The following is a 287,584-nucleotide window of genomic DNA, read 5'->3' as shown; positions in this document are numbered from 1 at the left end:
AAAAATGAATCATAAGCCAAATATAAAAGGTATCAAGTTCCATTTTTTGAAGGAACAAAACACTTGGACAGAGACTTCATTTGCCAACAAGCACATGAAAAGGAGCTGAACACTGCTTGTTGTCAAGGAAATGCAAATGACAGAGATTCGCTGTTTGTCTATTTGCTTGTTTTTAATTCTGGGCTATAAAAGACATACCAAAAACAAAAAGACCCCCTCAAAGAGGTGGGAGGTAAAAGGAACAGAAAACAAGCACTCTCGTTCATCATTGTTAAAAACATAAATTGGCACAGATTTTTTTTTTAATTTGGAGAGCAATTAGAATTTAGTGCCATTTTACATGCAATAACATTTGATGCTGAGATATCGATGTTAGGAGAAAATAAAGAAAAACTCACTGGTATGCACAAAGATGTATACACAAAAGTGTTCACTCAAATTTAGAAAAGCAAAAATTTGGAAACTCTCTACAACACCCACTAATATGGGGAGGAATTAAATAAATTATGATACATCCATTATTCAGATAGCAAATGGAATTGTTAAAAGGAGAAGCTATGCTTGTTATTTACTGACATGCAGAGATCTCCAAGATATGTAGACCTATTAGGAGGTAAAAAGAAAGAACGCACTACAGAATGCAAACGATCTTATTTAAATTATTAAAGATTTAAGTGAATCTTTACACTTACGTAAATAAAGGTGAGGAAAATTTCCGGAATGATTCACATGCATCTCTTTCATACTATTTTTTTTCCTCTATTTCTATATTATTTGAATTGTTGATCATTAGGATGAGTTTACTTGCCGCCTACATAATTCAAAGAAAATAAAACTACTTTTACAAGGTCACATCACATACCCTGTGCTGAAAGCTTTTTGTTCATTATTTCATTAAATTCCATGAGATGGGCACAGATACTCATTACATGGAAAGCTGAAGCTTAGAAAATTTAAGTTAGTGGGGTCTCAATGGCATGCTAAAATAATTTAGGGAGATTTAAAAAAAAAAAAAAAAGTCTAATGTGTGGCCCTCATCTCAAATCTACACAATCACAATCTCTGTGTTTTCCAGGAATACGTATTTTGTAAAAAGCTCCCAATGGTGTTTTTAATGTATAGCCAGGGCTGCAAATGAAGGGTTCACATGGGTTTTCCTTGCTAGGTCACATTGATAGCCCATGGTAGAGCAGGCTCTGGAATTCAGGGCCATAGTGCCACTTTATACACAGAAGATGATACCGATATATGTCTCAGTCCATAGTCTGTAGCTATAACAAAATACCTGAGATTGAGTAATTTATAAAGAATAGAGGTTTATTCCGCTCATTGGTCTGGAGACTTGGAAACCCAAGGGCATGGTGCTGACATCTGCTTGACATCTGCTCAGAGCCTTCTTGCTGCATTATAACATAGTAAAGGGTATCGTGTGGTGAGACAGAGCAAGTGTTCTAGCTTGGGTCTCTCTATTCTTATAGAACCACCCTCATGACCTCATCTAATTTCAATAACTCCAAAGGCCCCTCCTCCAAATATCATTAGCATGTGAATTGGGGGATTAAGTTTCCAACAGATAAACACTTGGGAGATACATATAAACCATAGCAATATAGAGATAAATATAAATATGAATGATACAACTACATCTTCTATATATTGATTTGGTGGGGGGGGTACTGGGGATTGAACTCAGGGGCACTCCACCACTGAGCCCCATCCCCAGCCCTATTTTGTATTTTATTTAGAGACAGGGTCTCACTGAGTTGCTTAGCGCCTCACTTTTGCTGAGGCTGGCTTTGAACTCATGATCCTCCTGCCTCAGCCTCCCAAGCCACTGGAATGACAGGCACGTGCCACCATGCCCAGCCCCCTTTTTTAATTGTTAATGAAGAAGCCTCAAGTATAAAGTGACCAATACACTGTTTCTTCCTGCTCCTTCCAGAATGCCCACCCTCATTTTCCAGCTTTCCACAATGGGTCCCTGAAACTCCTGAGGGTCAACGTCCCAAACGTTTAACAATCAGCACAAGCACTAGGCAATCAGAATGGACACTGGGCTGAGCACTAGAGCAGGACTGAGATTTTAACATTTGGACCACTGGACCCTGAAGATCTCAAAGATTTCAAGAGAAGGTGGCCGTGGAGCATCATTCAGAGGACTCAAGATGGCAGCTGTTTATGAACTACTATGGAAACAATTTGATATTTAAACAACCAGTATGATCTCATCAGTGTTGCCTGTGTCTGGACTGAGATCTGAGTTTTTCTTTTTTGTTGTTTTTGGTTTTGTTGGGGTGGAGGGTGTGAGGCAGTTATCCAGGATTGAACCCAGGGGCCCTTAACCACAGAGCCATGTCCCCAGCCCTTTTATATATTTTTTAAGAAGCATCTTGCTAAGTTGCTTAGGGCCTCAATAAGTTGCTGAGGCTGGCCTTGAACTTGTGATCCTCCTGCCTCAGTACCCCCCCCAGGTCGCTGGGATTATAGGTATATACCACCATGCCCAGTGAGATCTGAGTATTTTTTTTAAAAAAAAAGGTTGTTCTAAAATAGTCTGTCAGACAACCATTTCACATCTCTACCCAAAGACTGCCTCTGGAGTACTGTTAGAGGCTGGAAAGTCATCTGTATCCACACCAAGCAGCCTCCACCAGCTGCTGTGTGCCCGGCAGCCCCCACTCATTCCCAGCTCCATGGGGTTTGTCATTTTGCTGTTTCTTGCCATATTTCCACCCTGAAGTGGCAGCTCCAGTTGCGTTTCCCAGATAATTCCCAAGGAGCTAATTGCCACCTGCCGATTTCCTGCAAACACTCTACTTCACACATGTGATTAATCAGAGAGCTCTGGACTGTTCCGAGGAGGCGAGTGCGTGTGTGTGTGTGTGTGTGTGTGTGTGTGTGTGTGTGTTTCATTAGTGTGGTGGATGGAAATCACAGGCAATGTTTGCTCACAGAGCTCCATTAGCAAAATGGCAGAGAAAACAAAATCACAAAACACCATCAACTGCAAGTTCTCAGATGGTATACAAACGACAAGGGAAGTCAGCCGACGATTCACTGACTGCATTCTGCAACCGAGAAGCAGAGAGATGGCTGTTTGGTGTTTGTGTTTCTTGGAGAAACCAAACTTCAAAACAGTTTTGTGAGTTTTTGGTAAAGTATCTTCTTCTTTGGACTCAGGAAGAACCTTGTGCCCCGTGCTAGCTCTCTCATGGATTCCCTGGGAGCTCTCTGCAAACGACTCAAGCCTCTGGTTTGCTTGGCTGTAAAATTCGAGGTGATAATTTCTAAGTCACCAGAGATAATATGCTCATTTAATATCTTAGAATCACCTGGGTTGCAAGGGCTAGAAATTCGGCTCATGGTGACTTAAGCAAAACAATTTAATGACTCAAAAAAAGGACCAGGTTTTCTGGCTCCAGGTGCAGGTGGATCTAGGGGCTCCAATGACTTCAGAACTCTATGGAACCCTCTCCATTTTTTGGCCCTGCTCTCCTCTGTGTGGACCTCATTCTCAGGCAGACTCTTGGCAAACTGAGAGTCAAGTCAGCAGCTCCAGGAGTAAGTTCATCTGCTGAGCCGCCACAGAGGACAGGTGTGGATCTCACCTCCCTCGAGAGATGACCGCTGCCAATTCTGAGACCACCGAGCTTGGGCAGGGTTACCTGCCTGCTCACTGAGACCCAAACTCCAGAGATCAGCACACAATCAGTCACACATGTGAAGACACAGCTGGACCCCAGACACCCCAACCAAGCAAGAGAGTATTAAGGGCAACCTGGCCCTACCCGACAGTGTTCATAAGTGGGAAAACTGGAGTTCTAACACCAGGATTTGAATTCCAACACGGATATTCAACCTCCCTGATATGCTGAGCGACAAGAGAAAGAGCAGTTTGCCCCCAGAAGGGGCTGATTAGCCCTTCCTAACACGTTCCTTTCAGTCCTCCATCAACAGTGAAAAGCAGGTGGTTCACAGATTCAAACCCAGGCACCTCTGGCCAAGGTGATCACTTGCCATTTTCTGTTTCCAAGAATCTCTGAAAGCTTGTGGGATTTCCTACAGGACAGTCTCATACTACCCCAGACTCAGATTCTGATCTCAGAGGCATGGAACCTTAATTGGCATTTTGCTCCTTAATCAGACAGCCCCCTTACCCCATCCCAGCTGAGGAAGGTCTTGTTCTGTCTCTTCCATTTTCTCTCCTGCTCAACTTCTCTAGGGATGTGAAGAGCGCCTTTTAGTGTGACACTGTAACAGGGTTATCCTGTGACAGCTGATCTATATTAGCCACAGAGATTGGAGGGTCTTTAAGTGACTTCCTCTTAAAAAAAAAAAGTAAATCCAGAGCAAATGGGTCTTATCAGGACAGATAAAAGGAACAGGTACAGAAGGCTGGAGCCCTTTTTAGAAAATGATGAAAGGGGTTCCCTTGAACAGATGAATGGATAAAGAAAATGCAGTACATATATACAAGGAATATTACTCAGCTTTAAAGAAGAATGAGATGATGGCATTTCCTGGTAAACAGTTGGAACTGGAGACCATCATGCTAAGTGAAATAAGCCAATCCCCAAAAAACCAAAGGCCAAATGTTCTCTCTGATATGCAGATGCTGACTCACAATAGCTGGGGGGAGGGAGGAGTGGAGGTTCACCAGATTGGACAGAGGGGAGTGAGGGGAACAGAGGGGGGATGGGAATGGGAAAGACAGTAGAATGAATGGGACATCACTTTCCTATGTTCATATATGAACACACAACCAGCTTTAACACCACATCATGTACAACCACAAGAATGGGAAGTTATCCTCCATGTATGTATAATATGTCAAAATATGTCCTACTGTCATGTATAACTAAAAAGAATAAATGAAAAATAAAAATGAAATGATGCAGGGATAGAGGTCCAGATAGAGGAGACTGACTTCCTGGGTGTTATGAAAGGCAACTTCAGCCTAACTGAAAAAATAATGCACATAAAAACAGAAAATGAAGGTGAGCAGCAGCTTCTGGATCAAATCTGTTCCCGCCTAGCTCTGAGGAGCATTAAATCCTTTCGGATAACGAACGGAGCCTGTTCACCTCAGCAGTCACTGTAGCTGAAAGAATAGGGTTAGATGCAGCACAAACTCTAGCGTCCAAGCACCTGGCTTTGATTCCAAGACCCTTGACTCGGTAGGCTAAAACACTCTGAGCATGGTACTTCTCTTTGCTCCCATTTCCTTGTGGGTAGAGGGGGACAATCACAGCCTCTACACCCTCCCCCCGCCGAGTGATGGCAGAAAAGGAAATTAGTTAATACACATGAGATAGTTAAAACCGAGCCTGGCTCATAATAAGCACTTGACACACGTTAATGCAAGCATCAACCTGGACCCCCTTCCCAGGAAGCCCTGGGCTGCATGTATGTGTCTGATTGGGTGAGTGCCCCGGAGGAGCATGGGGGACACAATCCAACCCACAGCCTTTTCCCTTCTCTTCCGTCTGATCAATGATGTGGTGCTCTAGGGTGTGGGCCTGCCTCCTCCTCCTTCTTCCCACTTTCTCCCTTTTTTCATCAAGTCTGGTGGCCTTACGTAGATGCCAATGGCCTCCAGACCTGTATCTGCATTCCTGACCTCTCCATTGCGGTCGACCCAACTGTCAGCTTGACACTTATATATCTAATAGGGACCCCGAAACTATTGTGCCTAAAACAAGATTAGTGATTTTCCCCTGCGCCTCTCCACCCCAAACCCACATTACTCTCATTAGAAGCCAAAATTTCCTCTAACCTATGTGCACAATGTCATCTTCTATCACTTCACTCGCCAATGCTAAGCCCCTACCATCTCTCCCCCATCAACACACTGTAGTAACGTCAACCCAGTTGTTCAAATCGAAACACCAGGAGCCAATTCTCGATTCCTCCCTTTCTCTTAATGCTTCATCGCCAAACCTTTACAAACCTGACAGTTCCGCATCCAAAATATGTGGAACACATCCACCTTGCTCCCACTCTACATCCAAGCCATCATCATGTTTTGCCAGAACTAAATTCATAGGCCTAGGTCAACTCGCCTTCCCTTAACTTGTCCCCCTCCAACCCAATCTCAACATCATCGCTGTGGCTCTACCACATCAAAAAAAAGCCAATCATTCCACTCCTAGCTGAAAACCTTTATGTGCCCATTTTTTGGAATCAATTCCAAACCTTTCCACATGGACTGCAAGGCTCCTTCTACGTGGTTTGGCCCCTGCCCGGCCTTGTAATTGACCCTGGCCTCATGTCTCACAGCTGCTCATGATGCCCCAGCCATGGTGGACTCCTTCCAGTTGATAGAACAGCTCACAGTTTCCCTCCCTGAGATCTCTGTGTACATTTAACACTCTCCCTTCCCGGGATGCTTTTCCATAAACTCTGCATTCATATGGCTCCTTATCACCCTTCAGAGCTCAGCCCAAATATCAAACCACAAAAAAGGCCTTTTTTCTTGATCAAGTTTTCTAAAGTAACTCCTGCCCCATTACTCTGTGTCCATCATCCTTTTTTCCTCTTGGCATTTACTACAGCTGGAAATTCTCCTGCTTCTGAGCGTGTCTGCTTGGCACACTGTCGGCCGCCTCCTCCCATCTCCACTAGAGTGGAGTCTCCTGAAGGGCAGGAATCAGGTCTGTCTCACCACTGTTCAGTACTCAGTACTTGGCCTGAAAATAACTAGCTTCTAAATATGGGTGGGATGCATAGGTGAATAAAGAAATTAATAGACCCTAGGAGTCATTTTATTCGAATATACCCATATTTGAATAAATATACCCATAACTGAATATTTGAATAAAATATGCATATATAATATCTATTCATACATACGCACATGCACACACATATCAGCATACTATTTCCATAGCAGCTCTACCCCAAGAGTATACACTAAGAATATACCCCAAGAGTATCCCAGAGCAGATGTGGCCCTGTCTTCCCATAGCAATGAACATACTTTCCATTGCTCTCATTAGAAGCCAAAATTTCCTCTAACCTGTGTGCACAATGTCACCTTCTATCACTTCACTTGCCAATGCTAGGCTCGGTACACTCAACTACATACCATCACCTGAAATGCCACTGAGGTCATGATGTTCTCTCTGGAACACCTTTCTCTTTCCCCCTCCTGCTTAGCATCCTTTGAGACTCCAAGAGCCTGTTGGTAGCTTGAGGGGCTGTGACTCTGCGCTACCTGGAAGTAGGCTTTCATAGATACCTCTACCACATTCACTCTAATGAATGACAGTTCTAACTGTCTCCATTTTACTGTTAATACTTTGAGGAAAGGGGTTTTGCCTTATGTTATCTATCTCCCTAGTGCCTAGCATACTGCCTTATAAAGAAGTATACAGCCAAGAAAAGTTGTTGGGTACCATATATGCATATCAAGAAATAGTTGAGGGGGCTGGGGATGTGGCTCAAGCGGTAGCGCGCTCGCCCAGCATGCGTGCGGCCCGGGTTCGATCCTCAGCCCCACATACCAACAAAGATGTTGTGTCCGCCTAGAATTGAAAAATAAATATTAAAAAAAAAATTCTCTCTCTCTCTCTTTAAAAAAAAAAAAAAGAAAAGAAATAGTTGAGGCTGGGGGTGGAGCTCAGTGGTAGAGTCTTGCCTAGCGTGCACGAGGTCTTACATTCAGTCCCTATACACACACTCATTTGAGTATACTTCATTATTGTGTTCCTTGATTGAGTCAAAAGAACCGGAATATTTTAATATTTATTCTGACAGTTCTCTGGCCAGTGGGAAAGGAAATTTTTAATTTTTGAAATGAAAAACTATGTCAATTACACCTTGGTTAACTTGAAAATATTAATACTATGTCTGAAATAGACACTTCAATACATACCTATCTAACCTTTTCACTCTGGGAAAACTTTTCAATTTTTAAAGAAATGGATTGGATTTTCAGAGCATGAAAGAAATGAGAAGTAACTAGTTATTACTAGAAATTTTTCCAAGCTCGGAGTCTGGGGTCCTTTTTAAATTTACCTTAACAAGGTATAGATAGCACTTCTTCAAACTAGTGCACATTTAATGTCCAACTTTATGGTAACCCTACATTAAATTCCACTGGTTAAAAACAATTTCTTTGGGTTTATGGCCAAAGTGCTGGCGGATCAGCACCATGGACAGAGCAATGCCGCCTGCACAGTCCCTCTTAAGCTGTTTGTGAAATGACAGCTGTGGTAACAGATGTTTTACCCAGGAAACACTGATGTGAGTGCTCTTCTTGGGATCACAGGAAGACAGTGCCTCTGGGTTCGAATAAACATAGAGGATACAGGTCTTGAGAATACAACCACTCCTCCAAGAGGTCTCTGAGTACAGTGTACCCTGCTTCACTTATTGACCTATATTGATTCACTACTTTCAACAATCTGCTTTTCTGTTCCCAAGGCACAAACTTTCATGCTGAACCAAATGTAAATACGTAATTAGCACATGTGGAGGGCTCCTGTTCTTTTTAACCTGCACAGTGTCAATGATTCTTTTTTTCTTTTGCAAACCATTCTTCAAACAAATAGGCTGGTGTTTTATTTTGAATGGCATAAAGGGATTATTGACACAATTAGGGAAGATTTGTGGCATCAAAGTTCCATGTTTCAAAACAGAGTTCCTATCTTTCAGCAATAGATTCTGATAGTTACAAGGAAGATATTGTTTCAGAATTTGTTTTAAAATAATCTGGGTTCAGGGGAGTGGGTAGAGGTATAGGGAAGACAAGATTGCCCATGAGTTGATATTTGTTAAAGTTGGAGGACAAAAACAAGAGTTAATGTTATTTTTTTTTGGGGGGGGGTGGTAACCAAGGATTGAATTTAGGGGCACTGACAGCTGAGCCACACCCCCAGCCCTATTTTGTACTTTATTTAGAGACAGGGTCTCACTGAGTTGCTTAGCAAGCCACACTGTTGCTCGAGCTGACTTTGAACTTGCAATCCTCCTGCCTCTGCCTCCTGAATCGCTTTATTTTATGTTTGAAATTTCCCATTAAAAATATACATAGGCATGGGTATGTGCTGAGAGGCCATCAAAACATAACAGTAATTCCCAAGGATCCAGTGATCCAGCCCCTAAGAGATAATGAGGCAGAGATTTTTGTCTTGCTAAAGTCCATGAGATAGAGCAGGAAGTTTGATGCTCAGGGATCTTCACTTTCCTCTGGAGCAAGATGTCTCAGGAAAGCAATTCCATGACAGAAATAAAAACTTCTTATGCACCTCCTTGACAAAATGCAGCAGGGAGCAGCCTGAAGTTGCAGGGACTGGGGCTCAGCGTAAGGTTGGGATGCCTGGTCGTGGTGAGGGGTCCGAGGCCAATGCACTGAAGATTTAGGTCAGAATCCAAACAACAAAATAAAACAACAGTAAAAACTGACAACGTGAATATAATACAGCAGGAAGACACATCCAAAAACTTCCTGCGGGGAATCTCCTGTGGGCTTTTCATGCAGCAGCCATATCCAAAGCAAGTAAGTAAAGAGATTAGTGGCAAAATGAGTGTAAAAGTGCTTTAAAAAAACATGAAACCATGCAGGCCTGGGAAACACTGCTCACACCCCATGGACAGAGGAGGAGGTTGGCTGAGTGCCTCTAGAAGTGAAACACTGTTTGAAACTCCTGGCACAAAGTAGTTCTAAAAAATAACAGCAGAGCCAGGTACGGTGGTGCCCACCTGTAATCCCAGCAGGGAGGCTGAGGGAGGAGTTCAAAGCCAGCCTCAGCAACCTAGTGAAGCCCTAAGCAACTTACTGAGACCCTATCTCAAAAAATAAAAGGGGCTGGGGATGTGGCTCAGTGGTTAAGCGCGCAGAGTTCAGTCACCGGTACCAAAAAAAGAAAAATAAAAATACAATCTAGTGAGGAAGACAGGTATTTTTTCCAGTTTTTTAAAGTTGTGAGGATTTCATTTAAAAGGACTGTTTGCCAACTTTTTTAACTATCGGGACATGTGACAAGGCTTCAGTCTATACCCCTGCATGGCAACAAGAGGTTAAAATTAATGGCTGCTTCCTTTAGCAAGACTGGTGGCCTCTGATTTACTACAGTCTGCATCATTCCTTAACGTCACAGGTTGTCTTTTTCACTGTCATCTACCTGAGTCTTGCAGACTTTTGAGTTAGTGACTCCTGTTCCTAAGCTGCCAGGATACTTGCCTCTCCTAAAACTACCAAATGCCCCAAGGAGCATTTAAAAAAGACCCTATTCTTATCTGAACCTGAATTCTGGGTTACCGCTTCACCTGAAGTAACCTTGGGAAATCACATCACCTTGCTGAGGTCTTCATACCCTCTAAAATGGAGGTGATCGTGTCTGCTTTATAGGATTTTTGTGGGGACCGAGCTTTGCCTAATTGGCTCTTAAACCCTTACCTTTGCAATTCTTCTTACCTTACCTAGCAATGCTTCTTCAAAGAAATCTTCCCAGACCTCCTGAGTAGCTCAAATCCTTCTCGGTTTCTCTTCTTGGTAGCACCCACCACAGTTACAACTATGCATTAGCTTAAGGTTCATTTGGCTAATGCCTCTGTGTCCCATCAGACTGAAAACAATGACCGAGTTTTGCTTACCACCTATTAACACACTAGGCACAAAAAAAAGGTGCTCAATAAATATAATTTTTAATAAAGTCACATAAAAGTTTAATGTATTATCCTACAAAGAAAAAAAAATAACCAGAAGGAAAGCTGTGTCATGACTGATACAACCCCTGGGACATACTAGATAGATTCCCTCTAACACCCGTTATCTACATGGTACTCTGAGCCTTTAGACTGAGAGAATTTGCACCTCAAATTCTAACTATAGCTGTGAGGCACGAAGGTCACTAAGGTATATTTTCCAAGGAGCTACCTACTCCTACAACAAGGATTTCTGTTTTGTCCCCCGATGCATGCCAAATGCCTAAAACACTGCCTGGCGTGAGTAGATGCTCAGTTAATACATAAGGATGAAAGAATATGCACGGTTCCGGGAAAGCCAGCTACTGGTCTTAGAGCACCTCCCGACGGCACTGGTAAAGTGAAGCTGGAGCCCGTACCGACTTTGTCCCAGAAGTCCCCTCCTCTGATCACACTTAGCCACGCCGACTTCCCCAGACCCCAGGGCAGTAAGAATCACCAAACCGGAGGGCGACACCTCCAGCGACCCCCGGGGTGGTGAAGACGGCGCAATCCTCCCGCAGGGGACGCTGTTCCCCACAGCGGGCGCCCCACGCTCCAGCCGTCCATCCGAGGTTCCCTCCACCGGACTCGCAGCCACACGGGCCACGATCCCTCCGCCACGAGACCGGTGACCCTCACCGGACAAAGGAGTCCCCGCTCCACGGGGCCTCCTTGCGCGGCAGCGCCCCTTCCCCAGTGGTGCCGCTCCCGCTGCCTAGAGGGAAGACTCTGGCTCCCCATCCCTGTTCTGTTTCGCCGTCTCTATCCCACTGACAGCTCAAGCCCTGCTGTGTCCCTCCGCGGCAGCCCGCGCATCCCTCCTCTCTTCTAAGTCCCTCGGCCGCCAGACACCGCGCTGCGCGCTCTCGCGAGAGTACACCACGCAGCCCCTTCCCCCAGCCCCTCGCCGCGAGGAAGCCCCTGCGGCGCGCGGTCGCGGGCGGCGCATGCGCGGCGACGGCTCCCAGCGCCCCCCGCGCTCTCCGCGGGCCGAGCGGACGAAGCCGAGCGCCGGGAGCCGGCAGCCGTCCCCCGCGAGGCCCAACTTGGACCCGCGACTTTTTATTCCTTCGGGGCGGAACCGCGTTGCGGCCTTTTCTCGACGTGCCGATTTTTCCCGAGGACGGCCGGGGCTGCCGCGGGCCCTGAAGAGCCCGGCGCTGGTCTCCGACACCGCTGCTCCCCGCGGGCCACCTGCGGCCTGGGCGCGCCGCCGGACCCGAGGCCGGCCGGAACCTGGGGCCGGGCGGGGCCCGCACATCCGGCCCCACCCACGCGGGCCTCGCCTCCCAGAGCTGGACCCCGGGGCGGCTGACACACCCCCTCCAGGCCGGCCGCCTCCGCCCATCCTTTCCTCAGTCGGTTTGATTTCCTCCCAGTCCTTGAGCCTCGCTCCCTGTCCCCGACATTGCACTGAAAGGAATGCACCCTGGAAACCACATTGCGGGCGGGGTCATTTCTTGTTTGCTGAAGGGGCCGAGTTTGGGGACTTTTCAAGGGCCTAGGACTGCCCTGTTCTGCTGACACTGCCAGGGGGGTTGGTTTGGTTTGGTTTTTTAACCTGCCTCCCATCCCACACTTTAGAACATTAGGCAGGGAGCTCAGGGAGGCTTCTTGGGGCCCCCTCTTGGAGCTAGACTTGACATTGACACCACCCCGCCCCCCCCCCCGTTGGAGCATGGCTACGGCCCTGGATTCGGAGATTAACGTGCCCCTGGAGGTTGAGGGGTGCCTCATCATGAAGGTTGAAAAGGACCCCGAGTGGGCGTCGGAACCCATTCTGGGAGGATCAGAGAGCATTGAGTGTGAGACCTTCCGCAAATGCTTCAGGCAGTTCTCATATGAGGATGTGACTGGGCCCCATGAAGCTTTCAGTAAACTCTGGGAACTTTGCTGCCGGTGGTTGAAGCCAGAAATACGTTCCAAAGAGCAGATCCTAGAGCTGTTGGTGATCGAGCAGTTTCTCACTATTTTGCCGGAGAAGATTCAGGTCTGGGCACAGAAGCAATACCCGGAAAGTGGAGAAGAGGCCGTGGCCCTGGTCGTCCATCTGGAAAAAGAGACTGGGAGACTGAGACAGCAGGTGAGCAAGGATTTTGCAAATGTTTGCGTTTTCGAAAGAAAGGGGGTGAGAAAGACAGGATTGCATTGCAAGAAGTACTTATTATGGAAAGTTCAGTGCTACTAATAAGAGACCCTTAAAGTGAATATGCTTAAAAGAAGATTAGAATTTCATATTAAATAGAAAGAGGAAAAGTTTTGAACAAAAAATATTATCTTCCAAATGAAACTAAGCATTGCATCTAAATATGTTTTAATCCTTGGCATAATGTTTCCAGCAAAAGTATGAGAGAACACTACAGTTATGCTTCATAGGGTTTGACTTTTGCAGTTTGATCCTAAACAATGCTATTTTTGCACCCCTCCCAAAAAAGAGAAAAAACAGTTATCCCAGAATATTTTCTAATCCTTTAATATGCCAGCTAGTGTCTTCTGAAGCACTGAACGCTCTCAGTACCATGATCCCATCACTCATCTCCAATCTTACTCCTAGATCTTCATTTCTTGTGGCTCTGCATGCTCTTCTGGTTGTTTTTCAACAATCTCTCATTGACCTCATGAAATCCTGCATCATTTGCCAGGTTTGCAGTTTCACCTTGCACAGGATTTCCGTTGTGTAAAGATCTGAGTATCAGCAGGTTGCTGTGTTGACCTGGAATAGACAAATTGATGTGGGTAATGCAAAAGATTTCTGCTCACTAGTGAATACGTTTATGTTCTGAACCTAATAGACATGAGGGAGTTCAAATAATGTTTATTCTAGAAACTAAGTTGCTCTGTATTTTATTCCTGACAGATTTTCCCCCTCTTTGTAGCAATAAGGAGTACACTCCTGTTCCTTCTGCCCAAACTCCTGTACAGTGTGGTGAGACCAACACTCTCCGAGACTCCACCGGGAAAAGAATGAAATTTTCAGTGTTTCTCATGTCTTCTATCCCTTATTTAAAATATATATACATATGTATCTATCTGTGTGTGTGTGAGAAATGGGCCCCGATTTGGACCTCTTTCCCTTCCCTTTTCCATTATGGTATTGACTTTATTTCTTAGATCAGCAGTCCTGTCCACTCTGAGAAGCAAGCCCCACTTGGAACAGTGTGGGAGGTAGCCGACTTTCAGCCAGCGCAGGTGGAGACCCAATCCAGGGCAGTGTCTCGGGAGGCAGCTGGAAGCCTCCACTCAGGACACCAGGAACAGCTGAATCAAAAGAGAGCACATCGGCCCTTACCCAAGAATGGTAAGAAGGAAAACAAAAACAAAAAAAGAAGAAGAATAGTAAGAAGGACTCAGAGCATGCCTAAAGCAAATATATATGTACTGCATCCCTGACACTGTAACTTGCACAGAGTCATATTTGACTTGCTCAATACATGATTTCAGAGTGAATTGAATATTTGGGAAGAAAGATTTCATTAGCTTCAAGAGTTGGGCACTTAGACAACCTCATTAAAGAGAGATCTTAAAGGTGAAACCTGGGGAACCTTAGCATTGCCCAGCCAGCCTTGAGTCTTGTGAAATCTCCATTCTACAGTCAGCTTGTGTTTTCAATCCTCCCGTGTGTGTATTTGCTCTTGGCTGACCATAAACAACTTGAAAAACTCTGTGGAAAGGGAAACAAGTCCAGTGTTTCAAAACTGACTTGCATAATGGCAATGAGAAGGATAACAGTAGTATGTCACAAAGAAGGGACACTGGTGTTCATAGCCACCCTAGACATGAATGAATCAAGTCAGATACAAGGAGGTGTACCACCCTGGCCTTCCCAGTTCTCTTCACGTCTCCTGAAGTATGGCTTCATATCAAGCTAAAAAAAAGAAAAAAAAATGGAAAGGTCACTGGACTTACAATCAAAAGTCTTCTGTTTTTATCTTGACTCTGCCCCCCTTTTTGTGTGAGATCTTGAGCAAGTGATATGAAAAGGAGCATTAATACTAAGAGGATAAGACCTGGGACTTGAGAGACAGACCTGAATCCCATTTTTTATCTGTGTGGCCTTGGTCAGGTCACTTCTCAAACTTTCCTTTCTCTCCTATGTAAAAGGGAAATAACAAGGGTGTTAGCACAGATTTAATGGGGCAGTGTAAAATGGCTAGTGCATAATAAAGCCTGATACACATTAGCTTCCTTTCTCATAATGGCAAAATTTTTCTTAAACTTTAACTCTATTGGACTTACACAACCTTTCATCAAGAGGTTAGATTCACTACTACCATACCTGGGGTAGTACCACTCTCCAAGTTCTTTGCATTGCAAAGATTGGATGTTCTGAATTATCCAGAGTGTTCATTAGCATCAAAGATTTCATGGTCACATGGATTAGATGGGACTTTATCTAATTAGTTATTCAAATAAATACCTATTTATGGTATTTCTGGATTTTACCATCCCAAGGTGATGAGGAATTTCTGAAGGCAATTAGCTTGTTCTTTTGAAGTACTAACTCTGGGATATAGGAGGACAGAAGTCTTGAGAGATGGGGCTGGGGTTGTGGCTCAGCGACAGAGTGCTCGTCTAGTATGTGCGAGGCCCTGGGTTCGATCCTCAGCACCACTTAAAAATAAATAAAGGTATTGTGTCCAAGTATACCTAAAAAATAAATATTAAAAAAAAGGAAATCTTGAGGGATGGATATCTCAGAAAGGTTAATTCATTCTAAAGGAAGATCTATGATTTCAGCCATGTGGATTTCAGGGAATAGGATGTTTTCAATGAAATTATTTAATTTGCTTCTGTAGAAAGAAGTGGAGCAAGCTTTTGAGTTCTTATGACAATATTAATACTTTGAGGAAAATATGACAATATTAATTCTTAGGTGCTTAAATTATGCTAATGGTCACAAATTAGTAACTTGCCCACCAAGTCAGACTTGTTTTGTTTCGCCTACAAAGAGTTTTTGTTTGGGGATTTTGTTGTTTGCTTTAAGGTTTAAGGTTTGAGATTTCATGAAAGTACAGATTTCCAGCTTCTCAAAAAATTAGAGGTTCTGGCTCTACTAGAGTCATGGTCTCCTTGCAGCAGCAGCTGGTACTGGGCAATGACTATGCCCTTTCAGCAGGGCGCGTGCTCTCCAGTTCCACATGCATGGCCCCAACCTGGCCCCTTTCCTGTGTACTTTACCTGCTTACTCCTTGAAAGCACTTGAGTTTGAGAGCCCAGCTTTAGGATAATATAGTTTCAGGCATCGCTCTGAACCCATTGAAAAAATTACCGATTTGTATCTTGTTGGTTTTAATACATTCTCATTTCTTGAAAGGAGAAGCATCAAGAATTAAATGGCCAGAGCCCAGAATACTAATTGTTCCTTTTAATTTTTATAGCTCGGTCTTCTCCCTGGATTCCTACCCCTGCTGATGAATGGAATACCGTAGATCAGGAGGTTACAGCTACACATCTATCTGCTGGGTCCCAGGTAAATTGTAATTGTCCTCTTTGGCCTTTCTCCTTCCTAGGGTGTTTAGTCACAATGATTTCCTGTGCTTCAGTATCCTCAGATTCTTATACTCTCTCCAAGAGACTTCTTTTCCAGAAAATATTGGACTCAGCCTTCTGAGTAATGGGACTCCTTGCTGGATCATCTCTCTTACCTTCTTTCATTTTCTGATTCTTTGTGTAGCTTTCGTAGTTATGCTTCTTTGGACACACAGTACACACTTGGCTCCTTAATTCTAGTTCTTCTTTAGGGCCCTTCTCTGCTTCATCCATGATCATTTCATCCTTTGAAGACCCGTGCAATTATCTTGGTAGTCACTGGTATTAGTGTTGTTTCAGGAACCAGTGAAAGATGTCCAGATGACAAGAGGCTTTTCCTATAAAAAGAGTGTTCATCAGATTCCTGCTCACAGACATCTCTACAGGGATATCAGGAAGGAGAGTGTTGGAACCATGGTCTCCCTAGGTAAGTATTTTTTCCTTTCATAGATTTAAAAAAAAAAAAAAAAAAATCCTTGGGGATTGATTTCTTATATATTCATTCCAACTGGTGATAAAATGGTTAGATGTATTAATCCTTAAAGACTCTCCATGGGTTCTCTGGTGTAATCACTTTGCTGTGTTCTCTTATCTCACCCTTTTCTTCCTACCAATAGTAGTAATAATAATATAACTTAGTAATTAAAATATAGGAGAAGAATTGTATATTACTGTCACATTCAGAGTATAGAAAATGTAAACTTGCATCCACTAGACTAAAAGATTGATGAAGTCACAAAGACTCTTTTGCTCTTCTGTTAATTTATGTTTGATTGATTTTTTGTTATCCTATTCCTCTCTTCCCCCTTTTCTTTATTTTACTCTAGCTTCCTGCATATTAGAGAAAACTTTCGACCTTTTGAGTTTCTGAGTTTGGCTAATTTCACTTAGCATAATATTCTTCATTTCCATTCATTTACCAGCAAATGCCATAATTTCATTATTTTTTATAACTGAGTAGAACTCCATTTTGTGTGTGTGTGTATGTGTGTGTATAGACATCACAATTTCTTAATCCATTCATCTGTTCATGGGCATCTGGGTTGATTCTGTAATTTAGCTATTGTGAATTGCCATACCGTGTTTTCATTTAAAATTAGTTTATAAAAATGGTTGTCCAGTGCGTCTTGGAAACTCAAACATCAGACTTCACAGGCCCTCTTTCCTGCACAGCAACAATTGGCCAAATCTGAGGAAAGGGCTCCTACTCACCTGCCACAGTTCCCATTCCAGCCTCGAAGTCATTGCCTAATCAAATGCTGATGTTGTCCCATACCTACTTCTCTAGTGTAAAAAATAAAGAGCAGATCTCCATCTGCAGGGTTCCTTCAGAAGGGCTTGATGTGATGTTGCATCTGTAGGAGAATTCCAGCTGGGCATGGTGGTGCATGCCTATAATCCCAGTGAATCAGGAAGCTGAGGCAGGAGGATCTCAAGTTAGAGGCCAACTTCAGAAATTTAGCAAGACTATCTCAAAAGAAAAAAAAAAGTGAGGGATTGGGGTTCAGTGGTAAAGCACCCCTAATTTCAATCCCCAGTACCAAAATCTCTAGAAATATTCTATAATGCTTCTATGCAGGTTGTATGGAAAATAACTAAATTTTACATACCTATTGGGGGCGTTAGATACTTTACAGGTGATTATTAATTTAATCTTCCTAGCACCTCTTTAAATAGGAAACTGAGGCTTAGAGGATTAAAAATAACCCCTGATAAAAAGTAAGTAAGCACTGTGACTAGGATTCAAATTTAAGACATGTTGATCTCTTCAATATTATAGGGCAGTAAACTCAATTTGCTTCCTACTCTTCCTAGTCTTTCCTATTAGCCCTACCAAAGTGTCTCCAAAAGTAATAAAATATTTTGTTTTCAGTAAATATTGGTGAAAAATATACTTTTACCAATAATTTTAAAATGTGAAGTAATAGAAAGTAGATTTTGGTCTCTTTTGAAGAAACATGTATGTACTTTGATGTATCTCAGACCATGAAGCTTAGTTACAAGATCTTACTAGAACAAGATCTCTAGAACTTACTCATGTTACAACTGAAGTTAGTACCTTTTGACCAACATCTCATTTCCCCCACCCCAAATCCCCTGTCAACTATCATTTTATTCTGAGTCCAAAGTTTTTAGATGCCCATATGAGATCATATGATGTTTGTCTTTGGCTTATTTCTTTTATTATAATGCCCTACAGGTCCATCCAACGTATCACAGATGACAGGATTTCTTTCTTTTTGTGACTAAATAACACTATATTTGACTGATTGATTGATAGATTGATTGATCTTTTTCCCTTTATTCTCACATTTTCTTCATCCATCGACAGACATTAGGTTGCCTCTGTGTCTTGACTGTGGTGAATAATGCTACAGTGAACATGAGAGTACAAATACCTCAAGATATGAATTTTATTTCCATCAGATACATACCTAGAATTAGGATTGTTGACTCACTTGATAATTCAGTTTTTAATTTTTTGAGGAATCTCGGTACTGTTTCCTGTGACAGTGATACCAGTTCACATTCCCACCAATAGTGCATGGAGTTCCATTCTCTCCACATCCTGTCCAGCACTTATTATCTTTTCTTTTTATGCTTTATTTTTTGTTGGTACATAATAATTATGCAGAATGCTGGGTTTCTTTATGGGATATTTGTAAATACATAAAAACATAATTTGATCAGTTTCACTCCCAATATCTCTCCCATCCCCCCAACTCCAACCTAATGGTGGTCTCTCTTCTACATTCATGACATCCTTTTTCTTTTTTTCCCTGTTTTTTTTTTTTTCCCCTCTAGCTTCCACATACGAGAGAAAACACACAAGACTTTCTTTACTCTGAGTCTGATTTATTTTGCTCAAAATTATGTCCTCTGGTTCTATTCCTTTTCCTGCAAATGGTGTAATTTCATACTATATGGCTGGATAAAACCACATTCTGTATATATACCACATTTTCTTTGTCCTTCTGTCTGTTGATAGACACAAGTCTGATTCCATAACTTGGCTGTTATAAATTGTGCTGCAGTTAATATAGGTATGCATATATCTCTTATGTATGCTAACTTTCAGTTCTTTTGAGTAAATACCAAAGAGTGGTAAGAGCTAGATCATACAGTAGTTCTATTGTTACACTTTTTTTGTGGAGCTGGGGGAAGTTCCAGGGATTGAACCCACAGCCTTGCATGCACTAGGCAAACATTTTACCACTGAGCTACATCCCCAGCCCTATTTTTAGCTTTTTTAGGAACCTTCATACTGATTTCCATAGTGGCGGTACCAGTTTTCATTCCTACCAACAGTGTAAAGAGTTCCTTTTCCCTGCATCCTCAGCAGCGTTTATTGTTATTGTGTTATTGATGATTGTCACTCTAACTGGAGTGAAACAAAAATCTCAGTATACTTTTGATTTGCATTTCCCTGATAGCTAAAGATATTGAACATTTTTTTCATATGATTGTTGGCCATTTGGTTTGATGTTAGCCATTCTAACAGGTATGAGATGATATCTCATTGCCTTTTTTTAAATTGTCTTATCAGATAGATGGTTTGCTTGTAGTTTCTTATCTCTTCACTTTGTCGACTGTTTCCTCTTGCTGTACAAAAGCTTTTTAGTTTAACATCTGGCTTATTTTTGCTTTTGTTGTCTGTTCTTTCAGTGTCATATCCAAAAGTCATTGCCAAGACCAGTGTCGAATTGCTTTTTCCCTATGCTTGCTTTGAGGAGTTTTATGGTTTCAGGTCTCACATTCAAGTTTTTAATACATTTTGAGTTAATTATTGTGAGTAGTGTAAAATAGGTGTACAATTTCAGTCTTTGGCAATTGGATATTCAGTTTTTTCAACACCATTTATTGAACAGATTATCCTTTCCCAGTGGTGGGTTCTTGACACCCTTGTCAAAGGTTAGAAGACCATGCATGAATGAATTTATTGTTGGGCTCTATTCTATTGCACTCTCTGTTTTTGTCAGTATCATACTATCAGTAAGTAGCTTTTTAATGTAGTTTGACAAAACATCTTTACTTCAAATCTCTCATAGCTATTTGTTGAGGTGACCAGGGAGGCAGTGTAGGGTGCAGATGCTAGCACAGTTGATTTGTGAGTAACAAATACCTATTAGGAGCTTACTCTGAACCTTAAACAATGCTATCTACTGAGGGAATCAAAGGTAGTAAAATATGTTTCTTAACCTTAAATGTATTCCTACAAGAACTAGATAGGAGAAGTGGTACATATGGAAGAAGTAAAATGAGATGACTAGGAGATGATTATGCCAGAGAAGTCTTATAAGAATAACCACAGCATGCATTGGCCCCATTGAGCAAGGCTTTGGCCTAAGCACATGGTCCAGGAGGGCATGTCATAGCAGAAGATTGAGGCATGCAGTAACGACATCTGTGCCTACCATGAAATGTGTTTTCTTACCACAGGAAGTACAGTGTCTACATCTAACAAGATAAGCCGGTTGGAACAAAGAAAGGAGCCATGGACCATAGGTCTCCATTCCTCTAATAAAAGGAATATACTACGAAGCAACTGCATCAAGGAAAAGTCAGTTCATGCTATTCAGATTCCTGCCAGGAATGCAGGGAAAACATGGAGAGAGCAGCAACAGTGGGGTTTAGAAGATGAAAAGATAGCAGGTGTGCACTGGAGCTATGAGGAAACTAAGACTTTCCTTGCAATTCTCAAGGAGTCTCGCTTTTATGAAACACTTCAGGCTTGTCCCCGAAATAGCCAGGTATATGGTGCTGTGGCTGAATGGCTGCGAGAATGTGGCTTCCTCCGAACACCAGAACAGTGCCGGACCAAGTTTAAAAGTCTTCAGAAAAGCTATCGAAAAGTGAGAAATGGCCACCTTCTAGAACCATGTGCCTTCTTTGAGGACATGGATGCTTTATTGAACCCTGCTGCCCATGCTTCATCCACCGATAAGCCAAAGGAGGTGATACCTCTCCCAAGGCTAAAGAGAATTGGTATCACTGCTAGAGAACAGATTAGTCTGGTAGAGGAGGAGGAAGCTGCAGAAGAATCTGACGGTGATGAAATAGGCATTGAATTTATCCGAAAGTCTGAGATTCGGGGTGCTCCTGTCTTGTTTCAAAACCTGAGTGGTAAGAATTGTATTTTGTTTCCCTGTTATGAAAACAGAAGTGTGGTCTGTAGAAAAGGGGATAGATGTGAAGCCACTAAACCTGGAGAGTGCTATCACACATCCTGCTGCTTTCACTGTGATGTGAATCCCATGAAAATACCTCAATGTCTATTGCTGCCCCCAGTGCAGCTTAGTGACAGCACTGAGCAGCCCTGGGGTTTAAAGCATAGCATGAATGCTGAGTGTCTGAGGCCTTGTGGAAGGAAGACAGATGAAGTTAAAGGGGTCCAAGGATCTAGTATTATCCAAGAATTGGATTCTACTAAGTCAAGAATACATTATTATATCACCTAGGATGACCAGTAAAATAATATGTAACAAGAGTGAAAAAACATGAATTTTTTTGCTTAATGTAAAAGAAGACAAGAAAGATAAAAAGAATACAAAATAGATAAGTCAAACAAAAAATGATATATATATATATATATAAATTCAAATGTATCATTAATTACAAACTTACAGTACTAAGATTATCACACATTAAAAAAACAGCTTATATGTTGCTTACAAGAGATGCTTCTTAAATATAAGAACTCAGAGATATTAAAAATTGAAAAAATAAAGAGGCACCATGCAAAAGAAAGCTAGTGTTGACTATTTGGGGACAGAGACATACATAATTAAGCTGTCAGTTAATAGCTGTTTGATGGTAGATGAATCATGTAACCATACTGGGCTTCATTTGCCTCATCTATACTATATGAGTCAAGACTACCTCACAGCATTATTATTAGGGTTCTATGGAATATAGAGAGGAAGGCATTCTGAAAATGCTAAAATACAGTGTAACTGATAACCACTGTTACTGGTACTATCTTCTCTACCCCACTAATCAGGGAAGTTCCCGTTGAGTGTTTCTGTCCCCTGTTCTTAATCACATGGGAAAGATACTTCCAGACAGCTAAATTCTTGAGTCTCCAGAGCAGTGGCAGATTTGGGACACTATACCTTTATTCTTCCAAATAAACTTTAAGATCAGTTTATCAATTTCATTGAAAAAAACTCTGTTGGAATTTTTACTTCATAGATTCATTTAAGACCTGATATCTATATAACTTGAGTCCACTTGTTCAGAAACATTCTCTTATTTTTTTTTCTGGTTCTTTCACGTCTTTCAATAAAATATTATACATTTTTTATATAGACATCCTTATTTCTTGCAAAGTATATTCCTCTGTGTATCACATTTCCTGTTGCTACTACAAATAGCATTTCTTTTATAACCCTTAAATTTTGTAATGTATATAAAATAGCCTCCAGACTCCTTATCTCTGAACTTTATCTTGAATGATAGGTGTGCATTGGGGCTACGAAGAAACCAAGACTTTTCTTGATATTCTTCGTGAGACTCGGTTTTATGAAGCACTTCAAGCCTGTCATCGGAAGAGCAAGTTGTATGGGGCTGTGGCTGAACAACTGCGAGAGTGTGGCTTCCTGCGGACACCAGAACAGTGTCGAACCAAATTCAAAAGCCTGCAGAAGAGTTACCGCAAAGTGAAGAATGGCCACATGCTGGAGTCCTGTGCGTTCTACAAGGAGATGGATGCCCTCATTAATTCTCGAGCATCTGCGCCTTCCACAAACCCCCCAGAAGAAGTCCCATCACCCTCAAGGCAACAAAGAGGGCATGTTGAAATGGAACCCCAAGGACCTATAGACTGGGAACCTGAAGACACCTCACAGGAGGCAGTAATAGAAGATTCTGGCAGTGAGAGGATGAGTGAGGAAGAAATTATACCAGAGCCAGAATTCCAGAGACCTCCAGGTCTACTGCAAAGCCCAAATGGTAAGGATCTCCTAAGGTTCTAGTCTAAAAGAGGAGAAGGTGCAACTTACTGAAAAATCAGATCTGGCACAGACTCATGCACACTTATTCATTCAACATATATTTGAGTGCCATGTGCTGTTTCAGGAAATAGCAAGGAATGAAACAGGTCCTGTATTCATGGTGCTTCCATTCAAAGGAGGTACTCACCTACTCAGTCTAGTCACTCATTCTAGTGACTCAGCCTTTAGGATCTCTGGTTTGGTTTTGTCTGTATGGGTCAGATGGTGTTTTATAATTCCTGGAAATGCTGTGGGGAAGAACTTGGAATTATGCATGAGAGAAAATGGGTGAAGGAGGTGTATCAGTAAGTTTAAATCAGAAACATCTCAGTCATGTGTGGTGTACATGAGAAAAAAGAGGCAGAAACAAAATGAGAGAGAAATAAATCATTTTAGTCCTGAACTCCACCACTGTATTTCTTGCTGACTGCTAAATTTTAGTCAAAGTAAAATCACCATCTTCCTTCCCACACCAATGCAGATGAGGTAAGAAGTAAGAGATTCATGGGAGTTCACTATACATACTGTTCTTTATTTTTCTGTATTTTCTGTTCAAATTTATCAAAATAAGAAATTAATTAAAAAAATCACATGACCAAGAAGGAATCAGAACCAGAGTTATATGATTCTAAAGCTTGTGTCACTTCACCATGTTGTACACTCTGTCCAGAAAACATCATAGAAAAGCTGGATCCAAGGTATGCCTTGTACTAAAGTAGGATGTAAATGAAAAAGTAAGGAGAAAATAATTCCAACTTTATAAACGAGAATTAAGGTTTGGTTAGTGTGGTCAGTGGGATAGACAGAAAAACAAAATTACAAGGCCATCTAAGAAAAAAGAATACTCTTGAGTGGGATGTGATTAGCTGATGTTGAATTCAGAACTCCCTTGAAGAACTTGGACTTGGTCACTAGAATCTACTAAAGACTGGTTAATGTAGAATACTTTAGTATTGATTTGAAATAATGAAAACAGGTGAATCAGAACAGAACTTCAGGGAGATAAGCCAAGTTGCTTCCATGTTAATCAGAACATGCATGGGGAATAATGGTTTGGATTATAATTCAATTGAATTATATTCAATTCAGAAAACATTTCTGAAGACCTACTCTGTACCAGATGTTTGTTTCTGGCCTGTTTATGGAACTGAAGGAGAATCCAGGATAAGGAAATCCGGGAAGAGTCCCAGGATCTGAGACCCACAAAATGTACAGGAATCATAAACACCAAACCTTGCAAGCCAGGTTGTTTTTGTTAACATAGGATTTGTGTGAAATTTATATTGTCTTTTTTTCAGATTTTGAAATTGGAAATAGTATCAAGGAGGACCTAACACAGGTAATCTATAAGGACACAGAACCTCACAGAGCATTAATAGAAAAGTCTAAAAGAGTCATTTCCCAGAACATTGATTCCAGTAAGTATCGTAAAAGGGAGTGCATCTCAGGAAGACAATGGGAAAGCCTTCAAGGAATTAGACAGGGAAAGCTGATGCCTCAGCCTAGAGATCTAGGGAAAGCTGTGGTGCATCAGAGGCCTTTCATGGGGAGGAGACCTTACAGACTGCTCAAGTATGGAGAAAGCTTTGGCAGGAGTGCTCGTCTTATGTGCCGGATGCCCCACCAGAAGGAGAATCCATACAAGTGTAGTGTCTGTGGCAAGTGCTTTGGTAGAAGCAGAAGCCTCATCCGACATCAAAGAATCCACACAGGAGAAAAACCTTTTAAGTGTCTTGACTGTGGCAAAAGCTTTAATGACTCCTCAAATTTTGGAGCCCACCAGAGAATCCACACAGGGGAGAAGCCGTACAGATGCACAGAGTGTGGGAAGTGCTTCAGTCAGAGCTCTAGCCTTATCATCCATCAGCGGACCCACACCGGTGAGAAGCCCTATCAGTGTGGAGAGTGTGGGAAAAGCTTCACCAACAGTTCCCACTTCAGTGCCCACCGCAGGGTACACACTGGGGAGAATCCCTACAAGTGTGTAGACTGCGAGAAAAGCTTCAATAACTGCACAAGATTTCGAGAACACCGGAGAATACACACTGGAGAGAAGCCCTACGGATGTGCCCAGTGTGGCAAACGTTTCAGTAAGAGTTCTGTTCTCACCAAACACCGGGAAGTTCACATGAGAGAAAAGCTTCTGCCACACCCGACCTCTGTGTATTTGCCGGAAAACCCCCTGAAGGGGAAGGCCGAGGAGCTCAGGAGGACTCTTTGATGAGGAGCTCCTCTCTCCTGCCACACCCCTTTAGCCAGCTCACCCTGATCTCACTCTTGAAGCAATCTTTTCTTAGCTCTAAAGTGTAATTCCCAAGATAAACTTGAGAGTATAAATAAATTAGACTTCCATCTTGTTCTCACCTCTGCCTCTAACTCGATTAGTCTGTCCCTTTCCTGTGTATCTCCACTTCACCTTTAATAAAGTGGAGAAGATTTATTGTCTGAGTTTAAAATGAAATTCTCTTCAGTGTTGAGGCCACTGCTCTTGGATTGCTAAATTCAGCAACATTCAAGATCCTTCCATGTGGGTGAGAGTGGTTTTCAAGGGGATAACTGCTGAAAGGTTTTTGTTGTTGTTGTCTACTACACAAGATCCTGGATGCAGCTTGATAACCGATTTTCACACACGGGTAGAGCTCTCAGGAGTCTGATCAGAACTCTATCAGATCCATCTCTGTGTGAAGATATTTACAAAAGGAGAGTGAACATTTTATAGCTTCCTTCAGAAGCCTATTATGGTGTACCTTTTTTGTGTCAAGAAGTTGATCCAGGTAGCTAGGGGAGACTCCCTGTGTTGTCACTGAGATAGTTTTACTAATGCCTTGCCCTCCATCAAGAGGAGAGCAGTTGATCCCCATCATCTGTTTCTGTACCTGAAGACTTAAATCCCTGTGGTTGCTGCTCTTGCAGGCTGCAAGTAACCCCAGTTCCTTTTGCTGTTTCTCCTGAGTCTTACACTTACCTCTTAATTGTTCTGGGTGCTCTCTTCTGACTCTTCTGGACTACCATGCCTTCTGAAGATTGAAAGGATGCATGCTTATGATGTGTCTCATCAAATTAGGGTTTCAGGCACATTCTAATTTTACCTGATAACTCCTCTTGCTCTTACCTAAAATGTGACTGGTGATATGTTGGCCTGTCTTATACCTCCCACCCCCACATGTCAGTGTAATATTAGACATTTAGTGTTTCTAAAATTCTAAGGGAATAGGGAAGAAGTGAGAGAGACCTGAAACATTTAATATTTCTAGGACCATTGGACCCCTTAGGGCTGCTTTGGATCAGAGAGCCACCCCCATCCAGACCAGCACTTCCAGGCTGGCTGTTAGACATGCCAAGTCTCTGCTCTGAGGCTTCTAGTCCCTGTTCATAGGGTCATGAACCTAACTGTAGAGCCCTGAATAAATATGCAGCTCTACAGCTCACTGAGCAAAAGTGGAAATATTTATAGAAACTTCCAATCCAGAACACCATGTGTGGTTTTTTTTCATTTATCTGATTTGTCAAAAAAATATCTGATAATCTACCCCCCCATACACACACACACACACACACACACACACACCACTATCCCAGTAAATACTGGCAGAAAGGTTACATGGAGGATAGGGAATTCATATGTGGAATTACAGAAGAAATCCAGGAATTTGATCTTCCAAAACCAGTTGCTCCAGGACAAGGCCCATGGCATTTATACCTTTAGTACATAGGTAACCCATGGTGGCTTTGCTTGGGGGAGCAAGACGTCACAAATTTAGTGGAAAGATAACCAGATTCAGGGCTGTGTGTAGATCATTAGTTTGCTTTAATTTTCCTCTGTTAAATGCTCTCTTATTTAAAGATATCTAGAAGTAATACTTTTTCCTTTGAGTACGTTTGAATCTTTTGAAACCTGTTCAGCAAAGTACCAAGGAAGGTAGACCGTAGAAAGAAATTCAGTGTATGGTGCCAGAGTAGGGTATGGCCTGTTGGAAGACAGGTGACTCAGGTAAACATGGGTAAACGTTTCTGATGTACATTGGTTGGAAGTGTTATGGCTGTTCACCTCTCAGTAGTGGATCCCCCATGGTGTCTGGATTCTATAGACTTCTAAGAGTGTGTGTGGTTCCATGTTGGTATTGTGCCTGGCACAGTGAGAAGCGTGTGGTGCCAGTGGGTTTGTGCTTCTGTTGTAGTGTAGACGTCCTGGAATTCAACTCTAGAAAATGCACATTAATATAAATCATCACTTAGTAATACATACACAGGAATGATGATTATAGGGAAGCATGATTCAGGAAAGTAGTGACTTACTCATAAGTATTTACTAAGCACTGTTATGTATAAGACTGTATTCTAGATGCAGCAAGGGGTACAAAATGAAAAAGGGAGAGTGGTGCCTGTCTTCAAGGAGATTAGGATAGAGACAGTATCACAGCAGAGGCATTGCCAGCTCCCCCGTGCTGATTACAAAAGGTCAGTAACATGGGAGGAAGTCACCGTTGCTTACTGAGGAGTTTCTCTAAATTGCAAATCTAAGATCTAAAATTTGGTACCTCTGTCTCTCACACCTCCCCAGGGCAGAAAGGGTCAAGGCCTATTCCATCTGCAGTGGAGAAATGGCTGGCCTCAAGCTGAGGTGGAATTGGTTCCCTGCCTATGTTCCTAGTTGTAAATGGGCTATTTGGCATGTGGTATCTTGTCGACCTTCTCCATTCTAAAGAAATAGAAGACCTCTCCCACTTTGTAGGTCAGTGCACCTTGTTTCCCTGCGTTTTATCTTTTTTTCATGCTAAGGCATGAAATTTAAAATAGATGATCATGTTTTGAGTAATATGTTTTTCTGTATCACATCACATTGCCTTTCTAGAGATCCATAGGAAAAGGGTTTTTTAGGTCATAGTACCAAGAAATGCTCTGATCCTAAGCAAGAACAAAACAGGCTTTATCTTACGAACACTGTGATTTTATAACTTATTACCTTTCCGCTCTTTGTCCTGGGTGCTAGAAAGCTCAACAAAACTGTCCACTGAGCCAACTGCCTAAACCTGTATTTATTTAATTCTGTCCTGTTTCTTTGGAAATGGTCTCAATCCTATTTTTGGAAAGTGGTATAAACAAATAGAGATTTTATTCTCTGATATCTTATCTGAGATATTTAGAACCTGCGCTCGTAATTCCTACCTGGACTTGCATTGACTTCCACAAATACCTCTAATTCTTACTGTTGATTTCGTTACACTTTTGACCTAATTTGTTTATCTGGAGAGAAATACTAGTTTTTTGAAGAGGAAAACATCATACACACATATATAACAGCTCAGGGCAGCCTATCATTATGGAATGAGCTTTAGACCAGAAACCAAAAGAGACAGGTTTGGTCTTGTCATTGTCATTACTGAGTGATGTTTGACAAATCACAGCCTCTCTCTGCTCGAGAAGCTTAACTCAGTTGCCAAGACTGCTCAGGCCCTTGTGTTGGTGAGGCTGTGTGGCGTGTGGTAGAGATGAGGAAGAGGGCATCAGGCCAGGCCCCCCGCCTGGCTCCCCACTGCAGGGAGCCTCCAGGCCATGCTGAGTCTACTTCCTCTTCAGGGAAGGGGTGTTGTGACAGCAAAAGAGCTTGCTAGATAAGAAGGAAGGACACATCACTCAGGTCCAATGGCAGGCAGCCCCCAGGCACCCTGATAGCCACCGGCAGGTAGCTCAGGTGAAGAAAGTCAGTTTTGTGAGGTCTGGTGCCCAGGGACAGACGAAACCAATGATGAGGGCCTGGGGAAGCCCCAAGTGAAAGGAGTGTCTGGGTCACTTGTGTAACTGTAAGCCTCGCCTCTGCCTGAATGCGTTCCAAGACCAAGTATAAATGTATGTCTGTCTGTTGTTTTGTATTAATGTTCACTTAGATGTCTTGAAAACTTATATGTGAAATAAATGCTACAATAAATGGCTCCCTTCGATTCCTGCCATAATTTGAAGGATCTTTTTCTATTTGGGAAAAGAAAATACAGGAAGTTATAAACTCATTTTATAGATAATAAAAAGGGGGGGTATTTCAGTTTTATTCCTGTTCATGTCTGTCCCCCATGACTAACAGGAAGGGATCTTTTGTGAGTCCACAGCTATTCCCACACAGCAGTCCTCTGGTAACTGTCACTGCCATTGTCCCAAATAGTGTTTGGCTCTAACACTAGGGTGGAGTTGGCACTGGCTGGGCATACTGCATGTATTTCTGAGGCGGCACACATCCCCAGCCCAGTGTGGAAGAAATCGTGACAGTTTCCCTCAAGATACAGTCATAGGGGAGGCAAACTTTATGTCTGTACTCCTGTTCTCTGGCTGGACCGAGGATGAAATTAACATAAACCAAACTAATGGCAGAAAAGCCCACAGATGTGTCTATGTGTCTGGGAGTCTCCACGAGAAACGGAGACCTGGGAAGTAGCACAACACAAGCCATTCTGTACCAGATTGAGCAGAAAGGCAGTGGGGGAGGAGCTAGAATACATGGGGAGCCCAGAGGACAAAAAGAGTTATTTTAGGGCTGGGATTGTGGCTCAGTGACAGAGTGCTTGCCTTGCATGTACAAGGCACTGGGTTCGATCCTCAGCACCACATAAAAAAATAATTAATTGTATCCATTTACAACTAAAAGAAAAAAATTTTTTAAAGTTATTTTAACAAGATCTGTACAGAATTCTCTTGGCTCAACTCTCCATCTCTGGTGATAAGAATGTTTCCTCCTGGAGGGGAGAGGACATCTTTCACTTGGAGGCTGTATCTCCTGCTTTCAGAAAGAGGAGGAGTCAGGGCGTCCCTCTTCCGCCTGCTGTTTTTCAAGTGCTTTGAGCTGAAAATATCCTTATGCCAAAAGGGGAACTATTTTGGTGCAGTATGCTCACCACGGTGTTCCTTTTGTCACTGTTTTGGCATAAAAGGAAGAGTTCCAGTGGCTTTCACTCAGCCCTTACCATAATGGTCCCAACCCCAAGGACCATGGAGTCTCTGAAGAGATTTCTCCATTTGCTAAGGGTGTGCCTCCAGCTCAGCTAGGGAAGAAAACTGGAGAGGACCACAGGGTGGGCTCGGAGAGCCAGTTCACCTGAACATGAGGTAAATTCCAGACAAGGTGTCTCTATCTCATAGACTGGTCGCCTCTGTGCAGCTCACTGCAATAGAACCCAAAGACCTCAAGGATCATGCCTGCTCGGGGTCACAGTCTGCAGACTGGAGAGCTAGGCGAGTCCTGGGGTCTTTACTTTCCTTGAGGAAATGGCCACAGACCCTTTTGGATAAAGCCAAGATAAAGCTGGGAGTATTCATTTGCAGTGCCATGTCAGCACTCTTCCCAAGCCACCTGTCCTCACAGAACGTGAAGGCTGTGACCCAAGTCAGATCTGGCAATTAGATGAGACTATAAACCTCTGAGGGGGGAAATCTCTAAGGGTTACAAATGTTCAAGTTCTGTAAATGAGTTGAGGCAACAAGACTTTAAGGAAAGAGAATGAATACTTCACGTTTTAAGCATGAGAAGGAACATAGCCAATCAGAAGACCCTCAACTCCAGGATGGGTCCAGGACACTGGCTTTGGGTTCCAAGACAGGTTCCAAGACAGGCAAATTTCCTAACCCCACCCTGAGACACTGGGACTCGAGGGGAAAGAGGAATATGAGGCTGAGGGACAGCAGATAAGGCCTAAAAGACCTTAAGGGTTGCTTGGGTACCTGAGCAGAAGCTCATGGAGCATGTGGGTGGGCTAGTGTGAGTGTCATGGAAATATGGCTAAAGGAGCCTGCTTCCAAGAAATCTCTGTGTCCTGGACACATGGGTCTCAGCTGGAGCACAGACGACCTCTGAATGGCACATCTGCAGACCCAAGGTTTACACGTTTCTTTATAGCTGGAGTAGATTACCACACTTCCCTCTCAGATTGCCCAAACCCCCAGAGTTCCTGGAGAGCGTGATGAGGGAGAGATGCAGGGCTGTAACAACAAGGGCGGTGGAGATTTAGGACAATTCTGGCAAAAGGAAATGAATCAGTACTTGTACCCAAGGGTCTGGAGCAGAAAGTACATTTCTGTTGCAGTAGAAGAAACCCTAGATTGTGTGTCCAAAACCCTCAATTCTAACTGAATAATAGTCAAATTACTTAGCTTCTCTGGGTTTGGGGATTGGTCAGGATGAATGGTTCCCAACCTTTAGAGTCCTAAAGATCCTTCCTGAAAATAACTGAAAAAACACATGATGTGCCAAGTGCATTTAGAAACTTCTTTACCATGATTCTGATACTTGGAAATTGTAAAGTCTTTAGTTAGATGATAACAATGATACTGCTATCACACTGTGCATTTACTGCATACTAAGCATTGTGCCAAAGCTTTATAAACATGGGGTTAATTCCTACAAGCATTCTGAGACAGTATTTTCATTTTAGAAGTGAAAAGCTGAGGCTGAGAGAAGTAAGTTCTTCAAGCACATGCAGCAAAAAAAAAAAAAAAAAAGTGATAATTCTGAGATTAAATTTAGACCTTGATCAGGATTCAAACATCATAGCCACCGTATTCGTTACTATAATGTATTTCTAGTTCTAACATCCTAAAATTCTGTGACTTCCTTATTGTTGAGAAAAGGGGAAATGAGGTGGAAGTGAACTTAGGTGATATGGATCAATTTGGGGTTCTACTCTGTGGAGTGAGTGAATTTAGGAGTCACTGGATATTTTAGTCACTTTGCATCCCTGTGATGGAAGACCTGACAAGAGCAATGGAGAGGAAGACACGGGGGTTTTTGGCTCCTGATTTCAGAGATTCAGCCCATGAGTGGCCAGTTCGATAGCTCTGGGCTTGAAGTGAGGCAGAGCATGATGGCAGAAGGGCATGGCAAACAGGAAGCAAAGAGAGAGAGAGAGCTGTGCTCGCCAGGGACAAAAAAATAAACCCCAAAGACCACCCCCCCACACTTAATTTATGAAGCCATACCCTACCTGACAACAGTTACCAAATACAAATACAAAAAAAAAAAAGAGTACTTTTTTTTGTATTCATTTCCTGTGGTTGCTGTAACAAATTGCCACAAACTTGATGGCTTAAAAGGACAGAAATATATTCTCTCATAGTTCTGGAGACACAGCAGTTGGAAATTGAGGTGTCAGCAGGGACATGCTCCCTCCAAAGGCTCAAGAGAAAAAGTCTTCCTTGCTTCTTACAGCTCCTAGTGACTTCCTGATGAGGTCTCCTGACGGTATCACACCATCTCTGCCTCCACTTTCATGTGGACTTCACTGTACACAGTGTCTGTGGGTGTCATTTTCTGTGTCTCATAAGGACACTATTGTTGGACTTAGGCCATCCTAATCTAGTAGGATTGCATCTTGATGTTTACCTTAGTTTTATCTACAAAGACCCCATTACCAGGTGAGGTCACAGTCTGAGGTTAGCATGGACATGAATTGCAAGGACACCATTCAGTCCTCTACACTGCCTCATAGGACTGTGGCAGGGAGTGAAGGACACTATGCATGTCAAGCACTCGGTGCAGGCCCTGATACACAGCAAATGCTCAGAGAGTCCTGGAGAGGAGCATCGTGTGTGTGGGTGCCTGCGTGTACATATCACTGACTTATTATTTACTACATTAGTCAAAGGTTTCTTTCATTGTTTAGGTGAATGAAATAGTGACATTTCTTACTAAGTCTTCTAAATTTGCTTATTTCTAACTTTCTCATATTATTTACTGCCTTTCTCTATCTTTTATGGTTGTTATTCTTCTGGTTTGTGTTTTTTTCCTCTCAGAATTTTTGCATATTAAGACATATGTATATAGGATGTATATACATAGAGAGAGGGAGGGGGAGGTACATAGATCATATAACATCCGTGTGTGTGATGTCTCTGCACATTCTAATCGCTGTCTGTTATAGGACACAGGGGCACCGGCAACTCTACCAGCTCTGCTTCGCAGTCCCTTGTAGGATTAGGCAGGTTTTCCCAGTGACCAGTTCTTCATTTCTACTCCAGTGAGTATGTTGCTCATCTTGTAGAATTGGGTGAATGTTTTATTGTTGATGATTTTTCCCTGGCTCTTCTTTATGGTGTCATAATGATTAACTTTCATAAATGACTCATTTCTTTTTATTGATGCGTTACAATTACGTAATAGTGGGATTGAGTGTGACTTACCACACAAGCACATGATTTGGTCAATTTCATTCCCCTGCACCTCCCCTTTCCTCTCCTCCTTTCTCCCTGATATCCCCTCTCTCTACTCTGCTGGCCTCCCTTCTATTTTCATAACATGCCTTTCCTCCTTTTGACATATAGATTCTTTTATTTTTTTTATTTTGTTGTTGTTGTTGTTGATGGACCTTTATTTTATTTTATTTATATGCAGTGCTGAGAATTGAACCCAGTGCCTCACACATGCTAGGCAAGTGCTCTACCCTTGAGCCCCAGCCCGACCCATGGGTTCTTAAGAGAAGATACACCCTGCACTTGAAAGGCATGAAGCTCAGGTTGTCTTTCTCTCCCTTCTTATGCTTTCTACTCATGTCTCCCACTCAAATACCCCATCTCTCCAGGCCTGTGCTCAGGATTCTGCTTCCCCAGGAAACTCTTGCATCTCTGCCCCACCCCATCGCCCCCCCCCCAACCCAGCTGGCATGCAGTGACAGGATTGATCTGTGTCCCCGCAGCACTGGGCCTTCAACCAAGTCTTGGACTCTGCATTGGTCTTCCAGCAGGGTCCTGAGGAGCTGCTTTGGAATTGAGTCTGATTAGGGTCCAGGTGGGCTCTGAGCACCCAGATGGGTCTGGCTAAGTGAGGCAGGCATTCCCAAGTACCTGCACTGGCACTGGAAGCTGGGCTCTGCTGGACTTAGCCAGACTGGACAGTCAGCACCCCACTTTGAAAGTTTACTTTGTCCCCAGCAGTGCCCACTTCTCCAATGAAAGGCAAGCCAATAGACACAGGGAAGAAAAGACTAGACTCTTTATTGCAAAGTTAGATTAGCAGCTTGGGAAGCAAGGAAGTGGTCAGGCTCCAGAAGGCCCTTGTAACAGAGGAATCAAGGGACAATCCAGGAAAGAGAAAGGGGGTGTGAAGGGCTGAGAGTGTGGCCTGGAGCACTTGCCTAGCATGTGAGAGACCCTGGATTCTATCCTAACACTGAAAAACTAACAAAAATAATGTGAAGGAAGGAAGGAGAGATGGAGGAAGGCAGACAGGAAGGAAAAGGCGGGGAAATGAGCTGATGTACATAAACGGCCACTTAACTGCTCTCCTGCTCCTGGGACTTGCCCTCTCAAGAAAAACACTGTGCTCTTTTCATCTCTTTGGGAAGTGCTGGCAACGCCTTTCCTAGGCTGAGGCCTCAGATGGCCACAGAGCAATTCCAAAACATAGAGCATCCTTGGGCCTTTGTGGTAGTTTGTCTGTCTGTCTGAGAAGCCAGGCCCAAGTCATTAGCAGCAGGTCATTTGCTCTGGAAGGAAGCACAGAAACTGTCTTGTCCTTAGCCCAGAATGGGGCAGCTGAAGGCATAGGGGCAGCAGTTGTGCTTCATCGTCCCTTTAGGATTAGGCGGGTCTTCCCATCTCCAATGAGGAGCCTACAGAGAGAAAGATGGTACCGTGAGCTCTCTGAGCCCTTGGAGGAAAGACCTCTCACCATGTCTCCAGCCCAGAATCGCAGGATCTCTTCCTGAGCCTCTCCAGCCTTAGCAGTAACCCCTTGGGGACAGGGACACACTGGAGGTGCTCACTGCCGCCATTCTGAAAGCATCAGAAGAGAAGGGCAAATGATGCTTTTCACTTGAGCCACAGGAGGGTCTTGAGGTCTCTGGGCTGCCGAAGGCAATGGTGTGAGCATCAGCCCAGCCCATGCCTGTGCCCTCCCAGACAGTGCCATCCAGAGCAGAAGGAACAGGATGTAAGAAGAGAGCCGAAGGCTGGGGCTGGGGCTCAATGGTAGTACACTTGCCTGGCATGTGTGAGGCACTGGGTTTGATTCTCAGCACCCCATATAAATAAATAAAATAAAGGTCTATCAGCAACTATATCTATAATATATAATATATATACAGAGAGAAGGAGAGATCAAGCAAGATGGAAGGGGACTCTAGCTCTTTCTGCCTGGAGTCCACTTATCCTTCTGACAATATCAACTTTATTAACCATTGCACAATTCCAGGGAGCACTGCCCACACTGTATTTTATGTGAATGGCATCTCCTGGCATGATGCCCTTGGGGACACCATTTACATGGAGGGGCCCTCTGAGGTTGTACAACAGCCCCATGGGGAACTGCTGCTCCCCTACTCTCGGCCCTACCAGCAGGTGGTCAGGTAATCAGGCTCTGCCCCACTCCAGGGCACACCCGGCTCAGCCTGCAGACACAATCACCAAGAGTTGCAATCCTCTTGGCTGCAGTGATTGATTAAGGGGTGGACACCATGCTGGAAAGACCACACCAGTGACCATCAGACACAGGGTTTTAGCTAGAGCTGTCCTCCTCCTCTGGAGTGGTCAAGCTGCTAGAACATAAAGGCCGAGTGGTCTGTGGGCAGCTGTGCCTCCATTGGAGAGCCTGTCTCAGCAAAGCCACACAGAGCAAAGTGGAGCCCATGAGAAAGCCCAGATCCTAAGGACTCTATCTGAGCACCACTGAAGCCAGCTCCAGCTGTGACTTCTCAATCATGACAACCAATGGATCCTCTCCTAGGGAATGGATTTCTGTGACTTGCAGCTAAAGGTCCTGGGTGAAAAGGTCTCTGAAGAAGGTTCCATCTTTCCTTCTCCAAGCCCTTGTGAGAGAGTCCAGCCCTCTAGCCTTGCGTTCTCTGGGAACTGTCCCCAGGGGGCCCATTAGACAGGCCCTGGCCCTGGGCCACACTCCTACCTGATGAGCAGTCCCACGAGCAGGCCAGCCAGGAGTGGGCCCAGCCAGTAGATCCAGTGGAAGCTCCAGTGGTTGGCCATCACAGCAGGTCCAAAGGCACGAGCTGGGTTCATGCAGGCTCCAGAGATAGCACCCCTACAAACATAGCCACACGTCACCAGAGCCCCAGCCAGGCCCACTCTCCTCAGATCCCCAGATAGGCCCAAACAACAGCCCACCCAGAAATCTTTCTAACTTCCCATATCAGGAGCTCCCAGGCAGATCCCAGGGAAAGCAGAGGACTGTTCACTCTAAGAAACCCAAGACGTGGCTTCTCCCTGGACATACAGCCTGCCACTCCCCACTCACTCTTCTAGAAGAGTGACGGGCAAAGAATTCCTACTGCAGGAAATAAAAACAGATCAAGTTTCTCTCTAAGTCCGTAAAGCAAAGCCAGTCTGTTGTCAACCTATTTGGAGTCACGCTGCCCTGGACCTGCTAGGTCTAGCTGTGACCTCGGTTTAACCTCTCTGTGCTCCCAGCCCAGCTGGATGGAGAACTCTCTGTGTCTCCAGTGAAGTGGAAGGACCCTCCAAAGGTGGTCTGCAGGAGTAAGTAAGGAAATGCCCACAGAGCCCATGCCTCAGCAGCCTTGTGCCAGTGGGAGCTGTAATCCAGCTGGCCGAGCTGAGGCCCTTTGCATCCACACCTGGGGCCCAGAAACCTGGGGGACCACTCCCCAGGAGCATCTCTCTAGCTCTGCTGTCTGCAGCTTTACCCTAGGCACTCAGGCTGGGATTCTGAAGCCCTCATCCCTCCCGTGCCCAGTAGCCAAGGTCAAGATCCAATAAGCTTGCAAGTGAAGTGAGTGCCACAAGGGGGCAGCAAAGTACCGCCACCGCTCGATACACACCATCCCAGTTAGCCCTAGACCACCCCTCCTGACCTGGAGAAAGGCTAGAGTTGGTTCTGTGTCCAAAAGAAAGGAAGAAGTTGGAGGTTAGGAAGGAACCTAACCCCTCAGCAGATGTGGGCTCTTGTTCTCAATCTGTCACTTGACTTGCCATTGCCCAGTGACATTAAATAAGTCACTTCTGTCCTCACTGAACCTCAGTTGGCCTCATCTTTAAAATGGGAGTAATCTCTGGCCCAGCTTTGTCTCTCAATGCCTTCCCACGATTTCCAAAAGGCCCAAAATAGAGACGTGGGTGTGGACACTCCTTATGTGCCTGAGACTGCAGCCTGCGGGGATGTTATTCACCATACAAAACATTAGAGAACTTTCTTCTGACTTTCCTTGAATGCAACTGGAAGGGTCACCCCAGATCACCTTGTCCCAGAGCCTCCTAGTTACCACAGTCCCCACCACTCCCTATTACTGCCCAAAGCCAACCCGTTGTCCCCATCTGCAGCACCTTCCTAGTAGTCCCTACTGGCAATTAATGAGTGACCCTCAGGCCTGATCCCCTGAGGCACGACCCAGATCTGGGCATGGTGGTGTCTGTGCTGAGGGACACCCACCCTGCCAGGATATCCACGGTGACCGAGAAGCCAATGCAGAACGGGGCCAGAGAGCCGCGCGTCTTCTCATTGATGGCGCCCATGCACACGGCCAGTACCAGCAGTGCTGTCAGGATGATCTCCGCCCCCAGCGCCGCCCCCACCTGCCTCTGCTCCTGGACTGTCACAAAGGCGGCCCCAGAGGCATTCCAGAACCTCTCCTCAGGACTCACCACCTGCAGAGAGAAGCCACTCAGTCTCACAGGGGGTCGAAGAGAAGCTGGGAGCCAAGCAGAGGGGGCCCATGATCCAGGCCTGCCCACCCTGGGAGCAGGGAGGCCCAGAATGCCCTCTCCAGACAGGGAAATGGCCGCCGCCTCCTGTGGAGGCAGGCAGAGGCCAGGGCAGGGGAAGACAGCAAAACTCGGAACTCGAACCCAAAGTCTGGACTGGGCTACGCTAAAAGGTCTCCCATCCTCCCCAGCACACCCACACACACACACCACACAAGTCCACACCTTTAAGACCTCTGGCTGAACAGACTCATGGGCAAAAGAAGGGAGAGGAGAGGAGCCCACCCCTGGAGCTCTATGTAGAGCTGTACAAGTCCTGGGGTTCAGGCTATGGGGTGGCTCATTGGTAGCACACTTGCATGTCATGCCCGAGTCCCCGAACTCCATCCCCAGCATGAAAGAAAAGAGAAGAGAAAAGAAAGAAAAAGAAGAGCTAGATTGATTGAATGGGAGGATTTATTATTATTATTATTTTTTTTTTTTTTTTGGTACCAGGAATTAAACCTACGGTCACTTATCAGAGAGCCCCATCCTCAGCCCTTTTTATTTTCTTATTTTGAGACAGGTTCTCACTTAGTTGCATAGAGCCTCACTAAGTTGTTAAGGCTAACCTCAAACTTGGGATCTTCCTGCCTCAGCCTCTCCAGTTGCTGGGATTTCAGGCAGGCACTACCACACCCAGCCAAATGGGAGAGTTTTAAACAAAAATTGAGTATCGATTCCTGAAGAACACAGAGGCATTCACTCAGGAATTTTTCCAGGAGGATAACCATATTTACCCTGTGTCCTCATCCAGAGCTTTGTGAGAAATGTATAGAATTAAGAAGTGAATGAGTTTAAAAACCACTAGAACCATCCAAATCCATTCCAAAGCCAGAAATAGGCTCAGAAAGAGAAATGTTAAGCCATGAATTTGCTTCCTGATCTGTCCAGGGAAGAGCTGTGTCTACATATGAATGGAAAAAGGTAGGTTTAGAGGGAGCCAAAGGTCCATGGAGTGTCCCCTGCTCCAGAAGAAAAGGGCCACCCAATTCCACTGACAGACATAAACAGAGAATTGGACATTTCCCAACTCCCCCACCCCTGCACCCCTCCAGCAGCCCCACAGGAATCATCCCAGCCAGCCCAGCCCCCTTGGGCATCACCCACCTTGGCCAAGGCGGCCCCAATCAGCCCCCCACACAGCTGAGATAGCCAGTAGGGAAGAAGCATGATCACGTTGAGGCCTCCAATCAGCATGGCCGCCAGCGACACCGCAGGGTTGAAGTGTCCACCACTGTACACCACAAAAGCAGAAGAAATCATGAGGCCCAGGTCCAGAGCTGACCACAGGCTGCCCCGAGAGAGATGTCCCAGCCAGTCCCTCAGGCTGGCTTCCCAGGGCCAGAGTCAGTCCAGGCCCTGACCCAAAGACAAGTACCCCAAATCTCTCCCCTTTCCCTGAGGTGCCAGATGCTAGGGCGAGGGGTCGGGGGAGGTGGGAAGGGAGGAGCTGCCCCTCAGCCCGCCCCAGGAGGGCCCAGAGGAAGAACATGTAGGGATTCCTAGACTCCATCAGGGCCATTGCCAGGGCCTGAACAAGAGCACATGGTTGACCTGTTCAGCCAAGATCAACCTTATGTTTGGTCTGCAAGTGTAATGAGTATAAAATCAAGATTAGTTCAGGCTGGAGATGGCACTGAGTATTGGGGAGGGGTTAGAGGTTTAGATCAGGTTAGGAACTGGGAGTTTGGGATGTGAGTGAGAGATGGACAAGTCAGGGTTAAAGGGCAAGTCTGGTTGACTGCCCACTCTAAGAAGGAACTATTCCCAGAGCTTGACCCATTAAATCCCTCAGGTCCCCAGGAATGGAACCTCCCCTAAGAGGGAAAGTGGCCCCAAGACCCCACCCATGTCACACAAGAGTCAAAGTGCCCCTCAAATATTAAGAGCCACCAGCAGGCCTGCCTCCTCCCCAGTGGACCCAGGACATGGAGCTGAGGCTAGACAAGGATGTTGGCTCTGCACAAAAGGACTCTGTCCAGCACCCTGGTACCTCAACACCAGCTGCCCCCAACGTGTCTGGCCCAGCCTGACCCCCAGGCCCCCAGGAGCTTCCAATGCAGAAGCACCAGCAGATGCTCAGATGTGAGTTGGGAAGAGGGGCCCCCCCTGGCCCACTTGGCTTGAGACAGATGGGGGTGAAAGAGTCAGACCCCTCCCAGGCCATCAGCTCCCCTTCTGTCTTGGCACCTGGTCCAAATGGCCAGGAGAAAAGCTGTCACTGAGAGCAAGGCTCCATCGGGACAGGCCTGGGCACCTGAGGGCCACACGTGCTCCCTGGACCAAGTTTATACTCCTTGACTGTAAACTAAGCAAGACACTTTCTTAGTTCTTTCAGTCATTGCTCACTTGGCAAATATTTATTGAACATTCACTACATGCCAAGTACCGTGCTGGGTGCTTTACACACCTTATCTTGGCTCCAGTCAACAACCTCAAAGTCCATACCTGGTCCACAGGAACGGCTGAATAAATATTCTTTGAAAAACACCAGTGATTGAATAAAAGGTCAGTACTACAAATATGATCTGCTGCAGGGCCTGAGAGATGTTCCCAGCTGGCCTGGCCTGGGTTCACTCCCTAGCTCTGCTGAAGAGCTGTGTGGCCTTGAGCAAGTTACATAACCTCTCAGTGCCTCAATAATCTCTCCCTGATACGGCTGTTGCAAAGACGTAATGAATTCACATGTGTCTAGCACCCTGCACTGTCTATGGAGTTGGTGCTCAATGAACATCAGCTGTAATGATTTTCCACACGTACAGCGCTGCACACAGAGAAGTTAGTGGCTGGCCCTGGTCACCCAGCTAAGAAGTGACAGAAGTTCTATTCAACCCCAGGTGTACCTACTGAGAGATCAGGTGCTCTTCCACCCTCAGCTTCCCACGGACATTTACAAAGGTATTAAATTTCTCTTTCCATTCTGGTTTCCCCAGAAACTATATTTCAATTTCCTCACTCAGATCTATTTCTTGAGTGAAAGTAAATACAGACCAACCAGTCCCAAATCACCCTGCCAGGTGTCCTTTGCAAGACAGCTATCACTACAGATGACTCCCCCGGGAACACCCCACCCTCAGCCCTCCCCAGGGAGCGCCCATCCAGATGAGAACTAGGACACGGGCCACCTCCCTGCTCCCTGCCCTCCCCCAGGACCCCCGCAGGCACCTGTGTACCCCAGTACTAGCCCACCTCCTAATAGTAACAGTGACACAGCAATCAGGGTTGACACAGCCTCAGGTGTGACAAGCGCCTCATGTTCCCCTTAGGAGGCCTGTGGGTTTGGGCGCTGGAGCTGGACAGCTTAGCCTCGACTCCTGCTCCACCGCTTTCCAGCCCTGCAGCCTTGGGCAGGTTACGTGGCCTTTCTCTTGCCCAGATGTAAAATAGGGGACCTGCCCCACAAGGTCACCATGAGGATTAAATGATCAGTATCTGCAAAGTGCTTAGGATAGTGCCAGTACATGGTTAGCCATATATAATGTTGGCTTGAAAAATCATTTGAAAAGTATATTATTCCCATTTGATAGGTGGCGAACTTTGGTTTCAGAGACTGGCCTGAAGCCACGGGGTTTGTGGTCTGCACAGCCAAGATGGGCCAGGCGGTCTGACCTCCGGCCTACACGTTCTGCAGCACCCTGAGCGTGTGCCACACGCCCAAGGGTCCCTGCCAAGAGCTTTGCTCCCCACCTGACCCCCAGCTCCCCAAGTCAGCCCCAGGCTGAAGGCTCAGCCTTGGTCTCACCTGATGTTCCCCAGTATAGCGATGATGAGCCCCAAGGCCAGCCCGTGGGCCAGGGCCGGCTGCAGCCGCCCAGTGTCTGGCCCATTCTCGATGACTGACAGGCACCCGATGAAGATGAAGAGGGCAGAGCCCAGCAGCTCCACCAGGCAGGGCTGCACAAACCGCTCGAACCAGGACGTGCGACACCTGACGCTCATGCTCAGCTCCTTCACCTTGCCACCACCAAGCTCAGTGTCACACATAGGTGCCTGCCGTAGGGGAGAGGGGAGAGGAGGTACGGGTGGGAAGGCAGCCAGACAGAGGCCTCTGCCCCCAACCTGGAATGCCCTCTCTCAGCCACCCCTCACCCGCCGGGCTGGGGCAGAAGATGTGGCCTGCGCTCACCTCTCCAGACATCAGGGAGAAACAGCCCAGGGCCTGGGCCCTGCCAGAGCTGCTGCCAAGCCGCACCTGCTGTCCCGCGCGCGCTTAGCTTGGGGACCAGGTCCTCTGATCCGCTACAGGCTCTGCCTCTTTTAAAGGGTGACAGAAGCTCACTGAAGGTGTCAAGAGAGCAATAAAGCCTGCGTGGGAGGTGGCCCTGAGGCCCAGAAAGGAAACTTTATTTATCTCCCCAGGACTGGGTGGGGAGGGGGTCAAGGATTGCTGGGCTCCCTGCCAAGCAGGGCAAAGGTGCTGAGTGCCGGGTGCTGGCCTGCTTGCATCATCGGAGGCTCTGGCTCCAGGCCCTGCTCTGTAGGAGATGGAGGGGCCCAGCACCCAGTCCCCCCCCCAAAGGCGACAAGCTTATGTAAATAGCGCGAAGAGGCCCCACAGATCGGGAGCCGCACTTGCTAAGTGACAGACTCCCCTTCAATCATTTGTCCATCTTCTACCTGAGGCCCGGACCCCTGCGCTCCCTTCACAGGTTGATCCCACACGGAGAGTGTAAACAAGGCAGTGGAGACAGGTGGCACTGTAGCGTAGTGGTAAAACCCGTGGACTTTCTGGACCTTTCTGCTGTGTTCTGTTTCCCCCTTTGGTCCTGGGGTTGAACCCAAGGCCTCGTGCCCATGGGCACACACTCCACTGAGCCCCAGCCCAGCCCACACGGCCTGGATTTAAATCCCAGCTCTGCAGAGACCTCGCCTGTAACCTTGAGCAGGTTGCTTAACCTCTCTATACCTTCATTTTTAAATCTCTGGATAATAGAGAGATAACCAATATTGTAGAATCCTTATGAGGTTCAAACAAGTTAGTGTCTGATAACTGCTCAGGACAGTGCCAGACCCATGATAAGCACAATACCCCTATTCATTCATCCATTGAGAATATACTAATAAAAATGATATCAAAATACCAGTATCCATTAATTTAAAATCCGTAGTTAGATGTCATTACTATTTATGGAGTACTTTCTATATGCTAAATGCTGGGTTAAGGACCTGAAGGCATGACCTCATTTTAACCTCACAACAACTCTATAAGGTAGGGGTAAAATGAATTTCTCATTTTACAATCTTTTATGATTGTTAACTCATGGGCCGTCATAAAAGGACATTGTGATTCAACTTTTATAAGGCACCCAGAATAGTCACTTTATAGGTACAAAGAGTGGAATGATGGTTCCCAGGTCCTGGAGGGGAGAGAGTCTGGGGTGTTCATGTCTAACGGGTACTGAGTTTCTGTCTGGGAAGATAAAAGTATTTTGGAGTTGGATGATGGAGATGGCTGCAAAGCTCTGTGAATGAACTTAATGTCTCTAAACTGTACACTTGGAAATGGTTATGAAGGTAAATTTTATGCTGTGCATAGTTTGCCACTATTGGAAAGAAAAACTACTTTGTAGGCTAAGCCACTAGATTCCATTACCTTGAATGGATGGATGGATGGATGGATGGATGGATGATAGATGGATGAATGATGGATGATGGATGGGGAGAGGGAGAGAGAAAACAACGTGATATGTGTTTCCTTACCCATTTATCCAATAAATACCTAAATTGTCACTGGGAGTCTGTCACTCTTCCAAGTTGGCTGGAAATGAAGCCATAAACAAGAAAGGCAAAGATTTCACTTTGTGTTCATAGCTATTGTCTGAGTGTGCGTATGAGAGATAGTTGGAGAAATGAGGTTAGTGTAAGGGAATTTTATGATAATTGTTTCCATCCTGGATGGCTCACTACGCAGCATGCTAAGCCAGCTGCCTCCATTCACCACAGCCTAGGAGATATGCCCGTTACTCATTATCCCCATCTTCAGATGATAAAAATGCAACACAAAGAAGCTAAAGAATTTGTCCATGGTTGTGTAGATTCAAAGTATCTGCTTCGGGACAGAAGTGGACAAGGGTTTGACAGTCTGTTGGCTGCCTGGTCAGCCAGGAACCCCAGGACTCCAGGCCTCCCTTGAACATCTGTGCATCCTACAAGTTTCAGGACCTGCTGTCTTACAGATATCTTGAGTCTGTCCTCTCCCTCCGCACAGCCCACAGACACTGTACGAAAGGTTCTCAAGCTTCCTTCCACACCCCCGTCTCCTGCATCCTTTGCCCAGGCCCTTCCACTGGGGCTTCCAGTACAATCCTCTCCTGTTTTCACCCAGGCCTTTGTCACTTCTTGCTCGGAAAAACCAAATTAACATTCATCACACGCCTGCACTGGACTCCTCAGTTCATCCTGCTGGCTTCCTCATCTCACAGCTAGGAGCTCCCTGCTAGCATCGTTATAACTCCTAAGCTGGTCTCCGTCTCACCCAATTTTCATTTATCTGTTTCATACTGGAAGCCAGCAGGGTACAACTTAACAGTCCAGACTGGGGGGATCAGAATGCTCTGCCCTTCACTTGCTATCTGCTCTGTCAGTCTCAGTTTCCTCTTCTCTAAAGGTGGACTAACAATGCAGAGGTCTGTTTGTGGCTGAAATGAGAAAATGCATTTAGTACAGACCCCAACAAATTCAGAACAAGAACCCAATGAACAGTAGCCATTGTTATGGTTTGTATTAGGCTAAACTAACTGCTACAACAAATATCCCCATCAACATTAATGCCTTAACATAATAAAAAGTGATTCCATTGTTCACACAACGATCCATAGCAGGACGTCCACCAAGCGGTGACTCAGGGAGTCGGGCTACTTCCATCCTGGAGATCCACTACTGGGATCTTTGGATCTTTGCTAAGCCATAGGGAAAGAGAATATTGCTATGGGCAAGGCCTAGAAAGAGCAAATACCCTTTCCAGCCATTCTTGATGGGCTAGAACTTGGTCACGTGGTTTCATCTGTCTGTAAAAGAAGCTGAGAAATGCAGTCCAGCTGTGTGCACAGGAGGAAGAAGAAAGGCGTGGTAGGAATACCAGGAAATTTCTGCCTCATGATAGTGGCAGTTCCCCAGACTGTTGATCTAACTGAGTTACAACATTTCAGTGTCTCGATAGTTTCAGGGGAAAACCAAACTCCCTTGGCTCGTCACAGACCCCAGTCCTAGCCCCTGATCCACTTTTTGTCTCATGAACCTTATGCAGTTTACCAGATTAGTCAGATACCCTGGGCCCTCCTGGCCATGCCCCTCTCTCTCTTTGAAGTCCTCTCTTGCCCTCTTGGCCAACTTCTCATTCAAATCTCAGATCACGTATCACGTCCTCCCTGGCACCTGGGTCAACTAGATGATAATCCTCCAACCATGTTCCTCCCTCATCCAGAGCCAAAATGGACTCCACCGCTCCCAGCACAGTGAATCTCCAGAGGACATCTGAATGTCACTCAGGTACATGAGAATTTTTCCATGGCCTGATGTCCTCATACACAATGTACTGGCCATCCCAAGTCACTGAAACACCTAATACCTAGAGAGACAGTGTTTTCCTAAGGAATTCTTTGGTTGCAAACCTTCCAGTCTCCTAATCTCTGGTCGGCATGACCAAGGCCTCTAATTTTAATCCCTGTTCAGGTGGTAATCATTCAAGATGTCTCCACAGTCTACCACCAAGTCCAGACGGAGTCTAAAAGATGGTCCCATTTTATCCTGCCATATTACCCTTCCCCCATTTCTTTCATTCACAGCTTCTTGCAAGTGCAAGAATGTGGTGCTGGTGCTCTGGCAGCCATCTTGAGACTATGAGGTGCAACTTACCATTGGGTAAATCCTTGACAACGACATCACCAAGCCACCAGACCAACACCCAGACCAGACCACCTACTCCAGACTTGTTAAATTAGTCTGCAGGAATTTTTCAAGATGGCAGATGAGAGGATATCGCTTTCCTGGCTGTTCTGTAGAGTGAAACCAAGAAAACAGGCAGTTTCTCAGAAAGGTGAGTAACCAAAAGGGGTAGGCGGGTGGACTTTACTGGAACTTAAAACTGTGCATTCAAAACAGATCAGGGACTCAGGAGGCTGGGTATAATAAAATAAGGAAGAAATCCCCAGCAACACAACCACTGTCATGGTTGGTCCAAAAGCACCAACCAAAGTGGTCCTTCAAGAGCAAAGTGAAGGATAAGGGAATTAAAAGAACCCCCATTTTTAGGAGACTTGAGGCATATTGGGTACAGAACATTTAGAGATCAAGGACACTGAGTGATTAAACTGCACAATATCTTTGTGAGGGAAAGACGCCACCATCTCTCCAGGTAGTGTGTGGAGGACGAGAGATGGAACTGTTTTGCAGTCATGGCTTGGGGGTCGGCACCTGAGGGAGACAATTCCTGGAAAACCTGAGTTTGGCCCAAAATATAGGCTCAGTAAATACACACTGCACCCCATAAAGTGTGCTTAAGTGACCAGGAGAAAATCGAACATGGAGAGAGGTCTACAGAGGGGACAACTGGTTGTGGGAACCCACTACCCCTACCCCTCCCACTCAGCTATCTGCAGGACTGGCTAGGAGAGATGCATCTGGCCAAGAACTTGGAATGGTGGAGATGGGAGAAATTGTTTGGAGACTGAACCCAAGATCAGGAAACGTGGGGTCTGCAGGTGATGTGGAACCCAGGGGAGATCCCTGGGGCACAGTCTTCCGGCGTGGATCAGCAATTACTGGGTGCTGGGGGTGCACTGATTTAAAATCTCCAGACCAATTGGCATTCAGCAAAGAGCCTGGAGCCCACCTAAGCCTAAAACTGCTTCCAGGAATTCCTCCTACAGGATTGCCTCTCTCACTCCAGCAATCCAGAGGGAGGAGCATCACACTCCACCGGCCTCATCTAAACTGCTGAGAAGAGACGCTGAGAATATTTTGAACTCCAACTAAAAGAATTCTTTAACTTTTCATTGAGATTTTTTTCTCCTTTCTTTTTTTCTTTTTTCTTCTTTCTTTTTGTGTTTAATTGTGACCTTAACAGTACATGGACATTTATACATACTCATACTTGTTTTTTTTTTCTCATGTCTAGCTATTATAAAGCCAGTTATTTTTCATGGATCAGTTTTTTGAGGATTTGGATGTTTGACTAGTACATTGTAGTTTTCTTTTGTATTACTTTATTTTTATTCTTTTTTAAATTTTTACTTCTATATATTTTTCTCTTACCTGTTTCCCTTCATTCTCTTTCTCTCTTTTCTTTCTCTCTCTTTCACCCTTCCTTTAATTTCTTACTTCTATCTTCTCTCCTCCTCCCTCATAATTATCACATCCTGTGTCATTTCTGTTCCCTCCCTGTCCACCATTTGAAATGGTAAACCGTTTTGCAAACTTGCTGTTTTTAGTGTAGGAAATAACTAATCATATCGTTTCTGTTTATTGTGATAATTAACATTGAAGACATCATAGTCAGAACTATCTGGTTTATTGTTATATATTGTTTGCATTAGCTGTTACTATTTGTCTCCCCCTAAATTGTGAGGTACTGGAAACCTTCAGGGACACTGTGAGTCCACAGAGTAGAAACTCTGCTACGTCAAATTCATACTGATAGATGGGTAAACAAACAAATAACATGAAAAACCAAGGGAACAAATCACCCCAACAAACCAAAATACTCCAATCAAGGATCTAATGACACCACAGTGGAAGAGAAGGAATTTAGAATGTACATGGTCAAACTGATCTGCAAAGTAAAGGATGATGTAAGGAGTCAAATCAGAAAGAAAATACAGGAAGTGAAAGATCACTTCAATAAAGAGATAGAGATTCTGAAAAAAGTCAAGCAGAAATCCTCAAAATGAAGGAATCAATAAACCAAATTATGAATTTAATGGAAAGCATCACCAGCAGATTAGATCACTTGGAAAACAGAGTTTCAGGCAATGAAGACAAAATATGTAATCCTGAAAACAAATTTGACTGTGGAGAAAAGATGTTAAGAGACCATGAACAGAACTTCAGAAATATAGGACAACCTGAAAAGACCAAGTTTAAGATTTATGGAGATAGATGAAGGCTCAGAGATACAAACCAAAGGAATTCATAATCTTTCCAATGAAATAATATCCGAAAATGTCCAAAACCTTAAGAATGAAATGAAACATCAAATACAGGAGGCTTACAAGATCCCAAATATGCAAAATTACAACAGACCCACATCAAGGCACATTATTTTGAAAATGCCTAACATACAGAATAAGTATAGAATTTTAAAGGCTGCCAGAGGAAAATGGCAGTTAACATTTAGAGGAAAACAATCTGGATCTCAGCTGATTTTTCAACCCAGAACCTCAGAGCTAGAAGGTCTTAGATAATATACCAAGCTCCGAAAGAAAATGGATGCAGGCTGAGAATACTATACCCAGCAAAATTAAGTCTCAGAATTGACGATGAAATAAAAATCTTCCATGATAAATAAAAGTTAAAAAAATTCACAACTAGAAAGCCTGAACTATAGAACATTCTCAATAAAATATTTTATGAAGAAGAAGTGAAAACCAGCAAATGGAGGAGCTATATTAGACTAGTCAATCAAACAAGAAACTAATTCAAAGTAAAAAAAAAAAAAAGAAAGAAATCAAAATAGAAGGGAATAGAAATCATTTCTCAATATAACACTGAATGTAAAAGGCCTAAACCCATGAATCAAAAGACATAGATTGGATTGAGAAAATAAGACCCAACAATATGCTGTCCTCAAGAGACTCACCTCATAGGCAAAGACATCCACAGACTGAAGGTAAAAGGATGGGGAAAAAAACATATCATTCACAAGTATTTAGTAAACAAGCAGGGGTTTCTATCCTCATATCAGATAAAGTGGACTTCAAGACAAAGTTAATCAGAAGGGACAGAAGGACATTTCATACTGCTTAAGGGAATCATACAACAACAAGACATAACAATGTAAATATTTATGCCTCAAACAATGGAGCATCTGCGTACAAAACAAACCCTTCCCGGTTTCAAGAGTCAAATAGACCACAACACAACAATACTGGGTGACTTTAACATGCCTCCGTCACTACTGAACAGATCCTCCAAACAAAAACTAAATAAAGGAGTTACAGAGCGGCTGGGATTGTAGCTCAGTAGAAGAGTGCTTGCCTAGCACATGTGAGGCACCAGGTTTGATCCTCGGCACCACATAAAAGTAAATAAAAGAAAGGCATTGTGTTTATCTACAACTAAAATAAATTTTTTTAAAGAAGCTGTAAAACTAAAAAAATACAATTAATAATTTAGAGTTTACAGAAATATATAGAATATTTCATCCATCAATGACCACATACACTTTCTTTGCAGCAGCACACAGATCTTTCTCTAATATAGACCATGTTATATAAGCTATCACATATGTTGGCATTCAATTGTCATATTACCTTAATTTATTTTTAGCATCTGTGCGGTTATTTTGTTAGCTCCCTTTCCACTGATATTTAATTTTTGTGTTCTTGCTTTTTTCTTGATTAGACTTGATTTTTATCAACTTTTAGCTGTATTATTTCTCCTCTCTGTCTCCTATTTCTGCCTAATTGGAAAATAATCTGATTGTGAATCTAGCTTCTTTCTGATACAAGTACTTTAAGTTATAAATGTTCATCTGAGTACTGTTTCATCCCAAATTCTGATATTTTAAGCTTTTGATTGTCACTTAGTTCAAAGCACTTTTTATTTACTTTTCTTGTGCTTTCTTCCTCGACCCATGAGATAGTTATGTGTGTGCCATTTAATTTTGAAATGGTTGACATGTGGAGGTGGGGTTCTATATACCATAAGGGATTGAATTCTAATATAATAAACATACAGGAAACACAGCCTGCATGATTTCAATTTTTTTAAAAAATGATGGAAATGCTTTTTATATTGATTGTATTGATTGCACACATGTCAGAACTCATCAGATTGCATTCCTCAAATATGTGCACTTTACTGTACTTCAATTTTACCTCAATAAAGCCATGGGAGGAAAGGTTAAAACAATCTGCAGTTCCCAGATTGTAAGTTCCCAGGGAGTCACAGTGAGTTCACAAGGGGTTATGGGTATTTTAAATTTCAAAGGAAACAAAGTGATGCTCAATATCTGAAGCTACTCGGCCAAGATAGATGGCAGTTTTAATCTCAGATGCTGCTACATTCCTTTCAATGACGTAACATCTTTGTGAAGCAGTTTGTACAGCAGATGCCATGATAAAATCCAAGTGTCCCATGAAAGTCAATGTGAAAGAAGAAATGAGTCCAGCAGTGTCCACCTGTCCAATCTGATTCCAAGGTCTGAGAATTGTGCCACGCCCCAAAGGCACATGCATCCACGGCAACTAATCCCAATACTTAAAAAAGTTATTTAGGAACTTAAATAACATGTTATTTAATCACAGCTACTTAAGAGGAAAATAAGAAATATGTGGTTTTCTTCAATGTATGTGTATTACTAGGTATTGCATATTATCTTCAGTGTATATTATTATATGTACATACAATGCATGAATCATTTTTTCAATGTATGTGTATTTTTTTTTGAATATACATTTTTTTTCAAGTGACTATACATTTCAAGTGAATATACATTTTTTTCAAGTGAATATACATTTTTTTTCAAGTTTTTAGCACATCAATATTTACTAAGTTTTTTGACTTCACCACTTAATAAACAAAAACTGCTAGGTAACTTTTTGGCCCAGGCACAGAGTGAACCAAGAAAATTTGGGAGCCTGTGAAGTAAACACTGTGTGTCTTGCTATTCCAGGTATTTCCAGGAAAGACATTTCTGGCTTCTTTATCATTTCAGTTCAATAACCTTTTCTGGAAACCGGCCACCATTTACAATGCAGGTGCCTGGTGACTCAGCCTGCAGACAAGCACAGAAACTGAAAGCGAGCATTTCTTTCTCTCCTAAAACTGGCTGTAGGTACACCTGCTTCTGAAAGTGACTCTGTAGAAATGGCTCTGGGTTGTTTTCAGTGTGTGATCACCCTGGAGCCTGGACAACTTGGCTGCTGGCAATGAGCCTGGTTCTCACCTTTCCTCTGCTCGCAGTGCAGGGCTCCTTTGAACCCGAGCAATCTCCTGCTGCCCAGAAGCACCTGAGCCTTCTCTGCTCTCCTGCAGCACCAAATTCAAAGTGTCTTTCACACCAGTAACCAGACACGTTGGCTGGGTCAGAGCTCTTCACAGCTGGGAAGCTGTTGAACAGAGGAAGCCGTCCACTGAAGTCTCAGCAAGGCGCCATCTGCATGCGTTGAACAGTAAAAAATGGCTTCCGTTTGCTGAGGACCTATTGGGAGCTTGGCACTAGGAATGTATTTTATATGAATAGTCAGAATGTTCCCACACCTCATTTTTCTTTCTCCTTTATCCTTTTCCTTACTACCTAAATTAAATAACTTCTATAAAATAAGAAATTGAGGGCTGGGGTGCAGGTCAGTGGTAGAGCACTTGCCTAGCATATGTGAAGCCCTGGGTTCCATCCCCAGCAATGAGGATTAAGCATCTTTTCATAAAAGATGAAAAAAAAAGATGCTTAATCTCTTCAATAGTTGGGAGGGGTGAATTAAGACCAAAAAAAAAAAAGCAACATTTTCACTAACAAATCCACAGAAAAAATTTTAAAGCAACTAACATTCAATACTGATGAAGATAGGAGACATAGGCTAACTCAGACACTGCTGGCAGAAGGGCAATGGTTATAATATTTCATAGCCCAGTCTTGCAATATTTACTAAATATTTGAATAACACATCCCTAGATCCAGCAAGCTTCCAGTTAGGAAATCTGTCCTATTAGAGGTATGTGTAGGGACTTCAGTTTAATTGTTAGGAAATCTATCCTATTAAGAGGTATGTATAGGGACTTCAGTTTAATTATTTATTATGGAAAACATTGAGGACAATCTAAATGGTCCTGATTTAAAAACAGCAGTTGAATAAAATGTGGTCTATTCCAGCACCCTCTACATCCCATAGTTTTATTCACTATCTGTCTTTGGGCGGTCCATTTCTTTCATCCAAACTGTTCCCTGATTCTGGCAAATTCTACACATCCTTCAGGTCTCAACTAAGATATGATCATTTTTTAACAGCTCGATTGAGGAATGATTGACAGATGACATAGAAGATTACAACGTCTTTACAGGGACCAAGAAAGAAGCATCATGGGAAATGGAAATCCGTGTGCACGTTGAAGTGATGAACCTTATAAACACAGAGCACAAGAAGCCAGACACAAGAGAACACACCGGGGACCACCAAGTTCAAAACCAAGCGAAGCACCATCCTACCAGCTTTGGGTAGTTCTGGGGCCAGGCACATGGAGACTTTTGGGGTGCTGTCCTCTGCATCTCATGGAGGTGGGTGCTGGCTGCAGGAGAGGGTTCACCTTGCAATAATGCATTAAGCTGCTACAATTTATATGCTTTCTTGTGGGTGTTGTACCTCAATAAAAAATTAAAAATAAAACTACCAATCTGTCCTTAGAAAAAGATCTCTTCTATTCTTCTGGACCCAATCAAGAGGAAATCCATAGGTGTATTTACGGCACCTCAGAAGAGAATCCCAAATTCAACCTTCATAGATAGATAGATATAAGAAAAAAATAGGGTAAAATTTAGGGTTTGGTACTAGGAATGGTTCTAGGCAGCCACTGGGTGTCTCAGAACTATCCCCAGAGATCAGGAGCAAACTACAGTATTTGTGTGGGTGTGAAAATAGGCTTTTGTATGACAAAAATGCAATCCTGGGACAGAGTTAAGAAACCAATCTTGGCCTTAATTAAGGACCGTCACCAAATCTCTTTTATTCTCCCTGTCCCCTTTCACCAAATATTTCTATCTTCTTCAGTAAACAAATAATTTATCCAAATGAGGAAAATATGCTTTTCTCAAAAGCTCAGAGCAGTATTTTACCCCAATTATTGAGAAAAGATATCTTGATTACCTAAGTAAGGGATAAGAAAGATTTGATAAATGGGGTGAGGGGAGTAAATGTTCAGTCTTAATATCTTTATTTTTGTTTTAGTTTTTTGTTTTTTTTATTGAAGTAAGAGTCTATAAATTTTATGAAGAACTTAGGGAAAAACCATTCAGAATGATTGTTGGTTGTTGTTTTGTTTTAGGGATTGAACCCAAGGGGGCTTGACCACTGAACCACATCCTCGGCCCTTTTTACATTTTATTTTGAGACAGGGTCTCGCTGAGCTGCTTAGGGCCTCACTAAATTGCTGAGACTGGCTTTGAACTTGTGATCCTCCTGCCTCAGCCTCCTGAGCCGCTGGAATTATCTGCATGCACCGCCGTGCCCAAAAAGCTTTTTTATTCTGAGATAGGATGTCGATGAGTTTCCTGGGCTGGCCCAAACTTGGAATCCTTCTGCTTCGTCCTCTTGAGCAGTTGGCATGACAGGCCACACCACTGGGCCTGGCTAGACCTGTGTTGAAACTGAAAGTGGAAGAGCTACCAGGACCGTTGTGTGAGTTTAAAAATGACTGACTCATCCAAACAGAAGCTGGCTTGGTATAAAACCTTTAAAAGAACATTTTTGTCAATTAAATGGAAAATTTAACTTCTGATTCTGGTCAAATGTGTCTCTCTGCAACATGCCTTAAGTTGGGGGGGGCACCTTTTGAGAAACACCAAATGCCATTTATTTGCTCAGTTTTATTTCAAAACAAAACTGTGTGATTATATTAAGCATAATTATTATTAATATTATTATTAAAGTTGTATATTAAATTAAACATAGTTTTTCAAACAATACACCATCCCCTTCCTTACCTTGGGTGGTCTGTGTGCCGGACTTAACTGGCTGATTGACATTTAAAAGTCTGTTGAGGTCGGGATGGTTCCTGGGGCCCTGCAGAAAGAGGGGGCATTGATTCTTGTTTGTGGCACAGCTGTACCTTGATCCCCCTCTCTTCCTCCCTCTACCTCTCTCTGACCTATTATGCAGAATCCCAGGCACAGAATCAAATCCAAGGTATGTTTATGGCATGGCCATTTGCTTTAAAGGATATTGAGCAAGAGGCTAATTTTAGAAGTGTGTTTTTATGCTGTAAACTTCTTGTGATTCATCAAAACACAATAAATACCAGGAAGGGACTGAGGAGGGTATAGGTAAGAGAGAGAAAGTGGCGGGGGGTGGGGGCGGGTTAAGCCCTTGGATGTGTAAGAGGACTTCCCAGGCTGGGGCTCAGCCCCACACACACTATCACTATTTAGGACTGAATAGCCCTATTGTGGGGATGGTTCTGTGCAATGTAGCTTGTTTGACTGCATCTCTGGCCTCTGTCCACAAGTTACCAGTAGCACCCTCCACCACCCCATCTGGACGCTGCCTGATATCCTCTGGGGTGGCTGGGGGGACGGTGGGCAAAACTGGTTGAGAACATAAAGGGATTTGCAATCTTGGGGGAAGTCCCCTCTTTCTGACATCCATATACTGATTATCAAAGCCTCTCTAAGACACTGCCAGGGTCCCTGAACAGACCTGGGCATTCAGGGTGTGACCTGGCACTCTGGAGATGATAGTCTAAATGTTGGTTCAAAAATTACTTCTGCCCTGGGGATGGGGCTGGAATGTCTCCAGTTGCTTTAATGCTGTATCCAGCAAGTTCTTACTGACCTATTTTGTGTTCAGAACAAAGCCCTGGGAAACTCTGAAACAAGTATTTATCAAGAGGCCTGGGGGAAAAGGGCACCCTTCCTCCCAGACTCAATTATAATGATTTTTCTCTCGTTAATATTTTATTTTGGTAAAATATACCTAACATAAAGTTTACCATTCTCACCATTTTTAAGTCTCATTAACTATGTCCATATTGTTAAGCAACCACCACCTCCAGAACTCTTCCATCTTGTAAAACTAAAATTCTGTACCACTAAACAACAGCTTCCCATTTGCCCCTTTCCAAGGATCTGGAAGCCACCACAGTACTTTCTGTCTCCAGGAAACTGACGTATGTGGAATCACAGCGTGTTCCCTTTCTGGTCTGACTTATTTCCTTTAACATAATATCCTCAAGGCTCGGCCACGTTGTAGCACATGTCAAGATTTTACTGCTTTTTTGTAAGTGCATAATATCCCATGGTAGGTGTATATCAGCTTTTGTTTGTGCATTCATCTGTTGATGGACATGGGGGTTATTTCCACCCCTTGGTTATTGTGAATGAATAGTGCTGCTATAAACCTCAGTGTAATTATTGCTTCTTGATTATTTTTTAAAAGTCACCTTTTTATCCATTCATCTATTGAGGGACACTTAGGTTGGTAAAATATATAATTTTTTTTCAATGAAATATTACTCAGCTTTAAAGAAAAATAAAATTACGGCATTTGCCAGTAAATGGTTGGAGTTGGAAAATATCATGCTAAGTGAAATAAGCCAATCCCACAAAACCAAAGGCTGAATATTTTCTCTAATATGCAGATGTTAATTCATACAAGGCAAATGTCACTAGGGAAGAATAGCATTACCTTAGATTAGGTAGAGGGAAGTGATGGGAGGGGAGGGGAGGGGATATGGGGACAGGAAGGATAGTAGAAGGAAACAGATATTATTACTGTATGTATATATGTGACTGCATGACCAGTATGATTCTGCAACATGTGCACTCAGAAAAATGAGAAATTATATCCCATCTATGTATATCAAAGTTCATAAATGCATTCTACTGTCATGTAGAACTAATTAAGACAAATTTTTAAATTTTTTTAAAAGTCACCTTTTTTTTTTTCTTTTATGCCTGTGTTAGTGGTTGGCCTTCCTAACCGTCTCTCTCTCTCTCTCTCTCTCTCTCTCTCTCTCTCTCCCACCTTCTCTCTCTAGCTGTCCATTAATGGATAGCTGGCACAAACATCTGCTGAAGATATGATCTCTCCTTCCCTGAGTGTGACATCTTGATTTTCCTTGGGGAGACCCCTTTAATTCACGTGACACCCCCTCCCTGACAACATCCAGCTTCCTGCCTGGTCCTCTCCACCCCTTCAAAGGAGACGCCATCTCCCAGGCCACACGGACTGCCCCAAGCCAGTCCACTGACAGGCAATTCTGGGAATTTTCTGGGAGTTGTGGGGGTCAGGACATTGACAGGGCACTGCTGGCAGCGATGCTCACAGTCTGAGGGATGAGCCTGGGAAGGGAGCCACTCGGCAGGAAACAGCTCCGGGGGAGGGCAAGGCTCGTGAGTGGCACTGCGGGGGTAGCTGGTCTCTCCAGATCTTCTTTCCAAGCCAGGGGCAGCTGCAGGCTGGCTTTGCTCCACCATTTGCTTTTCAGATTTCAGAATCTCCAGGAGACATTGCCCCAGCCCCATCAGAGCAAGAGGAAATTTCCTTAGTGTTCCTGGACCCTGGGCCCTTGCCCATAGGTGGAGGGCAGGGCAAGACTTTAGTCACGTCCTGTCACACCTGTCACTCTGCCATGGAAATGAGTAACAATCACGAGTGTTCCTTACAGCCACCGAGGTCAACACAAGTCACCGTGGCACAGGCAGAGGCGAGGGCAAAAGCCACGACTGCAAAACTGCCCTGGAGTTTACGGCTGCCACAGAGGACCCGACCCTGGGTCCACAGAGAGGCAGTGCATCCCTGTCACGTTCTGCCAGCAGGAACGTGACACTTCTGCCTGAGGAGTCAGCTCGTTCCCAGGCGCCCTCTTTGGGAATGCAAAGGTCTCTGTGAGAATTATTGACAGTAATCCCCAGGGTCACCGGGGACATTGGAACCTGTTATGGTTTGGCTCTGACGTGTCCCCCAAAGTTCAGGGATTACAGGCTTGGTCCCCAGTGCAGCAGGGGTCAGAGGTGGGTCCTTGGGAGGTGACTGGATCAGGAGAGCTCTGACCTCCTTAGTCCATTGATGGATTTACAGCTGAGTGGACTATTGGGAAGTGATGGAATGAGGAGGAGGGACCTAGTTGGAGAAGAAGGTCCCTGGGAGCAGGCCTCTGAAAGGCATGCTTTGTCCCCAGCCCCTTCCTCGACCTCGCTGTCCCCTTCCTGGTCACCACGAGGCCAGCAGCTTTGCCCCACCACACACCCACTGCCATGATGTTCTGCCAGGCCTCCGGCCCAAGCTACGGAGCAGACCCTGGACGGAAACCTCTGAAATCACGAGCCAGAAATACATATTTCCTCCCTTAAGTTGATTTTCCCAGGTGTGGTGTCACAGTAATGCAAAGGTGACAACCAACAGGAAAGGGAAGGGAACACAATCAAAAGGGGCCCCAACAGGCAGCCTAATGGAGAGGGCTGAAGGGCTGCGGTGACCTCTGGCTGCAGCTGCAAGCTCTCACCCTTGGATGGGCCCTGACTTCCCCAGTCACAGCAAAAGCAGAAGTCAAGTGCCACGGGCCTGCAATGGGAACAGGACCCCAGGCAGCGATCAGGAGCGATGGGGTGGCGCTGGGCAGCAGTAGGACAGAGGACCAAAGGTGCAGCTGCGTCTGCCGTGTAGCGAGAAGCTGGACTGAAACTCAGGTGGAGGTGACAATGTGAAATGGGGTGGGGCGTTTAAATTAAGACCAGAGGTCAGGGGGCACAGGGATGTCAAAAGTTACCTCCAGACACCGTGGATGACAGATTCACTTACTTCCCGGAGCCCGGTCAACAACTGTGTGAGGGTTTTATAATCATTGCTTTTATTTTACAGATGAAGGAGCTGAAATCAGGGGAGGTCAAGGGCCCTCTGTGTACCAAGACCATAATCCAGGCCCAGTACAGCTAGAACTCAACGGCGCCCGCCCAGGCCTTATTTCTTTTCATTCTTCAAACTTGGTGAAATGTCATCTCGCAATCTTTTTTTTTTTTTTAAACTCTTTAGGCTTAGCAATTCACTCTGCAATCTATTTTATTTCCATAATCATGGTTATACATACATATAGATAGAGCAAAATGTACAGTATAAGCACATAGTTCTCAATTCTAAATAATTTTATCCTTCTATTGAGAGGACATGCAAATAATTTTATCATCCTGAATAATAAAAACTTTATCTTTGATATATAAATTGCTATCAGGTAAAATAGGTTTCAGTTGAAGATAAGGCATACTTTGCATTTCAAGGAATTCTTCATTTAAGACCAGGAGTGAATCATTTGTAAGACTCAAGATACTTAGCTGCTTGCTAACTGGTAAGTTGTTTCTTTTCTTTTTTGAATGAATCCTTTTAGATTCAAATATATGCGTGGAAATTATCGGGGTTCACAGCCATTGATTAAAGAAATAGTGTTAGGAAAATTAGGCAACCCTTGTCATAAAAACAAAATTGGATCTTTGTCTCATTCTAAACCTCAAAGTAAATTTTAAATTAACCATAATTTAAAAGGTAAAAGAAAGGCACTAAAGTGAAACAGGAGTAAACATTTTTGTAATCATTTGAGGAAGAGGTTTGACATGTACTGGACACTTCTCAGAAAGGAAAAGATTTTTATCAGTCCACTCTACATAAAATAAAGAACTTCTAAACCAGAAAAGAAAAACAAGTGCCAGAAACAAGGTTAAAAGACAATTGAAAAACTGCAGGAAAAGGTACATATAAAGATACAGCATTACTATCCTTACCATGTAAAGAGCTGTTATAAATCAATGTGAAAAAATCACAGTGAAAATGAGCAAAAGGAACAAATAAAGAATTGGAAAGGGGCCAGGGTTGTGCCTCAGCGGTAGAGCACTCACCTAATGTGTGCAAGGCCCTGGGTTCGATCCTCAGCACCATATAAAAATAAATTAAAAAATAAAGGTATTGACAACTACAACTAAAAAATAAATATTTTTTAAAAAGAATTTATAAATAATAAATTCACATTAACATGTGAAAATATATTCAAAGCAACCAAACCAAGAAATGAGTATGAACATCAATGAGATGTCTGTTTTCCATTTATTGAGCAGGCAAATTAAAAAGAATGAAAATATTCAGTGTTGATAAGGATATGAGAAGAAAGGCTCACTGGTGCATACTTGATGAGGACATACACATATATTTCAAGTATCAAAGAGTGAAATGTCATATGCTTTGACTCAATAACTGATTTCTAGGAATCTACCGTTGGGGGTAGACAAGTGAGAGGGAAAAGAGTTAAACACAAGGATGTTAAACACCCTTACACTATTTATACTAACAAATTAATATGGAAGCAAAATAAATGTACATTTATAGAAGACATTTAAACAGATTTTCAATGATCATGTGGATTAGACATTGGCAAACCATGGCCTATAGGTCAGCTCTGACTAGTGGTTTATTTCGCAAACTATGAGCCAAGAAAGTTTTTACATTTTTAAATGGTCATTAAGTGGCTACAAAATATCCTCCAGTCCCATAAATTCTAAAATAGCTACCCTCTACACATTTAAAGAAAAAAAAAACTGCCAAAAACTGTTGTGGATCTCTAAATTTTGGAGTAACTTTGCATAAATTTTGGAGTAAGAAGGCAATTTATAAATCAGCATGTATAAGCCAGGTGTGGTGGTGGCACATGCCTGTAATCCCAGTGACTGGAGCCGCTGAGGCAGGAGGATCACAAGTTTGAGAGCAGTCTCAGCAACTTAGCAAGCCCCTACACAACTTAGCAAGAACCTGTCTCAAAAAAAAAATGAAAAGGACTTGGGATGTGGTTCAGTGGTTAAGTACCCCTGGGTTCAATTTCCAATACCAAAAACTAAAATAAAATAACAGCATGTATCATATTATTCCATTTAGATAAAATTAAATACATATACAATGTGTGACTGCACAGAGAGATCTGAAACATGATCACCAGTGTATTGTCACTATCTTTGAATGGTACAAGATATATATTTTAAAGTCTATTGATAGCCTTTTGTTTTTTAACCAAAAAGACACTGTGTTTAATATTGAAATGAGATCAGTTCTTTTTTTGGGGGGGAAGGGGGCGGGGGTTACTAGGGATTAAACTCAGGGGCACTAGACCACTGAGCCAGCCCTATTTTATATTTTATTTAGAGTCAGGGTCTCACTGAGTTGCTTAGGGCCTCGTTTTTGCTGAGGCTGGCTTTGAACTCACGATCCTCCTGCCTCAGCCTCCCAAATCACGCATGCCAGGCGAGCGCGCTACCGCTTGAGCCACATCTCCAGCCCCCAATTCTCTCTTTAATTTATAAATTGAGTGTCATCCTAAGTAACATACAACAGGAGTTTGGGAGAACATGGCAAAATTATATTAAATATATTAGTCATAATGACAGTAGCTGCTATAACACATGAACCTTTAGATCTCGGTGTTTTAAACACCTTAAATTGTTTGTTTGAATCACTCCTGAGAGTTCAGTAGGTGCCATCCATGCCAGCGTTCAGACACCAGCTCCTTCAGTCTTGTGTCTCCAACATTTTTAAAATTGCCTTCTAAGGTTGTCAGAGAAGAAAGGAAAAGATAGAGAAGCTGACCCACTTGGTAGCTACATCAGGTGATTCCTATCACTTCCACTCACATTCCATTGGTGAGAAGTAGTCACGTGGCCACTCCTTAGCTGCAAAGGAGCCTGGGAAATGTAGTTTCAGATGGGGCAGCAGCAGCCATCTGCAGGAGGAGAGAATGACAACTACAAAACAAAACAAAACAAAAATTTTTTTAATCACTCCATTGAAGGAAAGATAGCCAGAAAAGCACATGAAATAACACCAAACATCATTAGGCATTAGGGAGATGAAAATTAAAACCCCAACACGATATCCCTGCATCAAAAATAGCCAAAAATTTTAAAAAATAAAAACAGCAACAACACCAAATGCTGCCAAGGATATGGAGAACCTGGATACTTATATATTGCTGCTGGGAATGTGCAGCCACTCTGGAAAAATTTTTAACATCCTTTAAAATCCTTAAAACCTGACCAAAAAAAATTAGGAATGGATTATAATCCAAAGAGCAAAATAAATATTCATGAATCCATACTGATATAAAATGAGTAAGTAGAGGAAAGCGCGAGGAGCCGCTGCCGTCGCCACCAGCGCAGCCGTGCCGCACTGAGTTGTTCTAACAATCTGTTAAAACATGGTGGATTACTATGAAGTTCTAGGCGTGCAGAGACATGCCTCACCCGAGGATATCAAAAAGGCATACCGGAAACTTGCACTAAAGTGGCATCCAGATAAAAATCCTGAGAATAAAGAAGAAGCAGAGAGAAAATTCAAACAAGTAGCTGAGGCATATGAGGTGTTATCAGATGCTAAAAAACGGGACATCTATGACAAGTATGGCAAAGAAGGCTTAAATGGTGGAGGTGGAGGTGGAAGTCATTTTGACAGTCCATTTGAGTTTGGCTTCACATTCCGGAACCCAGATGATGTCTTCAGGGACTTTTTTGGTGGAAGGGACCCATTTTCCTTCGACTTCTTTGAAGATACATTTGAAGACTTTTTTGGGAACCGAAGAGGTCCCCGAGGAAGCAGAAACCGAGGTGCAGGCTCATTTTTCTCCGCTTTCAGTGGATTTCCAACATTTGGAGGTGGATTTTCTGCATTTGATACAGGATTTACTTCATTTGGGTCACTAGGTCACGGTGGCCTTACTTCATTCTCTTCTACATCATTTGGTGGCAGCGGGATGAGTAACTTCAAATCAATATCAACTTCTACCAAAATAGTAAATGGGAGAAAAATCACTACAAAAAGAATCGTCGAGAATGGTCAAGAAAGAGTAGAAGTTGAAGAAGACGGCCAGTTAAAGTCCTTAACGATAAATGGTAAGGAGCAGCTGCTACGCTTGGATAACAAGTAATTCAACGCACGCATTTAACAGAAATGTTAAACTATAACAAGCACCATTTGAGGATTAACAGGAACATTTTTTTGAAGATTTCAGACGAACTCGACTTTCAGTATAATTGTACCTAATCTAAAGTATTTATAAACAGCTCATCGGAGCCCCTATTTGTCATAGACTTTTGAGTTTATTGTTGGGACCACACAATAGGACCATTTTTTTTTGTCTTTAAAATTGTTGTAATCTCTGTATGCACTTTGCTTTTTTATTAAACGTAATCCAAGGTGAGCCTTGACTTTGAGTAGTGCTAGGACAAGATTGTATTCTAACACCAGCATGGATCTGCTTCCCATTGTGTTTGACATGTGAGCCAAGTAGTGTCAGCCTGCTGTGAGCTAACAATGCCAGGATGAGGCTCCTGTAGAAGTAATTTGGTTTTGTTTTTTTTCCAGTATTTAGTAATGAAAGATATTAATGCATTAATGGTAATACATTTCTGGTTTAATATAAATTTAAGGATGTTTTCTAGTTGTGCATGAATGCTGGCAACTTAGTAAAGTTTTGACAATTGTTTAAATATGTAATGTTAAGCTTAGGTTTAAAAATCTAGTAAACTGGGTCTTTGTCATTTGCTTAAAAAAAAAAGAAAATAAATGTGAATGTGTTTGGTGCATTTAAAAAAAAATAAAATAAAATAAAAAATAAAAAAAAAATAAAATGAGTAAGTAAATAAAGGAGGGAGAAGAAACAAACTCACAGGCAGAAGAATTTCAAGTAGTTTTTGTAGAAACTTAAATATGGGCTGCGCTTGGTGACTTCTTTCCAAAGAGAACAGTAAGGAAAGTCAGGGTGGGGGAGTAACCGCACAATGGACCAACCTGGCAGAGGCTGCCTCCAGCCAGGTGGTGAAGGTAACTGTGACACATCATGATGACAGTGTGCAACCTTGATAAACGTGACGGAAATAACAGCTACCTGAAACAATCTCCAGAGAATTATCCTGAAAAAAAAAAAAGCCAATTCCAAAGGTTATCAATTTATATGATTCTTAAAATGATAGCAATTATAGAAAATTGAGAAAAATTAGTGATTGTCAGGGCTTAGGGAGCAGGGAGAGGGAAAGCAAGGGGGGTGGCACCTTGGGGGATCTTTGTGGTGATGGACACGTTCTGTATCGTGACTGTATTGATGTCAATATCCTGGTTATAAAGTTTTGGTGTAGTTTCCAAGATATCACCAGCAGAGAAACCAGGTAAATGGTACACACAAGATCACTCTGTACTTTTTCTCACAAATGTGTATGAATTTGAGCCACATGTGGTGGTGCACACCTGTAATACCAGCAACTCAGGAAGCTGAGACAGGAGGATGGTAAGTTTGAGGCCAGTCTCAGCAACTTATGGAGGGCTTTTCTAAAAAATGTAAAAATTTAAAAAGGGTTGAGGATGTGGGCTCAGTGGTAGAGTTCCCCTGTTCAATCCCCAGTACCGGAAGGAAGGAAGGAAGGAAGGAAGGAAAAAGAAACAAAGAAATACCATAAAGTTTATACAAATGTGGTAGATCCATATGTAGTCGTGTGGGTAAAATCTTCAAAATGTTATATTGAATTTAAAACATGAGGTATCATATCATGTCTTAGGAATGAGTGTTTTGTGTAGGTTTTTTAAAGAATAGACTTTTATTTTTGGTACTGGGGATTAAACTCAAAGGAGCACTGAGCCACATCCCCAGTCTTTTTTTGTATTTTATTTAGAGACAGAGTCTCACTGAGTTGTTTAGGTCCTCACTAAGTTGCTAAGGCTGGATTTGAACTCACCATCCTCCTGTCTCAGCCTCCTGAGCCACTGGGATGACAGGTGTGGACCACTGTGCTTGGCCATTAAGGAATATATTTCTATGTGCATGTGTTGTAGTTGCAAAGAATTAAATTTATGTTATAAACATCACAGTTTTAAATTAAAATTACTATATGACTTTCAAAGGCATAAATGGAAAGCAACTAGCAGAACAATTTTCATATCTATTCAACAGATATTTTTAAAATATTCATCTTAAGCAACTGTATTGCTTACATTATTCCTTTTACTCCTTGAACTTGTATTTTCATTCTATTTATCTCTACTCCAGAGAACTTAAGCTTGAAAATTTTATTTGTTTATTTATTTGTTCTAATTAATTATACATGACAGCAGAATGCATTTCAATTCACTGTACACAGAGCACAACTTTTCATTTCTCTGGTGGTACACTATGGAGAGTCACACCATATGTGCAGTCATACATGTACCTAGGGTAATGATGTCCATCTCGTTCCACCATCTCTCCTGCCCCTGTGCCCACTCCTTACCCTTTCTTCCCCTTTGTCCAAAGTCTTTCCATTCTCTCCCCCGCCACACACACACACACATTATGATCGGCATCCTCTTACCAGAGAGAATATTTGGACTTTGGGTTTAGGGGATTAGCTTACTTTGTTTAGCATGATATTCTCCAAATCCATCCATTTACCTCCAAATGCCATAATTTTATTCTCTTTTAATGCTGAGTAATATGCCATCATGATTATATACCACAGTTTCTTTATCCCATCTATTGAAGGGCACCTAGGTTGGTTCTACAGTTTAGCTATTGTGAATTGAGCTGCCATTGAGGTGGCTGTGTCACTATAGTGTACTGATTTTAAGTCCTTAGGGTATAGACCAAGGAGTGGGATAGCTGGGTCAAATGGTGGTGCCATTCCAAGTTTTCTAAGGAATCTCCATCTGCTTTCCATAGGGCTTCCCCCAATTTGCAGGGCCACCAACAATGTATGAGTGTTACCTTTTGCCCCACATCCTCGCCAACACTTATTATTGTTTATATCATTGATAATTGCCATTCTGACTGGAGTGAGATGAAATCTTAGAGTAGTTTTGATTTGCATTTCTCTAGTTACTAGAGAAGTTGAACATTTTTTTATATATTCATTGATCAGTTGTATGTCTTCTGAGAAGTGTCTGTTCAGTTCCTTGGCCCATTTATTGATTGGGTTATTTATTTTTTTGGTGTTAAGTTTTTTGAGTTCTTTATATATCCTGGAAATAAGTGCTGTACCTGATGTGCATGTAGTAAAGATGTTCTCTCAATCTGTGGGCTCTCCGCGTTATTGATTGTTTCCTTTGTTGAGAAGAAGCTTTTTAGTTTGAATCCATCCCGTTTATTGATTCTTGATTTAATTTCTTGCTAAGCTTCAAAGTTTTATTATCATACTTCCATATATAATGTATACAGTTACATAAATTATATAAATATATACAATAGAGAATATTGGTAGAGAAAGAAATCAATACTTCCATCAATTTTCTGTGATCACTGGCTCTAAATGTTAATTTTATCCCCTTGCGGACTGAGTTATTGCAATCATTAGTAGTAAACAACTGGTCGGAATAACCCAACTATATTACAAATGTTGATGGTCACTAGATATAAAAATTAATTTTGTTTTTGGAATTGTGTCTTTTAATGACATACATAGAGCAGGTTTCATGTATTCAATTTAATTAATCCTCATATCCCAGATGACTCTAACTTATTTCTGCACTGACACAGGATTTGGCATGAACTCTGTTTCCACTTTTTATTTCTTTTCAGATGTAGGCACACAGAGAGACCCTTCACAGAAATAAGTACAAAGGGGAGAAGAGGTTTTCTGTAGCAACACTACTCACCTCTGAATTATTTTTGAATTAAATACCAAAAGTCACCTGGTGTCCATAAAAATTTAATCAAGTTAGTGAGTCCCAGCATATCCTCCTTCCGTTTTGCTGAAAGTAAAGAATCCTTCTCAAACCTAAAAAGGTTTATATTTGGTTATGATTTTTCACACCCCCAAACTCCACCCCTCAGTATTTCTAATTGTCCCCTTGTCCCAGTTTGAAGCCAGGGCAAAGCACTTTAGTGAAGATTTGGGAGCGTGGGAAAGGTACCCTTTTGTGAACTGGGGACATGGGGAGGCTGCTGTTGCTAAAAGCAGTGACCTTTTCCGTAGGTCTGCAGATGCCCCTTGGGTAAGTGAAGGCAAGATAGAGCTTGGCGTCTGTCCCCACTCTGTGTCTGTCCTCCTGCTTTACCTTAAACTCTGCGACCTGCTCGGCTCTGTACATAGGCGTATTAATCATTTAAGGAGTGTTCATCTAAAAACTGGTAATACAAGGTTGATCAGCCCTAAATTTACCTAACCTGGCGCATCCCCCTTCAAGACCAAGACACAACCCACAGGGACATTCAACCATCAGCCTTGACAGCATCCTGTTTCAGACCCCTGGAGTGACGCTAGGAGTCTCCAGCCATTGCCCTATGCGCCTCCCCCCCAGGACCAGCAGGACACCTGCAGACAGATCGTCCCACTATGAGACTGCCACCCTAAGCAGGAGTGATTTTTTTCATGGGGGTTGGATTTCCACCTTCCAGGATCACAGGTCTGACAGATAAACAGCTGAGCCACACGCAGAAAAGGCCTTATCAAGAGATAAGGCCTTTTCCAGAGCCACCCCACAAAACTGGAACTGAACTAATGATCAACCAGACCACAGTATGACCAAGATTGCTTAATTATGCAGACCCCAAGCCCTGAGCCCCAAATGTTTCTCTATGAAAACCTGTAACTCAGCCAGGCTCAGTGGCACATGCCTATAATCCCAGTGGTTTGGGAGGCTGAGGCAGGAGGATCAGAATTCAAGGCCAGCCTTAGCAACTCAGCGAGGCCCTAAGCAGCTCAGTGAGGAGCCCTGCCTCTAGATAAAATATAAAAAAGGGCTGGGGATGCGGCTCAGTGGTTAAATGACCCTGGGTTCAACCTCTGGCACAAAACAAAACAAACCCACAAGTCATGGCAGCACCCTAACAAGAGGGCTGAGATGCTGGCTTCACGTTGCCTCCCGCTGTGGCCACACTGACCACTGTTCTATTCCTGCTTTGTGCCATTTCCGTTTTTGTCTGGTTTGGGGGCGAGGGGCTGGACTTAGTTCACTGGATCCCCTGGAGTCAGGCCTCTGGCCCAGGACTCTGGTAACAGGAGCAGGATAGGGATAAAGCAGGCCCATACAGGAGGCGAGGACCATCCCCCAAGAACCGACTTTGCTCCACTGGGTGCCGGATTGCCTCCACTGGGATTGCCTGACTTCACGGCACCCCTGTGAGCCCCTCGGGAAGTCCCCATGGCTCCCCAGAGGACACACGTGCAGCATACAGCCCCGCCATGCAGAACTAGTCTCCACGGCTCAGATAGTGCAAACTCTGCGACAGCCTGAAACTCCCTTCTCCACACCCCATCCCGGGTCCCACTCACCCGGCACATCCTCAGGTCCCAGCTTTTGCACCTCCCTTGCCCCCCAGCACCCTTCACGCACCTTCCTGGACTTGCCACAGGAGACTGAAGGGGCCAGTTTAGGGTTCACGTGTGCGCTATATCTGGGGCCACTTCTGGAAGGTGCTCTTTGCATGTGAAGACCATGCCCTCTGGGTCCTTTGTCAAATCTTTACACCTAGCACATAGCTTAGCACAAAATAAGCATCACCGACTGATGTGACCAATCAACCAATAACTTACCTTGCTCCGCCATCTCCCTGCCCAACATGCATGGCTTAGCTACTGAGGAGTGTCCCCAGATTTGTGGATTAAAACAATCGCCATTTGGTTAGCTCATGATTCAGCAAGACAGCTGGGCAACTGTCACTAAGGTTCAGATAGGAGGTGTCGCCCAAAAGCTCATGGAGACAGGGCAAGAAGCTTCAGAGGTGAAATGATCAGATTATGAGAGCGTTAGCCTTATTAGTGGATTAATCCACTGTGTGGATTAATGGGTGGTAACTGTTGGCCATTATGGTGTGGCTGGAGGAAGTCAGTCACTGGCGCATGCGTTCAAGGTTTATATTTTGTCCCTTCTGAGTGGAGTCTTCTCCCTCGCTCTCTCCCCCCCTTTCCTTCCCTGTTGCCGTGTCCTGAGCTGCGTTGCTCCACCACGGGCTTCCTCCGTGATGTTCTGCAACACCTTGGACCCAGAGCTGCGGAGCCAGCAGACCCTGCACCGAGCCTCTGAAACTGTGAGCCCAAATAAGCTTCCTCCTCTACATTGTTCTTGTCAGATCTTTGGATCGCAGTGATACCAAAGCTGACTAACACAGAAATTGGTACTGACAAGTGGGGTTATTGCTGATTAACTTGACCATGTGGTTGAGAAGCCCATGGAGGAGGGAGACATTTTTTAAAAGTTTAGAGATGGAAGCTGGAAAGGCTTTAGAATGTTGTAAGTGGAGCCCAGTGGGTGACCCTGGGGGAGCTCAGAAGGCCAGAATGCAGATAGGACTGTGGACAGGTAAAGCCGGGCTCGTGAGATTCCTGAGGCCGCAGACTCTTGGAAACTGGACTAGAGGCTATTCCTGCTGTGTTCTGGCAAAGCTGTGACTTTTTGTGAGGCTGAATTTAAAGGTGACGGACTAAATCTAGCAGAGGAAATTTTAAGACAATCCAGCAATCAGGATATTGCTGGCAGCTTTTAGCCAAGTGTACTATGATAATCAGGAGCAGACGGCAAAGCAAAGACTTGAAAGACTGGCAGTTTGGCCAGAAAAGTGTGAGTAAAACTGGTGCTAAGGGAGTTGTGGCTATTAAAGACAGTTAGTCACTAAGGAGATGCTAAGTCCTTTACCCCAAAACCATAAGAAAGAGGACTTGAGGGCTGGGTTGTGGCTCAGTGGTGGAGCACTCCCCTAGCAAGGGAGAGGCACTGGGTTTGATCCTCAGCACCACATTAAAAAAAAAAAAAAAGATAAATAAATGAAGATATTGTGTCCATCTACAACTAAAAAATATTAAAAGAAAAAAGAAGGAGGACTTGAAGGAAATTTAGGAATTGACAAGACCACACCCAAGTCAGGCTGAAGGGTGTAAAAGTAAAAATTCTTTTGAGAAGAGCCCACGGGGGCTGCCTCTGGGGGGGATGCGGGGAGATATGGAGTTGTTTTGTTGTGCTTAGCCCCCCGGGCATGCTGAGGCTTGGCTGCTGCTGGTCCTGCAGGATGCTGGGCACTGGGGTTAGGGAGTCCTGGAGGCTTCTACGGTGACTTCAAAGGAAAGCCCTGGAGGCCAGGCGAAGTGCAGCAAGGTGGAATTCCTCCTACAGGCAGCCCCTGAGAGGCCATGGGGAAGATGAGAGGAGGAAGCCGCGACTGCAGGGCAGACTTCCCAGATCAAGAAATGCCAGAGATATGGAAGCTGCAGGAATTGAACAGAGACATTCCAAGAGAGAAGCCTGGGGGCTGCCACCAGCAAAGTCACAGGGGTGGAGCTACTCAGGCCCTTTGGAAGAACATCAGGATGCTTTGGGCCCCAGAGCCTGAGCACGGAGCTGTTTGCCCAGCTGGATTTTGGTCCTTCTTTCTATGCCCGTAGTCCTCCCTTTGTAATAGAAATAGTTACTCTGTGCCACTGTATATTGGATATAGGTCACTTGCTTTTTATCTTGGCTGAAAGCCAAGAGTTTGCCTTTAGTCTCAGATGAGATTTTGAACTTGGACTTCTTTTAGCAATGGTCTAACTGTATTATGCAGGGATATGGGCATGGGCTTTGGGTGCCAGGGTGAGAATGTTACGGTTTAGATATGAGGTATCTCCAAAAAGCTCACACGAGACAATGCAAAAAGGTTCAGGGGTGAGATTATCAGAAATTATTATGAGAGCTTTTTTCCTAATCAGTGGATTAATCCACTGATATGAATTAACTGGGTGATAACTATAGGCATGCAGGTGTGAACGCGGAAGTAGGTCCTTGGGTGCGTGCCTTTAGAGTTAATTTTTTTTTTAATATTTATTTTTTAGTTGTAGTCAGATGCAATACCTTTATTTTATTTATTTTTTTAATGTGGTGCTGAGGATCGAACCCAGGGCCTCGCACGTGCTAGGGGAGTGCTCTACCGCTGGGCCCCAGCCCCAGCCCTAGAGTTAATATTCTGTCTCTGGAGAGTGGCGCTCATTCTCATTCTTGCTCTCTCCTTCCTGGGTGCCATTTCCAGAGCTGCTTTCCTCAGCCACACTCTTCCACCATGATATTCTGCCTTACCTTGGGCCCAGAGCTGTGGAGTCAGCTCACCGTGGACTGAACTTCTGAAACTGTGAGGCAAAATAAAAATCCCCCCCATAGTTTCCCCTTCCATATGTTTCTTCTCAGGTCTTTTGGTCCCAGTGACACAAGAGCTGACTAAGACAGACTGTGCCTGGGCTGGCTTGGCTAGTCTCACATGGGCTCAATTAAACATCTGTAGCCAGTTGTCAAGTTGTCTGGGGTCTGATCTAAGGAGGGCCTCCTCTGGGACAGCTCATCTCTGCTCCCTGTGGTTTCTTCATCTGGCAGATGAACCAGGGCTTATTCATAGGGTGTCTCGCGGTTCCCAAGAGCAGCAGAAGAAGGGGAACCCCACAGCACAAGTTCCTTTCCAGCTGCTGCTCAGGTTTCTTACTGTCTTCTTGGCCAGTGCAACCCTCCTGGCCACCCAGACTCGGCACATGGAGAACAGGATTCTACCTCTTGCTGGGGAATGGCAGAATCATCACCAGGAGAGAGGTGAGAAGTGTCCTTTGTGACTCCTTTTCCTTTGCAAGGTTTGGATGGTCCTCGCAACTTGACTTCACCAGGATAGTCCTAGGGTCCTTTTTCTTGATTCCTGCTCCTTAGGGACCATCCAAACCACTCATTGGTTTAATGAGTTCTATCTCTGAAATTTCCATGTCTCTCCTCTCCGCCCTCTGCAAGCCATGATCCAACTTGAGCTTTGGACCTCGGGACTCAAATTCATTCACAGTTGGGTTAACAATGGGTGGATAAAACTAAGAGAGCAATAGGCCTTAGCCAAGTTTCTTGAGCTCCCCAGGCCACTTGATTACTAAGTAAATACCATTAGCAGAGGGAGCAAGATGGTTTCTCTGGCACTGAGCTTGGCAAGATCTCGTTTGCAGAGCAAGCAATTCAGTCTGACAGCCTGCTTTTCCCACCAGAAGTTCAATGGGAGTGTCTGGTGCGGCCTTATGGGCAGCCTCAAGTAAAGGATACTTTTATTATTGCAAGAGCTGTTGCTACTGGATGCATTTTTTTCCTTTCATGCTGAGAGCCCAACACATGTCGCCTTGTCCATAACTACAGGGGTGACCACCACTGATGATACTGCCTGAGTCCCTCGCATTGGAAGCCCAAGTATGTTTTCCTCAAATAGCCTTAAGTCGAATATCTTCCTAGTGATATGATTGCATCATCTCTCATACCATGACTATCTCCGGCCATCCCATCAGCGCACCCAAAGGGCACTGTAATTACTTATCTGTTTATTTCTCTTTGGCTTCACTGTGTCTCCCAGTAGACTGAAGGCTCCATGGTGAACAGGGAACGCGTCAGCTTTTGTGCACTGTCTCAGCGCCCAGAACAGAGCCTGATACACAGAAGGTGCTTGGGAAGTACCCGTGGAATAAACTTAAAATGACAGATCCAGACAAGGAGCACAACGGGAGCAGACACACAAACTCACTGCTGGGCTAGGGGCTTATGTGGGGTGGTGGGGAAAGCCCTCTGAGGAGGGGTGTTTAGGCTTCATGGGATAAAGCCAACGGAGAAAGGGACCAACAGATGCCAAGGCCCTTTAGAGGCACAGTTTGGTAGATGAAGAGTGAAGGCAGGGTGGGAATGTCACAGGCAGGAAAGAGTGGCATGACGTAAGGCAGGGAGAGACCAGATCACTCAGGGTCAGATCTTGAAGGCTGAGGGAGAAGTCGGATTTCACACCAGGAAGAACGAGGGCCCTTGGGGGTCTTAAGAAGGGGTGTAGAATGGTCTGGGTTTTACGTGGAGCAGCTGGCATGGGCTCTTTATATTTCCCTAAAAAGCTTAACCTCTGGGCTGGGGATATAGCTTAGTTGGTAGAGTGCTTGCCTCGAACCCAGAAGGTCCTGGGTTCAATCCCCAGCACCACCACCCCCCCACACACACACACAAAAAAAAACTTAACCCTACTGTCCATCAGGTTGGTTTTAAGAGCATTTTGATCTGCGTCAATTTGATGTCCATCCCTATCCCACCCCCTGAGATTCTGATCTCCAGTTCTCTACCAGGAATCTTGTATAAAACGTGCTGTTTTCAGGAACAACAGTTAGGCCCATCGGTTCTGTAGCTTTCACTCTTCATATTTTCTAAACTCTGCTCTTGTATTAAATGCAGCTTCTCAGAGCTGAACAATGGGGCTGCTTTGCTTGGGCCTTGAAGAATCGCCTTCGTGGACTTTCATTTTAGCATTAAGTCATTGGTTTGCCTCAGGGACCCTGGGCCAGCGGCTCCACAAGCCGGGCTGTAAGTATATGGATTGCAGGGATCTCAGGGAAGATGCTCCGTTTCTCTGGGGCCTCAGGCAGGAGAGTTGTGCCTCTCTTGAGCATGTGGCTGGCTGAGACTTTATGGAAACTGAATCATGTTTCCATCTTGATGAGGACGTGGGGGAATCAGATTTGTGGCCCACGGACAGTTCCTGCATTAGACAATAAAACATTCACATTTGTGAGCCCACCTGACTCGTGGCCTTGTTTTTCTTTTTTATAAACTCACGTTCCAAATCCCCCAAGCATTTGTTTTTGTGTTTTGTGTTGCTGCAGTTTTATTAGCCATCTCCATTCCTTTTATAGAACAAGGAGGTATATAAAATAAGCCAAAATATAAATCTATATCCTACTCATAGCGAGTATTTTATTCATGACCATCCGCACTTCCCACCCGAAAATGAAAGAAGAGCTATAAAATTAAAACCTAGTTTGACGACTGGGGGTGCAGCTCAGCGGTAGAGCGTGTGCTTAGCCTGTGCGAGGCCATGGTTGCATCCTAGCGTTGCAAAAAAGAAAAAAAAAGTCTAATACCTGGTTATTATAGTTACATTCGCAAAATTCATTAGAATCTCAAGGGACCTTGAACAGCCAAAACAATCTCAAAACTTAAGTTGTTGGAGGTCTCACACTCCCTAATTTCAAAACTTACCGTACAGCTACAGTAATCAAAATAGTTTCGCCCTGACATAAAAACAGACAAATAGACCAGTGGAATAGAATAGGCGGCCTGGAAAGAAACCCTTGCGTAAGTGGCCAGATGATTTTGACAAAGAATGTCAAGACTGATCAATGGGGAAAGGGCAGGCGCTTCGACAAATGGGGCTGGGGAAACTGGACATCCACGTGCAAGTGGAACGATGTTGGTTTCCTTACCTGACACCATACGCAAAATCTAACTCAGAAGGGATCGAGGATCTAAACATACAAATAAAAGATGTTCAAAATCACTAATCACGCAAACCAAAACCACAATGAGATACCACTTTACATTCATTGGGATGACTCTTACTTTAAAAAAAAAACCATAATTACAGAGGAAGTGCTGAGGAGTGATTTTGGCCAAATTATATTGTGTGCATGTACAAATATGTAACAACAAATCCCTGTCATTATGTACAACTATAACGTGCCAATAAAAAATGTGGAAAAAAATTAAATGGATGTGATTTTTAAAATAACAAGTGTTACAAGGATATGGAGAAATTGGTACCTCTGTGCATTACTGGTAAGAGTGTAAAATGGCACAGCTGCTTTGAATAATGGTATGGAGGTCTCCCCCAAAATTAAAAATAAGATTACCAAATGATCCAGCAATTCTACTTTGGAGTATATACCTAAAAAGAACTGAGTCAAACATATTCATATACCAATATTCATGATAGCATAATTCACAATATCCAAGAGTGAGAATGTCCAAATGTCTACCAGAAGACAGATAATCCAAATGTGGTACATAATACCAAGGAATAGTACTCAGCCTTAAAAAGGGAAGGGAATTCTGATAAATGCTCCAGCATGGATGAGCCCCAAAGACGTTATGCCAAGTGCAGTAAGCCAGATACAAATATACCATTCCACCCATAAGGGATCCCTAGAGTAGTGGAATTCATAAAGACAGAGTTCAACTGTAGTTGTCAGGGCTGGGGGACAGGGAATAGAGAATCACTGTTCAATGGAGAAGGAGTTTCAGTTTGGAGGGGTGAAAGGTCCTGGAGATGGGCGGTGGAGATGGGTGCATAACAATGTGGGTGCGCTCAGTGCCTCTGAACTGTGCTCTTAGAAATGCTTAAAATGGATAATTCTGTTATATATATTTCATCACAATCAAGAGAGAAAGATTTTCAAAAGGAAAAAGGGGAAAAGGGACTTTAATCTACTAAATTTAATCTACTTTAATCTATTAAAATGACCTGCCACCCACTCTCGTGTTCCATGGAGACCAGGTCTGGAGGTTACAGGAACAGGAAGCACTGCGGGTGGAAAGGGGGAGAGGCAGGAAGAGGTAGGAAGGGTCCCAGTCAGCCAAGGGAAGTGCCTGCCAAGAATCCTCAGGGCAGAGGGGGCTGTCTAGTGGGGAATCCTCGAAGAAGCCAAAGTAGAAGGGAGAAAGGTCACCAGACGACCTTCCAAAGAGGAGGCTCCACTGAGTGACGTGTGTATGGATTATTACCAGGGGGTTTAGATTACTGAGGGGGGACATGAGTTTCAAGTTGCAATCTAAAAAGTCAAGCATACCTTGCAGTGCTGTCCTGGTCATAGAAGTGTGACAGAGGAGGCAGGAAACCAACCCTTGGCAAGACCCTCTGCCCTTACCTGATGCTCCTCGGCTTTGGTAGTTCCAAATGCATTATTTCTGGGATTTTTTTCCAACACCCTTTTGGTGCCTCTGTAGTTGTTTTATTAATAATTATCTTTAAATAGACTCATTTTAAGATATTATGTCAATATGTCAATGACTTTGGTTTTCGCAGTGCTGGGGACTGAACCCAGGGCCTTGCCTGTGCTATGCAAGCGTTCTGTTACATCCTCGTCCAAAGCCCTGACACTCTGAGGGATATTTTACAAACACAGCCATCAATGGTGATGGAGCATCATTGCCCCTGGACACATGGTGATCTATAAAAAATACAAAGGCAAAAAAGACCATTGATGCAATGAAAGTTTTTCTTTTTGGTACTGAGATTGAACTCAGGGGCACTTGACACTGAGCCCCATCCCCAGCCCAATTTTATATTTTATGTAGAGACAGGGTTTCACTGAGTTGCTTAGTGCCTCCCTGGCCTTGAACCCTTGATCCTCCTGCATCAGCCTCCCGAGCGGCTGGGATTACAGGCATGGGCCACCATGAGGGGCTCAAAAGTTTTTCTCAATGTCAAGTAAGCACTGTTGCTGTTCTGGTGGCGAAGGGCTAGAAAATTCTGACTTTAGAAAAAGTCCTTCAGGTGCACACGAAAATGAAGTTTAAAAAAACAATCCTCACCTTCACTACTGGTAATGGGCTATATTTTTATCCTAGTCTACGTCTCTTCACGTGAATGGACTTCAGTCTGCTAAACTGACTGGCCACCCTCTAACGGTCTCAAGGTTTCAACTCTGGATTGGTGAGTACCACAGATTGCTGAAGGCGACCACCAGCCTAAGATTTCCTTGGACTGAGATGGAAAAGGTAACTAGAAAGGAAGCAGCTCTCACGTGGTGGTCCACTCACTTCAGGTTCTCAGTGCACCGACTGCCACCCACAGGCAGGCCACCAGTGGGGACACGCCTGCACCCTGGGGAGCACTGATCTGAGGATTCCGAATGGTGAAGGGGAGCTGTGCCGACCCCAGGTGAGGGGAGACCAGGGGCTTCCTTGGCGCCATTCCTGCACACGCCATTCACACGCGTTTCTTCCTGGAGGCCCGACTCACCTGGAGCTTGACCACGAGGCTCCTGTTGCTGCTCTAACATATGACCACAGGCTTCACGGCTTAATGCACGTGGCTCTTGTAGTCCTGGAGGTCAGAGACCTGCAGCTGGTTTCACGAAGCTAAGGTCCCGCTGACAACAGGGCTGGAGCGCTGGAGGTGTTTTCTCGCCCTTTCTAGCTTTTAAAAGCTGCCCACATTCCTGGTCTTCTGGCCCCTTCCTCCATCTTCCGAGTGCATCACTCCTCAGTCTGTCATCCCACTGCCTTGTGTGACACCTCCTCTGTCCCTTTCCAATCAAAGGGCTATGATTACATCAGGTTCCCTTAAAATCAAGGATGATCTCATTTCCAAACTCCTACCTTAACCGCACCTGTAAAGCCCCTTTGCCACAGGAGGTAGTGTACCCACAGGTCCTGGGGATCAGGATGTGGACACTGTAGGGCCATTACTCAGCCTGCCATGAACCCCTCAGCCGCCACACTAGCCAGGATGAAGGAAGCCCTGAAGAGGTGGGTCTGGCCAGGGCACACACGAGCCGGAGAAGAGCTCCAGCGTCTGGCAGAGCCCAGCTCATCAAGGAGTGAACCCCAAAATGGATTCACTATGGGTCCGACTCATGGGGAGTAAGTGAAGGTCAGGCTTCAGCTGCCACAGAAGTGACCCTGGCCCACCCCACAGAACACAGGGAACCAGCAGAGGTTTGACACAGGCGTTTGGCAAGTGAGATTTATTTAAACAATAGTAAGTCAACAGGAACAGGAACAGGTGTGACCACCTTCACAATAAGACTTCTCAGAGCGTGGAGTGAGGTCAACAGGCGAGGCCCACCCTGGCCGCGGCCATCACTCAGGCTGCTCCATGCATCTCTGGGAAGACAGCTCGGCTTCCAGCTCAACAGGAGCTTTCAACAGATCAACAAGAGATCTCCTTCAGACCTGAGGGGGGAGACAGAGACTCAGAGACCTCAAGGCACGGAGCAGAGGGCAGCAGAGCTGCAGGAACAAGACACCGCTACAGGCCCACCAGGCGGGCCTGGGCCCAGCACATCCAACCCTACAGCTGTCCCCTGCTCTGTGAAAGGCGATTTCACGAGGAAACAAGAAGTTGGGCAAGATTCTGTTTATGAATAGTTTAAAAGGGATTAGGAAAGCATTATAACAATTTAAGGGCTCTCTGCAGTAAACATCCAAAATCTACCCTGTAACAGCTGAACCTTGAGCTAAGGCAGAAATGATTTTTCACCATGACACAAGAGCACCCAGGCAGAGGGTGGGGACAAAGGAGCCCCTTACGTTAAACCTAGTACTACAAAAGGGCAGGGGGAGGGGAGAACTATAGTTAACTCAAAAATATCAGAAATAATGTACATTTCCAAAAGCACGGGAAAGTTAAATAAATCAGACACAGTCACATGATGGAACTCAATAAAAGCATCATAATTATGCTCGCTGACAATATTTAGTAGCAAAAGGGAAATGGTTATGCTACCATATTAAGTTGAAAAAAGTTAGGAATCAATGTTACATAAATGTATAAATTCAGCTTTATTAAAAATAAGATAATATCTAGAAAAAAACATGGAAAGAAAAAGTTACTAGAGGTTCTCTCTCAGTACAGGTCAATTTTCTTTTCTTTGCCACACTTTTCAGAAGTTTCCAAATTACATTGTTTTATAATTTAGGAAAGGATGACAACATAAAAACACACCAATAGGTGATTTTTTAAATCAAAACAAGTTTGAAAGGATTCTGTGGGCTGAGCTGGGTGAATCTGTAGACAAGAGATTGATAGCCCCAGCAGGCTGACCGCCCCTCATGTCACCTGGCCTCTGTCGAGGTCTCCGCTCTCAAGGTGCCTGAGGTCGTGTGTCATTCAGATCACATCTGCAGGAGGTACTGGGCAGCTGCTACACGTGCCTGATCTAACACAGTTTCCCCCGGTGCAGACACATTAATAACAACCGCCAGGGAGCAGGACCTGGGGCAGGTGGGGAAGAGGAGCTGGATGAAAGCCAACGGGTCACCACTGAGCTGCGGATCTGCTCACCCCCGTGGCCTGCTCAGCCACAGCCAGGGAGCTATGACCGAGGGCACGGGCTTGTTAGAGAGCGTGACGACTTGTGTGCTTAACACCTAGTAAACACTGGATACTTGGTATCACTTTAAACCTTCAAGGTCCTTAACCTTGCAACTGCAGAAGTTCCACAGCAGACCCGTCAAGGGCTGGCTGGCTGTTCAGGATCTGGGGCTCATCTAAACAATTTTCCTGAATTCTATGCTATAAAAACCCAGATGACAGAACCATGAATTCCCAAGGTATGCTCACGGCTACACAGACAGAGCTCTCGGGTTCTTTCTGAGCCTGAAGTCACAGGTACTCCTTTCGTTCTCTGGGGGAGGAACATTCCCCATTTCTACATCAAAGCAACAAAAGATGATCCGTACCAAGCTCCTGTCCTCCTCTGGTTGCCCAACACAGGCAGTAGTGCTGCATGAGCTGCTCCAGAAGCTCCATCTCGTCCAGGAATTCCAGGGACTCGATCCTGAGCAGAGATCAGAATAGTAAAGGGTGATGTTAGACAGTGAAAACGTCTGAGGCGATGGTCCACTCACCAATGTGAGAGACGCTCACGACACATTTTAATGGCTACAACATAGTTTGTCTGGTGTGGTTCCTTTTTAATTTATTTGTACTAAAAAGAAGAAAGAGGGCTGGGGGTGGGGTATAGCTCAGTAGTGTGCATGCTTAGCATGTGGGAGGCCCTGAGGCAAAATAAACCTCTTCACTTTATAAACTGATCACTTCAGGTATTTGTCACAGTAGCAGAAAACTGACTAACAGACATCCAAGGCAGATTACCTAACAGAGTTCTAGGGAAAAACCAGCACCATGAAGGCTCCAGGAGGTTTATCACCAAATGCGACTATAAGGACTGACTGCTAATTTGAAGCTGCTCACTAGGAAGTGAGCTTCCAGGGACAGGCATATGGCTTTGGTCCATTTTGATCACTGTTGTATCCCTTGTGCTTAGAAAACTGCCTGGCACACAGTAGGCACTTGGCATATGTGAAAAGAACATGCTCATCACCTTGAACTTCTTTTTATACTCCACAGTACTAAGAAAATGCAGACAGACCTTGTGACATTCACAGAGCTGGGAGGGCTGTTCAGCCTGGGGTAGAGAGAGCAAAGCCATCCCATCTCATCACTGGCCTCTGTTAAGGTCACCTGCTCCCGTTTACAAAAGGCCACGGCCACATGCAACAAAGGCTGCCTAGAAGCAAGTCACCTTTTCCCTGTGGTTGATGACACTATCTAGAAAAGCTGGGTATCCAACAAAGTCCCTATAGCATCCCCATTATGGATGCGAGTCCAGGGATATTAAAAGCTTCTGGAAGGAGCCGGAAGCTCAGAGCCAGCTACGTGCAGACTGCATTTTCTCAGGCCTTCAAGGCTTTCACTGCCAATCACCGATGTCTGAAACATGGAAAAACAGTGATGTTTCTGAATGTTAGTAAGTTCTGTGGCAGAACCAGGCCCAAAGTTCTTCTCATGACCTTTCAAGGGACTAAAAGCTGTACCTCTAGGTCTCCAAAGGAAAAAAGAAAAAGAACAATCCAGGAAGCATGAACTAAATGTAAAAGAATTAAAGCAGGGGCTGGGGCTGCAGCTCCATGATGGAGCGCTTGCCTCACATGTGGCGGGCACTGGGTTCGATCCTCAGCATTACACAAAAATAAATCAACAAAATAAAGATACTGTGTGCAACTATAACTAAAAAAATTAAAAAAAGAAAAAAGAATTAAAGCAGGCACTAACACAGATGTATATATGGCGATGTTCCCTTCAGTGTTGTTTGAAACAGAGAAATTAAAACAAAACATAAAGCACCAGAATTAAATGCCTAGCTAAACCATTTTTTATTTCTTTAAAATTTATCAATTATCAGTTTAAAATTATCAATATTGAAATATTCTAACAACACAGCAATATAAATACCATGTATGTCATGTATACCTAAAAAGATAAACATGTATATCCACAAAGAACAAACAATAAATAAATAAATACCATGTAGGAAAACAGGATATGTTAACCCTCAAAGTTTTGATATGTAAAGATAAATATGACCCATTTTTAAGTTTAAAAATAAAGAGGGGGATTTCCAGACAAATATATAAAGTTCCTGATGAAAAAAACCAAAATTTATGTACCAATAAATATTTATCTTTATGTACATGTGCCTGCGGAGCGCAGGTTTACCTCACGGCCTTGGCACTGCTGGAAACTATTCAGAACGAACATGAATTTCTTTTATAATGTGGGAAGATCCATTTAAAATTGCTGTCAGAGGTCTTTTTCCCTTACAAATGCTAGGGTGATGTCATTTTCTTCCTTCTCCAAAACAGGGATCATGCCAAATTTCTACTGCAGAGATTGCTCTGGGCATTTTCTAGGTGCACTTGCTCATCTGTTTGGGCACAAGCTCCACCTCCCCTAATAGCTAATCTGTTACCCTCAGGTTGCTACCAATATTTAATTGATTTCAAAGAGTCTGGATAAAGCTTTGTTTTGTGTTTTGTAGTAAAGATCACAGGTAGCAGTGCCTTTCACTCCCGATTAACCACCGCAGAGCCAGGGCTTCCGGCCCATACCTGCTCACTTCCGCCCGCGGTAGCCTGCTGTACAGCTCCATCATGTTGACCGCACATGCTGTCTCCCACCCATTCGCCAGGAGCCGCTCTTTCTGAAGTGTGGTGAAAAGAGAGGGAAAATCACAAGGTCGAGTAAGTCCCAGCCCTCCTAAGCACTTTTCTGAAATGATTCCTTCAAAAAGCCACTCTGGCCCCCTGCATCTTTCTTCTTTTCACCTTTAAATTTTCTATATTGGGCATATACTTTTATCATGGAGGAAACTGAAGTACATTTAGAGACAAACAGGAAGAGGCTTTTCTCTGAGTAACAGTTCTGAAAGCATGTGGTGGTCACGCGACTTCAGACATGTCAAAACTAACTGTTTAAATGGGGCAGGGTAGGAGGTGTCTCCAGCAAATAAATGACATTTGGAATAGGGAGGTGGAATCTACAGATCAATGACATACAAGGGACTCATCATTCACCTAGAGAGTGAGGGCCATGGGTGGATCCTGACTCAGACCCACCAACTATAAAAACTGTTTTACAACTGAGGAGAACGTGCACCACATATTGGATGCTACGAAGAAGTTAATGTCTGTCTGTGAAGGGTGATAATGGTTCTGACATTATCCTGGGGGAGAAAGTCTTTACTGGTAGAAGATTTGCACTGAAACACTGAAGGTGAAGTCATGTACAACTGGGGTTTGCCTGAAAATGTTCCAATGCCACTACTCACCTCAAAAATATTGAGGAGGATATAGAAACAATAACGACGAAGACATTACTAAGTACAGAAGCCAGCTGATGGGACATGGGCATCCAGCTCACCATCCCCCACTGACTCTATGTTGGTTTCAAAAATTACATAATAAAAGAAAAATTTACATAAAATAAGATTTGATGATATAAATAATAGTGTCACAATAAATATATTTCTGTTTTCTACGTCAAGATGTGGAAGCAGGCCTTGGATTGTCCCAGCATCAGGGAGCCCAGCCGCCCGTGTCGGCAGGCAGTCACAGGGCCTCCTACATCATCTCATCTGCAAAGGAAAGGCCCCCCTTGATGGCTAAGAGGACAGACAGACACCCCATGTGTGCTCTCTGACCTGTGACTCCAAGGACTTGCAGGTCTCCACTCCTGCCAGGTCACACTGTCGTCTCCGCAGGTTTTCAATCATGATCTGCCCAAACCGATCACCCATGTTCACCTGAGCAGGGAAGAGAGAGCTGGCATCACCCTGAGAGTTTGTTTCTTAAATATTAAAAACACCCAATGACATCCAATTTTTAACCAGTCAAGGCTGACTGAGAGCTCCTGCCAGCACAGGTGAGGGAGGGAGTGGCACCAGCGCACTTTGTGCTGGGAGTGTTCGGTGGGCGGCCCCGGGCAGCACACGGTCATCTTCAGAGTTCCACCTGTGCTGCGCCAACTCCAGATAGCACTGGCCCCTACAGGTGTACTCACGCATGTACAGAGACGCAGAAATCAACCACGGTATCATGTGCAGTGGGAAGATTCCAGAAAGAAGTACCCATCATTTGGGGGTTAAATACATGCTATCACCTTCACATAATGAACTACCACATACCTGTGAAAAGGAAGGAGGACAGCCACAGATAGAGACACAGAGGACTTTAAGCTAAACTCCAAGAAGCCACGGAGGAGTGGGCACAGAAAGGCCCTTGCCTCCCAGAGAAAACGAATCTCTCTCCTTTTAGGGAAATTCTGAACGCAGGACCACTGTTTCTCAGATCAGAAGACTGAGGTCAAGAATAGGAGAGAGATTTACTTTTATCTAACCTTTGGATTGCTTGGATTTTCTGTTCTGCATGTGGTATTAGTTTTTTGAGTAAAAAACCACAACTACCCTATATATATGCACAAATGCCAGAAAACACATTGCCACTCACTACTGTAGCACTGACGATGGCTTTGCCATGCTTATACGAGGTGACAAAAAGACCTCACTGGAACAATATGTAAAATTACTCCCAGGGTTGACACGACAATAATGCCAGACAAGCAACAGTACTATTCCCTTCATGAAGCACTATTGATCACATTGCACGCCACCCACTCAGGACAGACGGCACGGTGAACACACACTCCACTGTCTTACAGCCAGGGTTTGAATTCTGGCTTGCAAGCTGCAAGGCCCTGGCTAGCTAAGTCTCTGTGCTCTGTCCCCTCACCTGTAAAGACAGGGGGGTGCTAGTACCTACCCTGAGGACTACGGTCATTATTAATTGTTAATTTATGTAAAACTCACAGAACAGTGCCTGGTACACAGCAAGCACATCTCGGAGTTCACTGTCATTACTTGATTATCATCCTTGTGCTTTTGTAATTTTAAACCATCAGGAAATGATATAAGACATGTAAGCAATTAATAAGTGTAATGAGGCTACTGGTGATTTTGTATTTGTTAGTGACTTAAGTTAAATTATCATGGACAAGGTGAGGGTGTCAGGTGAGGGACAGCTGTGGACAACACACTGAAAACAGGTACTTTCCAAGGCGTCCTTCAAAGCAACAGGGTCTCTGCTCCAAATTCCCTTAACCTGCCATTTGTCATTTGAGGCTGTTTGAGTGGGAGTGGGACAGCACACACAGAGGAAGCACAGGGGACGAAAGCAGACAGCTGCTCAGGATTTGTTCACATAGAAAGAAAAGACAGGCTGGATGTTCTCTCTGATAAGTGGAAGCTGAGCCAGGAATGTGGGAGGGAGGCACAGGAAAAATGGGCAAAGGGGAGGGTGGAGAGGGGAGGGCACCTGGGGGCAGGAAAGATGGTGGAATGTGAGGGACATTATTATCCTAGGTACAGGTATGCCTGGACGTATGTGTGAAGCCACATTGTGTACAGAGAATGAAAAGTTGTGCTGCAATTGTGCACAATGAATCAAGATGCATCCTGCTGCCATAATACCTAATTAAAATAAATAAATTAAAATTTAAGAAATTATCAAAAGAAAAAGACAAGACAGGGGGCAGCTTCCACCACATCCACTCCTCAGCTCAGCTGGGGAACATGCCCAGGTTAAGAGACGGAAGGGAAACAGACGAACTCTAAACAGGGCAGAGGAGTGGGAGGGAAGGGAGGGGGCAGGGGCTTAGTAAGGCTGGTGGACTGTGAGGGACATCATTATCCAAAATACATGTATGAAGACACAAATTGGTGTCAACATACTTTATATACAACCAGAGATATGAAAATTTGTGCTGTATATGTGTAATAAGAATTGTAATGCATCCCACTGTCATTTATTTTTTAAAAATCAATTAAAAAAAATTTTAAAAACCTAATACTAATTTGTAGAATAAATAAATAAAATAAAAAGAGAGAGGGAAGGGAGAAAAACCAGCCAACCAAGAACCAAACCCCCAAGAGCGTGAACCAGGGCAGGAGCAGGGAAGGAGGTGGAGACAAGTCTAGCCTAGATCCACCCATAAGTACACGACGTGGGGCATGTCTCTTTACTGCTCTTATCTGTAATGAAAAAAGATTTTAAAAAATAAAATCAGTCTAACACTAACAAAATAAGTAATAAAAATAGCTAACGTGGGTTCAGTGCTTGTCACTGCCCACTGCTACGTGACACCTCCTGAGTCCCCACAGTGATCCAGAGCTGAGGCCTCAGCCCCTTAAAAACAACCGGCAGGGCTCACGGAGCTACAAATGGCAGCTGGTGCTGACTTACAGCGGGCACTGTCGCAGGGCTTGGCACACCCAACTCGCTCAATCCTCACTCTCAGGAGAGGACACAGGCAGAGATCTATGCAGCCTGTCCATAGCCAATAACGAGGGAGGGCCTAGATGCAGACCTGAGCTGTGTCATTTCAAAACTCCAAAATGTCACCTTTTTTGCACTAAATCAGAAGAGGCAAACAGGCAACCAGTGGGCCAATTTATGATTTTCAAAATTAGAGAATTTTACATTGAAATCCTGCATTTCTAACTTCTCTTCAAAAACTGGGAGCTCTGGTAACTCCGGGGTCACATTTCCACGTGGTTAACAATGGGGTGGGGCTGAGTAGTGGCCTCTCTGGTAGCACGGTGCTTCAGGCCCCAGGGTCCCCCTCCATACCACTTACACTTGGCTACTTTTCTCCATTTGCACACCTGCCTGCCTCTGAGGGTGTCAGTTTGCTATTCCTACCCGCACAGCAGCCCAAAGACCTTTGTAAGGAACGCTCTACAATTCTACAGTAAACAAAGTGATAAAGAAAGAAATGGAAAAAAAAAATTTATAAAGACCAAGTCAGAAGTTCTAAAACTCTGGCTCAAAGTTTGCAGGAAGTCAAGAATTGACTAGGACTGCTGGGATGGATTCATAAAGGAGTGAAAAGAGGCTGAAGGCAAAAGGAAGAGAACAGGGAAGGATATGATATAGCAAAGGTGCCAAGAGAAAAAGCCACCTCTGGGGTCTGAGGAGAACCCGATCTCTGGGCTTCCTCTTACCTGTTCATAGTTTATGAGCATGGCTGTCTCAAAAGTATTGGATGCCCACTTGAGAAGGTTGGCCGACTGCTCTGGAGTCATGTAAACCAGCACACATTCAGTTATCAGGAGTGTTGGCAATCTAAAGTTAAAAAAAAAAAAAAAAAATCAAGGCGTTTGTATCAAGTGAGAACTTGCACATATGTTGCAGTTTTGGCAAGGCAAGTCCCACCCCGGAAAACCAGAAGGACAGCACACACAGTGTCAGTCAGCATGCTACCCATACAGACACCACTAGGACCCAAAGCCTTGCACTGTGAGAAGCTGAGCAAGGAGCAGTGATTTGTCTGGCTAATGACACTGAGCTGATGTGTGGGGAGGACTGTTAAAAGGGTTGTGCACTGGGGCTGGGGATGTGGCTCAAGCGGTAGCGCGCTCGCCTGGCATGCGCGGGGCACTGGGCTCAATCCTCAGCACCACATACAAATAAAATAAAAATGTTGTGTCCACCGAAAACTGAAAAATAAATATTAAAAAAAAAAAAGGTTGTGCACTGTCCCTCCTGTGCATGGGCACAGTGGCAACAAAACACTACAGATCCTCCCTTCACTAAATGGAGTTCATTTCCTACCCCTGGAATCTGGGTTAGTCAGGCACTTGGTGTGTCAAGGAGATGGCAGCAGATAGGTTGCAAGTTTGGAAATGACTGGCACTGGCTCTCCTGGCCCTTGCTCTTGCTCCACCTGGAACCCTGACACTGAATGAACTCAAGGCAGCCTGCTGTGGGAAGAGAATGAGGCAGCCCAGCTGGCAGTCTCCTGCAGGCCTGCCCCTGTCCACACAGGAACGAAGCCTGGGGCCTCAGCTCTTCCTGGCCAGCTACTTTGCTCATCTGGATTCTACTTTGACTTTGTTTGTTTGTTGTTTTTAATATTTTTTTAGTTGTCAATGGATCTTTATTTAATTAATTTATTTATATGCGGTGCTAAGAATCAAACCTAGTGCTTCACACACCCTAGGTGAGCGCTCTGCCACTGAGCCACCACCCCAGCCCCTTGTTAACAATGAAATGTTAGATGACTCAACCAGTTACAAATTTATATCAAAGTGCTCCTTGGAGCCCTGTCCCTCACCTGACATCATAAACTCAATGTGGCCTGGACTGAATCATGATACAAAGAAACACAGAACACTGAATCCAGAAAAAAAAAACTGTCTATGTTGCACACACTGGAAACATCAAAAAGCAAACCATTTAAAGGAAGAATTTTTTGAAATTAACAATAATGATCTAAATCTAACCCCTGAGATTATGTTGCCTGATGCAGTGGTGCACGCCTGTCATCCCAGCAGCTCAAGAGGCTGAGGCAGGAGGACTGGGAGTTCAAAGCCAGCCTGAGCAACAGTGAGGCGCTAAGCAACTCAGTGAGACCCTGTCTCTAAATAAAATACAAAATAGGGCTGGGGATGGGGCTCAGTGGTCGAGCGCTCCTCACGGAGTTCAAACCCAGTAACAAAAAACAAAACCTGAGGTTATGTCACTTGAAATTATTACAGTGTGTGAGTGAATGAATGAAAAACTAATATTCCAAAACCTCATCTAATAAGTTGACAACTAGAGAAAGTTTCAAGAAGTTATTTAATATAAAAGGCAACCATTTCTGCATAAGATACTAATGTGAGGAAAACTGGTAAGGATGACTTTTTTAGGAAATCTTGGCATTTAAGTTTTTATAAGTCTGAATTATTTGAAAACTTTAAAAATATTTTAGAACTATTTTAAAGGTAATCATTAGCATTAAAAGTGAAGATTCATATTTTTTCAAAACATAAATGAAAGAAAACAGAAAAGCCAGCCCATAAAGAAAAAATATAGAACACAATGAAACCATGTGGAAGAATCGGACACAGAATTCTAAAGCTTGTCATTTCAACTGTTTTCATCCATTTTGTCAGTTTCTAAAAGGGAGGCAAATTTCCCATCAAGAGTTAGCCCACTTTATAAGTGATTATTTCCCTGATCTTTCATATCATTTTCAGAATCTACCGGTCACTACAAGCAAAGCTGGATTCAGATGTCACTTACTGAGGGCCTACTATTTCTGTTCAGCTACACTAACATGAATTACTTCAGTTCATCTATATGGTGATGTAGTTTTTAATCCAAGTTCATAATGAGAGAAAACAAGGCTCAAAGAAATTAAAAAAAAAAAAAAAAAACATTTCCTGTTAGTTAACTAGTAAGGAGGAAGCTTAGAGTTGAACTCAGGACAAGAAGCTAAGACTCGCACTCTCCTGGACAGGGTACCATGGTTACCAGTGAGTCCAGCTTTAGCCAGTCTACTACGGATTCACTCACTAACGTCCACTGTAAAACATGTGCCTGAGGAAACCACAGCATTCACATGTCCCTTTGCCAAGGTGTGGTGTGTCCCCTCAAACGTCCACCTTGTGCTATGAATCACAAATGTCTATGACAATGTCATCTTCAACTCTCGCTACCTCTGTAATTCCAATCTGATGTTGATCAGTGGCATCATGCTAAAACCATGCATCTCACTCCTCCTCATCTTCCCAGAGGTGCCAACTCTCAAGAATTTGGTGTGAATCCTTCTGGACCATTTATAAAATACATGAAAGCATGTAACCATAAAAATTTGATGTCACGGGGGGTTTGGTTTTATGTATTTAGGATCACACCGTGCCTGTTATTATGCAACTTGATTTTGTGTATTTTTTTTTTTTATTCAACGTTAGGGTTGAGCTCTCCCCACATAAATCTAGGCCATTCATTTTTCATTTGATTTATCCAGTCTCCCACTGACAAACATTTCCCATTTTCTGCACTGTAACGACTATGACGTACAACCTTCTTATGCAAGACCTTCTCCAGGGAATATACCCCAAAGTAGATCTGTGGTAGGTATGACAACACATTTACAACTTTAGTAGACACTTTCAGATTGTTCCTCATAATGGTTGTACCAAGTTTGCTTCCACCAATGGTTATACCATGTCCATTTTTGCTAACTTGGTGGGAGGAAAACAGAATTCCATCTGCGTACTCCTGAGGCTTGATATCCTCATAGGATAGTCATACGTCATATATTCTGCATTACATGATATTCAGTTTCTTCTTGGAGCTGCCTGGTTATCTTTTGCCCATTTCTTCTATGAAGCACTTCTATTTAATGGCAGTTGTACATTATATATTCTAGATTTGTTTCTGTCCACACAATTCTCTTCTCTCAAACTTTGATATTAGGCATCAGTATTTTTAAAAGCTAATACGTGTGATTATGATGTGCAAACAGACTTGAGAAACAACACTGCTTAAGAACTTCAACATCAAAATTAGAATGGGTTGCACTCCATGTATGTATAATATGTCAAAACACACCCTACTGTCATGCAGATCTAAAAACAGCGGATTTTTAAAAAAGCAAACAAATCAAAAAAACTTCAGCAACTAAGTAGCAAGGAAATGACAAAACTTATAAAAATCAAAATGAAAGACTGGGTCTCAAGCTGCACTTCCAACAGGCCACATCTCATAATTAGCATGAAATCACAAATGCAGAAGAGGTTAAAAAGAAATCTCACTGTGTATTCATGTTACATTTCTTTAGTTTCTCTTCCAGTTCAGATAGGTCTCGGAGGTCTGCTCCAATAATGGCATATCTCTTTGAATCCAGTGTGTGCCCATCTGCAAATGCAAGGAGATTGTTTCAACTGAAATTAATCAAGAGGAGATTAAATTTCAATGAATATGGCTTTTGCAAAATTAAAATAACTTCACTGATTGGGCCTATTAAAAAAAAATACATGTTCATTGTTTAAAAACAAAACAAAACAAGCAAGAAGAGTGTGAACATAACCAAAATTACATCTTCCAAAGGTAAGTATGAGTGTTTTGGTAACTAACATTCCAGCCTTTTTACTCTGTGTTTAAGTCATACCACAACAAAAACTCTTTTCGGGGGGGAGGGGGGTAGAAAGAGAGAGACTCTCTCTCTCTCTCTCTCTCTCTCTCATACACATACACCCTGAACAGAAAAAAGAAAATGAGATCACACAAAACCCATTCTGAAAACTGCTTTTCCTACTTAATAACAGCATCTGGAACATAATTCTCTAATGGCTTCATAACATTCCACTGAGTAGGGGAAAAAGAACATAACTTACTAGCCAATCCCTCATACTGGACATGTGGTATTTCCAAGTTTCCTTCATCTTGGACATTGCAACTAGCATCCTTGTTTATACACCAATGGAGTACCTGTCCTGTTATTCTCTTTAAAGTAGATTACTGAGTTGAATTAAGAGATAAAGGATAAGCCTGTTTAAATACTGATACCCACTGAGAGGCAGTTCTCGAAATGTTGTAACCATTTGTGACATGTTTAAAAGAAAATAGTTTATGTACTAATGTATTTGCAAATACACAATATTTGCTTAAAGCATCCCAGCTGGGGGCCTGCACTGGTGGACGTGGTGTTCTCCAGCTTCAACAGCCACGGGTCACCTCGCCCCTGGGGCCTACTGCAGCACAGATCAACAGGCTGTGCATTTCTAATAAATTTTCAGATGGTCTTGATGCTCGGTCTGGGGAACTACTGGTACAAATAAAGTGACATTGGCAATAAACATGGGTGAAGGGTCCATAGAGGTTCATCCGTCTAGTTACAATGTATGTGTTTGCTTAAATTTTTTAATTCAAAGTTCAATAAAGTTCTCAATAGAAAAGAAGAGTTTGTTTACCACAGGCATCATGTGCTCAATTTCCTCAATGGAACAAACCAGCCAAGGAGCTGAAATGCCCAATGGCCGTCCTGTAGCACTGCTGATATCAGGTCTTCTTGGCTCTGAGAACCCTCAGTTAAAGATGCTGGAAGGTTCTCCCTCTCTGTCTTTAAAAACCCATCCAGCTGATTCAAATACATCTGACCACACTCGAGAAGCTACAGGAAGTACTTCCTAGGAGCCCAACAGATATCAGGAAAGCAATGAAAGGCAAGCAGGGAACCCAAAGTCTGCCCCAGGCTGCCACCATGCCCAGACCACAGAAATATGAAAGCACTTGTCTGCCCATTATGAAAACAAGCAATTCTCACGCGTCTATGTGCCCTCTTGTAAATAACACATGTGTCGATGATAAGCTTGCTTGAAATGAGTTTTTCCATGCCTAGCCAGAACACCAACAAAAACCAAGAACAAAACACACACCAGAATTTGAAGCATGCAGTTCTTGAGCACCCTGTGGTTCAGTGGGGAAATACATTGCACAGATTAGGATCTAAAGTCAGAATATGAAGCAAAAATCACACATCACAATGATCATTCCTATAATTAAGTGCAAAGTACAGCAGACTTGAATGGGGACAGTGACTGGAGGCTCAACCATCACCTAGCAATGGCCCAGCCCTGGCCTTGGCATGTGGGCATATCACCTAGGAAGTACTGCACCCACTGACCTTGATGTCCATTTAAATGACAGACTTTGAGGATGACACACACCACCATCACGACTGAGTCACTCCTCTTAGGTCAGGGGCTCCTCAAGCTGTGCAGAAACAGCAGGTCCTTATCTGCCCTCAAAGGATGCCTTCCCATTTTACAGGGAACAAAATGTGTTTGTGGAGGACAAAGGCTAAGAGCAAGTTCCAAAGGAACCTCATTATTCTGGGGGGTGGGGTGGTGCAATTTTTATAAATTTATGAATTAAATTATTAAAAATCCTTTTAGTCCCAGATACTCAAGAAGCTGAGGCAGGAGGACTGATGGAGCACAGGAGTCTGTGAGTTCCCTGGGCAACATGGCAGGACCCCTTCACACACATACAAATCCTTACATAGTCCTTATTACTCTGAAAGAGAAAATGTGACACACTGTGGTTTTGACTCAGCTCGAGACTCCTCTCCGGAGTGAGTGTGCGAGCGCAGCCCGGAGGGCAAAGAGCCCTGAGAACACATTCCCACTCCGCCTGCTCCCAGCCACTTGGCTCTGGCAAAGCAGGACACCACCCGAGACTACCTTTCTCTTAACCTATTTTGTGCCACTGTCCCAGATGTGGAACACCTATGAAAACTGATATTAAACAATATATCACTATGGTAACTCTGAAATAATATTTGAATATTTATTACATTCATGGAATTGAGAGCTTGGGATCTGGTGGGTTCATCATGAAATACGAACAATGCTATGTGAGGTGATGTTCAAGTGACTCGAGCAGTATTAAGGTGACGAGCTCTGTGGTTCCCAAATCATGTACTGAGGTGGCTTCGGGATGGTGTGGTGAATATATAGGGATGGATCGGGGTATTTTCAGTTCCCGGGGGGAAATGCTGAGATACTCATCATTGGGCAAACTACCTGCTCAAAGCAGAGTGTCAACATGATATCGTCCTGCATTCCTCCCAAACACCATCTCTTTGGGAAGCTAAGTTTGCAGATGCTGCTGTGAATGAAAATCAAGTCCCAGGTGAACATGGAACATGGGGTGGCATCCAATCTGATTCAGGAAGTCGTGAGTGCCCAGCAGGGACACACATCTCAATAGTAACTGTGGTTACTTAAGAAGGAGATAAAAATAGTATTTGCTCTTCTGATTCATATTTATTACCTTTTTCAAATGAGTAGTAAGTTGTTAAGACATAAGTACTTAAGATATTTGAACCTGACTAATTAATAAACAGAACTGTGCAGGATGTTATTTGGCCTAAAGCATTGCGAAGAAATTATTGAGACATTCAGGGCACTGTTGGGCCCAGAGAGATGGGGACACTTTGCCCTAACTTGACACCTGGTACGCAATGGAGGAAAAAACAAGTCTCGGATAATTCAATCCAGGCAAGTGCTTGAATGAGCTAAGCAGAGATTTCACCCAAAGGAACTCAACTGAACTTGCCAAGCCACAGACTCAGGAGCAAAATAAATAGCTACTGTTTCAGAACATGTTTAGCAGTAGTTTGTTACAGAGAAAAAGCTACCTGATACATATTTTAATTATCTGCCTCATTAACCTCACATGCTCTGCAAAAGGCTTAAGAAAATTGGAAATTTACACAATGTAACACAGTCATTAAACATATACATGCACACACCAACAGTGACTCCAAGGTGCTGATTTTATCACACAATTAATGATCTCTTCTATCACCACCAGGTATTTCAAGAGAGATGTGGACTGAATCCCAGCAATCCCATTCATATATCTTCAATGACAGATTAGAAATTATTTTTAAAGATTGCAAAGCATTCTTTTCTGCTCACAGGATTTTCTCCTTAACTTGAGTTAAGGAGGAAAAGAAAGCCAGGTGCTGTGTTATACATCAGTCATTGCAGCTACTCGGGAGGCCGAGGCAGGAGGATTTCAAGTTTAAGGCAAGCCTGGGAAACTTAGCCAAGAACTCATCTCAAAAGAAAATAAAAATGCTCGGGGTGCAGGTCAGTAGCAGAGCACTTGCCTAGCATGTGCAAGACCTTGGGTTCAAATCCCAGTACTGGGGGAAATCTTTTTAAAAATTTAAAAACTATAGTAAAATGGAGACAGCCCCAGGTAGGTTCCTGGTCCATAGAGAAGACATATTTGTCCCTTTGTCTACCCATCTGACTCTTACTGAGCTCTCACTATGTGTGGGGCACTGAGCCATTTCTGGGAATGTACTAATGAACAGAAAGGTAGAGGCCCTGTCCCCAGGGACCATAATAATCCAATAGAGAAAACTAAGAACACACAAACACAAGTGGCTAGTGCCACAGACAGTGGGGAGAGGAGGTCAATGGGGTCAGAAGGAACCTCTCTGAGAAGGTGGCAGCTAGGCTGACAGCCCGGTGATGAGAAGGAGCCCCTTTAGCAAAGACAGGAGAAGAGAGCCAGGAGGAGGGAAGAGCACACGTGGCATGTGCAGAGGCCAGCAGGAGAACTATATATACCTGAACTATATATTCTCCCAGACCCAAAATAACAATAATTTTTACTTTTAAACAAAATTTCTGCAACTTTTTTTAGCACCTGCCACTTTCCTCAAGTTTCCACTCACATTCTTATTTCATTTTTATTCAAATTCTCTTAGAAGAATGGTGGCAAGATCAAAAAGTATGAACAGCTGAACTAAAATCTTCATCGACATCAGACCCAAACACAAAGTTAAAAGACAAGTAAAACAGAAAACAAAAATTCACACACACACATACACACACATACACATACACACACACACAGAGCTTACAGGGCATGCAGTGGCACATGCCTGTAATCCCAGCAACTTGGTAGGCTGAGGAAGGAGGATGGCAAGTTCAAAGCCAGCCTCAGCAACTTAGCAAAGTCCTAGGTATTTTAGCAAGATCTTATCTCAAAAATAAAAATGGCTAGAGATGTTATGTAATGGTTGAGCGACCTTGGGTTCAATCCCTAGTACCAAACAAAACCACAAAGGCTTATAAGGGACTTTTCTCAAAGAATACATCCATTTATCATAAATGATTTATACAAATTAAAAAGAAACAGAAGCAATGCAACAAACAAACAAACAAACAACAAAAAAAAAAAAAAACAGACAAAGCAAATGAAACCAAAAAAGTTTCAAAGAGCAACAAAACTTGGAAAGCCCCTGGGGACTGAATGGGGACTGAAATGGAAAAACTATATTATATGCATTTATGGAAATGTGGAAATAAACCCCTCTATTAAACTATAATGCACTAATAAAAATATTTTTAAATAACCAGGGAAAGATATTCCAATTCACTAGCATTCAAAGTTACATACGTTTTTAAAATAATAGGGCAACATTCCAGTCTATCAGATTGGTAAGACTTTTTAAATGATCAAACCCCGTATGGGTAATAGGGAAACAGAATCCTCACCAATTCTACTAAAATATAAATTCATAAAAAGAGACTTGAAAAGCAGGGCAGCCATAGCTATCAGAACTCATAATGTGCAATTCCTTGAATTAGCAATTCCTGAAAATATGCACATATCCATACATTTACTACAATACAGTTTAATGTAAAAACATAAAAAAGGCAGCAACCTAAATGACCATCAGTAGAAAACAGATCAAACATAATGAAATTTCCATGCAAACAAGTACTATAAAGCCATAAAAATAATGATGCAAATCTATAAAGTCTGACACAAAAAGAATAATTGTGATTTACAAGGACACAAAAAGAGCAAGTTACAGAACAGTGTGTATAATTTATTCACTGTTTATTAAAATTACAAAACATCAACATTTACATATAGAAGCAGAGACTCATTCAGCAAGTACATGTTGAGCTACAATACACATTCATTCAGTGTGTCTATACATTGATTCAACAAAAATGTATTGAACCTTTTATGCACTAGGCACAGGGGTGTACTTATCCATGCATCTGTCTGTCTTCCTCTAGGAAAAGATAACCACTGCACATCTGTGGAAAGAAAACACTCCAGCACTGGCTCTCTTGGGGTCTTTACTTTCTTTCTTTCTTTTTTTTTTTTAAGTTGTAGTTGGGCACAATACCTTTATTTTGTTTATTTATTTATTTTTTTAATATGGTGCTGAGGATCGAACCCAGGGCCTCGCATGTGTTAGGCCAGCGCTCTACCGCTGAGCCACAACCCCAACCCTTGAGGTCTTTACTTTCTACTTCACGTATGTCCACATTGTTTGACCAAAGGTAATGTTAAGTAGTAGATCCTTCAATACAGACCGTAAAGCTGACAGAAATGTTAACCCAATATAAAAAACTGTAACAGCCAAAGCGGGAGAGAGCAAATAGTCCAGGAAATGGCAAACCTTGAATAGGTACTACTGGTAATTTGTGTGTGAAGCAAAGGCTGGGAAGATATTTTCTGGACAAACTTTATTGGGAGTCCAGTCACGAGGATGACTAAAGCTATACGTAAATGGAGGCTTATCCAGCTTCCCGATGTTTACTGTGTTATCTGTGCTGACCATCCAAGAAGGCCATCCTCTCTGAGCAAGTTTTCTGACCTAAATGACTATAAACCCCTTCAACGTCTCTGTCAGGCACAAACTAAACACAAATATTCTAGTAAGAGAGATTTTTTTTTTTAATTCACTTTTTTAACCTTTATTTTATTTATTTGTTTTTATGTGGTGCTGAGGATCAAACACAGTGCCTCCACCCGTGCAAGGCAAACCCTCTACCAACTGAGCTACAATCCCAGCCCCGTAAGGGAGATTTTTTTTAAACCACAAATTGGAAAGTTCAGAAATGAGAAAAGTTTTGTTAGAAACATGCATAATTAAATGCCAGGTGGAAATAGAGACTGCAGGAGCCAAAGCAAATGACATAAATGATTGGCGCAGGTCAAGACAACAGACAGGTGGGAACAGAGGGCAGCAGGCAGGTCACCTCTAAATGGGGCAGGCACGACTAATTATCATCACCTAGGGATTGGGGTCTAATGTTGCTACATCTTGATTTTTCCAAAGAAAGCTGAAAAACTACTCTTTTCATTAGAAGGCTGAGGCAGGAAGATCACGAGGTCAAAGCCAGCCTCAGCAACTTAGCAAGATCCTGTCCCTAAATGTAAAATATTAAAATATGGCTAGGAATGTGGCTCGGTGTTTAAGCACCCCTGGGTTCAATCCCTGATACCTACCCCCCAAATATTTTATGAGAAATCTATTTTTGAAATGTTGACAACTAATTAAAATTAATAAAAGATTTTGGATTGGACATCTAAAAAGAGTCATATAGAAGCTTGTTTTAAATTTCTTCATGGCAACCATGATATAAATGTAAATGTATCAGCAAAGGTATTCATTGTATGACAGAACTCACACCATCTATTAAAAGAAAAAGGGAGGGCGGATTTGAAGCAAAAATATTTAGATGATCCAGACTGTGCTACCATTAAGGATACTTGCCCATATGAAGCATGTCCTCCGAATGTAATTCTACGATGGGCTTGGACAGGAGAGGCTTGTTTCTATGCGTAAATGGGAAAGAGAAAAAAATAATGAGTCCAATTACACACCAATTTACTCATGAGCTCATTTACTGCCAAAATGCAGATACCCACTATGGGAATGGAAAATACAGGCTGAGTATCCCTTATCTGAAGTGGTTGGAACCAGAAGTTTTAGAGAGTTCAGACTTCTTTCAGATTTGGGAATATTTGCCTAGACTTTATTGGCACATTACTTTATTAATCTGATGTGATGCTTAAAAAGTTTCAGATTTTGGAACATTTAGGATTTCAGATTTTTTGATTAGATAGATTCAACCTGAATACATTGCTTCTGTTCAAAGCAAGAGCCACTCCCAAAAGCTTTCAATTAATTACATTTGACCTTGTGCACGTACAATAAAAAACTCAGCAGACACAGGTTTCAAGTTAGGACAGCCAGGTACTATGCTCTGTATCTGATGTCCAAATCACACAGTGATCATGAAGTAATTCAACTCAGAAATAGCTAATGGTTGGCTAACAAGAATATTCTAAATGTTCCAGTATTCAGAACATCTCTAGTTTCTTGTTTATTCCCCCCAAAAATCTGCAATAGCTGTTCTCTGTCACAGGTAGTTGTAAGAATTGACTCTTCCCAGCTATCCTCCTTGATCTATACCCAAAGTACTTAAAATCAGCATACTTTAGTAACACAGCCACATCAATGTTTACAGCAGTTCAATTCACAATAGATAAACAGTGAAAGCAACCTAGATGCCCTTTGATAGATGAATGGATAAAGAAAATGTAGTATATACACACAGTGGAATATTACTCGGCATTAAAAGAGAACAAAATTATGGCATTTGCAGGTAAATGGATGGAGTTGGGGAATATCATGTTAAGCAAAGTAAGCTAATCCCAAAAAACTGAAGGCCAAATGTTGTCTCTGATAAGTGAATGCTGATCCATAATGGGCAGGGGAATGGGGGAGCGTATGGGAAAAATGGAGGAACTTTGAAACTGGGCAAAGGGGAGCATGGGGGCAGGAAAGATGGTGGAATGAGATGGACATCATCACCCTAGGTACATGTATGACTGCAAATATGGAGCGATGCTACGTCATGTACAACCAAAGAAATAAAAAGTTGTGCTGCAATTGTGTACAATGAATCAAAATGCATTCTGCTGCCATATATACCTAATTAAAATAAATTAATTTAAAAAATTGACTTTGGTACTAGAGATTGAATCCAGGGGCACTTAACCACTGAACCACATCCCCAGCCATTTTTTTGTATTTTATTTAGAGACGGGGTTACACTGAGTTGCATAAGGCCTTGCTAACTCGCGAAAGCCTGACTTTGAACCTTCAATCCTCCTGCCTCAGTCTCCTGCGCTGCTGGGATTACAAGTGTGCACCACGGTGTCTGCCAAGAATTGACTCTTAAATCCAAAAGTCTAGGAACTTTTATGTGATTAACTCCCTTAACCCAGAAAATACAAAAAATGAGATATCAGCCAAATTCACTTATCACAACAACCAAATCCTAATCCATTTTTCTTCCCAGGAAGCCATCTCTAAGCTTAACAGCACAGGCCAATGTACTCCTGTTTCACTGCAGAGTTCTAACTAGCTTAGTAGCACTATGCAGTTCCAAAAGCATTAGATCTGCCATCATTTTAAAAGCATTTTTAGGGCTGGGGATGTGGCTCAAGCGGTAGTGCGCTCGCCTGGCATGCGTGCGGCCCGGGTTCGATCCTCAGCACCACATACAAACAAAGATGTTGTGTCTGCCGAAAAACTAAAAAATAAATATTAAAAAATTCTCTCTCTCTCTTTAAAAAAAAAAAAAAGCACGTCTTCAACAAACTTACAACTAACTTTATTTAAAAATAAAATAAATTTTAAAAAAGCATTTTTAATATAAAATGTAATTTTATATTAGAAAAAATTAAAAACTTATTTTCATAATACAGACTAGGAAAAAAATAAAGCTTGAAACATATTTCCCAATTGGCAGAGATTAGACATGTCTGAAGAACAAGCTGAAACTTATATCTATTAAACTTTTAATGCAAAGATTAGAATTTTATTTGTTACTAATTTAAAGAGGGGTGGGTGGAGAGGGTAGTAAAAACTATAAGCCCTGACAGTGGTCTTCAGATAAAGGTTTAAACCCCAGCTCCATCCTTTCCTAGTCAGGACCTGGGGCGGATGAACTTCTCTGAGCTCATGATTATTCACTGCCAAAAGGTGACTGGAACAGGGCTCCACTCACTGAGTCTGCTGTGCAGGCTGACTGAGACGACCCAAGCGAAGCACTGAATGTGGTACAGGCAAAGAAAAGCTCCCAGCAAAGATTGGCAGACTTGTCGTCTACAACACTGCAAACTCCTTGAGTACTGAACTCAGAAGACCACCATAGGTCTCACGAATACTCATTCATGCAAGAAACAACAGAACATTTACTGTACAGCTATTCTGCTCGGGTACCTTTCTATGCCAAAGAGAGAAAGTAAACAAGAGACAAAATTTCAGGTCATTCAACTATGATGGGCCATTTTCACAGAAATCACATCAACGGACAGAAGAGTCCTAAGGGAAGGTGCAATCCTTGCTTAAGTCTACATGACATGTAGGGACGAGGGTCCCAGGGCAGGAAAGTAAGTGGGAAGGAGGTCCAAGGAAAGCAGTGACCTGGAACGAAGTCTCCAGCATGCAAACCTCCTGTCTACCAGGAGGTGGGCTTTCCCTCCAAGAAACCACACTTACTTGATGTTGTGCAGCTTTCTCGTGACTATCATTGGAAAGTCAACCTCAAAATATTTACTTGGGAGAAGATCTTCATCCTGGGGAAAAGCACACAAAATCATTTCTTTACTCACCAGTCACTGATCATTTTCCATGTGCCAAGCACTAAGTGCTGAAGAGCTATGCAGCTGAATACGGGTCTCAGGTCAGGGGACTGGTATGGTCAGAAGTATATTTTTCAAATTATTTTGGTTTCAATAAGCAGAACGGATTTGAGGGAAGGAAGACTGGATGCAGGAAACATTAGGAGGCTTCTATAGAGTCCATGTAAGAAAGTCTAGGGAGCCTGACCTAGAGGGGGCGTCTACAGTGGAGGCACCTGGGAAGTAGGACAAACATAGTTTTCTTCAAAAGCAGCTTGAGATAACTAGAGAGGGTCAGGAAGCCACTGTGACCAGCATTTCCTGAATGAAATAGAATAAAATAGCTACTATGACAAATGCAATGAGGGTTAAGTATTATTTTGGAGCTGAGTTTTGGTGATTGTGTTCTGTGTTTGTTATGGTGGAGGACGCTGACGTGGTGGGGAACGGGCACTCCAGAGCCAGGGCAGGATGCAAATCCCAGCTCCACATCTTACTTGTGGTGAGGTCTGGGAAATCGCTGAACTCCCTAAGCCAAGAGGTCCTCCTTTAAAAAGTAAAGAAAGTGACTGCACCTCGGGGCTGCGAGGCTTACGGAGGTAACGGGCCCTCGGAAGGCAGCCTGCCCTGGTCAATCTCCCCTCTGTGCCTTCATTGCTGACAGGCACAGCTGCACAGGCCTGGAGTCTGGCTCGGGATGAGCTTCTCACTGTGGGCCACAGACAGATAAGTGTGAAAGACACACACACCCGTGGCCCTGCTTCCCGGCGGCCTTCCCTAGCCTGGCTGCTGGCTACACACCCCATCTGGCGGTGCACAGTCCCTCCAGCCGCCTGCCCATAGTCCCCTGGCTCACTCACCCACTCCACCCGCCGACTTCTCATACCCAGCCACTCCTCCTCAGCGGTCACCTCCTGCCCACTCCAACAGCACCCCTCCTGGTCTCCTTCAGCTGCACATACATGTCGCCTCCAGCATTTCTTCACGCCTCTAAGGTTTTGCAAGAAACAAGGGCCAGCCTCTCCCCTTTCGCTCACTCATGCCCCACTTCCCATCTGTATTTATACCCCAGGAACAAAGAACTCCTTATGGTTTTAAAAAGGATGAAAAAGAAAACCGCTGATATCCTGAACCTGGCAATGGCTCCAGTGGTGCAAGATACAATGAAGGAAAGGAGAGTTCTAACCTGAGCAACTGGGCACACAGGGGAACCACTCAGAGGACAGTGACAAGAGAGGGAGACCAGGTACGGAGGAGCAGGCAGATGTTCAGAGGAGCTGACACCGAGGACAGCATGACGGAGCAGAAGTCACAGCACTCATTCTTAGCAGGAAAGCCACCTTTAGAGCAAACATGAGGCTGTGAGGTCTAACTGTCCACCCGAGAAGGTCCTCGGGTTGAAATCCCAGGGGATAGAGCCTGGGGCTTAATTTTTTAAGAAAAGACATCCCTAATGCATCCTAGGAGACCTAGGGTCTTGAACCTCAGCTGTCCACACTTCAGAGTCAAGCACACACCTGTGGCCTGAAGAGCTGGGCCTTGAAAATATTGGGAGGACATGTGTAGAGGGGATACAGAAGCCACGTCTGCTAAGACACTCCACAAAGACCAAAGGAGACAGGATGGGGTCCCACCTCTGCCCGCTAAAGACTGTCTTAACCAGGTCTCCTGGGAATAGGAGATGTCAGGATGCTGCTCCATCCCTTCCCTGGGATCTGCCAGTCTAGCCCATCTTGGCACTGGAAGAGGAGGTCCCACCCCTGGGGGGGTTAAGCCCATCTCCTTCCCCATGAACCCTTCCCTGTCCAAACAAGGAATAGAAGTGAGGACATGACCCAGCCCCTTCCCATGGGAACTTGAGTCCTGCCCTTCTGGGAATGGAGGCCAGGCCCCATTCTATCCCTTCCCTATAGGAAGAGTCCAGCACAGGTGTTTCAGGTGTGAAGGAGTCAGTAGGAGCAGGCCATCCCACTTGAAGACCACAGCCCTACCCTTGGCCCTTAGCAACATCTCATGCAAGCATTCCACTCAGCAGGGAGGAGCAGTACTTAAGCTCCCCACCTTAACCTGGGACCAACCTGACCTGACCTAGGAGGGCTCTAAGCTAACTCTGCTCTTGGGGAAGAGGACAGATGTTGAAATTCTACAGTTTTATTCTTCCAACCTAGATCTGGAGTGAGAGTTAAGCCTCTACCCTTGGGTAGAGTCCTGTCTTCTTCCTTTAGGGAAAGTTTGGGGAGATGCTGGGGATTACTGGGGATCCAGACCAGGTGTCTAGTACCCCAGTACTGTTGTTCAAAATGTAGAACAGGGTGAAGGACGGGGCCCCTCCAGGGAGATCCCTGCCCAGGAAAAAGACAAAGTCTCCCTTACAGGCAGAGGCTTGGAGGAAGGGTTGCAAAAGTGTATTGTACCTTCTCTCATTTGTTTAACTGATTTTTTAATTGTCCCCCCTACTCAGAAGCTAGGTTATCCCCAACCTCTGGCCCCTACTCAGTTCTTCATTTGGAGGATTCCCCCCATTTCAGAGTTATCAAGAGACACTCCTTACCCATCCCCACCTCTCCTGCTGCCTATACCCAAGGTCATCAGCTTTGGATTGCTGGGGCCAGGCCCCAAGGAGGGTGTACTGAGGGGTCTGTAGGTTTGTGATTAAAATAATAAATGCTAGGCGTGTTTGATGCGCTTTTAACTTTGAAAAAAAAAAAAAAAGACACTCCACAAGACCGCCTAAGGACTTGTGTACTCGGGGCCGGAGGGGCTCAGCAGGAAAGTGCACACTTAGCCCTTGTGAGGCCCTGGGTTTCACCCCCTCAAGAGCAAAACAGAATGCTCCTTGACAGCTGGGGACATAGCTCAGTGGCTGGCATGCAGGAGGCCCTGAGTTCCATTCCCAGCACCACAGAGGAACAAATTTTTACTCGCAGGGGACTAAGAGGTAAGAGTCATCTGAAATTCCACAGACAATGAGAAACACGAGCATCCAGTGCTGAGGGGACAGCAGAGCGTCCTCTGACTTTTACAGAAGAGCTTCCTTGTTCAAGAGCTGGCCCTGGCGCCAGCTCACCTGAGACTCTGAACAAGAGGCCACTACAGAGGAACACTTCCAAACAACACGCTGGCACTTTTAGGAGACCCCTTCCTTCTCGATTTTGACAGGAGAAAAATGGCTTCACCAAGTGATGTCCCGACTTTTGCTTCTGATTCTCTACGCCTTTGACATTCCACACCCAAAGAGCCTGCGTGTCGTGAGTTGATGTGGAAGACAGCTAAGACCCAGTACCACTGCCTGAGGACAGCTGGCAACAGAGCATCACTCAGACACAAAGGCCGCCTCCCCTACACAGCTGGGCCTTTGTATGGAAACAGTATTCAAGAAACATCAAGAAGCAGAGGCACCTTAAAGAACTTCGCTCCCCTGTTATTCTTTTTGTGAATTACTGGCATTCCTGCAGACAGGAATCTCCCACCATACAAATAGTCTTGGTCCCCTGAGATGACATGGAAGGAGCTCAGGCAGTAGTGGCAGCAGAAAGCCCATGACTCCCTGCTAAACTCTGCAGGTACAAAGGAACCATCCCAGATGGAGGGTGTGAGGATGCATAAGACAAAAGGATCATGGATAAGAGTTTCCCTAGACTTTCACCGAAACATATAACTCTAAAACAGAGACTGGTAAACTTTGTCTGCAAAGGGCCAGAAAATAAATATTTTAGCCTTTGCAAGCCAGATGGTTTGTGTTATAACTAATCAACTCTGCTGTCATCGTTGTCATATGCTGCCAGAGCACGATACGCAAACAAATGGAAGTAACTGTGTTCCAATAAAACTTTACTCACAAAAACAGGTGGTAAAGCAGATTGGTCCATGGCCTAGAGTTTGCAACTCCTACTCTAAAAGAGCAAACAAGGGAACTACCTACACATATTAAAAAAGAACCCGGGCTGGGGTTGTGGCTCAGTGGTAGAGCGCTCGCCTCTCATGTGCGAGACCCTGGGTTTGATCCTCAGCACCACATAAAGATAAATGAATAAAATAAAAAGGTATTGGGTCCAACTACGACTAAAAAATAAATATTTAAAAATAAGAACCCTCCCACAAAAAAATTATATCAGACCAATGTAATTATCAACAAAAGTGTGAAGTTTCCACAAAGGACTTTCAGATATTCTGCAATTCTCCTTCCTCACTACTGAGAGACAACATTTTTTCTTGGAAGGGGTACATTAACCTCAGCGTACTTTGCTCAGAAAGAAAAATCTCAGATTAATTATTAACCCACCTACAAGATGGGGTAAAAAGTCAATCATGGGATGAGGGGGTCTTGGGCCCAATGGAGAGATTTCTGCAGTGACTTATAACAACATGTCCTCTTCCGTGGTGTCTGCTCCAGGCCCTTACACCACACCACGGTACACTACATTACAAAGACTCAATAGACCTACAGAAGAGGGGATGTCACCAGAGAGAACCCCCTGAGCAACCACAGGGGCCATATGTGAAGAAGAGGGGATCTGGGATTTGATGAGCTGATTCCAATGTGCTCCCCAATCCAAAGGCCTGGCTGTAGATCCTGGATGAAAAAAACCTCTCACAGCCCAATTTCTGCCATCTTTCTAAGACCCCATTCCCAAAGCTCTCATGTTAACTCATGAGGTCATGTGTGTTAAGCATTTCACGAGTGTTAGTTATCTTATCTCAAAGAACACAGAGGCAAACGATGTACCTCAAGACTACGCTGAGGCCACTGGTTTCTCACGTAAGAGAAAGGCTGGAACCTTGAGGACCAAAACCTTATCAGGTGAGCTGATTAGGGACGAGCTTTGCAGGTCGGGTGATGTCCACACTCTAATTCACCTAGGTCTGACCTGCCAGAAAACTGGGGAAATGCACGTACCCATTATTGCTTCATGACTGACCTCACAGAAGAACCAAGAAAAATCTGAAAAAACCTACAAAATAGAATATGGAACCAGGAAAGATATTGTAGGGAAAAGACTTAGCAATAAAAATCAAGTCCTGGGCTGGGGATGTGGCTCAAGCGGTAGTGCGCTCGCCTGGCATGCGTGTGGCCAGGGTTCCATCCTCAGCACCACATACAAACAAAGATGTTGTGTCCACCGAAAACTAAAAAAATAAATATTAAAATTAAAAAAAATAAAATAAAAATCAAGTCTTGGAGTCAAAAGAGCAGCACTTTAGTCCTGATCTTGCCGCTACCTAGAATCAGGTTTCCTTCCACATGAGTGTGTGCAATCAGACTGGCCCCCAAGCCCTAGCAAAGATCCCATCAGAGAGCCACCACAGCAGGCCTGTGCACCTGACTGTCAAACCTCAGCCCTGCAAACCTCCCAATTTTACCAGATGTCATGATGTAGAGAACAGATCCTGGTTATTATAAAAATTACAAATGCTCTTTGCCCAGGAATTCTGATAGAATTTTCTTCCTGATATATATCCACACACATAGGGGAAATACATGGGTTTTTATTCTAATCCCACTTGAAACAACAGCAATGAGGAACAACCTGATTTCATTAGGACCCTGCTGAGAGAAAACCTGAGACAGACAGTGCTGTGGGGAGCCTGCAGGCAGGCGACGGTGGAGACAGGCTTCACTGCGCACCTTTTAAAATACTTTTAAAAATTCTGACCGAGGTAAACGTCTTCAAAAAATTAAACTGAGGGGCTGGGGCTGGGGCTGGGGCTGGGGCTGGGGCTCAGCGCTAGAGCACTTGCCTAGCACGTGCAAGGCGCTGGGTTCGACCCTCAGCACCACATAAAAATAAATAATAAAAATACAGGTATTGTCATTAAAAAAAAAAATTAAACTGAAACAACTGGACAGGTTGGAGGGGGGGGCGGTTCACTTACCTTTAGTTTCCAGAAGGTGGTATCCATCCCAGCCCCAAGGTTAAGAACCTGACAATGACATTCTGTCTTCCGGAGAAAAGCCTTTAGAAGCTGATTGACACCATGGACTCGAGCAAAATATCCTTTGAGAGGGCAGAGAAACAAGCCATCACCCAGAATTTTCCTTACAAACCCACCTCACCAGAACCAAGCACCACGTGGGGTCCCCATCTCTATAACATTTGTTAGGAAATCCAACTTAAGACCATGGGAGAGATGCAAAGGAAAACAGCTCACCCGTGTTCCCAGGAACCACTGCTTTTTAAAATCTCTTTGCTTTTTTTTTTTTTCTTTTTATGTAATATGGAGATTGAACCTAGGGGCACTCCATCAAAGAACTATACCCCAACCCTTTTTTTAAATTTAATTTTTTTTTTTTTTTTTTTTTACTTTTATTTTGAGACAGGGTCTCGCTGAATCACCCAGGCTGGCCTTCAGCTTATAATTCTCCTGCCTCAGTCGCCTAAGTAGCTGGGATAATAGGCAGGTGCCACATTCCCTGCTTCTTGGCATTTCTTATAGACCCTACCCAAAGGATTCCTCTTTGGGGGCCAAGATTCCCTGCACACAGGGGAATTATGATCATTCAGCCAATTTCTTAGTGGGGTTGAGGATAAATCATGCACCTGCCTCAAGTCCTTGGTTTTTCTTAATGAAAATTTCTTACAAAGCCTAATAGTGTCACTAACCAACACTATAACAAAGAAGTAGAAAGCAATCCCATACATGAACAAACAGCTCATGGTAAAAGATATATAAATGGGTTTTTATAAAAGAAAATGACCCTCAACCTCACCTACAAATAAAGTTTCATAGCACAGTGTATTGGTAAGGAAGCTAGGATTATTCCTTTCATATTCTGTTAAAGGAGTGCATGCTAGAACTTCTTTTAAGAACGAATCCCTAGGGGCTGGGGATGTGGCTCAAGCGGTAGCGTGCTCGCCTGGCATGTGTGCGGCCCAGGTTCGATCCTCAGCACCACATACCAACAAAGATGTTGTGTCTGCCAAAAACTAGAAAATAAATATTTAAAAAATTCTCTCTCTCTCTCTCTCTCTCTCTCTCTCTCTCTCTCTCACTCTCTCTTTAAAAAAAAAAAAGAACGAATCCCTAAAACCTCAGGTCTCCTATGTGGTGAGCAGGTGGTGGGGAGGGAGATGGTACTTGCCTCTGTTAATTTCAGGGGCCTTCCTCTCTTTAGTCAGCCTCACGAGGTGCTGGATGTAAGGATCATGCCAGTAGCCAACGCTCACTGCAAACCTGGAAGGGGCCAAAGAGTAGGCCATGAGTGCAGCTGGTAGGTCAGGCCCAGGCTCCACTGCCCAGGTCCCAGGTATAGAGGACAACTGTACCACAAAGGGCAATAAATGCACACTGTAGAGCCCCACTGCACCTTTAAATAGACTCATCCATCCACTGTCACATTAAACCGCCCACTATGGATCCCACAGTGGTCGTTTCTCACCTTCCCTAGGACTCTAAACAGCAAAAACCCCACTCATACTTCATAAAGAACACTGTTAACTACCTGTTTACTCAGTGAACTCACTGGTCAGAGCTGACCAGGTAGCTGCACAAAACCAAACAGTGTGTCCCCAGAGGAAGAACCAAAGATACTGGTGAGCATCACGAATTGCTACCTAAGTATTTCTCCCAATTCTGTATCAAGTACTAGTAATGACACTTCTTTAGAGATCACAGTGGGGAAACCAGGAACAAATAAACCAACTCAGAAAACATGACCAAAGTCTAAGTTCTACACTACCAGGAGCAGTATCTGTACTACAAGGAGTACTAGGAGCTAAAGCCCTGATCATGCTCTGGACACCTTCTGGCAACCATGTCAGCTGGCCTTAGGACAACTGACAAGTCATGACAAGAAGAGCCTGGATCCCAAGGCCACCCTAAATTTCTGCGGAACTGCAGCCTGGTCTGCTGTCAACATATAGTCTGTGTGATACGTGTCTATCGTTTAGGCAATTTAAGAAGGCCTCTTACTTGCAGCCTAAAACATCCTAACTGGTACCCTTAGCATATCTCCATTTCCATGTTCCTACACAACTAGGAAGGAACTTAAGTATGTGTATGTGTGCGTTTGTGTGCGTGTGCACGTGTGGTGTGTGCATGTGTGTGTGTATCTCCCAGGTGGATTCTAAGCTCCTGAAGCAGATGCCATATCTTCTCTTTTCATCAAGGCTTACTCCTACCTTGCTACAGTAGGTGCCAGATTCTGTGCAAACCTGTCTCCCACAGTCTCTCTCATCTGTTTGCACATCCAGACACCCATGAGGGAAGCACATGGGTTAACGCAGCGAACTCAATACACAAACATGCAAAACACTCACTGACAGGTAGGATTCGGTGATCCAAACTTCCCAAAGGAAATCAGTACACTTGCAAAGTTTTATAACAGTAAACTTTCTCAGTTATCTAAAATAATTTGCTTTTGGAACAGTAAATTGTGACCCATTGACATGAAATTAGTGTGCAATCCTATTTGTTTTTTTTTTTTTTTCAGTAGGAAGGAAAGTAAAATAGAAAATATCTCAAGGGAGAGAAATGAATTACAGTAGATGGGGTAGAGAGAGAAGATGGGAGGGGAGGGGAGGGGGGATAGTAGAGGATAGGAAAGATAGCAGAATACAACAGTCATTAGTATGGCAATATGTAAAAACGTGGATGTGTAACCGATGTGATTCTGCAATCTGTATACGGGGTAAAAATGGGAGTTCATAACCCACTTGAATCAAATGTATGAAATATGATATGTCAAGAGCTTTGTAATGTTTAACAACCAATAAAAATGTAAAAAAAAAAATAGAAAATATCAGCATGCACTAGTAAGGGTTAAGGCTGTTGGAGGTTTTGTCTCAGGCTTGAGCTGAAGATCTAGGTGCAAGGGAAAACATGCTTTCCCCCTGTTCAACGCTGATTTCAAAGGGTCTTCCAGTGCCATCTAGTGGGGAAAGCCCTATCTGCAGTTGAGGTTCTGTCCAACCCTAAATTGACACAGTGCTCATCTGTGCCTTCTGCTGAGAGGAGACAGGAAAGAGGAATTTAGAAAGTGTCTGCCGATGGGGCGCAGTGGTGCACCTCTGAATCCCAGAGGCCAAGGCAGGAGGATAGCAAGTTCGAGGCCAGCCTGAACTTTTATTTTTTTATTTTTTTTTAATTTAGGTTTTAGTTTTATGTGGACACAATATCTTTGTTTTATTTTTATGTGGTGCTAAGAATCAAACCCAGTGCCGCATGCATGCTAGGCGAGCGCTCTACCACTTGAGCCACATCCCCAGCCCCCCGAACTTTTTGAGACCCTGTCTCAAAACAAAAAATAAAAAGATCTAGGGGTGTAGCTCAGTGGAAAAGCGTCTCTGGGCTCAATCCCCAGTACTCCCCCCACCCAAAGAAAACAATACTGATGATCCAAGAAAATGCAAAATGAAAGCAAAAACAGCAATATTTCCTTTAACAAACTGGCAACAAAACCATTTTCTAATAGACCTTGGCTTTGTAGGAGGAGGGGGAAGAGGGCGCTCGAGCGCTGCGGCTGGAAACAAGAGCTACACAACCGTGTGCGAGGCGCTGCAGCAACAGGCAGAACAGCCGGACACACGGGCCAGACCTAACCGGTCCACTTCAGGGCTCACCCTAAGTGAACACAGCAATGGCACAGGAGCTTTCTCCAGGAACACTGAACAGGAGGGTATGAACATCCCGGGAACAAAGCAGACTAAAACTTATATGCAGAGGATGTTCCTAATAGTTAGAAAAATGTATCTGTATCGTATAGTCATCTCTATGACTGTATGTAAGCTGTCTGCGCGCGCACACACACACATTGCCCACAGAGAGCACCGAGTCACCCAGCGCTGCCAACAGTGTGTCCTCACACCATCGGGACGCTGTGGTCCATTTCCACTGCGCTCCTCGGCTCAAAATAAAAACCCAAACAACTTCCCTTGCTTCCATATATCCTGACTTCCTGTTTTAAAACTCTGATTAAAATAATCAAAACTGTCAGATTTGGAAAGACCTTCAACATTTTCTAGTCTTGATTCAACCCGCCACTGCTCTCAATTTCCAGTCACCTACCACTGGCTCGGTAAGTCTTTTCACTCCCCAGGCATTTGCCTATCACCCAGGGCTGACTGGCTCCGAGCATTTTCTCCTAGGGAGACACTAATAAATTCCTACCTATTGAAATGTAAAATGTCTGGCTGGTCCCACCTAAAATCATTTCACATTCCTTTGTGAGAACACCAACCCAGTCCAACCACGCATTCACTCCAGAAGCATTTACAGGCGGCATCCCTTTGCATAAGTGTCAACTGCAACAATGGGTCCTTCAGCAGAGAGGTGTGAGACCCCTCCCAGCAGGCTGGGGAAGGGAAGAGGCCCTCCCTGCTGTTCCTGCCAGGAGGAAGGCTGGCACCTCACCGAGGGCTTAGGACAAGCCAGGCATTATTCCAAATGCTTGACAAACAAGAACACAGATCACCCTTGGAAAAGCCTAGGAGGAAGGCTGCTTTGCAAACAAAGTCAGGCAGCTCCTCAAGCTGCAGAACTTCTAGGCAGTAGTGGGATTCTACTACCTCTCAAACCTACTTACCCTCCTGGATTTAGATCTCCCCTATCCTCACTTCTTGTTTCCCTCCTAACACTTTGGTTGCTTAAAGAGTGAGTGAGTGTGTGTGTGTGTGTGTGTGTGTGTGTATGCCTATCTGTGTGTACAGGTACGTATTTGTGAATACAAAAATCAACTGACTGTTCTCAGCATTAAGATTTCAAGACTAGGGTTTTGACAGCATACTGCTGTGCTCTTTTAAAATGTTGTACTATCTCCAACTTGAATTTTATTGTTATTCTTTCAGTTCTTTTGGTCACATCTTTAGTTTCTATTTCCTGATGGTTTTATTCTTGGTCTATAAATGGAAAGCAAGAAGCAAAATCTTGAGGGCAACAGACTACACCTAAATGGAGATTGCATTTGTTGCCCTGTCTACGAGGTCTGAGTTCATCTGCCAGTCTTTACTTGAACCACCTAAAAAAATTGGCCTTGACACTTAAGAAGACTCACAGGCAACAATTATTCCCCATCTCCCAAAATACTATCTGTTTTGTCTTCTGGTTTCATCTAATATATAATTATTTTATATGAATTAATGTGATCTAAAATTGACTGTCCCTTCTCACATTTATGTGGAAGCTAAAAAAGTGATATCAGAGAAGTAGAATGGAAAATACTATTTACCCTACGCAGGAAGAGTGTGGGGTAGAATGGATAGAGAGGATGGTTAACAAGTACAGGGGTGCAGGTAAATAGAAGCAATAACTTCTAATATTCTACAGATAATAGGATGACTACTGTTGACCACAACTAATTTCGCTAGCAGAGAGGATTTGGAATGATTCTAATGCAAAGAAATGGTAAATATATGATATGCCAACTACCCTGATCAGATCATTACACATTTTAGCATGTACTGAAATGTCACACTATACCTTGTAAGTATGCACAACTATTATGTGTCAATTAAAAATAAAATCTACTCGCTGTGCTACTGGGCAAAGTATAAATGAAAAAGGGACCAAAATTCACAACACGATGAAATAAACAGGGGAATCCAGTTAGAGAGTTCCCTGGGTCAATGTCCCATCTCTAACTTTATAAAACAACAACCAATATGTAATATAATAACAAGATGTTCTGGATCTAAATAATGCTAAACTACTTTGGGGAAAAAAGGATTTAAGAACATATATCAGGGGCTGGAGATGTGGCTCAAGTGGTAGCGCGCTCGCCTGGCATGCGTGCGGCCCGGGTTCGATCCTCAGCACCACATACAAACAAAGATGTTATGTCTGCCGATAACTAAAAATAAATAAATATTAAAAATTATAAAAATAAAAAAGAACATATATCATAGTGCTGGGGATGTGGCTCAAGCGGTAGCGCGCTCGTGCAGCCCAGGTTCGATCCTCAGCACCACATCAAACAAAGATGTTGTGTCCGCCGGAAACTAAAAAATAAATAAATTTAAAAAAAGAACATATATCATGAACAAGGTTTGCCTATTCATTTTCTTAAAATATCTACTTTTCCTTTATAGTTAGTGCTTTTGGCATTCTGTCTATGAAACATTTGGTCTTCCAATGTTGCAAATATTTTCTCCTTTTCATAGGAAGCTCTGTGATTCTAGCTTTGACGTACAAGTTTATAATCCACCCATGATTCATACATATGGAATGAGTAGGGGTCAACACTTTTTTTCCCATTTGAAGATCCAGATGATCCAGAATTACCAGGTCAAGAGACTCTCCTTTTCCCAATGAACTGACTTACTTGAGGCTAAAATCAATACTGACAGTACATATGTAGGTTATTTCTGAATTATCCGTTCCATTTTATTCATCAATTCATCCATCTTTATGCCAGGGCCACACTATTTTTTTTACTACAGTGTTACAGCAAATCTTAAAACTTAATAATGTCAAAACTGAGCAGTATAAGTCCTCCATCTCTGTTATTTTGAAATTGTTTTGTTTTGTTTTGTTTTTGCAGAGGGAGGGAAGGTAGAGGGCAATGATATAGATCCTCTATTCTATATACATTTGTTAATTTCTTCAAAAAACATGGATAGTATTTTGATTGGGATCTCACTGTATATACTAAATTGAAAAGAATAAAAACCTTAAGGTTTTTATATCACATCTTCTAATGTCTGAGCAAAATGTATCTCCCATTTAAGTCCTTAATGTCTCAGTAATATTTTATAGTTTTCTGTGTAAAGGTGTTCCCTGTCTTTCATTAAATTTACTCCCAGTTTTTTATGCTATTGTAAATTATATTTTTAAATTTTACCTTCCTATACGCGTATGTATAATACACCCACATCTGTTAAAGAATTCCTATCTAGAATACATAATAAATTAACAAAAGACTTGAACAGATAGTACATAAAAGATATCAAAACAGCCAATGTGAAAAATGAGTCACCATGGAAATGTCATTCTGAGCCATAATTCGATGCTATCTGGCACCTCTAGGCAATACCCATGTTAACAAGATAAAGAGCAACTGGAGTTTTGAGACATTGCTGGTGGAAGTGTAAACTGATAAGCCGCTTTGGAAATTAGTTTGGCAGTTAAGTATCAACCACCCTATGATTAAGCAATTCTACTCCTAGCAAGGAGAATCCAGGAGAAATGAAAAGTCTTATATAAGAATGTTCACAGCCCATTTACAATGGCCACGCTGGACACGGTGTGAATGTCCATCAGCAGGTAAATGCTCAGGAAGAAAAAAAAAAAAAATCACACACCAGGAAAAAGACACAAATCATTTTACACTGACAAAGATTCTCTCCTGGACCCAACTCTAGCCAGGCTCCTCTGAGCCTTCTTCCTGACAGGCCTCAGCCTTGGCCTACAAAGATCTGAGCAAACACTAACATAATTTCTAACAGCCCATCACCCCTTCAAGTTCCTGCCTGAGGAAACTCAAGGCTGCCAAAAGAACTGGCCATTTCATTCAATACCTAAGACAGGGCTCTGGCCTCAGCCTCCATGGGAAGCAGGAGCCTAACTTCCAAAAGCACCAGTTAGCAAAGCCAGCTGGGTGTCCATGAACCAACCAGCCTTCCTGCTCTTTGTAATTTTTCACCTCCTGAACCTACTGAGCCCCTGCTCACCTCCCTGCTTCATCATTCCCCCTAAAACAACTAGTCACCTCTACTCAAACTCAAGTTCAGTTACTTCAGTTCATGCTGGCTTAAAATGAACTCTAAGAGTTAGTACTGATTAAAATCTCCCAATAGCACTTTATTACCTGGCTTTGTTTTTCTTTGACAACATACGCAACATGGATAAACTTCAAGTAACCTGTTGAGTGAAAAAAAAAACAACCCACAAAACAATATGTCCTATACAAGTCCATATATATGATGTTCAAGAATAAGCAAATCTACTCTAACAGTAGCCAAAATCAGAAAATGGTTGGTAGGAGACTTACTAGAAGGAGATATGAGAGAATATTCTGGAGTTTCAGAAACATGTTTTGTTTTGGGTGGTGGTACAAAGATGCATATAATTATATCACTCATCAAAACAAACCACAAAGGGCTGGGGATGTGGCTCAAGTGGTAGCGCGCTCGCCTGGCATGCATGCGGCCCGGGTTCGATCCACAGCACCACATACAAACAAAGATGTTGTGTCCGCCAAGAACTAAAAAATAAATATTAAAATTCTCTCTCTCTCTCCTCTCTCTCTTTATAAAAAAAAAAAAACACGAAGATTTAGCATTTTATTATATGTAAATTATCTCCCTCTATTCCCCTATCCCCCACTCCACGCCCCCCACCTTTTCTTTCTCTCGTCGCTTTCAAAAGTACCTGGGGAGGCTGTGGCTGTGGCTCAGTGGTAGCACATTCACCTGGCATGTGTGAGGCACTGGGTTCAAGTGTCAGCACCACATTAAAAAAAAAAAAAAAAAGAGTACCTGAGGGAGGAGGTGAGGAGGAGGATGAAGCCAACCTTCAAAGTTCCCCTTCTGTCATAGTATGCCTTGTGATATGATAAGAAAATACCTGAGATTGAATAGTTTATAAACAACAGAAATTTATTTCCCTGTAGATCTGGAGGCTGGGGCATTCAAGACCAAGGTTTGGTCTCTGGTATGGGCCTTCTTGCTGCATCCACACGAGGAAGGAAGGGGAAGAGGGCACAAACCCACGCTGGCCAGCCCTTGTTACAGTGTCATTAATCCACTCACGAGGGCAGAGGCCTCACGACCTGAACACCTCCACAAGGCCCCACTAGCAACACTGCTGTAGCAGAAATTAAGTTTCCAACTCATGAATTTGGGGGTCACCTTCGACCACAGCACGTTCTAACCTCTACCACCTGCTTCCTTCTTACTAAGATTCTGTTTGCGGTGTCAGTTTGCCCTGTCAGAATTCTTCCCTCCCTGGCCAATAGGAAGTCTACAGACTAGGGATCCCTGAAAAGAACTCGCTTTCTTGATGACAAGGAACGGGCTCAAAACACACGACTTTTGCTAGCATCCCTTTTGTTTCCTCTGCCTTCCTGAAGAACAGTTGTTCAAATGAACTAGGAAAATTCTGACTTCCCTACTACAAACCTATCCTTACCCTGAAAAACAAGCTAAGGAAGCTCTGACGCAATGTATAAACAAAAACAATGTCAACTGCAAATCAAGGAGACACACACATTACTGTATTACCACATATGTAAGAATGTAGTACATAATACAAGTGATGTCTCAAATCAACATACAAAGATAGACAATAATGACTAGGGACAAAATGACTGCAGCTTACAACAGAAACTATTATGATGATTAGAAACATCTTTCTAAAGATGTTTAGAAATAACTCTCAACCCCAAAGGTAAAGATTTGTCAGATGTGACATAACTTTTCTGTGTTCATACATGAATACATCACAGTGAATCTCCACATCATGTACAACTGGGAGAATGGGATCCTAATTAGAGTAAGTATAATATGTCAAAATACACTCTACTGTCATGTATATCTAAAAAAAAAAAAAAAACGTAGCCAGGCACAGTAGCGCATGTCTATAATCCCATTGGCTCAGTAGGCTGAGACAAGAGGATTGTGAGTTCAAAGCCAGCCTCAGCAATGGTGAGGCACTAAGCAACTCAGCAAGACCCTGTCTCTAAATAAAATACAAAATAATTGGGTTGGGGACATGGCTCAGTGGTCAAATGCCCCTGAGTTCAATCCCCAATACCAAAAAAAAAGGAAAGAGAAATGTGCAACTTCAAAAGCTGCATGGATAAATAAAAGGAACTTTAAAAAAAAAAAAAAAAAAAAAAAAAAAAAAAATATATATATATATATATATATATATATATTTACTTTTTAATTGTAGTTGGACACAATACTTTTTTTTATTTATTTTTATTGGTACTGAGGATCGAACCCAGGGCCTCACACTTGTTAGGCAAGTGTTCTATCGCTGGGAGCCACAATCCCAGCCCCTAAAAGGAACTTTTGAATCCAAAAAATATATACAGAATAAATAAAGCATATATATGCATTGATTTCAAAATAGATCAGGCTTTTATGCTTGGTTCTTATCATCTCAAGATCCAAATTCTCACGGGCTGGGGATGTGGCTCAAGTGGTAGCATGCTCGCCTAGCATGTGTGAGGCACTGGGTTCGATTCTCAGCACCACATAAAAATAAAGATACTGTGTCCACCTAAAACTAAAAAATAAATATTAAAAAAAAATCCAAATTCTCAAAATTGTTAAAATATATTAAATCAAAAGGAAAGAAATTCCTTAACTGTTAAACACTAATTTACATTTTATAACATGACATCATAGTTTACTTTTTTTGTCAAAGAAAGACAGAATTATCCTCAACAGATGCCATTACCGTACATAAAATCTGACCTCAGAGGACTACTAGAAATGGATCTTCATGATTAATTGTGCATGATTATTGCATATTTAGATTCATGCTTTCTATTCCAATATTTGGAATCAGTTACATTGGCTATATTGACTAATATTTAATCACACAAATGGAAATGCTTGTTTATTTTAAGTTGGAGTGTATGGTAGGAGTGATTTTGGAGTCAATAGTCAAGAAATACAGTGCTAGTTCATGTCTACAGTTCAGTAGCACATTATGTATAAAGAGTTCCCAGTGTAATTCTATAAGTGATTAGAAATCTTACTAAATTGTCCTATTTGAATTTGGTCTAAAATATAACTTCATTAAAAAAAGGGGGGGGGCTGGGGTTGTGGCTCAGTGGCAGAGCGCTTGACTCGCCATGTGCAAGGCTCGCCTCGCATGTGCAAGGCCCTGGGTGCCATCCTCAGCACCATATAAAAATAAATAAAAGTTACTGTGTACAACTACCAAAAAAAAAAAAAAAATTTATATATATATATATATATATATATATATATATATATATATCTCTCAAAAAAAAAAAAAAAAGACTGTCAGACTTTCTGGGGGAGGAGTTTGTGGTACAGGGGATTGAACTCAGGTCTCCTGCATGCTAGGCAAGTGCTCTACCACTGAGCTACATGCTTAGCCCTTCTTTTTTATTTTTGTTTTCTTGAGACAGGATCTCATGAAGTTGCTCAGGCTGACCCCAAACTTAAAATCCTCCTGCCTCAGTTTCCCTGATAGCTGGGATTACAGGTGTGTGCACCATGCCAGGCAAGATTGTCAGATTTCACAACATAAAGCTTTACTACTTCTGTTACTATAAAACCCACTGAACGGGCTGGGGATGTGGCTCAAGCAGTAGTGCGCTCGTCTGGCATGTGTGCGGCCCGGGTTCGATCCTCAGCACCACATATAAACAAAGATGTTGTGTCCGCCAAATACTAAAAAATAAATATTAAAATTCTCTCTCTCTCTCTTTAAAACAAAACAAAACAAAAAAAAAAACCCTGAACAAGTTAAACTGAAAGACATGTAGCAGCTTTCCAGAAAATACTGCAACAAATACAGAGTCCAATCCTTGATAGAGAAAGTTCTTACAAACTAATAATAAACACACAAGATGAAGCTCAATGGTTTAAAAAAAAAGTGCTTGCACAGCATGCATAAGACCCTGGGTTCAATCTCCAGAATTGCCAAAAAACAAAACAAACAAGAAAAAGCCAAACAACCCAATAAGAAGTGATATGGAGATATGCAGATAGGGATCACACAAAAATCTGCCAATTTCAAATTTAAAAACTATTATTTTCCACTTGTCAGTTGATGAAACAATTTAGAAACTGACAATATTCAATATTTGCATCTCATTCAACATGAATGGGAAAAGAAACTAATACAACCTCTTCCCGGGACAATTTTACAGAAATTTCATAACACAAATCTTTCCTAGGAATACTCCAACACATGTGGGAAGATGCTGACCACAGCATGATCTGAGTAGCAAAAACAGAACCATCTCAGTAGGACAACAGAAGAATGGTTAAAGCACCACCACACCCAGAACACCGTGCAGCCATTAAAAAAGAATGAGGCAAGCCCGGGTGAAATGACACGTGCCAAATGCCCACATTAGAGCACTAAAGGGGGCAGGGAGGTACTCACCACTGCCATTACAAAAATAAGCTTTTAAGAGGAAAAAATTATGGGATATTGATATTCTAGATCCAAGATCATTATCTTTGACAGATATTTTCCAAAACTGAATTTGTTCCTTTAAAAAAAATGAAAAAGGAAAGAAAGAAAGAAGTCCTCCATAATTTATTTTACTTTACACATGGACAAGTTTTGCAGCTCATTTATCTTCAACAGAATGTTCTACTTCTAAAGTGGCAAATCTTCTCTGGGAATGGAAAATAGTACCTACCTTGAAAACATTTCAGATCAAATCTCTACCTTGCTCCCTGGGGCTCAGTTAAAGATGCAGTGTGCTGGAAAGGCCTGGGGCCAGAGCCCTCCGGAAAAATCTGGCTTTGCCTGCAGGTGACCCTGGGACCTGCTTCCAGGTCAGGAGGAAGGGAGGGCATTTTTCAGTTTGGTAGAGAAACCAAATTAAGGGCTGTAAGTTTCACAATGAAATTTCAGCCCTACAGGCCCTGATCTGGTTTCTTAAAAAATATAGACTAGGGCTGGGTTTGTAGTTCAGTGGGAGAGCACCTACCTAGAAAGTGTGAGGCACTGGGTTCAATTCTCAGCACCACACATAAATAAAGATACACTAACAACAACAAAAATAATTTAAAAAAATATATAGACTGCTCAAAACCAGTAAAAGAGAAAAAAATTTTAAGACCTCATCAGGAAATGTAATCTTGAACATGTGCATTCAGCTTCTAACATGACAAATACTCACTGTGTGTCTTCAATGTCGATAGCACGCAGGCAGGCATGGTCCCTGCTCTGTGTCAAGTTTGGGGTAGACAAACATTAAGTAATGAACTTCTGCGCTGTTGACTACAAAGGAGACTCAGGGGATGCTAGGCATAGATCTGTGGTGTCAGAGCACCTCTTTGACAGAGCCACATCTGAACTACTCAAGCACCCTGGAGCCATCCTGGACTCCTCAGTCCCACCCCACATCCATCTGTCAGCATATTATATCAGCTCCATCTTCCAAATGCATCCAGAGCCTGATGCTTCTCAACACCTCCTCCACTATCATTCTGCACCAAGCACAGCATCTGTCACTTCGGATGCTCCCTGCACTAGTAGATTTAATCTCCCTGCCACCATCCTCGCCTGCTACAGTCTGTTCCCAGCAGAGAAACTGCACTGATCCTGCTAAAACTCAAGTCAGATCTTTTCACTCTTGGGTTCCAAATCCTCCATGACTCTGGTCTCAGGGTAAAAACTGGATTCTTACTAGAGCCTGGCATGGTGGCGCAGGACTATAATGTCAGCAACATGGGAAGCTGAGGCAAGAGGATTACAAGTTCAAGTCAGCCTCAGCAACTCATCAATGCCCTAGCCATTTAGCAAGACCTTGTCTCAAAATTTTAAAAAAGGCTGGAGATGTATCTCAGTGGTAAAGTGTCCCTAAGTTTAATCCCCAGTATTAAAAAAAAAAAAAGAAAGCCTACTAGATATGGCCTGCAACCTCTCCACCAACACCCCTCACCTTCTCACTCTGGCTTTGCTTTTCCTGGAACAGGTAGGGCCAGCTCTGGCCTCAGGGCCTTCCACTCTCTAGTCTCTACCTGGGAAACTGTATTTACCTTCCCTGGTTACCGCCTCTCAAATCACAACTCCTTCCAACAAGAATGCACCTACCACCAACTGGCATGCTGGTATTTGGCTTATTTGTTCCTAGCTGTTTCCCCCACTGGGATCAATGGTCCATAAGAGCTCATTTGGTTTGTTCACTTCTGTATCCACGGTTTCAAGAAGAGCACCTCCATAAATTAAGCAGGCACGCAATAAAAGAATGTTGAATGAATGCATGCATTATTCCGTGAACTGACGTGGAGCCAGTTAGTCAAAGGAAGGTGGGAGGAAGCATCTGAAGCAGAGGGAACGACATGCTGATGGCCCTGAGGAAGGACGGCACAGGGAGGGTAGAGTGGTATGAAGCAGTGCTGGGAACACAGGGCAGAGCAGGCAGTGCTCCTGAAGTCTGGGGAAGGACTTTGGTCTTTTTCAAACTGCAACAGGAGCCATTAAGTTAGGAAGCGACATAATCAAGTGGACCTTTTCCAAACCTGTGGCTCCACTGTGAGATATGGATTGGGATAATTTAAGAGTGATGGGGGTGGCACGCAGGAGGCCGACCAGGGCCTTGGCTGGGCCACAGCTGACTTCACCTTGGGTTGAGACGCCAGAAGCAGAGGTGGAAGGAAGGAAGCAAATCCCAGCAATACTCAGGAGGGAACCAGCATGAGACTGACCACATAAGGGGAAAGCGAAAGGGTACTGCCAAGATGATGCCACCTGTCTTACACATGAACTAGATGAAGAATGGCACCCGTCGCTAAGTTGAAGGTGGTGGGTGGCAGGGAGACAGATGTGTGAAGGTGATCATGGGCATTGGAAATAGGGGACTTGAGATCATTCTGAGACAGTCAAGTAGAGAGTTACAGGTGGCTGTCAAATGTCCAGACGAGGGTGACCAAATCATGAAAAAGGTGCAGTGGGTCATGCAACAGAGTGCAGGTTTGTACCCTGTGACTGAGGGGGAATCCAAAGACTGAAGTAAGTGACAAGATCCATGATTCTGAAAACTACCCTGGCAGCAGGAAGAACAATAAGGATGAATACAGGAAGGGCTAAGGCGGCGAGGAGAGCCTACGCAAGAACTAGGGCTATGGGAAGGGGCAAAACACCCCTTTGTCACGGTCCTGCCCGTCTCCCGCATAGATGTTGGGGATTTAGCTAAAATATATGCCCCGATCATGTCAGTACCCCAGTGAACATCCTGAGATAACGCACACTCCTTGGGACCTTCTGCGATTCGTTCCCTGATGACCTCTACAGATGCTCTCCTGCTGCCCCCCCCCCCACCCCCGTCAAGTTCCCCTTCACTCTGCTCTGCTTCACCTCAAGGGCTCTGATCAGCCATCTTCCTCTGCCTGGAATACCCCTGTGCATCTTTTCAAGATCCACCCTTTCTCTGTGAAAGGAGAAAAGCAGCCCTGACGCCCGGGGCCGGCCTGCCACTGTGAGCCAGGCCTCAATCTGTGGGTGGCTGGCCTGGCACCAGAGCGAGGCCGTGGTGTTCTCCTATTGGACACAAACAATCTCTGAGAACACCAGCACACTGGCACTCTGCAACAGAGATGAAGGACAAAAACAGGGCACTTCAAAATTTTGTCTAAGCATAGATAAAAACAAGGTCACTGTGCCACCCACAAAATACCAAACATCCCTCTGGCCCAGCTGGCGAGTGACTGGCTTCTTTATGAGTAACAGCTTCAGTCCTACTCAGCCAAACGGCCTTCTAGAAAAGACTAGTGGGCTACAGGATCACAGAGTTGTCCCCTCTTCCTATGAGCACTCAATCCAGAGCTAATTTTTGCTTCCCCAATCACCCAGCCAAACCCAAATCCTAAAAGCTCTTTTCAACACCCTCTTATTGATATGACCTACAGCCCCCCTAGTCTGTGTTCTCCCTAGTTGCAAATGGGTGATATGCCATTAGCTATAGGTGTGTCTCTGGAGGACGTGACACCTGTCACAGTAGGAGAGGATGGTGAAGGTTCTTAGAGGGAAGTTAGTGCTCCACCCTGAGGTGTCCATTCTCTGTTGGGCAACCGGGGATCAAGGTAAATCATAAGTCTGAGGAAAGTAGAAAATGCTGGAATCACGTATTCCGAAGAATACTTGAGACAGACAAATGGTCAGGCTCTGCTGAGGGCACAGTAAGGCTGGCTGACGTGAATTCACAATAGTGTCAAGCTGCCTGTTGTGTGACTTCTACCCTAAGTCTTCAAGGAGAAAAATGGACAGTTTGGCTCAAGTGGGCGTTTAGGTCTACTGTGACTAAAGGGCCAGAGAAACAAAGATATTGCCAACTGAATTACTGAATGGTGACCAGGAACTCTAAGCTCAGTGGAGAGGTAACAACAGAAGAGGGACTGAAGGAAGAGAAAACCAGGGAGGTCCCGAGGAAAAGGGCGGGGTTCATAAACTGAGGGAGCCCCTGGAAAGGAAGGGGTTGGAGAGGGCGGCCGCTCATAAGGACACTGCAGCCTCAGTGGGACAATCCAGGACTTCACAGTGGCGATGAGCGATGGAGGCAGAGGAGAAGAGGATCACTGCAGGTGAGGCACTCAGGAAATGAGTACCCAGATGTAGGCTGGTCACCAAGTTCACCAAGGATGGTGTCAAAGACTGAGGTAGGTGGAGGATTATGGGCCAGGACTCCAACCTTTAATGAATTAGGGTAGCGGCCAGGAGAGAGCAGACTGCAGCAATGCGCAGGGGTCCAGTTAGGTTTGATGGATCCCAAGAAATGGGGTGGGGAACCAACAACAGGGAAAATGCTATCTCCAACACCCTGATTCTGCAACACGCTAGGATGGAGCGCACAGATGGACCACTTGAGAGGACTTCAAGAAAAGGACATCCTTAGGGCTGTGTCAAGGTTAAGGCAACAGGAGACAGAGTGGCTAAGGAGGGACCGAGGAAGTAGAGGGCTGTTGATTATGGAGTAGCAGCTTCAGAGGACACACTGCTCATTTTGCAGGAACACTGAGTCACAGGTACACAAAGAATAGGAAGCTGACCTGGGCCAGAGCATGACAGGCAGAGTGAGGAAAGGAGGGGTGGGTATCTGCGTGTGTTGCTATAATAAATACCTGTGACTGGGTACTTTATAAGACAAAGAAGTTCATCCAGGTCACAATTCTGGTGGCTGGAAATTGACACAGCAAGCTGCCAACCTGGCAAAGGCCCCCTGCCTGAGTCAGAATATGAACGAGGAGCAGACGGGTGGGAAAAGGTGTTATGGTTTTGATATGAGGTGTCCCCTCAAAGCCCCTGTGTTTCTGCAGGAATATTCACAGATGGAACAACTGGATTGTGAGAGCTGTTACCTAATCAGTAACATGCTAGTTTGCATGGACTGGGTGGTAACTATAGGCAGATAAAAGGAGTGGCTAGAGGAGGTGGGTCATGGGGTATGGTGCTGAAGAGTGCATCTCCTGGCCTACCCAAACCCCTTCCCTCCACAGGGGCCCTTCAGCCTTGATGCTCTGCCTTAGCTTGGGCCCAGAGCAATGGACTCAGCAATGGACTGAACCGCTGAAATCTTGAGCCCCCCAAAAAACTTTCCTCCTCTAAGTTGTTCTGATCAGTATTCTGGTCACAGTGATGCAAAGCTCATTAAAACAGAGGGTATGTATAAAAGAAAGCAAGGGAAGGTACGCTTTTCCTTTATCATAATCGCTCTCACCATGATCAATCAAGTTCCATAAGAGCGAAAACTCCTTCTCTTAAGAAATGCCTTAATCCGGCCATTTTCTGCCCCGAAAATGAGACATACCAGGTGTTTGACCAATGGGACTTTATGGCTCTAGGTCAAGGTTACAGGCCACAGTTAAAAGAACAACCAGACTCACAGCTACTACATATTCAGCAACTTCAACCAAATAATACCAGACTAGGGCTGGGGATGTGGCTCAAGTGGTAGCGCGCTCCCTGGCAAGTGTGCGGCCTGGGTTCGATCCTCAGTACCACACACAAACAAAGATGTTGTGTCTGCCGAAAACTAAAATGTAAATTAAATATTAAAAAAAAAATTCTCTCTCTCTCTAAAATAATAATAATAATAATAATAATACCAGACTAAAGGGAAATCAAAACTACTAATAATCTAGGTATGGTGGTGCACACCTGTAATATTAACAACTTGGGAAGCTGTGGCAGGAAGATCGCAAGTTCAAGACCAGCCTAAGCAACTTAGTGAGACCCTAAGCAACTTAGAGAGACCTTGTCCCAAAATAACAACAAAAAAAAGGCTGGGGATGTGGCTTAGTGCTAAAGCACCCCTGGGTTCAATCTCTGGTACCAAGGAAAAAACATTACTAATAATTGAGGGATTCACTTTGTGCCAAATCATGTACTAACAACTTTGCATTAATTATCACATTTGGATCATCACACATAAAAGATACATTACCCGTATTGTCCCCATTTTAAAGATGAGAAGACTGAGGCACAACGAGGAGAATAATTTGTCCATAATTTATGCAAGAAATCCTAATATCATAAATTTTGCCAAAATTTAAGGGCTTACTATATTATAGTACAGATGTCGATTACAGAACCATAGAAACTGAAAGACATTGAGTCCTGCAATATAATTAGAAAATTAATTTTAAAATTCTCAAAAACTCTCATGGCATGTTTTTTCAGAAAGGGAAAACTCAGTGGATAACAAAACAAAACACTGATGAAATGCATCCAGATGGCAAAAACATGAAGTCTTCATAACTAGAACATATTCCAGAAGATTCTGATTCATGGGTCTAAAGTAGGCCAACATCTGTTGTTGTTTGTTTTGTTACCGAGGCTTGAACCCAGGGGCGCTTAACCACTGAGCCACATTCCCAGCCCTTTTTATTTTGAGTCAGGGTCTCACTAAATTGCTGAGACTGGCTTTCAACTTGTGATCCTCTTGCCTCAGCCTTCTGAGCCGCTGGGATTACAGGTGCGTGCCACCATGCCCGACTCATTATTTGTTTTAAGAAAGCAAGTTTACAAAAAAAAAAAAATTACCAAAAATATTAAATTAGTATGACCATAAGAACTGCTGAAAAGAATTTTCTCTCTGGGGGCTGGGGATGTGGCTCAAGCGGTAGCGCGCTCGCCTGGCATGCGTGCGGCCCGGGTTCGATCCTCAGCACCACATACAAACAAAGATGTTGTGTCCGCCGATAACTAAAAAATAAATATTAAAAAAAAATATATTCTCTCTCTAAAAAAAGAATTTTCTCTCTGAAACTTTTGATGGAACTAAAGAGTCTCTTAGAAAATGACACTCCAGGGGTTGGAGTTGTGGCTCAGGGGTAGAGCGCTCGCCTCGCATGTGCAAGACCCTGGATTCCATCCTCAGCACCACATAAAAAAATAAGTAAGTGAAATAATGGTGTTGTGTCTAACTACAACTAACAAATAAATATTTAAAAAAAGAGAAAATGACACTCAATATGAGAAAAATACATTATTGATTCAACAGTGTTATAGATATGATCAAAGATACCTGAAAAGGAGAAATAAAGGCAAATGTAATCTCTTTAAATTTATAAATCTCATCAGGAATTGAGTCCAAGACTTGACTACATATGGATCTTTTCATGTATTTAATCAACCACCACTAACACCTACTAACTCACTCACTGCTCTGATTGCTAAACTAATACTAAATGTCGTTGGATCCTCAAAACTACCTTCAAGTGAACATTAATACCACACCCATTTTACAGATCAGAAAAATGTGGTGCAGAATGTGTTTGGAACTTGCCCAAAGTTCACACAACTTGTAAGTGGCAGAGATCAGTTTCACAAGAGTCTGGCTTCAGAGTTCAAGCCCCAAACGACTATACTTATTCTCTAAGAACCTATTAAAAGTACAATCCTTCATCCAAAACTTTGGAATTCCCCACTCTACAATACCACTCTGACCCCAGCCTGCTTCTTCCAGTTCTTTCTGTTGTTCTAACAATCCATACTCCTCTCTTGCTCTGCCTGAACACTCTCCTACACCTTAGCATTTTCTTCTCTACCTAAACATCACGGTCTAAATTACAAACGCTAATGGCACCTTGCACCTCCCACAACACAACACAAAGTTATAATTATAGATTTCACGAGTAACAATTTGTTTTCTGTCTTTCCCAACTAGGCTGTGAGTTCCAGTATGTCCCACACATACTTGCTTGCCATCTATTCACAATGACTGAAACCCCACTCATCAGCCCCAAGAAAGGACCTGGCATGAAGTCCTCTCCCAATAAATAAGCTGAATGAATGAAAAGAAGACCCACAAGCCTCGTGTTCTCTTTCTCTGAGGTCCACCTGCACTGGAAATACCCCCCCACACACACACACCTCCTACCACACCACCAATTCTCAAGCCTCTCTGTGCTACTGGTTCTGCAAACAAACATTATGTGGCCCTGGACAGTCACCTCCCCTTCATGGGCATGAGTCTCAAGGGCACAATGGGGATCACGACCACCACCAAATGTAACCTACAAAGGAGGAGAAATCTTCCCACACCCAGCAAGGTTGTAGCTACTGTGTGCAACATGACCGTCCGTCTTGCCAGGGAAAAGGCACAGACCGTGTGCGCTTTGTCCAGCGCCGTCCTCCCATTCCCGGTACCGAGGCTCACACGCGCCGGGAACCCCTGCTCCGCGCGCTTCACAGGTGCTACGGAGGGTCGCTGGAGCTGCGCGCGGCATCCCTCTCCGGGGTCCGGGAGCAGTCCCCGGACACAGGCCCGCCCCACACCCAGGCCCCGACCCCGGGGCCGGCCCCCAGCCCCGCGCCCACCGGGCACCTCTTGCACAGAGAAGCATCTTCGCAGGTGCCGCGCACGCCCTCGTCGTCCGTGTCGCAGGTGGACGAGGAAGCAGAGGAGATGAAAGGGGGCTCCCTCAGGCTAGCAGCCATGGGCGTGGAGGTTCCGGGGTGCTGTGCCCACCAGGGACATGGAAGCGGGGGTCCACAAGCGGCGCAGCAAGGAGCAAACCACTCCGAGGAGGCAGGATAGAGGGGCCGGGCTCCACCCGCTCAGCTGGCGCGGCTCAGTGACGCCGCCCCCGCCGGCGGCCCCAGCAAACTTCCAGCTGATTGGCTCCTCTGCGGTGACGCTCATTGGGCTGTTTCCCCGCCCTTTCAGACCACGGAGCTGCTCATTGGAGGACTCTCTTGGCTCCGCCCACACGACCCGGAAGTGTGCCTCAAGAGCAGGGAAATTGAAAATGACCTAAGAGTGCTGCAATGCTCCCTGGGAAGGGTAGTCTGAGTTGCTTTGGGAGGACTTCTGGTTCCTGGTTGCTGGTCACAAAATTTTGTAAATATGATGAACTCAGGGCAGAAGAGCTAGGAGGATCTTAAGCACTGGAGCGAAGGGCAGAGAATCCAGCCAGGAAAAATTTAAAAAAAAGGGCTCAGTGTCATTCAACAATTTAACAACTTTTAGGGAGGGCTGACACTCTCTGCCAGGTCCTGTGCGGAGGTCTTTGCACACAGAATCTCCTTTGAAATGTTGTGGAGGAGGTAGTGCACGAAAAACTATGTAACAATGAAAATAAACGGCTAAATGTTAGAACAATAAATTATTTGGTGAAAGAAAGATAAAGTGATAAAGTGCAAACCAAGCAAAACTAATGTTGATTACAGAAATTTATGTATGTGATAAAATAATATATAGAAAAGAAAAGCAACAAGGGAAAGTGTCCCAGGAATCAAGGACTGGGGAGTGTGGGACACAAAAATTAGGGAAAGGCACTGGGTTGGCGGGGCGGGGGATTCATAGGCATATCTTCAGTTTCTTAAGTGGGAGTGAGTACACGCCTTTGTTTCATTATTATACATAGTCAAAATGTTCATTACAGATATTTTGTATTGGATTTGTTGTAAAACATTTTGTAAATTAAAGAGAAATATGGGGGCTGGGTGTGGCTCAGTGGTTGAGCACTGGCCTAGCATGCATGAGGCACTGGGTTCGATCCTCAGTACCACATAAATGTAAAATAAAGATATTGTGTCCACCTAAAACTTAAGATAAATATTTTTTTAAAAAAGAGAGAGAAAAAGAAAACAAGAAATGTGTTCGTATATTCCTTTGTATCTGCTTTGTGTTGGGAGCAGGGAAGAGATATATTCAAACTTTTAAAACTTTGAATCATAACCTATTTAAGCAAAACAAAAAAAGCAAAGTAGTTCTGGGGGGTGTAGTGGTAGAACACTTGTCTAGCATTCAGAAGGTTCTGGGTTACAGCCCAGGGTTGGGGTACGGGTATATATCATGTGCCAGTGCCCATTGCCTATAGTCCCAGCTGCTTGGAATGCTGAGGCAGAAGAATTGCTTGAGCTCAGGAGTTCAAAACCAACCTCAGTGATATAATGATACCCTTCATCTAAAGAAAAAAAATAAAACAATGCAAACAGCAAATACTCACTTAGCATTCTAGAAAGGATAGGGGGAACAGCTGAGGTTAAGTTTTGCCGGGGAGGGTGGTGAGGGGAGGGCATTTTTCTCAGCCTGGTCCTCTACAAAGGGTGGTTCTCTACAAAGCACTGAGCAGGTATAGTGTCCCAGCTTGGCAGTATACATGTTCCATGGGTGTTAGTGGATAATAAGTGCCAACAGCAAGTAGTATAAGGTACTGATCACGGTGTCTAGATTTGGTTAGTAAGGTCTGCCTGTTTCAATGACCTCTCAATCACAGTTTGCCTTTAGCTTCAAAGGGACACAGTTCAGACTTGACCTGGCTACCCACAGTGTACCTAAACAATTCTGCTTCTGTATACAATATTTGCAGGCAAGGTCCTAACCATCTCTGCCTTTCTCCAGGAGTACAGGTTTATTACCTTTATGAAATCCTCCTTTGAGCACGTTTTTTGAGGGACACAGTTATTAAGGACATATATGTCCAACATCTTTTAGGTCTTTTTGGATTCTGGAGGTAATATTATTAATCGTATTATTACTTACAAATTTAACTTAAACACACTTATGCTGTTACTTGCAAATTAGCAATGTGCCCAGCTTGGGCAGGGTTCTGCCAACAAGAGGCTCTAGAATTTGTCCAAATTCAAATCAACAAGCACTCTTGTTACTGCCTTCAGAGACTCCTGCAGTGAAGAGAATGTGGTGACCTCTGCTCATACTTCCTGGAGTCTCTGGCTGGCCTAAGATGATCATAAGATGCCCATGGACTTCTGATGCAAAAACTGCCATTTTTGCACCTGCGTTTCAGCCATTAGAATGGTGATTACTGGCCACAGTCTAGGCTCTTCTGGAAATAGAGGTTTTTCACAGATCTTGAGCCTGTGGTCCTCCATACCCAGCTGCTGTTATTCCTTGAGTCACAGAGGCAGCACCACACAAGTTGCACATGGTGCCAAGACCTCCTTGCTACAGATGGAGCCAAATCTTGGCGCTCTGGCATATTCTGCCTTCAAGTGGGGGTGGTCTTTCCTGTCTCCAGATGACAAGGTGCTGGAGAGGTCACCCCAGACTCTTTAGTGACCTGGGGATCAACTTAGCAAACATCAGTGAAAGGCTTCAGTTTGTATTTCAGTAGAGGTGCTTGTCCTGAGACTACAGGGAAAAATCGAAGACCGCATTAGCAGAAGATGGAAACTTGGAGAACATTTTAAAAAATGGTCAGAAATAAGAAGTCATAAAGAGACTGAGAAAGAGGGTCTAAAGTTAGAAATCTAGAGAGGCGGGGGAGAGGGGGAGAGAGAGCAAGCAAAGACAAATAATTTAATAACAGGGTCTCACTAAGTTGCTAAGACTGATATGGAACTTGCGATCCTCCTGCCTCGGCCTCCCAAGTCGCTGAGATTACATGTGTGTACCACTGTACCCAAATACACATTTATTTCTAAAGGATCTGAAAGAAAACAAATGAAAAGAAAACCACTAGAGTAGTTTCCCTAGCAATGGAAAGGGGAATGGGACTTATTCATGAAAGGAACTTGCTTTTTAATTTTATGTAACTTGTACTTTAGAACTCTTCACCACATTTTCATATATAGGGAGGTTGCACTCACATATTTTGTACTTTTTTTTTTTTTTTTTGTATTGGGGATTGAACTCAGGGGCACTTAACCACTGAGCTACATCCCCACTCCCATTTTGTATTTTTTTTTTTAGACACAGTGTCTCACTGAGTTGCTTAGTGCCTTGCCATTCTGAGGCTGGCTTAGCACTTGAGATCCTCCTTCCTCAGCCTCCCAGGCCACAGGGATTACAGGTGTGCTGCCATCATGCCTGGCATATTTTTACTTTTTTAATGCTAACCCAAGTTAATGTTTTACTTACCCAAGTTAAACACCTGCCCCTCATTAAAACTGAAAGCATTCAGACAATACTTAAGTACCCTTTGATCATAGTCTCTCATGTCACCCACACCCTTCCTCCCAAGGAACAGCCATTGGCTAAGTTTGGTGAATACTATCACAGCCCTTTAAAAACACTTTTTTTAAAAAAAAAAAGCACTTATTTTGGGGGGGCTGAGGTCTTGGCTCAGTGGTAGAGTGCTCATCTAGCATGCATGAGACACTGGGTTCGATCCTCAGCACCACATAAAAATAAAATAAAGATATTGTGTCCACCTAAAACTAAAAAATAAATATTAAAAAAAGCATTTATTTTTGGCACTGGAGATTGAACTCAGGAGTTCTTTCCACTGAGCCACATCCCCAGCCCTTTTTATTTTTTATTTAGAAACAGGCCTTTTTATTTTTCATTTTGAGCGGCTACATTGCTGAGGCTGTCCTCAAACTTGCCATCCTCCTGTCTCAGCCTCCTGAGTTATTGGGATCATAGGCAGGTGCCACTACACCTGAGTGTAAATTTAAAGAAAGTAAAACTGAAAACAAATATGTGAGATTTTTTTTTTCTTCTTCTTCTTCAAAAGGTCACTTTGTAATGTAGTACACACATGGTGGCTTGGTTTTTAAACATCTCTAACTTGAGAATCTTCTATTTCTTTTAAAGTCCTTTCGGTACAATTCCAGCACTCTTGTCAGGTGACATCAGCAAAGTGAAGATGTCCAGCCCCACCAATGTCAAGTCCAGCTGGGCTGGTGAGAGACACTACAACTACGGAGCCCAACTCACATCTGCTCATTTGGGTGTGGCTCCTGGAGTCTTTTTCAAACTTCCTGGTACCTTCCTAGCTTGTTTGTTCTCTCCTGCTGCATCTAGAAGCTTCTTACAAGGAGAAAGACTTGCTGGTGGTGTAGGTGAATGAGATCCTATGTGTATAAATTTAACCAAAATTTCTGAAGAGCAACTATTAAGCACAAAGTGCTGGCTGGGTTTTGGAGGTGTGTTGGGGACACTCACAGGTCCTCCTGGAACAACTGCTCCCTCCCCTACCTTTCCATACCCAGCATGCCTCCCTTTAGTTGTGAGGCTTCCTCTGCTTCATGTGGTGCTTGAAGATATCCAAAGAAGGGCTTTCTCCTTAGGACTTTGTCCGCTTTTCCTTCCAAGTCATAGGTGAAGTTCATCCAGCATCCAGCCCGCACTTCCTGTCAGACCTCAGTTTGTTTTTGAAGCATTCACTTTGTCCCCAGATCTCTTTCCGTCAGGTTTCCTTTTGGATTTTCTACCTCTTCTTCCCATTCAGACAAGGTAGAGCCAGCTTATGACTCGCCTTGGCCCTTGGAGACAGAAAACTGTAACGCCATCCTATCGCCCAGTTTTTTCCCCAGAAGGGTTTTACATGCAAGCCAGCTTCCTGGCATCCGTTTTCCAACTCAGTAGCATAGAAAACTACCTTGTCCTCCATGATTGTGATTTTTGTCTGTTGGTTAAGCAGCCAGGGGTGCTTTACCACTGAGCCACATCCACAGATCTTTTTATTTTTTATTTTTTTTAATTATTATTATTGTTGTTGTTGTTATTATTTTATTTGTAGTTGGCCACCATACCTTTATTTCAGTTATTTATTTGTTTGTATGCGATGCTGAGGATCGAACCCGGGCCACATGCATGCCAGGTGAGCCCACTACCGCTTGAGCCACATCCCCAGCCCCCCTTCAGTAACTTTTGGAAAACATCCAGTTTCTCTTTTAGCTGCTTAATCCCTAAATCCATATGTTCGTGTCCTTTTCTCTCTAACTCTGAGGTGACAGCATTTGAATCAGAAGTCTCTGGTTATCCTCCCAGAGGGACTAATAATGGTTGTCTCTTTTTCCTGTAGTGATTTTTTTGAGTTCTTCAATCTTTTGTTGGAGCAAGAATCTGGAAGTTTCAGTCAATATATGAGACTCACTTGTCTCAACAGATTCCACAGACAGTGGAGAATGTGATGATTTCGTGGAAAGTGAAATATCAAGCTGTCCTAAGAAAGTGTCCTTGGCATTGCAGAGGTACTCTATACTGTGTCAATTCCTGTTCCAACTTTTTAAGTTTGGTTTCATTTCCTTCATGTTTTTGGAATCAGGTCAGTATAATTCATCTGTATTTTTGAATTAGGATCAATGTTAGTTAAAATCTGTACCTGAACCTGTTGAAGTTCTTGAATTTGGACTGTCTCATGGTCGCACTACCTGTTGTTTCCACTATTTCATTTTTTTTTAAGTATTTATTTTTTAGCTATAGGTGAACGCAATATCTTTATTTTACATTTACGTGGTGCTGAGGATCGAACCCAGTGCCTCACGCATGCTAGGCGAGTGCTCCACTTCTGAGCCACATCCCCAGCCTCAGACTCTTCCATTTTTTTAACTAGCTGTTTTAATCGATCTCTAGAAGCTCCTCAAACTGATTCCTATTAATACCCCAAACCTCACTACTAGTGTTGGATGTTTGTGAAATTTTCAGTAAACTCTGACATTTCTGATTCAACACATTGATTCCTATCTGTGTCATTCAATTCTTGCAGAGGAGACAGGATCAATTCTGCACTGTCCTCTAAACATATCCTGACCACTACTTGCGAGTCTATCAGTCGTTTATTTTCATCCTGCAGTTTGATGAGGGCTGATTCACTGGCACCCACAGTATTCATCACACTTGCTGATACTCTCTTTTTAGGTACTTATTTTCCCTAGCTTTCTCATTCCAAACAGCTAACATTTGTTTTCATTCCAGAGCACACATTTGCAGCAGCCGCAGAAGGTGAACAGTGTCCCCCGTGTGAGTAGATGAAGCTAATCTGGTGTGGAGACCCTGCATCTCTAAATCTTTCCACTGGCAGATCTGAGTTAGTTTACCATGTTCATCTGTGGACAGCTGATGAGCCTGTTCAGCCAAAAGCTTATGTATATATTTTTTCCATTTACATGTTGAATGTCCAACTTGAACAATTGAATTCTTGTTCTTTTCTTCCTTTTACTAATCTTTTAGTTTCAGCTTGAGATAAACCATGCTTTTCACTTCCTTTTTCTACAATCCAGCTACCAAACTTTTTTTCTACTTGAAAAACACCAGGGTCTGTTTGAATCTCTTGTCTTTTTCCTTGCAGCTGGGTCTGGATCTGTCCTATTGCAAATTCTTCCTTTTCTCATCTTTCCCTGAAATGAGCTGGGTTTGTGCAATCATTATTTGCTCATGCTGGTATTTAAAATTCTTCAGTCTGTTTTTTTTTTCTTGTAAAGAGTGTAGTGGGTGCATCTTATCTGCTTTTGATCTTCAATGATCTTTTGTGGATGTTTGATTTCCTTCTGCAGATTATGACCTTTCCTTACATTCATTTGAGAAACCCCAGCTTCTGGTTCTTGGGTAGTGTGATTTTAGGGTCAGTCAGAGCTACCGCCCCCCACTCTGTTGTTCCCTGAATTGTTCCAGTTTTTCTTTCAGGTGATTATTTTTCTTTCATGGATACAAGACTTCTGTCTTTTTCATCTGTGTTAAAAAAAAAATCTCATTTTTTTCTTTTTCCTTTTTTTTTTTTTTTTTTTTTGGTACTAGGCATTGAACTCAGGGGCACTCGACCACTGAGCCACATCCCCGGCCCAATTTCGTACTTTATTTAGAGACAGAGTCTCACTGAGTTGCTTAGCAAGCCATGCTGTTGCTCAAGCTGGCTTTGAACTTGCCATCCTCCTGCTTTAGCCTCCCAAGCCACTTCGATGATCTGTGATGATAGGCAAGTGCCACCACGCCTGGCTCATTTTTTCTGAAGTCCTGAATCAATTTATCAAATTCCTCTGGAACCGCTGAGTTTCCCTGGTTTTATCCAATTATTTCCTCTTATATTACAGTTTCACTTTGCTTCATCACATAAGACTAAGATTCACATTCAATTCAATTTACATTCATCCTTCTTCCACTTGGATGGATGGATCTCTGTCATTTTCTAAGAAGATCATTATTTTAGCCTCTAAGTCTGTTCTTCAATTTTTTGGTAGACTTTACTTTTTTCAGTTTTTAGGAATTGAGCAGTTTTTTCCCCCCATCTCTTAAATTTTATTTTATTTTTTAGATACTAGGAATTGAACCCAGGGGTACTTAATTACCAAGCCACATCGGCAGCCCTTTTTATGTTTTATTTTGAGATAGCATCTTTCTAATTGCTTAGGGCCTCACTGAATTGCTGAAACTGGCTTTGAACTTGCAATCCTTTTTTCCTCAGCCTCCAGAGCCACTGGGATTATAGGCATGTGCCACCACGCCGCCGGTCTTCATCTCTTGAATTTTACAGATGTCAGTGACTCCAATTCTTGAGCCCCCTGCTGTTACATGTTTTCTAATGTTTTTCTTCATGGTTGCTTAGGTAATCTTGAATCCTGTAGCTGATTATGATTAATCTCTGTTTCTGTAATTCTGACATTTCAAATTGTCAGCAATTTCCTGACTTCTGTTCAGGTTCCTTGACGGTATTGTTGTAGGGACAAACGAGGCAAGGCACCGAATATAGCAGGAAACAGTTTTATTTGGCTGCAGCCAGGTTCAGAGGGCACAGCTTTTGCTGTAATCAATTAATCCCCTGAACCCCGAGTTCAGGGAGTTTCAGAGTTTTATACCCATCATGTAAGGGGAGGGGCTCAGAAGTTCACAGTCTGCAGAAGTTCACATAAAAACAGCTTTTTCTTTCACTGCTTTGGGCAAGTTAACCCTTCAAGGACAACACCTGAGAAGGGGAGAGCTTCTTCTCCCCTTTCTTTCCTCCCCCTGCCAGCTGTTACCATGGAGCCCAGTTGTAACTTATCTTAAAAATGTAGACATCTCTGTGAAGCCCAGCTCAAGGCCAGAGGCCTTGTTTGCACATTTCTTCAGAGTACTATACTGGATATGTTTGTGAAAAACCAGTAAGGGGGTGTCCAGCACCTGGAGTGCTGGTATCTTCTCGGCCAGTGGCCAAGAAAACAGGGTGACATGAAAATAGGAAATTTATCTACATTGGACTCTTTCTCAGAGACTCTTTTGCTGACAGTACTAAAATCAGCCATGGTGAAGAGGACTATTCTGTGGAGAATGGGGGTGCCACTTCAGTATTTTGCAGTTGATAGAGTTCATGTATGCCTGCTAGTTGTTCCTTCTACAATGTAAGCAATAAATCTCCAATGCTTAACCTTAGACTCAAATCTTTTTTTGGGGTGGGGGGTATCAGGGACTGAGCCCAGGGCTCCTTAAACACTGAGACATATCTCGAACCCTTTTTATGTTTTATTTTGAAGTAAGGTCTTGCTAAGTTGCTTAGGGCCTTGCTAAATTGCTGAGGCTAGCCTTGAACTTCTGATCCTCCTGCTTCAGCCTCCTAAATTGCGGATTATAGGCATGTACCCCATTCCCCAGCTCACATTCAACTCTCTCTCTTTTTTTAATATTTATTTTTTAGTTGTAGTTGGACACAATATCTTTATTTTATTTATTTATTTTTTAATGTGGTACTGAGACTCGAACCCAGGGCCTCGCACATGCTAAGCGAACGCTTTTCTGCTGAGCCATAACCCCAGCCCTGAGACTCAACACTTAAAAAAAAAAAAAACTTCCTCCAACAATCTGTTCATCTCTTGTTGTGACTAAAGTATGTCACTAAAATCCATGTTATTGGCTTGGAAAGCTGATGCTTGATTGGCACCACGCCCAAGTGTGATACAGTAGTGGATGGTACACAGCCAATGTCTGAATGTGGTGACTCAGTCGCTGACTGCAGAAGCCCTATCTGCCTTGCTTTAAAAAGCCTTCTTGAAGGGTGTCGGGGCATGCCCCTGAAATCCCTGCAGCTCCGGAGGCTGAGGCAAGAGGATTGCAAGTTCAAGACCAGCCTTGGAAACTTAGTGAGACTGTCTCAAAATAAAAAAAAAAAATAAAAGAGGCTGGGGATGTAGCTCCATGGTAAAGCACCTCTGGGTTAAATATCTAGGACAAAAAAAAAAAAGTCTTCTTCCTGCTGTCAGAGGAGCCACCAAGTGCCCTTTCCGGGGGTGCACATGGGCCTATTCTTCAGGCTATGTTTATACCACATTTTTTTTATTTTATTTTATCTATCTATCTATCTATCTATTTATTTATTTATTTATGGTTCTGGGGATCAAACCCAGGGCTTTAGGCATGCAAGCCAAGCACTCTACCAACTGAGCTATATCCCCAGCCCCTTATTTTATTTATTGATTGACTGATTGATTTTTTTTTTTCAGTGCTGAAGATCCAAACCAGGGCCTCACGTATGCTAGGCAAGCACTCTACCACTGAGCCATGTCCCCAGTTCACAGTTGTTTTTTAGTGGCAGTAAAATATACACAGTAAAACACATCCATCTGACAGGTGTAATTCATTGTGATTGACAAATATCTACTCATACATATAAGCACTACCTTAAGGAGGATACAGAACATTTGCATTGTCTGGAATGTTCTATTCAACCTTTGCCCTCATGCCCCACAGGCCCTGTTCTGGTATCAGTGCCCAGGAATGAGTTTTGTCAATTCTCAAACATCCTACACAGGGTGTTTCACGTTTATGCTTTGTGTCTGGATGCTTTTCATAAGAGTTAGAGATCTTGTCAAGGCAGTGACTTTAATTATGCACAGCGTGATCTACTGATAGAAGTTAAGGTCCTACTATCACAGGAAAGCAGGGAGCCGAAACTCCAAACCTGGGTTCTTGTGTTTGGACCCAAGAAGACTTAAAGTCAGACACCAAAAGTCAGGCAAGGGAACTTTATTAGAAGTGAAAGTGAGGTGAAAGAAAAGTGAGGCTTACGCAAAAAGCACTCTCAAGGGAGAGAGTGGGCCGTCTCCAAGCAGTGCTGTTGAAGCCAGAATGAGACAGGCCGTATAGATAGGTAAGTCCAGTCTGGTCGGATCAAGGAGGTCAATTTTGAGTGAGTCTGGGAAGTTGGAGACTGTCCCCTGAAGGATTGAAATGTTAATTCCTTCAGAGCCCTTCCCCCACCCTTATCAAGAACCTGCCCCTGCTCCAACCTGTTGCCAAGGTAACCTGTCCCAGGAATTGCCTCTCCCTGTCTTTGGCTGCACCATCCTGCCCCTCCCCCTTCCCCCACCTCTTTCCCACCTTTTGGCCACCCCACCGAGCATTTCCTAGGCTTAGTCCTGTGAGCAGGAAGGAGAGAGATAAGGGGAAGAGGGCAGAACAAAGGAAGCCCAGGACTTATAAAAAGGGGGAACACTGCGCTTCTTGGGATACCAGGATCCCAGCTATGGCCCCCTTCTCCCTCCCGGGGAAAGTCTATGTAAAGTCTAAGTCTTTGTAAATAAATCCTGCTTTATATGCTTGCCTCTGCGTGCTTCTCTAATGTTCAAATTTCAACATGTGAGGAGAACTCCAATAACTGGCGGTGCCTTTGTCCCCAATATTATTACTGTTGATGTTTACCACAAGAACTGGGGACAACCTTCTGTACGCTTTGCTGATCGTGTGTTCTCAACTCCTCCTTCACATTGGGCGGTGGAGCTTTTGACCTTAGTTGGTCCTTTCCAGAACTGTCATGGTGGCCATCCCAGTTAGGGGGACTTCATATACAAACCAATCCCACGTTAATGTGGGCACTGGGGTCAATAGCTGGTCAGAAGTTATGTCAGCACACCTGAGCTGCTAAAGGAATCTTCCTCCCCACATAAATGGAGACTTCTTTAGCCATGATTCCTAGCTTCATGTCCACGTCGTCCATGGAGCCTTTCAAGAGTGAGTCCCATTAATAGTTTTCTCTTGACATAGTTCCTGATTAGCTCCTTTTGCTTCTGTTTCTTTTCTACAAGTTATCTACCACATTTTGCTTTCTTGTTTACTTTAAAAATAGTTCAAAGAAGACCCTAAAATAATTTGAAGAACACCTGTCACCTTGCCTGCATTTCACTGCTCACTGCTGGCTACTACCTACCACCATAGATTGTGGAGCTGCTGATCCGCATGGGCGGATTTCCTCCCCTCCCCCGCCTCCTGGGGATTGAGTTTAGGGGTGCTCTACTACCAAGCTACATCCCCAGCCCTTCCTCATTGCACTACTTTTCATTATGAGAAGAGTCTTGCTAAGTGGCGGAGGTTGGCCTCGAACTTGGGATCCTCCTGCCTCAGACTTCTGAGTAGTTTGCAATTCAGGAACGGGCCACAAAGCCAGGTGGAGCAGGCGACTATTCCTGAGTTGATATCAACTAGAGTAGATTCGTGGGTTTGGAACTCGACTGGGACCTGCTTGGGGTCCCGGGGTGGAGACAGCAGGGGGTCGTACAGCCGCCTTTGGCTTGGAGTTCCTGGCAGAGCTGAGCTAGGCTTGCTCAGCTCTGTTTGGCTCCGTTCGGTCGACCTGTTCGGCTCTGCTCGGCTCCGTTCGGCTCGACCATGCTGGACTCGGCTGAGCAAGGTTCGGCTGGGCTCGGCTCCACTCGGCAGGGCTCGGCTGGGCTCGGTCCCACTCGGCAGGGCTCTGCTCAGCCCCGCTGGATTCGGCTGGGCTCTGCCCGCCTCGGCAGGGCAGGGTTCGGCTCGGCCCCGCTCGGCTCGGCCCCGCTCGGCTCGGCCCCGCTCGGCTCGGCCCCGCTCGGCTCGGCCCCGCTCGGCTCGGCCCCGCTCGGCTCGGCCCCGCTCGGCCCGGTCGGGGGGCGGGCGGGCGGCGCTGCTGGAAGTGACGCGTCGAGGGCGGGGCCGGGCTGAGGTAGCCACCGCCTCCGCCGCTGCCGCCCGGGCCGGGAAGCGATGTAGGAGCCGCCAGGCCGTCTCCCGCCCTGCCCGGCCCGAGCCCCGCGGGCCGCTGCCGCCGCCGCCATGAAGAAGCAGTTCAACCGAATGAAGCAGCTGGCCAACCAGACCGTGGGCAGGCGAGTGCGCCGGCGGGCGGGCCTGCGGGGGTCGCGCCGGGCGGGGGGCGGGTCGGCTCCGCCGAGGGCCGGGAGGCTGGGGACCCGGCCGCCGCCCCGCCCGAGGCCAGCGCGGCCAGGGGCCGGGGGCTGCTCCGCGCCGCGGCCTGGGCGCCGCCCGCCCGCAGCCCCGCGGCCTCCGCGGCAGCCTGTCCCGGGGTCCCGCGGCCCACTGCCCCTGCCCCGGGGACGGCGCCCGAGCTGTGCCCTCCTCTGGGGCTCGCGAGGACCTCCGTGCCCGGCGTCGCGCCCCGCGCGGGTCCTCGGGGCGGCGATCCCGGCCTTTCCGGGGCGAGCGGCTGCGGCGGGAATCACCTCGGGGGTCTTCCCGGTGGTGGGCTTGGCTTAGCGGAGTCTAGAAGGCGCTTCGCGGGAGCTGAGAAGCGGGCTGTCCCTGTCCCAGGGCGAATGGGAACTCGAGTGCAAGTTGACATTTGGAAACTTGGGATTGGAAGAAAAGGATGTGGAGACGCCTTGCGTTGGTTGGAAAGAAGTCTTTCTCACCTTGGGTGTGGGAACGTACGCCTCCCTGTTTCCTCTGGACTGCTCTAATGCCTCACAAGCAAGAGGCATTGATTTTTAAATGAAAGAATAGAGGGTTGGAGGCGCTCGGGCCGCTGCACGGGAACGATTTGTGGTTTTGAGCGCTTCTGTAGGTGATTGTCAGGTGCCATGTTATCTGGAGCAAATATTTCAAGGTCTTGCAGGGCAGGGAGCTGCACGGGACCAACTTATTGCTTATTCTGGAAAGAGATGTGATTTTTCTTTTTCACAGCTCTTGCTTTTTTTTCTTCTTTTTTTTTAACAGTTAAGGGGAGTTTGGTTTGGTTGAAGCACGTGAGACACTTCGTTTTTAGCGTGTATGAAAATACTTTTACTTCCTCTTGAGTTTTCTAAATTTGCTTCTCACAGTGTTTCGTTTCCCTCAACTTTTTTGCTTAGTTGTGTTGTTTGATTTTTACAATATCCTACCATGTTTTCTTGGTGTGCGTTTATTCTGTTTCCAGAGTTACCTACCCCCTGCCTCTAAAGCCTGGACATGCTTACTTTTCTGGTGTTTGTAGGAAAATTGAAGAAGTAAAGCTTAGAAGATAGCTGGGATTAGAAATGGAAAGGGGCTAATGTTTCAAGCAAAAAGCATGATAAGCAAATGATCATTTCTTGTGAGTTTTTTACCCTTCTTAGAGTTTTCAGCAAAGTGCATTCGTGGCGTCAGTATTTAGTAAGTGTCAGGATACATTTACTAGATTGTTGTTTTGATCTGTTTTTGCATTGTGTCGGGCAAGGGACATTTGCTCTTTTGATACAAAATTCAGAGTGCTTTCTATCTGGAAATCCATTTAGGGTCTCCCTGGCTCCTGCTTCCTGGTAGCCTCTCTTCCCACTTTTACACTTTAGCCATACTTGCCTACTTTCAGTTTCCAGAGGAGGCCCTGCAAAACCCATTAGCTTCTCCCTGGAACTCCTGGAAGCCTCTTTCACCACCCTTTCCTACAGATACCTCCTACTCATCCTTCAGATCTCCCAGTGAAGGTTTCAGTGCCTCTGGGAGGTCCCTGATATTCCAGCCTAGAATGGATGTCCCTCCTACGTGTTGTCGTAATCCCATAGATCACCTACTTTTTGTCATTGAATTGCCTCTTTACTAGCCTGGGTCCCCATCAGCCTACACACCTAGAGAGTCCTGGCTGTGTCTCCTCCTACTGCCAGAGTCTGCTATGGCAGATATTCAATCAGTGTGGTTAATTCCAGGATTCTGGTTCTTACTAGATTGCCTGGTGGTGTGAGCCCAAGTCTGGGAAAATGTGAACTGGATAGAGCAGATGGTGATTCATAATAGAACTGTAATTCTCAGCCTGACCTTTGACTGTTTGAAAATCTTTGCTGCTAGATGCCAGTGGAAGCTGCAGCTATTACAGAGCTATTAAGGGTGTGGTGGTTATGCATCCAAAGTCAGAACATCTGTTTTCACTGGGGAACCTATCGCCTTCTTGCCGTTGATTTCCTAGATATTTCTTTCTTTTTTTTTTTTAATTTAATTAATCAAAAAGGACTAGAAAGGAAAATTGGAGGCAGGAGAGACCCTAGAATTGTTACTGCTAGGAAGCAGATGGTTGATGGGCACCAGAAGAAAGAATTCTGGGTGTATTTGGGTCAAGAGGAATTTTTGCAAGAAAGTACAGAAGGGTTTTCCCCCTATAATTTGGATGGAGAAGGAAGTTATATCAGCGAGTGTCAGGCCTGTTGTGTGTTGCTTTATCAGTTTACAGGGCTCTAAGTTTGTGTCTTGCAATGAGGTATTCCTGCAGGATGGAGACCTTGTGAGTAACTCATGGTGGGGTTCCATGGACCAGCATGTGGAGAATTAGTAATGCCTGGAAGGAATGAGTTCTCATGATGCAATTTGTTTATAGTGGCTGGATGAGTCTATTAGAGAAAATGGGCAAGGCTTATGAGGTGGACTCATGATGTGGGTGTCTCAGAGAAGTAGGATGATTCTTTTTATCCACCTGCTTTTTGTTGAGTCATACATTCAGTAGTCAACTTGAGACCAAGCCAGGCACACTGTGCAAGGTATTAAAGAATAAAAGGTGAATAGGACATGCTTTCTGCCCTGAAGCTGCTCAATAGATAGGTGGAGGAGATAGGCAAACCAAAAATAATTATATACATGAGATAAGTGCTTGTAGAAGGACAGCTCATGCACAGAGGAAAACTTAGCTGTAACTGGTCGGAGGAAAGGAGCAAAAGCTTCTTGGAAGGGAAAGTGTGAGCAGAGCCTTTTCTTTTTCTTCTAACTTCAAGCACTTACTTGGAATTTTTCTTGTAATGATTAGGTCTCTTTTGGTTGGAAGCAAACTCAATTCAAGCTGCCTGAGCAAAGAGGAATTCATTGACTCAAATGTGAGCAGAAGAGTCCAAGAACAACGTGGTTTTATATTTGGCTGGATCTAAGGGTTCCACTCTAGACAGGCCATGTTCTTGGGGACACCCTCCTCCACCCCTAGGTCTTCCATTATTCTCCGCGTAAGTCCCAGAGGGAAAGAATACTTTGTGACTGTGGCCAAAGTCCCAGAATTGGCTCTGAATGTTTCTGGGTCACATGCCTTTCCCCAGAAATGGAATGGAGTCTGCTCCACCCAAGCTATGTGGACTGAGAGTGCAGGAGTGCTGGTTCCCTAGGGTAAACTGGGGTGCTGTCACCAGCAGGAAGGAGATCAGGGGCTGGTTGGGCAAGCAAGGAATGTCCCCTCATGCTTTATGCACTGGTGCTACAGAGAGATTGATTCTTGAAAACCCTTAGTGCAGATCATCCGGGGATACAGGTTTAGAGGTGTCCTGAATAGAGGCAGGGGAAAGCCAAGATGAGGAACCTGAAGTTATGAGAACAAATGTCAAGGAGGGCCTGAGGGATGGAACTAGAAAGGTGTGGTCCTGGGGCTCTGGAAGGGAATGTCTTAACTGGCTCTTGATTCTGCAGTGATCAAAGCTTCCCCCGGAGGTCCCAGTACTTTCCCAGATAATTGTCTTTAGGTAAGTCAAGATTTCAAACCCAAGTGCCTGGAGGGTCAGGGTAGTAAAATGAATGAGTAACTTGGTCCAGGTAGGGGTTGCAGGGGATTTGGAGAGCCATGACCCACAACTTTCTGGGAATGAAGGCCCAACTGGAGTTTTCAAGAATAGCCTGAAATGTATGGTTCTCAATGAATAGTAAATGGCATTTAATTCAAATTAAATGACATGGCACTATGTGGGACTACACAAAATACTTGGGGCCAGATATGTCCCATGGATCACCAGTTGGCAACCACTTGTACAGAGGACCTGCAAGTTAACAGGCCCTGTTATTTTATTTTCCCTCTTCCTTATCCTGTTGTCACTATATCCTCAGTTCTTTGGATTTGTTGAAGAGCTCATTCTTTCCTTTACTGAGACCGTCCGGAGTTCTAGTAGTAACCATCAACATTTCTCTGGTAGTTTGGTTTACAAAGCTCCATGCTGGACCATCTGGCCTGGTTCTCACCTACAGGAGATTATAACCTTTGCTTCATAAGGAAAAATGACTTGCCACGTTGGTACAGCTAGCTACTCAGTGTCCGAAACAGGACCTGGGTGTAGGCCTGCTGACTCTGGACCCCAGATGCTTTTGACTACAGAGGCTGAGCTGCCCTTTCATCAGGAAAGACTTAATATTGGCGAGTGTTTATTAATCAGCTTCTATGCTTATTAAGCTTCAGGGCTAAGTGCTGTGCATAAAATATCTCGCTGCACTTCCAGAGCAGTGCCCAGAGGTGCTGTCACTTATTCCTGATTTAATGATGAGGAAGCCAGAGATCAAAGAGGTCATGGAGCTAGTAAATGACAGAGCCATGCATCCAAACCCAGGTTTCTCTACCAGCAGCATGACTTTCACACTGAATCCAAATGCACGTGTACCTGCTGATCTCAGAGCCTTTGGTACCATGGTATCTTACCCTCTCTCTTCTGTGAGGCAGTCCTTCCTATAGTTGGCCATCACACACTGTACCCTTACTTTGCCCCCAGTCGCATTTTGCCCCCACTTACCTACTGCACTGTTTCTTTTTCTCATACTGATTTTCACTCTTGCTTTGCTTCAAGCTAAGTAGATTCTGTCCAGCTTTTGCATAGGGCAGGTGGGGGAGAGAAGTCCCTTGCCTTCCTAACTTCTCAATCTCATCTTCCATGGTTTTGTGATGTGGTTTTTATGTGTGAAACCTTAAAATATCAAACAGGTTATTTACAGGTGAAAATCCGTTCTTCACTGGGGGAAAAAATAAACCATGAAAGGTCATGGTCATGTCTTCGTCTGTAAAGGCAGCGTACCTTCTTGTTAGGGCGTTATCCTCCTGGCAGAGGTTCTCAGTGTGTTCCACTGGGGTTTGCCATCATACTAGACGGTGGTCCTGGAGTCAGTATGAGCACTATGCATTTCTGTCAGACCACAGAATGTTCTGCATTTATCATTCTATTTCTCAATTGTAGGTAGCTGCCACAGTAATTAATTAAATATATAAATATGATTAAACATATAATATTATCCCACTGTCATCTGCTTTGGGTGATTATTATTATTATAATTTTGTAGTGGAGATTGAACCCAAGGGTGCTTTATCACTGGACCACATCCCAAGCAAGTCCTTTTTCATTTTTTTATTTTCAGACAGGGTCTCGCTAAATTGCTTAGGACCTTGCTAAGTTGCTGAGGTGGCTTTGAACTTGTGATTCTCCTGCCTCAGCTTCTTGAGCTGCTGGGATTATGAGGCATGCCTGGCTGGGAGTATTTTTTTTTAAGGAGATACAAGAAGTATAATAGACCCACAGTCCCAAAACCCTTGGGACTTTTCAAATGTTCCAGTATTCAGAATCGTTCAGGTTTTCAAGCAGTAATATGGACATAGGCTGGAGTTGTATGATACCTCCAGCAGAGTCTGGGGTAGTGCCCCATAACCCAGCACGTTATTTCTGTATCAAAATGTATGAATATACTTCAAATATGTAATGGTTATAAATAGTTTCTTGTCAGTTCAGGGGATGTTCTATAGCCAAATGAGTTTAAAAAATATTGTGTTCTTTGAGTTTTTTGGATTTCAAAATGGTGGATTGGAATTGTAGGTATGTCTGTTAGTAATGTACCTTTTGAGAGCATCTGTGTAAATGTCTTACTTTAAGTAATGTTTGCAATACTCCAAAGGGTTGGAAGCCATGGTTATATTGTATAAGCAGGAATCACAAATTCAGGTGTCAGGGCAGATAAAATAAAGAAGTGCAAAGTTGGTGTGAGACAATAGAGAATGGCAGGTACTGTGGTGAATTCTCAAATACATATTTATTTAAAGGGGAGAGTTGTTCTTCCCCTCTAGGCACTTGTTGCTTTGTGGGTGTACATTAGCCACATCTTTTAATTATGCTCCTGAATGCTAATATCCATGTGAAATTTCTTGTTATTTAAACATTGACAACTAAAAAGAAAAGAAAATCACATTCTGTTAGCCAAAGAAAACATAACTGCGAGCTCTTTCTGGCTTTGGGCTGCCTGCTGTGACCTCTAGCTTGGAGACTGATGCTGTGGTGTGAAAAGTTGTAAGTGGTGTTGGTGAGGGACCCCTGCTTGAGATGGTGTGGCTGATTTGTTTTACTATTTATTACTCTTTACAGACCTGTGATCTCTTTTGTGTATAAAATATTTCCTAGTAAACTCTAATAAAGTTGGGAGGCACTTTACTTTAGAACTGTCTTCCTAGCCTTTAGGAAGATTTCCTTTCCATATACAAATTTGAAGTTATTTACCTTAGAAAAGGAAATGGAAGCCCATTTTGAAAATAGGAGCTCCCTTTTTAAAAAGGATGAGGTTCAATTATAGTATTCTTACTTTCCAGGGCCATAGTGATCCTAGGTAATACGTCCACATATCCATCTTTGCACATTTGTCCCTGGTCAGCTTAGGGAGACTGGCCCAGGCCCCCCCATGGATTCTAAACTGGTCAGTTGTGCAGGTCCCTATAGTATGTGCATGTAATCTACGAGCCAGCCTCCCTGTGTGCTTTATTATCTCAAGATTGTGTCTAGTAACTGGTATACAATGTAAATGCTGTGCAAATAATTGTCATACTATATGTTTTAGGTAGTAATGACAAGAAAAAAGTCTGTATTATGTTCAATACAGATACAACTTTTTTCCCCCTAATATTTAAAATTAAATATTCGTGGATTGAATTTGCAGATGCAGAAATGGGGAGGGCCATTTGTGTGGAAAGAGTCCTTGGACTCCTTTCCTCAGACCATTCCTTGAGTGATCACAGCCCCTTAGTCTCACCCCTCGGTCCATGAGTCTAGTGCTTTGCCTCTAGTCCTGGCAGCTAACCATCTCCACATTGATGTTGCCACCTGTATCTTGAAGTCTCTGCTAAACATCCCATTGAAATGTACGAATTTCATCCTCTAATTTGTCATGTTTCCTTGTTTTTTACAGTCTATAAGTCACCAAGCTTTTGCCTGCAGGCTAATTCCAGTCTGCCCTGTGTTTTTTGGGGAAAAAAAAAGTATTTATGGGGATACAGCCACACACTGTAGGGGCAAATTTAAGTAGTTGTAACAGTGACATGGTGGTGGCCGCAGAGCCCATAGTATTTAGTCTTGCCCTTTGTAGAAAGCTTGATGACCCCTGCCTGAGGGCATTGAATGCCACCCCCCATCTGCCAGTCTTGTTTTTCCTCCATGTTCTTTGTACCTGGGGTCTGCCAAGTCTGCCTCCTTGCTAATCCTGACTCGGCTTCTGCTTCTCCTTGGCCATCCTTTGTGCCGCCTGGTCAGCCTGTCCTTATTTCTCACCTGAACTCAAAATTGTCTCCCAGCTGGCTTTGCTGGCTTGAGCTGGATTGCATCCCCTCTGTTGGACATCTAGCCCCACCTCCTCTTTTGTTTAGAGGGTCAGTCACCCTTTTATTGATTATAGCTGTTCCCCTCTAAATTATTATTTTTTTCTGATGAACTCCTGGAATTCGGCATTAACATTTATAGGAAATTAATATTTGTATGGCCAGAGTACTTCCAAATTGCCTTCTAAGGTGATCATGCTGTCTTTAGTTCATAGGGCAGAAAGTGTTGTCCTACCTTAATGTATCTGTCGTTCACAACATGAACAACATCAGGTTTCCCTGTCTCCCTAGGTATCAGATACTGTCTTTTAAAAAATTTGCCACTTATTTACCTTTTATTCACCAAGATCAAAGTGAACGTGTCTGAGTATTTGTGGTTCCTTATCTGAGTTTTCTGTATGTATCATTTGTTTATTTAGTTGTCACTGCATTGATGTTTAGTTACCAATTTCATTGTTGAGTTACCAGTTTGTTTTGACAAGTGTCTGTTGAAAACCTGCCAAATGCTATTGGCTATTCAAACTACAACCAGTTTCTAAGAACATAAGTAGGGAAGATAAACCTAGTCTAGTGGGTCTTAGGTGTAGTTAATGAAATATCTACCATTCCTTGGTTAATTAATACATTTTAGTATAAACAAGTTGACATTCTCAAACATTACTTAAAGAATGCATTGATGGAATCTTGAAAGAGCTTATTCTTGACTAGGTGCAAATTTAATATAAGTTTCAGAATATGAAGCAGAATTTGTCAAAAGTCTTTGACATTTATTAGAAACTGTCTTTTGAATAGGTCACACTTAATGTAGCAAATGAAATGAGAGAGAGGTATGTCTGACAGGAAAATAGTATTAAGTTTGCTTCAGCACTCGAGATTGTAAAACCTGGCATCCTGTTATATTTCATGTCGATTGCAGTATATTGATTATTTGTAACAGCTATTTCCTTTTAATTGTCCAGAGATGTGTTTTTCTCCTCTCCTTTCCCAGTTTTCTTTCTTGGATCCTCCTTGTCAGAGATGCCTCTTGGTCTTGTCTCTTTGATCTCGCCTTCAATGTTTCATTAGCATTTCTTCTGCAGTTTCTCAGCATTCTTCCCCAGTGTTCAAATTCATGTTTCTTTAGAAGTTGAAATCATAAGTTGTAGGCCAAATAAAGTTGCTCAGATTCATACAAATATTTATATAAATATTCAGGAATGCATGTCACCTGTCAGAGCAAACATTTACAAACCGACCGTCTTGGATTTCACTTGGTCATTGGATGCTTGCAGATATGCTGCCTGGATGGCCACTTGAAACCAAGCCCAGCTGTACCTGGGGGAGGTACACCAGAGTATTTCTGCATCACTAGATGTGGTGAGTGCTAGGGTCCAGGGAGCCTGGGCCAGGGGAGGTCTCATGTGCCTGGGGGTTCAACCCGGGCTTCTCTGGACATGTAACACCTGAGGGATCCAGGTAACAGGCAGGCAGAGAGCAGGCAATAGAGAATTTTAACAGGTCAGATTTTTAACAGTTTTCCTTTGGGGAAACTTAACACTCTGGATGTTTTATCTATAAATGTGAAAAAGACAACCATCATCAGGTTTCTTAGGGGAACAATCCTCTCCAGCTCGTTTACTTCACATCATTTGGGTAGAGAATGGCTATTATAGATCCATTTGTTCTTAAGTCCAGAGTGGTTGTGGTATTTAAATTCACAGCCCCTGGGTGCATTCCATCCTGTAGAAAGTGTAGGTTGGTTCTTCAAAACTTTAGAATCACCATATACTTATGTTTGTGCCTAATGTTAACTAATGATCATCTTTCCCCATAATGGGCAATTTTGTTGTACATTGAAAATTTATTGTTATTTTGCATAGTGTACCTTTTTATTTTCGTAACAACTGTTCATCTTAAAATCATTTTTAAAAAAAATATTTATTTTTTAGTAGTAGTTGGATGCAATACCTTTATTTTATTTATTCTTATGTGGTGCTGAGGATCGAACTCAGCGCCCTGCACGTGCTAGGCGAGGGCTCTACTGCTGAGCCACAACCCCAGCCCCTGATCTTAAAATCATTTTAATACTGTTGCTGCTTTTGCATTTTTGGATGTGCCAGGGTTAATAAAACCCCAAGATGACAGGACAAAAATACATGACCTACCTTGACTGAATATACCAACTGTTTTTTGTGTGTGTATGTGTGTGTATGTGGTACTAGGGATTGAAACCAGGGGTGCTCTACCACTATAGTACATCCCCAGCCTTTTTTATTTTTTATTTTGAGACAGGGTCTCGATAAGTTGCCCAGGCTGTCCTTGAACTTTCAGCCTCCTTGGTAGCTGAAATTACAGGTGTGTGCCACCACACCTGGCAAGATAGGTGATTGATTGACTTTTGTCCCTGTCATTAGTACTTCTGTTTGCAGAATACTTGGGTAGAATTTGGGGAAGGTTGAGAAGGTGAAGGCGGTGCTTTAGGAAGAGAAGTCTGGCAGCAACCTAGTTAAGAAGTGTGGAGTAGGGACTAGTTAAGAAGCTGTTAAAATAGTCTAAGAGAGGATGATAGCCAGAGGCATTGGGGATTGATTGGAAAGAATACTTAACCCTGTAATATCCGGGTTGAAGAAAAGAGAAAAAAAGAGTTGAGGTTTAAGTTATGGTTGGATGTTCTTTACTGAAGTAGGGAGCAGAATAATTCTTCACTGACCACGTTTTGTTTGTTTTGTCCCCCTGCCCCCCGAGTTGGGGATCGAACCAGGGCCTGTGCATGCCAGGCACATACTCTACCACTGAACCATATCCCCCAGCCCCACTTTCTTTGTTTTGTAGTGCTTCTCTTTTTTTTAAAAAAAATATGGATTCTTACCTTGTTTTTGGCCCTTTGTTAGGCTGTGTTCCATCTCATTACTTTGTGGTTTGGGAGGAGGGTATATGGGACACCACTGCTGTACTGTTTTCATTAATAGTTTGTAATGAGCTGGTCTCTTTCAAATTATCTTTTTAGCACACCCTCCCATTTTTGTCTAAAAATGAATATCAGTATCTCTTCTAGTTTCTAGAAAAACTCACTTAACAATTTTGATTGGTTTGGGGTTTATTTATTATGATAATATTCGTTGGATGCCTGCTCTGGGCTAGGCCTTGGGATAAAAAAAATAAATCAAACACAGGCATTTATGGCCTAGTAAATCTGTGACCTAAGCCTTGGGAAGAATTGATAGAGGTTGTGAGATGTCCTCAGGGGAGATCGGAAGGTTGATCATGCTTTCAGCAGGAGCTTGGTACTCTGTGCAAAGCAAGGAGTCTCTTATTGTTGAGAATAGGGCTTTACTACTTTAGTTGGTAAATCTGGGTAATATTAATGTCCTCTGTATGTTAAATTATTTAACTAGTTATAACTAACAGTTTTGTGTACATAATATTATCTGTGTAATGTTTCTTTTTTTTTTTTTTTTTTTTTTTTTTTGCGAGACAGGCTCTTGCTTTGTGGCCCCAAGTTAGCCTTGAATTCCCGGGTCTAAGTGATCCTGTAGCCACAGCTTTCTGAGTAGCTGGGCCTATAGCAGTGCAGTACAGTGGCCATCTTTTTTCTATTATTTCTTCAATGATTTCTTTTTTATTCTTTATTTAATTGTTACAATTGGTAAAGCAATTGTAGTTGTAGAACTGTTTCTTTATTGGGCATTCCAAAGAAAGACATGATAGGAATCTTGGTAAATACAAGTGTTGTAATATGGACAGTGTTTAGTGAAAACCTGAAAGCATCCTTTCCTCTTTTTTTTTTTTTTTTTTGAGGGAGAGAGAGAGAGAGAGAGAGAGAGAGAGAGAGAGAGAGAGAGAGAGGATTTTTTAATATTTATTTTTTAGTTTTCGGCGGACACAACATCTTTGTTTGTATGTGGTGCTGAGGATCGAACCTGGGCCGCACGCACGCCAGGCGAGTGCGCTACCGCTTGAGCCACATCCCCAGCCCTCCTCTTTTTTTAAAAAAAATATTTTTTAATTGTAGGTAGATACCATATCTTTATTTTATTTTATTTTATTTTTGTGTGTGCTGAGGATCAAACCCAGTGCCTCATGCGTGCTAGGCGAGCGCTCTACCACTGAGTCACAACCCCAGCTCATCCTTCCCTTTTTTGAGCCATACATCTTTGAGTGTATTTGATGTTTGAGCCTTTATTCTGTGTCTTAATTGTAAGATTGGCAGGTGATCTTAAGTGCAGGATGCTGAACCTATGGTTGTCCAACTACATGTCAAAAACAATTGCAGTGCACTTCAGACTTAGGAGAAACTGAACGTAAAAATTGAGAAAGGGTGAGAAGATGTATGTGGAGCATATGCGGCAATATATTAATGTCACCGTTAAAGAAGTGGTTAGCAGATCACAAGGCAGTGGACTTAATTATGGCCTCTGAGTTTTAGGGCAGCCTTTAGGAAAAGAAACTTTGTTGCCTACAGATGTAGATGGAGGTTCTAACAATGTTCTGGCCAGAAAAAAATCACCTATATACACATACTTGCATGTGATTTCATGGGCTTCAGAGTCATCCTCAAGCCTATGAACAAGAACCCCCAGAGGAACAAACCCCCCTGACTGGCTGGCAGCTCACATGCTGGGAAATGCTCTGGAGAATTGTCATCAGTCCAGGTGTACATCTTGCATGGGGCAGGCGGGGGCTGTTCTGCTAGTCTCAAGCACACACACAAGTTCTAAAAGCAGAAGTGGTCTTTCAGTGATGAGATTTCATGGTCATCAATTTACTTTACCTTCAGGATCAGCTTTCTTGGCAATTAGTTAATTATGTTTTTTAAAGTTTAGATGATGGCTCACTAAAATGAATACTGCCTCAGGGCAGTGGGGTGTAGTGACGAGTGAAGTGGGCTTGAGTCTGACCTTGGCCCAGCCAGCCTTTCTGCTGTGTTCCCTGCTTGTAAAACAAGACTCCTGACACCGCAGGGGAGCAAGCCCTGGTATGTTTAAGAAGTTGGCTTGTGATAAAGAGGCATCATAAGACAGTGAGGAAATAGTAGGAGATGGCAGGTTGGTACTGGGAAAAATAGCCAGGTTCGGTTTCACCTCATCACCACAGGCCAAAATAAATTCCAGATGGATTAAGGGTTTCGTGTAGGGGCTGGGAATATAACTCAGTGGTAGAGAGATGACCTAGCACATGTGAGGCCTGGGTTCAATTCCCAAACAAAAAAATAATAAAAAAAATCCTGTTACATATGTTATGATATCATAATTAAAAATATCTTGAGTGACCAATTGGAAAAAACTGATAGCCAGGGCAACAGAGAATCACTGTATCCAGCTTTAGTGTATCTAGTTCTAAAAGAACTAAAGAATGCCCTCCTAATGAGCAAATACCATGAACAGAAAGTTCACAGATGAAAGAAATGTCCAGGAAACATATGAGACTATTTTCAAAATTATAGTCATTTAAGAAACATAGTTTCATGGTTCTATTTTTCACTTATTAAATTATCACAATTGGGGCTGGGATTGTGGCTCAGTGGTAGAGCGCTCACCTAGCATGTGTGAGGCACTGGGTTCGAGCCTCAGCACCACATCAAAATAAATAAATAAAAATAAAGGTATTGTGTCCAACTATAAGTAAAAAAAAAATAAAAAAAATTATCACAATACAAGATGATGGTATGTTACTGTTTTAGGAGTTGAGAGAAAAGAGTCTGTCTCACACTGCGAGTGGGTGGGGGAGTGGGGGCGGGATGTGAACTGGCATTCTTTTCTGAAAAGAAATTTGCCCTTGTGTTTGTAAGAAGCACCTCTGGAATCTTGCCCCGACCCTCTGTCAGGTCTGACCACAGTCTCTTCTTCCAGATTCCTCTTTCTCTGCAGCGCTTCGCACAGTCCTGTTCACTACCTCTCCAGCCAGAGTCAGTGGTGCCTGCTCCTCTTGGATATGGCTTTTAATACTCTGTCCAGCTGTCCTTTTTCTTTCACCTGATCTGCAGAATAACAGCCTGGCCTTTTGGCTGCTTCTCTCCTGTACCTGGGATGCAGGGCGTGCAGGTCAGGGCTGCCAGCTGGGCTGTGCTGGCTGCTAGCTGGGCTGTGCTGCCTCCAGTGCCTTCACACTGCCTCCCAGTCCTTAGCTGGGTTCCCCTCCTATTTTCCTGAGTGCCTCTGCCAGACTTTCACTTTCCTCAAAGCTGCTCCACCCTGCCCCAGACACACCCACTCTCCTTGGATGACCTGGCTCCTAATTTCCAGAGAAATCTGGATATGCCACTGCTCAAGTTGACTAGTCTCTGTGCTTGTGTAGGCCCTGTGTGCCTTGAGCCTGCCACCCGAAGCCAGCCTCCAGCCTGGGCATGGTCCCACGCTTTGCCTCACTGGACCTCCCATTTCTGCCCTGCCTTCCCAGCCTCCCTCTCTCCCCTGCCTCTGCCTTCTCAGTGGCTGACATGGTCAGGGGTTCCTCAGCTTTCTCTTGGCTTCTCCTTCCCCTCAGTGCCCTGCATCTTGGTCTCCAGCACCCCTTTCATTTGTTTTGTATCTGCAGGGCCTAGACCAGAGGAGGCACCCGATCACTAGTACCTTATGAATGAATCCCAAACCAATCAAAATATTAAATTAATTTTTGAAGAAACTGAAGTGATTCCAATATTTGTTTTTAGACAAATAGGAAAAAATGCTGGGCTTGATGGTGCATGCCTATAATCCCAGCAGCTCAGAAGGCTGAGGCAGAAGGGTCGCATATTCAAAGCTAGCTTCAGCAACTTAGCAAGACCCTGTCTCAAACTAAAAAATAAAAAGGGCTGGGTCGGGGATGTGTCTCAGTGGTCAAGCTTCCCTGGGTTCAATCCTTGGTACAAAAAGAAAAAAGAAAATGAAAATGGTATTGGAGGGTCAAGATGGCTTCTCCTCCCTGCAGGACCTACATCTTGGCCTCCAGTGCCCACACTCCCTTCCTCACCCCTCCTGCCCTCAGTTGGCACTTTTCAGCTATCACTTATCCTGGCTTTGCTTGTACTTCATTTTGGTGGCTTCTCTGACCTCGCTAGGACTCCTTTCTATTCCCCGCTTTAGCGCTTCTGAGTCCTCTGTCCTTGGCTTCCATCTTCTCTGCAGGAACTGTGTTCTGAGTGCACTCCCAGAAACCCACTCTGGCTGCCAGTACTTAAAGCAAGTTGGGCATTGATGTTGAGAGGCCCCTTCTGTCTCCTGGAAGGGTCAGCAGATCCCTTCAACTCAGCATGTCCAGAGCTGACCTCATGTGCCACACCCTCAAGTCCTCCAGACTTCCTCTCAGGCAAAGGGTCCTAGCATCTATCCAGCCAGCACTCAAGCTAGACACCCAGCATTCGTCCTGGGCTCTTTCGTCTCACTTCGTCCCCATGTCACGTCGCTTTGCCTGTCTACTCTACCTTTGGACTTTCTCCCTGTCTCCTCCATGCACCTGCAGCTCAGTGTGGGCCCCCTTCCATCCTTCCCTCAGGAACTTGCCTGAGGCCACAGACCTAGTGCCCCGTCTCCAGTCTACACTCTAATCACTATGTAATACCAAGAGCAAAAGCACTTTTTGAGCTTTCTTGGAATTAGCAATTGGCCTATATCCACAGGGGCCTTACTGGCTCCTTTGGGGTGCTTTGGGTTCCACCCTGGAGTTGTTGGCAACAAGGAGATGTGTGTGTGAGATGTGTTCCTTAGCAGGAGCTTTTTGGCAGAGGTTGCAGCTCCAGGTTCAGTCCCTATCACCAAAAAAAGAAAAAAACATTCCTGTGGTTGTAAGAAAAGACCAGTGTCCTGTTTGAACAATATGCAGATAAAATAAAATGCTAGGTTTGCCCTGTAATGCCAGAGAATTCCTTTGCCAGATTATAGTGCTCTGCCTGCTCCCTGCCTATAACTTCTTCTCTTGACATTGCAGTAATTGATTTTAATTTAATTTTTAATGAATTCATATGAGTATAACTGCCATAATATAGCACAGCAGATCAAAGTGATGTCTCTAATCATAGGTTCTTGAAATTATTAATGGTAGGAAAATTTTCTAGTGAAGAGAGGACCTCACAACGTTATGGGACCCATTTTAGTTCAAGATGGTTGACTGAAGGAACTCATGTTATTTTTTTCTCCCCCATAAAATTCATTATATGTTTTAAAAGGCATTTAAAAAAATCTTACGAATTTTAAAAAAGTATAGTACTGAAAGCCACTTAGAAAAAGTTCAGGTGTATTTAATAAATAGGTCTACAGATAAGTAAAGCAAGTATAGCTGTATTTATTCATTCATCATCCAAGGCAGGGCAGTAGGTATAAGAAAACTTTTCAGAAAAGTGATTATATCCTTTTTTTTTTTTTTCTTAAGAAAAGCAAGCATCTAAGAACAAAATAGAATTCTTAGAGAAAAATTTTTAAAAAATTTTTGTCTATTGAACCCAGCCTTTTGTGTTTTTATTTTCTTATTACAATTCTTTTTATAGTTGTAGATGGACAGCATGCCTTTATTTATTTTTTTATGTGGTACTGAGGATTGAACTCAGTGCCTCACACATGCTAGCCAAATGCTCTGCCACTGAGCTACAGCCCCAGCCCTGTGTTTTTTTATTTTTAGGCAAATCTTTCTGAGTTGCTGAGGCTGGCCTAAAATTTGCAATCCTGCCTTAGGATCCTGGGTTGCTGGGATTACAGGTGTGCACTTCCAAGCCAGGTTTAGAGTTTATAGCAATTACAAAGCTGTAATATTGTTACCCATTCAGAGAAAGTCTCAGGGAACTAAAGAGGAAACTAACTGTGGAAACAAACTGAAACATGTTTGTTCTTTATTTTCTAGGATCTAGGTCTAAATTTAAGGGAATCAGGAGTAGCACTAATAAAATGAAGAGCAATTACTTAATTGGTCACTGTGGAGCCGGAAGAGCCTTGTCCTTCTTCTTGTAGACTCTGGTGCTGTTAGTTTGAGTGTGCTGTACTGGTCCTCACATAGAAAGAGTGCCACTTTTCAGCTCCCAGTGTCAAGAGGCCTTTCCTTTCTGGCCACTGTGAAGATTCTTTCTATAATCAAATAGTGCTCCCCCTCCATCCAGGGACATTTAGGAATCTCTCCAGGCATTTTGGGTTGTCACCACTGTGGGGAAGGGAAGACTGGAACTCATTGTCACTCACTTCCATGTGGGTAGAGGCTGAGATGCTGGTAAATATCCTACAGTGCTCAGGTCAGCCCCCCACAGGAAGGAATTACCCAGACCAAGATGTCAGAAGTACCAAGTTCCAGACAGTGCATTTTGAAGAGCCTAGCAGACTTATGGCCCAAACCTTTCCTTTCTCTCTCAAGACCTTAGAGACCACAGAAGTTGAAGTTGCTAGTTGAAAATCGGCCATGTTATTAAAGCTGATCTGTCCTGACACTCCTAGAAAGTAGATAGAACCTTCACTGTTTGTGTCTCACCTGCTTGCGTGGTGAACTCTTAGAACTCTCCCACTTTCATCAAGCCTCTCCCAGGGAGTTGGGTGCAGCCGCTTGGTTTTCTTTTGGCCAGGACTGCAGAAAACGGTGGCTGCTGAGAGTTGGCCTGGGGAGCGCAAACCACTGCCACCTTTCCCATCAGCGGCTTTCCCCCACCTTGGTTTAAGCATGAATGTCACCACCCTGAGTTCCTCTCCTCTTTCCCTTCCCACTGTAGTACTGTATTGAGGTTGTCGGAGGATGAATTCTTTTTAACCATTGTTTTTCTAAGATGTCTTTATTTTGCCCTTATTTTTAAGGAAAATTTTAGTTTGTTGTAGAGTTGTAGGTGGACACTTTGTTCTTCTCAGGGCTTTAGAAATGTCCTTCCATTGTCGGTTGTTCTTAGAGTTTCTGATGATGAAATCAACTGTGATTTCCATTGTTGCTCCCTGTCTGTAAAATGCTTTTCCCTCCTGTCTGCTTTTAGGATTTACTCCTTATCTTTGTTTTTCAAGAGTTTGGCTTTGATATTTTTACTTGGGTTTTTATTGTAGTTTTTTTTTTTTTTTCATTTATCCAACTTGGGGTTCTCTGAGCACCTTGGGTCTGAAAACTCGTACGTGTTGACTGTACAAATCTTCCACCCCACTTTCTCTCACTCTTCCTCTTAGGACTGATTACATGTATCTTGGACACATTGTTCCAGTTTTCCCTGCTCTTTTCCCCCTCCTAATTTTAGTTGGGGTAATTCCTTTATGTTTCTTTTTTTTTTTTTTAATTTTTTATTGTTGGTTGTTCAAAACATTACATAGTTCTTGATATATCATATTTCACACTTTGATTCAAGTGGGTTATGAACTCCCATTTTTACCCCGTATACAAATTGCAGAATCACATCAGTTACACATCCATTGATTTACATATTGCCATACTAGTGTCTGTTGTATTCTGCTGCCTTTCCTGTCCTCTACTATCCCCCTCCTTTATGTTTCTAAATCTCTCATCTGTTCACGCAATTTGTCTACCTTTTCCACTAAAGCCTTTTTTGTATTTATCATAGTTTTAAAGTCCCTGTGAGATGATTCCAATGTCTTGGCCTTCTCTTGATCCAGTTCTGTTGAGAGTAGACTATCTTAATGACATTTTGTATTTGCTGTTTTTCCTGTGGTAGTTTTTGGCTGAATGCCAGATGTGCCTAGAAGGAGAGAATGGCGTGCCCCTTCTTCTGCTAGGTGGTCCGTGTGAGGACTTGAAGGCCAGTCTGGTCTGTAGTTGCAGGAACCTGTGCTTCGTTGTTGCTTTGGACATACTCAGTTTGCCACAGTATGGGATCAGGTTCTTCCCTTTGGCAGATCTTGTTTATCCCAGTTCTCCTGTCTTACCCTCAAACTTGGGAGCTTTGTGTGCTACACTAAGAGCTTCTCTCTTGCTTTCTGTATGGTAGAAGCCCATTGCTTGATGCCCATTCAGAATCGCCAAGTCCTGCAGGGTCTCTCAGATTTCCCCATTGCCTTCAACAACTTCTGCCCTCCTTCCCCTAGGTTGGCCTCCAGGAGGGGATGTCTTCAGCACTGGCCCTCCTGAGGGGTCTACTGCAGCTGCCTCCTATGCAGTGCAAGGCCCAGGGTACCACAAGGTTCTCCTGGCCCCCTGCCTCGCTCTCAGCCTCCTCCAGGCCCCATGCACCCAAGTTTGAGGGCCAGTGTCTCTCCAGCAGGATCACCTTGTGTCTTTTCTTCCTGTGAACTGTCCCCTCTGCTCTCCCTGCCTTATATACTCTTTTTATCAGTGTTAACCTTTTAATGGTACCTTATAGTTGTACATAAGGGTAGGATTCATTGTTACATATTCCTCCGTGCACATAACAGTATAACTTGGCCAATAGCATACACTCTTGTACTGTGCAGCATCACACCCATCATTAGGCTCCAGAAGCCAGCACCAGGTTCAGAAAGCCGCTCTGCTATCCCAGGTCTGTGTTCAGAGCCCCTCCTTTCCTGCCTGTAACTTTCTTCAAGTTAATTAACTTTTCTCTGTGTGGCTATCTAATCTCCAAAATGGGCATGAAAATGCTGTGAATTTCATGGTCATCTTGAGACTTAAATGGGCTGGTGGGCATAAAGTAGTAACTAGATGGTTAAAAGAACCAGGTCTCTAGAGTGATAGTGCCCAGACTCATCACCTACAGGTGAAACCTTGGCAAGTCATTTCTCCATGCTTCACTTTTCTCATCTGTAGTGTGGGGATGATTCCTCTCACAAAATTACTATGAAATTTAATGGATTAGCTCTTGCAAAGCACCTGGAGCAGTGCTCAGGAAATCTCAGTCGTGGAGAAGATGACAAGTCCTGGAGGGCCCTGCGCATCCCCTGTTGGAGCTCTCCTTGAGCCGGAGCAGGATGGTTTATTTTCCTCGATAGTCCTCGAGCTCGCTCAGGGCCGGGGCCGAGTCTCTTACTCATGATGGCTCATGGAAGGGAACCAAATAAATATTTGTCCAGTGACTAACCCCATGAAAAGGTTAGTGGGGAAGCAGCCTGCCACTGAAGTTGGTGCTGGGCCGCACAGCTCCACTCGGTAAACGTTGGATATTCCAAGCACTCTTTTGAGAAAAGCCTCATTTCTAAGAAATTAGTTTTCTGTTTTGAGTCATCTATAGTGTTCTTTCATGCATCAGGCACTCTTTTCTCTGACCTTTAGAATAGGGCAAGTACAAATTTATGATCCTCCCCACCCAGATTCTACTTGTCATCCATCAAAAGTGGCCTCACCCTGATTTTTCAGGTAAATAGTTTCCCCCTCCACTTTGTATCCTGGAACTTGCATGGTGGAACTTCCTGGGTTGCATCTGATGTGTACTCATTGTAGAAAGCTAGAGTGAGTGTCCCTGAGTATCCAAATGTCAGTGCTACATGCCTTTAAAAAATATGAAACATTTTTGTTTATAGAGATACAGTCCTACATTTGCAAAGTAGTTTAGAAGGTTTCAGAATGTTCTCTTTTTTGCTGTTGTAGTCTCCTAAAAGTCATGTGAGAATTTGATGCAAATATAAATAAAGTGAGGGGCAGGAAGGTCAAGTGATGTATTTTTAGATCATATGATTAGTTTGTGGTGGAACTAGGAACAGAATCTAGCATGAAAATTTAAGAGAAACCTAGTTTTGGTTCATGACATTGAAATTACCCTTCCTTCCTTCCTTCCTTCCTTCCTTCCTTCCTTCCTTCCTTCCTTCCTTCCTGCCTTTCTCCTTCTTTCCTTCCTTGGTACTGAGGATGAGCCCAGGACCTTGTGCATGCTAGGCAAGGGCCCTATCACTGAGCTGTATCCCAAGACCACCCCCTTCTTAAAATTGTGTTTTGAGACAGGGTCTCACTAAGCTGCCCAGACTGGCCTTGAACTTTCAGTCCTCCTCCTGCCTCAGCCTCCCAAGGAGCTGGATTACATGCCCAGTTTGAAAGTACTCTGAGGGTTCAAAGACTGGTTCACATTGTGTTGTTCATTTAATGGATGTCTGCCTCAGTTTCTAAACCCAGAAATCAGGAAAATAAAAATTGCCCTTTAAGGATACTTATAATAGCATGAAATAACAAGTGAAAGTGTTTTCATAAAAGAGAATGTATAACTATAATATGGCTATTTAAAAACTTTTTTTAACTTTAGCATTGGAAATTTGGTATTAATTGATAGTGTCTCAATGAATTATACTGTGGTCTATGAATTGTGGTTTCTGTGTAAGATTGATTTCTTAACCAGAGAGAGCTTTATATTTTATAAATTTCCTTGGTACTTTGTGAAGGACTTTTTAAGTTGATAGTTGATAGTCAGTGATTGTGTTGTGCTGCTTCTGTTAAGAAGCTTCATGTCATGCCAGGATGGGAAAGTTAGGGTTCTAGGTCTCTGTTCTTGTCCTTGCCCCGCATAATTGTAGAGACCTCAGGTTGTGTTTTCATTTGAAAACTCAAACCTGATGATAGTCCGTTATTGGAAAGCCCCCAGTGCCTCCCGATGCCTCTGCTTCCTTAGCAGATAGCGCCTTTCTCTGTAGCCAGATCCCCCTCCTCCTTTCTCTGCCCTGGTGAGACCCCTTCCCACTTCCCCCTGCCTTGACTCAGCTGCGTTGTGGACTGCTTCCCTGGAAAGCCTGTCTTGGCCACGTGGACCATTACTCTTCTGTTTGTGTTGCCAGGCCTCTCTGGACAAGTCGGTTATTTACATTTCTGTCTTTCCCAGGAGCTTCCCAGTGGTGGGACTGACTCATTTCTCTCTCTCTCTTTTCCCTGTCCCCAGTTCTTGACATTTAGTGAAAACCCCATAAATACGAGGTGAATGATGGGGTCTAAAATCTGACTGCCTGGGAGCAAGTTCGTCTGGGGTGGGTGCACCCAGGAACTGCTGGTGCAGGCATTTTTACAGCCTCCTCGCCAGTAGCATGAGGCACTGCAGCTTAAGGCGTTGATCCTCTGATGGAGGGTTCCGCTCCTCAGGTTCTGTTTATTGTGTGCCTGTGATTCCTTGGTGGCCTCATCCCACACAGCATTGTCACGACCAGCCCTGTGTTGAGAACTGCCTTCCCTGCCTGCCCTGCTCCCGCTCCTGCTCCTGCTCTTGCTTGAGGGTGGACATGGCTTTTTGGTTTTGTGTGGTCTGCGCTCCACAGTAACTTCTTCCAGAGAGAAGCTAGAACAGCTTGTTAACCCGGGAAAGGTCCTTCTTGGATAAGCCTTGGGAATCATCTGCAGGTTGTTGTAATTGGCTGTACCTCTCTGAGTAGCCAGTAGCCCTCACTAGGTGTCAGGAACTGCGATCAATGTGATGAATAATAGAAAAGATGGCGTTTTTGCACTCCTTCTACAGTGGTGTATCATTGCTGTTATTTCTCTTTTATAGTTAGAATTACTCTGTTTTATAGTGGAGCAGATGGACACCCATAGTTGCAGCTAAGAGGTGACATCGCTGGGGTCTGTCTGATCCCAGAGCCCTGGCCCTTAACCCCTGCCATATTCTGTATTCCTGTCCTCGCTATCCTCTCCCTAAAACGAAACTTGCTATCTGTATCCACCCGCTTCTTATCTGAACTCAGTGACTGCCTGCAAAATGTTAGAAGGCTAGAAAGAATCAGTTGTGACTCATGCACACAAGGTGGGTTCAGGCAGCACTGACCTCCAGAGAGCACTGATTGCCCATACCTGGGAAGGCTTCTGCTATGCTCCTGCCAACCCTTCCCTGCTGGGCCCCGTGCCCTGCCCTGTTAGTTATCCTGCCTTCACCTGAGCTGTGGTTCTTCACCCTTCTACACAGTGGTTCCTCAGTGCCACCAATGCTAGGGAATTGCCTGGGGAGTTTTTTTTTTTTTTTTTCCTTCCTCCAAAAGGGCCAGGATCTACCCCAGAGGAGTGATCCAGTTGTTCTGAGTTGGGGGTCCAGTCATTGGTATTATCATTTTTAAACTGTTTTATTGAATCATGTGTCATTGAAAAACAGACACATTCTGAGAAATGTCAGGCAACTCATCATTGCATGAACATCATGGCGTGTGCTTACACAAACCTAGACAGTGCAGCCTGCCATGCACCTGGGCCAAATGGTATAGATCTGCGGTGCAGCCTGATGCTCCTGGGGCCGAGATGCACAGAACAGATTAAATCAAGCCAGGAGAAATGATGCAGCTGAGAGGTGCAGTAAACCTGAGGCGTCTGAGGCTACTGCTGGCATCACATCACACTGTTCAGAGTAAATTTTTTTCCTGTAAGTAAAAGTACATTCTACAATAATGATCCAAAATACAGTAAAGCCAGGTGCAGTGGTACATGCCTGTAATCCCAGTGACTCTGGAAGCTAAGGCAGGAGGATTGAAAGTTCAAGGCCAGGGCTGGGGATGTGGCTCAAGCGGTAGCGCGCTCGTCTGGCATGCGTGCGGCCCAGGTTCGATTCTCAGCACCACATACAAACAAAGATATTGTGTCCGCCGATAACTAAAAAAATAAATATTAAAAAGAAATTCTCTCTCTCTCAAAAAAAAAAAAAAAAAAAAGAATCAGCTTGAATTTAAAAAAAAAAAAAGAAAGTTCAAGGCCAGCCTCAGCAATTTAGCAAGACCCTAGGCAACCTAGTGAGACCCTATTTCTAAGTAAAAAATTAAAAAAGGGCTGGGAATATAGCTCAGTTGGTAAGTGCTTGCCTCATATGCACAAGGCCCTGGGTTCAAACCCCAGCACCAAGAAATAGAAAATAAAAAGGCTGGTGACGTGGCTTAGTGGTTTAGGCACCCTTGGGTTCAATTTCCAGTATTATACAAAAAAGGTACAGTCAATACATCAAGCAGTAGCGTAATGGCTTATTATCAGGTATCAAGTACTGGACGTGTGCTCTGCTCTCGTGTGGTGGGCAGCGCAGTAGGTTTGTTTATACCAACCGCACCGCAAATATGTGAGAAGTGCGTTACACTGGCACAGCACAATGTCATCAGATGACAGGAATTTTCTGCTTCTTTATAATCTTATGGGACCATCACATATGTGGCCCATCATTGACTTTATGTATCATAAAATTCACCCATTGCAAGTGTGCAACTCAGTGATTTTTAGTAAATTTAGAGTTATGTAGCCATCACCACAATCCAGATTTAGAACATTTTGATCACCTCAGATAAGCTCCGCTGTGGCCCTTCACAATTAGGTCCCATTCCCATCCTACCTAGCCAGCCACTCATGCCTTCTCTGCCCCTTTGTACAAATGGAGCCATCTGTATTATTTTCAGACTGCCCACCATTGTAACTAATAGAGGTGGTTAAAAGCGACTTTTTATTCCACATTTTTCCTTACTATTCTCTCAGTTCAGAGTGGCTCAGGAAAAAACAAAAACAAAAAAACTGAAACAAACAAAATAAAACCATAGGCCCCTCCCACGGCTGACTCTTAGATAAGCAGGGAGCTAAATGGCTGCTTGTGAGCTGCATTGAGAACTTAATGATCATTTGTGACCTCCTTTCTCTGGGAGCATGCAGAACCTGTCTCGGAGTTGGAGTGCCTCCCTGCCAGCTGTGGCCACAGCACTGAGTCAGCCCAGTGTGGAGAGCTGAGCACTTGACTTTGTGCCTTGCCTTTGGCACTTTTTTTTTCCTCTGGTGATGGGATGGAACCCAGGGCCTTACATATTTCTGGCAAGTGCTCTACCATTGAGCTATACCCTCAGCCCAGCTTAGACACTCTGCTGTGGACTGTTTTTTGGTGTGGCTTTTCAGCTCCTCCTCACCCTCTATGTGGTCTTACCACAGCAGTAAATGGGACCCGCTTCCTGTAACATATCCCCATAGGTCATAGTGCTGTATGCACTGTCCGCATAGCAATATCTTGCGAAATATTTCTCACCTGTTTTTGCTTAAATAGATGTTGAAATCTCAAACTCAGCTGCCTCCTGGTTCAAGGAGGTACCATAAATGACTTGAGAAGAATGGGGCACTTGAAAGTCCCTTGGAGAGACAGTTGAGAGAGGTTGAAGAATGTGATTGGCGGAGAAGTTTCCTTGGACTTTGCCTGTATAAGCAGGAATTGTTGGTGGAACTGTGAAACAACCCACATGGTTAAAGTAGGACTAGGAAATAGATTCCATTCCATGTGCCAGAGGGGAGAAAGGCCAACTGACCAAACAAAAAACCAAGTGGATAAGCTTACATGTGCAGGAAAATGATAAAACTCCATTCCGTTTCTGTAATTCTTCATCTTAGTCATTTTTGATTGGAATTCAAGTAACGTTATGAAGATTAAGATTGATAAGGTTTTTTTTTTTAATGGAAAGGTTTTATAGTTTATTAATCCTCACGAAAAAGTTGCATAATCACCGCAGATAAAGTCATTGCAGAATCTTTACTCCTTTGACTTTTTGCCAGCACCAACATTGGCCTTCGCAGTCCCCCTGACTTTCTTCATTCTGTTCTTGCGTTCCTTTTGCTGTTTTCTTGAGGTCTTCTTCTTTTCATACAGGCCGTGTCTTGACAGTCTATGTTTGGGTTTATTTTTCTTCGCATAACCCAAGGAATCATAAATCATGCCAAAGCCAGTTGTCTTGCTACCTCCAAAATGGGTTCTGAATTCAAACACAAAGATGACATCTGGTGTGGTCTTGTACATTTTGGCTAATTTTTCTCGAATTTCTGTCTTAGGTACTGTGCTTTCCCAGGGTGAAGAACGTCAATGACCATTTGTTTCCGCTGAAGTAGTCGGTTGGTCATGAACTTCCTGGTCCAGATAGTTACTGTGTCATTCATGATGGCAGTAGACGTTCAGACACCCAGGGAGGAAAAGCTTGTTGTTGTTTAAAATGAAAAAAAAAAAAGTTATAATTCTATCTTAGAGAAGCTTGTAAATATGTGGGCAAAATCCCATCTTTTTGGGGAAATAATTCAGAGTATAGAATGATTAAATCTATATTTGATCCTTTTCCTTCTGAGAAATATCTTTTTCTTTTTCATGTTTTGCATGGGAAGATTTTTTTCCTAATGCTATGCCTTTAGGATTCTGTAAAGTCTTTTAAGACTTTCTAAACTACTTTGTGGAATGTGTAACAAATTGTTTTATGTATTAAGTGTCAGAGGGTCCTTTATTTTTAAAATCCAATTAAGTAGATTTCAGATTCCTTCCCAGAAATGTAAGAGGACAGCTGATCTAATGAGATACAGCAGTAAGAACTCACTCAGCAATCTGCCAGGTCACCATGAAATGAAGTCATTGCACCCAGCCATCACAGAGGCAGAGGCTTGGGAGGATTTCGGAAGCACTTGTAACAGTAGATGACAGGGTTGCATAAATTGGAATTCCCCGGAACTGAAATGCACTGTGGGCAGCAGTGTTGCTGACCTGGGTGCAGTGTTCTCATTCCTTGATCAGCCCTAGGCAGATATTTCCAGGTAACCAGAATTTAAAATCAGTTTTTCAAATGGTCTCTCAGGGTCCCATTTCTTTTTTTATTAATTAATTTTCTTAAACCAGTGGAGGTCATGGGCATGCGCCTAAGGAAGCCTTGGCTGCCCGCCCTTCCCTGTCCAGCTCCTGCTTTGGGTTCCTGCTCCCAGCCCCCTACAGGGCTTTTACACCACTCCCCCTTCTTCTTTTTCTTCCTCCCTATCTTCTTTTCCCTTTTTTGTTAGTAAAAGCAAGCCTCCCTTCCTTGCTATTTAAATAAGGCTTGTTACCCAGGCTAACACAACCTTAGGTTAATTTTTATTGATTGATTTAACTCTTACAAACCTATTTGCTAGATGAGAAACTGGCAGAAAAACTGTGCTTGTGGGTCAGAACTTGAAACCAGGGCAGTTTAGATCCATAGTCCCAGCTTTTAACTACCACACATGCCCACTTCTGGGAGAGTCCTTCTCCCTGACCTCCCTGGGGCTCAGTCTGGTCTTTTTGCTGGGGCCTGGTGTGTCTTTCTTGCTGACTTGGATTGTGCTGATCAGTTATCTGCTCACCAAGGTAAAGGGCCACTTCTGATTTGGTTCTGTCTTCGCCCTTGCTGATGGCCTGGTATTCAGAAAGGCTTCTAAGGGGATGCTTTGGAGAGAAGGAATTCTTCCCTAAAATATAAGCGACCTTTCCAGACTGGTGGCCTCCCAAGAGTATATTCTGGCATGTTCCCATCTCTGTATGTCCCCACCCCCCCTGTGCCTGAAAGGCAACGAGAGTTCAATAATTGTGGCTTAAATACTCATTGATTCAGCACCAATGTATGTGACTATGACATGTTCAGTCACTGCTGCACTAGCAGTAATTTGGGGTGAAGGGAGGCATAAAAAAAAAATAAGACCAGCAGAGCCACGGTCTCACGTGTGAATGTATCAACCACAGAACTGCAGCACTGTGATCTTGGGTGCAATGGGGCGCCACTGGTGTGTGATATTAGCCTTGGTGGCCTAGCCACATATTTGCTGCCCCTGTGTAGACAGTGCCTGCGTGCTGGAAATGTAAGCCCCTGCTCTGAGGCCGCAGGTGGCTGAAAGGGTTCAAAGGGAGCAATTTGGTGAAGTCTTGAAAAGCCAGCATCTCTCAACCTCTAAAGTGCTAGTTGAGAAAGTGCAGAAATCTCTCTTCAAAGTAAGAAAGATGTGGATTTGGGAAGTGATTAACAGGGATTGAAGTTTCTTGGGAAAACATACTTAAAGTAGATCAGGGGTGACCAAACTGGCCTAAGGGCCAAATTCAGCTGCAAAAGGCTCAGAGTGGTTTTTGCATTTTAAAGTGGTTGAAAAAAATTTGAAGAGCAGTAATATTTTCTGACACAGGAAAATCAGGTGCAATTCAAATTTCAGTGTCCATGGAGTCTGGGACATAGGGTTGTCATGGATTTGTTATCTGCAGCTGCTTTTGTGCTTCAGGGTAAGAGCAGAGTCGTAGCACGGATGGACGAGAGGATCTGCAGGCCTGAATCATGTATTCATTATTCTTCCCAGAAAAACTTAGCTATAAACCATTACATAGGAGATTGTATTTATTTAGATCTTGTCCTGAAATATGTTTATGAGTAGAGATCATGAAGAAAACCCTGTTATATTACAGTTTTCTGGGAGGTAGAGGAGAGAGTAGTTTCTGATTTCTTTCTGTCACATTGTCACCAACACATTGTGCCTACACATTGGTACAGTATTACCAGGGGTAGCCACTCCTGTCCATTTTGCCAGCTGCTCCTTGAGTGTAAGGCAGAATGTTGAGGAAGAGAAAGTTGCACCTCAGGCTGGCCTCATGCCAGTCCTGAGTGATTCTTAAAAGCCAGTGTGAAGGCTGCCCACCACTTCCTGGAGAATCACTGATGTGGATCCTGAGTTGGCCAACACTTTCCACTAACAGCCCACTGGCCAGTACTTTGAGCTCTGAAGGTCATACGGTCTCTGTCACATTAACTCAACTCAGCCATTATAACCCAAAACAGCCACAGATAATACATAAACACGAGCCTGGCTGTGTTCCAGGAAAACTATTTATACATGCTGGCATTTGAATTTCATATGATTTTTATGTGCCACAAAACCTTATTCCTCTTTTGGTTTCTTTCAACCACTTAAAAATAAAAACTGTGCTTAGCTTCCCAGGCCATACAGAAATAGGCCATGAGCTGGCTTTGGCCTGCAGGTGTAGTTTGCTGACCCTTGGGATTAATAGATCATGTGTCCCTGACTCCATAGCGAGGCATTCTGGAATCAAATTCGAGCCTGGTTGTGTTCCACTAGTAATGTGGTCCTAGGCAAGTTCTCTCAGTACCTCACTTTCTTCATCTGTAAAATGGGGATAATTGTAGCTCCTACCCCATAGGGTCCATGTGGGAATTAACAGAGAATAGATGTAGGTGCCAGCTCAGTGCATGGGGTGTATGAAGCATTCTGTAAATGTTAGCTGCAGCAGTTCTTAGCTATTAAGTCTCTAGAGGGACCCCAGAGCCTTGGTGGAACCATTTATGACAGGAAGGTTTGGCACTCTTGGCAGCCTTCAGTCCACCATTGGAATAGTATAACAGGAAGGTGGAAGGTTTGGTGCTACCTTAATTTCATGCAGTTAAGATTGATCTATTTAAAGGGGATGGGTTAACGTACTTTCATCAAAAACAAAGATTTTTATTCTGACCTGTAAAGATGCCCTGGGGTGTGTGTTTGTGTTTGTGTGTGTGTGTGTGTGTGTGTGTATGATGTGTGTATCCTTGTGTGTTAATGTGTCCCTGGAATCAGGATTTTTTGCCCTTGGTACTGTTGACATTTAGGACCACTAGCAGGCAGAGTATGCTCCCCTCTGTAAAGATGTTCCTGTCCTGATCGCCAGATCCCGTGAATGTGTTAGATTGGGTTTAAGTGGGGATTAAGGTTGGAGATGGAATAAAAATTGCCTCTTAGCACAGAGGGAGATGATTTGGGATTATGCAGGCGGACCCAGTGCAGTGACTGTGGACTAGGGAGCAAACAGTCCTTCAGAGGGAGCTGTTACCAGGGAAGAAATGAGAGTTGGCTTTGGCTATGCAGGAAAGGGGCCAAGGAATGTGGGCGGCCTCTAGAAGCTGGAAAAGGAAGGAAACGGATTCTCCCCTGGAGTGTCCAGAAAGGAATTCAGCCAGTGCTGACACCTTGATTTTAGCCCAGTGAGACCTATTTTGAAATTCTGACCTCTAGAATCATAAGAAAACAAAATTTTAAACCTCTGAGTTTGTGGCAGTCTGTTACAGCAGCAATAGGAAGCTAATACAGGCCAGGTAATCTTTTATGTTAGTTATGGAAAGCGATGCACTGAAGATTCTCAAAGGCACCCTGGCCTCTGCTCACCAGCCACACATTGCAGATGTCTCCAGACAGTGCCACGTCTCTCCTGGGGTGGGCACTTGCCTCCAGTTGAGAATCACTGAAGGTTAGAGCAAATTGGGAAGATCACATGAACTGCTAACAGTAGTTCCTGCTGAGAGACGGGATTAGAGAAATGGAGTAGTAGTATACTAGTATAGTATAGATGGTTTTACTTTTTCTGTCCCCTGCCCCCAGTTTTAGTGATTGTGAGTTTTACTGTGGAAGGCAGTTCTGTACCCACATTTCTGCTTTTTATCTAGTTTCATTAAATTTTTTTCTTATTACCTCGTGTGAGGTAAAAGTTGGCCTTTCAAACCTTTCTCTTTTTTTAAATTTTTTTTTTTTTTAGTTATACATGGACACAATATCTTTATTTTGTTTATTTTTATGTGATGCTGAGGATCGAACCCAGGGTCTCACACATGCGAGGCGAGCGATCTGCTGTGCCACAACCCCAGCCCTCAAACCTTTCTCTTTGGCAACATCTGTCCATCCGTCCATTCACTGTATTTTCCTCCAGCACCTGCTGTGTGACAGGTGCTGGGGGACAGTGATGACTGGATCTGGTCTCAGCTCCCATGGGGGCAGCTGTCTGGCAGGCAGGGGTCGGTAGTCTCTGCTTGGAGATCACAGCCCATGTTGATGGTGTGGCCAGCCCATTTCTGTTCTTAACTTGAGAGTCCAGGGCTCCCTTAATAGAGGTTTTATGAAAGCATGTGGAGTAGTCAATAGTCAGTATCCTGGGGTTCACAGTAGTGGCATTTGGGTGTTGGGATAACAACTACTTTACCAGAAATTGGTCCATAACTAAGACATGGAAATTGTCAGGCTAATTGGAAGGTTTCCTTTGACTCTGAGCCCTGAGCGTTTTCTGTCCGTAGAACAGCCTGATTTGGCAAGCATTATTTTTATTGTTGGGTCACTCTGTCCACTGTTTTTTTTCCCTTCAGGTGCCTTGACATGTTCAGTCCGTTTAAATTTAATAAATGAAAACAACAACAACTGGTCAAAGATAACTCACTTTATACTTACCTGGCAGAGGAAATACCATGATTAGCAAATATAATTTTTTAAGATTTTTACTTAAGATTGGGAATATTTCTGTTTTTTCCTTGCCTAGTAAGTGGGGTGAAGGCAGCATCCGGTCAGCCATAACTGGAGGGTTGGATGTCACTCTGTGGAGTCAGGGGGAAGGTGGCCTGTTCTGGCCTGCACAGCACTGCTCTGCTGAGGCTTTGGAGGATCAAGGAGGGCAAGGTCTCATGCCTTCGCAAAAAGTAGATCAAAAGCCCTCCCTGATGGAGTCCTGGTTGGAATGACCAGTGGAACCGTGGGGTGGCTCGCATAGGAAAAAACAAAGCCCAGAGTAACATGGCGAGTGGGAAGTTCCTTCCTGATTCGCATTGTTTTTCCAGTTGCAGACAGGAAACACTCCAGTGTGTTTTCAAGCACGGAACATTGGACACAAAGGAGGCCCTGACAAAGCACAAAGTTGAAGTCTGTGCAGCAGAGTCTCTGATTTAGAACAGCCTGATTTGGCAAGCATTATTTTTATTGTTGGGTCACTCTGTCCACTGTTTTTTTTCCCTTCAGGTGCCTTGACATGTTCAGTCTGTTTAAATTTAATAAATGAAAACAACAACAACTGGTCAAAGATAACTCACTTTATACTTACCTGGCAGAGGAAATACCATGATTAGCAAAAATAATTTATCTCAGGAAAGACCAGCAAGTTTTTATGGCTAATTCCCTTGGCTATTGAATGAGCACCTTGGCCAATATATCTGAATAATTGCTGAATTTTCTTAGGTAAAAATTCTTGGTAAAGATGAACACCCTAAAAATCATTCAGCATAGAAGGCCTTGGACCAGTTATAGTGAAGAGGGAAGTCGGACCCCATCTTGGGAGCGGTTCCTACCATTATAGCTGAGGTGCTCAGAGAGCGCCCTGATTTGCATATTACCCACCACTGTCATGATCTGTCTGTTAGAAGTGATGATAGTTGATGTAGCTCACTTAAATAGTTTCATTTGAACTCTGAAATCTGGTTAAGAAGACAGACACATTGGATCCACAAGGCGAAAAAATAGGGCAAATTTATTTTTAAACAGTGCGTTAACATTTTCATGCAATACGTTCAATATTTTTCAGTCACTAATACCTTTTCAGATAAAGTCACTTTAAAACAAAGGGTCCAGTTCCTTTGGAAAAAGGACTGTAAATATATTTATTTTCTTTGCATTTTGGATACTCAAGGTACATGTGTTCTTGTGCTTTTGTAGATTGCTAGTTGTGCCTGCTTTGAGGTACCTTAACCATATCAATCAAACTATTTGAAAATGTAACATTGTATTTATTTTTTTGGGTGCTGTGGATTGAACCCAGGGCCTTATGCATGCAAGGCAAGCACTCTTCCAACTATGTTATATCTCCAGCCCAGTAACATAGTATTTTTTATAATGTGGAACTATGTATACATGTAAAAAAAAAAAGTAGTTAAGTAATCAGGGTTTATTACAAAATATAGTGGGGTCTCTCCCCACTCTTTCAGAGATTCTCCGACTACCGAATCAACTAGTATGAAAGTTTAGCTGTTTATTCTGGAATTCACTCATATCCATATTTACAGATAACATGTTTACACTGCTGTGCTGTGGATCAAGTGTAGTTATTGTCTCTTGACTTTCTGTTAGGGTAAATGAGAGTTTAGGGCCCCTGTACACCCTTTCCCTCTGCTTCCGCACCACCATCCTTCCAATATTATTATGTTATAAAGTTTGGTTATGTTAGTGTTTGGCATTTGCGTTGTTAGGTCCAATAAATTATTTGCAGCTAAGCATAGTAGTGTATTGTAACTATCTTCCTAATAGACTTTTTATTTTTCCTGAAGTTAATGCTTGCTTTTTGTTTTTGCATTTGCTTTATTTATTTATTTGTTTGTTTTAGTGGCTGTTGCAGCACTGTGCTCATAAATTCAGAAATCTTTAACACCTGGCTCTTTCTCTCAAAAAAGCCATGGTTTGAAAGGAGGAAAATTTTTTTAATTGAAACTGGTTTGTATTTGATTTAAAATATATATATATATTTTTATAGTACATAAATTATATTAACTTAAATATGTACATCTATGTATAAGTTTATATATGTGTATATATGTGTGTGTGTGATATATATATGATATATATATATATATATATCCCCCCCTTCTTTTGGTGCTAGGGCAATCCCAAGGACCTTGTATGTGCTAGGCAATTACTCTACCATTGTGCTATACCCCTAGCCCATGTGTTTGATCTTTTATTTCAGATTATCAATGTGAGGTCACTGGAAAAGCTCAAGGTGGTTGTCCTCAGCCAGCATTAGTGTCAGCACACTACCATGCTTTTACTCTTCTCCGGTAGCCCACAGTGGGAAAGTAAAGCAAGTTCTCCTCTTGTTATTTTAAAAATAATTTGTTTTCTGATAGGACAAATCTGCTGATTCACAGATTGACTGTTTGCTTTTGAACTTGTGAGTGTTAATAGGCCTTGAGACCTTTTTCTGTATACTTAGACATACATAAGGAAGAGATTTCAGAGTTGAAGTGGGGGCTTATAGGGACTGTGTGGAGTTTTAGACTTTGGCTAGAGAAGAAAAAAAGCAAAAGTTACAAAAGCCAGCAGAGGTATTTTGCTAGAGGAAGGGTGAGGCTGTTGGTGGGAGGTGTGGTGGGATCCCAGGAAGCTCTGGTGGTCCTGGTCCCTGCTAGGCTGACCGTCAGGTTTCATTTTGAAGCAGCTAGTCTGACCCAAGTCAGTAGGACCCTACTCCACTTCCCTGACTGGCGTGGCTGCTAGTGTTCAGCAGGTCAGCAATGCCCAGAACCACATGTGCCAAGCAAGGGCTATGATGGTATAATTTGGTCTGCTGCTAGTGGAACTTGTTCATGGAGTTGAGCTTCTGGGAGCTGCGGCCTTGACTTGCTCGCCAGCCTCTGATTCTCTGGCCTTGGGAGGTTTGAATCCTATCAGAGTTCCGGTTTTCTGCAGAAACTGGTGAGTGAGCCACTCCTGTAGGCCTCTCCAGGTTAACTAGGACACTACTGTGGTGACTCGTATTGGTATCCTCTGTGTTGATGCCCAGTTTGGTCAACATGCCATTTCCTGAAGATACTTATCCCTTTGCGCATAGCTGGTGCTTCTCTGAGCTTCGTGTTGAGTTTACTTGTGGGTCCTCTTGGTGTTTCTTCTGCATTTACTCATGGCTGAGACCATGCAGCTCTGCATTTTGCTTTAGAGTTTATAAAAGGCCAGATTTCTGGTTTATTTTGGCCCCTTCCCATCTCTGCTCACTCTTCGGTGCTGAAATGGTCTTTTTTCTTCTTAAGAATTTACTTCTTCATTTTAATGGGAATTTGATAGAAGTTTTAAAAGACCTGGCTCAAATCACTAATTGTACCAGAAGTCTACAATGGCATTTATACTGTAGTACTGCTGGGTATTATTTATGGCAGTGATGCAGCCATTCTGAACTGCAGAGAAAAGTGCTAGTCAGCTTTCTGTCACTGTGATACAATACCTGAGAAAATCAATTATAAAGAGGAAGGTTTATTTTGGCTCATGATTTCAGAGGTTTTAGTCCATGGTTGCTTGGCCCTGTTGCTTTGGGTCTGAGTGGCATGGTACATCATGGCAGGAGCACATGATAGAAGAGGCCTGTTCACCTCATGGTGGCCCAGGAACAAGAAAGAGACAAGGACCTATGGTCTCTATGCCCTTCAAGGACATGCCCCCATGAGCTAACTTCCTACAACTAGGCCCTACTTACAAAATGTTCTGCCATCTCCCAGGTGACCAACCCCTTAACACATGAGCCTTTGGGGGATATTTCCAGACCTAAACTAAGCAGTCTTCAAAAATTATTCTGGTTTGGCAAATGAGACTTTAGGATCTTAGAATGCACCTCTTCTGATTGCTGCTACCCTACCATCTTGGTTTTCTGGAAAGGTTGGTGAAGTGAGTAGTAGTTCCAAAAATAGCCTAGGGAAAGTTCTGAAAATACTTTGTTTCTTTTTGAAGTTAGGGAGAAACCTGGTGGTTTAGACTTGTGTCATTGCTTGTTTCTAGATTTGTGATGAACTTGTTTTGGGAAGGCTATGAAACATGGAAATTATCATTTTAAGAACTGAATGTTGGGCTGGGGGCGGAACTCAGTGGTCCAGCAGTTATCTAGCATATCTGAGGCCCTGGGTTCAATCCCCAACACCTCAAAAAAAAAAAAGAAGAAGACTGAAGGTTAAGTTTTGGGAGAAGAGTCTTCTCAGAGCATGTTCTGTGGACTTCCTGCAAGGGAGTTCTGAGCAGGAAGGGACCTGTTAGGAATGGAGGCCCTCACTCCAGACTCAAAAGAGAGTCCTCTGTGGTGCCATGTGGAAATTGGCACTTGCCATCAGCCCCACTTTCGGGAATGCTACAGATGCTCAAGGCTGAGAACCACCATGTTCTTGTGTTGGGTCTCTCCCCTGCAAATTTTTGTTTATTTTAGCTAAAGTCACCCTCTGATGTAAACACCGGTGGAATTTCCCCCCTTAGCATTCATTTCTGCCTTATTTGTTTTAAACTGGAAGCTAATAATTTTTAAGTTTCATGAGTCACTTTTCTTCCCTGGGTTTCTAATTCTGTATTTTTGATTTTTTTCCCACAGAGCCGAGAAAACAGAAGTCCTCAGTGAAGATCTGTTACAGGTAACAAAGTAAAGTTTTCTTAAAATAACCTGTTTAAAGTCACACTGTGAGGAAAGAGTCCAGGGCTGAGGGTGTACCTCTGTGGTAGAGAGCGTGGGGCCGTGGGTTTGGTCCTCAGCACCGCAAAAGACAAAAACCAACCAGCAAACAAAAACTATAAATGAGAATTGAAGCTTGTGGGTTTTAATTTTTAAGTGGAATAGAATAAATGAGCAGGAGGGAGCGGCGGTAGAGTGGCTGGTGATGGAAAGGGGATCTGAAACCGTGGTGTCGGTTATGAAATTCAGACGGGGCTGGTGCACATTCAGGTGCGGGGTGCTGGGTGGGGAGGGGCCTGCTTACGTCCCTCGTGGGCCGAGGCTCTGATCTGCTGCTGTGCTGAGGCCCTTGGTGGGACAGGCCCCTCGGCTGAGGCAGAGGCCCCATCAGCCCCAGCTCGTTCCTCTCACCGTTGGGCCCCAGCTCCAGGGTGCATGGGTCCTGAGGAGCTTGTGCTTTCAGTGATAGTGCCCAGACCTACCTGAGGCCCAGGTGCCTCTGCTCAGAAGCCCAGACCCTCTGTCCTCCCTTTCTTCCAGGGGACTCTGGCCAGGGCTGTTGTACTCAACCTGTCAATAGGTTCCCTAACGTTGGGGTTGGGAGCTTCTCCTGGCAGACGCTGGGCCTCCAAGGTCCTCCCTTCACCAGTCGCAGAGCAGCCAGGGGAGGACAGACCTGGCCAGCCTCCTCCTGCAACTGCGAGCAGGTTTACTTGGGAGAGTTCCTGAGACCTAGGGTCTGCTCCTAGGTGACTCTCTCTCTTCCTGTGTAGAGGAGGGACTGGCACAGCCACCACGACACAGGCCAAAACCTTCTGAATGATGACAGCCATCTTCAGGTAGAACACTGTGTTCCTTGGTGTCCAGGAGCAGATTGTTTCCAGGCTCCCCAACGGGTTCATAATTTGTGCTTACCCCAAACATAAAGTGTCCTAGTTTTTGCACACCCCCCTTTATTTTCATATAATACCTAATACAGTCTAAGTGCTGTGTAAATAGTTGTATTATTTGGGGAATAAGGACAGGAAATTAAAGTGTGGATATTATGTACAGATGGAATTTTGTTCTGTCTCTCTCTCTCTCTCTCTCTCTCTCTCTGTCTCTGTCTCTTTTAAAAAAAATTTTTTTATAGTTGTAGATGGACAGCATGCTTTTATTTGTTTAGTTTTTTATGCAGTGCTAAGGATAGAACCCAGTGCCTCACGCATGCTAGGCAAGCGCTCTGCCACTGAACTATGGCCCCAGCCCTCTTTTTTTTTTTTGGTAGTGGGGATTGAACCTTGGAACACTTAAACACTGAGCCACATCCCCAGACCTTATTTTGTATTATATTTAGAGTCAGGGCGACTTCAGCTAAAACAAAGGCCTTTAGCTAAAACTTAAGGCCTTGCTGAGGCTGCCCTCAGCCTCTCAGTTGTTGGAATTACCGGTGTGCTCCACTGTGCCTGGCTCTCAAACATTTTTGATACATGGTGGATCAGTGGATGCAGAACCCTTGGAAACAGAGGGCCAGTTGATTTTTTTTGTTTGTTTTTTGGTGCTCAGGATTGAACCCAGGGCCTGTGCTCTGCCCCTGAGCTGCATCCCCAGCCCTTTTTATTTGAAGACAAGATCTTGCTAAGTTGCCCAGGCTGGCCTGGAGCTTGTGATACTCTTGCCTCAGCTTCCTGAGTTGCAGGGGGTACAGATATGCACCACTGCACCCCACTTGTTGGTTTTTCTTCTTTTTTTCCCCCTGTTGTTTGTTTGTAAGGTTTTTTGGTTTGAGGATAGAATCTTTTTTTTTTTTTTTTAATTAGAGGATAGAATTTTGTAAAGACTTATTAAAGAATCATACTCATTATTTCTTTGTTGATTTTCTTTTCATGTTTTAAAATATTTTTCAGACTTTCAGAAATACTGTTTGGGCCATTTAAATGTTAACCAAAGTAGGTTTTCATATTGGTATTTTCCCTTCACATCCCACATCAGTCATATGCATCATCTCACTTAGAACCCTGAGGTCCTGAGACAGGCAGAGGACCTTGCAGGTCGGCACAGTCCTCATCCTTGTCCCTTTGTGCAGACAGCCACTGGCATCTGAAAGGGTTGCCGGTCTCTAGAAACTCCTGCCCTACTACACAGGTTCCGAGTCCACATCTGCCGCCACTGCCACAGAGGTCTCCGCACCCTGGGGTCTGCTGTTTTTAATGTGGAGAGTAGAGAGTGGCAGCCAGCGTGAGCTCTGGGTTCGGCCCCAGGTGTGTCTCACTGGCGTTGTGTCCTCGTGGTTTTCTTACCTTCCCCTCAGTTTCAACGCCTCTGCGACCAGGGTCTTGGCAGTCTTCACACTGTGGGGTTGTTAGGAGGGTTAGTGGGTTGTGGAAAGTACTGATCACGGACCAGGCAGTGTGACTGCTTGTTCTTACCACCACACCAAGCCACAGAGGTGCATGTTGCCGGCTTGTGTGCCTGGCGAAACGCCCCTCGGTTTTCTCTTTGATTTCCTACTTCTCTCTTAGATCTCTGTTAGAATAATATGAAGCCTTTTTTTTCCTTTTTTGTTTTGGGGATTGAACCCAGGGATGCTCTACCACCGAGCTACATACCAGATCCCAGCCCTTTTAAATTTTTTATTTTGAGTCAGGGTCTCACTAAGTTGCCCAGCCTGGCTGTGAATTTGCCTCCTGCCTCAGCCTCCCGAGAGCTGGAATGACAGGCGTGGTTAAGGGCTGCCTTTTGTTTTGTTTGTGTGAAGTTGCCCTGCAACTTGGATCCCTGGAGGGAGAAGCCAGGACTGACTTACTGTTATTTTTCTAATACCTGGCACAGGGACTCAGCAGATTTGCCTCCGGTTTGTTCACAAATGTCAAGCGAGTGCCTTCTGATCCTGTGACAGACGGCGTGCAGATGCTGGTTGGGAGATGAGTGGACAAAGCAGACAGGGCTCTTGTATTTGCAGAGTTGACATTCTAGTGGAAATTGAAATAAAAATGGAATTAAGGAAAGCCATTGTGAGACTTGGGTCTTGGTAATTGGGGCTCAGAAAGCAAAGCTGCTGGTGTTGTGGGGACCTTTTGAGAAAGAGGCACAAAATATCTCATGGGGTAAGATATTGTGAGGGAGTCAAGATGTATTCTGCTTTGAATTTGTTGATTTTTCTTTAAAATAGAAAGCATCCCCAAGGGCTTGTGCTCCTTGGTGAGTCATCAGAGTGCACATTTCTGGCATTCCTTCCTGTAAGAAGCCGCTCTCTTTGCCATAAACAGCCATCTCCCAGCAGTAGTATTTTGGGAAGCTTCTCACAATGTGTGGGTCCCCAAGTCATGGTTCTTACTGCTGGCCATCTATTCTGCTCTAGAGATTCATTCAAAACAAAACCCACTCCAAACCCAATAAGGAATAGTTTTCTGAGCATTGATCAGGAGTCTAAATGGTGGAACATATGTCAGTCTAATGTCCTGCGTATGGAAGGCTCCATTGCCATGTGCTGGAGACCAGGCTCTGGTTGTCCCTGTGACAGCTTTTCCCACTTGGCACTCGGTCTGGGCCTGGACTGGTCATTTGCAATTCTGCTTGGTTGCACTCAGGGCTTTGCTGGTGCATAGCGGGTGAATGGACAGCCACTACTTGTTCTGACAGTAAGGTTGAACTGGGACTGTCCCCTTAGCCTGCAGACAGAGGCCTCCGAAGCCTTCAGTACAGGAGGGTCAGGGTTCTCAACAGGGTGGTTTCACCCTCCTGGAGATATCCCACAATGTCTGCAGTCATTTTTGGTAGTCACAATTTGGAGAGTGGGTGCTACTGGTGTACTATGGGCTAGAGGCCAATGTGCTGCTGAACACACTGTTGGCTCCTGTCAACCTGGAGCTGCCCAGCCCAGAATGTCCACAGTGAGAATCCCGGAGTGGCGAGTGGGAGCCATTTCTACCCAGACCCAAGAGCTGCAGGATTTTACTGCAGAATGCTTTTCCTGCCTCCATGCAGACAGGTGGAAGGAGGTGAGTTTGTCTTCAGGCCTTGCAAACAACTCTTTGTTTCTGCCTTGTCAGATCGAGCGGCGCCTGGACACTGTGCGGTCAATGTGTCACCATTCCCATAAGCGGCTCATGGCATGCTTCCAGGGCCAGCATGGCACCGATGCCGAGAGAAGACACGTAAGTATCAGATGTGACCCACAGCAAGGCACCTTTCTTGTCTTTTGGGGCTTATCTCCTCCTGGACTGACTGGTTTTTCCCAGGTAGCATTGGCAGGTTGACTTTGGATGGGTATGTTCTGTCACCCTTTGTCCTGTGACGCTCCCTGGCCATAGCATTGTTTTCTTGCTTAAGACATCACCAGGCTGAAAGCCCAGCTCCCCCTGAATCTCTTCCAAGTGCCTTTAAGGATTTGAACCATTTGTCATTGATAAGAGAATGGACATGTCAGTTGGGAATCCCTGATGGCAAAAATCTGAATGCTACTTAAGATGACTCAGAAAGGAGAAGTCCAGAAATTGGAATGGGGTTGAGGTGGGCTCACCTCTCATTTCAATAATTAATACAACCAAAACCTCAGCCTCGTGCTTCTCCCCCACCTTCTTCACACCTGTTTTATCTGAGACAGGCACCTCACAGCTGCAAATTGGCACCAGCACCTTCCTGGGCTTCTCTTGTGTGTTCCAGAAGCAGAGAGAAACTCTTCTAGTAGTTTTCTTGGTGGAGTAAGGAAGTGCCTTTTCCCACGCCATTGCCAGATAGAAATTCCTGTCCATTGCATTGATCTTTGTCAAGCCACATTCCCTAGTTACCGTAGGCAGGGGTGAGGCTGGCTGAGGGGAGGGAGGCACTGGTTGACCTAAACTGGTTGGGACAGCCCTGGAGCCTGGGCTATGTCTACTTTCTGCTCACAGGCTTTATTGAGGCTGAAAAAATCCCTAAGAAAAACCAGGGTACTGTCACAGAGAGGAAGGGTGGCCTCTGGGAGAGCTATCCGGTGTCCACTGCTGCATGCCTTTGTTCAGAGCATTCGGGACCTCTGCGCCACCAGTAGACCCAGCAGTGTGTATTCACCTAGCACTTCTGTCTTTGTGTTCAGGCTCCTGACTTACAAGCATGCACTATCCTTATGAGTTTGGTCACATTCAAGTGACAGTTCACTGGGAAGCTAGGATTTGCTGTTTTGTCATTGGATTTCTCAAAAGGAAGAACAGTTATACAGATATCTATCACCCTTCTTTTGTATTTCCTACAGATATTTGTAACACACCTTGACACCAGGGTTATCCCTCCCTTCCACAATAGTTAGAATTATGCAATTTTGTCTGGTAAGAGTGGATGTTTGGCTGGCGAGGTGCACACTGTAATCCCAGTGGCTGGGGAGGCTGAGGCAGGAGGATCTTGAGTTCAAAACCAGCCTCAGCAAAAGCAAGGCACTAAGCAACTCAGTGAGACCCTGTCTCTAAATAAAACACAAAATAAGGCTGGGGGTGTGGCTCAGTGGTCTAGTACCTGAGTTCAATCCCTGGCACCAAAAAAAAAAAAAAAAAAAAGACGTTTGCACATGGCCTGTGGTCCAGAAATGCTTGCTGCCCATCTGCCCCTAAGCCAGCCCCGATGCTCGCCCACTGCCTGCTGCTCCTCGTTCTCTTGCCTCAGCAGCTGCTGTGTCTAGCTATTTACTGTTGCCTTCTCAGGTGCTTCTCCCTGCTCTCCAAGTCACATTCTTTGGGCCACCTCTGTTTTTGCGGGTTCTAGCTAGTGGGTTTACTTTTCAGTCATTGTCAAACAAGCAGAAAATCACAGCCCTAGACTCTGTTAGCACACACAACCAGTTCTTCGCCATGTGTTGATGCTCTTGAGCCTGTCAGTACATACAAATGTGGTGCTACTGCATGTTCCCTTTTATGCCACCTCCCCTCCACGCTGCCTGACTCACAGGCCCTTGATTCTCCCTGTGGATACCTTTTAGATTCCTCACTTCTGCTCCTACCTCTGCCCTGATGCAAGACCTGATGAACCACTGCTGGGGCTGTTGGGTCACCTCCTGTGCTGTTTCCTGCCTCTGATTTCCTTCCTTTCCATTCTGTCTCCAACCTGATCGCCAGAGTCAGTTGCCTAGTACACAAATCAAATGTGTCATCCTCCTGCCTAAAAACAAATTTTAGCTTAGTGGGCCTTTAGCTTAGGGACCAGAAACAGCCCTGGGTATATTTGGAAATGTGTTGAGTCAGTGTGCATTGCCATAGGACTGGGGACACTGTTGGCATTTGGAGGCTGGGAATCAAGATGCTAAATGTTCTCTAGTGCCTGGTGAAGTAATTCCATGCGGCCAGTGCCCCTCAGTGCTGTGGTTCCCATTGCTTGGGACAAAGTCCATGCTCTGTAGCATGTCTTAAGCCTTTATAATCTGATCCCATTTTGCCTTATCAGCTCCTTTGTCCCGTTTTCTCTCATTCTCATTTTTCTCTCATTGTAGTCCCCAAAGATGTCACCATCCTTCACAGTTTATGTCCTGTTGTTCCTATTGTCTGCTTCGAGTTACTGCCCAACTGTCATATACATTCATTAAAAATAAACAAAATGGCTGGGGTTGTAGCTCAGTTGGTAGAGCTAGCCTCTCATGTACGAGGTTCTGGGTTCAATCCCCAGCACCAAAAAAAAAAAAAAATATACACACACACACACACACACATATATATAAAAATGGGACTGAGGTTGTGGCTCAGTGGTAGAGTGCTCGCCTAGCAAATGCAAGGCCCTGGGTTCGATCCTCAGCACCACATAAAAATAAATAAATAAAATAAAGGTATAAAAATAATTTATCAAATATCTTCTATGTATGAGTTCTAGAGAGATGAGTAAAATGTAAGTGTTCACAGCCTGGGGGGTGGATACATGCAAATGGGTAATCGGGGCCAAGAGTAGGCACCAGAGGAGGAGGGGCAGTCAGGTAGGCTTCCTGGAGGAGGTCCTGCCTGGGCTGGGAAAGGGGGAGCTTATTGGCAGTGGTGGGCATTTCCAGGAAGCAGGAGCAGAGATGCCTGGCCCTCATTTTTGAAACCTACTGCATTAGCTTTCCTCTTTTCATCCTGAAACAAAGGTCAAAGACAGGGCTCAGAGTGGAGGGAAGAGGAATCCCCATGACAACGGTGGGAGAGGATGGTGACCACAGAGATCATGCAGTAGAGGAAAGTCACAGCAGTCTCTGGAAAACTCAGTGGGGTCTCCCAAAAGCCCTGCCAGGAGCTCCCTTGAGTGTGAAGAGGCAGGAATCAAGTGAAGAGGGGTGGAGCTGGTGGCTTTCTCTGCCTGAGCCTTCGTTAACATGGTCCAGCTTATGTTGTGGGTCACCAGAGACCTGAATTAATTAATTCTTTCTTTTTTTCCTTTTATTTGTTCTTCTTAGATATACATGGCAGGAGACTGTATTTGACATATCCTACATACACAGCGTATCACTTATTCTAATAAGGATCCTATTCTTATGGTCATATGTGATGTGGAGTCACACTGGTCGTGTATTTACATATGAACATAGGAAAATGATGTCCCATTCATTCCACTGTCTTTGCTACTCCCATTCCCCGCTGCCCTTAGAATTATTTTTGTTATATGTAATGTTCATACATTTTACAAATTGAGACTTAAGAGCTTTTACGTTCTTCCCTGGTGGTAGCTACTCACCCCTAGGAAGCCTGAGGCCTTCTGTGGAGTTGAGTGTTGGTGGGTGACACCTTCGCTATCGAGTGTACATGTCCAGCAGAATCTCCTCACTCATGTACTCCAGGAAGCAGGACTGTGGCTTTGTGGTCAGGGCATGGAAGCCACAGACTACTTACAGACTGGCATCTTGAATTATGAAAAAAACCCCACAGACTTATGGAGTTCCAGAGTTGGAGAAAGTGTATTTTTTTATTATTATTACATTTATCTTACAGTTGACCGCCTTTTGAAAAACTAGAACATAGGAATTGTCCTCTACTATTCTCATATCTTTCAAGTCCAAGATTGGGGAGCCAAGAGCAGCCTCCTCATGGGGCAGAAGGAGTCCATTGTTTATTTTTTAGAAAATAACTCGGAGGGAAGGGAGATGGGTAGATATGTTTATTGTTATTTGTTTTTTATTTTTAAAAAATATTTATTTTTTAGTTTTACGTGAATACAATATCTTTATTTTATTTTTATGTGGTGCTGAGGATCAAACCCAGTGCCTCACACGTGCTAGGCGAGCGCTCTACCACTTGACCAGCCCTTATTGTTATTTATTCTTAAATTTCAATTTATTACTTTGAATATGTTGTGCAGTTGCATAATCAGACCACAGAATATTCAAAAGAACATAAAACGAAGTGTCTGCCACCCTGTCCCCTAGGCACACTGTGCTATCCTCCAGAGTCACCAGCATTAGCAGTCTTTTGGCTAATCTTCCAGGGCTATCCTCTATGCCACCAGCTGGTGTGTGCACAAGTATATCAGAGGGAGTCCTTCAGAGGCAGAAGTCAAGTGATGTGCTGAATGGACCCTGTATCTTGGGCACGAGTGCCCTTTCTGCTTGGAAGGTACAGTGACCCGTGGTGCTGCACGTTGAAGCGCCTTCTCTTAGCAGGTGGTGGTGTTGCACCCTGCCCACCTGCTGCTTTCTTGGCCTCTCCTGCCAGTGTTCTGAGATAAGCCACCAGCCAGCAGTGAAGACTGGGCTCAGGCCATGGTCACAGAGGTGTGGCTCTCCCTCCCCACTGCAAAGTGCCCCTTAATCTTTCTGGGTTTTTGAGTTCTTTTCATTATAGAGGTCAGGTGTTCCTGTGGTCATTGCTGGCTAAGAAAACAAACCACTAATAGGAAAATGATTTGCTTTGTGCTTAAAAACATTTCCACGCTTTGTTTTGAATATTTATCTGGCTTACTTTTAGATATTTAACTATAACTATCACTAAATTTTAGGATTATAGCCAAATTAAGACCCAGTTTAAGAATGTTATAGCACAAATTTTTGAAATTGACCATTTCATTGCATTACTTGTGATGAGCATTTGAAGAATAAGGGCTGGGTATGGAGCACAATACAGACTGAACATCCTGATCCAAAATCCAAAATGCTCTGTAATCTGAAGTCGCAGATTTCATAGCATTTTAGATATTAGATTTTTGGATTAGGGATGTCAACCAGAAAGTCTACACAATATTCCAAAACCCCAAACGCTTTTCATCCCAGGCATTTCAGATGAGAGCTACTCAACCTACGTGCATTTGATTAACTAGTGATAGTAATGGCAGCCACAAGAAATAATAGCCGCTAATGTTTTACTTAATGTTTACAAGTACTCCCTATGTACCAGCCACTTGATGTTGAATATCTGCTTGGTTGACGGACGGCCCCTAACTTAGGCACAGAGGTGACACGACATAAGTGAGGTCTGTGAGACCAGAGCTGGCGCCCGCTGCCTCTTACTCATGCAGTGTGCCTGGAGGGAGAGATCAATGGCCAGTGACTGAAGCAGATCATTAAGCAGGGGCATCAAATAATAATGAAAAAAACATGCTGTTTTCTTTCTTCCAGAAAAAACTCCCTCTGACAGCTCTCGCTCAGAATATGCAAGAAGCATCCACTCAGCTGGAAGACTCTCTCCTGGGGTAAGAGTCGGCTGCTTTCAGAGAGGAGCTGCTGTGGGTCAGGGAGAAGCGTGGGCTGGTGGTGTTCCAGCACCACCTGTGGGTGGGTGAGGGGCCATGAGCATGGTGTTGTGGCTCATCCACCAGGAGAAGGCCTCCGCCTTGCAGGAGAAAGTGGGTCTGAGCCTCTGGGTTGCTGGAGAATCTTTTCCTGGGTGTCAAGCTGGAGTGGTGGTAGAGCCACTAGCATAAGTAACTGATGGGGGCTGAGGATATGCCTCAGCGGTAGAGCAAACTGCCCAATAGGAGGGAGGCCCTGGGTCCACAGCACTGCCAAAAAAAAAAAAAAAAAAATCACCAGTGACAGGGCCGTGTTTATTCCCCTAAGCCTGGGGTATGAACAACTGGCTCCCTTCCCTGTTCCAGGTGTCAACTTAAACTCTCTCAGTGCCTTTCAGTGCTGAAGAGTTACTTCCTTTAAGGGTGGTCACCAAAATATCAGTGGTGGGTTTTTCAAAATAGTGTATTTTCTGAACTAGTTAGATTTTCCTTGGTTGTTTCATCTTAAAACTTTATGTCTGACTTATCTTTATTTTTTTTTAATACTTTTTTATTTTTAACAGACACATAATTACGCATGTTTATGGGGTACAGTGTGGCATTTGAATACATGTACAGTGTGTGCTGATCGTATCTGTCACCTCAAACAGGTGTCATTTCTTTGTGTTGGGAACATTTAAAACCCTCTCTACTAGCTCTTTTTAATTTTTTTTTTTTGTAGTTGTAGGTGGACATCATGCCTTTATTTTATTTGCTTCTTTTTATGTGGTGCTGAGGATCAAACCCAGTGCCTCACACGTGCTATGCAGGCGCCCTGAGCCCCAGCCCCAGCCCTGTTCTGGCTCTTTTGAAATGTGCAACCACTTGCCAGCTGTAGCTGCCCACCGCGTCCTAGGACACAGGACACAGGCGTCACCCCCCTGCCCAGCTGCCCTCCTGTGCCTGGCAGCCATCCCCCTTCTCCCTCCTCCCCCAAGGGCTGCATTTTGGTCACAGGGGGCTTGTGTCACATAGCGAGTCTGGCAGGAGCAGTCTGGGTTGTGCGGTGTGCGCATTCCCCCACTGCCCTCCAGTCTGCCCTCTGTTGTAGCAGGGCCCTGCCTCCTGCTGCCACGGTCTTTGGGCTTCACCACCCTAGCTCTGTTGCTCCCGCTCTGCGCCTTCTCTTGTCCTGTCTGTACTTCCACATTTGAGAGCACTGGCCCTGGGAGGATGGCATGTGCCTACCCCTGCTCCCTCAGGCTTGAATGTGTCTCCATGTTGCGCTCCCTTTATCCTCTTGCCATTGTCCTCACACCAGAGCGCCAGCCCTGTGCTGAGTGTGTTCCCAAAGAATAGCTCATTTAATCCCCCAAACAACCTGGGAGGTAGGTAACATGAATGCTCCCACTTTACAGATGTGAATCTTGGCCAACAGAGAGGGTAAGAACATTGCCAGAAACCACACAGAAAAATAGCAAAGCCTGTGTTCAAACTCAGGCAGCTTAACTATGACACCATGGCTACCTCACAGCAGGCTGCACACTTTCTGGTGCCAAAAGAACCTACAGGGAGCTGGATGGGCAGGGCAAAAAGGAAAGGAGAGAAGGGGACCAGCGACAGTGGAGTTGCATCATTTGCATGTGCACATATGACAGCAGCTGTGTGTTCACAGGAGAACAGCAAACGTGAGGCTCATGTGACTGGCCTTTCCGTGTTGGCCAGCCACCTCATCCGCACAGAAGAATCAGCCTTTGCATTAATTCTGGAGGAAACGCCACTAAGGCTACACTCACTAGCAGACGTGAAACTGTGGTGTACTTTATGTCTCCTTTAGAAGACTTCCAGGGTAACTTGAGAACACTTGATTTTCCACCTGACATGAGAACCTAGTTCTTCAGTTTCGACCTCACAATTCACACCCCCACCTCCCCCCAGCGCAGGGTCCATACCCGAGATAATCATTTTCATTTTAAAGCACAAATCTGTAGACGCACGTTTTTAGGGGAAACCCTGAATGTATAATATTTTAAGGGCTGTTGGGCAGCTCTCTGCTGTGATCCTGCCACATGGCAAGCAGAGTGGTGGCCACAGCTTAACTGGTGCTGGCCTGTTGGCTGTCTTGTCTCTGAAGGAAGATGCTGGAGACCTGCGGAGACGCTGAGCACCAGCTGGCTCTGGAGCTCTCTCAGCACGAGGTCCTCATTGAGAAAGAGATCGTGGATCCTCTCTATGGCATAGCAGAGGTGGGTGCTTGTGCCCTGGACACTGAACTGAGGCTGGCACGGGCTGGGCGGTGAGCGCATCCCATGTCTGTAGTGTTAACAGAGATCAGAGGCTCTTTTTGGAAATGGGAGAGTAAACTGAGGTTGCAAAATTTTTTGCCTAAGAGAAAACATTTGTAAATAAATTAAAAATCCAAAGTGCACCTCATTTGGTATGTTCTTCCCTCTAGGTGGAGATTCCCAACATCCAGAAACAGAGGAAACAGCTGGCTAAATTGGTGTTGGACTGGGACTCGGTCCGAGCCAGGTAAGGTGAAGTTATCAAGGTGGCCACTAATGCAATACTATTATGTCACCTCCCTAGAGTCACTCACCCCACCATGGACAAGAGAAAGACTACTAGTAGAACAAGATGGCTCTATTGTGAATCACAGCTAGGGCCGTTGCCCCAGTCACAGCCTGCCTACCCTCCTCCAGGTCTCATTCTCCCAGCATGGCGGAGGGGTGTTGTTAGAACATTCTGTCCTTACGAGCCACAGTGAAAGGAAACAGAAAATAAGCAAAGTTAAGTAAATGTATTTAGCAGGAGGAAGGGGGCTGCCATTCTAAGAACATAGCTCTTGGAATTGTGGAGTATAAAATAAACAGGTCCTGCCAAGTCACAAACTTCGTGTACCTATAATTACCCTTCCTGATCAAGAAATGCTGCCCTCGGGAAGCAGGGTTTCATGTAACCCAAGTAACTAAGTCCACAGGACTGTGACCTATGAGTTGATGTCTGCAGTGGAGCGTGAGGTGGTCCCTGGCAGCACTGCCTCCACCATCTGCTCTTGATGGCGTTTGTATCAGTGATTGGCAGGCTTTCTTCTTGGGCATATGAGAACTGGAAATAGGGAGACAACCACCAGCAGATGAGGCCATTCTCAAATTTCATTACAATGGCTGACAAACTTCTTCCATAAAGGGCCAGACAGTAAATATTTTTGCGACCCTGATGTCCTCGGTATAACCCCATAACTGCTGTTGTAGCATAAAAGCAGCCATGGGCTGCGTGTAGCTCAGTGGTGGAGCACTTGCAGGAGGCCCTGGGTTCTATTCCTAGCACTGCAAAAAATAAATTAAAAGCAGACATGGACAGTGCATAAATGAATGAGCTTGGCTGTAAATCAGGTGACCATGCTGACCCCTGCTTCATCAGATCTTTCCGCCTTCCTTGCAGTTCTGTGAAGGACATGTGATCGGTTTTGCTTGGCAGGAACATGGGGATCAGGATCATTGGAGTGCTTCTGAGCCAGGGGTTTTGTCTGCAGAGTTGGGAGCGGTTGTGACAACTCTTCATTCCCTTATTTCTCAGATGCCACTGAGTCTTGGATGTATCACTGGTTTTGGGAAAAAAGCAGCCCAGGACATGAAATGTACAAACCAGTTATTAAAAAATGTTGTTATTTAAGCCTCATTGAAATGACAAAAGGTCCGTGTGGGCATTCTTGTAGGATGAAGATAGTCATAGTGCAGTGGTCAACTACGAGGGTCACTTACCGGGTACTTGCCATGTGCTGAGCATCAGTACGTTGGCTCAGTTCTCCTCCAGTCCTGTTCATTTGCTTTGTTTTCAGCAACCAATTGTGCAGACATCTTGCTGGACACTAAATGCAGAGGTTCCTCTATGCGAGCTGGGGAGGAAACAGGGCCTGGGGCCAATGTGACATACCCTAATTTTAAGAAGAGACTTGTTTTACAGACAAGGGACTTGTATACTTCATCTGTCTGACTTTCTTCATGCCTTAGAATAAATGGCAGAGTAGGATTCGGACAGCACCGTCTGCCGTCTCCTTGTCGTGGGTATGTGTGTTATTAGAATTCTGTGTGACAGGACTGCAGCAGAGAGTACAGGCTGCTATGTTGTGCATTTTTGCTCAAGAGAAGGAAGAATGTTCTAATGAGTAATTAAATAAGGCTGTGATTAAACAATGCTCCCACACTGGAGTTGGTTGAGCAATATTATAGATGTCCTACCTGCCAGGAATTATACATCTCAAGTATGTGTATCCCAGAGAGGATTTCAAGGCTGATTCTTTTTTTAAAAAAAAAATAACTTTATTTATTTATTTTATGTGTTGCTGAGGATTGAACCCAGTGCTTCACACTGCTAGCAAATGTTCTGCCACTGAGCCACACCCCTGCCCTCAATGCTGATTCTTGATCTTATTCACTCTGTTAACCAAAGTAGGTGTTGGAGACATGGAAACAGTTGAATGTTTCTTCTTTACTTTTACTTACTTTTCCCTATAGGAAAATGATAAGAACTAATGGTGAGCAGGAGTCCATTGTATGCACACCTGTGTTTGATTTCTCCTTCCTTCCTCACAGCAGTTCTGCAAGGCAGACAGTGCTCATCATCTCAATCTTACTGAGGAGGCCCCTGAGGCCGAGAGAGGCTAGGTTACTAACGAGGTCACAGGTGGTTCAGTTGGAGCCGCATGGTAGACTCTGAAGCCCACGTATTTCTGAAACAGCATTGCCAGTGTTGCCTTGGCAGCCTTGCCGAAGCCTTTTGGTGTACCACATCAGCAGTGTGAAGTGGACACAAGTTGTTTTGGGGGCAATACAACAGTCTGGGAAATTTGAGGAGTTGCTAGTGTGGGTCTTCGTGCTGCAGCTATATAATATCTGTGTTCAGATTTGAAGTGTTAAAACTTTATGTAGCAGCAGATGTATTCCTATACAAACAGAAGGTCAAAGAACATTTGAAAACCCTGGTCTTTGATTATTCTTCTTCACCTGTCCCCCTGCTGTTACTGTATGTGTTTCTAATGCCCCCATAACTATATTATTGAAAGGTAGTTCTGGTAAGAGCCAGAACGAAAAATAATCCCAGGTCAAGATATTAGGAGGATGCATCATAAGCAGTCCTCAAGAGTAGGATCTGGTTCCCAGGGGCACAGGGAACATTCTAGATCAAAGCAGGAGAGCAAGAGGTGCTCTGTAGCAAGGATTCCACAACTGGGCACTACAGGAAAGACAACCCACAGATGGCTTTCCAGCACAGGGGTTTGTGTGAGCAGGTGTCTTGGGTTATGCTCAGAGCAAACTTCAACCCGAGCAGTAGGGGAACCCTGGCATGGAGGAAGCTACTGTCTGCTAAACTCAAGAGAAGCAGCCATCCTGGGTGCTGATCAGATCCCAGGTACAGTCAGTGTGGGGGAAGGCTCGCTCTCCCTAGGTCCTGACCCTGCAAGGTTGAGTATGTATAGCTAGTTCTCAGACTGGCTACCCCTTTGTTTTGCAGGTGGAACCAAGCTCACAAATCTTCAGGAACCAACTTTCAGGGGCTTCCATCAAAAATAGATACCTTAAAGGAAGAGATGGATGAAGCTGGAAATAAAGTAGAACAGTGCAAGGTACAAGAATTCCCTAATAAATATAACACATGTGTCAATTTTTTTTTGGCAAATGATGAATAAAAGCCAAATATTGCAAATTATTTAATGTTTTACATAACTTCCATCAGAATATTCTGAATGATATTAAAAGTAGTTTTATATTCTTTATTTTTCAAGACTGTACTATTTTATAATCAAAATAAAACATTATTTAAAAGTATTCAAGTGGGGTATATTTAAAAACTTGACTAAGCTTATTTAAAATAAAGATCACAGTTTTAAACAAAATCATTGCAAGACCTTACATAAAGTTACAATAATTAGAACTATATAATAGGTATAAAAATATATCAGTAAAATTGTATAGGTTTACTAGAACAGGTGTTATAAGATTTAGCCAAATGCAGTGGTGCATGCTTATAATCCCAGTGATGTAGTAAACTGGGGCAGGAGGAACTCAAATCCAAGGCCAGTCTTAGCAACTTAGACCCTGTTTCAAAATGAAAAAGGACAGGGGTGTAGCTCAGTAGTAAAGTGCCCCTGGATTCAATCCCTAAGCCAAAAAAAATACCAAAAATTTTTTAAAATTAAAAACAAAACAAGTTCCAAATTAATTAGTTGGTTAAGTGATCTTATTCTCTATGCATCTATCAATGTGTATATATATATATATATATATGTGTGTGTGTGTGTGTGTGTTTATTCCAAATACTATTCAAAATGGTAAAAAACTGGTTTTCAGTAAATTTGAGAATTCAAATGTAGATTGAGAATGAGTGTCCTAGAGAGTATTTATTACCAATTTAGGTCTTTTTTTTTTGGGGGGGGGGTACTAGAATTGAACCTAGGGGTGCTTCACCACTGAGCTACGTCCCCAGCCCTTTTATTTTTATGAGACAGGGTCTCACTAAGTTGTTTAGGGCCTTACTAAGTTGCTGAAGCTGGCCTTGACTTAAAATCCTGCCTCAGCCTCCCAAGTTGCTAGAACCATAGGCATGCACCACTGCACCCAGCTCAGATCTATTTTTTTTTTAATATTTATTTTTTAGTTTTCGGTGGACACAACATCTTTATTTTATTTTTATGTGGTGCTGAGGATCAAACCCAGTGCCCCATGCACACCAGGCGAGTGTGGTACCGCTTGAGCCACATCCCCAGCCTGCTCAGATCTATTTTTTTTTTGAATTTTTTTTAATATTTATTTTTCAGTTTTCGGTGGACACAACATCTTTATTTTTAATGTGGTGCTGAGGATCGAACCCAGCGCCTTGTGCGTGCCAGGCGAGCGCGTTACCGCTTGAGCCACATCCCCAGCCCCTCAGATCTATTTTTAATCAAACTTTTTCAGTTTGGAATTTCCTGGGCCGTAAATATAGTAAATTCAAACTTTAATCCCTCATAAAAGCAGGTATGTTTTTGAAATTTCAAGGGCTTTGTTTTTCTTTCCTAGATTCAGAGCCCAATACAAAATACTTAAAAAGTTCCCTAAGATTTCCATGTGCTGATGAGTAATTTGTTTTGACCTCCCTCTGTTGAGGGTAATTCTTTGGGAATCTTACCTTTGTGCGTAATAGTGTCTGCCCTGCTTCCTTGCTCACCATGCCTCAGGCTTCATTTTTGCTGACCCCATGTGACAGCCAGGTCCACACACCTTGACCATCGTGGTGGCACAGATCAATCCAGGTCATTTCCAGCTTCCATTCATGCCATTCATGCTGAGCTTTCTGACTTTTTGTTTCTTTTTTTCCTTCTCTTTTTTTTGGGGGTGGGGAGGGCATGATGGGGAAGGTGATTATGCTGCGGGCTCAGGAAATGTACTCTCTTGCTTTCCCAATTATTCTGAAAGGATGTTACATACAACTGGCATTTCCAGGTTTATCATGAATGAAAGGGTCTTCACATTAATTTGCACAATTTCATGTCAAAAATAGAAGGCGCTGTGGCTGTAACTCAGTGGTAGAGCGCTTGTCTGGCATGTGTGAGGCACTGGGTTCGATTCTGAGCACCACATGAAAATAAATAAATAAAGACATGGTGTCCATAAATAGAAGGCAGGACATTTTTAAAAGTTCAAAACAAGGTAGGTATGTGTGTGTGTGTATGTGTATGTATTTTCCAATATATGTTTTTCTATGTGTAGGTAGAATTCCTATACACATGTGTATATATACATATAAGATTAGAAATGTATATCCAATGGCTTGATTAATAAATCATTTAATTTTACATAAGTAATTATTTTATATTAGTTCAAATATTGAAAAGTATAAAACAGTAAACAGTGAGGAGTGAAGTCTTTCTTCCACCTTTCTCCTTCCTCTGCCTATCAGAAGAAAACTGCTCTTTCTAATATTTGTTTTTTATTCCAGTTTTTTTTTTTTCATTTCTTTTTTATGGTGCTGGGGATTGAACCCAGGGCCTTGTGCATGCAAGGTGAGCATTCTACCAACTGAGCTACATCCCCAGCCCTCTAGGTTTTTTGTTGTGGTGGTGGTTTTCAGGACTGGGGGCTAAGTTTCAGCCTTATGAATGCTAGGCAAGTGCTTTTCCACTGAGCTGCATCCTAGAATATTATTGTATTTTGAGACAAGGTTTTACTAAGTTGCCTAGCCTGCCTCAAACTTGAGATCCTCCTGCCCTAGCCTCCCAAATAGGTAGGATTACTAGGGTCACCACCATGTCTGACCTTCCAGACATACAGCAATAAAAATATACTTTTTCTTCTCCCTTTTTTTGAGGGGATAGGGGGATGCTGGTGATTGAACCCAGGGACACTTAACCAGTCCCTTGTATATTTTATTTTGAGATGGGGTCTCGTCAAGTTGCTAAGGCCTTGCTTAGTTGCTGAGATTGGCCCCAAACTTGCGACCCTGACTCAGCCTCCCAGATTGCAAGGATCACGGGCATGCACCGCGGCACCTGACTGTCCCCATCTTCTTTTTCCTCAGCTGGTAACAGGCCCTGAGCGGTGCTGTGTGCCTTTGCTTCCTGACAGCACCTGAACAGCATGCTCTGGAGCTCGCGGCACAGCAGCCCTTCATGTGTTCTTGCTGTCCCCATGTGTGCTTGTACAGTTAGCTGAAGACTTCAACCTGTGCCTCTCTTCATTACCTTTTGGTCTGAGAACTCACAGAGACTCTCCTCAGTTACCATTTTCTTTCACTTCTTTTCAATGACAGATCTTCTCTTTTCTTACTTAGGATCAACTTGCAGCAGACATGTACAACTTCATGGCCAAGGAAGGGGAGTTCGGCAAATTCTTTGTTACGGTAAGCACCTCCCATTGACAAGGTATTAACCTGTTGTAAAAAATTGAGTCATTTTAGCTATTTTGCAAAAGAGTTTGTTTTTAGTTTGCTCAGCCATTGTGTTGTGTCCATCCAACGCTAACGTGACTTTTGTTTTTGAATGTGGGTCTGTTCTCAGTTATTAGAAGCCCAAGCAGATTACCATAGAAAAGCATTAGCAGTCTTAGAAAAGGCCCTTCCCGAAATGCGAGCCCATCAAGGTAATGTAACTGCGTGTGGCCATGCCTCCTCCTGCCTCTGCCCCTTCTGCCTTTCTTCTTCTTTGCCCTGACTCCTTTGCATGCATTCCTTTGGATTTAGCCTCTCTGCTAGGAGGGTATATGTCCCAGCATAATTTCATCTTTCTTGCAGCATTCTCTAATTCCTTCCAAACCCAAATTAACACACTAATGGAACATTTGCTATTCTTCTGAAACCTTCATTCAGTTGAAGGTAAAACTGGCTCCTTTGGGGAGTGTGCATATGTTTTTCTGTCTTCTGTTGGCTTGAATAATTCTAGCATCTAATTATGCTTTTCCAAATCAATCATTTGTTGGGCTTAATTCTGGCCCTGTGACTCAAAGAGCATCCATTCTAGGGAAACTTTATTTCAGATTTTCCAGGAAAGAATATTATAAGCCGGTCTTCAATGCTACCTCATTGATCACTCAGTGTGATGAATCACCAGACCCCAACCGCTCTTTTCAAACCCTCTCTGTCTTTTCTCTTGTTCATATTAGCACTAATATTTTGCTAAATTATTCAAGCAAATGGCAGATGTATGCCCAGATCATGCGTTGTTTGACCTTTCCCCTGATGTATTTAAGCTTTTATAGCTTTGACTCTACCTCTCTTACTTACCATCAGGGTGTTTGCCAACAGACAGGAACAGAAGCTGTTGAGGCAGCAATTGCTTTGTTGTGTTTGGGTCTAGTACTCAGAAGTCATCCTTTGTTTTCCATGGGAACATTGGCTCCAGGACCCCTTTCAGAGACCCAAATCCTTAAGTGAAATGGTGTAATATTTGCACATAACCTACCTACATTCTCCCCTAAACTCCAAATAATCTCTGAATTACTTGTAATACACATTACAATGTAATCACTGAAAAAATAGTTGTCACACTATATTATTTAGGAATAATAGCAAGAAAATAAAGTCTATACATGCTTAGTTCAGAGCAGGGATCCGTATACACACACACACACACACACACACACACACACACACTCCGGTTGCCAATCTGTAGTTGGTTGAGCCTGTAGATGCAGAACCCATGTACACAGAGGCTGACGGTTTTGATTGTGATGTAGACCTGACGTGTGGAGTCTTGGTTCTCCCTGCAGAATCCTCAGTTTTGAGCGGAAAGGGGATCAGGCCAGGTGCTGAATATGGTGACCACATAGTTGTGCAAGAATGTGGGCAAGAGTGTGGGTGCTCTGTGGGTGAGTGCATAGGCACCCTCAAGGAAGCCGTGTCATGGCCACTGAACTTTAGGAGGTTACAACAGGTCCTGGTTGTGAGCCTGGAAGTTTTTAGATGATAGAATTAGAAGATTCTCTGTCTTGACTGGTAGGGCTTCAGCAGTCTCCGGTTCCGGTTCCGTGTGTCTGTTCTTCACAGGACAAGTTACCCTCATTTTCTTAAATCATCTAATTTTCCAGTTTGTGGACGATGGTACTGAGTCACTGCGACATTCAGGCTTCTGAGGGACAGACTCTTACCGTTACCGGGCAGACTCGAGACCCAAGAGCATGTGTTTATGAGATAGCCACTGTGGGTTGGGCCCTGCCTGGGGCACAGTAGCAGACTCCATCATTCAGCCTTTGAGGGGCTGAAGTTCTTGCTATAGGAAGATCATGTAACTTGACCCCAGCTCCCCATGCCCCTGGGGACCATTCAGTGCTCTGATGGTTATGGGGACTTGCCTGTCCTGACAGAGCACCCTGTTATTCTTGGCCTCCTTCCTTCCTCTGTAGGCCATTTGACTCCTCTCCCCTAGCCACCCGTGTTCTCACCCCCTTCCCGCCCCTAGCCCTTTGCTGTCTGGATTCTACCCCACTCTGCTGTTTAAAAAAAAAAAAAAAAATTTACAATTCCCAAGGGACCTTTTGCCAGATGCTGGCATTTGACATGCCCTGAGCATCTCTTCCTTGTTAAAATTTCTTTCCTCCTGCCCCTTGATTGTCTGCTTTCATTGGTGGGACTCTGTTTCTTCACTTGTGTTCCCATCCGAGGTCAGCCTGGCTGGGATCTGTCCTTGCTCCAGGGCTCTTCTCCCTGTCCACTTGTCCCTTTTCCCTGGGAATCCCCTCCTCTGCATCTTAAATTTCTGTTCCTCTGATGCAGCTTCCCTTCAGCTCAGCGATCTGACTCCAGCTGTGGTTGTCCCCTCCGTGTCCCCTCAATGCTACCTTCTCCAGACCATCCAGCTCTGAAGCCTTGGTGCCACTCCCCTTCCTCTTACCTGTCTCCTGGGCTTTGTCCATTTCACCCTGTGCTCTGCCTTCCTCTGTGTCCCCATGCCCCTCTGTCCCCCTCTGCTCTGTACTCTCATCTCCTTGGTGGGAGCTTTGGGACGAGTTGTGTCTCCAGACTCACAGTCCTTAGTCTTTCTCAGCCTATTGCCCTCCCCAAGATGTACTTGCCTGCTCTTGATCAGTTAATCCCACCATCTTCTGGGACCTTTCCAAGCTTGCTCACTCTGAGAAGCCTTCTTTGACCACCAAAGCCAGCAGTGAACGCTTTGTCTCCTGAATTGTTCTCTGTTGATGATCTGCACCAGAAGTCACAAACAACTGCATCTCATTAAAAATAAATTATTTTTTAATTAGTTGCCATCATGTAAAAACCAGATGCCTTTGTGCAGCAGTCCTGATTGTTGCCTTCTCTTGGAGGCTTAGAAGGCCTGGTGCCACTGGGTCTGCTGCCCTGCCCAGAGACATTGGTCTGGCCCCAGGAGTGGCTGCTGCCGCCCTCGAAGACCATGGCTGTTCAGCCTGGTTCACGCACCTGGGCGGCCTGTGTGGTCCCTGTAGACACTGTGTTTTCGACTCTTGTCTGTACCATTGACCTGCCATGACTTAGCAAACTGTCATGTCTTGTTAGTGACTGTTACACGTTTCCATGTATGTCTTGTATTATCTTCACAATTCGATTGCTCTCATGCTGGGGGGGAGTCCCTGACAACTTGGGTGTCCACTGCAGTGCCTGGCACGTAGTAGGCCTATTGTTTGAAAGGGTAGCACTTGTGCTGGAGTTTGCCGTGGGAGTTGTCTCTAGGGCCATGTTCTCACTTGCACCCGCTGCCCACATTACACCAGAGTGAGGGGTGGGGCATGCTGCGTTCAGTGTTTACTAGAAAGTTCTAGCTGATGATGGGAGCATGCCCACTTCCCAGCATCTTGGGGTTGGGCATGTGGTGGAGATGATGGCTGGTGTCGTGTGCAGAAGTCCCCTGATGATTCTGGTGTATCCCCCAGGAGAGGGCTCCTGTGGCCATTCTCAGAATCATTTCTTCAGATAAAAGGGACAGAGTACCCAGGAGAGATCTGACTGTCATAGAGCTCTGTCTTCTGGGAAGGGTCAGCCCCCCAGAGGCTTTTTCTGTTAGAATTTCCCCTGGGGCTGGAGTGGGGCCAGGCCAGAGGTGAAGGGCTCCTGCAGTTCTGAGGGTGGCAAGTGGCTGGCTCTTGGCCTCTCCTGCCCTTGCCTCTTCTCTTCAGTCTGTCCCCACTTGCTCTTCCCGTTATTTTTTGATTGTCATGCGCTCTCAGGCCCCTGTGTGCAGACTGTGTGAGGCCCGTCCCCTCCAAGAGGTAGATGAAGGTGTAAGAGAACGCACTAGAGTCGGTCGTTGCCTTCTTCAAACCAGCCTTCTACAGCAGAGTGACTGGACAGATGCCCGCTGGGGGTGCCGAGCAGGGTGGACAGAACCCAATGCTTCTTTGAGCGTTTTCCACCAGTCGGCTTTCCCCCCGGACCTCTGTGTGCTTCCCAGACAGCTCTAGATCTCAGCGTTCCCACAGGCAGGCAGGCCACGCCAGCCAAATCCTTCTTACTCTCATTCAGTATATCCATTTTATGAATTCTTCTTTCTGTTTGACTACCTTATTGTATGTATTTCTGCTAAGCTGCTCAAATCTGTTGTGGAATGAAGCAGGCATATGACCTGACAGTACCTGAAGTCCTGCTAGGTGCCGTCACGGCAGCCTGGCCTGCACTGCTTGGGAGCCACAGATGGTGTAGTCTTTCTACTCCGAATGCCTTGGACCTGCCTGGGAATGCGGCGTTCTGAAGCCCTGCCTGTCGTGGAGATGTCCTATTTGACACAAGTTCGCCTGACCATCTCCAGTCGAGTGAAAGAAGCACTTGACTCATGTTTGACATTTTAAGAAATGGTTTTTGTTTTCACATTCAATGAGTCTATTTCTTCTCCTCTAGCTGGGAGGCCAGTTGCTCTGCATGGCTAGAATAAGTTTCTTTTCAGTGAAAACAGTATGTTCAGATGCATCCTCTGTTTTCATGCAAGGCCACCAGCCACTGTGTGTTGACATCACGTGGTACAGGTGCAGGGGCACTGTGGTCGCTCCTGCTGGGCAGCTAAGCTTGTCCTTGGTGTTGTGTGTGTGTGCACTCAGGGCTTCTGTTCCACAAGGGACTGCCCTAGCTTGGCACACAGTCTGTGCTGTGGTAAATGGTAAATAACAAAAGCAGATAGCACAAGTGCTTCCCTCTTTCCCAGAGCCCCAGCTACCATTCTGTTAGAAGATCCTCTTTGGGGTTTTGGGGAGAACGTGATGGTGATGCATGGGGTCGCCAGATGTCTTATGACCTGTTTGCTGCTCTAGATAAGTGGGCAGAAAAGCCAGCCTTTGGGACGCCTTTGGAGGAGCACCTGAAGCGGAGTGGGCGTGAGATCGCGCTTCCCATCGAAGCCTGTGTCATGCTGCTCCTGGAGACGGGCATGAAGGAGGAGGTGAGGGTGCCTGGCTGCATGCCAGGTCTCTGTGCCCCCTCTTCTGCCCAGAGCACGATGCCACCCCTGTCCCACCACTTTTCTTACACAACCACTGCTGGGATTGTATAGAATGGTGTTTTCAAATTTTTGTCACCATGACCTACATTTTAGATTGAGACCCTATATATCAAACCTGTTATATATAATAAGTGAAGACATTTCACAGAACAATTTTTATTTTTTCTGTTTCTTATATACTCTATTTTCTGTCCTGTTTGTTTCATTGTAAACTGTTCATTAATTGGCAGTCATGGATTCCATGATGCATGAATGGATCAGAGCTCCCATGACTTTAGTTTTTTAAAGTAAGCGCCTATAGCAAGAATCTCACATCTGTATAGTGCTATACAATTCGAGGGGGAGCAGCTCTTGGGGATTGATCTCAGGGGCACACAGTCACGGAGCCACATCCCCAGCCCTATTTTGTATTTTTTTATTTAGAAACAGGGTCTCTGTGAGTTACTTAGCACCTCACTTTTGCTGAGGCTGGCTTTGAACTCGTGATCCTCCTGTCTCAGTCTCCCGAGATGCTGGGATTACAGGTGTGTACCACTGCACCCGACTATGCAATGTTTTTTTGAAGAGAGTACATTTATGTATTTTATGACATCATTACAAAAAAATAAAATAAAAATCCCTAGGAACCCAGCAGGTAGTTCTCACTCCTCTCCCTGTGTAGGTAGGGATGTCAGCACACAGGGAGTTCCCATCTGGGCAGAGCCAGAGGCAAAATACAAGTCTTTTTTTTTTTCCCCCCTTTAAAAAACACTTATTGATATATAACAAACATAGAAAAGTGTGCATTATTGTGGGTGAGCAGCTTGGTGAGTTTTCACAGAATAAACTGACTGATGCACTCAGCATCCAGATCAAGGTCACTTGTTTACTTCTCACAGCACAACCTCAACTTTGAGTGACTAAGCCTGGTACTTCTCTTCTGAGGCCAACTCTGGTCTCCAGGAGCCATTTGCAAGCTCTAGAGACATTTTTGGTGGTTATCTGGCATGGGGAGGGCTGTGGTTGAACCTGCCGCAGTGCCCAGGACAGCTCACAGGAAAGAGTCGTCAGGAGCACCAAGGCTGGACCCTGCCCTGTCTTCTAACTCCTGTAACCCTCGTGCGCCCACCTCTCTTGGTTGATGCTTTATGTGTTTTTCTCCTTTTCCAAAGTCACATTTAGGGCAGAGAAAGTGAATAGCAGTATTTCTTAACAGTTTTTCTTGAGATGTCAATTAAAAAAAAAAAAAAAACTTCCTAAATTGGTCGGCATTGTGGAAGCATAAATCTTGAGGAAGTCAAAGAGCTTCCATACGGAGTTCTGACAGGTGCAGGTGTTTAGTGAGGAGGCAGGCAAGTGCAGGCATCGGAGGGAAACCGGCTCCCTTCTGCTGTCGCCGAGCCCTGGGTGTGCCCTTGGCCTCTCCACCTCCAGGGCCCTGTGAGGCCGCACTGCGGCTGCTCTCAGAGGTGGCGGTGGCGGTGGTTGAAGCTCCATTGGCCATGCTGCTGTCCCTGGCTATCACTCACCACCTGCATTTCATGCTCGCAATTTGTCTTTGTCTTCAGGGCCTTTTCCGAATCGGGGCTGGAGCCTCCAAGTTAAAAAAGCTGAAAGCCGCTTTGGATTGTTCTACTTCTCACCTGGACGAGTTCTACTCAGACCCCCATGCTGTAGCAGGTGAGTGCCAAAGAGGGTCTGCAGATCCAGCTGCCCTGCAGGTGGTGGAGGTCAGCACTTAGGACTCCAGTTTCAATTAGAGGTTGAAGTGACAAAACGATAAAATGTCATTCTGATAAAATTCCCTATGTGTGATGTAACATACAACTCTTCTCCTTTTTATTGTTTATTGTTGTGTGTGCCCCCCACCCCCCACCCCTCCATTAAACAGAGGTAAAGGGAGCTTATGTATGATGTGGATATGTTTAGACATACTCGTGTTCCCTCTTTCACCTGTACAACCCACATCTACCTGGCTGTTAGAGGGTGGCGTTAACGCTCATCTTATTTTCTCCTGATCTCTCAATATATTTTTGCAAGGGACTGAATGCCTTTTGTGAACATGTCATTCCCTAACCCTCCTATCAAATTATGGTTTGTCTTGTGCACCTTGGAAGATCGTAATTGAGATATTTTCAATTTGCAAAACGATATGCCCAGAGAGATTTCTGGCCTTGCCTTGCTTACTCAGAATGTGAATGCTTTCAGGTGCTTTGAAGTCCTACCTGCGGGAATTGCCTGAACCTCTGATGACTTTTAATCTGTATGAGGAGTGGACACAAGTGGCAAGGTAAGTTTAAAGAAAACAAAGGTTGTAAGTCATTTCCCCCCAGGTATCATAACATTAAAATAGTAAGCTTGTTAAGTCATGTGTCCCAGTTCTGTTTATATTAGAGTAAAACTATTGAGTGTTACTGTTATTACTACAGGAAAGTCACAGCTTAGGCATTGGTTTACATTTGGGAGAGTTACATGGTTGAAGATATTGATTTTATCTACATTGATGAACTGGCTGATTTCAAATCCCCTTTCTATTGAAGAAAGCCCTGTAACTGGGGCCAGGTATCACAGGTGACTGAGTGGCAGTTGTGCCTGTCAAGCTGCCTATAGGTTCAGCTGTGCAACCATGTAATAGGGACATTATTAGCACCAATTAATGTTCACTGAGTGTTTACCAGGTGCCCAGGACTGTCCTCACTTTACACCTAGTACCTCCTGGAGTCCTTACTTAGCATCATTAAAGGCTGATGTTATTGCTGTCCTCATTTTACAGACAGACGGACTAGGGCTTGGGAAGGAGTAGGGCCAGGTAGTAGCAAGTTATTGGCAGACTGCTGACCCAGACCTGCTGACCCAAAGGCTGTTCTGTGTCCCTTCCCCTCCACCCCAGCTTCACCATCTCCAGCAATCATTGGTCCTAAGCAGGATCAGCCTTATTTAGAGCATTGCAGCAGCTTCTCCTCGCCCAGCTAGCCACCTCCACAGTGCTTTCCCCTCAGGGTTCTGGCTCATTTCCTAACCTAAGGGCCTAAGTCCTCACCATTTAAGGGAAGAGGAGCAAATCTCACCTCCATTGCTGTCCCCTTCCCCCATCTGTAGACACAGTCACTATTCCTGTCATGCAAGCTGTTATGACCATAAGCCATTTGTTCTCATCCGTTACATTTGGGTAGACTGTGAGTCCATCCCGTGTCCCTTCATCCAGATCTGTGTATTTGAGCTTTTCTCTGTAATTGTGAAATGAGAGACTTTACCCTAGTGGATGGTGAGGTTTTGAAGTTTAGAGAGGTTTTAAAGTTCTTGAACTTGTCAAATCTTTGGAACCCAGCCTGGGCCTAGCCTGCAACTGAATTAAATGAACCCAACAGTCAGTGCCAGGTGGGGACAGAGGTGCAGTTTCTTTTACTGGGTGGCCTCTTTAAATCATCTTAATATTATATCTCATTTCTATTCTAAGACTTCAAAACTCTTAGGGGAATAACTCTGTGAAAGAGGTGTCTGTCTTGCTGTATCAACTCTTGTAGTTGAGAACTGCCAACATGGCCTCCATTCTGGTGGCTCCTGTACTGGGATCTGAGGTATTCAACCTCTTTCCTGTGACTCACCAGAAAGTGTGGTCAGCTGCTAGCACTCTCTTTCCTAGTGTGCAGAATTGACTTGCTCCAGGGCTCTGCTCCATCCCCTTTTGGTCTCTGGAAGTTTGTGTTTAGAACAGTGTAGTGCAAGAGCTATTGTAACTGCTTCCCAGCAGAATGGGTTTCTTGGCTTGGAGCCTTGAAGCAGGTTAGTGATCAAGAAGTCTCCAGAAGTCTGGGTGCCTGGGCACTTGGCGACTAATCTGTGGCCAAGCTGCACATGGATAAGGAAATGTGGACTCATAAAACCACCTACAAATCTACACATTGCCTAGACGGAATCTTCGGGTGTCTTGTCTCCTGGTGCCAAGTGTTGGTCTCAGGGCTTTAGCAAGGCTATTCCCTTGAGGCCTTGAAACCATTCAGCAGAATCGACACTCTTATCCTGTTTTGCAGACCAGGAGTCTTGAGTCTTGGTGAGGTTGACTTCCTGCACTAAGTAGGGAGTTAGTTGGTATTTAACTCTGTCTGTGCTGTTTTGCAGCTGTGGAAGACAGTGACAGGCACTGCACAGTTGATGTAGTGTGTTTACTCAGCTTCCCGTCACTGTGACAGAACCTTGAAAGAATCAGCTTAAAGCAGAAAAGGCTGATTTGGTCACAGTTTCAGAGGTTCCAGTCCACGGTCGCTTAGCCTGTTGTCTTTGGGCCTGTGGTGGAGGAAGCCTGTTCACCTCATGGCTCCAGGGAAGCTGAGAGAGAGATGGGAAGGGGCCGGGGTCTCAGTAGCTCCCTTAGGGACATGTCCCCAGTGACCCAGCTTCCTCCAACTAGGCCCTGCTTCTTAAAGCTTCCCACACCTCCCAGCAAGGCCCAGGGCTGACAACCAAGCCAGGAACACCTGGGCCTCTGGGGGACACTTCAGGTCCAATCTACAGCAGCATGTGAATACAGGTGTCAGTAATATGTGTTCTAATAAATTCTTATACATAAAAATTTGTTTATCAGTGTGCAGGATCAGGACAAAAAACTTCAAGATTTATGGAGAACATGTCAGAAGTTGCCACCACAGAATTTTGTTAATTTTAGGTATGTATGATTGACATTCTGTAAATCAAGTCTGCATGCTGCAGTGGTCCCAGAGTGAAGATGGGTCCAATCCCTGCAGAGAGGCCATTTAACTCAAGTGTACTTGGCCCATTAGAAAGCTTTGGGGAGGAAAGTGGGGCTGCTGGGAGTGGGGGTTGATGGACATTTTATGACGCATGTGATGTAGCATTAGCACGTCTGGAGCTAATAGGTAAGCTCTCTTGTCATTTTGCTACTGCAGATATTGCAAAATAATTCTTGTGAAAAGTCTGGGCAACTGTGAGTTCGGTTTGGAGTCTAATTTTATCCAGTGTGTAAACTGCAAAGTTTAAGGATACTGATATGGTTTGTAATGTCTTTCATATATAAATAGAGCACAAATCACCCTACTGTGGAGAGTATATATTACTTTGTTAAATGGTTGTGTTTCTAAGAAAGTTTACCATGGGATAAACCTCAGGAATTTAAGCACTGTTTTTTTTTTTTGACTTATTTAATATGTAACTTTGAAGGAGCATAGAACCAAGGGGGAGAGGTGGCTCTGGGAAAGAAACTAATTTAAAACGCAAGGAATTTTTCTAACATGACTTATTTAAAGACGGGCAATATGCCCAGGATATTACCTGACTTGAATTTAGTCTTGGTCTCTATCGTTAAACTAAACTAATACTTTCCTTTTAATACCTTATGTCTGAACCTTGCCTCATTAGTGAACTGGTATCTGTTATACTCCTCATTGATTAATTTAATACACAGCTTGAAATTGCAACACTCTTAATCTGTTCAGTGCATTATGATGGGAACTCAAGTACAGTTCTTAATATGTGGGAATTTGACCTTTCAGTTTGCTTATTGTGCTCTATAATTTGTACTTTTTAAAAATACGGAACGTATTGACATAGTTCAAAACTAAATGTACACATTGAAAAAGTCTTCTGTTCCTGTCCCCCAGCCACCAAGTCCTACTCCTGAGACACAGTTAGTGTTTACAGTTTCTTATGTTCTTCTCAGTAAGAGTCACTGCACATGCAAGCACATACGTTCGTGTATTCATTCTACACAAATATTTTTTCTCTTATTGCCTACTTTCTGAAAAACCAAATGGTAGTGTGTACCATTGTCTTCTTTGCTTGACAGTGAATACCTGTTGGAGATTTTTCAGTGTCAGTACATGATGATTTTGTATGGTTATATGGTATTCCACTGTCAGAATACTGTGATTCACTTAACTAGCTCCTGATAGAGCTAGTTTATTCCTAATGTTTTTATACTACTGTCCTTGCATATAAGAGCATATATCTATTTGGTAAATTGGATATTTTCATAATTGCAAAGTAAAGTTTTCAAATACAGTTTCCTTTAAGCAATATAGCTAGACTTTTTTTTTTTCTTCTTTTTTTTTTTTTTTACTATATTAAAATGTATTGAGTGCTGGGCACAGTGGCGTATACCTGTAATCCCAGTGCTTCAGGAGGCTGAGGCAGGAGAATCACGAGTTCAAAGCCAGCCTCAGCAATGGCAAGGTGCTATGCAACACAGGGAGACACTTGTCTATATAAAATACAAAAAAAGGGCTGGGGTTGTGGCTCAGTGGTCAGGTGACCCTGAGTTCAATCCCTGGTATCAAAAAAAGAAAAAGAAAAAAAAAAAAAAAAAATATATATATATATATATATATATAGAGAGAGAGAGAGAGAGAGAGAGAGAGAGAGAGAGCGCCCATTGTTAGTCACAATGTAATATATTTAGGGATAGAATAGATGAGATATGAATGAGAACTAAGTTAAAAATATATAACAAGGAGTGCGTATATCAAAGAGATTTACAGTTAAGCTATTTTTTCCTTTCAAGCCCTAATTTTTCACTTTTCTAAAACAAATTACACGAGAGATATGTAAAATGCTTTCCCTGAGCCAGACTCTGATGTGGGAACTCTGCAGTTAGCCCTTGAGTGAGCTGGGGTTGAGCACAGGACGGAAGGGTCATGTCTTCCGCTGTTTCAGAGGGGATGCGCTTGCCCCTTCTCTTTTTTTCCATAGGTATTTAATCAAGTTCCTTGCGAAGCTCGCTCAGACTAGTGACATTAATAAAATGACTCCTAGCAACATTGCAATTGTGTTAGGCCCTAATTTGTTATGGGCCAAAAATGAAGGGTAAGTAAACTTCCCATATCATAGTACTTCACTTCCTCCCTTCTGCCTGATGGGTAAACAGACTGATAACTCATGGTATGCATTTTAGATAAAGATGTTCTTTAGGGTGTTTTCAAGTTGACTTTTCCATTCAGCAGATATTCTCGGGGCACAGCTGTAAGCTGAGCACTGTCCCAGATGCTGGTGACACATAAGTCTTGTCCCTGTCCTCCAAGAGTCCCAGTTCCTGGGCAGCCAGGCAGCTCGGCGCCGATAGTACAGTGTTGAGAGGTTAGGGGGGAGAGAGAGAGAGAGAGAGAACGAACACACAACTTTACTTCCTTAGGGTCTCTGGCTTGGCCTGAGAATCAAGTTGACATGGTGCAGATTAACAAGGGAAAACTATACAGGTTTTACGTGGACGTAGTAGCCCCACATAGGAGAGTGCAGACTCAAAGAGGTGGTTAGAGCTGGATGCTTTTGTACTGAGTTGGACAAAAGTAGTAAATTATGCAAGCATGACAAGACAAAGGGCCTTGGCTGGTCATTGTGGACCCTGACTCAGAAGATGAAGATGAGTGGAACCAGGTTGGTTTGTGCAGATTTCCTGCTACCTTGACACCCTGGTGATAAAAATGTTTGTTTCCTCCTGGTTTTGGAGAGGACATCTTTCACATGCGAGTAGTTATCTCCTACTTTAGGAAGAAAAGGGAAAATCAGAGTGCCCTTTGTTCATGGACCCTTTTTCAAATGCCTTTACTTCAAAATAAGCTTAAGGCCATAGGGGTGTATTTTGGGTGTCATACTCTGCCAGCCTTCCACATCACTGACTTCACCAAGCTCCATGGCAGCACTGATGAAGAGACAGTTTAAGCTGAGAAGCACAGGGAAAGCCCGGCTGGGAGTGGCCCCCGAGCTTCACCTGGGTGAACCAGTGTTGTCCTGCAGCTGGCACCTGCACCCACCCCTTCGGGTGTGCCCCATCGTATTTCAGAAAATATTTATAAGGTTATTCAGTAAAGATCCAGTATCATAAAGCAAAATTAAGGTAAGTAAATATACAGTTAGCTACATTGATCATATCTTATGGCAAATAAATTCCAGGCTGATTAAAGACTTAAGCAACTTAGTGAGGCTCTAAGAACTTAAGACCCTTTCTTAAAATAAAATAATAATAATAATAAAGAGGGCTGGGAAGTTAAGTGACTCAGAAGTAAGTGCCCCGGGTTCAATCCTTGGTACAAAAAAAAAAAAAAGACTTATAAATACGGTTACATTTTTGTAACTTTCGGGACAGAGAAGGAATTTCTAAATATGAAAACAGAGCAAGAAGCAATGCACTTAAAGTTGATAATTTTGGCTCTCTACCAGATAGCAGAAAGCCCCTTAAACAAAAGCCTACTCAACCAGGAAGGAATCTGGGGGGTGTTGCTGAGGACCGAGCCCGTGCCCTCCTGACAGAGCTACGTCCCCTTATATAATAATAATTATTCATTTTCTTCCTTTTGTGATCTGGCACCAGACACTTTCAACTTCTGGGCAGTCATCTGGGGTCTAGAACAGGCGTATGGCAGGTGGTCTTCAGTGTTGCACTGGGAGCTCATGTTTTTTGGGGCACGTTGTGGCAGCACATATTCTTGGGGACATTATAGGCAAAAGTGGTTTGAGATGATCTTAGGTCTTAATATGATGTGGCTCCAGGAGGAAAAGGCAACCCTTGTCATTGCCCATCTTGAAACCAGCTTCACTGCTCCTAGGACCCTGTGCAGGCTGAGGAGGAATAATTGATTTGGGGTCATTTTTCCTCCTGGGAGATGGTTAGGACCTTGTGGATTTCATTTTCCAGTGTATTTAAATATTTTAGCCTTTAAAAATAATGGAAATGCCCTAACACAATCTCAAAGTCAGAGGCTGCCTCGGGGAAGCATTTTCATTTTGTGAACTTCCTCTGCAGAACACTGGCTGAAATGGCAGCGGCCACATCCGTCCATGTGGTTGCAGTGATTGAGCCCATCATCCAGCACGCAGACTGGTTCTTCCCTGAAGGTAATCACCTCTTCAGTTCCTCGGCTGCCAGGCAGTGGGCGATGGTTCAGCAGGTCTTCACGGTGATCCCAGATCACCTGGCTTCCTTTTCACACTTCTTTCCCCTCTTCGGTCCTTTTTGACATACTGATAATCCTTTTATTTTGTCTTCACTTGGTTTCACTAAAACATTCAATCAATATTTTGTGAGTACACTGCTGTGTGCTTGCTGGTGAGACATACTGTTCCCCTGGAGGAACTGGGCCCCTGGAGAAGGCAGCTGTGCAACAGATAAATTACTAGAAGGAGGGGCCAGAGAGAGAGGACAGACTCAGGCACAGGAAAAGGGAGCAAGGGAATGCTCTTGAGAAGAAATGACCTTGAGTATCCAGGAACCTTCCAGGGGGAAGAGGGCTTGTTATCTCTCTGTCTGGATGGCTGGATTTGAGCAGAGGTGGAAGATAAAGCAGGAAGGGGTGACTGGGGCCCGTGAGTGAGGAGCTGAGTTCACCGTGTCAGGGAATTGGGGTGTCATTCGCAGGGGAGAGAGTTTCAAGCTACTTTTGTTGCAGTCCTGGAACCCACAGAGCTTCCCACACTTCCTTGGTGGGTACTGGCTGGGTTTGTGCAGGGTCCAGACCTCAGCCCGGCTTCCCTAGAGCAGCCCCCCTTCCCATGTCCCCGGCAGCATGAGCCCCCTCACTCCAGGGTGGTGCTCATCTCTTCTCCACTGTCTCCCTGTCCTCAAGAATCATGCCTCCCTCATGTTGGTCACCTAAGGATACGGTGGCTGAGTGACTGTCAGCCTTCTGCCCAAGAGTTCCCTCCAAGAAAGGAATCTTGCAAAAGCAGCCCTTGATAGTCCTTTCATTTCTGTTCTATATCAAAGTGTAAGTATTCCTCACATTTTTGATGGTCAAATAAGTAATGTGCACTCGTGGTCCTCTTCTGTTTTCCATGATTTCTTTTCACGAAAAGAGAAGCAGAAGAGCTGTGGGACTTCCATTCTGACTCCTGCCCCCTCCCTGTCTCTGGTTCTCCTTACCTCCCTCTGGGTTGATCAAGTGTTCTTCAGGTGACAGTGCCAGGGCTGCCACTTCGTGAAACAGTGAGGGCTTGAGGACTGAAGGGCGAGGTTCCTGTTCAAATGGGGTGCTTTGGCCCCCCACCCCACCCTGCCCCGTGTCTCATGCTCCTGTTGTTTCTCTCGCAGAGGTGGAGTTTAATGTATCAGAAGCCTTCGTGCCTCTCGCCACCCCAAATTCCAATCATTCATCCCACACTGGAAACGACTCTGACTCGGGGACTCTGGAGAGGAAGCGGCCGGCCAGCATGGCGGTGATGGAAGGGGACTTGGTGAAGAAGGAGAGGTGCGTTCAGACTGCCCAGGCAAGCAGAGTGGGTGGCGGTGAGGAAGATGGGGCCCTTGTTGGCCCTCGTTGGCCCCTGTGCACCCTTGACTTCTCAGAGTCAGACCATTCAGGAATTGGGATGCAGGTCTCTCCAGGCACTAGTCTGATCAAGAAGTAGGGATGTGGCTTATCAGTTAACCGTGCGTGTGCACTGCGCTTTCCCGATGGCTCGTGACACCCTCTACAGCGCCATGGCATCACACACACCTCACAAGCTCACCTAAATGCGTTGGACTGGCAGAAAAAGAGAGGAAGGAAAAACCAGTTGACAAGTGGGACTGTGGTCCATGACTGTATGTGAGAACAAGCCACATCTCACAGGGAAGTGGTGATTTTCTGTTTAAAAGAGGCACATTGTTGGTGTTACTGGGCCTCGCAGTGGAAGCCGACCACTGAACTTGGTGTTCAGCTGGAGAAATCACCTTGTTTGCCAGATCTGGGGGGAAAATGTGGCCGTTCCAGTTTGATAAGAGGCAGTGTGTCCACACTAGTCTCTGTGGGCAGTTTGTGAGATGGTCAAGGAAAATTGAGACTATGCCTTTTGGCTTCAGATGCCAGCTTGTCCCGTGTGTGTGATGAGATGTCCTGTATCCCAGGGCATCCTAACTGCTCGAGTTAGGAGGCCTGTGTGAAGAAACCTGCTTTTCCTGTGCCTATGTGATAATGTCACTAGAAATAGTTGACGTTAAAACTAAACAACATGCTCTTGTACTTGTTGCCCAATCTTAAAGTTTATAGAGAGGTGTGTGGGAGTTGTCTTTTTTTTTTTTTTTTTGCAGTATTGAGGATTGAACCCAGAGATGCTCTATCACTGAACCACATCCCTGGTCCTTTTTATCTATTTTTAAATTTCTCACTAAGTTGCTGAGGCTGGCCTCAAACTTACTCAACCTCCTGAGTTGCTGGGATTAAAGGCATGTGCCACCACGCCTGGCCAGAATTCACTTTTTTTTTTTTTTAAATGTAGAAGTTTCATTACCTGAACCCTCATTCACACTTTAAAGTAGTGATTCCTGGTGAATGTTATTTTGTCTATAACAAAATTAGCTTTTGTATATTTGAAGCTACAAACTGTGGTGTTACAAGTCCTATCACATGACACAGCTCCGGGTTACCTGCCTGGGTGGACTCTCCCTGCCAGCTGAACATGAGCTCTGACACGCTTGCATCTTTTTTTATTTTCTGAACTGAGAAAAAGAGGTTTCAAGTTTATATACCTGCAGGCTTAAGTGGAAAGTGAGACTTCCTTCTCTCACCCTCCAGCCGCCATATCCTTCCCAGAACTAGCTCTTTCCAGCACCCTTCCTCTGCACACCCTGCCTCTGCCTCTTCACTAGGATGGGAAGCAAGTCTCTGCCTTCGTCCCAGTGAAGAGGCTGACAGTGTGGCAGCCTTACACTGCCCACTTCAGGATCTGGCTGCCGCCTCGTTTCCCAGGCAGGTTTGAGGTGGAGTGAGGAGTAGGGAAGCAAGCCCATCAGCATGGCTCCCTCAAGGAGGCTTGCCTGTTCGCTTTCAGCCGCTCACTCACACCAGGTGGATCAAGGACTTTGATCAGTCCAGGCCCTTTGGCTTTGCTCAGGTCTAGAGCTAAGTTAAATTGCTTGCTTTGGTGTTGGGGATGGCCATGTGTACCGTCCTCGTCACATCCCTGCACGCCGGGCAACTTGGGCGGCTGTTCCCATGTGTGGTTTAACACATGTGGACCGTGGGCTTCTGTCTGGTAGTCGGCTTGTGTGCTGTGCTGACTGTTTCTTCTCTCTGTAGCTTTGGTGTGAAGCTTATGGACTTCCAGGCCCACCGGCGGGGTGGCACTCTAAATAGAAAGCACATATCCCCCGCTTTCCAGCCACCGCTCCCGCCCACGGACGGCAGCGCCTCGGCTCCAGCAGGCCCAGAGCCCCCTTCCCAGAGCTCTAGGGCTGAAAGCAGCTCAGGGGGTGGGACAGTCCCCTCCCCTGCAAGCATACTGGAGCAGGGGCTGAGCCCGGGTGACAGCAGGTAAGGGAGCTGATTCTGCTGGCACTGGAGGCTGGATGCCCAGCCTTCGTGCAGGTGGTGGCCTTTGGGCATGGCATTCATGTCCAAGAGTCGTTCTGGTATAGAGTGAACCAGATTTGCTCTCACTCCCCTGATTGGCAAAGGGCAGAACAAAAGACTGCAAATGGCTTGCTTCCTTCTGTTTTCAAAAGAAGGCAACGTGTGCTTGCGTTCTTTGCCATTCTGCTCTGGTGCTGTAAACTGGAGGCCATAGGCATTAGCAGTATGATGGACCGCCTTTCACCTGCGTGATGTGTAGCTGTCACTGTTCATGTGTCGTTTGCTTGTCGTCACGCAGTGTGCTAATAACTAGCAAGCGTTTGAGTGTAGCAAGTCTGTCAAGGTATAATATTCCTGGCATTTATCACTCATTCTCTCATCCATTAATTCACCCAGTCAAACAGATTCTGAGACCTGAAACGTGCCTCGTAACTGGACCAGGCCTGCTAGTTAACCAGACCCTCCCCACCTTAGGATCGCCCTTGGAATCTGACGCACCGGGCCTCCCATTTCCACACATCAAAAATATTTTTAAAATATTTCTTACGTTGTATTTTTTTAAAATGTAGACAATTTTCCTTGTCGTTCCTTAGACAATACAGTACAACTGTTTACACAGCATTTGCATAGTATTAGGTATTAGAAGTAATTTAGAGATGATTTAAAGTATATGGGGTGTTATAGGTAGGTTATATTCAAATACTACACATTTTTATATCGGGGATTTGAGCATCCTTGGATGTTGGTGTCTACAGGGGTTCCCTGAACTAACCCCCCTAGGATGCTGAGGGATGACTGTATTTTATACTATGTTTAGCTCTTCTAGCAGGGAACGTCTGACATCTAACTTGACTTTTACTCCCCTTAGTCCTCCAAAACCCAAGGATTCTGTATCTGCAGCTGTCCCTGCACCAGGGAGAAATAGCAGTCAAATGACCAGTGGCCAAAGCCAGGCCCAGGCAGGTGCCAGCTCCCATCAGCTCTCTGTCGGCCCAGCTCACAACGCTGCTGGTCCCAGCCCTCACACGCTGCGCCGGGGTAAGTGACTCTCTGTGCTCGTTGCCCTTGCAGAAGGCTTCAGTCCCCCCCGGGTTGGTGCCAGGGTCCAGGTTGTGGGGCTTTGGGACGGATCTTTTCCTTATCTGTTATAAAATGGCAAGTAGGAAAATTAGTCATGAAAGAGAAAAAGCATTTAAGAAAAATGGGGGGAAAGTAGCAGAAAAGCAGACATTTAAGAATGTTTCCCTTAGGAGCTTCCAAGCTTAACGAGTAGAAAGCTCTTTCTCCAGAAACACTCCCAGTTTCCAGGTCTTCGCTCCATCTGGGACCCAGCACAGTGTCTGCACTGCTGAGCTCTGTGGGCTGGGAGTCACTATGCCTCTGATTTGGGGTCAGGGCTTCCTGGGTCCTGATTGACAACATGAATGGCTCCTGCCTGAGCCTCTTCAGTCCACCCAGCAACGAGGTGTCTCTTTCAAACATAGAGACCATGCCATCTCTTGGTGATGCTCACCTGTGGCCTCCTTGCCCCCTCCCTCCTGGACCCTGTTGGACTAGCCGGGACTTCTGAGCACCCCTCTTTGACTCTCTTCTTTCTGCACTCTGCTCTCAGTTCCTTGGATGTGCTAAGTTCAGTCATTCCTTAGAACTTTTGCACCTGTTATTTTCTCTTCTGGAACATTCTGTCCCATATCTTCACGTGATCCTTCTCAAGCCTCAGTTTAAAGGGTCACTTCCTCCGTGAAACCAGCCTCTCTCTCTACCATATATACAAGTCATTCTCTATGATGATACTCTTTTTTAGAGCATTTTTCTCGATCTACAAGTTTCTTTGTAGCTTATTTCTAGTCCCTCTGAAGCTCCTCAAAGACCTCTTAGTGAGCTGAGTGCTCACCTGTCCCAAACACTCCAGCATTCCCAGCCCTGTCCTGTGCTCATCACAGAGTAGTCACAAGTGTGACTGCATGGCACACACTTGTGAGTCTGGGGGTGGAGTGCCTCTAGAGTGTGTCTAGAGAAGCTAGAGGTGATATTGTCCCCCCTTCCTGAAACATTCAGTAACATCTGGAGGCACTTTTGTGGTGATAGGTGGAGAGAGGGCTACTGTTGGCATCTTGTGGGCAGAGGGTCGGGATGGTGCTGAACACCCTGTAGAGCACCCGGCCCAGGTCGTCAGCAGTGCTGAGGTCAGAGATCATGGTCTAGAAAGGGGCCTGACTCAGTGAAGGTGCTCCTTAGCCTGATAGTCCTACAGGAGCCACCATGCCCCGCATCCTAGCAGCTAGCTCATGGATGATCCTCACTGCAAAGTGACTTGTAGTTTTTATTTTATTTATTTATTTATTTTTTGACTTGTAGTTTTTAGTAGCTCAAAAAATAACAAGTTTGTTGTAGCAGGTGCTGGTTTCATGTAGTGAGGAACATATTGCTGAGTCCATATTCTTCTTATCTTCTCTGTAACCAGGACTGGGGAAGTAGAATCAACAACAGTTTATCATTGAACAAAACTCTACTTAGTTGGAATGAGGAGCATATAAACATGAAGAGTCCTTAGAGGAAAAAATTCGAATGCCACACAAATAGCCAGGTGTCGGTCCATTTTCTGTTGCAATAACAGAATACCCAAGGCAGGCTGCTCTGTCAAGGACAGAGGTTTATTTTGGCTCACAGTTCTGGAGGTTGGAAACCCAAGGGCACCTTGCCAGCATCTATGCAGCTTCTGGTGAGGGCCTCGTGCTGCTTCAGCTCCTGGTGGAAAGCGGAAGAGCAAGTGGGCATCAGTAGAAGACAGGAGGGCAAGTGGGCATCTGTAGGGATCCTGTGTAGCTCACTTCTTCATGCAGGAAGGGCAGTGGCAGCTCCCCCTCAGCCTCACCCGGCACGGCCACACCAAGGAGTTAAGCTCCAGCACACACACTCAGCGGGACACCCTCCAGCCGTGGCACCGAGCATGTAATAGTGTTGCACAGGTTATGTGTGCAGGTGCAGGGGAGTTACAGCAAGACACGTGTCAGCCCCTGTGAACAGAAAGAGGCAGGTCAATAGAGAAGAACCGAGAGGAAGTTCCACCACAGGCAGGAGTGGGCCGCAGCACAGCACAGGGAAGTCATCTGTCCTACTCCAGGGTCAGGGCCTTAGAGCAGCACATGACAAAAATCACGCAGGAGCAGGACCTCCTGGGCCCCTGTGTGGAGGTGCATTAACCCAGCAGAGCCAGTTTTTTCTCTTATCAGATCTGTTCTTCAGCTGCTGGCTTGAGTTTAGGAACAGTGTCCAGTTCAGTGTCCATGGGGCCACGTTCAGTGTCCAGGGCGGCTGCTTCTGTGTTCAGTCTATGGTGGCTGCTTTCTGGCGACACTGTTCCTGTGCTCCCCACGCTCCCCGAGGGCAGCTCCCCTGCACAGCCGTCTGCCCTGAGCTTGCCCAGCTTTGAGGGGCACCCGCCTGTCCTATCCACCTCTGTACCCCACCCCAGAATGTGTGTTTGGCCAGAGTCAGTCAGCGTGGAGGGTGCTCATGCTCAGACGTGTGTGGACCATGACCCGCCCTGGTGGCTGCAGCCCATGTCCCCACCTCCCCGGGCTCTCCTCAGGCCTTGTTGCTCCCGCTTTGTGGCTGAGCTCCTGACACGTAAATCGGGTGACTGCACGGCACACACCTCAGTGACTGGTCCAGCTGTCCGCAGGGCCCCATCCTGCTCCAGGGAGAAGCAGAGGTGGTCAGTCTGGAAGGCGGCTGCCCAGCCGGGTGAGCCCGGGGCAGGCCAGCGGCCATGGGAGGGCCTGGGAGGAGTGGGGGAGCAGAGCAGCACTGCCAGAAGGTGACAAGTAACGGCCACTGCAGGCTTCCCACTGTGACGAGGTCACTTGGGGATGGTGGTGGTCACAGGAAGGAGGAATTCAGCGGGCAGTTGGGCTGCTCGCACCTGCAGGCAGTTGTGATGTGGGGAAAGGCTCTGGGGGCTCAGTTCTGGCTTTTGCCTAAAGTCAGCTAGTTGAAGGCTGCTGACCCAGAAATAAAGGTGCCGACCTCAGGGGACATCGTGAGGGTTAAGTTCAGTGAGTCCCCTGTGAGTGGAAGCATCATGTCTGCACAGCATCGCAGACCTTGGGAGGTCTGCAGAGAGGAGGCACATGGGGCAGCTCCTTTGTCCTTCTCAAGGCCCTCCTACCCTCAGGCCGCCTTCATGTGCACCCTTGACCTGAGCCTGCCTGCCTGGCCCCAGGGGCCTCAGCATCCAGGCCGAGCCTCTTCCCTGGCTCCCTGGCCCAGGCTCTCAGGCTTCCTGGAGGCGGTTCCATCCCCACCCCCCACCCCGCCTCCCACACACTCTCTGGTCTTCTGCAGGTCTTCCCCAGCCCCACCCATAGCCCTGCCACTCTGCTGTGGCGCTCCTCTCCTGAGTCCCACTGTACCCTGAAATGTCAGGAATGACTTTCATTCAATATGAATTACAGTAAGTATTACTTAAAACAGAAAATTGGACCTTTTTTAAAAGTTGCTTATGGCAACCAGGGTATGACTGATATTCCAGAGATCTCTTCCTTTACAAGCTGTTTAGCTTTTTTCTGTGGGAAAAGGTCTTCTGAGTTCCAGTATCAAAAATTCTAGGCCAACGTAGCAGAGCAGACTTCACCCTTATCAACTCTGAATTCTGGGCTCTGTGAGCAGGTAGCAGGGACCCAAGCAGTGTAGGAAGAAGAAAGAGGATAAAGAATCCAGGGAGTCCACTGACATGGATGTGAATCTCTGTTCTGCCATTTACTCACTGTGTGACCTCTTATGAAATGCTTGCCCTCTCTGTTGCTCAGTGTTCTCCACTGTGAAATGGGTGTAACAGTGCTCAGATGGTGCAGGTGATGTTGGGAGAGTGACTCGTGTTCCTCTGTGTCCTTCATTTCCTTCTCCCCTTCTTGTGGGATCAGTGAGCTCTCAGCTGAAATCATGAAATGCTCAGGTCCCTGGTTTCTGCCCGCCTCTCCCGGACACTAACGAGGTTCCAGATCTGTTTTCTCTATCCCATCCTCCTCAGTGTCAAGTTCCCAGCCAGGACCTCGGCTTGTGTCAGGAGGAGAGAGATGCTATCACCTCTCTTGAGAGAAATAATTCTAAGGCAGCTTTTCCAGATTTATTGGTACTTTTATCTAGATTGTATCTGTTAACCCAAGTTATTCTGGAATCGATAGAATTTCAGTTATTAACATAAGTCAAGCCCTCTGGGAGGACGGCTTGGGGTCAGGCGACTGTGGGGAGGGGGGCCACCACGCTGCTCCCCCGCTTCTTCCCGTGCTCTGGGGCACCCAGGGAGGAGCCTGGAGCAGCATTTCCCTGGTGGTGTGGCAGCCTCTGGTAACTGCTTTTTCTTGTTTTTGATCTTTTAAAAATGACAAGTCACAAAGGGTTCGAGTGTGTATAATGCACTTAATGTTTTTTAAACACATTGTTGGTTTTGTCATGATTTTTGATTTACCATGCAGTTGAGTTCCCACTCCCCTCCACCCCGCTTCCCCTGGCGTCACTGTCTGACGTCACCAGGGTACATTTATCACAGCTAAGGCACCAGTCTGGTTCCCAGCTGTTCATTAAACTCCAGTGACGTCCGTCTCCCCATCCTGGAGGCCCAGTGCCGAGTGCTCATGGTTTCCTCTGGTCTGTGGGTCTGTGACGCTGTCTCAGTCTTCCCTTGTGTTGGTCTGACTTTGGCCCTTTGAGGAGGGGTGGTCAGGCGTCTGGAAGGAAGTCCCTCCCTTGGTGTTGGTCAGCTGGCCTTCTGGTGGCTGGACTGGGGCTCCAGGTCCTAGAGAGAGAGACAGAGGCACTCTCCCTCCTCCCAGCAGGCGCATGAGGTCAGTACCGCTTGTCCCTGTCTCCAGGGACAAGCTCCTTGGCCTTGCTCCTGGCTGAGGTGGTGCTGGCTGTCACTCTGCTGCTCTTACTAAAAGTTCTTTTTTCTCCTTTGTGCAGCAGTTAAAAAACCTGCTCCAGCGCCCCCGAAACCAGGAAACCCGCCTCCTGGCCATCACGGGGGCCCGAGTGCTCCAGGAGCGTCTCAGCTTCCACCCAGCCTGTCACCAAAGCCATCCGCTCGAAGTCCGTCTCCTCCCCCACAGCACACAGGCCCAGCCCCAGGCCAGCCCTCGGCCACCTCCCAGCTCTCTGCACCCCGGAGGTACTCCAGCAGCCTGTCTCCAATACAAGCACCCAGCCACCCACCGCCACAGCCCCCAACCCAGGCCACGCCGCAGGGGCACAGCAAGCTGAGCGGCCAGGGCCCACCCACCTCCATGACACTACCCAGTGAGCACGGACTCGAGCAGCCACCCCACACCCCTCCCCAGACGCCAACACCCCCCAGTACTCCACCCCTAGGAAAGCAGAACTCCAACCTGCCAGCTGCTCAGACCCAGGCGGTGAGTAACCCTGAGGCTGCGCAGACACATGCTGGAACCCTGCCGAGACCCAGGCCAGTACCAAAGCCGAGGAACCGACCCAGCATGCCCCCGCCCCCCCATCCTCCTGGCGCCCACTCTGCCGGGGACAGCAGCCTCAGCAGCGCAGCACCAACAGCTTCCAAAATAGTGACAGGTAAGTAGGAGTCACTCTCCCCTGCCGACCATGCTGGCCCCCAGCCAGGTGCTGTTGAGGTTTTATTGGCACACAGCCACGCCCAGCAGTCATATCTGGTCTCTGGCTGCTTTTGTGCTAGAACAGCAGAGTGGTGTGGTCGTGGCAGGTCACGTGGCCTGCAAAACTGAAATCCACAGCCTGGCCTTGAAGTTGGTTCAAGATTTCTAGTCGTATTACATGTGTCAAACCTATCTCCATTTGCATGTTTCTAAATGTGATGACTTTTAATCCAGATGGATCATTTCTTAGTAAAGACATTCATAGTGAGTGAAGAATTTCAGGTATAACTTTAAAAATCCTGATCATGCCAAGTTGAATGTGCTGGAAGGCAGGTCTCAGAGCCTGATCCTAGCAGAGTGCCACCTTCCAGTGGCACAAGAGGGAAGAATTGAGATTCCCTGCAGCCCCAGTGCCAGTCTGTTTTGAGAGGGGATGGTTGTGTGAGTGGAGCAGACCCCTAATGGGATCTCCTGCAGGAACTCTAGAACATGACCATTTTCTTTAATCATATTAAAAACCATTTTCATCTCAGATACTCAAATTCAATATTTAATTTTAAGTATGAATAGATTTTTAGTGTTTTTAAAATGGCATTAGTAGCTCCACATCAATTGTTCCAGCTATAGATTATTCTAGATGGAGGCATTTTTGGAGAAGCCACTGAAATATTCCTCTGGGCTCTCCAACCATCCCAGGTGGCTTCAGTGGAAGATGAGCCAATAGTGCACCCAAAATGGGGACCCAAGATGATAAGGTTAACCAACTTCAAATAATATCTTTCAATAGCTTTATTTCCCCCCAGGAATCTGATGCCTCCTTTGCACATGTTATCAATGGTTAATGACTTTTCTTATGACACCAGTGTTATTTTGAAAACCACAAAGCCACAATGGTTTGTTTGCTTGTTTGTTTCCCAATAGATGTCCTTCCTAGTGCCCTCACAGGTGGGGAAAGTGTCCAGGACTAAGGTCTGTACCCCCCAAGCAGCTTGACCGCAGCTCCAATGCTCCTGCTAAGCCATGTTTCGTGTATGTGCTTTGGACTTTGTGCTCCAGAGTGGCCCTTGACCCGCGCGATGGCAGTCAGCAGGCCGTCCGTGCCATAGCATGTGGACATTCTTGTGTTTATCAGAAGCACTTTGAGCTGCAATGCTCCAAATCTGGGCGTAGATGTCAGTAGAGGGAGAGCTGCTTTCAAGCCATTCACGTAGGATGCTAAAACTTGTCCTTCCTGTTGGTAACACAGCCCGATGCTCTGCCCAGTGCAGTTGGCCTCCAGTGCAGTTGGCCTCCCACTGATTGACTCATCAGCATCCAACCAAGAGGACTCGAGTGACAACAGCACAAAAACTTGTGTCCCTTAAGTCCTAGCTTTATTTTATTTTATTTTATTCAATCTTAAGTGCAAGTTTAACTGCATGGAGCTTCTTAATTGATGTCTGAAATTCTCAGGACCGGGGGGAAAACCAGTCTTCCCCCAAGATCCTTTACTGAATTCCTTGGAATCCCTTTGTAATCCAGCATGCCTACATTATGCTTTCTTAAACCACAATGAGCTTTTTAAAAGGCACCGTGAAGCTCATCTGAACCTGCCCTTGGATCCACATTTGCTCAGCAGAAGCCTCTCGTTAAGAGTGTGATTGCCTTCATCACAGCCAGAAGCATTTTATGGGCCATGCAGTAAGAGCACCCCAGCTTCTGCTCGAGCAAGACTCCTATAGGCAGCACAAGGGAAGGCTAGAGTGTAACTGAAAACACGGGGGAGCCACAGGCCCGAGCCCACCTTCCTTATTACCTGGTGACTGACCTGAGTCTGGGAGTGCCCAGTGGGTGTGGAAATCGTTTACAGTGTAGAGTAACTGAGCCATAATCACTGTTAAAGGATTAACGCTTTAGTACTTGTGGCACACCGACATTTTATTTCTAGATCTTTTGTTTTTATTTAGATGGAAGACTACAAACCAGAATTCCATGTCTCCTTTAATAGGGTTCTTACCTGGGTTGTGTTTATGCCAGAAGGTTGTTCTTTTGATCGGCTACAACACTGCAATTCACTGTGCTTTGTAATTATTAGGCAAAATTTTCCACTTAAAAGTAACTTTTCCATAAGATATTAGCTAAATATTTAAAAGCCAGTCTATGCTGTGAGTTCTCCTAACACAAGACTCCAGGTCACCACAATTGTCTTTGTATTACAGAATTAACCTTTAACATCTTACAATCCCCTGGATGCCCTTGGATGTACACAGAAAGCCAGCAGTTAGAGTCCAGGAGCCCACAGGGGTTGGCTTGCCTATTAGCCATTCTCGAACATAGCACTGGGCTTTTCCGGAAGGTAGTAACTTCCTTGAGCAGGGTCCTGTACCATGACATCTTGTTTTCACTTGGAAAACTTCAGATGGGCAATTTCCTGAAAACAGGCCCTTCATTTAAAGTATTTAATCTCAAAGAGCTGACACGAGGATTCTGGGATCAAGGTCAGCTCTCCGGGGATCACTGCCACCACACAGGCTTGGTGGCCCGTGCCTGGCAGCTCAGCACAGAGCAGAGCTCTGGAGAATGGAGGATCAGTAGGGTTTTAACTTCCCAAGGGAACAGTGTTCATCTTGCTGTGTTTAATAAGTTTTAGCAAAGAGTATTCTAATTTAAACATTTCATTAAATAATTTAGATGTATGACCTGCCATATTCAGTCAGAACTGAAATTGGAATATGTAATGGTAAGGAAAAGGCACCTGATTGGCCAAAGCATTTTTGCTGCTGTCTGATCATATTTGTGCACTAATGCCTGTTACTAACCAGTCTCCCTAACCCTGCCTGCTTGCACCCCTACTAATAGTGCATGCACTAAGGAGGGCGGCTTGTCCATGCTTGCTGTGAGTCATCCTGAGTACTAAATGTGTGCACAGATGTGGATCAGGTGCCACAGGGCCGGCCTCATGACTTCTATGACTTCTATTCTTTCCTCTATTGAACAGGCTTGAGGTGTAGTAGAAACAACATACACTGCACCGTCAAGCATACCTGACTTAGCGTTTTAGCTCTCCGTTACACTGGGCAGGGGACAACCTGGTTGACCTCGGAAGTGGTGACACCTGGTAGAACTGATGAGGGGATTAAACTCGGTGAAATAGGAAGTACCTGTTACAGTTCATAACACCCAGGGTCAAATCTCTGGCAGTTGTTTATTACATTTATCTAAACGAAAATGTTTTAGATCAAAGTCACATATTAGATGGATTCCTAAGTCAACGTTTATAGAACTTACATGCCAGACCCAGCCTTCTAGGACCCAGAGCCAGGAGGTCAGGAGCAGGGCTCCTGTGTCCATATTTCAATTTCATGCACCACTTGGTTTTCCTATTAGTGTTTTTGTGGGTTAGAAAGACAATACCCTGCAGGAGAAGACATTTCTTACTGTAGGGAGAGGAGTTAGGAGAATACCCAGGGTCACAATGACGAGTCACTCTCAAATGCCCATAACACTGGACAGTTTGCTGGGTCTCCAAGCGTCCTCTTTTAAAAATCAAACTCTTTATATTGTGAAATAATACATTCTTTAAAAATAGTATGGATGGATATAAAAAGAAATTTTGAGAAATAGAAATAATAAGAACTTACAGTTCTATAATTGGGGAAGTCTATTTTTATTCTACTTTTTAAAAATTCTGGGTTTTCTGAAGGCAAGGAGGTGTGTGGTCACAATTATTTTGACGTATACAGATTTTGATCCTGCGTTATTTTATTTTACATCTGTGGTCTTTGCCATCTATGTTAGATGACAGCATAATATTTCATCTAGCAGATGGATCAGTACTAAGTGGCTTCTTCTTCTATTGGCAGTTTACTTTTAACAAGTAGATAAGAGAAATTGTGTCAAGTTAAATATCCAGTGAGACTTGAACAGAACCTCTCCTAGAATAGTAAAAAGTTGAGTCAGTGTCTTTCATGGATAAGAATATTGCTTTTAGTCTTAAGGAGTGGTGAGGCCTAGAAGGCAGCCGTGCCTGTGGTCCCTGGGTCAGAGCTGAGGGATGGACAGTGGCGGTAGGGCTTGTCCACTCTGCAGCTGAGCCTGAAACTCTTCATTTCAAGAGTGGATTTGGATCCACTTGCTCTCAGATGACCTTGCCCTCTTGAAAGATAGATTTATGACCAAAAGCACGCACTCAAAATCGCAAGGGTGACCGACTATCCTAGAATCATACCCTAAGTATCAGGTTGCCAGTATAGGCCCTCAGAGGGCCTGCTTCCTGGAGGGAGACACTCAGGTCAGGAGGACCTGGGCTACGTGTGTCAGAGGCCCAAACCCAGGATGAACCATCTCCATTCTGCCTTTGGGCTGAGTCTGGTTACTGGGAGTCTCTTTTCCAGTTTCTTGGTGGTTGTTAGCATCTGTTGTGAACTTAATTCCAAGCAATATGCACAAAGACCAGCCCTTCTTGGAATGCAGATAGTGTATATATATTCATAGGCGGAGGGTTGGAGAGACTTGGATTCTTTCATCTATCTTTAAAATAATTTTTTCTCCTTTTTATTACAATGCACCAGAAAGTTTAAGACTGAAGCCATTAGCTCCTCAGGTGACATCTTCTTTTTCAGGATCCTCACCCAAGAGCTCCCACACTCCCTTAGGGAGGAGGAAAAGCATTATGTAGATCACAGCCAGAGTCTAGCTATGTGGCTTCGATCCCTTCAGACCTGCACTCTCCCGTCCCCTGGGACAAGGAGCAGAGCCCTTGAGCGGCTGTCTGCCACCCCTCTCTCCCCAGTGAAATGGTGAGGGTTGATTGGCAGGGTGCGTGGGGAGCACTTAGCAAGCCCAGTGAGTCCTCACGACCGGCGTACTCCCTCTCAGAATCCTCGCTGCACACATTGCCTCCCTCCTTCCTCCTTGTTGTGTGCAAACAGATCCACTGTTTGCTTTCACAAAATGATACACGGAAGAATGAGAAAGGGGCTTGGGGAGCCGGGGGGACGGACAGGAGCAGGTTGAGGGATTTCCCTAGGCCCTACTACACATTTTCCCCCGGATATAGAATTGTCTTCATTATAAATAGAAAAACTCAGAGAAGTAAAAATGGAGATGTTGTCCATGATGTGTGAGGTCTTATATGTAAATATAGATGTTAACAAGTAGAAACCCAGTCCATATGTACAGGGTCTTTGCCTTGCGCATGCCCCCCAGGTTCCTTGTCAGCTCTGGGGGCTGAGAGGAAACACTGCTGCTTGGCACCATCTGTATTGTTGGGTCGGGACGACAGGGAAAGGGTTTACAATTTCCAGTGGTTTTTTTGTTCCACTGTTGCCCTGAGTCCTGGCTGCAGTTGCCTAAGGACATTTAAGAAGGGAGGGTTGGTCACACAGGGTGACTCTTCCATGCAGCCATCCAAATGTCCAGCCACGATGTGTGAAGTCTGCTGTTTGTCAGTGGTGCTTCTAGGTACTGAGGATGTACTGTGAACAAGACAGATGTGCACTCTGTCCTGTTGACTTCCATTCTGCTGAGGACCATTCTGAGACATCCTCAGTTCTGTGCACACAGACTGCTTCTGACTGTGCCATTGTACAGAGCACCTCAGCCCAGTGCAGTGGGATTTATAGTTATCTTAAGACCTAAATTGTCTGAAATGACATTGAGCGCTTGAATTCTTTAACACACAGGCTCCTCCATAAATCTAGGAATTTCTCTGAGTTGTGATGCACAGCAAACCCTGAGGGACAAGTCTGCCAACCTTCCTAGAAGTCACTGTGAGGAAAGGGGTGCCCCAGGGAGAACTGTAGGGACAGGAGTGTGGAAGGGGTTGGGGACAGGGGTGAGTCTCAGAGCAGTGAGAAGGTGCACAGGCATTTATTTGCCTGCTGTGCCTGCGTGGATGAGGAGCGGGGGAGACAGAGGCACTATCAGAAACAGCTCCAGCAGGGGCAGCCTGTGCCAAGAGCAGGGAGAGCCGCCTTCAGCCCACCTGGGAAGTGCTCCAGCAAGCCCACCTTCCATGTGGTTCCCTCCCCACACCCTCCAGGACAGCTCTAACCTGACAAAGTAAAATCACAACATAGCCAAACATTTCTCTTCCCTCAAATACCTAACAGAGCTTTTCTCATAATTTGCTAGAGCTCACCTCTACCTGACACTGAACCTTAAGGTTGGGCCCCCCCACTTGTCCACAGGCTTCATTAACACCGTGTCTGTATTGTTCATTGTTGTGTCCTCAGCAGGTAGAACATGGCATGTGGTCAGTGCTCAGTAAATATGTAGTATTTGTTCATGAATGAATGAATTTAGGACCCACTAACCTCTCTGGGAAGAGAGCTGTGGTGGATGAAGGTGTCTTATCAGCATGAGCATGAGGGACAGTGGCTTGAGAACCATATATTTTCCATCTTACTAAAAGGAATTCTGGGGCTGGGAACTTGTATAACTCATGGTAGAGCATTTGCCCGGCATGTTTGAGGCCCAGGGTTGCATCCCCAGCACTGGAGAGCGGGGGGTGGGGGGGATCAACCAAAAGAATTTCAGCCAACATAATAAGACATGAAAAGGGAATTTGATGTATAAGTATTAGAGAAAACTAATATTTATAGGAGATTTGGTAGTCTACTTCAGTTATTGTCAACCAGGGATGATTGGGCCCCCAGCAGACACTTGACAGTGTCTGGAGACTGTCAAGACAGTCACCCTAGGGGAAAAGAGCCATCTAGCATTTAATAAAGTAAAGTCCATGGATTCTGCTCAATATCCTATAATGCACAGGACAGCCCCACAACCCAAATAATTCAACCCCAAATTTTGCTAGCCCAAGGTTGAGGTCATAGCATTGGTAACAGGAGGAATCCCTGCTGATAGGAGATTTCATCTAGTGCATCAGAGGCCTTGATAAGGAAGAGGTTTCCTTTCTTCAGTCAAAAATCCTCTGAGGGCTGCCCAGGTTCACAAGAAGGAGCACCAGAGGGGATTGTGCCATGAGGGCCACTTTCTGGGATCTCCAAGGCTTGACTCAACTTCTCAGGGCTGCTGAGGTCTCTAGCAGGGGACTGTGTGCATGGGCTGACTCACCTTCCCAGCCTCGTCCCCGGGGCTCCCACACGTCGCCCCTCGTTGATACCATGTCTCCTTGTGTTTTCTGTCCAGACACCAATTCTAGGGCTTCAGAACCGCTTCGCAGCATCTTTTCTGAAATGCACTCAGACTCCGCAAACAAAGACCTGCCCGGCCACATTCTGCTGGATATAGACAATGACACGGAAAGTACCGCCTTGTGAAGAAAGCCGCTCCCAGCCGTCCCTCCCACCCTGTGGGCCGGAACCAGGCTGGGCAGACCAGACAGTGAATAGCTTTCAGTGGAGGAGAAAGGTCCTCCCATGCAGGACCTGGCCTTTTGCACAGCCCAAGGAGAGCGTGGAGGCCCACACTTCAAAGCTGCATGACCTGGGTCTTGAAGAAGTTGGCTTTCTTTACCTGGGAGGGCAACCATGGCAAAAAGTCAAAAGCAAAGAAGAACCTGGAGAGGACCAGCCTTCCTGCCGAGCAGTGCATAGGAAGCTTTGGCCACTGCTGTGAACGCAGGCGGCACCCACAGCAGCTCCGAGCGAACGAGAAGCAACGCGCCGTCTATTTAATAAAACCCTCAGCCATGCAGGTCAGTGCTGCTTGCTACTGGGGCACTCACCCTCGTGTACCAGGAGGGAGCCCCTCCTGCAGACTTGCTGCAGAACCGTTTTGTATTAAGTCTGGTCTGTGTCTTCCCAGTCCCCTCAGAACCGTGAGCATCGATGGTGACTGCTGGATCTGTCACCTCATCAAACTGGACGTGACTTGTGCCTTGTCAGATTGCCAGAATGTAGAGAAATGTACTGTCTTTTTTTTTTTTTTTTTAAACATTGTAATTGCTCCTTGATACGGACCGAAAATTATTCTAGTTTCATGTTTAATTTGAATTAAATATATTCTGTGGTTTATATGAAAACTTGACAATTCTTGGACACAAACTAGAATGTGTGTGTGTGTGTGTGTGTGTATACGTACATACATGTGGGTACATATTGTCACTTAGCCAAGCAGAATTGCTGATGGGTCATCTTAGGAGGTCCAATTGTAACTCAAAGCATTTGAAAAAATAGAGTGAAGTCGCTGCAGTGAAAAAGGCCACCAGGTTCCCCCAGACCTCCAGGCTGAGTGTCCTGTGGCTCAGGCTGCCCTTGGGGTCTCACCAGTCCCCATCCCCTTTCTTGTCCCTCGAGGGACATAGACTGGGGGTGCTCACTCTCAGAGACTCGGCCTCCACAGGGCCAGGAAATACATCAGCAGCTTTAACTGCCACAGGAGTCCCGTTTTCAGGGACTGGGATGCTTTCTTGCCCTGCCAAGTCTTTCCCAGGATTGAAACCCTTGAGAAGAGCAGGTGGGGAATTGGAGCCAAATGAGGCTGTGGTCTGGACCACTGTTCTCATGAAGACCCCCCCCCCAGGGCCACATATGCACAGAGGGGGACACACTGCCAGACGGCCAGGGCCGTCCATTGTTGGAGCTGTCAGCTGGGAGTGTCAGTGGCCTGCCCCTGGCTTGGGAGACACTGAATTTCCTTTTATCATGAACTTAAACCTGGCTTGACAGGAGCAACCACAGCTTTCTCTTCCTCTGAGTTCCCGGTGCCCCCAGAGCACTCTCCACACTTAATTGCATTGAAAATCTGCACCCGTGACCCCCCCCATATGTTAAGTTTCTGCCTGCTCCAGACGCACTCTTCCTTCCTCCCCCTTTAGCTGTAGAACAAACGCTGCCTAGGAGGATTCTGTGCAGGCTGGGGCTCAGTGTCCAGCCCCTTCTCCACGGTGCCCAGCTGTGCACGGCCAGAGTCTGTCTGCAGCACCTTGGAGATGTCTCCGGAGAGGTCTCCACTGAGATGCCCGAGCCGAGCACTCAGGATGCAGGGACGTGGAGCACGTGCTTGTCTAGGGGACAGCGTTGACATGCTCCCTGCCTGCAGCAGGTGTTCGTTATTGATGATTCTGATACACGACACACCAAACCCTCATTTTAAGGGCATCATTCAAGTTTATTCTGTTTTATTCTGCTGTTCGTGGCTCTCTCCTGCCCCGACAGCTCCAGTCTTCATAAAAATGAAAACTATTTGATGGGTCAAAGGTAAATACCAAACAGAAGCTACTGTTCATCATCTTTGGAGGGATGAGCCAGCAGGGGCCTGGTGGCTCAGAATTGGATGTTCTGAGCTGTCATTGTGTCAGCTGAGGGTGGATCCTCTTTGTCATTTTGGAGCCCACAGTCCCTCCTGCTGTGCTTGTCACCTTGGCAGGCTCTTTTCCCCTCCCCACTGCTCTAAATGGGCCAGAATCTGAATCCATAGCAAGCCACCCTGGCCTTCCAGAAAGGTGCTGGTTTCTAGAAAGATCCTGCTGGTGATCTGACTCCCTGATTGCTTCCTTTCCTTCTTTCACAATTTCTTAAAATGCTCTAGCCCTGTGTGGCAGACCTTTTGTCCCTGCTCCTTCTGCCTCTGCCACAACACCAGGGTCCGAGCTGTTCCCCTCACCACGCCCTGCAGCTCAGCACCCATGCGTTTAGTCCAGTACTCTGAAGGCCACAGAGGTTCAGAGAGGAACCCTGGCTGTCCTGATTGTGCTGGGTTCTGCCCCGTGGTCACTCCAAGAGTTCAGAGGTGGTTGGAATGACCCAATCCCTGGACTGTCTTATGGCCCTGGTTCCCAGGGGTCTCATGGATGGACCCCTTGTTCTTCTCGGGGCTGTAGTTCCCAGTGAGTTCATATTTGAAGGTATCAAAGCCTCCTCCTGGTTTTTCTTGCTGAGGCCCACTTCCACCATTCCCCACCATATTCTGGGGCCTTCACCCTCTTCTTCTTTCAGGATCTTCCGGATCCTGCTATGTCGTCTCTTCACTCCAGGTGGGCTCTGGGACCTACAGTCTTGGGTCTCACAGGAGACAGCAGTAGTACTCATTGACTGGGATGTTTCTAGACCAGTGGCTTCCACTTTTCCCCTATGACATGCGTGGAACTAGGGAGTGAGTCCCCCAGCAAGGCAGACTGAGGTCACCATTCATTAAACAACATGTAACAACGGTGGCATCCTGGTAGGGCTTAGATGTGAGGTGTCCACAAAAGCTCATGCGTGAGACAATGAAGGAAATTTAGAGGGAAATGAATGGGTTAGGAGGGCCTTAACCTAATCAGTGCATTAATCAATTAATCCCTGATGGGGACTAGCTGGGTGGAGACTGGAGGCAGGTAGGGTGTGGCTGGAGGAGGTGGGTCAGTGGGGGGGGTGTCTCTGGGTTTATATTTTGTCCTTGTAGAGCAGAGCTCTCTCTGCTTCCCAGTGCCATGTCCTCAGCTGCTTGCCTCCACCACACACTTCCGCCATAATGTTCTGCCTCATCTCAGGCCTCGAGGAATGGAGTTGGTCATTGTTTTAGTCAGATTTTTCACTGTTGTGACTAAAAGACCCAACCAGAACAATTGTAGAGAAGAAAAAGTTAATTTGGGAACTCATGGTTTCAGAGGTCTTCGTACACAGCCAGCCAGCTCCATTCCGTGGGACTTTAGATAAGGCGGAACGTCCTGGTGGAAGAGTGTGGCAGAGGGAAGCAGCTCACAGGATGGTCGGGAAGCAGAGAGAGGTGGAGACCTCTCCACTTGCCAGATACAGATGTATACCCCAAAGCCACGCCCCCAGTGCCCCACCTCCTCCCGCCACACCCCACCTGCCTTCAGCTACCACTCAATTAATCCCATCAGGTGATTAATTCACTGATTGGGTTAAGGCTCTCGTGACCTAATCCTGACTTCTCTGAACCTTCTTGCAGTGTCTCACACATGAGCTTTTGGGGGACACCACACCCAAGCCATAACAGTCATCTTTGGACTGAGACCTCTGAAACCATGAGCCCTCAAATAAACTTTTCCCCCTCAAATCATCCTTGTCAGGTCTTTTAGTCCCAGCAGTGAGAAAGTTGACTAGAACATATCCCATCACCGTCACTACATTCTGGCAGAAGCAGGTCATAGGGTCTGTCTATACCCAAGGATAGCGAATTAGACAAGGGTGTGAACCACAGGAGGTAGGGGTCATTGAGGGTCACCTTAAGGCCTATCTGCCACATACTTTGAAACATCATTGCTAATGACACTCTTGGCACAAGAGTGAGTTTGATACGTGGAAGAGCACCAACCTTGTTTCCATCCTCCTGCTAGTATGTGAACTCAGTCTTTGTGCACATCAGCAATGAACGTTTTCCACATATGCACCCTTAGCACTAGCCCAGGTCATGGTAACTCATTCTGTGTCCTCCAGGTAAATACTGAGGGCTTACTCTTCACATAAACTGACCTGGACCCTGGAGAACTAACATGAGTCATAGAAACAAAGATGATGCTGAGAGGGAGGAGCCACGAGAGCGCATGGGCATGAGCACATCTTGATTAGAGTGCTGAGGGTGCAGGTGGACAGTCCAGAGGAAGGAGGTGTCTCCTGCAGGGGCTGAGTGGAGGCAGCACGGAGGTGGAGCCAGAGCGGGACACAGAGGTGGAGCCAGAAGAGGAGGTGGAGCCAGGGAAGGGGGTGGGGCCAGAACAGGAGGTGGAGCTGGAGCCAAATAAGGGGGTGGAGCCAGGGAAGGGATGTGGCCAGAGCAGGAGGCAGAGCTAGATTTAAGAGGCAGGAGGCCAAGCTAGAGTTAAGAGGCAGAACCAGAGATGGAGCTGGAGCCAGCATGGGGGGCGGGGCCGGAGCCAGAACGGGAGGCAGATTAGGAGCTGGAGTCAGAAGAGGAGGTGGAGCCAGAGAAGGGCAAGGCCAGAGCAGGAGGCGGAGCTAGAGTTGGAGCACAGAGCAAGGAATGGGCTGGTGAAGTCAGGAGGATCTAGGCCAGAAGGCCTTAAAGCCTGTACTCGAAAGCTTTCCCAAGGATAGTAGGGAACTGGGGAGAGGAGAAGGGGAGCTGCTAGTTGCATTTGTGTTTTAGATATCTGACTATGGTGCAGAAGCGGGACTGAGGCAGAGGCAAGACTAGAAACAGGGACCAGCCTTGGAGAAGAGATACGCTGGCCTAAATCAAAGCGAGGCAGTGGGAAGGGAGTGGCGTGGACGTGTTCTGAGCATGGACCAGGACCTAGGAATCAGCGTTTGACCACGTCCTGCTGGCCCCTTTTATGCCATCCCCTGTGCTAAGGCACAGAGGTGAGGGGGAAAATGTGAATATGTTATGACCTTCAGCCGCCAGGGAGACCTTGTAGAGCAGAGAGACCTGAGAGAGACCTGGTCATTAGAGGCCTTATCTTTCCTACAGGAATGTGGGCTTCATCCTGAGAGTCATTGAAAGGATTCAAGGCAGAGAGATCACTGGATCAGATTTGCTCTCTGCCTGTGGCTGAAAAAGGGGCAAGACTATACAAGTGGGAAGGCCGGTCAGGCGGCTGGTGGCAGCAATCCCAGGAGAGACGGCAGTGGCTTGAGCCGTGATAGGGACAACTTCCACTGAAGTGTACTTCTGGCCCCAGCCAGAGGCAGCAGGGGTCGGTGTTCAGGTCAGCGCTGGGAGGGAGCTGCCGACTCCACTGGACAGCCCTGTGCCTCTCACTCCTCTCCTTTGGCCCCTGGAGAGGCAAGCGTAGCCTGACCCTCACACATTGTCCCCGGAGTTCTCTAGCCTCCAAAACTGTCTCAGACTCGTGCAGGGAGCCTGTTACAGGGTCTGGGTAGGAACAACATTAGCAACCAGCCCCACGTATCTGCCCCTTCCTGTGTGGCCTCAGGGCACCTTTCATCAGCCCAGAACAATTATTTGGGTTAGTGTGGAGAAGCCAGGCCTCCTAACAAGGGGAGGCTCTGGGCTAATACAAGTACCTTTGGACCAGCTGGGCCCAGGTATTGAGCACGACTAGGAACTCAAAAGAGATCACTGAGTGACTAGTAGGAGAGGGGATCCTCGGCCCCAGAGGCTCCTGTTTTCCTTTGAAGTCTGGAAGTTGGGGACCTTGGAGAGACCACTCCACTTTCTAGCTCCGTCAGGCCAGTAAATCCCTCTACCCACCACTGTCCTTGATCCAGGGCTGCAGGGCTCTTGTCCCTGGTCTTGCTCTTAGCCATGCACATGACAAACACAACCGCTATGTGGCATCCCATCAGACCCTATTAGGGCCCCAACAGAGAAACTGAGATGGCCGACTCCACAGAGTAGTAGATGGCTGCTCTCCAGGTCCCAAGCCACACTGGCCTCAACCAGCGGAGATTCTCTGTGGAGGTGCCCAGCCTGATTTTCTTATAGTATAGGATTTCAGGATCACAGTGCAAGGATCACAATGAGAAGACCTTTGGGGATCAGCTCTTCCTTTCAAGAAGAAAAGAGATAAATGTCATGTCAAAAATGGCCCATAAACACCTTAGAAGCTTTGTGGTAAACAAACAAAAGCTTTATTATTATTATTATTATTATTACTTCATTAAAAAATAACAAGACATCAAAAACAAACTAAGAACTTGGACCCCCTGGGTCCACTCTGCATTAAGCAAAGTAGCCCCACAGGAAGATGGCACAGGTCATGCAGACAATGCAGTTGACATCCAGAAGGGTTTTCACAATGGGGTTTTCCTCCAAGAAATCTATCACAGGTTCCACTTTGCCTGGGGGCTCCTCTTTGCCCTTGTTCTCCATTCCACAGAGCCACAAGATGGCCTTCACTACTTTGGACCGCTTTGGGGTCACATCACCTAAAAAGAACCCAGCAGAGAACCGTCATAGAGATGGGCTTGGTCTCCCGGAGATGGGAGAGCAGAGCCAACCTGAATGTGTTTGTGCAGTGGAACAAGCACTGGATGTTCGTGTTCCAGAAACACAGTCCAACCTCCATATCCCTGGGTTCCACACCCACAGAGCCAACCAAACACCCATCATAGATGTTTGGGGGTGGGGTTGGGTCAGAACTCAACATGTACAGACTTTCTTTTTTTGACATTTCCCTCAAACAATATGGTGTAACTATTCACGTAGCAATTACATTGTATTAGGTATTACAAGTAATCCAGAGGTGATTTTAAGTATGGGGAGGATTGCGAAAGTTACTTACATATAAATGCCAAGCCCTTTTCTACAAGGGACTTGAGCACCTGTGGATATAGGTGTCCCCATGGGACCTGGAACTGGTTACCGAGGAACAACTGTGTTCATTAATACCTTAAGTCTGGAAGACTTTAATTCTGCAAGATTGGTATTTTAAGACTCTCACTGTCTTCCAAGAAAGAAATTGAAGCTCAAACTAACTAGAGTGAAGTCAAGTCACAGCCCTGGTAGGCAGGGACAGAGTGAATTTATGAAATCTGCCACCTCCGAGATTAAGGACACCTTCCCCACACTGAGAATCCAAGCACCAAATTAACTTTGGAACTTCCTAAAAACTTGCTTTCTGCTTCCCCTATTTCCTCACACTGAGAGTTAAAGCCAATGGGCTACCCCCCAACCCCCACCCCGTGACCTCACAGGCACCAGGGAACCTGGGACGGACCACAAATCTGCATATGTATATTTCCGGCCTTCTTTTCTCTCAATTTCCTGAAGATGACTATTTGAGAATAAATCTCCTCTATCTTCCTTTACAACTGACTTGGAATAAACCTATTTCTCCTGCCCATTTGACTCCCAAGTATTTTTGGCGGGAAGGTCTGGCCCAGTTAGGACCCAGCTCTGATTCCCCTGTCGCAAGGCCTCCAGAAGGCGGGAGGGAAATGGGCCCTTTGTGGAAAACTCCATTTCTCTGCAAACTCAATGGCCTGTCGTGAGTTGACAGGGGACATATCTGAGTCACAGGAGGCATTTTTGCATCATGTTAAAAATCATCTTTGCCTCTATCCAGAAATACGCTTTCCTCCATTTCTCTTTAAACACGTGGCCCTCTGGAGCTCCCCACTTTGGGTTGGCACAGTTCATATCCACAGTATCCAACACCACCACCAACAGAAAGCCACGACAACCCACGGCCCTGGGGACATGGAGATAATAGGAGCCGGTGGGGACTTGGACTAACTGAAGGGCGCATCCCGTATCCTCTTAGAGCTCTAAGTGTCTCTCGTCATGTAGATACATGGGCACAAGCGTTGCCATTTTTCAAAAGAAGATGGAAATCTGGAATCCTATGTGAAACCTTCCAGTTTTTAAATGTCAACTCACATCTTATTAAAACAATAGGTACTGAGGCCAAATAGGTCAGCCAGCAGCCAGTTTGAAACCACTCATTTAGAGAATGTCTCTGTGATCTATGCACCCTGAGGATACATGACCGACGTTTGAGTGGCCACCTAGGGGGTCTGCTGTTAGTGACCATCTGAGACTTCTCTTCAGAGTTACCAGAGAACTCCTTCAGGTGGCCAGAGAGTGGAAGGACCAAACCCTGGATGCTAAGATCCCAAGTCCATTCCATTTTCTGGCTTGTGATTTGATAGAGAAACTTCCCCATAAACACAGAATCCTTCCCTGGGCTCCTGTTGTAACTAAGGGAAGAGGCAACTCACAGCTGTGGGGTTTGGACATGTTTTCTTGAACAATCTCATTCTGGATGCCGGTGCTGGTGGTCTCTGGGGTCCCATTCTGAGACAGCGTAAGAGGCAGGGGAATTGCTGGTGGAACTGGTTCCTTCTGGACCCTGGGGTCGTGCCTTGTAAACCAGGTCAGGCGACTGACCTAAGGAGCAGAGGTGAATTGTGAGATACGGGTGGGGGCCACCATCTTTCTTCACCTCCCCTGCCCAGCCCCAAGCTCAGCCTTGGTGCCTACGGTCTGCCCAGTCTTGCCTTCCTGCCCCAGCCCTGCACCCCATGGACATTTCCCTCCCTCGCTCCCCGATCTCTCTCATATGGCCCCATTCTGGTTCTCAGAGCTCCACCCTAGCGCTAGGGTATGGTGGGACCCAGGGAGTGACCATTTCAGCTGGGCCCTTTCTTTGGCCATAGGGATTGAGTGGGTTCATGGATGAGCACAATCCTAAACTGACTCCATCAATAGGAATCAGCAACCCTGCTAGAAATCTAGGACCCAAATGCTTGGGCTTTTCCTCAATGACAGTAAAGGAGGATATATTCCTAAAGCCACACGGCACTGTAGGGGGCCCAAGATTGACACAGAAGGGAGAGATGGATCTTTCCTGAGTTCAGAATCAACCTGTCCCTGAGGACCCAATGCTGGACTTGGGTTTTGAACCTTCAGTCCTCTTTGTCACTTGCTATGAAGAGTCTCAGTGGACATAGCTGTCAACCCAGACGTACCATCTCCTTGGAGGGCGGCTCTGTGAACCAGCTCACGGTGCACACAATGATCAGGGTGGCCGTGGACAAGATCATGGAGAAGTAGAGGTAGTGGACGTCCTTCACGACTGCAGGGCGCTCATCGGGTTGATCACACAGCGGCTGCACGTAAATAAAGTCTAGGACCAGCCTGATCAAGCCTAGGAGCAGGCCCAAGATCAGGCCTGAGAAGGCACCCTGCAAAACAGAGCACATCACGGGCTCGGGCCTCCGGGAACCTCAAGAAGCCAATCAGGAACTCGTCTCCCCCTTTTTTTTTTCCCTTTTTTAACCCAAGATTAAAACCAGAGGCACTTAACCACTGAGCCACATCCCCAGCCCTTTTTTTGGATTTTATTTAGAGACAGAGCCTTGCTAAACTGCTTGAGGCTATCTTTGAACTCGTAATCCTCCTGCCTCAGCCTCCCAAGCTGCTGGGATTACAATCATCCTCCACCATGGCCAGCAAGGAACTTGTCTTTCTTTCAATGATCACCACATGAATCAGCAATTTGGAAAGGCTTGGATCTACATATCTGTTTATCTTTGACAAATACAGTCATGCCTTGCTCAAGGGATTTGTTCCAGCAGCCGCAATGGATACCAGAATCATGGATGCTCAAGCGTCTTCTATAATAAGGTCCAGTGGTTCATGTAACCCACACATATTGTCCTGAATCCTTTATTTATTTATTTGGTACCAGGGATTGAACCCAGGGCCATTTAACCGCTGAGCCACATCCCCAGCCCTTTAAAAAATATATATTTTATTTAGAGACATGATCTCCCTAAGTTGCTTAAGGCCTCACTAAGTTGCTGAGGCTGTCTTCCTGCCTCAGCCTCCCGAGCTGCTGGGATTACAGGCCTGCACCACTGCGCCCGGCCCCCTTTCCTTTCTTCAAAGACCAGGTAACGCCCTCCCTGCGACTTCCTCCGCAGAGCTCACTCTCGCTAATGACACCAAGTCCAGCCCATGCTTGGGTCTCCCTAGACCCCTGCCACCGTCTTCTCCCAGTCCTCCAGGGCAGCCCTCGGCTCTTGCATGGTGCGGCTGCCACAGAGCTACCTTTTCGTTGGCCCGCCTCCAGAAGCAGCCCAGGATGAAGACTACGGCCACCGGCGGCTGCAGGTAGGAGCTGATGGACTGGATGTAGATGAACAGCTGGCCGCCCTGGCTGGCCTGGACCGCGGGGATCCACAGGATAGACACCAACACCAGCAGAACGACAAACACCCTGGGGCAGAGGGAGAGAGACCCAGGGAGTGTCATCTCCCCTGAACATGGACTTCAGTTTTGTTGAGGTACAAATCACATAACCATAAAATTCGTCCCCCATAACTGTACAGTCCAGTAACTCTTAGTAGGTTTGTAGAGTCGAACCACCATCACTACAATTGACATTTAGAACATCCGTCACGTCAAAAGGCCCCCTCGGCCCACTGACAGCTTCTTCCTGCGCTGAGCCTACGCAACCACTTACAGGTGCTCTGTCTCTGCAGGTGGCTTTTGGGGGACGTTTGCCCTAAATGGCATCACCTGGGATGTGGTCTTTTGCAGCTAGCTTCTTTGGTTAAGTATGTCTGTTACAGCACGTCCCTGTTGGAACATGTATCACTATTTGATTTCTTGAGATCCTCCTGCCTCATCCTCCCCAGCCACTGGGATTACAGGTGGTGCACCACTGCACCCAGCTATTTCGTTTTCTATTGTAGTTGAAAACATTCCACTGTCCTGGGTCTGCCATTCCCTGTCATGGATTATCCTTTGCCAGTTGATAGATACTTGGATTGTTTCTCTTTTTTGGTGGGGGTTATGCTTTGTGAAATGCATATATCAGTCTCTGTAGAGACACATGTTTTCATTTCTAGAAATGCATATTGCTGGGTCACACGTTAAGTGTATGTTTAACATTTGCAGGAAACTGACCATCTGCTTTGGAGCACTTGAACCATTGGATTTTCCCACCCACAGGCTCTAAGAGTTCCCGTTTCTCTTCTTTCGTGTGTGTCTTTTTGATGAGAGGCGGTGTAGTGGTTTCTCACTGCAGTTTTAATTTGCATTTTTCTCATGATGAATGATGTGGAACATCTTTTCATGGGATGATTAGCCATTTTTAAATTTTTAAATTTTTGTACGAGGGATTGAACTCAGGGGCACTTGACCACTGAGCCACATCCCCAGCCCTATTTTGTATTTTATTTAGAGACAGAGTCTCACTGAATTGCTTAGGGCCTCACTTGTGCTGAGGCTGGCTTTGAACTCGTGATCCTCCTGCCTCAGCCTCCCAAGCTGCTGGGATTGTAGGTGTGCATCACCTCACCCGGATTTATTAGCCATTTCTATAGCTTCCTTGCTGAAACGTCTAGTCGAGTCTTTTGGCTTAAGAGTCCTTCCTATATTCTAGATTATGAATGCTTCATAAGAAGTGAAAATGCTTTCAATTCGGATGAAGTTCAATGTGTTTTTTTTCTCTGTTTCCTACAGAAGGTTCTTGGTTGTCACATCTAAGAACTCTTCCTAACCCAAGGCTGAAGAGCCTTCAGGGTGCATCTCCTTGAGTGACAGAGCCTCCAAGGAGCTTATTTACATGTATTTTACATAAAATTTACATGCCACCCATTTCAGCTCCTCCCATTAGACATCAGGACTTTGCAGGAGATTTGGGTGTAGAACTCTTTATCCAATCCTCCAGAATAGCCCCTTCCCTTCTACCTGGATACTCCTATCAGGGCCCTCCCCCTCTGACCCCCACCCTCCCGACTCCCCACATAGAGTTATCATTGTTCCTCGATTTCTCCTCCTCTTCCTCCTCCCTTCCTCCTCCTCTGGCTCCATGATGGCAAGAATCATGTCTTTTCAATGCTGTATGCCAGTTCCTGGTACATAGTAGGTGCTCATTGAACGTCTCTTGAATGAACAACTTACCAATCACCCATGGCATCTGCAGAGGACACTGAGCCAGCCTGGGTACACTGTTGGTGGGACTGTGCCCATGGGTGGGCTCAGCTCTCTTCTCCCTGACTCTTCACCCTCCCGCCCAGCCCCATGCCGGAAGACCTTACCTGCCCACAATCATGAGCTCCTTCTCAGAGGCCCGTGGCCGGATGTGATTCCACAGATCCATGGTGAAGATGGTGCTGGCACTGTTAAAGATGGAGGTGAGGGAGGACATGAGAGCCGCCACCATCACAGCCATCATGAGCCCACGCAGGCCTAGGGCAGAAGGGAGGTCTGTGGGCCTCGGGCTTCCCGTCAACGGCTTCTGCCTTCACTTGTGACTCTGGTACCCCAGGCCCAAAGCCAGCTGATCCCAGTAGGCAGAACCTCAGACAGGACAGCTGGGCTGAGCTCCTGGTTATGCAGGACCTCAGCATTTCGTGGGGCTGAGGGGGACCCCTAGATCTGGGGCTCAGCCGCTGAGCCCAGAGCCTATCCCTGTCTACAAGGCTCCCATCGTGTCCCTACCTCAGATCAGAACCCATCCCTGCTCTCCCTGCTGGGTCCTCCAGGGGGCTCCATGTAGGGCTGAGGAGGGGACATTACCTGTGGGCAGGAGCTCCAACACCAGCTTGGGGTAGGCGATGTCGGAGCAGCCGGAGGGGTTGCTGCAGACTTTCTGGCAGATTTCTGGATGTGCACAAGCCACTTGATCTGCAGAGGAAGCCCAGGACCCAGAGTTGAGCAGAGAGACCCTCAATGTCCCAGGCCTGGCCACAGTGTGGCCTGACACAGGCCAGCACCAGGAGACAGGTTTACTGCACTTGAGTCCCTAGCTCAGGGACATAGAAAGGGGCCTAGACTTTGTAGGCTGTGACCTTGTCACTTAACCTTTCCCAACTTTAGTTGCTGTATCTAGAGAACTGGGAAAACAACACTTTATAACATTATCATGAGAATAGGCTGAGATGATCCCAAGAAAGCACTCAGCACGGATCTGATACGCAGGAAATGCAGAGAAGCCCTGGCTCTTATTGTATCCCACATAAAACTGAGACACTGTGTGGCCATTCTGACCACCGTATCCTGGATCAGGATCCATCCCCGCCCCCGCCCCCCCAATGCAGGAGGAGACAGAGGCAATTTCCATCTGTACTGAAGTTTGTCACTGCCTGATACATGTCAACCACACCTTGTTCATTTCTTTTTTGTACTGGGAATTGAACCCACGGAGCTACATCCCCAGTTCTTTTGAGACGTGGTCTTGTTAAATTGCCCAGGCTGGCCTCGAACTTGTGTCCTCCTATCTCAGCCTCCCAAGACTCTGGAATTCAGACATGAACCTCTACAATCCACTGGCAAACACAGTTTAAATTCCTCTTTCCCTTGTCTTCTCAACAGCTCATAGAGTTCAACGGCTACTCCTTATTTTAAACTGGGATCTCCACCATGAGAGCTCTGTCTCTCTGTGTGTCTGCAGCACTAGAGATTGAACCCTGGGCTTTACGCATGCTAGACAAGCATTCTACCACGGAGCCGCACGCTCAGCCCGTATTTCTAGACTTTTCTATGGGTTCTTTTGAACAAGTCCTTAACAAGACTCCTAAAGCACAAGAAATAAAATCAAGAATCAATAAATGGGATGGAATCAAACTAATAACTCTCATAAAGAAGCCCAGGCCCTCCCTCGGCTTAATCCACAGTCCTTTCTCTTCATCCAGATGGGTGACACTGTGTTTCAGCCCATCTTTTCTGGTGAGTGGCACCTACCCCGATCCTCAGGCAGCCCTATACGGCTCCTGCCAATGTCCTCCCTGGTTCTGATGCAACAGCAAAGCCATGATGACCATCTGGCTGAGGTCTGAGTTTCACAAGTGTCCTCAAATGCACATGTTCAACAATATCTCTAGATAATACATTTCAGTCCTGTATTTTTTATTTGCATTAAAAATGGTAATCAAGCCCGACACGGTGGCTCATGCCTGTCATCCAAGTGGCTTGGTGGGTGGGGGCTGAGGCAGGAGGATCCTGAGTTCAAAGCCAGCCTCAGCAACGGCGAGGCACTAAGCAACTCAGGGAGACCCTGTCTCTAAATAAAATTTTAACAAAGGGCTGGGGATGTGGCTCTGTGGTTGAGTGTCCCTGAGTTCAAAGCCTGGTACCAAAAAAAAAAAAAGTTAATAAAAATGTAAGCGGGTAAAGTACATCACAGTTTTAAAATCCAGTATTATTGTATCTTCATTTTCTTTTATTGATGAGCAGAAGATCTAAGGAATGGAACTAGCCCTTTCATCCATAGAGGGGCTCAAGGGCTTCTGGGTAATGTCTTCTCTCAATTGGGACCTTTCCTCCAATGACATTCACCAGTGGGAGAGAAAATGTGTGCTGAGGCCAGAATTAATACTACTAATAGCAATTACTTTGGAATAAAGTAGATTCCCCGCAAACTCAAAATTAAAGAAGGCAGACCAAGAAAGTCTGAGGAGCACTGGGAAGAACCACTCTCATTGAGATAAATGCTTTGAGGAGGTCAAAGTTCTCAAGTTTTTATTACTCTTCTGAGAAAACTTGGGAGAGGATAAGATAATATTTACCTTCCTATTCTCAGAATGCCATCAAGTGGGCCAAAGGTCTGGTTCAAGTTCAAACCTACACGAGTTCGCCTCTGTTATCTAAGAGGCCCCGTCTTCTAGCTAAGAGAGAAGGAGCAAGGGTCTCACTGTTCACTGAAAGTTTTCCTGTCTCCTGATAGAAGTGGATCCTTCAACCACGGGACACAGGACAGATGCAAAGTTTATAAGGCACATCTGTTGAAGACAATTGTGTGTGTTCCTTCAGCCTAAAAAAAAATGCTCATGAGGCTGGGACAGAGTTCAGCTGGTAGAGTGCTTGCCTCGAATGCACAAGGCCATGGGTTCAATCCCCAGCACCACACACACACACACACACACACACACACACTCAAATACAAAAGAAAGAAATATGCTCATGAGAGGGCAGGGGGTTCGTTCAGCTAAGTTATAAATGACATCAACAGCCTCCTGATCATTAGCGCCCATTCAGTAACATCCACTCACCTGTCAGTTTACCAACCACTTCATGGAGTGCGTTCTCTTAGAGAGCTCCAGACCCCCTGCTGCTTAAACTAAATGATGCCCCAGACAAAGTCAAATCCAAACAGGGCACAGACCCTCCTTTTCCCACAATGCAACATTCCTGGAAGGTTTGCTATGACTCAGACTCTACAATAAACACTGTGCACAGGCCTCCTAATTTTCACAACTCTGTGAGGAAGCTGTGGCTATTATCCTTATTTTAAAGACAAGGAAACTGGGGCTGGGGTTGCGGCTCAGTGGCAGAACGCTTGCCTTGCACGTGTGAGGCAAGTGTGAGGGATCGTATCTCATTTAACAATGATGGTTAATTGGCTGGTTGACTGCTAAGAGAGATGATCAGGGTCTCCTTATTGATCTTCCAGATCTCAAGTCAAGGCTCGTGGTGGGATTTCCATGTCTAAGAGTCAGTTTTGGAAGCAGATAGATTCCTGGTTCACCCAGTAACTACTTCAGCAAACCAGGTACCCGAGGGTACGAGCCTGGATTCCTGCTTGTCTCCTCAACCCTCGCATTCAATCCATCATTAATCTCATGGACCCCACTAGAAAATACATTTTCAAACCTATTGCTTGGACCGACTATGGTGTCCTTAGATGGACACTGTCAAAGGCAGCTCTGTCTGGCCTTCTCTCCACGTCCTCATGTGTTTTCCCCCAGCACTTAGCACCACCAGTGACTCTCTCGCTTATGTGTCAATCAACCAATGTGTTTACTTATCTGTCTCTTCCAGTGCCACAATCTAAGTCCCACTAGAAGGACACTCTGGTTCTCTTAGGTGTCCTCAGGGTACTAGATGAAGGCCCAGCAGATAATTGGCTCTCAAACTATTTGCTGGATCAATGGAAGAAGAGCTAGATGAGCGAATCAATAACTTCCTCTGGATTTCAATTTCCTCATCTGTAAGATGGGAAGGGCAGTCATAGCACTGACTTCACAGTGTCCTTTTGAGGATGAAGTTAAGCAATGCAGTGGTTCCTTGGTGTCTGGGGGGGACTGGTTTCAGGACCCCCTGTGGATGCCAAATCAGCAGGTGCTCAGTTCCTCTATAAAACGATGTAGTGTTTATATGTCACCTAGGCACGCCCTCTTGTTTACTTTAAATCACTCTAGATTACTTATAATGCCTGATGCAACATAAATATTGTTATACTGTATTGTTTAGGGAATAATAATAAGAAAAGAAAATATGTACATGTTCAGGATAGATGTGATTTAATTTATTATTATTATTATTATTATTATTTTGGTACTTGGGATTGATCCCAGGGGCACTTAATCACTAAGCCATATTCCCAGCCCTTTTTATTTTTTGAGACAGAGTCTTGCTAAGTTGCTTAGAGCCTTGCTAAGTTGTTGAGGCTGGTTTTGAACTTGCCATCCTCCTGTCTTGGCCTCCTGAGTTGCTGGGATTACAGGGGCACACCACCACATCTGACTAAAGTATTTTTGAACTGCAGTTGATGAAATTCATATTTATGGAATTCAGATATATGGAGAGCCAAGGATGCATGAATAAAATAGCAACTGGGAGAATTTACAAAGTGTCTCAGTCAGTCTCGTGTCACTATAACAAAACACCAGACACAAGCTACTTATGAGCTAAAGAGAGGTTTATTTTGGCTCATGGATCTGGAAGATGGGGTGGCCCCATTAGTCTGGGCTTCTAGTGAAAGCAGCAGATCTTAACAGGAGCATGGAGTAGAGCAAATGCTATGTCTTGAGCCAGGAAGGAGATAGAAAGTGAGAGAGTGAGAGTGAGAGTGAGAGAGAGAGAGAGAGAGAGAGAGAGAGAGAGAGAAATTGGGTCTTATAATCCCTCTCAAGGGCACCCCTCCAATGACCTTAGAACTTTCCACTGAGTCCCACAAGGTCTACAGTGCCTGTCTTTACTGCCCTCTGGAGACTAAGCCTTTGCATATGGATCTTTGGGGACATTCACTCAAAGCACAATATATCATGCTTGCCTTGTGTCAGGACCTGCTTCAAACCCGATAAAGTATCATTATCCCCATTTTACAAGTGAGGATACCACCAGGCGTGGTGGTGCGCACCTACAATCCCAGCAGCTCTGGAGGCTGAGGAAGGAGGATCACAAGTTTGAGGTCAGCCTCAGCAACTTAGCAAGGCCCTAAGCAAGTTAGTAAGATCCTGTTTCAAAATAAAATATAAAAAGGGCTGGGGATGAGGCTCAGTGGTTAAATGCCCCTGGGTTCAATCCTTGGTACAAACCCCCAAAACAAACAAACAAACAAACAAACAAAAAACCAAGCGAGCAAACAGAGGCCAGGGGAGTTGAAATGACTTATACAGAGTCATACAGCTCGTAAGCAGCAGAGCCAAGACTCAGGCCTGGGCGGTCCAGATCAGAGTCAGTCCCCATGACCACCACACTCTACTCAAGACTGCACGGGTCTGGCCCCTAGCAAGCGCACCGTGAACGTTGCTTATGGCCACGTTGTTTGTTCACACCTCAAGCCTTGCTCGACAGCTGTGTGTTTTCCAACAAGGTACCACAAACCCCAAGATTGCACTTCTTGTCTCCCTGAAGGTTCTTCCAAGCCTGAGCCCCCTTGTCTAGAGGCAGGGCCACTTACAGCTCCTCTGGGCTGAGAAGCCGGAGCCCAGAGTTTAGTACCATGGACAGTACCCCAACTTCCCTTCCCTGGCTCTTTCCTCCTGATATAGTAAGGGCCCTAAACTCCTTGGACTAAACTGGGGCAACTGCAGACCATCCTGCCCTCCCTTTCTTTAACACCATGAGGATAAGGCCAGGGCAGGACACGTTCCACTGTCCACTCCCCTGTGAGTTAATAACAGCCTTGATTGGGGGCAAGGATGGGAGCTTTCTTCTGTACGGGTCCCGGCTCCTGACACCATGTGGTGTCCAATGACGTTGCCTACTACAGCGTTGTTATCCCCATCATACAAACCTATCCCATTGCCACAAAAATAAACTAAGTGCTGTGCTCCAGAGACCCTGATGTCCTCTGATATTTGTCAAGAAAAATACAAATAAAAATGATCCCACGGGCTGAGGTTGCCACTCAGTGGCAGAGCGCCTGCCTGGCACGTGTGAGCCCCTGGGTCCGATCCTCAGCACCACACAAAAATAAATAAATAGAATAAAGGTACTGTGTCCATCCACAATAAATTTTTAAAAAATGGTCCCATTGGTCCACAGTCACCAAACTCCTGAGCTCCAACACCAAAGCTTGAGAGGAACTTTCCCATGGGACATCAGAAACTGACATCTGCAAATGTACCATTTTAGCTCAACTGTGATATAAAAATATAGTTGACAAAGACTCCTCGACCCCCTCCCCATTGAATTTTCACTGAATGTGGCTTGGGACACCTATTGGATTTGTGCATTGAGCCCACAGTGAGGAACAGCATGAGGTCAGCAGGTGCCCAGGACCCCTGCCACATTGTCTTGGGGGCCAGCAGCTGTTTAGAACACCCTGCAGGGTCCCAGACTCACAGACGGGGGCCTCCTCTCCCAGCCGTCTCCTCACCTGGAAAGAGGATGCGGCTCACCATGCCAGGGAACACCATTATGAACAGGGGAAGCACCTTCAGGTACGCGGCCAGCAGGGATCCTCCTTTGGCATGGGACAGGTTCCTGGCAGCCAGGGTCCGCTGAACAATCACCTGGAAAAGAGGAGGATGGGTGCGTTGGTCCTCGGCAGGTGCGGTAGGTCTTGGTTTGCCTTGTGTGAAGAAGTACCTCTTGTCCGCCTCTGGTCTCCCTGGGCAAGCTGACTCCTCTGCCCTCTCGCTCTCCTTCCATCTAGAGGCGCCAGGTCTGGTTTACTGTATGAACTCTGGAGATGGACACAGCCTGGGTTCTAATCCTGCCACCCCACTTCCTGGCTGCGTGACCCCGAGCAGACAAATTTATCTGTCTTTGCCTCAGTTTTCTCACCTATAAATTGGGGATAATACTAGGGCAGTTTTGACAAGTGAATGAAGCAAAAGGGTTTAGCATACTTAAGATGGTGTCCAGCGCATAGTAACTGCCCCATAAAAATCAGTGGCTGTTATCCACCTCTAGTCTCTCAGATATGTGAATTTCTAGAAATGTCCTTTTAAGGGACTTAAAAACAGCCTACTACAGGGACACAGCCACATCAATGTTTATAGCAGCACAATTCATAATAGCTAAACTGTGGAGCCAACCTAGATGCCCTTCAGTGGATGAATGGATAAAAAAAATGTGGCATATATACACAATGGAATTTTACTCAGCAATAAAAGAGAATAAAATCATGGCATTTTCAGGTAAATGGATGGAGTTAGAAAAGATAATGCTAAGTGAAGTTAGCCAATCCCCAAAAAGCAAAGCCGAATGTTTTCTCTGATATAAGGGACTCATAGTGGGGTAGAGAGGGAGAGCATGGGAGGATTAGATGAACTCTAGATAGGGCAGAAGGGTGGGAGGGGAAGGGAGGGGGCAGGGGGTTAGCAAGGATGGTGGACTATGATGGACATCATTATCCAAAGTACATGTAGGAAGACACGAATTGGGTGTCAACATACTTTATATACAGAGATATGAAAAATTATGGTATATATGTACAATAAGAATTTTAATGCAAAAAAACAAGTACATGTATAAAGACATGAATTGGCATGAACATACTTTATACAAAGATATGAAAAATTGTGCTCTATACGTGCAATAGGAATTGTGATACATTCCACTGTCGTGTATTTAAAAAAATAAAATCAATTAAAAAGAGAGAGAGAGAGAGAGAGAGAGAGAGAGAAAAGAAATGTCCTTTTAAGTTTAAACTGCTATGTTTTCCTATGGATAACCAGAATTCTCACTAAATCAGCAAAGAATCCTTAATGGAAGAGCATCCAGAAGTAGAATTTGCCTTAAACCTCACATCACACCCCTAATAATTTTTCAGTACGTTTGGATGAATACCCAGGTGCGGGATTATTGCTTCCTTAAGGTGCCAAAGAGTCAGACAGGAAAGAGTTTCCCACTGGAGATCTGACATTATCACTGAAAAGAATTCAGGCCTCTCTTCCCATGAAGCGGTGTTTCCAAATATGAATTGAAGAGGGAGCTGGATCATTTTAAGAGTGAGCCACGTTGGGCTGGGGGTATAGCTCAGTTGGCAGAGTGCTTGCCTCGTGTGCACTAAGACCCTGGGTTCGATCCCCACCCAGAGGGTGTGGCCCTCCACAGGAACCCCCCAGGCCCAAGTATTGGCCCCCATCTCTCTGAGAATGAGCTGAATACATAGGAGATGCTCAGCCAGTGACTGGCGTGTTGCTGGGGCATCCATAACATGTTCAAATGTCATTAACTCTCACCAGCTATGACTTTCCTTCTCCATCTCTGCCCAGGACAATCTGGAATATGCTCTCAGTGAATGCTGGGTGCTGAGCTGCCTTGCTCTCCCCTTCTGAAGGGGGCCTAGATGAAGGGTTGGGAGTGATGTGTATTTCCCACCCCCCACCCCAGCACACTGAGCCAGCACATCCTTTAGACTCTGTGGAATCTGGCTCAGCAGAAACCCCTCGTGGTCAACCAGAGTCAAAGGGGAGAGGGTTTTAAAAGATGAGCGTTTTGAAAGATCAGATCCTCTTGCGCTAAGTCCTAAGGTTCTTGCATTACATGGGATGGAGGAGCCTTCAAGGGCTACGAGTTGGAATAAGAGTTTGCAAACTAAAGTAATGATTTGTACAAATTAATAAATACAAGTTGGTGAGCTGTGCCCCAAACAGTAACCTAAGCCAGAGGACGAATGTCAATGTTGCCAATGGTGCATTTACCATCCCTGTAACGAGACTGAAAAAAATTTTTTCATGCATCTCTATTTTGTAACGATTAGGAGCTCCATTTGACATGTGAGAAAATAAGGCTCAGAGATGTGAAATGGCATCTCCTGAACCTGACCATGGACTTCACCTGGATCCATACCTTGTCTCAGGAACTCTCCTACCTGAGACTGGCTAAGGTGGAGAAGGAGGCTTTCTTAAAGGGGCAGCATATGTACGTGGCACACACGATGGCCTCGAGCTCAGCTCTTCATGCACAGAAGCCCAGGGGTGGGACCTGGGCTTCATTCTCTGGAATGTCTCCTGCCTCGGTTCAATTGTCCAACCCAAGATCATCGCTTTAATTAAATTCTCATCAGGCTGGGCGCAGTGGTGCACACCTGTCATCCCAGCAGCTAGGGAGGCTGAGGCAGGAGGATTGCTGATAGACCCAACCTGATCTTTTCTTAAAATTGGGCATCTCGCCACAAAGCCATGAAAAGATAATTTCGGCTTTACTATAAATTACTGCAAATTCTGAACCTGCTTGGAATGCCTGCCCTGCCTTGAACTCACCCATGCCTGGTTCTCTGACCAGAGAGCAGCCCTCTCTGAAACTTTAGTGACGCCTCACAAATCTTGGCCTTCCCTGGCCAGATGACAACCCTCTCTGAGGCTCTAATGGTCCTCATAAATTCTGATATTGGGGCCAGCAAAAAAATGTAAACTACCATTAGTGTGATGCTTGTCAGAGTTCTGTTATCTGTAACCCACCTTTTGTGTAACTTTCTGGGCTATAAAGCTGGGCTGAAGGAAAGCTGGGGTGCTGTCTTGTTCCCGCCGTTTTGGGAGGGAGAGGCAGCCCGGCCGGTCAAAATAATAAGCTTGCTTTAATTTGATTTTAATTGGAGTCAGTGGTCTTTTCTTGCATCCTGGTCTAACAGATTGCCAGTTCAAAGCCAGCCTCAGCAAAAGCGAGGCTCTAAGCAACTCAGTGAGACCCTGTCTCTAAATAAAATACAAAAGAGGGCTAGGGATGGGGCTCAGTGGTTGGGTGCCCTGAGTTCAATCCCTGGTACCTGCCCCCCCCCAATTTTTCTCATCAGCCCTGACTATGCAAAAGAGCTTCCAAAATGGTACACAGATCTGTGATCTTTAGTGTAACAGGAAAGCACCCTATTTGAACGGGTGATAATTCACTGATTTAAATCAGAGCAGGGAAAGGGTCCCATCCACCCCTGCTGGTCTCCTTCATCTCCCTGCCCTTGGGTTTCAGGTCCACCCAGAGTTTCTCTGCGTACCCACAAGCAAATGCAAACTGACTCTCTTCTGCCCGCTTATCATCCTGTAATGTCTCCTAATTTTCTTGTTTATTTTTTCTCACCAGTTACATGTTGGCCTTAAGACCTTTGCTCTGGCGGTACCCCCTGCTGCAAATGCTTTCTCCAAAGTTATGGAACACTTGCTTTCCTCCTTCAAAGGAGCGCAGAGCAAAGACTCCTCAAAAATTAAAAATAGAACCGCCACCTGATCCAGCAATGTCACCCCGGGGGTATACATGCAAAGGGCATGAAATCAGCATAATAAAGGGACATCTGCATTCCCCTGTTTAATGCAGCACAATTCACAATAGCCATGGTATGGAGCCAACCTACGTGGAGATGAAGGGGCAAAGAAAATGTGGTACATACACACGGTGAAATACTATGTATCGATAAAAAAGAATGCTTTCATTTATGGCAACAGGGATGGGTTTAAAGATTATGTTTAGTAGACAAGCCAGGCACAGAAAGACAAATACCATGTGATTTCATTCATATGTGGAATCTGGCAAAACTGAGCTCATAAAGAGTAGAAGAGTGGTTACCAGAGGTTGGGGAGGGCCAGGGGGAGAGATGGGAGGGGATGGGTTAATGGATACAAAACTACAGCTGGAGGGCATGGTGGTGCATGCCTGTAATCCCAGTGACTTGGGAGGCTGAGGCTGGAGGATCACAAGATTGAGGCCAACCTCAACAACTTAGTGAGGCCCTAAGTGATTTAGAGAGACCCTAATAATTGAAAAATGGAAAAAAAAAAGAGGGCTGGGGATGTGGCTCAGTGGTTAAGAGTTGATCATCACACAAAGTATAAATGTACCAAAATATCACATTGTATCCTCCAAAGACATGTAAGTATCTAACAACTAAAAATAAATAAATCTAAATTTAAAAATAGAGTAAAATTCCCTCAAAAGTCTTGCTCAAGGTCACTCCCCCTCACTGTATTCTTGATTTTTCTTCTTCTTCTTCTTTTGGTAGCAGGGATTGAACCCAAGGGCACTTCACCCGGAGCCACATCCTCAGCCCCTTTTATTTTTTTTATTTTGAGACAGGGTCTCATTAGGTTGCTTATAGCCTCGCTAAGTTGCTGAGGCTAGCTTTGAACCTGCGATCCTCCTGCCTCAGCCTCCTGAGCAGTCTCCTGAGCAGCTGGGATTACAGGCACACACCGCCCTGCTCTTCCCAGGCACTTGAACAGGATCGATTGGCAAAGATCAGCAGCTCTGGATCTGCCATTAGCACCAGGAAGAGCAAAAAGCAAAATAACACGGAGATTTGTTTAATTTAACACGCAGAAAGGAAGGAAGTCGTCAAGGAGCTGGGGAAACAGATGAGTGAACAGAGAGTGGGAAAGGAAAAGGCCAATGTCAGCCACCCCGTCATCACCCTGGGGGAAGAGGAGTCTGGGGGGAGCTCACTCAGCCAGCTGCCCTGTACCTGATCCGTGCACCAGTACCAGAGGGATGGGATGGACATTCCAAACAGGATCCCCGGCCACGGGAGATCAGACGTCACTGGATCTCGGAAGATATGGAAGGCGTCTTCCCGGGGCAGCCCGCAGCTGCTGTTCTCGCTCCGGTTGCTAGCCAGGGCCGAGAAGTACTTCTCCTTCAGCCCGTCCATCCCGCCAACCGCAGCAAAACCTACAGCAGAGAGGAAATCTCAGTTACCCAGGAAATCAGACAGGTCCGCATCCACTGGTAAGGGGACAGATGGGGCTGGATGACGTCCTCGTGGGAGCAGAGCTACCAAAAAATGTCACCCCTTAAGGTTTCTGAACCTCTTTTCTTTTTTTATGCCTTTGTTAATGACTGTGCATCGCTTCTCAGAATAATATATCTAAATGCACAATACAAAGCAGACATTGCAAAGAAAACAGAGGGCAATCTTTAAAATATAGAAATGATTCAGGGCATATCCCCCAATAGGAAGTAAGAGGTAACTGTGTCTAGTAATGACTTAGTTCAGGAGGATGAGCAGTCAAACACTATTTGAAGATATCAGCAGTGGCCTGCTGGGAGCCATTAGCCAAGTAGGTATGACAATTTCCTTGCCAGCGTACCCCATGTTGCTGACATGTTGCAGCGACATTGAATGTAGGTGACCTTGCTCAAGGACCAAGGCAGATTAGGGTGTTCCCGGTTTTAAGATAATCGTGTTTAGGGCGTTCCCAGTTTAGGTTCCAGGTTTAAGGTTTAAGATTATTCCTGCTGGGAATAGGGCGTATCCTGCTGCCTGAGTTCCCCTTGAGTTCTCACGGGATTCAGACAGTATATTTTGGAGATAGATGCCCAGTGGAGGTGGATTTGGGCAGAGAATGTGAATTTGGGCAGAGAATGTGGAGTTGGGCAGAGAACGTGGATTTCCCCAGTTTGCCTGAGAAAGTTCTAGGAACAGGCAACTGGGGAAATCCACGGCCGTCATGTCACAAAAGCATCAGGGATATCGGTTGGTATCAGAGTCAAAGATGTTGCTAAGACGACTGTGGTCTGTGTCCTACCCTTATAATTGGAAATGGCAAATTGCAATGATAGATTTAGGAAAATCAAGATTTTTTCCCCCCCCAGGATCACAGGTACCCTCAATTTGGTCCATGGGTCCCAGGTTAAGAAACCCGGCCCTCAGAAAATGTTCTTTTGACTTTGAATCTTCTCGGCTGTTCTCGATTCACGGATTCAAGGAGTGGGCCAAGAAAATGGAGGATCTTGAGCAAGTCACATCCTGTCTCTGAGGTTCAGTCTCCTTTTCTGCTTGTGGGCACGGTGAAGCCACAATCTCTATCGTGGGGCAAGGACGCGTGTGATAATGCACATAAAATACTTGGCACAGAAAACTGAGCTGTTCCTGAAAACAGACTATGGTCTTCTGCAGCTGATTTTATTTATTGAAAGAATTCAAGATTGCTCTCTCTGGATCACATTCTGCTTTCTGAAAGGTCTTTTTCCTACTGCTGGGGACTGAATGCATGGGTAGTCTATCTGTGAACTGTATCCCCAGTCCTTTTTACTTTTTTATTTTGAGACACAGTCTAAGTTGCCAAGGCTGGCCACAAAGTTGCAATCCTCCTGCCTCAGCCTCTCCGGTCACTGGGATTAGTGTGCACCATCACACCCAGCTATTTTGTTTCTTAACATGGAGGAGAGCAGATTGGTGTAACCACTTGGGTCAGAATGACATGTAACCAGCATTCTGTCCCATCTTTACTGAGGATTGTGGTGAACAGTGGATACTGAGATAAAAAACAAACCGTTATCTTTTTGGAGACAGGGGATTGAACCCAGGGGTGTTTAACCACTGAGCCACATCCCAAGCCCTTTCTATTTTTTGAGACAGGTTCTCACTAAGTTGTTCAGGGCCTTGCTAAGTTGCTGAGGCTGGCTTTGAACATGTGATCCTCCTGCCTCAGCCTCCCGAGTTGCTGGGATTATAGGGGTGCACCACCAATGCCCGGCAAAACTGTTATCTTGATGGTCAATTGACCCACTTTATTTCCCCGAGAAATCATCCTTTTTATTATTTTTGACACATAATAATTATACCTATTTATGGGGCACAGTATGCTATTTCTTTTTTTTTGTGTGTGTGGGGGGGGGAGCTGTGGTATTGGCAATTGAACTCAGGGGCACTGGACCACTGAGCCACATCCCCAGCCCATTTTTGCATTTTATTTAGAGACAGAGTTTCACGGAGTTGCTTAGTGCCTCACTTTTGCTGAGGCTGGCTTTGAACTCACGATCCTCCTGCCTCAGCCACCTGAGCCCCTGGGATTACATGGCTGGCCACCATGCCCAGCTCAGTGTAATATTTCTGAATACACTTATGTAAATACATAATGTGTAATGATCAAATTAGGGTAATCTGTATATCCATCAAGTCAAACATTTACTATTTCTTTGTATCAGGAGCTTGGATGGGGAAAAATATATATTTTCATAAATCTATACGTCATCCCAGTAGGATCAGAAAAAGGAACTTCCAAAATCCTTTCTTCCAGCTATTTTGAAATATACAATAAATTATTACAAACTATAATCACACTGAAAAATTACTTTGTTGGGGGCTGGGGTTGTGGCTCAGGGGTAGAGTGCTTGCCTCACACGTGTGAGGCTTTAGGTACGATCTTCAGCTCCACATAAAATGAATACACAAAAATAAAGGTATTTATCCATCTACAACTAAAAAAAGAATTTTTTTAAATGACTTTGTGGTATTGATGAGTTTGATTTTGGTCCATATCTGGGCCCACCCATATGGGTGAACTTCATCTATCATATGGATAGTTGAGTAAAGAATTATCTGAGAAGAGGTGAAACTGGAGTAGGCCGGTACTTCATGAGCTTTAATGTGCATATGAATCACCTGAAAATTATTAGATTCTGATTCAGCAGGTCTGGGGCAGGGGCGGTGCCCAGGATTCTGGCTTGCTCATGAGTTCCCCTGTGATGCTAAGGTTCCTAAGCAACCGTTCATGGATCCCATACACTGAACAGCCCCGATGTAGGAGTTAGCCAGGTACCAAATAAAATCCAGAGTTTTCTTAGAATGAATGAAAGTGAATGATTTTGAACAGTCTTGATTTACTACACAATTTTTTAAGTCAGGTTTTCAGTTTTTCATATTTTTCCCCCCTAGGTAACCTGTAATGCTATCATCAGCAGATAATAATTTTTTTTCTTTCTTTTTAATATGTATATCTTATATGTTTCATTTTGTAGAGTTTATAAGGTAGCATCCTTTTTATCTGATTTTACTGAGATAACTTCTAGTGTTAAGCAAAGGTTTGAATTTCTTCTTTAGATATTGAACTATTAAGTCTCCTAGTTTCTCTTGAGTCAAATTTAGTAATTCATACTTTCCTGGAAAAGCATGAATTTAAACTGATTTTTTATGTTTATTGTCATAAAGCTGTGAGTAGTGTAGCCTGATAATTTAATGTACTTCCTTTGGGTATTTAGTTCTTTTCCTCATTCCTAATATATTGCATTTATTTTTTCTTCTTTTTCATTGATTTGATTTGCCCCCATAGTTCATTGTTCTTTTCAATGAAATCAGATGCTGGAGTAACACATTTTGTAGTTTTCTCAATTCTAATTCATTCAATTGGGCTTTCATATTGATGGATACAAATGTTTTTACAGCTGAGAGCCATGGTGCACACCTGTAATCCCAGTGGCTCTGGAGGCTGAGGCAGGAGGATCGCAAGTTCAAGGCCAACCTCAGCAACATAGGCCCCAAGCAACTTAGCAAGACCCTGTATTTCAGTCAGCTCTTTTGTGGCTGTAACTAAAGGACCTGATCAGAACAATTGTAGAGGGGGAAAGGTTTATTTGAGGGCTCCTGGTTTCAGAGGTCTTAGTCCACAGAAGGCTGGCTTCATTCCTCAGGGCGTGAGGTGACACTGAATGTCAAGGCAGAGTGTGTGACAGAGGGAAGCAGCTCACAGGACCAGCAGGAAGCGGAGAGAGACTCCACTCTCCAGATAAAATATGTACACCAAAGCCGCGCCCCAATTCCCACACCCCACCTCTTCATTACCCTCAGTTAATCCCTATCAGGGGACTCCTCTGAACCTTCTTCTCGCATTGTCTCACACATGAGCTTTTGGGGACACCTCACCTCCAAACCATAACACTGTCTCTAAATAAAAAATAAAAAGAATTGGAGATGTGGCTCAGTGGTTAAGCACCCTGATTTAACTCCTGGTACAAAAAAAAAAAAAAGTTTTTACCGTATAGTGTTTAACTTCCTCTATTAAGTATGAAATGAGATGTTCTTATCATTTTTTCTGAATGATTCATAATTGTATATTTTTTTATTTTTGAATCTGGGAGTCTCACATTTGTGAAATCCTCTTCCTCAGTCCCCCAAGTTTTGGGGACCACAGATGCATACCACGCATTATTTGGGAGATGGCTTTAAAATTCTAAGTAATTAGACTGAAAATCAATTTAAACTCATAGTTATGAGTTTAATTGGTTTTGGTTTGTTTTACCTGGGTACGGTAATAGAATAATGTTAGCATGAGTATTTTTGCAAAATTTTAATATTTTTTTCCATGATTGAATTTTCTAGATGTTTCTGAGGATGCTAGGGAAAACTATGATGCTAATGTTTATTTGTTTATGTAAATTTTTTTTACTTCTAAATATTTTTGTTTTGGCTTCTTGTTGTGTCATGTGTTAAAGTATTTCCATACTACTTAGTTTTCTGTCAGCTTCATTCTGACGAGTTTTGCTTTTGTGTATCTTGCTGCAATGTTATTTACACACACAGATTATATCTTCGCTGTCAATTTTCTATTTTGAATCTAAAAGATATTTCCCTCTGTGGAATCCTCTTTGCCTTATGTTATGCTTATTTTTACACATGCCACTTGCAAATTATAGCAACGGAGTTTTTTTTTTCCACCCATATTAGAAATATTGAGTTTTGTGGAGGAAATAAACAATATGTAGCTGAGTAAAAGAATAATAACAGCACAACACCGTAAACCCTCCACAGAGTTGATCATTGCAGTCAGTAGAGACTTTTATCTGATTTTCTTGGATTGAAACAGGTAATGCTTTGCATCCTATTTAATTTTTTTACTTTTGGTTGTGATTCTTTGTTATTTACCTTTTAAGGAAAAAAAAACTTTAAGCATATATTCTCTATATAAAGGATAAGCGTATGATTAGCTTTTTGTCACTGAGACACAATGTCTGAGAAAAACAACTTTAAGAAGGAAAACTTTATTCTGGCTCATGGTGCCGGATGGTTGGCCCAGATCTACTGGCCTGAGGTGGGGCAGAGCATCATGGCAGCAGCGGGTGGTGGAGGAAAGCCGCTCAGCTCACAGCAGCTGGGGAGCAGAGAGAAGCTCTCTTTACAGTCTCCAAGAGCACACGTGTGCCCAAGGACTGGTCCTTCACCTAGGTCCCACTGTGATTCCCACAGCTTCCCAATAGTCCCTGCAGGTAAGAAGTCATTAGTGGATTAGCCCATTGATAAGATCAGTGCCCCTTGATCCAGTCACTTTCCAAAAGCCCCACAGCTGATCACCCCTGAACTGGGGACCAGGTAGGACAGACAGCCAGGGCTATCGTCTTACCTAACCACAGTACAGCTACCGAAAGGAAGAAGAAATCAGCATTTGCTATTGTCAATGTTAGAGTCCTCCCCTAAACCCGCATGTTGTAATCCTCATCTCCCCGGGGTAATGGGGACTTTGGGATGTGATTAGGCTGTGAGGACAGATTCCTCATGAATGGGACCAGGGCCTTATAAAAGGGACCTCAGACAACTAGCTGCCCCGTCCACGTGGGAGGACACAGCAGAAGGTATGTGCTCATCAAACAGAATCTGCTGGCAGCTGGACTTTGGACTTCCCGGTCTCCAGCACTATGGGCAGTGTCTTGTCATATATGACGGCATATTTTGTTTATGTTTATTTGTTTGTATTTATTTGTTTATATCTAATTTGTTATATATGATGGCAGAGTGCATCATAATTCACCTTACACCTACAGAGCACACTTTTCCAGCTAAGATGCATGTATTTTTTGGCAAGAATGGCACGGAGTTAGTCAGGTGCAGTGGCACATGCTTATAATCGCAGCTACTTGGGAGGCTGAGGCAGAAGGATCACAAGTTTGAGGCCAGCCTCTACAATTTAGTGACACGCTGTCTCAAAATTAAAAAAAAAAAAAAAATAAAAAAATGAAAAGGGCTGGGGATGTGGCTCAATAGTAGAGTGCTCCTAGATTCAATCCCCAGGAACAATACCACCAACAAAAGAATGGCACAGAGTTGATGTGCTGTGCTCAGGATCAGGAGGTACGTAGTACTAATATGTCTTATCCTTGCGGGTCTTAACCTTGATCACTTAGTTACGCTGGTGTGTGCCAGTTTCCTTCACTGTATACTGACTATTTTTCCTTTTGTAACTAACAACTATGCCAGGTGCAATATTTTTCTTTCTTTCTTTTTTCTTCTTTCTCACCAAGTTGCTGAGGCTGGCTTTGAACTTGTGATCCTCCTGCCTCAGCCTCCCGAGTCGCTGGGATTACAGGTGTGTGCCGCTGTGCCCAGCTCCGGTGCTGTACTTTAATATTCTGTGAATATCTATGTCTTCATGAACTTTCACCTGCTAACTGGACCACGGAGCCTGGATAATACCGGCAACAGTGATTACTCTGGTGAGCCAAGGGTGATTTTCTATTTCCTCCATCTCATCTATGTTGATCTATCAGAATTCCTCTGTAAGAAAGAGTCACCCTTTCATAGTTTTATCCATATCCACATAGGAAGGGATATTAATTTTTACTTAAAAAAACAAAACTAAACAGAAAAGGGCTGAGGCTGTGGCTCAGAGGTGGAGCGTTTGCCTGGCACATGTGAGACCCTAGCTTCGATCCTCAGCACCACATAAAAATAAATAAAATAAAGGTCTTGTGTCCATCTACAACTAAGAATATTTCTTTTTTAAATCCAGAAATTTCCATGATAACACAATCCTCTTTTATCCAAAATAACCCTGTCTCAGGCAAAGCCCCCATGACATCATAGTGTGCTGTCATCCCCCCCCCCCCCCCCCCCCCGAGTGACAGCAGGACCCACTTACTGTAGCCCATCAGGATGAGTGCGCCCAGGAGCATGATCACAGTCTGCAGAGTGTCCGTGTAGATCACCGCCGCCAGGCCACCTGGGGGGGCGATCACTAGGTGAGGACCAGGTGCCCTGATGGGGAGGAGTTCCCCCAGGTCCCTGAGGGAACCCGGAAGGTCAAGAACTGACCGGAGACTTCCTAAGTCTGGCTGATTGCAAAGACGGTACCCTAACTCTTCCCGGTGTGCGTGCACATTCTGCGGTGGGAAGTTGCTGCTCCTTTTATGCGGAGGAGAAGATGGCCCTGTGACTTGCTCTGATCTTGCTAGAAGTGACACTGTGCGGCTCCAAGCCTGGCCCTACAGGAGCCCTGTGGCTTTGGTTCTCACTCTGCCCTGAGAGCAGCAGCTTTACGCAGCCCAGTCTCACCTAGTGGAGGGTGGTGGCCATCTGGAGGGGCCGCCCAGCCGGCTGCCCCTGCTGCCCACCCCCCATGTGAGGGCCATCTTGGTCCCACCAGCCTTCAGGGTGCCGTCTAACTCCCCATCAGTGAAGGCAAGGCCAGCAGAGCGACCACCCAGGTGAGCCATGAAGGTGCAGGAAATGAGAAGCCAGTTGGGGGAAGTCCCTGCAGGGTGGGTGTGTGTTGGCACAGCAGGAAGTGACCTCACACCACCCAGGAACTGATGCCTGCACCGCGGTCCCCAAGCTCTGAACAGCTTTATTTCTAACGTCGGGAAAGGGAGGTGAGGACCAGGCATTCAGAGACCCCTAGGCTTTCTGAACAGGGTCAAGGTGGTCTGCCTGAGAGGATTCCACTGCGCACTGCAAAGGCTAATCTGTGCAATGACGTCACGGTGGCAAGCCATCAGCACCTGTTCCTCACTCTGTCCTAGGGAAAGGACACTGCCTGGTTTGCACCTGTCTACTAGAGGGCAGGGTCGGTGTGTGATCCCCAAACCAACCCTGCGTGTGGGCGTGGCTTTCTCCCTGACTCCGCCTCCAGATCAGCAAAAGCCCAGCCCACTGACAAGTGGAGGAGGCTGGCTTCTGGCCTCCCTTTTCTGCTGCCCTCTGATGAATCCACCTGAACTTATTGAGAAACTAAAGTTTAGTGTCACTTAAACCCACCCTCATTTCTAGGAGGTTACTGTGAATTGAGCATTTGCGGTTTTTTTTTTTTTTTTTTTTGGTACCCGGGATGGAACTCAGGGGCACTTAACCACTGAGCCCCATCCTCAGCCCTTTTGATATTTTATTTAGAGACAGAGTGTCACTGAGTTGCTTAGGGCCGCATTAAGTTTCTGAGGCTGGCTTTGAACTTGTGATCCTCCTGCTTCAGCCTCCCGAGATGCTGGGGTTACAGACATGACCCACTGTGCCCGGCAAACATTTGCTATTTTATGCTTAGGATGTAAGTTCCTCTGGGGTAGAGATTTTTGTCTCTCTTGCTTATTTCTATGCCCTAATTCTTAGGATAATGTCCAGCACATAGTAGGTGTGAAAATCTTTCTTTTACACATCAGTTGTGTGTATGTGTGTGTGTACAGATGCACATTTGTGGAGTGAATTCTACTGTACCAGCAGGAAGCAGAGAAGGTGAAGCTGGAGCAGATGAGAAGGTAAACATTCAAAAACAGTCAAGGCCCTACTATGTGCTCGGCAACTTTCCTAGGACACACATCTGGGGGCAGGGAAGATAAAGCGGCCAATCTCAAGGCTCCAGAATTGCAAGAGTTAAATACCCAGCCTCGTATTCTGCATGTGAATACCCATACTCAGCACTTAGTAGGTCCTCAACAAATAGTTCTGGGGTTCGTGGAACAAAAAAACAGTGTGTATGTTGCATTTAAAAATTTTTTTTTCTTAGTTGGCAACCCCCTTTCCTTAGGTCAGGGCCAAGATCCATCCTACAGGGGTGTGGAGTGAGGTTTCAGGGTCCCCACACCCTGGGACACCAGAAGCCCCTCCCACCTCTCCGGGCACCACCCCTTGCTCGGTCGTACCTGCAACGGTGTACAGAGCCGTGATGGCCAGGAGCCCCACCACCGAGAGGTAGAGGTCCAGGTGCAGAGACTGCTGGATGAAGATGGCGCCCGCATACATGTCCACCTGCGGGGACAAGAGTGTGACAGATGAGCGAAGGGACGCGGGGATGAAGGGATGGACATTGCAGCACAGTTTCTCCAGGGTCAGCAGAAACCTTCTGAAATGCCAACCCCCTTTCTCTCACCGGTGAGCCCCTTCTGAGATGTGACTTCCCTGCAAGGCTTCGCAGCAGCTGGACGTTCTCAAGAGTTTGCAAAGGAACATTCTAGAAGGGATCCCGAGTCTGTCCTTTGAGCCTGGAGCTCTTTGGTTCCAGGGGAACTCCTTCTGCGTCCCCTGGTCCCCTACCTGGGGCACGTCCTCCCCACCCCAGCGGCTGGGACGAGCCAGGCCTGCTGAGCCCACGTGCCCCCCGAGGTTGCACGTCTGTGTGGCCGCTGTCCAGGCGATCTGCCCATCCAGAGGTCAGGGTGGGCACGTCCAGCTTGCCCTCCGTGCCTCTGATGAAGAGCTAATCACGGCCTGACCAGGAGGAAGAGCGGGGTCCCAGCCAAGGGCCGGGGGGCTCTGGCAGTTCCATTCCCTGACTCTCAAAGAAACCCAGAGAGACTGCGGCTGGGTGTCGGGTGGAGAAGGCTTCCTCCCTCCCTCAGCCTGTCCTGTCCCCCAGCCTCTTCTAACTCCCCTGAAACTGAGAGGGGGAAGGCAGATGGGGAGGGGACAGCCCCGAGATGGGCTGTGACCCATCTTCCCGCCTTGCTGCGGGGCCAGGCCAGGCCGCGTCCCCCCCACCCCCTTACCGATATCTTGGTGAAGATGTACATGAACAGGTAGATCACGGCCAGGGTGATGGAGATCCTGCTGCCCCCAAAGCGCTTCCGCAGGTACTCTGGCATCGTGGTGACCTGGGGAGCCGGTGGGAGCCCAGCTTTGACCTCCAGCTGGCTCTGGACACCAGGTCCCCCAGCCACCAGCCCTGTCCATGCCCGCCCTGCCCCAAAGCCAGACTCTCGGAGGGTCTTCTTGGGATTCTTAACGGGACACTGAAGAAGGAAGAAGGGTAAAGGGGCCCAGAGAGTGGAGGAGTGGGGGTTCTGTGCAGGGATGTGTACCCCACTGTCACATCCCCATATGGAGTGCCCCTCCTACGGTGGCCGGAGCCTGTTCTGTTTGGGCAGTGTTGGGGACCGAGCCCGGGGACCCTCTACCACCAGCTTTTTATTTTTTAACTTGAGAAAGGGTCTTGCTAATTTGCCCAGGCTGACCCCCGTGATCCTCCTCAGGGTCCCAGGTAGCTGGGATTGCAGGCATGTGCCCCTGCGCCCAGCCAGGATTATTTTTTATTTAACATTTTTTTTCTAATCGACACATTTTCTTATTTACATAAACTTACTTTAAATCATTTCTGTAATAGAAAAGCAGACCTAAGAGCCAGGTGAGATGGTGCACACCTGTAATCCCAAAGGCTCCGGAGGCAGAAGCAGGAGGGTCGTGAGATCAAAGCCAGCCTCAGCAACTCAGTGAGGCCCCGAGCAACTCATTGTAAGTGAAATATTTTTTAAAAAGGGGGCTGGGGACGTGGCTCAGTGGTTATTAAGCCCCCTGAATTCGATTCCCAGTACCAAAAATAAAAATAAACAACAAAAATCCCCAGTCCTAAATTTAAGGGAACCCTCAAAAATAAATATAGGAATGATAGGGATCATTTAGTTTCTATTCTCTTCTGGCAAATTATTGTTGTACATCAAAGAATTTTTTTTTTGTACTGGGCGTTTAACCCAAGAGTGGTTTACCACTGAGCTACACTCCCAATCCTTTTAATTTTTTAGTTTGAGACAGTCTCACTAAGTTGTTTGCTGAGGCTGGCCTTGAACTTGCAATTCTCCTGCCTCAGCCTCCTGAGTCTCGCCCACCTACTCATTCTTTCTTGACAAGGAGAGGGAGACAGAGGGAGAGCTGTTGAATGATAAGACGTGAGACTTTGCCCCCGAGTTCCTGTAATGAAGCATTTTACAACGTGTTCATGTACCAAGACATCACACATACCCTGCACTCCAGAGACACGTGTGATCATGATGTGTCAATAAAAATAAAACTTATTTTAAAAATAATTTAAAAAACCTGAAAGATAATGGGAAGGAAATGACTTCACTATGTGACTCAGAGTAGGAGCCCAGGACCAATACCTAGAACCGCCCCAAGAATCACCGTGTTCCAAATTTTTGGGAAATGGCTCTACCGTAGACTTTTGCCAGGTCTAGGGAGCAGATTCTGGGGAGAGGTGGGAGGCAGCTGGAGGGGGAGGCTGGGCCCAGGCTGAGGGTGGAGGACAGGAAGGACAACTGGCCGGCAAGCCAGGTGGGGGTGGGGGAGAAGGGGGGGAGGGGGGGAGAGAGAGTGAGAGAGAGGAGAGAGAGAAGAGGGAGAGAGGAGAGGGGTAGACAGGAGACAGAGAGGGGACAAGGCATCTGCCACCTGCCTGACAGTATTCTAGACAGTAGGAGAAAACAGATGGCCCCACCCTCCTGGGAGAGACACAGCAGTCCAGTGCAATGATTCTCAACCAGGCAAGAGTTTTCACACACACCCCCCAGGGAGTTTTTGGCACTGATTGGAAACATTCTGGCTGTCACAATTTGGGGTCAACCTACTGGCAGCCCAGGATAGAGACCAGAGATGCTGTTCAACATCCTGGAATGCACAGAACTCCCCCACGACCCGCCACACACACACACACACACACACACACACACACACACACGACAAAGAATGACCCAGCCCCAAACATCACTGGTACCAAGGCTGAGAACCCTGGTCTCGTGGAAAAGTCAGATTGATAATCACACAAGCAAATGCAAAACAGCAACCTGAGAAAACCAACAGAGGAGGAGATTTAAGCGGAGGGGGAGCTCAGAAAGGGTTTCCTGGAAGAATTGATGCTTGATCTAAAAATCTGAAGGATGAATAGGATTTGGAAAAATGTACAAAATAATGGAAATGAGTGGAGAGATGGGTGGCCCCTGAGAGCACAGCTTGTTTTGCACGTTCATTAATCAAATTAGTCTGTAATTGCCTTAGTGGGCAATATTTGCAGGATCCTATTCTCCAAATATGGTAGGCAAAAATGAATTCTGGGTGGAGGTGGAAAGTTCTAGAAAAAAGTATACGTGGGAGAATATCTTTATGCCTTTGTGATATGACAAGATTAAAAAAAAACAAGATATGAAAGACAGGATCAATGTGGCTACAGTAAAATTGAGACCTGCTTATTGAAAGGTACTGTATGAAAGCGAATCGAGTAGGAAAAAAAAAAGATATTTGTTAACACACAACCATCCTAAGGACTTATTTCTAGAATTTATGAAGAATGAGAACAAATCAATAAAACAAGACACATAACCTAATAGAAAAATGGGCAAAAGTCCCAGACTTCCTGTCATTATAACAGATATCCAAGATAGTCCTTTTATAAAAAGAAGAGGCTTGTTGTGGCTCACACTTAAGTTTGGGTTCTTGGTTTGGCCCAGGATTGGTTGGCTCCATTTCTCTGGACCTGAGGCAGCACATCACGGTGGGAGAGCGTGATGGAACCAAACTGCTCACCACGTGGCCAAAGAGAAGAGCAAGAGACTCTTCCTCTTGTATACGTGGGAGAATATCTTTATGCCTTTGTGATATGACAAGATTAAAAAAAAAAAAGATGTGAAAGACAGGATCAATGTGACTACCCTCTGTGGGGTCCCACAGTGCCCCCGAGAGTATTTCCCCAAGACCCACGACCTCCCACCACGCTCTGCCTCTTGAAGTTCCCCCCACCTCCCAAGAGCACCTGGCTGGGCACCAAGCCTTTATCCTCTGGATCCTTGGGGAACAGTCCAGATCTGAAGGATGGCAACAAGTTATAGCAATTTCCAAAGAGGAAAGTCAAATGGCCAGAGGGTACATCGAGAGAATTGTCGATTAAAAGCCCAGTGAGTTACCAAGTGCACTCGCTCAGGGACTTTGAAGTCAGAAGACCCAAATATCAGCAAGGATGTGGAGCTTTGGAGTAAGGGGAATCTCTCTGGGAGAAAATTTGGTAGCATCTTGTAAACCCCAAGATAAACATCCAGTGGCCACGGCCATTCCACTCGTAGGGAGAACAGGGAGAGTCTCCCCAGCAGTGCATGTGTCAAATCAAGACACAGGGGTTCAAATCCCACAGCAGTGCCCATCATAACTGGACACTGGGAAGTCCCGGATGTCTATGACCTGCAGAATGGTTAAATACATCAGGGTGGAGTCATACTTCAGAATCCCAACGAAATACACAGTAATGAAAATTAACACGCGGAAAGAATCGGTACCCTCCAGGGACATCAGTGGAGTAGAAGGTGGAGAGGGAGGGAGGAGGGACAGGAAAGGGGAGGAAAGCCTGAGTGAATTGAACAAAATCCTGACATGGGCACATATGAACACACCACAATGAATTCTACCTCCATGAGTGTTTATAAAACACCAATCAAAAATAGGTAAATGGCCCAGCGTGGTGGCTCACGCCTGTCCTCCCAGCGGCTCAGGAGGCTGAGGCAGGAGGATTGCAAGTTCAAGGCCAGCCTCCACAACTTATCGAGGCCCTAAGCAACTTAACAAGACCCTGTCTCTAAATATAAAAAATAAGAAATACAAAAGGGCTGGGGATGTGGCTCAGTGGTAAAGTGCCAGAAAAGTAAGAGATGGAGAAGAGGGGGAGGGAGGAGGGAGGGAAAAGGAGGGGGACCAGGGACGGAAACAGAGTAGATCATGTTCCATGCACATATGATTTTGTCAAAATGAATTCAACTATTATGCGTCAGTACAATGCATTACTTAAAAAAATAAAATATGCTACCCCTGATTCAATTTATATGTGATTATAGATAAAAGCTCGATCAAATGATATTGTTCAGGTAGGTGCAATAAAAACTGCAAAGAAAAGTCAGGAAGTGATTACTTGAGGCTGAGAGGGAGGCCCGTGGTCCTTCTAAGGCTCCAAGGGGACATTAAACTTCAGGTGTTCTTCTTCTTCTTCTTTTTTTTGGTACCAGGGATTGAACTCAGGGGCACTCGACCACCGAGCCACATCCCCAGCCCTGTTTTGTATTTTATTTAGAGACAGGCTCTCACTGAGTTGCTTAGGGCCTCACTTTTGCTGAGGCTGGCTTTGAACTCGAGATCCTCCTGCCTCAGCCTCCCTAGTCACTGAGATTATAGGCGTGAGTCACCACACCTGAAGAGATTTTATTATTATTATTATTTGTGTTTTGGCATTAAAACAATTCTGAGCCCAATTCTTTCCAGCCCCTGAGCACCCCATGTGCACCTTAAGATGTGGATTATGAGGTCAGAGCTGCTCAGGGGTCCCAGTGCCCTCACCTGTGCCTCATCCCTCCCCAGAGCTGGGACCTCTTATGGATGTCCATGGGCCCGAGGACAGGGAAGGGCAGCCCAGCATTTCCCCCAGAGTGTCTTCCCATCCCATCCCACCCGAAGCTCCTCAGACTCACCTGCCCAGCGATGTAGATGGGGAGGAAGATCCAAGACAACATCAACACAGAAAATAAGCCCTGCCCAAAAAAACACAGGCAGAAGTTGACTCCCAGCTCCCAACAAGGTGCCGATCCAGATGTCTCTCTGCACCCTGAGGGAACCTGACCTGAACTCCACCTCATTTTGTGTCTTATTTGCTGCATGGTTCACCTTCCCTGGCCTTCGGCTTTCCATTTTTAAAAAATGGAGAAGAGAATTAAGGAGGGAAGGGAAGAGTGGAAGTAGAAGCCTTTGTGACGCCCTCTAGTTTTGTGTAGCCTGAATGTCCCCCCCCCAGCCCGTGCATCCAGTTGTTCTTCCTGTCTCCTTGGCAGTGGCTGAGGCAGACCTGGGCTCAAAGACTGGACACGCTCATGCCTGGCTGGGGATGCTGGAGACTTACTGAGACTCAGTCTGCTCAATTGTGAAATGAGAAAAACAGCACCTCACTATTTTGCTGCAGGGAAATCGGCGAGATGACATTTACTAAGCAATTACTATATGCCAGGAATTTCTCTTCAGCCTTTATAAGCATTAATTCACTTATTAATTCACTTAATTCTCTTAATGTCTCTAGGTGGCAAGTAGAGACGAGGAAGCGACTTCAGAAACTGTTTCTTAGACAGTCCAGGTTGGAGATGTAGCTCAGTGGCTCTACGAGGCTCAGAGAGGTTAAGTAACTTGCCCAGGGTCACAGAGCTTATAAACATTGAAACCAGGATGTGAACCCAAGTATTCGGGTTCTAGTCTGTAATTGAATTTCATAATGTGATAGTATATGCAGCATACTGAGGTCGGAGCCTGGCATACAGTAAGCATTTTAAAAATGTTAGTCATGATGAAATGAAGGTCATCATTAATAAACACAAGGTCGCTTCCCAGGAAAAATAATCCAGTGTGAATTCTGCTGTGTAGAAATGTGTCTTCTCATGAGTATCTCGAGGGTTAAAAAAAAAAAAACCCAAAAAACAATTACCATTGAGCCATATGATTTTTGTGATGGACAACTGATGTCCCCTGACATCATCCTTTTCCTGCATCTGAGAGGGAGGGATTCTGAATCGTCTTCTCCAAATCTCTATTGTTGGAGTCACCAAGCAAAGGCAGGGACATCTGAGGCTCACAGACCCAAGGGAGGTTTGCTGATGGAGGACCCTTGAGCCTCCTGTTCCTGTTTTCAAAAAGTACTGTTCTGCTTTTTAAAGTGCATCGGTGGCACACGCCTGTTATCCCAGCGGCTCTGGAGGCTGAGGCAGGAGGATGGCAAGTTCAAAGCCAGCCTCAGCAACTTAGCGAGGCCCTAAGCAACTTAGCAAAAAAAAAACCCTGCCTCCAAATAAACAATTTTTTAAAAGGCCTGGGGATGTGGCTCAGTGGTTAAGCACCCCTGGGTTCAATCCCTGGTACCAAACAATGAAGTCAATAAAATAAAGTGCAGGGCATTCACGACTTCTCCCCAGGTGCCCCCACCAGGTAGAGGCCAGGTGCCTGTCATGGGTGAAATACTTACATTCAGCTCATAAGCAGTGACCGAGATACCCACAGCAGCCCCTGACCCCGCCAGACCAAGGAAATGTCCACTTCCGACATTGCTGGCGAACAAGGACGCGCCCACCTGCGGGGGACACATGGATCAGATGGTGCAGCCAAGAACCAGTTCTGTCCAGGTTCCAAAGGGACCAAGGCAAATAAAGAGGAGAAAGAGACCCCACCCTTCTCCGGCATCTTTGTTCAAATTAGAAAAAGACCCCCCCCCTCCCAGCTCTTTTGCATCCACCTATCAGAAATGGTTAAACAGGCACACCTCACCTCCAACGCCTACAGGTTGAATTGCGCCCCCTAGAGGTACACAGTGCACAGCTTGAACAACGGTGCGCAGCGTCCTTGGCGGGGAGGGGAGAATGACAGGCACTGATTTAAATGCTTCCTGATGAGAATCCGGAGCCTGATGACTCCTCACCCCCTGCTGCTCACATCACCAACCCTCCTTCTGGGACAAAGTGGCCAAGACTGTACTCCCTGATTCCAGACACTGCTCTCTGCTGATTGGACGGGACAGCCCTTGGCTCTGACAGGGTGTCTTTTCAGTCCATTAGTTCTTTAACTTGTCTAATGATGTTTGCAGTGTGTATTACCCACCTGTTATCAAATGTATTTTATTTTTGATGCCATTGTTACCATTGTTAATGGAATTATTCTCCTAATTTCATTTTCAGATTATTCATTACTAGTATATAAAATCACAATGGACTTCTTTTTTTTGTGTGTGCCAGGGTTTGACTCAGGGATGCTTAACCCCTGAGCCACATCCCCAGCCCTTTTTATATTTTATTTTGAGACAGGACATCACTGAGTTGCTTAGGGCCTTACTCAATTTCTGAGGCTGGCTTTGAACTTGCGATCCTCCTGTCTCAGCCTCCCCAGCTGCTAAGATTTCAGGCATGCACCACTGTGCCCGGCTAAAATGCAATGGACTTTCAACACTGATCTTATATTCTGCAGTCTTACTGACTCATTTATAACCTCTAGTAGCATTTTGTGGGTTACTTAGTTTCTATGTGCAAGATCATACTGTATGCAAATTGAGAGAGATTTATGCTTTCCTCTTCAATCAGGGTGACTACTTCTTTTTCAAATTGCAAATTTCCCTGGCTAGGACCTCTGGCAAAATGTTGAAAGTGTCATAAGGGCATGCCTGTAATCCCAGAGACTCAGGAGGCTGAGGCAGGAGGATTGCAATTTGAGGCCAGTCTCAGCAAATTAGTGAGACCCTAAGCACCTTAGCAAGACCCCGTCTCAAAATATCCTGTCTTAGTAAATAAAAAGTGCTGGTGATGTGGCTCAGTGGTAAAGAATCCCTGGGATCAATCCCTACTGCAACAACAAACAGAAAAATCTTTGTCTGGTTCCTAATCTTAGGGGGATACTCCATCTTTCACTCTTGGGCTCGTTAGCTGTGGTGTGTCTTTGTAATGTCCTTTATTAAATTAAGGAAGTTTCCTTCTATTTCTAGTATTTTTTTTTTGGAAGTTTCAACATAGAAGGGTTTTAGATTCTGCCAAATGCCTTTCCTGCATCTGTCGCAGGGATCGGGAGGGTTTTGCCACTTCTTGGATGATACAGCATCTTACCTTGAGTGACTTTTGGTAAATCAGACCAAATTTTCATTTCTAGGGTCAATCTCACTTGGTCACGGTGTGCAGTCATTTTTATGTGCTGCTGGATTTGGAGTGCTGAGAGCCTTTGAGTATATTCAATAGAAATACTTATCTGTAGCTTCTCTTTTCTTGGGAGATCTGGTGTGATCTCCTGGTTAACATTGGTCTTGCAGGAGGAGTTAGAAAGTGTCCCCCTATCTCTGGGAGGACTTTGTGAAGGATCGGTGCTAATTCCTCTCCCAACTTTGGCAAGAATTCACTTGGAAGTCCTCTGCTTGGGGCTTCTCTTCCCGGGAAGTTTTATAGTTGCTCATACAATGTCTCCACCTTGCACGAGGACAACCAGGCTTTTCATTTCTCCTTGAGTCACTTTGGGGACTTGGTGTCTTTCTAGGGATTTTTTTCCATGTCACCTAGATTTTCTAATTTTTTATTTTTGGCATAACTGTTCACAGAGTCTCCTTATAATTATGTTTTAAATTTTTCTTTAGTATTGGTAGTAGCACCACCTCTTAAATCCCTGATTTTAATAGTTTGTACCTTCTCTTCTTTGTGTTCATAAAACTGACCACCTCGCTAGGAGGTGGTCAGTTTTATGAACCTTTGCAAGAACCAATTTTTTTTTCTTTTTTATACTGGGGATTGAACTCAGAGGTGCTTAACCACTGAGCCACATACCCAGCTCTTTTTATTTTATTTATTATATATATTTTTAAAATTTTTTGTAGTTGTAGGTGGACAGCATGCCTTTATTTTATTTGTTTATTTTTTATGTGGTGCTGGGGATCGAACCCAGTGCCTCACGTGTGCTAGACAAGTGCTCTACCTCTGAGCTACAGCCCCAGCCCTCTTTTTATTTTTTATTTAAAGACAGGGTCTCACTAAGTCGCTGAGGCTGGCTTTGAACTTGTAACCCTCCTGCCTCAGCCTCCCCCAGCTGCTGGGATGACAGGCGTGCGCCACGGCACCTGGCTCTACCTTTGCTATTGTTGATTTCTCTGATGATTTTCTAGCCTCGACTTCATCTTTCTCCACTCTTTTATTGCTTCCTTCCTTCTGCTTGCGTTGGATTTAGTTTGCTTTTCTTTTTCTACTTAATGTGAAAGGCTAAGTAATTGGTTCGGCGTCTTTTTTCTTTAAAAAAAAAAAAAAAAAAAAACAACAACTGGGCATTGCAATATGAATTTGCCTCTAAGAAATGCTTTAGCTGCATCTCATAACTTTGGGTAGTGCTTTTGCTTTCAATCCTCTCAAAATATTTCCTAAAATTGTTACAATTTCTTCTCAGATCCATTGATTATTTCAGGATGCATTGCTTAATTTCTACGTATTTGTGAATCTCCCAAACTGCCTTCCATTAGTGATTTCTAATTTTATTTCACCATGGATAGACAATATTCTTTGTGTTCGTTTCAATATTTTAATACATATATATATTTTTTGGTCCTGGGGATTGAACTCAGGGGCACTCCACTACTGAGCCCCATCCCCAGCCCTATTTTGTATTTTATTTAGAGACAGAGTCTCCCTGAGTTGCTTAGGGCCTCACTGTTGCTGAGGCTGGCTTTGAACTTGCCATCCTCCTGCCTCAGCCTCCCGAGCCTCTGGGATGACAGGCGTGCCACGCCCAGCCTCAGTCATTTTAAATTTATCGAGACTTATTTGTAGCTGAGCATCTCCAGTTTATCCTGGAGAATGTTCCCTGTGCCCATAGAAGAAGGCATATTTGGTTGGGCGGACTATTTCTCTGTATGTCTGTTATGTGACAGATAGAAACTTAGATGAGAGAAAGACAGACAGACAGACAGAGAATAGTCAGAGGAACCAGGTCATTGGGTCCCAGGGGCAGCACCTGAGCCTCTGCATTCAGCCACACCCCAAACCATTCCACAGGTAGAGGGTTCCCTTGGAGGAGCCGATAAATCCTCTTTTGGCTTAAATAAATTTGAGTTGGCGCCAAGCCCTTTTTAGTTTGGACTGTGACTTTCAGCCAACATGGAGCCCAAGAGCCCGAGATGGAGCACCCGTCCTGGAAGGTTCTTTGGGAAGTGACTTAGCTGGACTGGAGAGCACTTACTGGCCACCACACCATGTCCCCTCCAGCCAGGAAGTAGCCTTTCACCGTGTCTCTTTTGGTCTTCACCGTGGACTGAAACAGAGAGGAGGGGGGGGAGACTGTTAGCAATTCCCGGCATCCCCCATGGGGACAGCCCCCAGGGAATCCAGCAGGCCAGACTCGGGGACCTCACTGGCTCTTCAGGGTTGGCATTCACCGAGTGCTTTCCCTGTTCCATGCTGAGCATCTTCTAGACATGAGCTCATTTTGATCCTTACCAACTCCTGAGAGGTGGGTGCCACCAGGACCGTCTGACAGAGGAAAAGACTGAGTGAGGCTCAAGTCCTACCCATTCATGCTGCTATAACAAAATGCCAGAGACGAGGTAATTTATAGACACCAGAAACTTGTGCCTTGTAGTTCTGGAGGTTGGGAGGTTCAAGATCAAGGTGCCCACGGGTTCGGTGTCTGGTGAGGACCCGTGACTCATAAATGGAGCCTCCTCTGTGTCCTCACAGAGCCTGTGAGTGGGACGGGGAACTCGTTCCCCTGATATTCTTATAAAGCCTCTGATCCCTTTTATGAAGTTTCTGCCCTCACGACTGAATCACCTCCTCAAGTCCCCACCTCTTTATACTGTCACATTGGCAATCAGGTTTCAACATGGATTTCAGAGATAGGAAAATGGTTCTTAGACACATCATCTCTGTCCAGACTCCTTCATTATGAGATAAGTGCACATTAACAATGCATTGAGGGCTGGGGATGTGGCTCAAGCGGTAGCGTACTCGCCTGGCATGCGTGCGGCCCGGGTTTGATCCTCAGCACCACATACAAACAAAGATGTTGTGTCCACCAGAAAAAAAAATAATAATAATAAATAAATATTAAAAATTCTCTCTCTCTTTCTAAAAAGAAAAAAACCAAAAAACAATGCATCGAGATACTATTTTCCTCTGTCAGTTTGACAGCACCTGGTTGGTGAGGACACGATAAAACAGGCTTTGTTGTACATATGTGCAGATGGGTAATTTATGCTAATTGGACACAAATTTAGCATAACTGCAAATGCATATCTCCTTCAGTCTGAGAATCCTATTTTAGGAGATTTATCCTACATCATGTCTACACTCCAAAATAATGAGTGCACAAGGTTTGTTTATTATAACCTGGACAGTAAGAGGTGAGAGAAAACCCAACTGTCCCTCAGCAGGAAGTCGGTTAAGTAAATGACAATAGAGTCATCTAATGCTGTTCAGTGTTTAGGATGAGGAAGCCGAGCTTGTGATCCTAGAGGCTCTGGAGGCCGAGGCAGGGGGATCGCGAGTTCAAAGCCAGCCTCGGCAACTTAGCAAGACCCTGTCTCTAAATAATATATATATAAAAGGGCCAGGGATGTGGCTCAGTGGTCAAGTGTCCCTGGGTTCATTCCCTGGTACCAAATAATAATAATAATAATAATAATAATAATAATAATAATAATTAGTTAAAATAGAATAAAGATAATTAGGAAGGTTTGAGGTACTGATATGAAGAGACAGTGGTAAGTAAAAACAACAAAGTAAAACACAAGTAAGTACAGAAAGCTACTTCCTGTTTAAGAAAGAGGGCAATAAACATATTAATACTGGCTTTGATTTGCATAAAGAAACTGGAAGAATTCACTAATACACAGTGATTACAAGCCAGTAATGGCAGCTTCCTATGCAGGGAAGAGTCACAGGGAGACTTTATACTTATGTCCTGAGCTATTTTTATTTTGAGCCACTCTTGCCTTTAAAAAAAAAAAAATTCCTTTAGATTGCTGGGTGTGGTGGCGCACACCTGTGATCCCAGCAACTCAGGAGGCTGAGGCAGGAGGATCTTGGGTTCAAGGTCAGCCTCAGCCATTTAGTGAGACTCTGCCTCAGGAGACGGGGTGGGGGATATAACTCACCTCCCTGGGTTCTATCCCTAGTACTTCAAACAAAACCAACAAACAAAAGCTTTTAGATTAAAATAAAAAGAACATAGGCTTCAAAATAAGGTGGATAGGAATTCCAACTCCAGTTCTTCCAACTTACTAACAGAATAAAGAACTTAAATTTTTGAGACTCAGTTTCTTTGTCTGCTAAATGGGCACAGTGTCTTCTGAGAGGCCCTGGGCAAGTTGCCTGAGATGACTTGAGGGGAAATGCTTAACCAGCTCGAGGCACAGCCAACGCCAAGGTGCTTTTGAAATGTTAGAGGCCTGAGGAAGACCTTGGGCTGGTTTCTTCCTCTCAGTACGTCATCTCCCAAATCACAGGGTTCACGCGGGGCTTCAGGCCAGTGTCCCCTTCTCCCTCCCTCCCCAGGGCCTGGCTTACCCAGAGTCCAACAGCCAGGACGAAAATGAAGTAAAGCACCAGCACCGCGATGTCTCCAGGCTCCAGGCTCTTCTGGGGAAAAGCCTCCAGGGGATCCGACTGCGGAGGCCGCGGGCTGCTGGGGCTGCTGGGGCTGCTCTCCATGGTCCTGAATGAGCCTTCTCAACCCTGCGAAGGGCAGATGTGTCAGACCCCAGATTCCCTTTCTAGGCTGCCTCCTGGGGCCATCTGAGGAGTAAGATCCACATGGAGGGATGTGCGCTGGAGGAAGGTCCCTACATTCATCCGTCCACCCATCCATCCACAGGTCCATCCATTCGTCCATCCACTCGTCCATCCATTCGTCCATCCACTCGTCCATCTGCTCATCCATCCATTCATCCATCTGTTTGTCCATCCACTCATCCATCCACTCAACCATCCACTCATCTATCCATTCATCCATCCATTAATCCATCCATCTGTCCATCCATTCACCAATCCGCTCGTCCATCTGCTCATCCACCCATTCATCCATCCATTCACCCATCTGTTTGTCCATCCACTCATCCATCCTCTTGTCCATCCACCCATCCATCCATTTATCCATCCGCTCATCCATCTGCTCACCTATCCACTCGTCCATCCATTCATCCATCTGTTTGTCCATCCACTAAACCATCCACTCGTCCATCCATTCATCCATCTGTTCGTCCATCCACTCATCCATCCACTCAACCATCCACTCAACCATCCATTCATCTATCCATTCATCCATCCATTCATCCATCCATTTGTGCATCCATTCATCCATCCACTGGTCCATCCACTCATCCATCCACTCGTCCATCCACTCATCCATCCACTCGTTCATCCATTTGTCCATCCATTCATTCATCCACTCGTCCATCCACTCATCTATCCATTCATCCATCCATTTGTCCATCCATTCATCCATCCACTGGTCCATCCACTCATCCAACCACTCAACCATCCACTCATCTATCCATTCATCCATCCATTTGTCCATCCATTCATTCATCCACTTGTCCATCCACTCATCCAACCACTCATCCATCTGTTCGTCCATCCACTCATCCGTCCACTCAACCATCCACTCATCTATCCATTCATCCATCCATTTGAACCAAACACTCTTGCTCCAGAATCCAGGCTTTCAACCTGTTTCCCTGCAGACTGCACTTCCATGGATAATTTAAGGGATTCCAGTGACAAGCAGGTTAACGGACCCAAGGCTGTTGACATCTAATCCCCAGAACCTGTGAATATGTTCTTAAATGACAAAGGAAGATTCAGTTTGCAGGTAGAATTAAGGTTGCAAGTCAGTTGACCTTAAATATAGGGAGATGTCTGGGTATAGAGGACCTTAAAGTAGGGACCTCTCTGGATGATGTGGGTGGGCCTGTGTCACTCACAAGGGGAGGCAGAACCAGAAGAGAAACCAAACAGGTGACAGTGTGAGGTGGTGGTGGGGGTTGGGTGGACCTTGCTGGCTTTGCCAAAGGCAGAAGGGACCCTGCCTGCAGGATCCGGATAAAGCAAAGGGATGGACTCTCCCCTGGACCTTCTAGAAGGAATTCAGCCCTGCTCATACCCTGATGTTAGCTCACGAGACCCCTTTAGAACTTTTCAACTGTAAGATGCGAAACTCATGGTGTCTTAGCCGCAAAATCTGCGACCACTCACTACAGCAGCAATCCCACGGAATAGTTTAAAAATAATTATGAAGACTCTTCTTTATCATCAGCACCCTATAGAAACTAGTTGGTAATAAGGAAGTGGTGGGGGCTGGGGTGTAGCTCAGTGGCAGAACATGTACCTGGCCTGTAGGAGGCCCTGGGTTTCAGCCCCAGCACTGCCAAAAATATATAAGGAAATGGGGAGAGGTGAGATCAGATGGGGGCAGAGTCGAGACACAGGCGTGGCTGGGTGCAGAAAGTTGTGCAGGAAGGTTATTTTGAAGGCAGCGTCGTGGACCTTAGAGGGTGAGCTGGGAGGGGTTAGGGGCTGTCTTCGTCCGTTCCTGCTGCTATTAACAAAATACCTTAGCCTGGGTAGTTCACAAACAACAGAAATGGGTCAGGTGTGGTGGTGCACGCCTATAATCCCAGCAACTTGGGAGGCTGAGGCAGGAGGATCATGAGTTCAAAGCCAGCCTCAGCAACTCAGCGAGGCCCTAAGCAACTCAGCGAGACCCTGTCTCTAAATAAAATATAAAAAGGGCTGGGGATGGGGCTCAGATGGAGTGCCCCTGAGTTCAATCCCTGCTACAAACAAAAAAACCCAAGCAAAACCCAGAAGTGGGTTGCCCACAGCTCTGGAGGCCTGGGAGTTCAAGATCAAGGCACCAACAGATGCAGTGGGCAAAGCCCCGATGCTCATAAATGATACTTCTATGTGGCCTCCGTGGGGGACCGCTCTCGTAGAGGCTTACAGGAGGAGATTGAATGTTCCCTTGGAGATGCTGCCCTGTGGGGCCCTCAGTATCTGTTAGGTCCTGTCTTGAGACCAGTGTAACCTTGAACTTCTGGATGGGGCCACTGCACCTCCATGATCTCTTATCTCCTGATGCAGGATTAAATAGCAGAAGCCAAAGTTCCAACCCAGCCCCCGTCACCTGTGTCTCAGTGGGTCTCGGTTTAGGATCAATGGATGCTAATAATCACAGCTGCTGCAGACCCCCGTCTAGGACCACTCATAGACCTCAGGTCTTGGCTGGGGAAGGTGGGGAGGGAGGGCTGGAGACCCCTTCTGGCTGTGGGGTGAAGCTTCCTAAAGTAGGTTCTAGAGCTGAAAGGCAGGTTCTGGAGGCTTGGAGGAGGAGAGGGGGCGAGATGCCCTTGAGGGTATCTCTAAGGAGAAAGCCCTCCTCAGGTCATGCCGGCTTTAGAAGTGAGGAAGTTGTGGCTCAGAGAGGTTTAGGGATACATCCAAAGTCACACAGCGGATGAGCGGTGAAATGAGACTCAAATCCAGATCTTTCTGACTTCAGAGCCTGCCTTCTCCAACATTTCCACCTGCTGCTTCCAAAGCAGGGGACTTTAAGGAGAATGAGGACAGGAAGCAGCTCAGGGTTGCAGAAGGAGCCAGCCCTCCCTGTGCCCAGCCCCGCCCCCACGCCCCTTGCAGCCCTCGGCCCGCCAGGCACGGAGCGCCGTGGGAGCGGCTCGCTGCACATAAACAAGTTATTCATCACCGCTTTGGGGCCCGGGGGAGGCTGGCACCGCTTCCGAGCCTTCCTGGGTCCAGGGAGGTGGGGCCCTGCCAGGGTGTGCAGGGGCCCGGCTGCATCTTCACGGCGGGAACAGGAGCATCCGTGGACCAGAGGCGCCGGGTCGCCCAGTTCTGCTGCCTCTGTCCCTGGCCCCAGGCAGATCCCTCCTGCGCCCCTTCCTTATCCAGCACCCCAGGGGTAGGGCAAGGACTGGCCATGAGCTTAGGGCCACAGGCTCCCTCTGTGTCACCCTGGCCTGCTGCACCTCCAGTGAGCTGGCTTCCGGGCTGATTTTTGTCTCAGCGAACTCCAGAGGTAGGATTTGAACCCAGGTCCTGCGTGGCAGCTCATCATGACCTGGCTGCCTCTCCTCCCCTCCTCGGGCGCGTTTCTCCTTCATTCTTTCCTTCCCCCAGTCTCTGTTCCTTCTCCACAAACATTTGTTAGGCTCTCTGCCAGGCCTGAGAAACTCAAAGGAGCATTTATACAGCACTAGCTGTTTGCCAGGCTCAGTGCTAGGCCCTGGAGACTCATTGGAATGAACACTCATTGGGCACCAGTTGTGTGCCAGACTCTGTGCGAAGCCCTGGAGACCGAGTAGGGCAAACAATTATCAGGCCTCAGCTGTGTTTCAGGGTCTGTTAGGTCGGTCAGTGGAAAAAGCATTTATTAGGCACCAGCTGTGTGCTCGGCATGGTGGATAAAACAGGGAGAAAGGCAGCCCCGCCCCCATCCTCAGGGGTTTTCACCCCAACCCCTTGCAGCATGGTGTGTCCCCAGGACCAGGGGGTGAAATGACCCCAAGCACCTTTGGCACCTTGTCCCAGAATTCTTTGCGGTCTCTGGAGGGCCAAGCTCCTCCTGCGGGGGGACCCTGCCCGTTCATTCCTGGAGGGTGGGTTAAGGGCAGCCTGGGTTCTGACAAACGCTTTCTTTGCAGTGGGTGGCCCTGCCCTTGAGGTCGCCTGCTGGCCCGAGCACAAAAGGAAGCTCAGTCCGGCGGGCGCAGCTCACAGCCTTCCTTTTGACCTTCTGTGTAATCTGCTGTGGTCGGATGTGAAAATTTTCCACACCACGGTGCAAGGGGAAGAGAAATCAGGAAACAGGTTCCCAGGCCACGGGGCACAGGCAGGTGGGGGCTGCCTCTCCTGACTCGGGTCCCCCCGGGTGTGCGCCCACTGGGGGGGCTACCTGTGCCTCCAATAACTTCTGCGCCTCTGACACATCTCACAATGAATGAAAGGGGAATGAAACAGAGCAATGCTGACAGCCGGCTGTGTGCGCGGGAGACACTCACAGACACAGAACAGTACCGTTTGTCAGGATCGGGCATGTTGGCCAGTAAGGATCCATCACTTCAGAGGGAATGGCAGGAGGTGGACAGGGAGGGAGAGAGAGGGAGAGAAAACGGAAGTTCTCTGCATTAACCAACCACGACAGAGTCGCTCTCTCCCTGCAGATTTTAATTATGGGGAAAAGACGACCCAAGAAACAGATGTGATAAAGTGTAAAAACTTTAGAACTTCACTACCCCAGCTCAACTCCCAGCTCCACTTCCTCTGAGCTCTGTGACCTTGAGACTCAGTTTCTCCATCTGTAAAACGGGAATCATAACCAGACACAGGCCACGGGTTTGTTAAAAGCAGTGGGCATAGTCCCTGATGCTATGTAATTAGGTACGGGGATACTTGATCTGCCCCCATCCGTGGCCTTTGTGGTCAGCCAGACCCTGGCCACTCATTGCATGAGTCTCATTGACAACACAGCTCTCCGAAGAGCTCAGGTCTCTGATCAACCCCATTGATCAGGGGAGTCAAAGAACAGGCCACTGGTAAATGACCAAACTGGGCTCCAACCCAGGTTTAACTCAGAGCTCCTAACCACCCTGGGGCACGTGAGCCTGGCAGGTGTGATAACAAGGCCTGGCATGGGCCAGCAGCCTCTCAGGTCCTTGTCCCCTCTCCTGTGTGGCGGGCTGCAGCGGAAGCCCCCTGTCCGCTCCACAGCCACACAAGCTGGGCCTCAGGTCCTGGTCTAGGGGCTTCGGGCAGAGTCAGGCCATCCAGAGGGAGGCAGAGAAGTCGAGAGGACAGAAGAGAGGCTAAGGCAGAGAGGGCACAAGGACCCCTGGGTACAGAAGAGAGGCCCCCTCACTTCCTGAGCAGGTGATGCCTGGGGCCCATTGGGAACTGGTCTCTAGAGCGAGGCCAAGACAGCAGGACTTTGGGCTGGCTCGTCCCCAGCAGCTCTGCTCATTCAGAGGTTAATTCCTGGTGCAGTGGGACCCGCCAGCCTCCCCCCTAGTGTCCACAGAGGGGAGGAGGTGAGCCCGTGAGTGCAGGGGAGCATCCTCCTCACCCTCCTGTCCCTTCAGGGGTGACCTGTCTCCTGATTCCTGGAGAGACTAGAAGTCCCAAGAGCTCCTGAGCCCAGACCTGCCGTCACACGGATGCCCGAAGACATCTCAGGGTTGACGTACGCCGTAGACACCATGCTCTGAGGACCCCGCAGGTGCCTCTCACCTCCTGTCTCACTAACTGGCGGTGTCGTCCCTTCTGCTGCTCACACCAGCAATGAGTCACCCTAACGTCACTCAGTCACTCACTCATTCAAGTGGTCTGGGAGCAGCTCTCCGTGGTAGGTGCTTCCCTAAGCTCCAGAGACGCCATGGGTGCAAATATATTGTAGCATCTCTTTCTCAGCCCCCATTCTCCTAGGCTCCTAAGTCACAGCCGGAATCCATTTGTTTTCCCTCACCTTGACTTCTTCTTCCTCTTCTGCTTTTTTTTTTAAACTGGGGATTAAACCCAGGGACACTCAACCCCTGAGCCCCATCCCCAGCCCGATTTTGTATTTATTTAGAGACAGGGTCTCACTGAATTGCTTAGCACCTCGCTTTGGCTGAGGCTGGCTTTGAACTCGCGATCCTCCTGCCTCAGCCTCCTGAGCCGCTGGGGGATGGCAGGTAGCCCTCACCTTGACTTCTATTTCCCTCGTCCAAGCTCCATCACTTCTGTCTACCCTACAGCAAGGTCCACCTCCCATCTCGGTCCACCTTTGCTTCCTTTTAACCCACACCTCCTGTGGAAGCTGCAGAGATCTTTGAACATAAACCAGGTAAATTATTTGCCGGCTCCAATTGTCTCTGCGCCCACAGAGGTGTTTGCTCTGTCCCTGTCCCAGCCTCGGGGCACACCGCCCTTCCTTGAAGGCAATTTCTGGCTTCAGGGTCCTCATCCTTCTGTTCCCTCTGCCTGGGATGCCCTTCCCTGTTCTCTTTGCTTGACAAACTCCTCCTCGTCCCTGAGACACCAGCCTACTGTGCCCATCTCCCAAACAGCCTTCTCTCGGCCCCAGTCGAAGTTGGATCCTTGAGCCGCCTGCTTTCGTAGCAGAGGTGACTTCTCAGGTTTCATCACACCTAACAGCTGCTCTGCAGGAGCCCCTCACTCCGACTCATCCCCACCTCCTCTAAGTTCCATGGAGGCTGGGAGTGTAGCTGTGTGTGTGTGTGTGTGGTTTATGTGGATCGATTCTTCCTCCTTTTCTCTCTGGGTCCTTCACCTCCACACCTGTAGGCTGGGCCTGGCTGAGGCTCACATTCTCATTTGACAGATAAGGACCATCAGGCTCCAGGTGGCCGAAAGTCCCAAAACTCCCGGAACTGACTGTGCTATGACCCTCACCAGGTGCCATCCGCTGCCCAAACCCACCTGCCGAGCTCCCAGTCCCCCGGCCACGCTGCTGGCCTGTGCTGGACAAGCTTTCTCTGCAGAGGGGGGCTGCGGGCCCCAGGGTTCCCAGCTAGAACCCCTCTGCCGGGGCTGTCCCCTGCCCAAGACGGTCCTGCGCTCAGAGCGAGCAGGGATCTGCTGCAGGGAGCAGGGCATCTTACCTGATTCCAGGTGCAGGCTCAGCTGTAGGGGGCTTCGGAGGCAGAAGGAGGCGCAGATGGCCGTAAGAAGAGAGGCCCCTGGTCTCCTCTCCCCTTGCAGCAGAGAGCGTCAGAGGACAGCAGTGACCCCCTGTTCCTAGGCGGCTGCTGCTCAGAGAATCTCCCCAGAGGTCAAACTCCAAACTCCAACCTCAGCTGCAGTGAGGATTAAAGGGGGTGTGAATGATCTCCCCGGAACCCTTGAACTCTGAGCAGGCCCCTGTGGGAAGGTGGCCTGCCCTGGGCTCTGCCTCCACCAGGGACCTCACCTGGCAGGGGGCCCATGGACGGGAGGGGTGTGCGAGACTCTGGAGCCAGGGACACAGTCCTGCCTCACCACCCACTCTTCCTCTGTCCCGCCTCCAGGCTGGGAGAGGGCAGGCTTGGGCCGGCTGGAGGAGGGGGAGGAGAGATGCTGGTGGGGGCGGGGGAGGGGTTGCAGGGGACAAAGGGAAAGTGCCCAGGAGGGACTTCTGCATCCCCAGACAGTAGTGGCCTCAGCGGCCACAGGAATTACACGGGATTGTTCAGCCCTTTCTGCACCAAGGCAGGGCAGAGAGGCGGCATCCGGAGCCCAGGGAAACTGTCCAACCCCTGTAGTGCCAAAGACCCAGGGTAAGTATCGCCAACGTCTTTACCCGATGCTCGGGGCATCCCCAGCATTTTAAATTAGTGACTAGCATCTGCAGACGAAGAGACTTAAAAACGCAATTCCGAATTGCCCACATTTCTTGAACCATCTGAAAATCTGGCCAGACCAGTCCCCCATCACCACTGGGCAGCCGCTGTCTGGAAACGAGTCCTGGCCACTCCCTCTTGCTCCATCACTTGGCCGGTCTGGACCCTGGGGGGTCCTCTGTGCTTCCCTGTGTCCTGGCACAGATGAGCCCAGAACAACAGGAGAAGACAGCCTGCGTCCATCCTGCCGAGCTCGGTTCCAATGCTCAGTGTGTCTTGACTTGCTTTCCAACAACCTCGTAAGACAGGGCCTGTTATCATCCGCATTTTCCTGATGAGGAAACAGCCTGCTCGTGAGTGCAGCAGAGCATGGCGTAGCGCTGCAGCCAGCTGGACAGAGGGGGTTTGGGTGAGCAGAGACCTTCCGCTTAGTTAAACACTAATCCAGGCCCAGGAAAGCCTGCAGGGAGATAAGGAGGTCTCTAAAGAAGGCGGTCAGGAGGGAGGTGGGGGGAGGGCTGGCCACGCCCCTAACTCTAGTCTTGAGAGAGGATCTGCAGGGAGCGCACGCACCCCATCCAAGATCTCCCCCAGCTCGCAGGCCTCTTCCCACAGCCAGTGAGGAGTGTGTCCTAAAATGCCCGAGACCTCTCCACTGTGTGCTGGGGCCTTTGTAGCCGTGGGGTTGACCAGTTGGCTCAGGATCCCAGAGGGCAACTTGTCGGGTTGACTTCATTGTTGGGAAAGGACGTGGAGCCTGCAAGGGGTAGACCCCGGGGACTGGCTGCAGCCTTGATGCCAGTTGAAGGTGGCTTCCCAATGGGAGGGGTGGGGACCACCGTGTGAGCATGGGGGACACCTGGAAAATGCAAAGAGGGGTGCTGCAAGCCTTAGAAGCAGGGTCCAAAGTAGTCCTGGTAAAGCAAAAAGAGACCATGGCACCAGAGTGGCCACAGGGACCCTGCTGTGTGCGTCACCAGGAGCCGCAGACCAGGAGCCAGGCCCTCAGGCTCAGCCCTGCAGAGTACAGCAAGAGCCAGCCTCTGGGAGTGCTCACCCTGCCCAACGTCATGGCTTTGTGCCAGAGCCACAGGTGAGAGTGTGGGTCCTTGCCTAGGGCTGAAGAGGGTGGCTTTTACTCCTGGGATCACGAATGCAGTATTCCATGCAGCCTCTGTGTCCACTGATGGTGCCTGGTATCAATATCGGTCCCACTGGCTGTGCCCTCCAGCAAGCAGCCCGACTGATCAGATCTAGGGGAGGCAGAAGGCTTGTGGCACAAGGCTTGTGGTATAAAACCTAGCCCAAGGGCTGGGGCTGGGGCTCAGTGGTAGAGAGCTCGCCTAGCATGTGTGAGGTACTGGGTTCGAGTCTCAGCACCGCGTATAAAATAAATAAAGAATAAAGGTCCATCAACAACTAAAACAACAACAACAACAACAACAAAAAAACCAGCCCAAACTCTCTGGATTCCTAGTCTCCTGTAGACAGATGCAGGTAGACTGAGTTACAACTGAGGTAGGTGAAAGGAAAATAGATAAAAAATTTGATGCCACTCTGGTAGAGTTATGGAAGCAGTTGCCCAAGGACAAAAGGTTTCAGCCACAACCTTTCAATAAGAAAACAAAAAAGCAGGCAATCAGAAAAGGAGAAACGAACTCAAACTCCAAAAAGAGGCAGAGCCCAGCCAGGCGTGGTGACACACACCTGTGATCCCAGCAGCTTGGGAGGCCGAGGCAGGAGGACCACAAGCTCAAGGCCAGCCTCAGCAACTTAGCGAGGCCCTGAGGAACTTAGTAAGAGATGGTTTCAAAATAAAAAATAAGAAGGGCTGGGGAGGGGGCTCAGCGGTTAAGCACCCTGGGTTCAATCCCTGGTACCAAAAAAAAAGAGGGAGAGACAGAGACAAGACTAGCCTCTCTCATTAGGAGATGTCCTGAAGGCAGGTTCCCCCTCGGAGGAGTCTTTGAGCCCTTGGTTGTGGGACAACCAGGGGAAAGGCCAAGGCTCGGGGTCCAAGCCTGGCTCTGGACCCGAGACTGTGTACGGACTTGGCAACACATGGGTCTTCAAAAGACATTCAGAGAGAAACTGCTATTGGGGCCCACGGGGGGGGGGGGAAGAGTGAGAGTCCGAGCCTTAACATTGACTCTGAAGAACCCCGACCCGTGTCCATAGCCTCCGTTTCTGCACACAGAACAGGTGCTGGGGTCTCGCGGGGCCAGTGTCTACAGGGTACCGCAGGAGAGGGCCTGGCCATCAAGCACGGGTCAGCCTAGCACCAAGGGCCAGCTAGACCCCTCCTGCTGCTTCACCTGCCGCCTGCTCAACTGTTGCCACCACACAGGGTCGGCTCCCTGGTGACCACCAAGAGATAACAGCCCTTACACACCTTGGCTAAAGGAAATATAATTGGCCCAACCCACGGTCCTTTTAACTCCCCCGTGTGTGGCCGGTCAGACAGCGGGAGGAACCTGCAGGGATTTAGATAAATTGACACTCTATTCCTCCCATGCATTCTGCTGTCATGCCTTTAAAAAAATAAAATCAATTAGAAAAAAATGAGTTGATACCCCACATCAAGCAGCATGGCCCCCAATGCAGAGGGGCTCAGACCCAGCCCGGAAGACACCACTGCGTGCTGGATCTCGCTGATGCCTTCTTTAGCATAGACCCAGGGTCAAGAGCCTCTGGGCTTCATGTGGGAATGGACATTTAAGGTTTAACTTTAAGGACATCTCCAGGGCCACTCTGTGTGACATGGTATAGTGGTGCAAGACTTGGAAAGCTGGTCCTGATCTCCACAGAGAGTTGTTTTGTTATGTTGGTGACATTGGTGACGTCCTCCTCACTTCTGAGTCTCCTTTGGCGCCCCGGAAGCAGCACGCATGCTCCTACTCACTTGCCGGGGGCCAGGGGAGAAGACGGGCAGGGCCTGGGCTCCTCGGGAAGCTCTTGGTGTCACTGTCTGTTGGATAGGACGAAGGTCACACCCACCCCCAGGCTGTGATGGGAAAGGTCCCGTGATTCCACTTCCAGACACAGTAAATGACACAGGTGCGGGCTCAGGTGGGTCCTGGGATGTCGGAAGGCTGTCCTCCCTCACCTGGCTCCGTTATCACCACCCCTAGATAAGTCGTGGAAGAGGGGGACAGGATGGGACTGGGACACATGGGACAGGATGGGACTGGGACACATGGGACAGGATGGGACTGGGACACATGGGACAGGATGGGGCTACTAAGGCCTTCTTTGACATTCAGGCCCAAATGGAGAGTAAAACAGTCACAAGTGCTTGGGACACTAGACACATAGAAACCTCCTGTGCTTACTGTCCATGTCATCCAGGTGGCTTTGGAGGGGACTTATGCCAGTGGGTTGAGGGACATAGGCCCCCATGGGATTGTGGTCACTGTTAAGGAAAGTGGGGGGGCAGAGGAATGTTCTAGCTTGTTGGGAGGACAACATGTGCCACTCACGCTGCTCTTCCCGCCACGGAGCCCGTCACCAGGGAAACAGGTGATGAGGGGCGACAGGAAGGCCTGGCGGAGGAGACTGTCACTTGGCTGCGTCGTAGATCAAAGCATGCAGAAGTCTGCGTGGGCAGCCGTGGCACACTGGGAACTGCCCAGGCAGATGTCACTGCTGCCCACCATGATGACCAGATGCCACCCAAGGGTGTATCAAGGAAGGGATGGAGACATCCCTCTTGGTTGGCAGATAGATGAATCCATTGGCCCTCTCCAGCTACCAGAAGGGGCCAAATATGCATCGACCTGTGTGGACAGTTCCCGGCCTGATGCAAGCCTTCCCCAGCCAAAGAGTCAATCAAAAGGCAACACAGTGTGTGTGTGTGTGTGGGGGGGGTGCACTGTGGTGCACCCCTGTAATCCCAGCTGCTTGGGAGGCTGAGGCAGGAGGATCAAAAGTTCAAGGCCAGCCTCAGCAACTTAGTGAGACTCTGAGCAACTTAGTGAGACCCTGTCTCAGAATAAGACGTAAAAAGGTCTGGGAGGTGGCTCAGTGGTTAAGTGCCCTGGGTTCACTCCCCAGTGCCAATAAATAAACAAATAAATAAGGCAACTATTAAGTAACACACCACATGCGTGACACACCACAGGTGATTAAGAGTGACAGTCGTGGGCCATGACATGCCACAGTGGGCTCAAGATTAGGTTATACGATGAATCTTCCACCTGCCATGCGATGTGACAGGAGCTGGCTTGATTGGCAGATGGGCCCACGGGAGCAAGCCCTAAGGACAGAGAGTGGCTCTCAGCAGGGTGGCCGCTCCTCTGCCCGAGGCACTGAGGACAGTAGGTGAGAAATCCAGACATCATCGAACTACAGACATTTCTATGTCATCTCACCATGGCCACCACGATAAGGTGACCGATAGAGGACACTTGCACTGAACATTTTCTTAAACCGGCCCTGGGGACAAGTCACCGCTTACTGCTGCTGGTTCCTCAAGAGGCCACCTCATCACGTTGAAGACTGTCTGTGAATTTGCAAGTAGAGCCGGCTGCCCGGGATCCTGGCCCCGCCAGGACAGGTGGTGTTACCTGAGGGGTGATAACCCCGAGGGATGACCTGCTCATACCCTAGGGAAATTTCCACCCGGTTAAAGGAGGAAAGTCCAGACTCGCCTGACACCAGGAGTGGATTTCAGAACCGTGCAGAGCCAAAGAAGCGCTCAAGGACACACCTTCGGGTTCTATCTGTGACCTGTATCTCTGAGTCTCTGTTCTGCAAGTCGCTGTTCAGAGAACCTGTTCTGCAAGTTCCATGCTGAACCCCTGGCGGCTGTGATTTCTTCCTGATTATCAATAGCGCCCCCCCCCAACGTTTTTTTTTTTTTTTTTTTGGATATCAAGGATTGAACCCAGGAGCACCTTACCACGGAGCCATCTCCCCAGACCCTTTTTATGTTTTATTTGAAACAATCTCTCTAAGTTGCTGAGGCTGGCTTTGAACTTGTGATCCTCCTGCCTCAGCATCTCAAACTTTTTTAAAGACACCCTTCAGGGCTGGGGTGCAGCTCAGTGATAGGGCCTCTTACCTGGCATGCAGGAGGCCCTGGGTTGCATCCCAGCACCGCCAAGAATGAAGTAAAATAAAATACAAAACGCTGCCTCCTTACCCAGGCACACTGGCACATCTCCAAACGTGGCTGTTTATTTTAACAACTGAAAAGAGTAAACAAGTGTTGGGACAGAGTCCCAGCTTTGGAGCAAGATGAGACATTTCTTTTCTATTTAAAAAAAAATTTTTTTTTTAGTTGTAGATGGACCCAATCCCTTGACTTTGTAACTGGGAGCCCTGGTGCAAGTCTCTCAACTCCTCTGAACCTCGTTTTCTTCTATACAAGCAGATGCTCGGAACCCCACTGTGCAAAGGGGGTGCTCCCATAGGGCCCCTCTGCAAACAGGTGCTCAGGACGCCCTCTGCAGGACATGAGATAAAGATTAAGTGAGAGGCGGCAGGTGAAGGACTGTGGTAGGTGGCCAATTATTGGTGGCGCCCTCTCTCCGAGACTCTCAGGTCCTGTTCTTTCTCTTTACGACAGCTTCCAAGAGGCAAAGATGACCTCTCAACCCCCAGCCTGCCAAGGAAGCCAGTTTGAATCTCTCTCTCTCTCTCTCTCTCTCTTACTTTGACCCCATCTTCCCAGAGTCACAGTTGTCACAAAACTTCACCCGCAGCCGTGGGAGGGCAGAGGGGGTGAGAACCTGGAGATGACAGTCAGGTGGGCCCTGGTTCCTGCTTCTCTGCCCCTAGCTGTGCTGTGTGTCTTTGTGCAACTGACTTCAGTGCTCTGAGCCTTGATTCTCATCTGCAAAACAGCTCTTTTATCAGGAAGATTCAAGGAGATAACACGATGACATTCCCCCCGCCCCAATACTAAGAGGCTGTTTTTCTTTCTCCCCTTGTTTGCTCATCACTGTTCAGTGGAATTTTCCAGTGGCTACAGAAGTACATGGGAGAATCCTGCCGTCTTCTGCTAAGCCAAGCAGGAAGGAGAAGATCTGCAAACATGTAGAATGATTGCTATCATTTTTTTTTTTTTTTACAAAAATCATTTGGGGAAAATGTTATTTATTTAATGAGCAGTGGGGTTGTTATTGCTACTTTAAAATCAGTAAATATTTTAAATGGATTCTTAATTTAAATATCTAATACAGGAACGTCAACTAACAAAAGTTCTTTGGGGTCTTTCTGGGTTAGGGGGTCCTGAGGCAAAATAATTTTTTTTTTTTTGAGAAATGCTGCTCTTTGCAACTGTGCATGAGCCTGGGCACCCGCCAAAACCCTTGTAAATCAGGAGCAGTGGCACACGCCTGCAATCCCAGTGACTTGGGAAGCTGAGGCAGGAGGATCGAAAGTTCAAGGACAGCCTCAGCAACTTCGTGAGACCCCCCGTCTCAAATTTAAAAATAAAGAGATCTGGGCATGTAGCTCAGTGGTTCACTTCTAGCACTAAAACTAAAATAATAACAACCACCTTTTAATGTTCGGTCTAAACCCAGAGTCACATAATGTGTGTCGAGAGGTGTCTTCGGATGAAGTGTGCCTTCCCCGGGAGCTCCATTAGAGCAGTAGGGTCTGTCATTACACAGCTGTTTACATCTCCATAAACCTCCTCTAGCAGGCTGCTAATGACTCCGGAAGGACCCTTTAAATTGGTCACTAAACATTTTAACAGCAGGTCACCGTGGCAGACAGGCTGGAGTTTGGAATGAGACTTGAAGACCCGTGGAGGTTATTAGGGAGGACAGCATCCTGCGCAAGCCCGTTGCTGGGTCTCAACGTGTTGGAAACATCACCCCCAAACTCATGTGTTAATGATATTTGGAAGGGGGACCTTTGAGAGGTGATTGGGTGGCGAGGGCTCTGAGTGGGCCAATGAACGGATTCATGGGTTATCTCGAGATGGTTCTTTGCCAGACCCAGCCCCTCGATCTTGGACCTCCCAGATTCCAGAATCATGAGCTGAATAAACCTTCATGCTTTATAAATCACCCAGTCTGTGTTATTCACTTATAGCAACAGAAAATGGCACAATACACCTATCAACCCTAACTTGTGCCAGCACTGGTTTACACCAGCCCAAGTGGCTTACTGACAACACACTGTCACTGGCGCAGGTGATGAGTTCCAGAATGGCACATGGTGGGTAGGGACCTGGGTTCTGCTTTCAGCGTTTGCTTCAGTCTCGTCTCTCCTGGCTTTGTGATTTATGGCAAGTTACTTCACCTCTCTGTGCTTTAACCTGTTGGTCAAATAATTAGGATTATTGTAAGGATTAAAGATGGGGACTGGCTGGCAAAGTCTCCCTCTCTCCCTCTCTCTCTCTTCCTGGATACCAGGGTTCTATCCCTGACCAGCTCTTGTCTATGGAATGAGATGGGATGTGATCTATGAGATTTCTGTCCCCGTTTGCTTAGAAGGGAGCTGCTGACCCTCACTCTCTCTTTCCACCACCAACATGGTCTTGGAGGCTGCGTAGGGAAGACAGTGGGACTTCCAGAAGCCTGGGATTCTGAAAGAGCAGAGAAGCCACCGACTTGAAGCCTCCAGACTGGTTGCTGGACACTTGTTACAATGTCACAGGTTTGTCGTGCAAAGCCTTTGCAAGAGCATCTGCCTGCAGAAGCCCTGGGTGAGATTTGCAGTCAGGGTGGAGCAGTTTTGTTCTGGGAGGACCCGGTAACTCCATTCCTTCAGCCTAGGAAGATGCCCACGACCTGCTTGACTTTGCTAGTAGCCTCCACGACCCAGCGGGTGTGTGACCTGAGAGAGCTCCTCTCCCTCCCCAAACAGCCTGAAGCTCCTCATGTGTTAAACCAGGAGGAAATAAAACCACTCTCTCTCACAGGGTAGTGGCGAGGCTTTGGTGAGAGAATCCGTGCAAGCTCTTGAGCTGTATTTTAAAAAATATTTTCCAGTTATCAATGGATCTTTTATTTTATCTATTTATATGTGGAGCTGAGGATCAAACCAGGGCCTCACACATGCCAGGCAAGCGCTCTACCAAGGAGCCCCAACTGCAGCCCCTTGAGCTGTATTCTGTAAGTGCTAAATAAATGTGTACCATTGTTTTAATGACCATTTTTAATGTTTCTAGTAGATACTGTCTCATATATATCCAGCTGTGGGTTTTTCCTGATTCTTGTTCCTTGGGCATCTTGCAGGTGTTTTGTCCAACTGGGGGGAATCTTCTGAAGATTAAAAACATCTGGTTGCTGGGCGCAGTGATGCACACCTGTCATCCCAGCGGCTCGGGAGGCTGAGGCAGGAGGATGGCGAGTTCAAAGACAGCCTCAGCCAAAGTGAGGCTCTAAGCAACTCAGTGAGACCCTGTCTCTGAATAAAATACAAAATAGGGCTGGGGATGGGGCTCAGTGGTCAAGTGCCCCTGAGTTCAAACCCTGGTACAAGAAAAACCAACAACAATAACAACAACAACAACGACAAAACTCTCTGGTTTCCTGTTCCCAGCCCCTTCCTGTCCTCACAGCCACAGTCCAGACCGGAATAAAGTTGAGAAGGCAGATAAATGGGGGACCCCTGGCCACACCTGGGGGATGGTCAGCTGCCACACCCCAGATCTTGGAAGCCAGATCCTGCATTTTAACAAAGTGCCCAGACCAGCCCCTGCACGAGGAAGTCTGAGTCTCCTGTCACCTTGGTTTGACCTTGGCCTTGAGCCCCTGGGATCACAGGCGGGCGCCCCCTCGCCAGGTTTCAATTTTAGAGGTTGAAGACCTCAGGGGGTGGGGGAGATCCCGGCCTCCCGAACCTCCTCCAGGAAGGCATCTCGGGCGCCCCCCAGTGGCCGGTTCCTCTACTTACAGGCAAGAGGGTCCGGGGCCCCAAAGACCTCGCAGCCCTGAACTTGAACTCCTCAAGGGACAGAAAGCAACGGCTCTGGCCAGGGCTGCCCGGCACCTTTCTGGCCTGGAAGCTTCCTGCGTCCTCCCCTTCCCTTTGGCTCCTGGCTTTCAGAAACCTGTCTGCTGCCTCTGCCAAGCCGAGCTCCTTGTCACCAGTTTCCAAGAGATGCCACCTCCTTTCCCTGCCTTCGCTTGTCGGCTTTAAGAGTGGTTCTCAAAGGTGGGCTCAGCTGGGTTCGAGCGGTGAGGGGCTGTGAAGGCCAGCAGGCCATGTGCTGGACGGGGGACTCTCTTCCTCACATTCCCAGCGAGGGATCCAGGCAAGAGGACGAGCAAGGGTCCTGAGGCAGGCGCCAGGGGAGGGGTCCTGGAGATGACGGGGTGACAGCCTCAGGCCTGCTTGCTTCCAGGGTGAGGTAAGGTGATCTGGTTTCCCCTAATGGCTGCAGGGAGCCTCTGAGGGGGGGGGGTTGGGATGGAGTCAGGGGGTGAAGTATCCACAGCTGTGTCTCTGTTGGTGGGAGGCAAATGTGACCTTCAGGTCAGTCTGGATTGTTTAAGGAGGATGGCTTAAGGGGAAGGCGAGGGAGGGATGTCCAGGCTGAGCACGTGGGGCAGGTGGGCGGGCCATGGGGCAAGGGGCTGGACGTGCAGACGGCCTGAGAACGTCAGGCCAAGCTGCTCTGACTCCAAAGGCCACGCTGACCAGTAACCAGCAGCAGCTCCCAAGGTCAAAGACGGACACGTGGAAGGAGCTTTTCCTTGGCCCTGCTCCCTGACCCTGGGCACCCACAGCTTCTGTGGTTTCTGCGAGTTGCCCACCGTCGTTACCTGGAGGCTGCTTTACATTCGGTTCGCTTAAAAAGCAGAACTCAAATGTATTCGTTTAAAAGGAAAACTTAGCAGGCAGTATTGTTTGTAGTGTGTAGCAGGGGGTGAGAAAAACTAACCCAATAAAACCAGACGATGTTATTAAATCAGAAATTAAAATCACTCCCGGGGCCGGGGGAACACACCTGTTAACCCCAGCAGCTCTGGAGGCTGAGGCAGGAGGATCACAAGTTTGAGGCTAGGCTTAGCCACTTAGCAAGACCCTGTCTCAAAAGAATCAGATAAAGAAAAAGAAAAAAGGGCTAGGGATGTAGTTCAGCGGTTAAATACCCCTGGTTCAATCCCCAGGACCAAAATTAAGTAATTCAATTTAATCTAAATAAACTTAAATAATTAAATTAAAAGACATCTGTTTATTTAAACACCCCAAATGCCTGAAAAGTAAGTGTCCAAAGAGAAGAGGATTTTTGATGCTTAGCCATGGAGGGCCCACGAGTTGCTGGTACTCAGAATTTTTGAGATAAATGCTTGAAAAAACTCATTTTAATCCTTCACCTGTATTTCAGGGGGAAAAAGTGTTGAAGCAGAGACTGGAGGAAACGGTGACTCTAGGATGGGCGGAAATGGCAGCCAGGGGTCACTACCAAGCCCTGGGGACTAAGGGTCCGGCCCTGGCAACCCCACCACACAAGCTGGTCTAGGAGGACCTTGGGGATCACTGGACCTTTTTACTTTTACTGTCACCTCACTACTCACTCCATTGCCGATCTTCACATTCCTCTAAAACAGCCAGATAATCTGTTTTTAGCCTCAGTTACTTGTTAGGAACCTGGAAATCAGAAGCCTTGGCATTGGGTCCACAGAAGATTCACAAATAGCTCCTGTATCAAAGGTTACTTAGTAAGACCTTGCTTTATACTTTCTTTTTTTTGGGGGGGTGGGGACCAGGGATGGAACTCGGCGACACTTCACGACTGAGCCACATCCCCAGCCCTGTCTGTTTAAATCTACTTTTAAAAAATATTGTTGAGTTGTCAGTGGATCTTTATTTATTTATATGTGGTGCTGAACTGAATCCAGGGCCTCACACGTGCTAGGCAAGCGCTCTGCCACTGAGCCCCAGCCCCAGCCCCACCCCCACCAGCCCTATTTTGGATTTTATTTAGAGTCAGGGTCTCACTGAGTGGCTTAGCGCCTTGCTTTCGCTGAAGCTGGCTTTGAACTCGAGATCCTCCTGCCTCAGCCTCCTGAGCCTCTGAGATGACAGGCGTGTGCCACCGTGCCTGGCTCTCTTCTCCCCTTTTTATCGTTGACAGTTAGGTCTCGATCCAGAAAGCAATGTGTGTATGTTCCATGAGTTTCTTTCTTATTTGTGGAAAGTGATCTTGATTTTCTGTAAAGATTAATGACATCAACTTTCCTTGGAAAATACATTGATCTAAGAAGTTGAATTTAAAGACGATAAAGTCAATTGAAGCACAGTTGGTCTGGGATAAGGTCACATGGTAACAAGGTCCGAGAACCGGATGCAGGTCTGCAGACTGCTCCAGTCCTGGGGTCACTGTTTACAGCTCCCCTCTGCCAGGAGATAGGCCTTGCCCCATCAGTAGGTGGCACGCTTCTCTACCTAGAGGGCCACCATCATTATGTGGGACAGGGGCGTCCTGCTCTCTGGGGACTTGGGCAGGGTCCACAAGGCTGGTTCAGCCAGCAGGGAGGTTTCTGGCTCCTTGGCCAGAGCTCAGTAACTCACTCCCTGCCACCCCTCGCTTGTCAGCAGTCCCCATGAAGCTTTTCAGCCGTGCAGGGTCCCGACTGTACCCTGCTGTGGGTGTGGCCCACCTTTCTGAGGCATCAGTTTAACTGTCGACTTAAAAGCAGAACTTTTAGACCCGGGTGCAGTGGTGGCAGCGCACGTCTGTAATCCCAGACTCAGGAGACTGAGGCAGGAGGATCACAAGTTTGAGGCCAGCCTCAGCAACTTAGCGAGACTCTAAGCAACTTAGTTGAGATCCTGTCTTGAAATAAAAAATAAAAAGAGCCAGGGATGTTGCTCAGTGGTTAAGTGCCCTGGGTTCAATCCCTGATCCAAAAGAAAAAAAAAAAAAATCCGGTATTTTTAGGTAAAGTCAACCTAATATTAGAGTTGAAAACTCTACTTCTAGATCCTGAGGGGATCCACTTCCTCCTTTCTCTACTCAAACTTTGGGGTGATGTTGGTGAACCGTTTGGGAAACGTGGCCAGGCTGGTGTGCTCTC

The 287,584-nt window shown here is 45.4% G+C and overlaps 6 protein-coding genes and 1 pseudogene across 19 annotated transcripts; 3 read left to right on the top strand and 4 right to left on the bottom strand.

The window, feature by feature from the left end:
• Positions 1-12,370: 12,370 nt before the first annotated feature.
• Positions 12,371-25,576, top strand: Zkscan2 (zinc finger with KRAB and SCAN domains 2). Its single transcript, XM_027948625.3, has 7 exons — positions 12,371-12,775; positions 13,804-13,990; positions 16,071-16,162; positions 16,522-16,648; positions 20,662-21,345; positions 22,681-23,172; positions 24,512-25,576. The coding sequence occupies exons 1-7, from the start codon at positions 12,371-12,373 to the stop codon at positions 25,432-25,434; spliced, it is 2,910 nt and encodes a 969-aa protein (XP_027804426.3). The 3' UTR covers positions 25,435-25,576.
• Positions 25,577-34,213: 8,637 nt separating this feature from the next.
• Aqp8 (aquaporin 8) lies at positions 34,214-53,835 on the bottom strand. Its single transcript, XM_027948751.2, has 7 exons — positions 53,755-53,835; positions 45,756-45,895; positions 41,644-41,891; positions 39,009-39,135; positions 37,588-37,802; positions 36,088-36,222; positions 34,214-34,798 (listed from the first exon to the last, which is right to left on the bottom strand). The coding sequence occupies exons 2-7, from the start codon at positions 45,780-45,782 to the stop codon at positions 34,750-34,752; spliced, it is 801 nt and encodes a 266-aa protein (XP_027804552.1). The 5' UTR covers positions 45,783-45,895; positions 53,755-53,835; the 3' UTR covers positions 34,214-34,749.
• A 7,085-nt stretch (positions 53,836-60,920) lies between these two features.
• Positions 60,921-62,352, top strand: LOC139702878 (dnaJ homolog subfamily B member 6). Its single transcript, XM_071605398.1, has one exon. The coding sequence runs from the start codon at positions 60,993-60,995 to the stop codon at positions 61,716-61,718; it is 726 nt and encodes a 241-aa protein (XP_071461499.1). The 5' UTR covers positions 60,921-60,992; the 3' UTR covers positions 61,719-62,352.
• A 13,866-nt stretch (positions 62,353-76,218) lies between these two features.
• Lcmt1 (leucine carboxyl methyltransferase 1) lies at positions 76,219-125,093 on the bottom strand. Its single transcript, XM_027948521.3, has 11 exons — positions 124,830-125,093; positions 105,486-105,577; positions 104,279-104,400; positions 98,283-98,359; positions 95,484-95,545; positions 88,192-88,294; positions 84,610-84,730; positions 81,253-81,354; positions 80,162-80,253; positions 77,951-78,048; positions 76,219-76,441 (listed from the first exon to the last, which is right to left on the bottom strand). Exons 1-11 carry the CDS (start codon positions 124,940-124,942, stop codon positions 76,419-76,421), a joined length of 1,005 nt encoding a protein of 334 aa, XP_027804322.1. The 5' UTR covers positions 124,943-125,093; the 3' UTR covers positions 76,219-76,418.
• An 11,986-nt stretch (positions 125,094-137,079) lies between these two features.
• On the top strand, positions 137,080-222,538 carry Arhgap17 (Rho GTPase activating protein 17). 6 transcript variants are annotated; one of them, XM_071605556.1, is made up of 21 exons: positions 137,080-137,242; positions 172,076-172,115; positions 176,185-176,289; positions 181,671-181,744; positions 183,897-184,008; positions 184,218-184,294; positions 187,277-187,388; positions 190,571-190,639; positions 190,797-190,878; positions 195,508-195,635; positions 197,243-197,354; positions 197,883-197,964; positions 200,257-200,337; positions 202,377-202,490; positions 204,424-204,515; positions 205,708-205,864; positions 207,674-207,907; positions 208,815-208,984; positions 213,911-214,531; positions 215,494-215,541; positions 221,704-221,792. In XM_071605556.1, exons 1-20 carry the CDS (start codon positions 137,190-137,192, stop codon positions 215,538-215,540), a joined length of 2,562 nt encoding a protein of 853 aa, XP_071461657.1. In that variant the 5' UTR covers positions 137,080-137,189; the 3' UTR covers position 215,541; positions 221,704-221,792. The 6 variants fall into 6 exon arrangements, with proteins under 6 accessions (XP_071461657.1, XP_071461658.1, XP_071461656.1 ...); XM_071605557.1 differs by lacking the exon at positions 215,494-215,541 and adding an exon at positions 217,243-217,291 and having other exon boundaries at positions 221,704-221,791; XM_071605555.1 differs by lacking the exon at positions 215,494-215,541 and having other exon boundaries at positions 137,082-137,242; positions 213,914-214,531; positions 221,704-222,538.
• Positions 161,874-162,367, bottom strand: LOC114103168 (small ribosomal subunit protein eS24-like; annotated as a pseudogene).
• Positions 222,539-228,108: 5,570 nt separating the features above from the next.
• On the bottom strand, positions 228,109-267,915 carry Slc5a11 (solute carrier family 5 member 11). Of its 9 annotated transcripts, XM_027948606.3 has the most exons (15): positions 267,772-267,915; positions 265,445-265,516; positions 261,720-261,824; positions 260,188-260,247; positions 255,463-255,567; positions 254,620-254,725; positions 252,630-252,710; positions 245,465-245,670; positions 240,446-240,581; positions 234,421-234,528; positions 233,940-234,090; positions 231,943-232,111; positions 230,859-231,074; positions 230,109-230,277; positions 228,109-228,314 (listed from the first exon to the last, which is right to left on the bottom strand). In XM_027948606.3, the coding sequence occupies exons 1-15, from the start codon at positions 267,913-267,915 to the stop codon at positions 228,109-228,111; spliced, it is 2,034 nt and encodes a 677-aa protein (XP_027804407.2). The 9 variants fall into 9 exon arrangements, with proteins under 9 accessions (XP_027804407.2, XP_027804411.2, XP_027804410.2 ...); XM_027948610.2 differs by lacking the exon at positions 245,465-245,670 and having other exon boundaries at positions 233,940-234,020; positions 267,772-267,885; XM_027948609.2 differs by lacking the exon at positions 252,630-252,710 and having other exon boundaries at positions 267,772-267,885.
• Between the last annotated feature and the right edge of the window lie 19,669 nt (positions 267,916-287,584).

This window comes from Marmota flaviventris, chromosome 19, assembly GCF_047511675.1.
Source record: "Marmota flaviventris isolate mMarFla1 chromosome 19, mMarFla1.hap1, whole genome shotgun sequence".
Classification (NCBI taxonomy): Eukaryota; Metazoa; Chordata; class Mammalia; order Rodentia; family Sciuridae; genus Marmota; species Marmota flaviventris.
Note: the sequence above shows the minus strand (reverse complement) of the source record. Positions and strands in the feature narration are given on the sequence as shown.

Coding starts and splice junctions, on each gene's coding strand:
- Zkscan2 (XM_027948625.3), top strand. CDS start 12,371: ATGGCTACGGCCCTGGATTCGGAGATTAACGTGCCCCTGGAGGTTGAG. Junction 16,163..16,521: donor ATCTATCTGCTGGGTCCCAG/GTAAATTGTAAT, acceptor GTGTTGTTTCAG/GAACCAGTGAAAGATGTCCA. Junction 21,346..22,680: donor CTTGTTTCAAAACCTGAGTG/GTAAGAATTGTA, acceptor CTTGAATGATAG/GTGTGCATTGGGGCTACGAA.
- Aqp8 (XM_027948751.2), bottom strand. CDS start 45,782: ATGTCGTTGTCAAGGATTTACCCAATG. Junction 41,892..45,755: donor TGTCAAGGATTTACCCAATG/GTAAGTTGCACC, acceptor CCCCTACGGCAG/GCACCTATGTGTGACACTGA. Junction 34,799..36,087: donor CTCGTGGGACTGCTCATCAG/GTAGGAGTGTGG, acceptor TTCTCTCTGTAG/GCTCCTCATTGGAGATGGGA.
- LOC139702878 (XM_071605398.1), top strand. CDS start 60,993: ATGGTGGATTACTATGAAGTTCTAGGCGTGCAGAGACATGCCTCACCC.
- Lcmt1 (XM_027948521.3), bottom strand. CDS start 124,942: ATGGCTGCTAGCCTGAGGGAGCCCCCTTTCATCTCCTCTGCTTCCTCG. Junction 95,546..98,282: donor AGAAAGCTGCACAACATCAA/GTAAGTGTGGTT, acceptor ATTTACGCATAG/AAACAAGCCTCTCCTGTCCA. Junction 78,049..80,161: donor CCGCGGGCGGAAGTGAGCAG/GTATGGGCCGGA, acceptor ATCTCTGCTCAG/GATCGAGTCCCTGGAATTCC.
- Arhgap17 (XM_027948801.3), top strand. CDS start 137,190: ATGAAGAAGCAGTTCAACCGAATGAAGCAGCTGGCCAACCAGACCGTG. Junction 137,243..172,075: donor GCCAACCAGACCGTGGGCAG/GCGAGTGCGCCG, acceptor TTTTTCCCACAG/AGCCGAGAAAACAGAAGTCC. Junction 214,532..221,703: donor AGCTTCCAAAATAGTGACAG/GTAAGTAGGAGT, acceptor TTTTCTGTCCAG/ACACCAATTCTAGGGCTTCA.
- Slc5a11 (XM_027948606.3), bottom strand. CDS start 267,915: ATGGAGAGCAGCCCCAGCAGCCCCAGCAGCCCGCGGCCTCCGCAGTCG. Junction 260,248..261,719: donor TCACTGCTTATGAGCTGAAT/GTAAGTATTTCA, acceptor TTTTTTGGGCAG/GGCTTATTTTCTGTGTTGAT. Junction 254,726..255,462: donor ACATCTTCACCAAGATATCG/GTAAGGGGGTGG, acceptor TTGTCCCCGCAG/GTGGACATGTATGCGGGCGC.